This window comes from Haemaphysalis longicornis, unplaced genomic scaffold (genome assembly GCF_048455015.1).
Source record: "Haemaphysalis longicornis isolate Haplotype H1 unplaced genomic scaffold, Haemaphysalis longicornis Haplotype H1 scaffold_1, whole genome shotgun sequence".
In the NCBI taxonomy this organism is placed as follows: domain Eukaryota; kingdom Metazoa; phylum Arthropoda; class Arachnida; order Ixodida; family Ixodidae; genus Haemaphysalis; species Haemaphysalis longicornis.
The window spans coordinates 397,241,382-397,529,739 of record NW_027526203.1 but is presented as its reverse complement, the minus strand read 5'-3'; the positions used below and the strand labels follow the sequence as shown (position 1 = coordinate 397,529,739).

At 48.3% G+C, this 288,358-nt stretch overlaps 4 protein-coding genes, 1 long non-coding RNA gene and 1 pseudogene across 9 annotated transcripts in view; 3 read left to right on the top strand and 3 right to left on the bottom strand.

Annotated features, from left to right (window-relative positions):
- The window catches only part of Mypt-75d (Myosin phosphatase targeting subunit 75D), a 362,066-nt gene extending 352,115 nt beyond the window's left edge, over positions 1-9,951 (bottom strand). For both annotated transcript variants that reach the window (XM_077686726.1, XM_077686727.1), the window contains exon 1: positions 9,684-9,951. The gene's annotated coding sequence lies outside the window, so the exon portion shown is untranslated. The remainder of the gene's footprint in view (positions 1-9,683) is intronic.
- Positions 9,952-28,827: 18,876 nt separating this feature from the next.
- Positions 28,828-32,436, bottom strand: LOC144161096 (uncharacterized). Its single transcript, XM_077692090.1, has 3 exons — positions 31,226-32,436; positions 30,489-31,103; positions 28,828-30,453 (listed from the first exon to the last, which is right to left on the bottom strand). Exons 1-3 carry the CDS (start codon positions 32,434-32,436, stop codon positions 28,929-28,931), a joined length of 3,351 nt encoding a protein of 1,116 aa, XP_077548216.1. The 3' UTR covers positions 28,828-28,928.
- Positions 32,437-35,304: 2,868 nt separating this feature from the next.
- Positions 35,305-84,347, top strand: LOC144155353 (cleavage and polyadenylation specificity factor subunit 5-like). 2 transcript variants are annotated; one of them, XM_077686724.1, is made up of 7 exons: positions 35,305-35,462; positions 35,736-35,936; positions 44,480-44,543; positions 49,678-49,767; positions 63,526-63,601; positions 75,146-75,260; positions 77,501-77,690. In XM_077686724.1, exons 1-7 carry the CDS (start codon positions 35,329-35,331, stop codon positions 77,673-77,675), a joined length of 855 nt encoding a protein of 284 aa, XP_077542850.1. In that variant the 5' UTR covers positions 35,305-35,328; the 3' UTR covers positions 77,676-77,690. The 2 variants fall into 2 exon arrangements, with proteins under 2 accessions (XP_077542850.1, XP_077542851.1); XM_077686725.1 differs by lacking the exon at positions 77,501-77,690 and adding an exon at positions 84,185-84,347 and having other exon boundaries at positions 35,306-35,462.
- Positions 52,806-53,842, top strand: LOC144155354 (uncharacterized; annotated as a pseudogene).
- Positions 84,348-125,974: 41,627 nt separating the features above from the next.
- Positions 125,975-217,999, bottom strand: LOC144155346 (serine/threonine-protein phosphatase 4 regulatory subunit 1-like). Of its 3 annotated transcripts, XM_077686715.1 has the most exons (24): positions 217,899-217,996; positions 217,762-217,800; positions 216,121-216,177; positions 193,347-193,542; positions 180,687-180,793; positions 179,098-179,240; positions 175,920-175,980; positions 175,491-175,576; positions 168,453-168,557; positions 166,385-166,450; positions 165,903-166,058; positions 164,596-164,868; positions 161,236-161,547; positions 160,641-160,841; positions 156,698-156,897; positions 155,969-156,111; positions 149,397-149,512; positions 143,006-143,191; positions 142,175-142,437; positions 139,937-140,057; positions 139,156-139,262; positions 137,569-137,729; positions 129,390-129,502; positions 125,975-126,805 (listed from the first exon to the last, which is right to left on the bottom strand). In XM_077686715.1, exons 1-24 carry the CDS (start codon positions 217,903-217,905, stop codon positions 126,761-126,763), a joined length of 3,264 nt encoding a protein of 1,087 aa, XP_077542841.1. In that variant the 5' UTR covers positions 217,906-217,996; the 3' UTR covers positions 125,975-126,760. The 3 variants fall into 3 exon arrangements, with proteins under 3 accessions (XP_077542841.1, XP_077542842.1, XP_077542843.1); XM_077686716.1 differs by lacking the exon at positions 129,390-129,502 and having other exon boundaries at positions 217,899-217,999; XM_077686717.1 differs by lacking the exons at positions 193,347-193,542; positions 216,121-216,177; positions 217,762-217,800; positions 217,899-217,996 and adding an exon at positions 189,640-189,954.
- A 150-nt stretch (positions 218,000-218,149) lies between these two features.
- Positions 218,150-244,641, top strand: LOC144155352 (uncharacterized). The gene is made up of 2 exons (XR_013319558.1): positions 218,150-218,384; positions 244,516-244,641. It is a non-coding gene; the product is annotated as an uncharacterized LOC144155352 (long non-coding RNA).
- The last annotated feature ends 43,717 nt before the right edge of the window (positions 244,642-288,358 follow it).

The following is a 288,358-nucleotide window of genomic DNA, read 5'->3' as shown; positions in this document are numbered from 1 at the left end:
AAATAGCAATCCCCCTTAATAATCCGCAAAGTGCCTAAAGCCGACCGTTAGTAAACGTGTAATGGTCAGCCTCAGGGGAAAACCTACGGGCAGTAAGGGAGCTGGAGATATGTAGTACGCCACGAAGGGCGCACCAGCTAAATGGTGCACGGGGAAGAACTGAACGGCAGAAGGCGCGCTGAAATCCAGCGAAGTGACAGAATCGATTCGTGACAGCGTGCGGGACGCGCTCGAATGAGAAATCGTGCTATCGAATAACTGCAAAAAAAGGAAATTACACGTGCTAATGAGAACGGCGCCCGCCGTAACTGCTTCCGCGCATGCAGTTCAGAAGCATCTTGGAAAAGAGACAATTGATTGATTGATTGATTGTGGGGTCTAACACGTTGACGCTCCACAGGCGATGAGGCGCGCCGTAGTGGAGAGCTCCGGATTAATTTTGACCACTGACCACCTGGGGATCTCTGGGTATCTTTAACGTGCGCCGAAATCTCGAACACACAGGCGTTTTCGCTTTTCTCCTCCATCAGAAAAGTGGCCGCGGCCGGGAAACGGACCCGCGTCCTTGGGCTCAGCAGCACAACGCCATAGACACTGAGCCACGGCAACGGGTAAGTACACGACTAAACTGAGGGGCAGAGGCGTTGTCTGCTGTGCACGGGGCAAAAGTCCTCCGCACATGACTGTGGCGCCGTAAAGTTTCAATTTCGAACGTCGAACGCAATAAAAGTTGGCTATGAAAATAAATTTCAAGCCCTGCCTAAAGGCACTAAAGTGTGGAGGTATGCAACAAACATGAAACAGTCTCGGCTACAGCGTCTGTGATTCTAATAGTTGGTTTTAATAAGACTAACAAATTCAGAAAACACAAGTTGTTCAGTAAACATCTTTTTTTTATTTATTTTAAATATACAATTGTATTAACTACATGGCTGCACCGAAGGAATGTTTGAAACACATACTTAGCTTCGAAGATTGTGTTCAGTTGCGAAATTATGAAGATATCAACACTTATACCCCCGTCACACGGGCACTTTCAATCGCGATTGAAGTGAATCGCGATCAAGTTTTCGAGCGCGCTCGACGCACTGCCGCTGCTACACGGCCCGTTTCAATCGCGATCGAGAAGTTGCACCGGTTGCGCTCGTGCACACCAGATGGCGTTAACAATGTACTTGCGGCCGGCGTCTGGTAACTTCGCGCGGTCGTAGGTATGCGTAACTATGTAAATGTTACCGAACGCTTATTTCGGTCAAGTTATTTGACACAATTTGCGGCGTTAGTTGAAGTTGTCGCCTTCTGTGTCATTGCTGAGCGGGGACGAGAGTATCGCCGCTTTCGTTCGATCGCGCTGGGAAGCCTCGATCGCGCTTGAGAAACCAGGATTGAGTTCGAGCGGGATCGAGCTCGATCGCGATTGAAACTGCCGTGTAGCAGCGGCCCGATCGGGATCGAGCTAGATCGGGATCGACTCAATCGCGATTGAAAGTGCCCGTGTGACAGGGGTATTAGATGCAGGTGAATTGATAAAAGTTCCTGGAGTCCTTTTTCAATAAACCAGGTGCAAATCGTACATTACGTCGGAAACCACGAATATTAATCACGTAGCCAGTGGAGGGGAGAATTGATCTTGACGTAAGAGCCATTTTCAGGAAGGCGATGCTTGTAAGTAATTTCTGACTACATTTGCGGAAAAAAAGAACGAATTGCGAGTTAAAAACCATATTACAAATTTTATTCGTTTGCTGTGAAGCGGGAAAGCGACAGCCGTTGACAACTGTCTACAAGAGAGCTAAAGTATGCAGGTTTAGGTAAAGCCTTCAAAAAATATGAATGGCCCCATGTTTTACCACTTTCGATGCTTGTTTGCATTCCCGCGCCTATTACACATCGTCAGACACACTTCCCATCCCTCCGCACGAAACCTTAAGCTCCCGTAAACTACAGAAGCATTACACTTAAAACCGACGGCGTTACTTGAAGACTGACGCCGGATAATAAAAAGAGCAAGGCCAATTTCGGTTTGTGCCGGTAAGTAGCACTGTACGGTGGTGTTTTTGAGTGATTGATTCGTTCGGACCTATTCTAGACTTTGTCAGATCACCGTCATCGCCTAAAAGTTTCTTCTGTTCCGTTTATTCAGTTTGTCTTGACGGCTGAAATGCACTGACAGGTCATACAAGACCCTCTTTGTGGAAAGTGGGGCGTTGGAAGGGCCCGAAAATAAATAAAATCACCAATGTTCAAAGGAGCCTGAAAGTAGCCAAGTCACCAAACTGAAATTTCCGTCGCCACGAGTCTCGAAAAGTCGCGAGTTTGGCGACAAATCGCCAGACCTGGCAACCCTGGCCCTCAACAATATCTCCCCCCTCCCCCTCCCCCCCCCCCCTTCCGCCCCGTCACACGCTAACAATAGGCCAAGCCACAATGAAAATTGATGGCCCGATTTTCACTGCGCAATGTATATGCGACGCCCAACGGTTAACCCCATCCCCGGGTCAAGTGCGCAGATGCGGCAATACGCCGATAAAGCCGTGCTCCCCAATTCCAGGCCCTGTATGACAGAGTTTCATACTAATGTATACTAGAGGGAAATCTGGCGCTGCGATCGCGGGCCGCTGTGGCCGCCGCCATTGCAGTTAGCGACGTTCCTCGCCTACTTGGCAAGCTGGCCACAAGGCTTCCTTTTCGTCTCGAAGCCAAAATCAACAAAAAAGGGTAACATTTTTTTTCTTGTTCATCGTACATGAAGCTACTAAATAAGCCTTAACAAATAAATCTTTTTCGAGCTTCAATTTGATAATACAATACGAATTTGACTAATATTCTACAGTAATATTATTGTTTTTTAGCAGCCAGAGGCAACTTTCCATCCTGTTAATGAGCCATGCCAACGACTAGTGGAATGTGTCTGTCCGGTACATGACGGAACGCTCGCTGAAGCGCGACTAGCCTAGACAGTGGCGCCAGATTTCCCTCTAGTAGATATTAGAGTGGAACTATGCTGCATGAATCCTGTGCGATGTGGTGTCTTGGTGGCGAGACCCCGGCAAGTACAAGCCTAGTAGGTCACCCGTCTCGTTCGTATCAGTTCATCAGTCAGGGACTCGTCGACGACCTTCAGTACGAACGCGAGAACTGGAAACCTCGTGCATGTCTCCAGAAAGATAAACTCGGTACCAGACCGACACGCACAGCAGCGCCTTGCCGCTGTGCTAAGCATTGCTAGCGGTAGTATACTTATCCGTGTTTTATCCCAAGTCACGAATCGACGCAAAAAGTCTCGCTGCTATCAATCAAGCATCGCCAGACACTAGAGAAACGTCCTTTCAAGTGCGCTTTTATAGTTTGCAGTCATCAATCGCGGCACCCACTTTTTCGCGTCGAATTCTTCACACAGGATTTTGAGCCCCCATTCAGTTGAGATGCGTACACGTTATTGGCAATCTCGCGCATTGTTAATCGGCGGTCCTGTACAATAATTCCGCAGTGGTGACCTCAGCTAGCCGTTAAGGACGTGCTTATCTTGGATTTACGTTTAAGAACACTCATCCGAAAGTAAAGTCGTAGGCGCTGCTGCACAGTCGCCCTGAACTTCTTCATTTCTGCACACCCATCTATTTCACAAAAAAAAAAAAAAAAACTCGCCTCATTCCAATTCAACGGCAAACGGTATACGCTCGCTAAAAACGTATGGCGGACGAAAACAATGCAACGCTTATTGTTGACGTCTCGCCTGCGCCATAGAGTATCTTTCAATATACACTAGAGAGGAATCTGGCGCTAGCGTCTATGCGGCTCACATGAAGCCCGTCTGTGTCGCGATGGGTCACCATCAAACGGTACGCTCGCCTTAGTTCCATCGTTGGCTTGAATTGAAACGTTTTAGTGCCCGTAAATTCATATACGGTGCCATAAAAACGCAAAGAAGAGTGTGTAATTGTAGAAGTATAAAATAAAACACGCTGTCTTAAAGCTAAGGAAATTGAAAGTGAAGCGTATGCCTTTTATTGAGAGTCTGCCGGAACGGTCGTGTCTACTATTCTGCAGTCTGTAGACCGAGCTGGTAGTTAATAACGCAATATTTTGGGAGAAAACTCATTAAAGACCTATTTTGCCAATATTTCAATAATATCTGTTTGAAAAGCTCAGAAAGGTTTTATGCGCGTACCTATAAAAAAATATCTTCACGGTGAACCGGTGCACAGACCGTTTGCTACAACTTTCGCGGCGCTCAGTCAAGATGTCCGGGCGATGTTAACATACGTACTGCTACTGCAAAAAAAGAACCGGGAAGCGAACTCTCCTTATCACAAACTGGCGTATCTACATTGTGGGTTTGTACTTATGTAAATATGCGCCGATGGTCGCTCGCCGGCACTAGTCCTCCCACTTGCTTACAATGGGACACAGCTCTCTTAGCATGAACAATGGAGCGAATTTCGAGTTTCCAAGCGAAGCGAGTTTCGGCCACTTCGGCTACCTCGTAGACATAGCAATGCATAGTGGAGAAAGCAAACCAAGAAGATGCGTTAGAATACGATAGACATGTCAAGCCAGCAGCACTATGGTGTCTTTCTAGCCACCATAGCAGCACTGATCTTCCCGTAACCTCCCCCCCCCCCCCCCCCCAAACGACATGGATTCCCAGGCGCAGTTTCCTCTCTAGTATACTTACTAAGAAACTCTTTGACCTGCGTTACATTGAAGAGTGATACTTGCCAGCCGTCACGTCACCCCAGAGATTGTGGCGCCATCTCAGGTAACAAACGTATCAGACGAGCCTCGCGCACAAGGCACACGCGAAAATATCAACCAGCTCAATCATACTTCTGCTCGTTTTCCTCAGCCTCATAGGTCTACGAAGAAAAACAGCGGAAAAGACGGGACGAAGTAATGTCGTTCGCGCTGTTTTTCTTCGTAGTACAACGTACCAACTGGCCCTTCAGCAAACCCGTTTGCAATTTATAGGCCTAGTGTGAACTAGAGAGCCTTCGGTACACAGGCGCGGATAGCACGCACTAGTGAATGTTGCAGATATGTCATTTGAAGACCAATTTCGTCTAAGTAACTACCAAAACGTTTTTTTTTTTTTTTAAGCGAAAGTTTGTACGCCCCACACGCGCCATCGTTTCGCCGAAAAGCACTGCAGGAAAGCCAACTTACACAACGGGTTTCCACGAAGGCACATCAGGCGCCTCAAGAAAAAAAAACGCTTACTCGATTCCGACCACGCTTACCGCGGTCGGAATCGAACCTGGTCCCCTCGCGTTATGAAGCCGACGTCCATCCGATTTCGCCATTCCGACACGGTCGAGAAGTCTGGATTTTCAATTTTGACTCAGGTTGCACGAGAGAAATCTTTGCGTTTGAACCATCGTTCTCTTACGAGGGGCTTTGATTTCTTGAGGTTCACTGCGCCGAATCTACACCTTGGCTATGAGGCGCGCCGTAGTGGCGGGTTCCGGACTTGTTTTGGCCACACGGGGATCAAAGATTTCCCTACACACCCCGTATGAGGTGTACACCATCCGCCTTGTTTTTTCTGAAGGCGTACTTTTAATTCGTAACTTTTTTTTTTTCCCGCGACGCGGGATTTCGCTTCATGGCATTGGAAGAAGGGCATGTACGCAAAGCTTACTTCTTTCTTAGTTCATAGTTTTTAATTGTTAAGTTACGGAGTGACCCGTCGGTATGTGTAAAGTGTCTGTGCTTGTAATGCACATATCCAACGAATTGTGTGTAGCAGTCGCAAATTTACAGCTTGATAAGGCCTATTGCTAGCCGTCTGCACTGCCGCGTAGTTTCTCGACACGTTAGATATAATCTTTGTTTAGTTTGGTGTGTTCAGGAGTTCCGATTTTCATCCCTGTGTAAAGTGAAGTAAATGTTAGCCATTTTCGTCATGGGGGTTGGCGTTAAGGATACAAATAAAATTAGAGATGACTACCGCTTCTAGCTCGTCTATACTCCCACTCCCAAATTCAATTCCTGGGGATACCCTTGCTGGGGACCTTTAACGGGCGAGCAAATCTCCACACACGGGCGTTTTTGCTTTTCGCTAAACAGTAATGACTTAACTGCTGCGGCAAACAGGTGAAACGAGTACAAGTCAAACAGGTGTACCTGTTTGACTTAGCCTGGCCGGGTTGAGCATCAATGAAGACTACAGCGAGTAAACCGGCTGGGCGGCAGATCACTCGAGTGGTTGACACGCTGACGTTGCGCGAATCCGAAATTCTCGTAACGTTTCTCTGAAACGAAGGCAACGACTGCTCAGTATATATATATAGGATTTAACAACTTATGAGAGTGACGTGACCCGGCTTGCCCCCGAAGACCGACACCCGCGCGCGCAGGCGTCCGCAGCAAAACAATACGGCCGTTTAAAATGAGAAAGTAAAGCAAGAAGAAATCCCCATAACTTCAAGTGAGCATTGCGCAAAACGAATAGGCCCCTCGAAGGATCCTAGCTGTGAAACTATATACGCTCCCCCGCCTACCATCGCCTTTCGTTGCCCGCGTCCCTCTGCGCCTGCTTCCTATTACACATTATTGTCAATAGCAGATTTCGCTCTTGGGAAACTAATCCTGTTCCACTGGATCGGGTTTTCTCTACCCGCGGTTTCACTGGTCGATCTGGAGACGACCCGTACGTTTCCCTGGTCGATTTGGATCAAGCCGCTCCGCGGCGGAGCGCTCGGTCTTGATCCAGCCCCATGAGCGGGGACCTCTACTCCAAGGGAGCCTCATCGCTATTTCCCGTACTGGCCAGCCACATGGGCGCCCATCGCTGCTGCACTGCCGCCTTTTGTTGTCTCTGTGCACATTAGGAACTAAGTATTGCTGCGGGCCGCGGCTTTCGTTTGCAGCACCAATCGCGCTATCAGCGAGGTACGGCTTTCACCTTTTTTTAAAGGTCCGTCGTAGGGCTGTGACCGACGAAGCATGTGCACAGTAGCCGCTCCTCTTACTGGCAGCGTTCGCGATCTTATGCGACATGCGAGCGCGACATACACAGTGCGAGGCTCTTGTCCGTTTCACTTCGGCCAACAAAAGGCGCTCAGCAGAGCGAGCTTTCTTCACGCCGGCTTTACAACGGCACTATATGGTCAGAAATGCACGTAAAACGAAATATCGAATGACCGCTCTCGGCGCCATCCATCGTCCGCTTGTGTCGTCCGTTCATCGACGGCGTCGTTTTCTAGAACAGTGTATCTAGACCGGCTCGCCTTTGCTCCTCCGACAATGTAGGCGGCGCGTGCTTCTCCTTCGCTTTCTGTCGGGCTCTTTGCGGGGCTTTGCTTGTTGACACACATGCGGTCGCTGGGTCGGATTTCATTGTTCGCGAAGATAGCTCGGTCATGGATCTCAAAAGCGGATACAGCGCACTCAGATGGGGACACGGAAAAGAAGCGAGAGACACAGCGCTGACTACAGCTGACTTTCTGTCCGGAGAAGCATCGCATATAGTACACGCTGATACAGCCAACGTAGAGGTTTCCGAAGCCAGCAGACACCCATCATTTGGCCCCCTGCCCGTTACATCGCGTGGTTAAGACAGCCTTTTCCTTTTTCGAGAGCGCAGCGGAAGGCATGCTCACGCAGTTACGGCGATCGAATTCAAGCGTCCCGATCACTTCACGCGTAAGCTTATCCGTCTCTTTCATAATGACTGCGCACTCCTTCAAACAGCGGGTGGCACAAGTACTTCTACAGCGTAAGGAGAGGTGGCCTGTACAAGAGCCCTCTTAACAAGGTTATTGTGTTATATCAGCCTATCGTTCACACACCTGCCCGATTGGCCAATATACTTTTTCGCAGGTCAAGGGCAAAGAGTAATAAATAACGCTCGCATTGCAACCACCGAAGAACTGTCCCGTCTTGAAAGAGCAAAACTCGCAAAGTTTTTTAGGTGCAGAGAAAATAACGCCGGCACAAATATCTTTTTTCTAGAGATTATGAACGAATTTGTGCATGCAGAGCACCACGAAGTACTTTTCCTTCTTTAGCCTTATCGGCTGCCAATCCCGGTCGCCACATTTTTATCTATTCCAGCGAGACACGAGCCACTCAGGCAAGCAGTTGATGCGGGTATCCAGCCGACAATAGGCGAGATACGTGGGCAGTAAAACTGCTTGCTGGCAGATGGCAACCCCACTTCAAAAGAGAGTTTCTCGAGCAAGACATGGCAATGCCGCTTTTGATAAGTTTGGTGCGATTGGTTGGGTACGGAGCAGCTCTACGTAACGGGCCGAGGGCCAAGTGATGTGTCCGCTATTGTTTGGGTTTGGCTTTGCAAGCCTCCCTAATGGCCAATGTGATCCCTCTAATAAATATTACGGTGTAGTCAGCGCTGTGTCCTGTGTTTCTTTTCTGCGCCCCAGTCTGCGCATACACTGTACCCTTCTTTAGGATATTGTTGCCTTCCTTTGAGGATTCGGTTGCCCGATCCAGATCGACCAGCGGAATTCACCACACACACACAATTCTTAAAAAGTTCGACCTTAGATACAGGGACGGAGACTACACCCACTTGCCCTCATTCCATGCCCTGATGCCCACATTCGCACCCTCAACGTCAACACAATACTTGCCCACGCCACTGACGTCAATGCTACATGAGTCGCAAAGGTGCTAAGCATCGAACAAATAAGCCCTTAGATTTCAAACGCACTGCAATCGCCCACACAGTCACGTCATGCGACATCCTCGAAGGAATTAGTTCTCGCCCTTCAAACAGGTAAACAAGACCAAACTCTTTTTTATATTATGTATTTGCCCCGGCTTAACGAATAAGCGAATATTTCGATTAAGTCAGGATACACAAACGGTCAACACAGTCGGGCCGCACAGAACGCCGTAGTTCGGCAACAATGAACGGGCCCATCAGCATTACACAGCAAGGACGACAGTGCCATGGAAATTTATAACTCACCGGCCCCGAGTAATAAAATGCAATCCGCGAAACGCGGGCGAAACACCGTTATTTATCTTCACAAGATATAGCGTGGCGTGATAAAAACAAAGACTCCAAGGTGACTTGCCAGCACTCGCTTTTTCTTTTTTGGTTCCCGCTTAACATGGTAATAACCTGGATGCCACTTGGTACCGCAGGTGCTACGTTGCAAGAAATGAAGTCCAAAAAGAGACGACTACAGAACTCGCACTCTGTTACTTACGACCACACCATTAAAAGTAATATCGCACCGTTTAGAATAACAGCCCACGCGGCGTTTTTTTTTTTTTTTTTTTTTAAGATCGTCAAGTTTACGCTTCTTTTAAGACAGAAACCTGAACATTAGGATAGGACCTAAGTGTCCCCCGCTCCATTTTTCTAGATAAAGAGAAACCGTTTAAATAAGAGCGACCAACCACGTATCCGCAATCGTACAGCGTCGGAGGGGGCAAAGGCGGCTAGACGAGGCCAACTCAATACCTGTCGTACGACCACCTGTGGCCAGGCGGCACGTATTTCCCCCCAACTGCCGCGACGACGGAACTTCTAAAGGCCTTTCCCGTAAACTCGGAGCGATTCAGTTCGCGAAAAGGCACAACGATAGCAACTCGGTACACGTGCTTTTACATGGGTCAACAAGAAGCGATGAATATGTGCCTAAAGTGACTTTTGGTCCAAGTTAAAAACTTTGTTTTGTTTCCCCCTCCTCATCCCAAAGACTTACCCAAGAGGCGCTGGCGTTTGTTTCTTTTTGTTAGGGTTAGCAACAGGAGCCGTTCTTGACACGGGCAGTGTTTTACGCCTACACAAACACTGTCACACACTTCCGACGCCGTGCCGTCGACGGAACGGGCAGGGCGCAACTCTTGCGATAACTTTGACACTGAACGGGCCCAAACTCACACGGGAACGTCCTACGGAGCAGCGCGAGCCACCCTGCCGCATCGACCACCGACTCATACAGTACCGAAAAATGCTAGCCGCGCCATTTTGACTGTGGTGTCATCTGGCGGCGGTTCAGCAAACGAACGCAGCGCTTCGCTCGCGCGGCGTCGTCTGCTACGGCATCCTGCGACCGATATTCGTACACTGAAAGCAGCGCGCACTGCAGGCAAGCTACTCTTGACTCTCTGATGGGCTTGAAAATAACGAATCTCGCCCACAGAAAGTTGTTATTTGTATACGCAGCAAGAAGAATTCGTTTTACCACTAGAAGCACCAGGCACTTTTCGACAGTCAAAACTTACACCCTCCTCGGCGTATTGAAGAAGCCACTGGTAGTTCACAAATATTTTTAATACATTCTCACAGCCAAAGCTTTCAGGTGAAGCTGTGTCGTATTTCGCTGCGAGCATGACGCACCCCTGAAACGTACTGCGGTAAAGCCAACTTAATGCGTATAGCCAAGTTTGAAGTACAGCCAGAAAATGATATGTATAACATGTAGCTCCCTACCCTGTCTGTGAGTGACTGACATGGTTTTGCCGGTCACGTTACCCCACGAAGTGGCGGAACAGGCCGCGCCAAGAAAACGCATCGCGGCAAAGCCAACCTTAGAGCAAAAGCAGACTTCTAAGCAAAGCCTGCAATCTGTACTGTCGCAAACGACGATGTAAGCAACATTTCCCTGCAAATGTGCTCCCGTAACCCACATGCACACGTTCGTCACGCTACCCCATAGAGTTGCGCAAGAGGCCATATCAAGGCCACCACAAGGACGTTGTAAAGTCAATCACTCGAAAAGAAAACGGAGAAGGAAAAACGTTCATTGGAGGCGATCAAAAAAAGAGTGGGTGGCATCACCTTATCCCAGAACGCCACAGGCTGGAGCAACTGCTCGAACCCGATTGTCCAGGTATTACTGGCCCTCCGGCCTATCAGCTTGTCCGCCCGATCTCCCGCTGCTCTGGGGAATGGGAACGCACATAAGGTGTGGGTGGTGCAGGCATGCCCAAGCAAGGTGATAAGTCAATCCCGGGACGTTGCAGGGGGTGCATTGCAGGTGGAGGGGAGGGCATTGGAGAAAGTATGGGTTTGCAGCAAGGAGGTTGTATAGAACTTCTGGAGTGGAGATGGGGCTCGAAAACTGACGCCGACGGCCGCCATCTTGCCGTGGGTAGAAAACTCGTTCCGCGGTAGCAGACGCATTGCATTCGTCGCATAATGTACTTGTTTTTGCGGCGGGTTACGTTCTATTTTTGCTTCCGTTCTTTTTTTGTTTTCTTTTGTTTTGTTTTGCAAGTTGATTCTCTCATGCGGCTACCTTCAAGCGCACCGAGCTTTTCTTGCGCGCGTTCATTTCGCCGCATGTGGTTTCGGTTATGCTCCCCTCTCCGTGTTTCTAGTTAAGCGCTTCGCAAGTCGCCCGTGCGTGCGCCGGGGGCGCACACATCTGGTAATTATTTACATTCTTGGGCGCTAACAACTAAAATAAACAGTAGACACAATGACATTTTTTTCTGCCCCATGTGTTGTTCTTCCGAGTTCTCTCTTGCCAAAGAGCAGAACTCGTGTTCGTTCGATCCTCGTTCGCGGATGGATGCTCCAAAGGTGTAGAAAGCAGAAATGGTCTGCTCGTGCGTCGCGTTCGGCTGCGCTAATCGCGCAAAGAAGGCGTCGGGGATCACCTTTCATCTGTAAGTACTGAGGGTATCTGTTTGTTTTGGGTTTCGAGGGCATTACTAGTATTATAACGTTATGAGTACACACTTGCCCGCCGTTTGTGCGTGATGTAAAGGGAAAATTTGCCGTAGCACCTGCCGTCCGCTTACTGCATACCGTACGCGCTTGTTTACGCAGATATGCGAATGTTTTCGCTCGTAGTTGTGGTGGTCCTGTAGTCGCTTGGCTGCGCGAAATCACGTGTTTGTAACTATGTGGGGCGCAAATTGTTTTTCCGCACTAATTTAAATGCAGAGTATTGCTAAGGCAGTTACCGTCAAAAATCAAGGCACTTTTGTTTAATACATTTCCTTTACATCCTGCCATACGTGAATACACTGACGTTTCTCGTTAGCGCTGTTTCGTAGAAGTCTTTGATGCACCGCAATGCTCTCCCGCGTTCTTCGTCCGCGTGATTTTGTTATCAATAGCACGCTGCTCGCGTCCGAACTTGCGTGGTCAACGAGGTTGTGAATGTGATTGAGTAACCTCCTGCGAGTAGTTTTCTTATAAATAGCACGCTACTATTGTGCCAAAGTGCGCGGTTAATGTAGTCGTGCATCCAATTAAGTAACCATCTGGATTTGAAAAATAAAGTCAATGGGAGTCCCATGCCTTCTGTAAAGTGCACGCGGAATAAAAAAAAAACTGCTTTAATGTGCTTCAGTGTGTGCCAAATCCATTTCGCAAAATACGATTGAAAAGCTGGAAATAGACCCGCCGCGTTGGCTCAGTGGCTAATGCACTGTGCTGCTCATCCCTAGAACGCGGGTTCGATTCCCTGCCGCGGCAGCCGCTTTTCTGGTGAAGGCGAAAAACGAAAACTACTGCGTGAACGAGATTTCGGTGCACGTTAAAGATTCCCCAGGTGGTCAAAATTAATCCGGAGCCCTCCACTACGGCGCGCCTCATCGCCTGCGTTGCGTCCGAACGTTAAACCCCACAATGAATCAATCAATCAACCAATCAATCAATCAATCAAAAGCTCGTACTTAATTTGGTCTTCGGCAAGGGCAAAACTGGGCATGTTGTTTAAACCAGAAAACGTGCATTTGCACTACATATAAAGATTGCAATATCCTGATGGATATGATTCTTGCAGTACTGCTTAAAAACCATTCGTACCGCTACTGCATTATTATTTATTAATCATTAATGAATAAGCATTCATTAATCCTAGCCACGCCGCTAAAAGAAACAAGCGTCAAATAATCGCGCTTTCGCGTATTCCGCACTTCCAGCGGGAAATCACGGCTAATAGTAAGCTTATAACGCGGAATCTCTTGCCATGGCGCGCAACATGAGGTAATTTTAATGTTAAGGGGGCGGTCTATAGCCTTAGCTATACCGAATAAACGTTTATTGAAATAAAATCAGGGGTGGTGCCTTTAGCATAGCGCTGCGCGTTTTCCCGCATCGACAGCTCTGTTGACCACCGTAAGATATACACAGGCGAACTCGCTGCTTGGACCATATCTTACGTCAAAACCTTACGCGTAAGGCAAAATTCAGTCTTCCCTCAAATATCGTAATCGATATACTAGCTTACCATCGTTTTCTACCTTGTAAAGCCAAAAAAAAACGCGACCGCACTTCAGCGTCCCTGCCGGCGCAGCGCCTTTTCTACCCACGGCAATATGGCCGCCGACCGGTTCGCCCGGCTTCACCTCCCCGCGTTGCCCGCTATGGGCGGCCTCCACTCCAGAAGTTTTATACAACCTCCTTGGTTTGCAGTCGTCGCCATAGTGGTAGATGATGTCAGTGTCGTGGAGTTGTATGGAAGGCTAAGCGGGAAGGTGTTCATCGTATTGAAGTAAGGAAAGGCTCGTGGTATGCGCGTTGGCAGTATTTTGCCTTGAGGGGGGCAAACTTGTTTCACCGTGCTGGATGAGGGGGGGGGGGGGGTAAAATAATTTAAGCGAAATTCCACGGCTTCCAGACATCATGTAGAAAGGGAAGAAAGCTATTTTCTGTACTTAACGGTTACATGTTTCAGTGTTTATTAATTAAAAAGAAACGACTCTGTTACATAACGGCCACATTTTACAAACAGAACGACTGAAGGCACAGGTTTTTGAAACAAGTTTCACGCTCCCATACGCAAAGTTGTTGTCTGTGTGATCGCTCTTTGCCCCTCCTTTTAATTTTTTCACAATGCAGTGGGAGCACACCTCTGCCAGATAAAGGATTGTAGGACCATAGCCTCCTATAGTAGGACATCGTAAAACGAAGCCACGTTTTCCCACGCCAAATCGCGATAAAGGAACGTTACTCGACCGGCGAAACACGTCGTTGCAGGGCATAAAATAGCCCTTCGGAGAGCGCGATAGATGGTGGAATAGGCCCCTTCAGTGAATTGGAAGAACCATGGTGTATCCATTGAAGTCCATATCCATTCAAAATCGACGCCAAAGTTCAGCTTCACAGTTGAAGTTATCAATATGGCAGGATTTCTTAACTGGATTGCACAGGTTCATCTTAAAGTATTGCTTGTTCCATTACGTCATTTGGGTTATGCAACAGAAGTTAAGGAAACCCGGAAGTGCAACCAAATTTTCTTCCCGTCCTGATGGCGAAGAATCCAAGTAAGGGATAAAGATGCTACGAGCATTGTTCCGGAGTTCCACAGTATTTGTCTGGTGCATGTGGCATGCAATGAATTGCGGCGCACTGGGTTCAGCGCCAAGCTGTCCTGCTCTCTACTCGTTCTCTGAATATGGGTCCGTAAAAACTTCTGCTTTTATCCTGTGCTCGTTGATACTTCCGCCATGATACGCATGTGCTGCTGCATGTTTAAACAAGTGTGTCGAACCGAAAAAAGTATGGGTTCGGCCACGGTTCGCGTGAGAGTTAATTCATTTCGTTCCGGTTCAGTTCCAGTTCGACTAAACTCACGTACCGAACTGGTTCAATTAGTTGAATTATCAGTGAAATAAGAAAGAAATGTGAAGTAGTTTAAAACCACCGTGAAAGCAAAAATTACCAATAACTGTCGTGCAATTTCAAAGACAATTTTAAACAACAGGCCTCATATTAGGCAAAACAGACGAAGTAGCGACGATTCACCAACGACTTTCTCGCCCAGCCTTTATTTCGTGATACTGCCATGGCTATAATTTGGCGTGTTTTCTCGAGAAATGGCGAAGCTGTGGCCGGTTGGCGCTTTTCATTTTTACAAATAATTGATATATAGCTCCTTGTGCACAGGAAATAAGATCATCATCATCACCAGCCTATCTACGCCCACTGCAGGGCAAAGGCCTCTCCCATTATTCTCCAATTACCTCGGTCCTGTGCCAACTGTGACCAATTTATCCCTGCAAACTTCTTGATATCATCTGCCCATCTAACTTTCTGCCGCCCCCTGCAACGCTTGCCTTCTCTAGGGATCCACTCTGTTACCCTCAATGACCAGCGGTTATCTTGCCTTCGCATTACATGCCCTGCCCACGTCCATTTCTTCTTCTTAATTTCTACTAATATGTCTTTAACACCAGTTTGCTCTCTGACCCACTCCGCTCTCTTCTTGTCCCTTAATGTTACACCTATCATTTTCCTCTCCATTGCCCGCTGAGTCGTTCTCAATTTAAGTTGAACCCTCTTAGTCAGCCTCCAAGTTTCTGCCCCGTAGGTGAGTACCGGTAAGATGCAGCTGTCATACACTTTCTTCTTCAGGGACAATTTTAGGCTGCCATTCATTATCTGAGAATGCCTGCCGAATGCACTCCACCCCATTCTTATCCTTCGAATTATCTCTGCCTCATGGTTGGGGTCCGGGTTCACAAGTTGGCCTAAGTAGATATATTCGCTTTACCGCTTCCACGGCCTCGCCACCTATCTCAAACCGCTGTGCTGTCCCCAGGTTATTGATCATTACTTTAGTTTTCTGCATATTAATTTTCAGGCCCACGGTTCTACTCTGTTCGTCTAGTGCGGAAAGCATGCTTTGCAATTCGTCCCCCGAGTTACTTAGCAAGGCAACGTCATCAGCAAATCTGAGGTTACTGAGGTATTCTCCATTAACCCTTACTCCCACCTGTTCCCAATCCAACGTTCTGAATACTTCTTGTAAACATGCTGTGAATAACATTGGAGAGATTGTGTCTCCTTGTCTGACGCCCTTCCTTATAGGTATTTTACTGCTCTCCCTATGGAGGATGATGGTAGCTGTAGACCCATTGTAGATATCCTCTAGTATTCTTACATAATGCTAATCTACCCCCTGGTTCCGTAATGCCTGAATGACTGCTAGGGTTTCGACTGAGTCAAATGCTTTCTCATAATCTATGAAGGCTATATATAGGGGTTCAGTATACTCAGCGCACTTCTCTATCACCTGATTGATCGTGTGAATATGGTCCATTGTTGAATAACCTTTACGGAACCCTGCTTGTTCTTTTGGTTGACTGAAATCTAAGGTTGCAGAGATTCGGTTAGCGATTACCTTGGTAAATACCTTGTAGACGACTGACAGTAAGCTGATCGGCCTGTAATTTTTCAAGTCCTTCATGTCGCCTTTCTTATGGATTAGGATGATGTTCGCGTTCTTCCAAAATTCCGGTACCATTGCGGTCATTAGGCATTGCGTATACAGGTTTGCCAGTTTTTCAATTACAATTTCGCCGCCATCCTTCAAGAGGTCTGCTGTTATCTGATCCTCACCAGGTGCTTTGCCCCCTTTCATTTCTTTCAAAGCCTTCCTTACTTCTTCGGTCGTTACTGGTGGGGTGTCTATCTCCTCTGAGCTACTGTCTCGTTCGGCATTATCCTGTATGTCCCGGCTACTGTACAGATCCCTATAGAACTCCTCGGCCACTGTGACTATTTTATCCCTATTTGTGATGACATTGCTTTGCTTATCCTTAAGTGCATACATCTGATTTTTCCCCACGCCAAGACGTTTCTTCACTGCTTTCAGGCTACCTCCGTTCTTTACAGCGTATTCGATCCTCTCCATATTATACTTCCGTATGTCAGCTGTCTTACGCGTATTGATTAACTTCGAAAGCTCAGCTAGTTCTATTCTGTCAGCTGCGGTGGAGATTCTCATGGTTTGCCGTTTCCTGATTAGATCTTTCGTCTCCTGTGAAAGTTTACCAGTATCCTGTCTAGCCATAGTGCCCCCGACTTCTACTGCACACTCCGTGATAATGCGTGTAAGGTTGTCGCTGGCTTCCTGTGTCGTAAGCTCGGCTTCCTCGTTAAGGGCGGAATATCGGTTCTGCAGCGCGATCCTGAATTCTTCTACTTTACGTCTTACTGTTAGCTCATTTATCGGCTTCTTTCGCACTAGCTTTTTGCGGTCCCTCCTCAAATCTATAGCCTAATTCGAGATCTTACCACACGGTGGTCACTACACCTTACCCTTCCGAGCACTTCCACATCCTGCACGATGCCAGGGTTATCGCATAATATGAAGTCTATTTCATTTTTGTGCTCCCCATTCGGGCTCCTCCAGGTCCATTTCCTACTCTCCCGTTTACAGAAGAAGGTATTCATTATGCGTAGGTTATTCCGTTCTGCAAACTCAACTAGTAGGTCCCCCCTGCTATTTCTACAGCCCAGACCATAGTTCCCAACTGCCTTGTCTCCAGCCTGATTTTTGCCTACTTTAGCATTAAAGTCCCCCATAACTACGGCATACTGTGTTTTTACTTTAGCCATTGCTGATTCCACATCTTCATAGAAGCGTTCCACTACTTGGTCGTCGTGGCTGGATGTGGGCGCGTAGCCCTGCACCACCTTGAGCCTGTACTTCTTATTGAGCCTAATTACAAGACCTGTTGCCCTTTCGTTGATGCTATAGTATTCGTCTATGGTATCTGAATAAGATATCTGAACTTAATTTCCGACAGAAAGCTTTCGCTAAAAAATCCCAAAACCGGCACGGGTTACAGACCTGTGGGACGATCGAGCGAAATTTTAAGCTTTAAACTCTGTAAAACACAACTACTGCAGCCATCGGCAAGTTTTTAAAGCAAAGTTTTACTACTTTCGTCCGGCGGTTTAGTTAGCCATTTGACCGGACCAAGCTAACCAAGTTAACCATTTGTTGACCATTTGTTAACCAAGTTAATTCCATTTTACCGGAGACACATCCCCGGCGACACACCCCTCGAAGCGCATCGCGTGATTCGCCGGGCCCGCTGTCGGGGCTGCACTCAAGGCCCGGTTTCAAGTCGTTCTGCTCACGTAGCAGCGCCGGCCGCGACGGAAGCGGCCACGCAGCTGACCGGCAGCCGACCAAACCCGCAGCCTCCCACGCATGCGCCGCTGGGTCATCTCGGGCTATGTGACCCATCTTGCGCCGCATTCGCCGTGAAAGAGGAACGCCGCGTTCGCCGAGAATGAAAGCGAGGCCGGGCCTTTTTCTGTGAGCGTTGCACGGGACCGAACGGCTTTGAAGCGTGGCCGGCAATACAACCACATCAAAGGTTAACCAAGCGAAACCAAGACTCAACCAGACTAAGCCAAGCTTTTGCTATGCATACAAGATTAGCTGAGCTAAGCCGCAACCTTTTTTTTTTAAAGACATGGCATACTTTTTAAACAACTGAACTTACTTGTTTTCGATTTTCGGAAGGAACTCTTCCCAAGAAAATATTATAAACATGACTCGTCTTTAAAAATGGGCGAAGTGGCGGATCCTGTTTTTCTGCATCTCAAGATGCTACGGGTCAATTTTTTAATATTATGCGTCATCATTTTACATTCTTCGTGTAACCAGCAAAACGGTTCAATTTGAAAAATGCAATTTACCGATGACATTGGGCGTCCTGCAGATAAGTCGGTTCGGGTTTATCTGGCTCGAAAAAACGGCTCGGGTTCGGGTTCAGTTCCTGCCAAAATACCGGCGCGGTTCCGGTTTTCGGTTTGGTCCGGGTTCGACACCCTTGTTTAAGGTCTCCGTTTCTTCATTAAAAATCTCTATTTTTTTTAGCAAATTGTGGCGAACAGAAAAAAAAAACTAAGATGGCACATGTTACTTTCCTGCTAATGCAGGAAAGTCAGCTGAACACCTAGCTCCCTGCTGTGAACCCGACGGGACGATATATTACGCAAGATTAAAACTAAGACGGCTGCTTTCGGTTAAGCAAACCTAAATATGCTTTAGCGAGTAAACAGTCAGAACAGGCACTCTAAATAATTTATCCAAAAGTTTGTATATCGCAGGATAACGGGCGAACTTCGTGGGCCACGTTAAAGTCAGGGCCACGCAGAACAATGGCATGTGTCCTTAAATAATAATGAGAAAGAGGAAAAAAACAAGAAATCGATAATGGATCAACTTCGACTAGTCTCTTGCCCAAAAAGAGGTTGCACTTAAATATTTTGGACGTTGAAGACTGAAGCCCGGCTATTGTTTCAAATGAAGCTCACCGGCGAGGGATTATTTGAGGGGCCTTTCGATTGTGGAGGCTGCAGCTCAGGTGCGGCGATAACGACAGAAGTATCTTCGTATTTGGGATCATCGACCAGCTCGGAAAGTTCACTCTTCTTTCCGACGAGGCGCAACATTCGAATCAGTATCGGGCTTCCTCTTAAGTCCGCTTCTGAGGTCCATCGTAGCTTTGCAGCCGCAGTACAGCTCCGCAATGCTTGCAGACGCGAGCTCGCTGTGGCGCACGGAGGCTGGAAAGCGCCATAGGCGGGCTTTGCTCTGCCTTTCGTTTTCGTTCTGTTTATCGTGTACGAGGCACACACTCCGACCACGACTGTCTTAGGTGGTGAAAAAGGTCCTAGTACTTTATTTCTTGCAAAAACACTGCGCTAAATTGAAATTACGAAGACGAAGGACGGCGGAACACACGAGGCAGACTTACTAAAGCGCATGTTCCGTGTGTTCCACCGTCCTTCGTCTTCGTAATTTCAATTTAGCGCAGTGTTTTTGCAAGAAATAATGTACCAACTAGCCCAGAAGCAAGCTGTCATTGCCTAGTACTTTAGTTTGCGACGCCACGCCAGCTCAATGGCTCAACGTTGGTGATTTCACCTGTCGCTTTCGGGGGGAAGGGGTGGGGAAAGGGGCACCGAATTTTTTGCCCTTCGGCAGGACGCTCCAGTTAGACTTCAGGCGACGCAGTGAACTAGCAGAAAACTGGCAGCGAGAGGTAGCAAGAGGGGCCAAAAGAGTCACGACCGTGGCAGTCAGCAAATGCTTAGAACACATACCATGCGCACCCAGCCCATGGTACAAAGTGTGAGGGGGGGGGGGGGGAGAGAAGAGGGTGTTGATACTGATGTCCCCTCTTGCCTTTTGCGCCGAACACGGCGGGGGCTTGCGGGGTAGGAACAGATTATCATAATCGCTGAAAGCTCATTCCTTTCAGTTAGGGCCTTCCAAAGCTGTGCGGAAAAGGGAAATATATACTCCGACTGCAACCAGACCTTCTGACCAGAAGCTTTTGCAGGAGCAAATCGCTCAGACGTCAGACTTCCAAACGCATTTGACGCGGCTCTTGAATGGCTCAGCTTCTGCCGTTCGTCGAGGAGGTCGCTAGGAAAGAACTCGGGCGCTTCTAATCCGGAAGTACACAAGGTATACTAGAAATCGTCTGGAGTGACTATTTCGTTTTTTAAAGGAAAAAATTTAGGGGCAGAATTTGCAGGGCAAAAACATATGGCCACAATGAATATTTTGGAAAGCTTCTGATCACCCAAGGAAAATAAGAAAGTACAAGTGGAAGAAAGGGGCGGAGGAAGAGGGGGGAAGGGCGGTGGGGGGCAACTTTTTGTGCGGCTTGGGGGGGGGGGGGGGGTGCAACTGCCCCTTTTGCACCCCCTGCCTTCGCCCATGGCTGGTGGAACCCTTTAATGGCGTTAGTACGACGAACGTCGAGAGGGTCAAACAGGACACAGCACTGGGCTCTGTTTGTCCTTGTCGGCACTGTGTCCTATTTATTCCCGGTCATGGTCTTTCCTACTACGTTCACGCTATCCACACTGATGAACGTTAAACAACACTCTCAAGCAATCCAAGTTCCAACGACAGATGTGAAAACGCAACCAGTGCAGTAACGCCAATGCAGTGCGCCGAAGCAAATAGCATGTGCAGGAATATGGAACCCCGTGGCTGAGTAATGACGCAAAAGCGCATAGAAAAAAGGTTTAAAAGCGTTTAATAAGAGGGTGCAGGTCGGAAACTTTGCTTTCACTGTACTCGTAATTTTCTTTGCATCACTCATCTGCCCCCCCCCCCCTTTTTTTTTTGCAATTTTTTGTTTTGAGCTTTGTCATGCACATTAACTTCGTATAATGTCAGTACATAACTATACCGCGTAGAAATTATGATATTCTATTAAGTAATAATTGATGTGCACCCAAATCGCACATAACAGCATTCCATTTCATAACTTCATGTCCTGACGAGCCGAAACATTTATTATATTATTAAGCTTCAAATGCGCAATGCCTCAAAATATATTTCAGAATAACGTGCCCAGCTCAGGCGTACCGCAACATTAAAACAACTTTTTGTGAGCAACGCGACACAATGAAGACAGCACATTGGATTGACCTGGCAAATTGTGCTCACCCAGCCCTCCTGGCGCCTGATTGACAATCGTATTAGAAAAGCCGGCATCGTCTGCGGCATTGGCCGTGAGCGAAAAGTTCCGTAGCGCCACCTTGCGGCGCCCACCGACACACCCTGGATCGTAAGGGGCTGCCCCAACAGATGGCGTGCGAGCAAGAGCGGAAAGTTTTCACCGCTCGGAAAGTTTCCATGCAATGCGAACGGTGCCCGATAAGGCTATCGCGTTCCACGCTTCAAGGCGAAGCTTGAGCGTCCGTCAAACTTTTCTCCACACCCTCACGAGGATATTTCAAAGCTTTCTCGCCCATGGCCTTATTCCGCAACAACGCAAAATCGCCACATCACTCACATCTAACAGCACCAGTCCCCAAAGACTTCTCCTAGCGGGTCTTCTATCATGTGTCGCATCTCACGAACGGAGGCGTTCGAGCGCGTGTCATTTGGTACAAGCAGCGCTGCCTCCCCGGAACCGCGCGCAATGTCACGCATGCGCGTTGAGATTCACGTGCTCAGTCAAAAGCACTCCCACCATGTGCTGAAGTGCCGTTAGCTGCGCTTGATGCTGGAAAACCGGCATGGCCACTTAGAAAGGACGCACATGTGACTGCGATGATTCGCCAGTGTAACGGGCGTGCTCAAACGAAACGTGTTTGAACGCAGTAGGTACTGACACTCGCTTCGATTACCCGTTGAGGCGCATAGCGTTAAAAATTGCAGGCGGTGGGGCTATGGTGGCGTGGTGAGGAAAGAAGCATGCAATCATGCTTGTAAAGCGTTGTCCAATGCTCCACCCCGCGTATGTGCAACTCTGATGGTGCGTAACACTTTGGCAGGCTTCAGAGTACTCACAAAGGATTCAGAGTACGGGCGCAAATTTATTTGGTCGAGACCCCTATGTTTGCACTCTGAGTACTCAATTCCATAGTTCTGAGTGTACCGGGTATCCCTATTGAGCTTGCAAAAGCGATCGGGGATCTCACGGTGAAATGTGTTGAATGTATTGATCGGTGTCTTGACGCCAACCTGTTTTCACTTGCAGCTGAAGTCATCCAGCGCCGACCTTTTCTCCTCTGGCTTTTATGCTTATCCGTGTCGCGTTGTCAAACAACTTGCTTTTGCAGCTAAGGTCGCCCAAACACCTGTTGTATGACTGGCTATTGTGCGCCTGACTTTCCGGCACAGCTAGCGTGGGGCGCAAAAAGCCGACTTTATGACACCTGCTACGCGGAGAAGCTAAACGTACGTGCCATGCAGTGAAGCCAGATTTTTGCAATGCCGAAAAGGTTTGGCAATAGCCACGAATAGAGGTGGGGGGTGTGTGTGCGTGTGCGGCGGGGGGCATAGTCTCCGGGAGGGCTTCGCGGACCCCTTGAAGAACGCGACTTCCCGTTTGAGAACCATTAGATTAATTGATTGGAGGTCCTTACTGACTGGAATGATTGAGTTGATCAGCCGTTGTATAAAGCGCGGTCCAGTACCCGTCTGTGGGTGGGTGTCACTTTGGGCGAGCTTGGTTCGAGTTGCAGAGACGCCTGTGCGCCTTAATAAGATGTGAACTTGAAAGCGTGATCATCATCATTTTCCCTTTGTGCCTTTTCCTTCTCTCCGTTACTAAAGGTCTCTTCGATTTGGCCAGTTAGCGAAAACGCCCGTGTGTATGAGATTTCGGCGCACATTAAAGGTCCCCAGGCGCCGCTTCTGCAGAACCTGTACTGCACTTTTTTCGCCTGCTTCTGCGCCTCCTCCCTGGGAAGTGCAGGGAAAGCCGTGAATTCGCCTTGCACTCTCTTGCGCCGTCGGTAAATCGGAGAGAAAAGTGCAGGCGCCGCGCGCTGCTCTCGAATATCGAAGAGGCGAGTGCTGCACTACCAGAAGGAGTTCAGGGAGTGAAGCCAAATCGAAGACATCTTATTACTTAAGGGCCAATCGTGCTTGTTAGGCCTGTGTCTAGGCTTAAAGTTCGGCAGCCCTAACGTAGCTTAACGACCTGCCAAGCAGCGTCAATCTCATTGTACGTCAATCTGCGAGCACCGTTTGATGACCTCAGACCTGAACACGTAACGTTAAATAAATGGAAGATCGACGCACACCCCCTTCTCTCCCCCCCCCCCCTCCCCCTGGCTCCTTAACAACGGTGGCACCGTTGCTAAGGCTTCATCTTACATCCGTGAAACCAAAGGAATGTATACGCCTCGAGCTTCGCGATCGCTGCGCCGCCTGCCGCCGCTTCTCCGCGGCGTTTGCGGGATCGGCGCTGCTTGGCAGATAGGCGGTCATGCAGTGTTTTGGTTCTCTTTCTCTCCTCTTTGCCTTTCCGTGCACTAAACAACTTGTTATGGTGACGTCTGTAAGCAAATTGCACGTTTAGGGCACTCAAAAAAAAAAAGCTGCGGCTTGGTAGAGCGCTCGAACGCCAACAAGAGCTACCCGGGGAGGCGGTTCTGCGCGCTTCTTGGCCACTCTTGCGGGCGTTGGCGACGGCGCCAGCATATCCCCACTTTCACCTTCGAACACGTCAGCACAAGTGAATTCTATTTATTGTCGCCTCGTTTAGACCTTATATTGGCACTGTAAGAGGTTGGTTAATTTTGCTCGCGGTACCGAAGGACAGAATCCGTCACAAATCTGTTAAGGTTAAAACTCCTGTTTCAAATTATAAGAGGCGAAATGAAAATAAATAGACAAATACATACAACCTGCACCCAAACGAGGAGCTCGGTTGAACTATAGTCACCCATTAAGGCCTTATTGGGCGCGTCTAGATGGCTTTAAGAATTCTTTTTTTCCTTATAGCATAGAAGTGTGGAATAGACTTCCAGAGTACGCTGTTACTAGTACAAATGTCAAAGCGTTTGAGTGTTCGCTAGAATTGTACTACCGGCAGCACGAAACCTAATGTCTGTTTTGTCATTGTGTATTGTTTTTTGTTTGTTTGTTTGTTTGTTTGTTTGTATTCCTCCCTGTAATGACCCTCAAGTGAGGGTTACAGTACCAATAAATAAATAAATAAAAATTTTCCAGTGCAGACAACAAATGCGGCTTTTCTTCGAATATGTACGTCGTAGAAAAATATGTTTCGGGGATGTGATAACCCAATAGCTAACAATAACGTGTGCTTTTATGGGAATATAAGCCACACGAAAATGTTAAGTACACTCAAAGGCTCAAATATGTGCCCACTCACGCCTTATAGCAAGAACCAAGGTATAGTTAATAAAACCACGGAAAAATGAATGGTCTGCAAGTCAGGAATAAATAGAATAGTCGTACGGGAATGCAAAAAAGGCATGGGGGGGGGGGGGGGGGGGGGGGTAAGGACGCTCAACTATCGTTGTTTACAAATGCGGAGCGAAATCAATGAATGAACGTTTTAGTAATCACACACACAATCTGCGTGTTCACTTTTCGTTTGCTTCTCGCCTTCAACGAACGGCTGATCACTCGGCGGACGCATTTTTTGAAGAATACAGGGTAGGCAGTTCACAAGCGATACGAGGTGTCGTTGGCAGAACGTGCAGGCCGCCGGCCCGACCAGGCTGCGCGGCGCCCGAAAGGCGCGTTGTGGCATTTGTCCGCCTACATTACAGGTGGGGGGTCTAGCTAGCCTAGCTGCGGCCGTCGCACCTCGATGTGGCTTTCTGCACAGCGGGTTACTGCGCATCATGGTTATCACCTCCTCCGAAAAACTGGTGCAAGGAGGGGAGCGGTTCTTTATTCGCCCCCCCACATTACCCCCCCCTTCCCCCCCCCCCCAAAAAAAAACGCCCCCTCCAAAACCAATCTCTGGGACCGCTACTGGGTATACGGTCATCCACAAATGAAATACGATCACGAAATTAGGAACCAGAACAGGCAAAATCAAAGAATATCCCTCCTAAAAAGTTCCGTATATACGGAAATATGGGAATACGGAGTACTTTCCTAGAATGACGCAAAGCCACAACAAAACACGGAATATTTTTGAGAAACACACGTGAACGAAATAGTGCATACTTAACCAAAAATTTGACACCGATTTTATGTCTGTAAGTTTACTAGAACCGCCAAATCATTGTCCGTAAGAATTCCGTATATACGGAGCATATATGCTCCGTATATACGGAATTCTGGAAACATACGGAGCGTCATTTTGCTTATTATTGAAGATAAAAACACGAAACCTGTACCAAACGCTTTTATAGCGCACACAAATGTGATTCCCTGTTTTTTATGCTAACATCTACTTTCGGTGTGCTTGGGGGCGGTATAACCGTATGAACTTCGTATTCCCATAATTCCGTATATACGGAACGTTTCAGTAGGGATCGATTGTGAAGATCAAATAACGGGCTGCTAGGGGTATATTTGGAAATACACATTTACAAACTTTGTTACCGTAATAAAGCCAAGCGGCAAGTATGGAAAGAAATCTCGCTATTTGTGCGCTCTGGTTCATATTTTCCTGTTCGCATTTCATTTGTCCATGGCTGTACATGAAGAGAAATTTAAGAACACACTGCACTTGGCGAATAGCTCTTTTAATCACTTAGTATGTATGATACACAGTATACGACAAGTTCATTATTTACATGACTCTCTAATGGCCTCGCAGGCAAGGTTAGAGAATGAAAAATACTGTTTAGAAGTATTTTTCTTTAGCAGAAAGAAAAATAAGGGGACTAGATCCTGTACAGGTGACCGGCATGCTTCTTGGGTATGACACAGAAACACGCCCAGTGCAATGTAACTGACAAGCAGCAGCCATATATTACACTGTTTTGGCTACCACATCCTGACCATGAAGGTTCTTCACGTTTGCTGGAGAGTAACTAGCATTCACACAAATGGTCCAGGTCTCATCAGAACAGGCAGCGAAGACCATACAAAAACAATTTAGATTAGGTAAAAGTGCTTACAAGGTGCCCTCCTAAGACACTGCTTTACACTGGCCTGGTAAGTTAAGCACAGGGTTGTCACTTCAGCTCTAATGTCCTGCGTCAGCGGTGATGACAGCCAGTGTTCACTACACTTTTCCGGCGCTCGGTACTCAAGGGAAACTTGGCAAAGCTAGCACCAAGTGACAAGTTGTACACACAAGGGACTCTCAAGTATGGTTACCACACAGGTAAAGAAAGCACTTCATAACTTGGAACTTCTTGGAGTGCTGTCACAAGATGTGTCTTTGTCTGTCAGCTATCACAGAAATGCAAGCTGCCTGCCTCGAATGTTGCAACAAAGAAACTAAACATATCGGAGTTCTACACAAAAATCAGCGTGACACTACACACTCCATGCACAGGCAAAGTTTCATTGGAAACTTCCTTTAGTGAACTGCTGGGTAACGAAAAATGCATAGCAGGCATGTGCAACTCATGGTTGAATAAACTTTCCATTGCTCAAATTCCTACCATGGTTGCGGAGAGGCTTCACATTTGCAAGTTATTGCCCTTGGGCGGAAGCAGGCTAAGTTTCAAGATGTACCACCACTCTTTTTCCTTTACCATTGCAGTCAGTCTTTATACAAAGGTTCAGCACCTCCTTTACAATTGAAATGTGCGTTTTATACTGGCAGGCAGAATGATCGGAGTAACGTTAAAGATCCCCAGGTGGGGAAAATTAATCCGGAGCCCTCCACTACGGCGCGCCTCATCGCCTGCGTTGCGTCGGCGCGTTAAACCCTACAATCAATCAAGAATGGTCGGAGCGCAAAAGCAACTTCGTGACACGGGCTCAGCACTTCCTTCACAACTAAAATGTGCGCTCTTGTAGTGGCAGGTAAAATGGTTGGAGTGCAGAAACAAAGTTTACATCACTGAGGGCTACGAAACTGGAGATCATGGGTGAAGAGCTGTGCATAATTAATCTTGTCCCGCAGAAATAAAAATGGCAGATCAACCAGCTTTTCTTTCAGCTCTTGTGCCAACAGGGCCAAGTGGTATATATACCTTTGGTAATCACAACTCGACAAACAAGATTACAAAAAAGTAAGAGCATAATGCCCCCAATTCCTGCTCTTGCACAAAGCTCAGCTACTTCATAAAACCCTCAACTGCTTTTCTTGGCAGCTGGTTGCATTCCTTCAGTAAATGGTACTCAAAATGCCTGAAGTCCTCGCACCACATAATAAATGGCTAAAACACAGCTTGGCTTGGCTTGTTCCCAGTCACAGAGATGTGTCCCCCTCCCGTTTGCTCTGTTTTAGGCGAGGCACAGCCACGGCCCAGTTTATTCGCCATTTGGCTTTCTCTTCGGGAAGAGGCTTTGGTTCCTCATTCTATGCCTCCCATAGAAAAAGCTATGCACAGCAGAAACTACTGAACTGATTTGAATAAAATGGGTTGCGGTAAAAACAAATTAATATATTAGGATTTTAGGAGTAGTTTTAAGTATGGCTGTCACATTGTAACTATACAAACTGACGCAAATAAACGAGGCTGTAAATAATTAATTATACAGCTATCGAACGTCTAATGTGTCATTCTATGAATAGTGGGCTTAACAGGAAAATTTAAAAAAACTTAACAGGAAAATTTCGTCTAAGTACTCCTTAAAATACCCGCGAGCAACGATTTCCAACCAACCGGGCATCCAAACACCGACGCAGGTGCTTTCCTCCTTTCTGCTCGTCTAAACAGCCCAATACAGCTTAATAAAGTCTAATAAAGTCTAATAAAGCCACTACGCACCACAGCTTTCTGACACAATTTACACGCATACAGCATGGGGGGGGGGGGGGGGGGCACCGAAATGTGAGCGCCCATGGGTTGTCGTGGTGTAAACAAATTCCTCGGGGAAGCGATTCGACCAATGGCGCCTGCCAGTGACATCTAAACAATGAGAGAAAAGACTCTGAATCATGTTGCAGCGTAGCTTATTTTTATGTTCCCCCAAAGTAAAATCAGATCATTGGAGGACTCCGGTAAAATTACGAGACATTTGCGCAAACAGGTTGCTAACGTGTTACGCAATATTTCCCGCCAAGCGTTCAAATAGGCCACGACTTCGAAGGCAAAACGCATTCAGAAAGTCAATCTGATTGCGAATTCATGACGTCGGGACCACGTTGAGACACAGCCGACGCAGCACACAGCGTAACATAGCTTCCATAGATGCAACCACGGAGCAACATAAAACAGGAGTGCTGACTTGGAGTGCGGCTTGAGAAATGATAATTGGGGCTAAATGCTTTTAAAGGCAATACTAAGTTTCAAATCACCTTAACTATTTGAATTGCATGAAGCTGCTCCTTTTATCAATTCAGACTAGTTGTGAGTATGTAGTGCCAACACAACCACGGCAGGAACACGAGGGGAGATGTTTCGAGAAATGTTTCCGAAACACGGCTCAACGTAGTGCGAATATGTTCCACGCTTTTCCGACACATCACTTCCCCCCTCCTCCACCTTCTCCAACTTAATACTTGCGACCCCTCAACTGATTGTCCAGCTGTTACCTAGTTTCGGAGATCAGAGTGCTGGGCATGCTGATCAGCAGCAACGGTAGCAAAGACAACCTGCTGAAGAAGCTGGCAACCAAGACGGCGAGTACCGTGCGGTTGATCCAGCGAGTGTGAACCAAGAAGGCGGGCATGCGTGAAGAAGGGCTCACAAGGCTGGTGCAGTCCTTCGCGATCAGCCACGTGGCGTACACGGCGGCGTACCGCACGTGTACGCAGACCGATACGGTACGGTACGACAACTTTATTGATAGTGCCTGCAGACGGCTTGTCGCCCTGGTCTTGTTAGGGTACTTCGCCGCGACGCGGCCTTGACGTCGTCTCGGTTGGTGTCGCCTCTACTTTGGCCGCGGCCCCGCTACTTCCTCGGGTCGACCACGCCTGCCCCTGGTCTGGAGCGGCAGTCTTCCCTCGGGTTCGCTGGGTCGCTGCCTTTCGAGTGCGGCCGAGACCTGCTGGACGGCCTGGATCTGGGTCTCCCTGTCGTAGCTCCTCGTTGCTGCTTCTAGCAGCGGCGGGATCGTCTTTCTCGTTGCCGCTTCGTGTGGATTTTTGCTGCAGTCCCATAGGACGTGAGCCGCTGTGGCTCTCTCCTTCTGGCATGTGCGGCATAGGTCACTCGTGTACACGTCCGGGCACACGTGCTTCATTAGGGCTGGGGTGGGTAGCGTCCCCGTCTGGAGTTGCCGATATAGTACCGCTTCCTCCCTGGTCAGGCCCGGGTGGGGCGGTGGCATCGTTCTCCTCTTGTGTCTGTACCACTTCGTTATCTCGTTGTATGTGGTCATGTTGTCTTTGGTCTCCCACCACCACGTTGGATCGACGGCGGCAGTTGCCGCAGCGCGGTTAGTGAGGCCTCGCGCCACGGCGTTCGCCGTCTCGTTGTGGTTTGCGTACCCTCTTTCCGATAAGTCTTCGCCCATGTGTGCAGGGAACCATTTGATCGCCACGCGGCGGCTCTCGATTTTTGTCGCTCTCAGTATTCGCGCGGCTTCGCTGCTCACTCTTCCCCTGGCGTAGTTGCGTACTGCCGTTCTGGAGTCACTGAGTATGGTCGTGCACTCGGTGTCGGCGATGGCCAGGGCGATGGCCACCTCCTCTGCCCGATGCGCCTTCCGTGTGCGCACGCTTGCTGCTGCCTTAGTTGTCCCTGTCGTGGTTTGGACTACGACTGCTGCGTAGGCTTTCTCGTCTCCCGGGTATTCGGCCGCGTCCACGTATACGGCTCCCTCGTCCCTAGCGTGGAGGTCGATGAGTGCCCTGGCTCTCGCCTCTCGCCTTTCCCTGTTGTATTCTGGATTCATGTTTCTCGGTATTGGGTGTACTCGTAGCCTTCTGCTGATGTCTTCTGGGATTGTCTCTTCTGTTCTATTTTGTTCCCTCAGGCTTATGCCCAGGTTCCTTAGTACTTGTCTTCCTGTTCTTGTTTCTGTAAGGCGCGCGAGCTGCGCCGTTCTTTGCGCCTCTGCTATTTCTTCCAGCGTGTTGTGCACGCCGAGGGCCAGGAGTTTCTCAGTGCTCGTGCCGTCGATGAGCCCGAGTGCCGCCTTGTACGCCTTGCGTATCAGCACGTTGATTTTGTTCCGCTCGCATTGCCTCCAGTTGTGAAATGCTGCCACGTACGTTACGTGGCTTATTGCGAAGGACTGTACGAGTCTCATGAGGCTCTCCTCCTTCATTCCTTTTTTCTTGTTTGATACTCTCTTTATGAGTCGTATGGCCGCGTACACTTTGGCCGTCACTCGTTTGACCGTCTCGCCGTTCACCCACTTCCGTTCGATTAGCATGCCGAGTACCCGAATCTTCTCGACCTCAGGGATCGTGAGGCCGCTTCTCGTCTTGATCCTGATCTTGTCTCTTTCTCTCTCGGATTTGTCTCCCTTTGTCCTTCGGTTGACCTCTTTGGTGGAATCACCAGTAGCTCGGACTTGCGTGGGGAGCAGATGAGGCCGGACCCGTCTAGTTGCTCTTCGATGGCCTCGACTGCTTCTTGCAGCGTGCTCTCGATGTACCCGTCACTCCCCCCTGGTACCCACAGCGTCACGTCGTCGGCGTATATGGTGTGTCGAACCCCCGCGACTCGCGAGAGTCTCTCGGCCACCCCGATCATTACCAGATTGAAGAGTAATGGTGAGATGACCGAGCCTTGGGGGGTTCCGACACTGCCCAGCAGCTTCTCGGGTAGCCGCAGGTCACCGGCGTTGATCTCAGTGGTTCTGTTCGTCAGGAAATCTTTGATGTACGCATACGTCCTGCGGCCCATGTTTAGCTTCGCCACTTGCGCCAGGATCGCGGAGTGCCTCACTTGATCGAAGGCGCTCTGGAGGTCCAGGCCCAGTATGGCCTTGTTGTCTCTCGTTCCCGTTGTGTCGTCGAGAATATCGTGCTTTAATTGAATCATGGCGTCTTGGGTGCCGAGCTTATTCCTGAACCCAATGATGGTGTTGGGGTAGAGCCCTCCGTCTTCTAGGTACCTCTGCCATCTGTTCAGAAGGACGTGTTCTACACCTTGCCTACGCAGGACGTCAACGAGATTGGTCTGAGGTTCTCGATGCCGGGAGGTTTGCCTGGCTTTGGGATTAAGATGGTCTTGGCCGTCTTCCATTGTCGGGGCAGCGACCCTGCGCGCCAGCACTTGTTGAAGTAGGCCGTGAGGTTCTCGATGGCCGTTTCGTTTAGATTTTTGAGTGCTCTATTTGTGACGCGGTCGGGTCCCGCCGCCGACTTTGTGTTCAAATCTTGTAGGGTGGCCCTGACCTCCCACACCTCAATGTCCCGGTCCAGCCACTCGTTCTGTTCCCCCTGGTATTCCGGGTGCGCCTCGGCGGGTGCGGTCGGTAGGTACTTGTTGTTGATTCTCCTCTTCGTCTCGTCTTCCCCGTGCTCTTTTCTGGCTTTGTGGATGATTCGGGCCAGGTTGTCGTGCTGGTGGGATTTGGTTGCGCTATCGTCTAAGAGGCTTTTCAGCATGCTCCACGTCTTGCCGCAGTGCATCTGGCTGTCCGCCTCGTTGCACACTTCGTTCCATTGTTGGGTGCACAGCACCCTGCTGTGGGCTTCTATCTCCCTGTTTAGTTCGGCCACCTTCTTGCGCAGTTTCCTGTTGGTTCGCTGCGTCTTCCACCTTGCCTGTATCGATTGTTTGGCTTCGATGAGGTGGGCCAGTCGGCTGTCGATTCTACCGACGTTGTCTTCTGTCTCGATGGTTCTGGTGGCTTCCTTTTCCTTCTCCATGATTTCGTTTGTCCACTCCTCTATGTCCGTGATGTCCGTCTGCTCGGTGGGTAGCAGCTTTCGGAAGGCGTCCCAATCCGTGTGTCGGTGCTTTCGGTGGCCTCTGTATGTCCCTCCGTTGCACCCGATCGGGATCGTGACTTCCACGATGTAGTGGTCGCTGCCCAGGTTGTTTCCCGTGTTGCGCCACTCGAAGTCCGCCCTGTCATTTTTGCCCTTTCTGACGAAAGTGAGGTCCGGCGTTGTGTCTCTGGTGACCGAGTTGCCGGTTCTTGTGGGCTGGGTCGGGTCCGTGATTAGATTTAGTCCCAGGTCCGTGGAATCTTGCAGCAAGTCTCTGCCCTTTGCTAATGTCCTTTGGTACCCCCACGCTTGATTCTGTGCGTTGAAGTCTCCACATATTATCAATCTGTTGTCCGGTCCCGTGATCTTGCTCGCCTTGTACAGTAGAGCTTTGAATTTCTGCTTCCCGTGCGACGGACTACTGTATACGTTTGCTATGTACGTGCTTTCCTTCTTCTTCTTTCCCGTTACCACTTCCACCATTGTGTGCTCTATCATGCTATTGTTGAGAAGCTCGTGCTCGACAAACGTGATGCCCTTCTTCACCATGGTGCAGACTCCCCTGCCACCCCTCCTGGCCGTTCCCCGGTCTTTGGGTCGACTGGCAACGGATCGGTAGCCCGGAAGTCGGACGTTTTCGGCACGGGTTTCCTGGGACGCAGACCGACAAGAATAAGATCGACGCCATGATCCGTAGAATGTACAAGAGGGCACTGGGGCTGCGCGAGTCTACGAACACCGAGAGACTGTTGCAGTTGGGCGTCCACAACACGGTGGACGAGATCATCGAGGCGCAACTGGAAGCGCAGCGAGAGCGGCTGGCGGAGACCAAGACGGGCAGAAGCATCCTCGAGACCCTGGGCTACGGCTACCGGGTCACAGGAAGACACCTCCAGGAACTCGACGAGAGGGTGCGCGAGAACGTGTGGGTGAGCCCGATCCCGAGGAACGTGCACCCGGAGCACAACCAAGAGAGAAGACGGGCGAGAGCAAAGTTTCTCATCAAACAGTGCGGCGGGGACCCGCGGACGAGGTACGTTGACGCGGCGGAGTACGGGCAAGGACGATACGCGTTGGTGACTGTGAATGCACGCACGGGACGGGTTTCCAAGTCGGCGAGCGCGAAGTGCGAGAACGCCACCGCGGCCGAGGAGATCGCCATAGCCCTGGCGATGTCTGAGGGAGGTTGCGACACAATCCTGAGCGACTCGCAATAGGCCGTCCGCAACCTGGAAAGAGGTCGAGTGAGCGGCAAGGCGGCAAGAATTATAGAAATATCGGGAGTTCGAGACGGAAGACGAGTGGAAGTCAGATGGATCCCTGCGCACGCGGGCATGCTGCTCGCCGTACGCGCCGAACCACAACGAGACGGCCCACAGGGAAGCGCGCGCTATGACACACCGCGCTCCCAACGTGGGCACTCGTCCCGAATGGGGGTGGTGGACGGAAACCAAAGACAGAGCCAGGGGCTACGGCGAAACACTGAAGACCCTACGTCGGGCCAGACGAGCGTGCCCGCCGCCCCACCGGGAACTGGGCCGAGAGGAGCCGATACATCTTAGAAGACTCCAAACGGCGTCGACAACTTCGCCGGCCTCCTTACACCGAATGTACCCTGACGAGTACCCGAGTGAACAGTGCAGTGTGTGTAAGAAAGGACCGGCCAACCGGTGGCACATCATGTGGGACTGTGCCGCCGACCCAGACGGCGCGCACTTCGAAGAGTATCCGGAGGAACTCCAGAGAGCCATCGAATCTACAAGCAAGACCGACCAGTCATGGGCCATCCAGCAGGTCTTCGTCGCGCTCGAAAGGCACGGGCTCCGTGAAATGGGCTTGTGACGAGTAGGATCGCAGAAGAAGGCGCGACGCCAGGCCACGTCGAGGCGGAGCCGTAACCCGGCTCCTGCCTACTGCAGTAATTGTTTCAATAAAGTCCTTTCCAGTCCAGTCCAGTCCAGATACAACATGCAGGGGCGGACTTCAGTCGATGCCACGATAAGATAACAACAGGTGGGGATTTCAGCACACGTGTCAGATTTAATGTAAATTGAATTACACTTAATATTAATGAAATTTACATTATATTTAAAAAAACAAATACGCAAGCATTTCTTACAACGAAATATAGGTCATCATCCGACTTGGCTCTTTATTCTAGAACAACTTTATTTTCCCAAACCAGGTCACACGTTGCTCAGCAATGCATCTGGCGTAATCAGTTTGCGGCATCGACAAGATTGCACGACCGCACAATGACAGTGAACCTCGGGCTCGAAGTTACGACGCGACTTAAAACAAAGATAGCGTTCGAAATTGTTTGCTCGCCTAATTATACGTTGACAGCGCCTTTCCATATTCATTGCAAGGCGGCAGCCGTAAATTTATTTTATTCTGTAGAAATTTATGCATCATTACCGCACGCCAATGAAGACTGCGGACGACCCTCGTAAACGTTGTTTGTGTGCAAAAGGAGAATAAATCGTTAATTTAAAGGATAGCGGGAGAGCAAGAAAGGGTGATGTTTGCGCTGCGTCGCTTTACCGTAAGTCGAATCAGAGCTAGAGTGCAGTTGCAGTGTGGGATGCAGTCTGGGTCATTTCCTTTTTTTTTTTTTTTTTTGAAATCATCGTCGTACGATTTCATCTTAGATCTGCTGGGTTAAATCGATATTTTTCTTGCCCGCGTTGCTTATTCTTGGTAGAGAATAAATATAGTGAGAGTCACATACATGGCGGTGTGCGATTACCCCACGGCTCACAGCGGCCGCGCTCCGTCATCTAGATGCCGCGCGCGTCTCGTGATAGCGCGCACAGAAGGCACCATGGAAGGCACGGCCGTGCAGAAGGAAACAAGCCGCTGGGGAGAGCGAACAAGCGGAGAGCAACGTACAAAAGGCACAGCAACGAGAGGGGTGCGAAAGAGGAAGAGAGCAAAGTGAAAGCTTGGCGCCCGGCGGCGCGGGGACATATCGGCCCACGCAAATGATTTTTTCTGGGCCGCAGTCGGCGCTCATCTTACTCCGTGGATGCAACTATAAGTACCCTCCCTATCACCATGGAAGAAGAAAAAAAGAAAGTAAAAAGATAAACAAATATGACAACAAAAGGCGAAACCCATAGAAGTGCATAGAAGTGGTAGCAGGAGACATGTGTGATGCTTCCTTTTATTAGGGTTTTATACCACAGAACAGGGAGGATTTTTTATACTCTACGCGCCAGGTAACTAAACAACTGATTTAGTGCCTATTTGGGAAAGCTACTCCAGTGAGCATATTAATTCAGTGCATTCTAATAACGAGAATTTGAAAACAAAGAAATGATTAAGAAACCATTGAATTATAGTAATAGGGCGCGTCCTCTGGTGACATAAAGAAAGAATTCTTTTCTCCTCAGGAAGCTCCCTCTAGAGGATAAGCGTGAAATACGACAGTGTTTCAAAATGGCGACACATATCACCCGTTCCGGCTCTGCTGGTTGGCCTAAAAGTGCGCCGCAGGGTCAATACCCAGGGAAATACATGGGTTCCAATCCGACAAACCTCCTAAGCTTCACGCTAAACAGAACTGTTAATTTGTAAGTATCTTTTATTCATTGCATACCGAATACCCGCTTGTCAATAAATGGCATGTAGACAATGGGCACGTTTAAGTTGACGCTAACTTCAAATCAAATCAAATCAAATCAAATCAGTTTATTTGCATCACAGTGATGCGGGTAGGCTCGGGCAAAAAGCCCGAGCCTACCGTGTGTTACGTTAATTACCGTGTGTTACGTGTGTTACGTTAACCACGGCGCTCACGCTTACGATTTCGAACGCAGTGGTGTATGCTTTGTTCCTGTTCGTAGGTATCCACTAACCAACTACACCTTCGGCACAAAAGAAGCGCTGTATGAACGGGACAGCTCCGTGCCGGCGCGGTTCCAGCGAATGCGGGAAGAATTCGAAAAGATCGGCATGCGGCGCTCTGTCGAAGGTGTCCTCTTGGTCCACGAGCACGGGCTTCCGCACGTGTTGCTTTTACAGCTCGGAACCACGTTTTTTAAGCTGTAAGTGAATGTTTTGCTGTTTGAGTCTGGCGCTTGCACTGCTTGTGATCATGCAAGCGAAGCGTGGGCGCGAAAATGAGAACCGCAGTGCACAAATGCCGCAATTTCTCTCGAAGTAAAATTAGCGCATAGTCAGTTACGTCGCATTACCTGTCGGAGTAGTGTTCCCGGATCATTAAAAGACCTTCGTGAGCTGTAATTGTGAATTTTGCGTGTTCTCATTCACACCTCGTGTTTGCTTTTCATCCGTCGATGGCTGTATGCACGTGTCGTGCATTTATACAGTCCACAAAGGATTACTTTTGTCACATTTTACAAATTTGCTTAGTCGAACGGCCAAAAAAGATAAGGCGACACGTTCTATGTCGGGGCCCTGACGTTGGTGGCTATGCACCCATTGGGCTCTCGCTTATGCGTGCTTTCAGTTGACACTGCTAAACCGAAATATGGCGGCTCTAAACATGTGCAATAATTTTGTTTTGAAGTTCGTTTGGTGCAGCTGTCAGCCTCCCGTTGCCTGCAGTAAGCAGAAAAAGTATTGCTGTGAATACATAGAGCTTTACAACTGTAGTACTTTCAGCCTAACTGTGCATTAAGATAAAAGCTTGTATGTGCACGCCTTATATTCAAAAACGAGTAGGATAGAAAAACACCCTGTCCTATATGTCTGGTTATAACAATGGAGTGTTTCCACGTGATTGTTTGTTACAGGTGGTGGCAGGTTTTTTTTTATTATAGTAGTACGGAAAAGTGTGGAGGCTGTGGCCCTGCTACTTTGAGACAGCAGGGGGCAGGCCCAAGCATTAAATGTGCAGTGTGTGCGTGCATGCCTGTTCATGCATGCGCATGTGCACACATACAGAGGCAGCTCCAAATGTGCAGTTGATGCAGTGTTTCTATTAGGTTGGCAGGAATTCAAGCCACCCTACTTTTAATATAGATAATACAGCACGACAGCGAATGTGTTAGCTTGTGCTTGCACTTGTACTATATAAAAGAAGTGATATGCCCCAGCAAAGTTATTTGAATTTAAAAATTGCTACCTAAACCCTTATTCACTAAGTGGAGATATGTGTTGTATTCACAAAAGCAGCTCCACTGAAATAAGGTTGAAGCGGAATAGTGCCTGTGATGTTTTAGTAATGCTGTCATGAGCATGCACCTGTAACCGGCTATTAAACTGCCTTTTAGCATTTGTTATAGTTAAAGCTTTTGTGTTGTTCATTTGTGTATAAAATAGAACTCTACCTGCCAGTATTAAGTGGCAGGGGAATCTGGCAAAGTTCAACTTAACTAGGCCTGGAGCAAGTGAATCAGAACGGACGAGTGGAGCACATTCTATTCCTGCTGAATTTGAGCAGCAATGGAATGTACTAAACGAAACAAGATTGGAAGTGAAAGTAATTCAGCTTTTCCCAACTCAAGAGATGCATGCAGTTGATCTGAAATGACGAGCAAAGCGCGGATAACTCTCTATGAAGCAAAAAAGCCGCCCCCCCCCCCCCCCCCCCCCCTCCCATTACTCAGGATGAGATTGCAAGGGCAGAAAGCAGTGCTTAATGTAATATGAGAAAAAGGCAACTACAAAACCATTGTATTACGCTGCTTTTTTCTCTGCACATTGTACCAGCAAGCACAAATTAGTACCCTAGTTTAGCAGTACTTGCAATCACTTACGCTTTAAATTCTGTCATTACTGGCTGTAACTAGCAGTTGGAATGTTGGACAAATAGATAAGGTTGGCACATTTTACTGTACCAAGCAAAAATGTATCTTTCAACGTTAAATTTATAAATTTTTCATAGTAACATTTGGTTCCTTTGTAGCTTATATTTCATGTGATTGTATTTCCAGTTTAATTTATTCCAGTTAACTAATATGTGTGTATCAGTGTCAATTTCTGTTGGACTGTTCACTATGTAAAATATGTATTATAAGGTCATGGTTGTTGAACGTGCAAAAATAAAATATTTTTATTTGCACAAGAAATGTACCACTTTTGTCACATAAAAAAGGTCATTTGTGACAGCATTGGTGAAAACTGCAGCCTGTGTGCCTCTGCCTTTTCCAGCAGTCTTGGTAAAGCTTGAGCTGAATATAAATGGCTGGCAAAGTTGGCCTGTGCTTCTGTGTGTACCTTGTTCATATGTATCATCTGGACTTCATGTTTCGATAGTGTTACATGTATGGAGAGGCTCGTATCACGCACTTGCCTGAAAATGGTTTGCCACATGGCGGCTGACACGCACTTGCTGACATACACCTGGCCAAAATGCTTAGTGTGTGTCAAGAGTGTTATAACATCCGTACTCGTGGCATGGATATTGTTGCTTCGCATGATCTTGTTGTCGTGAGCTTTTGCGGTTTGGAACCTATTTTGGAATGATGCTAAGAAAGATAGCGAAGCTATTCAAAATGATTCAGGATTTTAAAGGTATGTGCAGTGTGCAATAAATGCCAGCACAATTTTCTACAAAGAAAGACGATTTTACAAAGCCTGCAAAAAACAGAACCATTGGTCTGCTCTTCGTTGTATAAAAGTTGTTTATCGAAGTAATGCAGGGCATTGACCAAAAAGGAGCCGGCCTAAAAGCTAACTTCTTTTTAGCACACTGCTCATTCATTTGCACTATAGTTTGCATGAGAGTTGCATTTATGTTCTCTCTCCTTCAACAACATGGTTGATAATGGAACTTGCTGGTTATTTAAAAATCTAACAAAACCATTATCTTTATGGTTATGATGGCACCTATGAATGAAACATGACCATAACGGGTAATGGGCTGACACTTGTTTTATCCAAAACAAAATGCTTCAGAGCGTTCCACCTGTCCTACCAAAAGTTGTCCACAAAATGTGTTCAAAGCATTTCTTTTTGAATAATGCTAGTTGCAACGCCGTCTATGGCAGCCTTGTTTTCTGTCGTGGATGCGGTGCTTATGGGTAGAAGTCATTTCTATTCAATTTCTGAACAATCAGGTAAGTTGCCTTACCAGTCTTGGGGTTGAACAACATACGCCATAAAAGGCATTCTTCGTGCGAAGTTTGAGCACAAGTTGAGCGGTTTGCTCAAATAAAAGTTTGGAGGCTGATTTATTTTTCAAAGAGGCTGTATACTGTAAAGGTTTCTTGATAGTAGATCACCTTTGTATTGATAGGTAATGAGAAATTTGTGGGATATAACACTTCTATACATGGCCTTTGTGGGCCAAGTTTTCTAGAGCGATGAGTTCCCTAATGTGAGAGGGTATTAAATAAGGGGACAGGATCTCTAAAATCATTAAGCATTCAATGGAGTTTGGGAGAAGTTTGTAATCAAGGAGTGGTTGTTTATGTCTTGTTTCTTCATGTTTGTGTTGGTTCCCACTGGTTTTATTGAAAAGTAGTTCAGCATTCAGTTCGGAAGGGGTGAGTATATGATTCAAGTGGGAATATTCGAGACACATGAGATCTCTGGATGAAATTGTATTGTTCAGTGAGTCCTGCAAAGAATGTTTCAGGAACTGCATAGAAAAGGCTGCATGCTCCAGTGCTGTTGGTCTATGTCTGTGGTTCTCAAAAGGTACTGAACAAATGCCTCCGAAGCCATTATACACCAAAAAGGCACAGCAAAGGCAGTTGTGAGGTCCCTGAAGCCCTTGTTCATTAAGTGAGCCCTGTTTCATGTATCCTTTTTATTGCACCTTGCGGCCCCTTTATTTTAGCTTAATGTTGATAAAGGCTTCTGCATGCTCATTTTTAAAAACTGGTACGCCTGCCCATTTCCTTTAGAGGACCGTGAATACAACATGCAACTTTTCTTTATTTGAAGGAATTAAGCATTTCATACCTCATCACAATTTATTTATGTGGGAAGCGATGCACAAAGCCAAAACAAGTGACATCTTTATGGTATGCATAAGGTATCCATTGAAGGCGAGTGGACCCGCAGTGGCTAAGGTGTTGTGCTGTCGAGCATGAGTGCGCGGATTTGGTCTTGGCCGCGGTGGCTTTTTCTTCTCTGATGGAGCTGAAAAATTGAAACGCCCGAGTGTCAAGATATCGGCAGACGTTAAACGTTCCCAGGTGGTCTAAATTAATCTGTAGCCCTCCACTACGGTGTACCTATCAGCCAGGGGGAGCTATGGCACAGAAAACCCCAATTTAAACTTTAACGGTGTGTGATGTTTTCTTTCTTCTGAACATTACGGGTAAACTTTGAGGCTTTATAGCGCATCCTCGATTTACAAGTCCTGGGCGGTCCGCAGGCAGTTGCAGGACTGCCCTCCGACCGGAAGTTCCATAGGGATACATGGGGAAATCGAGTGCTGAATCGCGTCCTGGGCAGTCCATGGACGATCCAGGACTGATAATCGAGGAGGCCGATAATTCATTTCATAAGATGAATGCAGCACAGTGGATGCTGCATGGTTCTCAATGCGGCCACTGAGCGTGTCTAACTTGACATTGTACGGTGGCCGGCTGAAGAGTAGTGATGGGCCTTGCTGTTTCACCTGGCCAGACAAGGGACGGAAAAGTCCCAGAACTCAATGCCTAGTGTCGGTTTTCTTCAGCCGGCTTTTGTGCAATGTCACAGTGAGTTGAGACCCGCTCAATGGCTGGATTGTAGAGAACAGTCTAGCATCCACTGTGCTGCTTGCAGCTTGTGAAATGAACTACAGATTTTCCCAAAATTTTGGAATGCACATGCGAAACTACGCGGTGCAGCCACAAATAAAGTTAGGCAAATTCACTTCATTGTACCCCTAAGGAGCTGAAGCAGGCTAAATTTCATGCAGGTATAATTACATGGTTAATGTGTATAGCAATGAACCTTATTGCAAAACTGGACAGTGGGTAGGGAAAGAAAACACAAATACTACGCTTTGCAATGCTGTGGGTTGCTTACAGTTTTGTTCTCACTAATTGGGGCCCCTTTTGCTCCAGCAATTCAGCTGAAAAGACAAACTATTCTCAGGAACTGAGTAGAACCAGTGCAGAAAAGTGAAATTTTGTGTGGAGCCGAGATTTATATTGAACATGACAAAAATACTTGGCGGAACTCTGCACAATTTTTGTGTAATTGTCAAAATTTACTGCCCGTAGAACTTTAGTTGATAGCTTCTGTGATTCTGGAACCTGGTAGAGTCATCTTCTGAACTTGAAACTGCATTCAGTGCGAGATCCCATGTTCAATAATAGCTGTGCAAAAATACTTTGCGTAACATTGAAGTACAACAGAGCAACCAACCTCTAATGAACTGTGATGAGCCAGAAAGTTGCACCTCTGCATGCATACCGAAGTGGCCTATTTTGCTAACGTGGCCAGCTACTTAGGAGATGTAGCCTGATGGCTGTGCGTGCCCATCAAAGGCAACGAAACCGAAAACTTGTGATCTGTACACACTGTCATTGGTTTCTTAGACGTCTACGTGTCATAGCAGGCGCTCACTAACAAATAAAAAATTACAGTAGGCAGATATATTACTGGCCGAAAATTGAGAGTGAAAGGTGCATGTTTTGCGGATCATTGGTTTCTTGTTGCTCTTGCAGTACCACAGAAGCTTCTGGGTCCACGGATGTGGGGGTTAATTCAGTCCTGTGTGGCTTTTTAGTACCCAAGCAGTGGGAAAGTCACCCACAGGAAATCTGAGCTGATCTGAATCCTGTGTTCAGTCATGGACAAATGAAATGCACACACAAGTAGCGCAATTTCTTTCCATGCAGGCCAGATTTTTCCGTGGTAATTACAGTACCAAAGCTGGCAAATGCTCCTTTCCAAATATACAAATAGTGCGGCATAAACAGTATTTTTCAATTTTGCGTGTCTGGTTCATATCGTCATGTTCACATTTCATTGGTCCATGACTGTACATACTTCGAAACAACAGTGGACGAGCACGGGACGATAAATGATAGTACAGTATGAGCGCTAAGTGGTGTAGAACGAACAATAGTACAGCATACAGGAAAGGACGCAGGATGTCAGTGCACAGTGTCCCTGTGGAGTGTGGGTGTGCAATGGAGGTCTGGTGCAATATCCGTTGAATTTTGTGTCAATGCGAGAATGACATTTACGGGAGAGTTTATGGGAAACGCGATTGGCAGAGCCCAACTGTTCTTCTGAAAGGGACAGCTAGGCAGGGGCATGTAAGTGGGAACTGAATCAATTTGGAAAAGTTGGTTAAGTGTATATTTAACGAAATTACTCAAACGTCAGTTTGTAAATGCCACGAAACTTACTGCCTCACTGGTGTGGCTGGTAAGCTTTGGTTTAGTTCGGATTACAGTGGAATGCTTGCCTTGGCGCACAGGTACAGGTAAAACGGCTAAATGTGGAAACTATTGTCCCTTATTAGTGTCTGTGTACATATATTCAACAGCAATCAGCCACATGTGGAAGCCGGCCACTAGTGTTGCAGAGCAACGCTCTAGCCAAGTGCTTGGGTATGTTCTCGTTTGTTCAGCACTGGCCAGCACGCATTAGGACGTACTCTTGTACGGCTCAGAAAAATAGAAGGAAAATGGGAGAGAAGTGCTGGCAAATTCAACATTTATACCTTTTAATCTTTGGTCCAAAAGTAGACCAGCAATTAAATAGTTTCAACAAATCAATTGCAATACACCAGCCAGTTTCAGTTAACCGGCTATTTCAGTCATGTTCAGAAATTCGCTGCGGCTGTCCCTCATAACTTTTATTTAGAGTGATCTGATGAACGTTAATCATGGCACCATTTAGTCAAGTGTTAGGTAGTATTTATGGAAACTTATGGTATGCGATTTTTTTTTCTTTGACTATGGAAAGAAAAAAAACATTTCTGAGAAGTTAGAGTCCATATTTCTAAGATTAAGCTCTTTGTTTAAATGTACTCCTAGTGATTTGTTGTTTAGTGTCAGGGCATACAGTAAAACCTCGTTACAAGAGACACTCAAGGGACCCAGGAAACGTGTCTCTTGTAACCAAGGTCTCTTGTATACAATGTTGCCAACATGGGGAACATAGGAAAACTAACCAAACAGTCTTCGTTCAAATGACTCTTATAACCACGTGTATCTCATAGCAGCGTCTCTTGTAACGAGGTTTTACTGTATAACTGAACTTGTAGGTAGCACTTGCAAAAATATTGCTTTTGCCTTGTTTTACGGAGGGATACCTTGCTGGGGTCTGCAGCTTTGCTGCTCATTTGCAAAGATTTGATGCCAACTGAAAGGGGTTGTGGTGGCTGACATTTTCATGCTTTAAAGGGGCCATGAAGACAAAATACAACTTTGATCTGTTTGAAAGAACTAAACTTTGGTAGCTGATTCAGCTTCATCCCAGCCACGAAAGAGGCAAGAAATGTCAACCACAACTTTCAAATTTTGCGCCATAGTGACGTAATCGGGCAGGGGTGACGCGTTATGGGCCGGCACTGAAAACATTTTTACTAGTGTGTTCACAACATGTTAGCGTTGAGTGATGCGATCAAATGGAAGTGGAGACCTCACTACAACCTCCCAGTCATGTTTTTTGGCCGTGGCTTAGGTTGCCGGTTGCCATTCGCACAAACAAAATTTGTGACATCATAGAAAAATTGCCAGAAAGTGGCTCGGGAGTTGCCACTGTCGAATATGTTTTTGTTAATATCTTGATTATTTGTTCAGAGCTTGCGATAAAATTTGCATTGTTGTGATCAAAGCAAAACAGCCTTTTTAATGAACTGAACTTGTATTTTGTCTTCATGGCCTGGGGAAATGGCCAAGGGCATGGAGAAATTATGCGAAGTGATGGGTGAAGCTTCTTCATAATGAATGGAAAAGTCTTCATGGTTACCAGAAAAAGATCTGATAGTTTTGCATGCTATGCCTACTTTGGCTTATCTGGCAATTTGAATAAGCATTTTTTAAATAATTGTTGCGTAAGAATTATCATAGCCATTTCGCTTTGTTCAGATTGCACTTTTGGTTGCTAATTTTAGAAATAGCAGCATTAGTAAAGTGTTTCTGGGGGCCAAATATTTTACTTAAGTAATATCTCGGCTGCTGCATTCACATAAAAATGCTCGTGAACCCTCCCCCCTGCTCTCTATTTAAATTGGCAACTAGAAGGAAATTGCTTGCGAAAGAAGTAATTAGCTGGTTCGAATATTTTCACTTGACAAGGCGTTGTTGCGGTCAGTTGTCAAATTCCTTTTACGTGCTTTTTTGCTGGGGGAAGGCACAGATTGTGGTACCCTAAATACACTGAAACTAATCTAACATCTGGTCAGTAAAATTTAATCTTGAACTTCGGTTGGCACACTTATTGAGGGCGCATTATGGCTGTGCATAGTGTGCAAGCCTTGCAAAACTTGTTCTGGCCATCGTATCTTGATAGCATGCATGCCTGCAGGGCAGACGGTGTGTACAACGGCAACTGCAGTGGAGCATGAAGGATGTTGTAAGCTGTGCAGTGCGTTTGTCAACTTACTGCTCTAATATGCGCGTGTCAATCTAGTGCTAACAAGAAAATTATGCAGGTTTATTCTTTCAAGGGACAGGTACAGGTTGGAGTTTGACTAGCGTGGTACTTGATGATGTTGCAGGCCTGGCGGGGAACTGAACATGGGAGAGGATGAAGTGGAGGGGCTGAAGCGGCTCATGACTGAGGTGCGTGTTTTACAGAGTTTGTGGCTGTTGTGGTGTTATGTTTCGAGCATTTTTTCCCCCATGAACAGCAAAGGTTGCTCGGTGTACTCTGCGCCGTGCTAAAAATACTAACAGAAAATGACAGTCGCAGACGGAAACTTGGGTGATTAGCCTTAAATGTGTGTGTGGCCCCGTCTCCGCCTCCTCCTCTTCTGCCATTGTTGAAATATAGGTTAGAGGGACACTAAATGCTCAATAACGTTCTGTTTGAGCTGAAAGATCCCCCATTTCATAGCAATTTCAGCTTTTGCTCAACGACAAACAATGCTTTATTCAAAAATAAGTAATTTAAGATTGGCATTTCGTTCTCCCATTCTCCTCAGATATTTTATTATACGCGGAGCACAAACTGGGAGCTCGAATGCCTTGAGGTGCTGCCCCCAAATACACCACAGCCTGCTGCACCAAAGCAGAATGCCTGGCTTAGTCGTGTAGTCATCGCACTAATTATCTCGGACTTTAGCAGCTCTGTGTCGTATGTGCGTGTGCTTAGTAAAAATTAGGGTTGACCACTCTTGCATTCAGCCTCATAAATTTTGTGAATGCCCTTGTTCATGAAGGCAAAACATCTGATCGAAACTGGAGGGAAGCTATTCGTGGTAGTGAGACCGTCTGTTTGGTAATGTATATCAACTAGGCATATTTTGCCGTTGTTCTAGTTGTTAATTTATTTACTGCTTTGGTTGATGCACAGAGTATTGGCATGTGGACTGACAGGGTGGACTGGACGTGTACTCATCCCGTCTACCCTGTCAGATTGTGTAATGCTTTCTGCTTCAAATATTTAAAATTACCGGCTGAAGTTTGGGTCTTTTTAAGAATTGTTGGCACAGAAAAAGTTGCTGGGTGCCTTTACTTCACATTTGCATGCCCCTACCTTACTGTTCTTTCAAGGAAAGTGCCTAAACAGGCTTCGCCAGTTCCATTTCATGATTTGCTATTTCTGACATGTATCGTATGGGACGGCAGTACTCACAATCGATAATGACTTCACACAAAGCTGGGAGAAAATTGCCACTCCCCTTTTGGTGTCAAGCTGCTGGGTATTTTCAAAACAGATGTTCCTGCCATTGTCAGTATGACAAAAATCGGGTTGTTGTTGGGCTGACCTTAATCTTTGATCATGTTTCGGAGAAACTGAACTGTGTTTTTTCCAGCATACTCCAGCTGTGTTAGTTTGCAGGCGAGAGCATATGCATGTTTTGGGAAGTTTGATCCATCATGTAGGCTCCAAAACACAGGTAGCTGTCGCCAGCCCCTAACGTCCATTAAAATTTTTCTTTGCCCAAATTTGGTCCGTATAAGTTGTTTATGCTGTAAAAGTCACCATGGTGATGTTCTAAGTCTGATACCCACTTAGCACAATAACTGCAAGCGTTCAAAGTAGCTGTAGCAGACAACGTTTGCACCTGGCTGAAGAGTCGCTAAAACAAGTTCTGAGTGGCCAGTGACGGAGAAGAGGAACTTATCCCATGGAGCTTGCGCCTCTCCAGTGACTGGCTCGGTGCGCTGCCGTGTGCAGGAATGCGTTCTCTGGAGATTTCTTTGCAACACCGCCGCGCTGTACCGCCATCGGCATCACTTGTTTTAAAACTAACCGCGTACGTAGCAATACCCGCAATTTTGAATGCAATAAAAGAGATTAGAAGCCAACAAACTATACATGCACTTGTGAAGCTTTGGAAAAGTTAGCAAAACTTTTTTAACACACTTGCCTGTCCATTTACCATTCCCATTGCATTTGTCACATAAGAAATTCTTTATAAATCGTTGACCACTCCCGTGGGCAATATTTCTGTATCTGAGCTGGCCCCACGCCACCTCTACCCCTTAGACACCTCCGAAAGTTGGATGACCTAACTTGAGTTGTTCTACGTGCGGTATAAACATTTAGTGCTACTTTTTCCTCCCTCGCTAAGTGAACTAAAACTAACCTTGCTCATGTTAACAAATATATCCTCACAACGATTGGCCGTCGTCTTCGTGAAGTGCGAAAGCTAACGAAACCGCTCTTCTGCTAAATAATCAATTACATTATGTTTCCATTCTAGAAATAAAGTACTTACATTTGCAAAGTGTTAAATTTGGTTTACCTGAAATTAAAATGTTATTAACAGCTGCACATGTCCCCGGTAAAAGTACCAAATTGTACTAGATAGGTAACTCTCTTGCGTTTCAGTGCCTCAACTAGATTTGGAAGCTACCATACAGTTCCAAACTGTTTTTACAATTCGATCCTTGATGTGCAGCGAGGTGGAAGTTACTGAGCAAATATTCACAAAGCTGTCTGCGCCCAAATACCCAGCAAAAGGAGTTTATGATTGATTGCCGCCCGTGTGCGGTTTGTTCAAGTTAAAAGGAGGGGGGGCTGAAAGCCAAGGCACCGGCTAACCAAAGGTGCCTTTCGATATCATACCTTGCAATGCCAGGGATTGCTATTGCGGCAGGTATTCTAAGGCAAAAATAACTGCCGACAGTCTACTTCATCTTTAGTTTCAATGCAGTTTCTTTCCGCGAACAATAGAGAACTGGAATTCATTGCCTGGCCATGTGCGTTCCCTTCACTCAGATGCATTTATTATTAACATTCAAGCATTGTAACTATATAAATGTACCACGTCGTTTCTTGTTTTTGTTTTCTTTCTACGAGCGTATCTTTGTGTCTTTGTGTACTTGCAGTTAGGTACCCATACTAACCAACTTATTCTAATTGCTTACTTTCAAAAGTGAAATTGCGACATTCACGGCACCGAATGGATGCCAAAAGGTGGCACAAGGATATCTTCACAGCACTTCGCGGGTGATGCCAAAAGCAATGTCAAGACGGTCAATACGCATCCCTCTTACTGCTATACTTTGTTCCCCGAAGTGTACAGAGTTCGGCCACGCATTCCAAGCGAGAGCGTGGCAAGCTATCAAAAGGCAAGGTTGCATTCACTTGCGCTGACTATTTAATGCGTTTTGCGTACTCTGAAAGTTGAGGTTATTATTGTTTAACCCTTTGAGGGTCGAATTTTTTCGCCAAATGCGTCCCCCCAGGGTCGATTTTTTTTTATTGCGGATTTAAATTCTACGGACGAATCTATATCGAGAAAAAATAATCAAAAAATTTTTTGGGTGACCGTAAAGTGACAAAAAAATCATTTGTGTTGTTACATACATGCGGTTTATTAGGGCGTTACACAAGAAAAATTCCAAATAAAAACGAGAGAGTAACAAGCTGGCACCTTTTGAGTGAATCGAAATCAGATAGACATCAGTTTCGCGGGCGCAAAAAGCGGGAATCGCCCGAAGGACGATACCGAAACCAGCCCCTGCGCACCCGCCGGCGCGCGCGGCCGGATGCGGGAGCGACCCGCCGCGGTGGCTCAGTGGCTAAGGCGTTGCGCTGCTGAGCACGAGGTCACGGGTTCGATTCCCGGCCGCGGCGGCCGCTTTTCTGATGGAGGCGAAAAGCAAAAACGCCCGTGTGTACGAGATTTCGGCGCACGATAAAGATCCCCAGGTGGTCAAAATTAATCCGGAGCCCTCCACTACGGCGCGCCTCATCGCCTGCGTTGCGTCGGCGCGTTAAACCTCACAATCAAATCAAATCAAAAGGATGCGGGAGCAATAGACGGCGCACCGCTCATAAAATACAAAAAAACTAGAAAACAGCCTCATCAGTTTCGCAGGCGACCTTGGTCTGTGGCAGGCGCAAGAAGCAAGAGGCGCCCGGGTACTCGGTGGGCGATACCCAGCGCGCCCCCTCGTTAGCAGATGCGCAAGCGATAGCCGGCGCGCCGCTGAAGTAAATCATGAAAAAATAAAAAGAGCCATCGGCGCAAGAAAAAAATTTGTCGTATTTCCGAAGTGTGGCAGCACATGCCAAGCATGAGACGTTGGCGAAAAAGGCGCGCTTTTTAAAGATACAAACGATGCCATGCATGTACGTCATTGACCATTTTGAAAGTGTTTGCCGATGCCGTACATGTACGGCCGTGACCCTCAAAGGGTTAAGCAGAGGATGGGGAGGAGGAGGAAATATTTTTTTGGAGAATTCTGAACGGCCTGAACAAACTGTATCACAATTAGCCACTAAGACGACTCTAACATTGCTCACAAGATAGAAGCCAAAACTAACCGGAATCTTCGTAAAGACAACTGCAGCTCCGCAGCAGATTTTCAACTGTGTGGAAATGCGTTTACTTTTTCATCAGCTAATAACGTTTCGAATCCGTTGTTAATTAGTGACAACACCAAGCGAGCTGAAGAAGGGCAACCGAAAAAGTAACTGTAGTGTGGTTGCGCGAGCAGAGGAAACAACACAAACATGCTTCTGTCGTGGAGCGCCGTTGTATATATACGCTGGGGTCACTTTATTAGGCTGTGATACAAGAAAAAATTAATACTGACCTGAATTCGCACTGTAAGTAAGCTTCCCTTGCTGAGAACGGGACTTCGCAAGGATGTCTGTCCCATCAATTTCTTTCACTGCGTACACGCGCGCGGGAACGTACAATCTCTGTAACTTCTCGCGCACGCGAGGCCGACAGTAGTAGTTCAGCCCCGTAATTGTCTGGAAATCGCACAGAAGCACTAAGACAGGGGGAAACTATTTGCCAGAACAGTTTTCAAGCACGAGACGCCTTTCAAAAACAATCGTAGAATCGCAAAAACAAACAACCGGGAGGTGCCGAATATATGAACGCCACAGAACAGTGAACGCGCGCCCGCCGTATGGCTCTCATCGACCCAAAGTTAGCTCAAGCTTCCGCAGTGCGGCGCTGGGTGTACTTATTCGTCGCGCCCTCTGAGCAGTGACCGGTCCCTATAGGCCGTCCATGGTATTTGGTGGCCTATTTTGCAGTGCCGAATAATTGTAAAAATTGACAAACAAAAAATATCAAGTATCTAAATTTTAATCAAAGCAAATGATAAATACAGAACAATAGGAACAGTTATTCGGCACCGCCAAATATTTGGCCATCCTTGGTGCCTACATCGTGAATATGTGTGCACAGACCTTGCTTGGCTGTTATAAAGCAGTTGTCAACATTAAGTGAGAAATAGGGAGACAATCACCAATTCAAACATTTGCTTTCTGTGATGACAGATCCTGGGCCGGCAAGATGGGGTCAAGCAGGACTGGGTCATAGAAGACACAGTCGGCAACTGGTGGCGACCAAACTTTGAACCTCCTCAGGTATGCTTGTTTACTTCTTTAGAGTGCTGTGAATACTGCAAAACAGAAGGGCTGATAAAGTGACTTAAAGCATTGCATTTGTAAGAATTTGGCACCACCTTCAAGATTTTGTGGCTCGTGCAAAGTGTCCATCCTTGCCTGTTCATTCTCAGCCGTGCAGTTAATCATTCATAGTCCATAATATACACCCCCAATAGATTTCTAAAATTTTAATCAATGCAAACTAGTAAGCTAGCAGTATCAGTGAATAAGGAGCACACCTTCAAACATTATTGGGGAGTCAATCCGCGGACAATTCTCAGGGTATTCGAAACATAGCATTGGTGAAAGTTATGCTTTCCTACTAGGCTTTGCTTGGAATGGTTCAATGAAAGCCCACTTCTTACGACAGATCCTGCAATGCTGGCGAACTCCCCATGGAAACAATGCATTAAAGAGGCCACGAAGACAAAATACAAGTTTGCTTTAATCGAAATATTGGGCGTTTTATTATAGTGCCCCCAGCGCCTGTCCGGCAGAAAACAATGCTTTATGCGCGGAGAAATTACACAAGCCAAAAATTCGATTCTCCCGCTAAATTGTTTGTTTCTTGACGTCAGCGATGATGTATCCAAGGCAGGTATATGAAACGAATGTTAAGTATGGTGACTAGGGCTGCAGCGGACAACGAAACGTCTTTCGTTGCTTTGTTTTACCGTCCGTCCTCTAGATGGCGCCACATACTGCTCAGGCCCCCTGTCCGCACTCGCCTTGTTTTTGACCAGATTTCCATCTGGCGCATTTTTGTTACGGTTGACGTAATCATTTCATGAAACATTGGGTATGCTGGACAAACAGGGTCACGTAAAACAGTGTCACTTGTGCCAATTGGCCAGTGTTGTGTGAGACAACCCCACAGCGCTGGACTGCTGTGCAGCTATAATAAACATAATAAGCATAGGGCACGCAGTAGCACTGGTGCTTCAGTGTTAAGGGGACACGCGGGTCGAAAAAATATGTTTTTTTCGAAATATGTCGATTTTTTGTTTTCCCTTGCATATAATCTTTGACTATCCTTCTTTCATGGGTAAAAAAATGAAAACGAAATATGAACGAGAAGTTAGTGAAAAATGTGTCTGAATGACTCACGGTGACCCAAGAAATCGTGCAATCAAGCTGAATTTCGGCCATGTTTGAGAATTTATTCCTCACGGCAGCATGGCTCGCCGCCATTTCGGGTTCTTGAGAGAGGTAGATTAAGCCTTCTCTCGATCGAGCTGCTCACCAGCTTTGTATCTCCACGTAAAAAAATTTTAAAAAATATTTCTTCTCGCCTGTTTTGCGAGCTGAGCTTCTGCTGGGTATTTACCATAATTACCCGATTCTAACGCGCCCCCGATTCTAACGCGCACCCGACTTTCCTGGCAAAAAAAAAAAAAACGAAAAAAACTTGCACCTCCGATTGTAACGCGCACGGAACTTTGTGAGCAAGAAAAACGAATGCGAGAGAAACGGGCGATTTATTTCCCGAAGTAATCTCGCTCATCTCACTCCTCGTCGCTCTCCGCTGGCCGTAACATCTCGTCCTCGGTGCCGTCAAGCGCGTTCGCGATGCCACACTTCCGAACGAACGTTCAACCATGGTTGATGGGATCGTGGCCCACGCCTCGCACGCCCATCCCGCGAGCTTCTCCAGAGGCGCACGCTTCAGCCGACCGCTCGTTTTGAACGCGTGGGAGCCGCTGCTGCCATTGCTGTTATCAAGCGCGCAAGTGGAACGATTTGACGATTTGTGCGAACGCCGATAGAAAAGCCTAGGCGCCTATGCTTCCTGCGTCCGAAAAATTGTTGCTAAAAGCTTTGGCGCCATTGTGAGATGGCGATGGCGATGGGTGGGACGAAATTTCCGCTGTTTCGGCAGTTTCGGTTTTATATCCGATTCTAACACGCATGCGATTTTTCGACCTATTTTTCCGGAAAAAAGGTGCTCGTTAGAATCGGGTAAGTACAGTAAATCACGTGACGCAAAATTGGGACCGCCATTGGCTCTCACCGTGTGCATCGTTCTGTTTGCAACGCTTCGCACTTCGCTTCAGCCGAGAGCTACCTTTTCTATTTTCTTATCGTGAGTTTTTATCATGAATGGTGAGGAGAAGCATGACTTTAGTCGTCGGAAGTAGCGGACTTCATGCCGGTGCAAAGGAAAGCGCAAGCAGCGCAGCATTGTGACGACCATGGCCTATGGCGGCATGACCGGCACGGTGAGGCCTAACGGCAACAGGCCTTCAAGCGTTCTGAGCGCGGCTCGACCAGGCGGGGCTGATTTTATCAGCGACGCTATTGGCTTTGTAAGCACATCGGAGAAGAAGTCGGAAGCCTTTAAAGGTGAGGAGACAGCCAGCAACGGGAGCGGTGTCGGTGCAGTTATCTGTGAAGTCTGCGCTCTGACTGACCTTGTGAGCGGCGCCATGTGCGTGACGTGTGGGAAGTGTGAACTCGTCGTAGTTGAGGTCGCGAACTAGTGGAAGGGCCTCGCATCGGTACTGGAACTCAAGTGCAAAAATGAGAAGTGCCCTGTGGGAGTGATTTCTTCTGTTTACTCATCGCAGCGCGCTGCCGCCATCGGTCACGGAGGCCGTGACCCGGAACTTTTCAGGGGAAGTCCCCGCGATAGTTTCGCCATCAATGTGAAAGCAGTACTCGCTGCATGCGTGGTTGGCATCGTACACGATCAGCTGTGCAGGTTTTGTGCCATTCTTGGTCTACTGAAACCCCTGCACCAAAAGACGTTCCACAGCATTTCCAAGAAAGTTCATGCCGCGGCCACAAAAGTCGTCTCTGACAACCTTGCTGAAGCAAGCCAAGTAACTGTATCGCAAACTGGTCAGACTGACGTCAGTGTGATGTTTGATGGTACTTGGCAGAAGCGAGGACACAAGAGCCACAACGGTGTTGGCACTGCCATTTCTCTAGACACTGGTCTCTGCCTGGATTTTGAGGTGCTGTCAAACTACTATCAAGGTTGCAGCCACCACCAAAAGCTTGATGAGCAAGAGGAGGAAGTGTGGCAAGCCTTTCATGCCCCTGTGTGTGAAAAAAAATGTCGACTGCATTCCATGCCATGGAGATGGAAGCAGCACTGCCTAATTGGCACAGGACGGTATCGTACAGCCTGCCGTTCATGACATTCCTGAAGATGAAATGGCAGTGTGTCAAGCAGAAGTTTACGGACGAAAGGCAGTGACAAAGGAGGACTGCACCAACCATGTTGCCAAACGTCTTGGTACAGGGATGAGGAAGCTGAAGACTCCATTGCCGCGTGGAGAGAAGCTGGCTGACAAGGTCATTGAGAAGCTGCAGCACTACTACCAGATAGCAATAACCAGCAACAGGGGTAGTGTACATGGTATGTACTGCGCCATCTGGGCATTGTTTTTTCATTCTTGCTCAAGAAATAAAGCAAATGTGCACAAGTTTTGCCCCAACAGTCATGGTGCAAGCACAAGAGAGCCGAAGCCTTGGGAGAACCAGCACCCGACCACACTCCACTTCTAACCAGAGCTCAAGGAAAGGTGCTGCTGCCCGTCTACAAGCGCTTGACAGATGCCCAGCTGCTTACCTGCTGTCTGCAAGGGAAAACACTGAATGCTGCCGAGTCCCTTCACAGCAAGATTTGGATGCTGTGCCCAAAGACCCGCTTTGCCTCCCGGACTGTAGTGGAGACGGCCACCACTCGCAGTGTTGTGGTTCAACAGGGGCCACACTAGCTTTGAGCAAGTTCTCCAAGAACTGGGAATCTTCCCTTCAGAAGAACTGGTCAGACTAAGCAGTGCAAGTGACCAGTGGAGGATCAGGCAGATGTGTGCCTAGCGGACTGCTGAGGCTAGGTCCCATCGCCGCAGCCTGGTGAAACGGGCCCGCACCGAGGACTCCACCCGCAAGAACCGTGAGGGTGCAACTTATGCAGCAGGAGTGTTCTAGTTTTAGTACCTCAATGTGGACATTTCAGACTATATCCCCACCAAGTTTTATATTGTTTGAGCAAGAATTTCTGAATCTGCCAAAGGAATAAACTTTCAATGGCGTTTTATCAGTTTGTCATTTTTGTCCGTTTTCTTAGTTTGTGCACACTATTCCCCCCCCCCCCCCCCCCCTAGAGTTGTCGTATCAATGAAATTTTGCACAGATGCTCATTATAACACGTAGAGTGCCGAAATCTTGTTAATTATGCAATTTGTCTCCTTAGATATTTCTGACGCTCATAAAACAAAAATGCACAGAAAAAGAAAAGGTACACTGCCAGTCATTTTTTTTCTTGTGGTGAGGAAAATGAATATAAGGCTTTCAGGTAGATTTCGGCACTCTGCAGTTCATAAGAAACCACCTAGGCAATCTTAAAAGTTTCAGGAAAAGTTTTTACTATAAAAAGAAAGTGTGCACAAAAAAGCCATTTTTCTGCTAGTCATGCTGCGTAACATTTCATCTGGAGCAGCTGTTTGAAATCTGATTGCATATATGACCAGAGGAGGTCAATCTTTGCAAGCTGTGAAAATGTCAGCTGCCAAACTTCATTATTTAAAAAAAGTTGTTTTGAGGAGCATGTCCCCTTAAAAGGTGCATACTTAACTTTCACTGTTTACTACACCACTCTTACTGCTATAAAAATAATTTGCATTAAATTTAAGTGAAAATACCTCGTTCTGCAAGCTTATAAGCCCTGCCTAACACTTGCGCTTGCTTTTGCCGGCCTCAGCCAATCGCAGAGCTGCCGATAATACGTCACAGGTTCTAGTGTGGGAAATGAGGTAGTGGATCGCATAGCCATTCTCTTTTTTGCTAATTTTAGATCTTATTTTAGTGAAGTTTGAGTTAAAAGTGATTCAGTGTTTGTTATTTCAACAAGGCAATCTTTCGAATGAACCAAACTTGCATTTTGTCTTCATGGCCCCTTTAAATACCCCGGTTATACATGCTTATCTAAAGCAGTGGGTCGAACCAAAAAAAAAAAAAAAAACCAGTTCGGTTATGGTTTGGGTGAATTCATTTCGTTCCGTTCAGTCCCGGTTTGACTAAATCACAAACTGAACTGGTTCGCGAACTGCTTCACAAGCTTGAACTGATTCGCAAACTGCTTCGTTAAGTTCAGTTATTAGCGAAGTGGGAAAAAATGTTTTGCAGTTTAAAGCTACCATGAAAAATGAATACAGTTATAGTGCATTCAAAATATTGCTTTTTCCCAATAAAAGCTACACAATTTTAAGAGCAACAGTGAGCAGTTAGGCCAGATATTAAAAAAAACGGGAAATAGTGACAATTTATCAGCTACTTTCCCGCCCAGCCCTTGTGTTGTCCTAGGGACTACTTAAAACCAACAAGGGTCATAACCATTTTTGGGGTGCACTTTCTCTCGCTTTCTTTTCTTGCTTTGTTGAAATCGCAATCTCCTCTCTGGGGCCCTATTCTCGACTGCACAATGCCATGTTTTTTTTTTTTGCGTAAGCACGACGTAAGCGATCAGTGACATGCTGCACTTATAGCTATGACGACATGAAGTGTAATTTGACAATTCAGTCATAAAGATCACAGCCAAGGTATCAAATATTGTGCATAAAAGATATAAAAAAAACACTTGGTATGTACTATGTACTATAAAAATTGAGACGGTAGCTGAGGCTGACAAGAAAAACACATTTCTGGAAGTCAAAATTGGCGTCAACACCACAAGGCGATCGAGTAACGTTGATCCAAAAGCGAGCGAAAGGCGGATGTTGAGCTAAAGAACATCAGACAATTTTTTTACCGTATCTATTTATTTCTTTCAATCACTTTTAGTAACATAGCTGGGCTCTCTGCTTCAATGCAAGCTTTGTTGCATTATCACCTTCCCTGCCGCCACCGCCGCCACGCCATCGTCTGCTGCTGTTGCAAGTTTATGGTGGGATCACAGAAAAAGACGGCCGCGACTATCGCTTCTGTGACACATAGCAGCGAAGCGCTACGCCTGATAACCGTGGAGCGCACCGATGTCGCCGATTCACTCTGTTTTTCTCTTGAGTTCGATCATGTGACCCAATAGCTTACTAGGACGAGTGTGGGCAAATGCCATGCATTGGGTTCTCTTTGTCATGGAGAGGCTTGTACTGCCCTCTTATGTTGCGGTTACGCCAAACAAATAATTTTTATTTTATTGCCAAACATAAAAGCAAAATACTGCATGTTATTTGTATGCTCCATGATCGCTGACTTGGAAGCAGCTGAAACTATAATTTGTTTCGGTAGGAAACATGCTTTAAACAACGTGCATGCGAAACTGTGCCTGCTGCAAATAGGCGGACATTTCGCGGCACCGAAAGCCGGGGCAGTTTTTTGCCCTATTTTGCTTGTATTTTGCGACAAAAACAGCCGCCATTTTCAAGCTGTTACATAGCATCACGTCACTTTTACGCAGGCTGAAGTTGCGAATGCATGACGTAATTGTTCCCGCCAACTGTTTAAATTACGTCATGCCTTCTCAACCAAATCACAGAGAGGGCGTGTATTACAGGCATTGTTGTTGTTGAATAGCAGTGCTCTTAGTCTGGTTTTTCATTGCCGGCCAAGAATTATGCGCTTTCAGTAAAGAGAAATAAGGCAAACTTTAGAACTGGTGCCCGTAAACGTCATAAAACGTCAAAATGACGGCAGCACACACAACCCCTTTGTCAACCGGAAGCACGTGACCAAAATTGAAAGCCAATCAGAAAAGACTTCCGGCAAATTGCCGGCAACCATGGTGAATTGCCGGCAATTTGTGCAGTCGAGAATAGGGCCCTGGAATTGTCCATCACCCTGAACATAAAAACCTTTAAGCTAGGCCTCGGTACCGTCGAGTTCCTGCCGTACATTTGCAGGGGACGTGTTTAAATCCCAGCGGTGTACTTTTTCCGTGAGTTGTAGTGTAAGAAAATTAATCCCACCAAAGTCAGGTAAATGCTTCTATTGAATTCGGTTGTTTGGCCACCTAGAATAATTTGTTCGCAGTCACCTACTCGAGGGTGTGAGCCAAAATTTTGTTAAAAGTGAGCTTAATTTAACGCTCAGTCACTCATTGTTACTCAGATCACTTGGATGCATTTTGGGATAGTTATTACGGATGTGTGCATCACTATGAATACGGCTCCGTTACACCTTACCACCGCCCCTGTCCCATCCACTAAGCTGCGGAGTCTTGTAACAGATTATGCTTTTATCACTTGGATGCATTTTGGGATAGTTACTACGGATGTGTGCATCACTATGAATACGGCTCCGTTACACCTTACCACCGCCCCTGTCCCGTCCACAAAGCTGCAGTCTTGTAACAGATTATGCTTTTACAAACTGAAGGGCGATTAGGCTGTCATTGTTGGGTTTTAAGGGAAAGGGAAAGGAAAGGAAGTGCACTGGGGATATTATAGAGCTTTCAGGGAACTCACTAGTATACAATGTGGGGTGGGGGAGGGGAGTGGAGGCTAGCTAGTGGGACAGGGAGAGTTGGGGGAGGGTAAAGCACAAGATGGAACTCTTTTGAGAAGGCGCTCTTTGATTTGTCGACAGCAGTGTAGCAATAGCGGACGAGCAGCGAGTTAGACTAGTTAGTGAAGCGCATATCTGAAAACAAAGCAGTAGAAATACAAAACAGCAGAAAAAGTGCTTAGTATTTGCGCTGGGCAAATTGAATAATGTGGGACCGTCCTGCCTTTCTGCATGTGTCGTGTACAGTCGTCAAAACTGTTAGCAACAACAAGCATCGAGGTGCCAGCGTACGAACAGAGCGGCAGCTTACGATAGCGCTCGGGCTGATAAGCCAGGCTTTGCGCATGCACTGAAGCACCCGAGTGCAGTAGGGCAGCATCGTGAGTGCCGATAGCCAGGCGCCAAAGATGCGGCTGTGGCTATCGTGAGCTGCCACTCTGTGCATAGGCAGGCACCTTGTGTCTTGTTGTTAACAGTTTTGACGACTGTACATCTTTAGTGCTGTTTTTTATGCAAGGCAAGATGAGTAGTAGCGCTTGCGAGGTGGGAGGATAAAGTTTCTTGCAAAAGGAGAAAGTGCGTGCCATACGCTAACACCTTTCTCTGCTATATCTGTTATCATTATTTGGATCATTTAAAACTCGAAGTTGTACGCTATACGCGTCCTGGAGAACTGATTTTACACCAGGCCCCATGGTGCTTGCTGCATTCACCGTGATGATAGATTTGGATAAGTTAAAGGTGGGACAAAGGAAGGAATGGCTATGGCAAAGTCTGTACTTTTGGTGTTTCATTTATTCAGTGGCTGAATGCAGCAAAAAAGACCATAAATTATTTGTATGGGTACTCGACTATGGAATAATTTGATACTGCGAGATGGGCGCGTAGAAATACACTTGTTAAAAAATGTTGGCACGTTAGATTCTTCGAAGTTACCTCGGTGCTTTGAGGCGCACCGTATATTGAAGGCTGATAGAGCAATTAAGACCACCCGGGAATCTAAAACGTGCATCAAAATCTCAACACATTGAAATTTCCATTTTTCATTTACATTAGAAAAACGGCAGCCGGGTGCGGTGATCGAACCTGCATCCTTGTGGTCAGCAGCCAGCGGCTCACCCACCAAGCAGCTTTTGAGGGTCACACTTGCAAATACAGTTGAACCTCAATGTAACGAACTTCAATGTAACGAAACTCCCGATGTAACGAACCACGTAATTTTTTCGAAGTTCAAGTGTATGCACACCATGTATTTTTAACCTCTGTGTGACGAAGTCCCATTTAGTGAAATTTCAATGTAACGAAGTTTCATGTACAATTGGGCACGAAATTTTGGTTGTAGAAGTATTTTTGGGAGACACAAGCGCCGAAACACAGTCTCAATAAAGCGTGAATGGCAAAACGGGCCGCCCAATGCAGTGAGTCAGAGTTCGTGAGCTAGCGTAGTGCCTACAAGCTCCTTGCCTACAAACTGCGCCGCTGGCGCATGCCGCCGCTTTGTCCTTCGTTTGTGTTCGCTCGTGCTTGTTCGGTATCATCGTTCCAACAAGTACGCAGTGAAGCATTTGTGGCTCGCAATGAGCCTGATGCGTTTTTTTTTTTTTTTTTTTTTTCCCCTCACTCGTGACCGCGATTGCGCGCCAGCGGCCAATTCTGCCTCGGCCGTAACAATGACTTGCGCCAATGGGAGGCGCGCACTGCATGACAAAAGCTTCGAAGCGCTCGGGCGCGACCGGCTCGGGGATGCCAGAGACGATTAGGCCTAGCACCGCAGAGGATATTTGATGGGCGCTTTCTTAAGCAGCGTGTATGACGTTCTACAGTGCAGTTTTTGCCCACATTATCAGCTTCTTTCCCGCTTAAACAACTTCGTTTGCCCCTCTTATTGCGTTTTAGTGAGCGGTTAGAAACTGTCACTGGAGCTACCCGCACCGTGCAGGGAGTTTCCGCGACTGCGTCGCTGCGTGTTTGTGTGCAGAAAACGCTCCATGCGGTTCACGCTGATGACCGTGTAGATGATGAAGCTCCGACGGCACGTTGCCCCCCCCCCCCCCCCCCCCTCCTTTTTTTTTAACGAGGAATTCCATTCTGGTAAGCGTAAGTAGTTCGCTTCACGGCTGCAGCATCGTGTGGGTGTCAGTGGCGATGTCAGTGCACCAGCCTTATACGCGCGCCACGTTTTCGTTTGCAGGAACCGCTTCACACGGTTAACGCTTCCTGTTAACCGCGAATTTCAGTGTAGCGAAATTTCAATGTAACGAAGTAAACTACGAATTTTACCGACTTGGTTACATTGAGGTTTAACTTTAAAGAAAAGTATGAAATGCAACAAGTATGCACATTTGGGGTGTTGGCCTTTGCCTTTGTGCAGTGCAGCAGTCTTGCAGCCGGTTGTCGTTACACAGTCGCAGCGAGGAAAGGGCAAAGTCGATGTTTCATATTGCCTGCAGTCTGCCAAAAGTGTGACACTTCATTTGCTCAGCCTTGCACTCTGCTCATGCTACCAGCAGTAGCATACCTTCGCAGCCCTGGTGCTCATACCTTTCCCCATGGTGTGTCGACAAATAGAGCTGTGATAGTGTTGTGACTGATCTGAAGGGGAAAGTGCGTGACAAGCTGCGAAGTTGATGATGCCCAATGGCCTTGACCGCGCATTATCAACTGCGGATGGCCGAACCATTTCGTCGTGAACCGGTAACTGTTATTTATTTTTTCGGTTCAGTTCCAGTTTGGGTTCAGCATGCTCAAATAATAATGGTTCGGCTTCTGGTTCAGTTCCGGCAGAAATACCAGCGCGCACACAAGCGCGCACACACGCGCACGCACGCACGCACGCACGCACACACACACACACACACACACACACACACACACTAGCGCGTGTGCACGCACAGAGACAGAGAGAAAGATATATATATATATATATAGAGAGAGAGAGATGTGCTCGTAGAAAAAAAAACAATAATAAGAAACGATGTGGTACATTTGTATAGTTACAACGCTTCAATGTTAGTAATAAATGCATCCGAGTCAAGGGAACCAGCATGGCCAGGCAACGAATTCCAGTGCCCTATTCTTGTGTAAAGAAACTGTATTTAAACGTGTCTGTGTGGGGATGACAAGGGGAAGCGTCACGTGCACGATTCCTTCTAGTCAGCGTGGGGGTTGGCGTGTCGCATATACACGGTTATACACAGTTATACACGTGGTCCGCTTCATACGACGGCTGACGCACCAGGAAATGCCGATGGCAGCTGAGAAACCAGCGCTTCTCAACTTTCCCTCCGCTTTTTTCTCTCTCGCACCGTGTTCTTTTTTTAGTGAAACACCATGCTCTTATCTGCAGTACCTTGATCCCACCCCTTCCACTCCTCGCTATTTTTTTTACTTTGTCTCAGTCGCTTTCAGTTAAACAGAGACAATTGCTCTATGCGTTGTCCCGTCGCCCTTTTTTTTCCCCCATTACTTTTATTTGTTGCCTTGTACTGTCATTTGTTTCAATTCCGTTGCCAGCCGGTTCACCTCATTGCCGGCTCTCTCTCTCTCTAGCTTTCCCCCGCCTTTTGTCCCTACCTAGTCTTACCTAGGGTAGCCCTGATGGTATCTGCCTGTGCTTGTCTTTGTTAGTTTGAGAGTTTGCAAAAAAGCCCTTGTTTTTTTTTTTTTTTTTTTTTTTTTTTCCCTTCCCCTTGCTGTGCACGGTGCTTGAAAACAAACGACACCACACTTAGTGGTGAGATCAGAATAACTGAAGAGACAGGAAAAGCCATGTAGCTACCGGTCACTCTTGCGCCAGCAGTCACTGCTCCTGTTCATGCCAATAATGGACGGGCATTTCCCTGCTCTGGTGTGACTCGTGTGCATCCTTATCGCATTGTTGCTATGCTTGGCCCTGTAGGCCTTCTCAAGCTTATAAATATTGTACGTGTGGCGCACAGCTGCCACACTAATGCAGAACATCCTCGGAGCTCACAAAATGTGCGAGTAATTTTTTTTTCTTTTGGAAATTTAGGATTGAGGATAGGTGCCTGCTAATTATGCGAGATGCAATTCAAGGTACGTGTTCCTAGATTACGTGAGGACACAAGTTACACAATAAATGTGGTAGTTTAAATCAGTTCTTAGCAAACTTGTCACGCCAGACCATGTACTAAGCCAGTATTTACTCACACCCCGATCATGCGACACCCTGGTCGTACAATGTTTTTGCTTGGTCTCGAGAAAGTTGTATAATTGGGGTTCCACTGTACATTTGAATAACAGCGCGTTACACGTTATAGGTATGAGCCCAATATTTGTTTTACTAGCAGTCTGCCAGTGTTAACTAAATAGACCACGTACTGTGGTGACACTAGTACAGAGGAAATGAATGTCCAAAGCGGGGTCCATAAAGGTCATCATAGCATTAATGGCTACCTCCTATCAATTTTGATTAATAATGTATGATGTTAAATAGGTTCTTTCAAGGAGGTACTAGTTGAAATCTCAAAGTGCATCTAGCGGAGCTAAGGGATGCAAAACTGGTCACACAAATTAAGACTACCCTTCTTTTATGAGGGTTCTTTTGGGGGGGAAGCTTGCTAATCATAACAAAACTACATATACATATGGACTCGGGATTCCCGAAGAAACCGAAGAAGTGGGCCATGTTGTGGACCCTGTGTCCACGAGACGAAGTCCGGCGGATGGCTGGGGTGTGGGCAGCAGGAGGTGAGGTGCACAATGTGTAGTCTTTGCAGGGCAGGGAAGCTCCACACCAAATGCTCTGCTGTAACCTGCTCAGCAGGAGCGGGGCAGAAGGGGCACGTCGAGTCAAACGGGGTGTCGTACTGAGGTGGCCAGGTCCTCGTCACAGCCGGTGTGAGGGCCACCCCCAAAGCGAAGTCGTCAGAGCAGGACTTCATCTAAGCGGGACAACCCGCCAGGGAGATCCGTATCATGCAGAGGTATGAGTGTACGCGTGGTGCTCCGAATAAGTTCTTTTTCACTGGCAAGGCAAATAGCCGCTGAGGTAGGTGCCAGAGGAGCGGGATATTGCACACGCACGGGGTGCGTGCCAGCATCTGCAGCCTGTATTCCAGGGTGGCTGTTGCATTGACACCATGACATGCGAGCATGGCAGGGCTAAATGTCCACTATGTCCTGGGTTTGTAACATAAGTTTGTTTCAGGTAAATGTTTGAAAAGCTCTCAGACAGCAGCGGATGAATCAGTGTAGACATTACGCTGGGTTGAAGGCGGGGTGGGAAGTACAGTTGTGTGCAGCAGAGCATCCCGCACTGCGAGGAGCTCAGCTTGGCTGGATGGCCACTTTTCCATATCGTGATGTAGGTGCACGTAGAGGGTTGGGAGCCATGTTCAGGCAAACTACAGCGGTATCGAGCAGAGTATCTGATGGTGGTCTTATGCTATACTTCCACGGGGGTCTTTGCTATTGTCACGTCACCATGGTGATGTTTATTGTGCCCAGCTTGCAACTGGTGTTCTTCATTGTATTATGCACGGTGGCACTTCTCTGTGCAGCTAAGCACATGCAAATGCCCATTGCTCGAAATGTTTGGGCTGCTGTTTGGCTTTCAGGCCTTCATGCTTATCCACTTTGCTGTTGACATTTTGTAGTACGGTAAAAGCTGGTTAAATTGAACCACAAGAGGAAGGAGGCTCGATTCAGAATACTGAAAATTGGATCTAGTGGAATTTATGAACAACAGTACACTGCGATTGAGAAGCAGTGGGTGATAAAATTCCTGATTGCAGTCTGCCATTTGTCCTTGAAGGCAGCAGCCAGCACTTTTTGCTGTAATGAGCGAATATGTGATGGAAGGTCTCCTCTTTGCCTCGTTCAAAACTGAAGAAGAGACGGGCGTTATTCATTCCGATTATGGCTTGTGCTTCATCCTTCTCTTCCTCCTCGTTGTCACTGGCAGCGACAGGTTGTGCACTTTGCACCTTAAAAAGGACGTCCTCATCTGTCAGTGCACCACACACCACTGCACCCCTGTCCACATTAATGTAGTTCAGGGATGTAAAATTGGGTTTTGCTCAATTTTACATTCTCTCTCTGTTGTTCTCTCCGTTCCAGAGGCGACACAGCCATGCGTAGGGAGCTAGAGCGTCTCTCTGGCTGTGTGCCAGGCGTGGAGCCGCTGATGCGGTGGCTTGTAGATCAAATTATTTTGCATTCGAATTAACAGGATTTATTATACATGTACTACTATGAAGCGTGGCCATACCAAATTGTAAGCATTACACTAAGCACAAAAATTGGCTTCCATTTGTTTTTCAGTACCCCTACGTCCCACCACACATCACAAAGCCCAAAGAACACAAGCGGCTCTACCTTGTTCAGCTTCCTGAAAAGGGTAAGTGTTAAGTACTCACAGTGTTCTGAACCCAGTGTGAGCTGTACAGAAGGGCTGTACTGTATCTTATGACAAAGCCAAAAGAGTGCAGGAGATCAGCCTTCAGATCAGCCGTCGAATGTTTTGTTGGCACATTACATTTGCAGCTGTCTGCGAGTCCCGTTCAATTGGTCACCAGCTGTTATAAATAGCTATAAAACCAGTTCAGTGTTGATGTGGCTTGAAAACAGGGTTCTTATCACCTACAAAGCAAATGTAAAAGCAGCATTTCGGTGTATACCTCATATACAGTCATAACTTGATGTAATGAACTTCAATGTACTGAAACCCCCGATGTACTAACTTCAAGTGTATGCACACCATGTATTTTCACCCTCTGTGTGACGAAGTCTCATTTGCCGAAATTTCAATGTAACGAAGTTTTATGGACAACTGGGCACAAAATTTTAGTTGTAGAAGTAGATTTTGGGAGACGCAAGCACCAAAACGTGGTCTTGATAAAATGTGAACGACGACACAGGCCGGCCAGCGAGACACGGAGTATGTGAGTGAGCTCCTTGCCTACAAGCTCCTTGTCTACAAACTGCGTGTGGCGCCGCCACTTTGCCCATCATTCGAGTTCGCTCAAGCTTGTTGGGTTCCATTGTTCAGGCAAGTGCACGGCAAAGCATTTGTGGGTAGCTATGAGCCTTATGCGCGCGTTTTTTTCATGAATGCATTCGCGAAAAAGCCGCAGCCACAAAGCAACTCGCATTGCGAGCGGCACTGGGAGGAACCTGACAACTTGCGCCGATGGGGAGGAACGCACCCTATGGCGGCAGCTTCGAAGCGTTTGGGGAGGCCTGCTGGCCCCGCTAGAGACTATTAGGCTTACCACTGCTGAGGATGTTTGATGGGTGCTTTCCTAAGCGACGCACATGACGTTTCACCGTGCAAATTTCGCCCACATTATCAGCTTTTTCCTCCGCATGAACAACTTCATTTGCCCCTTGTGTTGCATTTCAGCAAGCGGTTAGAAGCGGTCGCTGGAGCTACCGGCATCGCGTGGGTGGTCTCCGCGACTGCGTCAGCACGCCTGTGGCTTGCGAGGTGCGTTTTTGCGTGCAGAAAACGCTCCATGCGGTTCACACTAATGCCTGCATAGACGATTAAAGGGGCCCTGAAAGGCGTTTTGAGCACACTAAATCAACTTGCGCAATCGTTAAATTGGGTCAACGTCATCTGTGCCAAGTATTACTCTTTTATGCGCAGAGGAAAGCTCACACTTTTGTTGCAGAGTTTGGCGCCCTTTTCTCAGCTTTCCCTGCGGCCGCCATCTTCACATGTCTACGTCATCGATTCCCAGGTGTGCGTCATGAAGTAGACATCCTGCTATTGGGCGGATTTTTCAGGCATTTCCGGCAAAGAGATGTGTCGTCTGCTCAGCGTCGGCTCGCCGGCTGATCTGCCAGCGGAGCGCCGGCGTGCTTGGACATTTTACGACTATCCAAACAAGTGTAAACAAACGCTTAACCGTTTGTATTGAATGCAACACCGCCATAACACGACATGGATATTCTCTTACCTGAGTACATTCCATAAAGAAAGCGTTGAAGTCCCGTGGCACTTCTTTCGTGCAATCGAAGAGAACGCCCTGAGCCAAATGCCCGGGTTTGATGCATATATTTTATTCAACTTCAAAACAATCCAGAGATGCGTTTCGAACGAACACAAAGTCACAACATGCGTTGCAAGTGTGAACCGCGATTGACAGACGATCGGTTGCCTCCTCCTGCCCGTCGTAAATTCGGCACTCACCTCGCGCGCGGTTTGCGGGGACGAACAGCAAGTCACTTAACTCTGGTGCACAAGCCGAGAAAGCTTTTAGCCACGCACACTGCACATACCCCATGCGAGGCTGAGTCCTACGTCGCTCGAGAAAGATAATCCAGACCATGGGAAGCACTATCCACCCGCAGAAGCACAATGTCGCATTTCATCGCGAAACAAACGCGTCCATAACACACACACACCATCGCCTCCTGTAATGCCAAACGCATCGCGCACTTCCCAGTGGGAGTGAGCGGTACGCCTGCAGTGCCCACATGTCGTGAGGTGGGGCCCCGAGCTGAACCGGAATCACGCAACCGTAACTGACTTCGAGAGCGGTTTGTGCCTTGTTGCCACGGCAACTGATGTTTGAGACGGTCAAAGAAATGGCGCTCGATCCAGCGCTAGAAAGCTCAGAGCCGCGGCGGAGCATTTTTTTGCCAGCGTTGCCGCTCTCCACCACACGTCGCCCCAAGCTGAACTGGTCACATGATTGAAGCGTTTTGTGCACGGGTTCTGTATCGGTTTAAAATGTATTTTTCACATGCCGCCGGTAGGAATTGCCACCACCGCAAAATAAGACCCGGCACCAGCGGGGCCACATCTGAGACATACTTTTTGGATAAACAGTGCGCGGTCATCAAAGGGAACGAGCGCACGATCCTCCCCGCGCGGCTGTGAGTTCGCCGCCGATAAAAAGTCACGTGCCGCCAATAGCAACTGCAGCAACGTACACCGCGAAAGGGCAAGGCCAGGCCACACACATGCGACCGGGTCTTTTGTTCGCTTTTCCAGCCTTGAGCGGAGTGCGCCCGTAACAGACGCTTGTCCGTAGGAGACGCCAGTCTGAGGAGCGCAATTGCGGAAGTACGTCACCGCTGAGGAGCGCAGCACCATGGGAGGGAAGGCTCGCGCGCCGTCAACAGCGAAGAAAAAGTTGAAAGGAGGAGGAAATGCGGCGCGACGATAATGCGCGGTTTTTGATTTGCGATTTCTCAGCTCATACTCATCGCTTTAACAAAATTCTTGCGGGAGGAGATTGCTAATACATTGCTTTGTTTGGTTACATGTACATCCATGCATCGGCGGACGGTATTTCAGGACCCCTTTAAGCTTTGACAGAAACAGAAACAATGCGCCAGCCGTGTATGCGCGAACACGTTTTCGTTTGCAGGAACTGCTTCATGCGGTTAACTTCATTATAACTGCAAATTTCAATGTAATGAAGTAAATCACGAATTTTACCAACTTTGTTACATTGAGGTTTGACTGTACTCATATAAGGGCTGCTGTCGTGTAAGGGTGATGTTTATTGTGCCCAGCTTGCAACTTGTGTTCTTCATTGTATTATGCACAATGGCACTTCTCAAAATTTCCCCCCTTTGCAGGGGAAAATTTTGGGAAAAAACTCAGAAGTCCTGCCAGGAACCAAAGTTTTAAATTTAAACACTGCCGCCAGATGGCGCTGGCTACTTTTTGCCGTCGACGCGTCGACGTAGCTCAGGCTGGTGCTGTCATTTTTTTGTTTCTCGCGTCATCTTCGCTCTGTTCATAGTATTTTCAAGGATTTGGTAAAAGTTCACCTCTACAGAAGGGAGCCCTGCTTGGGGCAACGTAGATCAGTAATGATGGGTCGGCATTTGAGGTCCTCTACTGCAGCGTCTAAGCAGCAAGCGATTCAATACACTGAGAAGCATGGCGAGCGTGCGGCGGGATTCAAGCGTTACGTGGACTAAAAGCGTGTGCGTTATTGAATGGAGCAAAAGGAAGACTTCGCCGCAACCAACAAACCGAACGGTGTTTCGTGGAAAAAAGTGGAAGTTTCCAAAACTGGAAGAACAACTAGTTTCTTACGTTGTTGGCACGCAGAGAGACGGCGATGCCGTATCGTCCGAAATGATGCGAATGAAGCGCTCACTATTATCCGCCATGCAATTCTGCTGATGCAATTCAAAGCAAGTAAGCGATGGGTTACACGGTTAATGAACCGTAACGGGCTTTGCATCCGCTGTCAAATGACGATATGCTGAAGGCTTCCGTAGGAGTACGAAAGCCAGCTCCTGAAGTTCCACCAATTCGAGAACGCTCGCAGGGCACGTGCACAACTACAATGGGTCCGAAATTGGGAATACGAACCAAACCGCCATGTGGTCGATCGACTTCAGAGATGCAAGAAGTGTGTCCATGCGCACGACTGACGAAGAGCAACAGGGATGCACCATGATGTGCATTTCGGCAGATGGCAGGTAGCTTCTGCCGTACGTTGTATTCAGGAGGAACACTCCCGAAAAAGAAGTGCCCTCAGGCAGGCGCGTAGCCAGGAATTTTTGTCGGGGGGGGGGGCGCGGTCGACCAAAAGATGGGACGGGGAAATATGTAGGCAAGGCTTCTTGCGCGTTGTTTTTCAAACGAAGCTTGAAATAACTTTAACATGCGATTTGTGTGTGCTGAACACTAACAGTAAGGCCCACCTTAAAGCGGGATTCACACGACGGAGAAACCCTCTCATTTTGGCTCGCGGGACCCGTTCACATGACCGGTTTTAGGCTCCGCCCCTCGGTGGGGATAGCCCGCGGTGGCTCCGCGAAAGAAAATGCCTCCGCATGTTTTCGCTCGACGGCGGTGGCCCTCGGCGGGGAATGGAACCTGTTCCTCGGCGCTGTCGTCTGCTATTCACTCCGCGTAGCTCCGCACGTGTGGATGCGCCGCCAGGCCGGATAATCCGGTCACGTGCTGTTGACGTCACATATCCGTCCGCCTCCGTGAGAGGGTTCCTCCGTCGTGTGAATCCCGCTTAAGGAGCGTAGATGGTGATGATGATAATGATGGTGACCTAAATTCCTGTTTGCCGGTCTATGGGTAGGCCACGAGTGATTCGTTCGTCTGTAGAGCAGGCGGTTATGCGGGCACGCACTCGTGAGCGTGATCAGGAGTGTGCTAGTAAGTGGCGCGCGGTCCCCAAAGTTCGTCAGGCGGAAGTGGAGGCCAACACTTGTTAGATTTTCCTTTAGGAAAGGGACTAATAAGTTTTTTTATCAGCTATGATGCACAGTCGAGCACGATTTGAAGGTTATCGCTCCAGCATCGAGCGGCCACATGTGCCAGCGTCCCACGGTTTTGTTTCGGAACCATGAAAATCAAGATTTCGCACTCTTTTCTCCCTTGTTGGCTGTTCCATGCTACAACAATGGCCCGCACGACTGACTTGCCACCCTTTGGGTTTCAAGCTTTACATTCGCTGTTATAAAGCACAGATTTGGTTGCCTTCTTATCTACACCGACGATAACAAAACTGGCATGGAAGATTTGCTAAAGCTGGTGTTTTGTCTGCTTCATTTGAAAGAGTAGCTTTCCCGCGATAACCTTCGAATCGCAGTGGACTGTACGTGCGGCACATTCGTATATTATGGCGGTGAAGCTAGCAAACGTGCGTCTTCGCCTTTTTGTTAATTTTTGTGCTTGTAACGTGAATAGTAAACTTACCCTTAGCGGAACACTTTAATGCACTGCTGTTGAATGTTGACCTTGTTGCACGTTTCTTAAATTTCATTCTATTTCTATCCGTTAAAGCGAACAGACAAGGCTTCAGTTATAATTCCGGTCAAGCAAATACAGAATGCTGGTTCTAACCAAGCGGGAGGTCAAGGAAACAATAGAATAGTGCCAAAAAGACAAAGCTCCGCAATAAAGAGAATTGTACAGTTTTGTTGATGTCGAGGAAATACAATATGGGCAAAGCAATGCTTTTCATACAGCAGAAATTATGGAACTGCAATAGTCAATGAAATGCCATGTCGGTAGAAAAATAAACATATCAAGGATTAATAGTTGACTGAACAAAATAGAGTGACATGCTCTGTCATGTGATTATACTTCGTACCAGTGTAAAGACAAGGAATGACATGCTAAACTCCAGACCACATGTATGCCTATATGAGGCTTTTCCTGCTGTTCCGCCATTTCCTGGTTGTGCTGATCCGCCAGCGAAACAGCAGGACTGCCTCGATCGGCTCGCGGCAGGTTCGCGGCGCTGCTCGGTGTATCCGGCGCGAAATGCAGCCGGGCTGTGTATGTTGACATACATGTACAGCATCTGCAGCGGGCACAGGGATCAGACGTTAATGTACCCCTTGTTTTCAGCTTTACATGAGCAAGAACGTCCTTAAAACTGCCGGCTACACGCCTTTAGGCGACTTCAGGCGGTTCTTCAGGCTACTTGAACCGCACCCCAGCCTGGCATGAAACATTTCGGGAGGGGCGGCACGGGCCCGGTGTGCCCCCCCCCCTGGCTACGCCCCTGCCCTCAGGGAATTATTGTATGCGTTCAAGAAAACGGGTGCATGTCCGACGAACACGTTAATTGTCTGGGCAAACAGACGAGGGACGGACCTCCTAGTGTTTGACAGCTTCCGAGGTCACTTGACAGATCGCGTCAAGGACCGACTCACAGCCACCCGAACGGACTTGTCTGGGATCCCTGGAGGAATGACAAGCGTACTGCAACCGCTAGACGTCAGCGTTAACCGGCCGTTCAAGGCAGAATTCCACTGCTGCTACTCAGAATGAATGGCTGCAGGCGATCATGAAAAGACCCCGTCGGGGAAACTGATGAGGGCATTGCTGCAACAAGCCTTTGATTTTGATTGCGTTGGCACACAGTGTCATTTGACACTGTTGTGAAAAGCTCTAAGGGGACGGGCACTTCCAACTTGATGCACGGTACCAAGGACGATCATCTCTGGGAGGACGCCGACGAGGTGAACTCTTTCGGGAGCGACGAAAGTGGAAGCCAAATGGAGTGAGAATAAAAACGCTTCTGACGTGTCATTCGAGTCTCTTTTGTGCTCTGCCACAGTTGCGGAAACAGTAGAAAGCGTTATCGAGCCGCCATCGACCTCATTTGTGTAAGGGCTACACCCAGCCAAAATTTTAGGAAAAAAGTGCAGGCCTTTCACGAGTATATACGGTAGAAGGGCAACATTTTTATTTAAAGCTAAAGCGCTTTCATTAGTGCTCAGTGCTTGTTTGTGTCTTTAAACTGCAGCACCGTTGGTCATAAAACAAGTGTGCTGCCGTGAGGAAGAGCTTAGGGATTGTATGCTTGGTTGCAGCAGTGCTGCAATTTCCGTGTAGAATACTACAGCGGGCTACATAAGCCAGCATGGCAGTTGACACGAACAGTTTTAGAAAAAACTGCAGAATCCAAATCCTGTCTTTTTAAATGACAATTTTTAGGCAAACCTGAAAAGCACGATTTGATAAAAGTTCTATCATGGACACTCGGCAATTTTACATACTCATGGAAGTTGCACTTCACTGCAAAAACTATTTAAAAACTGATATTTTCGAACAAACCGCAGAGCCAATTCAGTCGGTAATAATGTGATGTGAGTGAGTCAGAAAGAAACAAAATCTCACCTGTTTAAAAAAAAGGTGCAAAAAATGTTTAGTTTCAAAAATCCTTGTGCACTTCCATCTGTACTCCAGCCAAGCATGACTCAATGCATATAACTAAACACGAATTACACCTTTTCCCATTTTTGTAAATAACGAAGGTTTGCTCTACAACATAATACGGGGGTTGGTTAAATGTAGTGGTGCAAGTTGTTCTCTGACATAAATGCACTTCAGTTGCACTGAACTCAGCTGAAATGGTTGTCAGTTGATTTGATTGTGCACGTGGATGCTTATCCACGCGCACAATCAAGGGGAGTAGATGAGTTCACAAAACTAGGTGCCCCCCCCCCCCTTCACCCCCATTTTTTTTCCATTGTTTTAGCGACTTGATGAACGCAGCTAGTCCCACGAAGGAGACCGTTTTAAAATATATGTTGGCCAGCACATGGGCAAAATAAGTGGGGGGGGGGGGGGGGGGGGGGAATCTGGATAATTTGGTTCCTGTGCATTCCTAGCTCAATCTTATGTTGTTTTCAGAGTTGTGCTTGCTCAGTGGCTAGAGCATCTTGATGCTGAGCCGCAAGGTTGGAGGCTTGGGTCCCGGTTGCAACACGTGCACAATACTGGCAGTTTTCTTATACAGTTTATTACGAAGTGAAGACATTCGCACTTTCGATTTTATTCTCACTTAATATTATACTACTAATCTTCGTTCACAAACAATTTATGTGGGTTATACGCACTCGCAATCCACTGCATTTCACCCTACGGACTTGCAAGTATGGTGCCGCCATCAGCATCGCCAAATTGGCAAGAAGTTTAATGCGAGGGGAACAATACTTTTCAACCAACTTCTCTTATGTAAAAACCACAATTGAAGTTGGACAAGAAAACTCGGGAGATGGCCTGCACATTTCAGACTTCAAGCCTATAAAGTGATTGTATTGTCTGTTATAAGGGAGGGGCCCTACACTAGTTTACACAAAGCTCTGTATTGTATGAGGCTTACAGTGGAGTTGTCTCCAGGTTACGCTCATGAGCTCTGCACTGGCATTTGCAGAATAACATGTCTAAAAATAAAAAAAAAGTTAAGTTACATCCAAATGCTGCTCAATATGTCTTACTGAAATATGGCTCGAGTGTCACCTGTTTTGCACCAGCTTAGCTAGTTTGTGCTCTTGCACGAGCTCTTCAAGTTGGCTGTGGTGCTCTGTCGATAGCACTCTCCACACAACTGATGGGCTTTAATTGCCCGCTTGTCCCTGCAGGCATATTTGGCTGGTAAGTATACCTGACGCTAAATGACAATCCTATTTAATTTTTGTCGCCCTGGATTACACTGCTGATGCGACACTTATCATCACCTGTTTATCTGCATTGATTGTGCACTACGGTTCCTCAGTAGTGCATCCAGCTTCTCTGGGTTTTTACTGGCTTGCATGCTTGTCAAGATTCTAGTTGTACTACACCACGGCCTGCTTGCCCAAACACATGTGCTTATTCGCAGTTTTATTCACAGTCTATTCTTATTCATAGACTTCAATGAGTCCGCGAATAAGATTCAGACTAGCGAGCTTTCTTGAAAGCCCCACAAGCTAGGTTAGAAAGCAGTCTTATAAAGTCTTTAGGGACAGCGGGTGCCTCAATGCACACGGGAGGTACCTCTAGGGAAAAGCAGGGAACACGCAGCGAAACTGCTCGTTGCTGTCGGCAGCATTGGGCAAACGTTTAATTTGGACCACGTTTGGATAAATTCAAGAAACGTTGACCATCAGGCGGCGTATTTGAGCCGTGTCACTAATACGTTACAATGACCTGCCATCCTTGGTAGGCCACCTCACGCGACCGGGCTGCTGGGCCTCGGTCGCCCATTCGCGTAAATGAAGTCATAAACAAAGATCGTCTGCTACAAAGCGTGGGCCCGAGAAACCCACTGGGCTGACGCGAAAAGCACCCATGTTGTCTCACGTTGTTGCAACACGAGTTGTACTTTTCGCGTCGCCGTGAATTAGGCAGTTGCGAATTAGCTTCGGGTTCATTGTCGTATGCAACGAGCAGTACAGCGGCTCACGCGGCGACACAATCACAATAACCCGCTGCCTAGCCAGTAGCTTGGTGACTGAGGGCTGCAGCTGTAAACAATCTCGGTGTAGAATATAGCCGAATGTTCATATCATGCATGCTTGTACGTGCAAAAATCCCAATTGCTCAAGCAGAATCCGCAATCAAAGTACAAGCCCAAATACTCAAGCTTCATAACCGCCACTTTCGAAGGGACTGATGCAAAGACTTGAAGTATGCACAGCCTTTCTTTGAAACTGCGATTTTATTTAATGCTAATGGACAGATCTATTGCAGGCTGTTAACGTTTTGCTGTTCTGTATAGTTTTGTTGTCACGTTGCAGTTCTAGTATGAATGCCTATTTGTTGCTTCTGAGTTAATGGGCATGATTTTATAAAAAATACATTTGTTCCGTCCTTTCCGTGCCACCTTTTCGTAGCCACTGCGCCGACAGCCGACATAGCAGACGATCCCACCTTCACACCGCGCATTAGGCTGCCCGAGGTCTGCTTGGGACAAATATCGGGCTGCAGACGATCATTCCTGTCCACCTTTGTTTTATATGAGGAAGAAAAAAAGCCGCACTACCCAGGAAAAACAAGTATACACCCATAGCACAAAGCGAAAGTTGAAAACTGTGGTTGGCTGCAACCCGTGGTGGCGTTACCTGTCCCTCTCCATCTCTCCCCACGGCCTTTCTGCGGCAAAGATCTCCACTGAACAGGCATTTGTTGGAAGCTGACAGTAGGGCGGCCGCCGCCGGATGTCTTTCACCACTTCTGCGGCTTGTTCACTCGTTTTTCACGGCATGGAGGTCAACCTTTATGATGAAATGACCGACCATGTTAGCATAAGTCTGTGAATAATACTGCTCAGAGCAGGCTTATTCACAGTCTTATCGCATTTTTATTTAGACTCTTATTCGCCGTCTTATGGGTTTCCGGAAAGTGTCTTATAGCTTAAGGCACATTCCCACTGGCGATTTGTCTCGTCGCGTCGCGCGATGAGGCCTTGAGGTGGTGTTCGCACTTGCGATGAGCGATGATGCGACTGCGTTCAGCGCAGCTGCTTCCCGACTTGTACGACCTCGTTGGTGCGTCAACCATTCGAAGTCAAAGAAAATGATGTTACGCGACAAAAGCAGGTAGAAATCAAAGTAAAACACATGCTACTTACCTGGAGCAATGCCGAAAGCATTTGCGGGTTGCGGGAGGAGCAGAAAATAACAAACTCACGAAGGCTCTTTTCAACATATTATTGCACGAAGAAATGCACACGCTTGCTTTCATGCCACAACACCCGCATCACGGCCCACAAATGTCGCTTCTTTTCACAGGCGCAAAGTTCTGACGCCTCTGAACTCTACGCGTGTTTACCAGTCGCTGATAGACGAAGAGGCTGCAAGTCAACCTACCGTCTCGCTGTCCACCTAGCTCTATACGATGATTACTTGCTTTTACAATCCATACACGCTTCTCCACACTGATGAGTTCCACGTTATTCGTTGATTACAGTGCACGCGTACGCTGAAGCCACTGACCAAAGAACCGATGCACACGGGAAGTTGCTTGCTGGCCCGACCCGGCGGGTGCAGCGATAGCGGGCCAAGCGGCCGAGCGAGCCAGCGGCGGTGGCAGCGGCGGCTCGTCCTCGCCCGCCCGCCCGCAGCGTTTGCATACCGGATGTAAAGAAACGTTTCGTTTCCGGCTACGTCAGCCTACTCTGCTGCCGTGATTGGCTTACCGGTATTGCGGGGCCGTCGCGCGACGAGGGAATTCGGACCGAGAGCGATCTGCTCCGCCGTCACAAAGCGACGAAAAGCGACGGCCGGCTCGTCGCTTTGCAACATTGCTTTTCGTCGCGCGACGAGGCGAATCGCCAGTGGGAATGTGCCTTTAGGGAACATAAGACCCCGCGTAAGTCTGCCAGTAAGTTTCGACTGCAAATAAGTCTGTCTTATTGGGCTTCAAGCAAGCGGGCCCAACACATTTTGGCACCGGAAACGAGTTGGGGGACCCGAGGTCTTTTAAAAAGACAGCGACACTCTAGCTGAAAGCACAGCTGTGGCTTCTTTTTGATTCTATTATCTTGTGCCTGACTTGTATTTAATCATTTCAGAGGCTTTGGCAACCATTACGTCTTTAGAAGCACTTCACAATATTTAGTAATGAAAGTAATACTTGTGATTGAAGTGGCATCTTTTTACAATGTCCAAACTAGCGTGAAATGATCACTTGTCAATATCAACTTTTTTTTTCCCTCTTGTTTTTCAATAGCACTGTTTGCAGTTCCGAAAAACTACAAGCTGGTTGCTGCACCATTGTTCGAGCTCTATGACAATGCCCAAGGATATGGCCCCATTATCTCCAGCCTACCGCAGGCTCTCAGCAGGTGACTGCATGAAGTTGTTTCCATAAATTTGGTTTTGTTATGTCTTCATGTTGTTCAAATGCAATTGAATTTCATACTAGGCCTTTTTTTTGGTAGTAGAGGGGTAGAGGGAGCATAGGGGTGATGGGTACTAATCAGGGTATATGTGATGAAGGTGTGAGTGACACCACCAGGATAGTCTCCTTTCCTTTAATCCGCCTCTTTCACAACCCCACTGCGCATGCGCAATCCCCTAGCGGCCAAGTCCCTAAGCAGTCCAGTAGGGGCAGCAGACGACATTCCCCACAGCTCCCGCACAAGCGGGAAGGGGTCGTGGTTGTATTTACATCGTTTGATTTTTTGTGTGTGCTCGTTGTGCGCGGAACAGTGCCCACAACTTGTGCTACGTTCCGCTGTAACTCGGAGTGCCGAAAAGGGAACGGTGTCGGCTTCTATCGCTTCCCGTCGGCCGCACGCGATCGGCTACGGCGGCTTGCGTCGCTCGCGTCGGCTCGGCATCCTGGCGGATATTTGATCGCTGCTATCTGTGCAACTGCGAATGACAATCCGCAACACAACTTTTCACTACACTATCATCCCCTTTCTTGCATGTGGAACCCTATTTAAGTTATAACTGCCGTTTGAGTGATCGGTGACCGAAACATCTGCGTAGCCTGTTTCGATGCTTCCGCGCAGGTATCGCCATCTCTCAGCCGCTTGGCGCACCGCGCGCCGCGGCGACCGGTGCATCGCGGCAGATATATCTGATCGCCGCTTTTAAAATAAGCCCTGACAACAATCCCTAGCCCAATTTTTCACCACACTAACACCTACTTTCTCGCATGTAGAACTTTTTAGCGATCAGATTGATTCAGAAGAGCAGCTACAAGCGCGGTTGCTACCGTTGCTACCGTGGTCTGCGCCGGTTCGAGCCGCTGAGTGTGCCGAGCTGGCAGGCGCGGCCGGCGTGTGCGCGGACTGTTTCCGAAGGCAGAAAACGCTTCACGATTGCTTGCTTTATCCATTTCTTGCGAACAAACGCGCAGAATCTACAAATTCAGCTCAGCGATCATCTTGGTTGACCATGGAGCAAAAACAGTGGGCGGAGCGACGCCGACGACGCATCTCATGCGCGCATCAGGCCGTCTCAAATTTACGCGTACGACTAGTCGTGGCGACAGTCGTAACGATCAGTCGCATGCGAATCGCGTGTACCAATCGTACATGTGTCCAGCGAACTGCCGGCCTATGTTGAGCTGGCGATCGCACTTCATGCCAGACGACTCCAAGTACTGCTCGCTTTGCTACTCGGACGGCACACGGATCTGTCCGAGATTTCTCTGCCAGCCCTCATTCAGTGGTAAGAAGCCGCCTGGTATTATGTGATGACCAGGGGCTGTCGTCTTAAGCCGTTATAACACCAACACAGAAGAAAAACTTCGGCTGCTCCTCGCCGTAATGTGGGATTGCCGTGCATGCAACGAGAACGCAGCCGGAGGAAACGCCGGCAAACCCTACAGCTTCAACTTCCGCGAGGCACGCTAGGTGGCAGCACACCGCAATGAAAGAGGCGGATTGTGCTGCTGAGCCCAAGGACGTGGGTTTGATTTCGGGCCGCGGCAGCTGCTTTTCTGATGAAGGCGAAAAGTGAAAACGCCTGTGTGTTTGAGAGTTCCGCGCATATTAAGAGATCCCAAGGTGGTCAAAATTAATCCGGAGCCCTCCACTATGGCACGCCTCATCGCCTGTGTAGCGTCAACGCTCTAAACCTCATAATCAGCATCATTTGTTTAGTAGTATACTTTAATAATATAATATTAACCTGGAAAAAGCTAGCTGAACAACATCTGAGGCTACTCATGAGTGTGTCATGTTTATTTTTTGTTTTTAATCAAATTTTTATGATGTGGACAGATCCCCCCACTCATTCTCTTCATTCTCATTTATTCTTCCTCAGTAAGAAGTGGTATATTTTTCTTTCCTGTTTCACGGTGGTTGAGGGAATGGCACATTCACTTGTGTCCATTCTAGCACATTTGAGGAGCTATGAAACGTAAAACAAATCTTTTTTTTTTTTTGTATTTTAAAATTTTTTTATGTCGGCCAGTGTAACTACGCGAATGTGGGAACATTTCTTGAGTAGTTTTTTTTTGGAAGTTAAAACTGTAAGAAATTATCTGCATGATATTATTCTGTCAAAGCTGTTTAATGTTAGTGTGTCAGCATTGGAATGCTCTTGTGAACAAAAACCCACCCGTCAGTCTGGGGGCGGCCATCTGCCCGAAGCCAATGAAAGAGAACAGGAGACGATGTGCCCAGTGTACTGGAAAGAGTTGGTGCTCGGCTGTCACGGCTGTCAGGAGATGCTCTTCACTCCCGGGCAAGTCCAGTCGTGTTTGCGTGCCGATGGTCGTGTCAGTGGCTGTGTTTGTGTGAAAATGGCTGGTTTAGTGTGTAAAAAATTTAGGCTTCAAAGCGCTGGGTTTTTGGGTGCCTTTTAAAAGCAGTCTTTTTTTATATATAATTTGTTAAATTGATCTTCAATGTGTCATACATTAAGGACACCAAAAAAGGTCCATGTCATTTCATAAAGGGGAGTGGTATTAGTCAACCAAAGGAAGCGGGAGCGCTGCTTGGTTATTCTCTGTTATATAGATGTAGAGGAGAACATTGACCATGCTCACCAAAGACATCAGGATTGTCAGTGACACTGTCGAGTTCATATTCACCAGCGTGAACAGCGTCATCAGCACAGAGAAAGTCTGGAAGCCACATCGCCACTGGCGGGAGCTATGGGGTTCGCTCGGACTGCTCGGTCCTATTTCCGCCACGTGGTTCTGTTTCCACCATGCAGGCGAGAGTTCAGGGACTAAGCATGGCAGAGGAAGAACCGAGCAGTCCGAGCGAACCCCTTAGCTCCCGCCAGTGGCGATGTGGCTTCCAGACTCTCTCTGTGCTGATGATGACGCTGTTCACGCTGGTGAACATGAACTCGACAGTGTCACTGAGAATCCTGATGCCTTTGGCAAGCATGGTCAGTGTTCTCCTCTACAATATGCATTCAGTAGAACCCCGCTTTTACGTTCCTCAGTGCTGCATTTTCCCGGCGCAGCTCACATACAGTCCCATCTGTTAAAATCCTCACTGTTACGTCGTGGCTCAGAGTACGTTTCCGGATCATTCGTCTCAATCTGACCCTCCGAACTTGCCCGGACAACATGCACGGACCGCCATTTTGACGTTTGACCAGCCTTCGCCAGGCTTGGCTATGGAACTGACTACATGAAGCCACACGCGGGTGTGACTCATCACCACTAGAAGGCCCTATGTTATTCTATGCCTATGTTACACTGCGCTTGCAACAGAAGTTTCCCTTCGGAATGCCGGAAGTGCGTGTTTGCCATAAAAGCACCACCGCAAGAACAGCATGCGCTCACGTCATCATCATGCGCTTCAAGCTTTGAAAACACCGTTGAACTTGCAACTGCAAACTTTGTCGTGCCCAGATGTCATTGTGAAAACGGGAGGCGCTTTCCCTTCAGGAGGAGCTTAACGCACTAAACGGAGTAGACAAGCAGCTAGCGCGGAAGAGAGTCGACATCGCTGGGGACCTTGCATTGCCATGCGGGGTGTTTTCCAGCGATCGCAAAGAGCGGCAATCCTATATTCTCGAGTTTTTTAAAATTCTAAAGCCAAAGTTGCAGAAATGCGTGGGTGCAAGTCAAAGCTGCACTGTTTTCGTTCATTTTCGAAGGTTTCCTCACTGCTGCGTTTTCCTGGTTCTTACGTTTTGTTTTCCCAGTCCAGTGAAAGACGTATGAACGGGGTTCCAGACCCCACTTCAGGAAAAGCGGATGCACGCACATTGCGTGTGGTGTCGTCTACGCTGTTGTTCCTCTTGATGAGTGCGATGCTAGGCGTCAACATAGGTTAAAGTAGTTGGCTCATCTATGGTCTGAATCTACTATTACAAGATGAAGGTAGAGGCGGTGCGCTGCATGAACACAAGGATATGAGGCCTCAAAAGCAAGTCCCAGTTACAGGGTGTCTACCAACCGGGAAAATGGAGAATTTCCCAGGGATTTTGCGTAGTGTGGAAAAACTCAGGGAAAAATAAGAGAATTTGGGCTTCTATCAGGGAATACTAAGTGCAATTTATAGAGGAAGCGAAAGTCACGGTGATGCTGGCTCGATTAACAGAGTAATTCGAAAGTAGGCAGTTCCCTGGCGCTGTCACTGATGGTACCGCCTGAAGTCACTGGTTCCACTGAAAACTTGCAGTGATTCTGATTTCCAGTGTGAATCTCAAATGAACTCTTCCTACTCTTCCTGCGCAACGCCTTGATGCGACAAGCATGGCAGCGCTTAAATGCATTTTTGTCCATGACTGGACGAATCCGAAACACTGAGTTTGCAGCCTAGTTTAGGCCCATTGAAAGGAACACGAATGCGGCTTACTGTGTGCTATGCAGAAAACAGTTTTGCTCAGCAACACAAGAAGAAGAGCTCTGACAAGTCGCACCGAAAGCAAGAAACACTGACTTGCTGCGACGGGAGCCGCGACACCCTCTGCAGCTTCATTTTTGACGCCGCCAGCAGCTGGGCATTGTGCGAGCCACCCCAGTGGCGGCGGGTTCTGCACGGCCTTCATCTGCTTCAACTGCAGCTACAGACATCCAACCCGAGTGTGCAGCAAAGGATATTTTTCAGCATGGCATAGAGGTCATAAATGCTGAAGGGATGTGTTGTCTGAATGCTGTTATGATGCACGCATCGTACCGCGTTGCTGCGGCATCGGCTTCTCTTTTCCCTTTTACGTTCCCATCATCCGCTACAGACAAGAAAGTGCAGCTTGACAAAGACAAGGTAGGACAATTGTTTGTGGTCTTGCAAGGTTTATGAAAGAGACCTCGTGTCGGAAATGAGCCAAGCGTCGCACCTCATTTTAGCATTTGACAAGTCGTTAAAAAGGAGCAAGGATTGTCTTGTCTTTAAGACCGCAAGGACTGTCTTGTTGAAAATCAGAAGGAACAATCTCTGGTTGCCCGGCAAATTGTCTTTGACGCCCTGTCGTCGGCTGGAGGAGTTGCCAGTGTGCAGCTGACCAAGAGGATGCTTCAAATGGTGCATGGGGCAAACGCATGGTAGAAGGAAGAGCTGGAGAGGACGAGAAAAGAGAGGGCTGATGCAGTGAGGAATCAACAGGAAAGGAAACGTGCCACCGTCGCTTTGAAGCAGCTTGAGGTCAAACAACAAAGTGTTGGCTGATGTCGAGATGCAGGTGTCCCTCATCCAAACCAAAATAAACTCTTTGAAGCAGTGAAATACAGCACTGAGGCATTGTGCGCGAGCTGGAAACATGGCAGTACGGATTTACCATCTTTTTCGATATTTATTCTCGGTGAATTTTACTGCCACTGTTCTATTTTCTTTTTTAATGAAATAAACGTTACTTGTTACCATTTAAACTGTATTATGTCATTTTCTTTTATTTTATAACATGCTGTTTAGAGAGTGACAGCATCTGGTGACATGGTGTCAGCCTGTCTTGTCCTAAAACAAAGTTCTGTGCCACTAATTTAGCAAAAGGACTCTGGGAAAACCTAGAAAACTCAGGGTATCTAAAAATGTCAACTTGGTAGACACACTGCAGCTATATATACGTTAGCCCCTTCCCAATACTGCTGTCTCTTTGCATCTGGTGCAGCTACTACACCGTCCATTGGCACATGTGGCAGCCACTGTCCCTAGTACAGTCATTGATTCAGCCTCTTCTAGTTTTTAAGTAGTCTCAGTGCGGGGTAGAACGGCAGCAGCGGAGAAAAGAAGGGTAGCAGACACATTTGGAACACTGCGCCGGCGGGCATTGCATTAGCGATACTCTTTCTTTAAATCACATGATTGGAAAGCATTCCAGATTACTGAGCTCTTTTTTTGCCTGTAAGCTGAAACTTGGTCGACGTTCTTTGCCGATGAGAACATGAATTTAACTCCCTCCTTGATCATTCTTGCTAGTTTGGTCAAGCCGCTCTACTTTCAGATGATTAAACTTTGTTTTCTATCCAGTCAGTTCTTCATTCAGTGCCGCCCAGACAGCATCTATGTCTTATCTGTTTGGTCTAGCTAGAGCAACTGACTGAGCGAGTTCTAACCTGTGGAGCAGTGAGATGAATGGTCGTATCTGCTTCCAACTTTGTCCCATTGTTCTGTCATTTTTGCAGTTTATTTCAGAGGTGCACTCTTATATTTCTCGTGATAGAACAACTGGGTTTCTTTCATCTCTTTTGGCATTGCAGTAGGACCTGTATCCTTCTCTCAGCCTGCTTGCCTTGTCTCCCTTGCACACTGTTTTCTTGTGCAAGTGGATGTCAGTTTTTTTGTTTTTTTTTCTCACTCTCTCTCTCTCCTTTTACTTTCATCTCATTACATCTGCTTTTTTTTTTTTTTTTTTTTTTGTCCAGTCATGGTTCTTTTGCTGAGTGCAGTGATCCTGAGTTTGCTTCTTTAGCTGCACCCACTCCTGATGCAGCAACCCCGCCACACTAATGTGTATAACGGTCCTCAAACAGGCATTTCATGTTTTCTACTCACTGGCTGTCATGAAGACTTCCCCATAGAAATGCCTTAACCCAGAATGTGTCGGGATCTAATATTTCTACTTTCAATTGTGACTGCTAAATTTTAGCCTTGGCCAGACGGAGTGGACCATGCAGAACAGGCGCTCACAGCTACCATCTTTTCCAAAACTAAGGCTAAATCACACGTCTTTCTTGTGTTTTAGATAGACTCAGGATCAATTCAAGAAAGTTTGTACAAAAAAAAAAGAAAATCAGTTATGTATGTATGTATGCTATTATTATGTATGCTATGGGTGGGTCTTCAAAAATCCTAATTTGATGATAACCATGAAATAAGCTAACGTCAGAATTCAGAAGCCTGAGATTGCATGGGACATAGTTAAAAGTAGCTTGTGAGGTTGCTGCAGTGTGCACCTGGTATTTTCTTGTTTTAGCTTTGCTGCACATTGCCGTAAAATGTTCTATGAGTAAAATTCACAAGGCAGCATGAAGCTACAGTTAAAGCTGAACATGTCCACTTTCATGGTGAACTGCTACCTTACTGCACTTAAGCATGATGGAAAAAGGAAAATATTGCTTGGTTGTTGTTGAAAGAAGAAAAGGTGATGGGAGATAATTGGTCAGGTAACTACTGTCTGTCCAAGAGGACCCCTTCACTGGTTGCCATAACGTACAAATTTTGACAAAAGTTCGTCTGGGTCATCATGTGCCGAAGCTACATTTGGACAACAAAGTATGCCGTAGTGGAGGGCTGCGCTCTTGGGTCTTTTAGTGTTTGACGAAGCATCGTACATGGGCTTTCTTGTTTTTTTTTTTCTTTATCTCCACTAGAAAACATGGCCTTGTGCCCAGCTGTGCAGCGCCTTGGTCTTCGAGACATTGTGGGGCAGTAAAATTACAAATTTATGTTACCAACCATCTATTTTCTTTTGTCCACTCTCGAATCAAACCTTTTCAAGCATCACCTTGACCGTGCTGCCGTTCACTTGTTATGTTAGTATACCAGTAAACTTCTCATGTTTCACAAACAGTCAGAGGATGCTGCCCACCTTGCTAGTGACTGATGCTCACTTCCTTCAAATTGAGATCTTACACAGAAATGTCATTTAACATGAATTTGCAGGTTGACGTGTTCCTTCTAGGAACGGCTTAGCCGAATGAGATTCGCAACAGAGCCTGAGCCTGTAAAATTCTCACTTCAGATTCAGTGCAGAATGGAGCAAGCAATGTGGGCTGTTTTACTGCTTCAGCCTTATCTTTAATCGTGCTGCACGCGTAGTTCAAGCAGCATGAATGCACCAGGCAGGAAGCGAAAGCGAAAGACACTAGATTCGAAGGCGGCTATGAAAAAGCCGCCAAATCTAGGCTGAGCGAGCCGTCATTCGCATCAGAAAGATGCATTAACGTCCTTCTTTGCAGCTAAGCCTGTCTGACACATGAGTTACGTATTTTGAACTGCAATAGAGTAGGTGCGCTAATGTTCCTTTTTATCTCCACATGTAGTTTTGTTGTGTACAGCCATGTGGTGCGATGCAATTTCGCCCACTATTTGTTTTAGGCAAATACAGCGTCCCATATTTGCATAAATGCCCGCTATGGCTATAACGAAATATTGGTTATAACAAGCAAATCGCGGCGCCCATTTAGGTTCAATATAATGAGATTTAACTATCCACATAGTCACATGTTGGAAAAATTTTCGCGTCAATCTGCGTCATTCTGTAACAGAGTGTGCGGGGATAGCTGCTTTTGAGAGTGGAGATTGTGGCGTTGCCAAGGAAGATGTCAGTCGATGTGGGTCACCTGTAGCTTTTCTGCCCTTCCTAATTTGCTAGCCTTCCCGCATGCTCCCAGCTTGACCACCGCCCGCCGAACAGAGTGAGTTGGTGGAAAGACATGATTTGCACGGTGACCAGGCGGCACATTTGCCAGCGTGCGGCAAACTGCTGAAGAGTGGCCGGTCTAGGCGTCTTTACTTTTCCCATTGAAAACATGTAACGCAACAGGCAATGTTATGCAGGTGGCATTGCTCAGGTGTTAGTGAGGTCCATGTAGCTGCGGGTGGCATTCAAGCTTGTGTTTGATGTATCATCGCTGGTTGTCAGGGTAGGGATGAGATTCTCACGTATCCTTAAAGATACACCAATGGGTCTTCAATTGATGTTTTTTCAAGTCTAGTATCATTATTTACTTGATTTATGTGGTAAGTGTAGTGGGTGAAAATAAATGGCTTTTCTGCTTGTCTCCATACATTGTGTGTTGTAGAATGGAAGGTGGCCGCAAGTTTTAAAAGTCACGTTCCACTTGTATTGAAATGCTGCCATAAGGGCTCGCTAATATATGTTACTCTTTCCTTTCCTGTTTCAGATTCAACTTCATCTATTTGTGAATGATAGAATCACGGAGAATTCGTTCATCTGGAAGGTGCATTTTGGGTCATGGTGTTCTGCAACACCTAGGTAGCCATTAAAAGTTTGTCATCTGTTCTGATCATGTCAATCATAAGCAAGGAAAGACATCTACAGCGCATTGGAAACGAAGATAGAATCTACTTCACGCCGCACATCTATTGAGTGCTGTGCACTTTGCTTTGTCGCTTCATTTTAGAGCAAATATGTACAGGGGTCTGTACTGGGCCTTTTGGGGTTTTTTTTTTTTTCTCTTTATCTGGCCATCTTATCTCGTGTGAACTTTACTCAAGCATGTTGTAAGCATTGGCCTTCATTTTGGTTTATAACCTACTGTTATGTTTATTTCTGTAATGGGTGAGTTGTATTTCGTAGAGTTCATCATGGTGAAAAATTTGCTCCATCTGGGCTAAGTTTTATAAGTAAAATGATATTTGAGAAATGTTTGCGCGTGGTCCTTATGTTTTTGTCCGGTCATTTTTCTAAGCAGAGCTCGAAAAGTGCATGCCTTTTTTTTTTCTTTTTTTTTCTTTTTAGCCGTTGCTGTGCTGTTCTCCCAAGATAGAACCCCAGGTTATTCTGTCCTGGATGGCTTGTCAAATCGTACTTTTTTTTTTGTTAATGTTGTTGCTTTTTTTTTTGTTTTGTTTTGTTTCATGTGCACAAAGATTCGTAAAAGGCATTCTTTTTGTGCAGCACTTGATATAACATCTGGTATGTTGCATTGGAAAATAGTATTTTGTCTGTAGAAGTCTTCTAGAAAATTGGAGGCTGATTTATTACAAACTTTGTTTCAAAGCGTAGATTCATGCTATGTGCAGTTGTTTTGATTGACGTGGCTATAGTTTCAGTGATGTGAATAATGAAATTGTCAATTAGGTCCACCTTGTCCATGTTGCATTTGTGTGGAAATTGAAATGTTTTTGCGTAATTATGTCTCAATTTTTTTAGGCACCCACTTGTGCACACTGACTTTTTTCGTCTAGTAATATATTCTTGAAGTGATAATTCATCTGTTATGTTACTTCTCCTGCTTAATATGAGCTTGGGTACTGCAATTTTTGTGGTCCGAAACTTGTAAAATAATTGCTTGCGGATTTGAATTACGCGTGCACTGTTGCCTCAATGTTGCATGCTTATTGTCGTGATGCGGCATACCTTACCTGCTGTGAAATTTTTGTGTTCAGAGAACTGTGCTGTACTGTTCCCATATTGAGGGCAATTTCGTATTGAACATTGCTTGCAGATATTGGTGCATCTATTTTCTGATGAGATGAAACATTAGGTGCGTGTGGTTTTTTTTTGTGCCATCATTATCGCATGACAGTACTAAAATATTGTTTGACAAGCACTCCATGGACTTTACATCATTGTGAATGAAATATCTGGTGAATAAATGGTCTGAATCCGTGTCGAGCTATTTTTTAGTGCTGTCAAAGCTGGAGCTCTCATTAATCAAGCGAAAAAGCTTTGTCAACAAGTCAGTCTTGCCATCCATCCTTCTGCTTTGATCCAGGGAGGGAGGGTCACTAAGTGTGTAAAAGTGTGACAGTCTGACTTGCAGTGGTGTCACGTGTATTGCTGCACTTGGAATGAATGAGGACCAAGATCGTTGCACATGAAACGGGTTGATAAAACCAAAAGAATTACACACCCACTAAAGAAAATACAATGTAGGAAACCCCAATATAGAGCATAAGGATAATAGTACTACATATTAAGAAAAATAACACGAAAACATACCTCTAACCTTGTCCCAACAGTTTTTTGAATTCATACTAAAGTTGCTTAAAAGAGCCTATAACTTCTGTCTTAAAGTGAGCTCAGTAAATATCCATCTGATCCTGTAGAAAAACAATTGATTGGCACTCTTGGTCATACCGTTCTGATGTGTCTTGATGTAAATGTGGTGAATCCGGTGGGTGCAGCTTGTCAGCGGCGCGCCGCTGTGGTTGTAGCACATTCTGTGGCAACTCCTAGCGCCAATGGTCCGATGCTACCAGGGCGCACATCATGCTTCAGGTGCAGCTTCCCTCGGCCGCCGCCGGATCACGCTCACGGCTGCTGCTCAAACACCCGCAATCCTTGCACCTGGTTTCCAATATTCCCTGCCATCAGGACATTCACCAGGCTCATGCGGCAGCCTCTCGTCAGTTGATGCCATGCCAGGTGCCGACGGTCTGATGCCGCCTGAACGCCAGAGTCCAACCAAGGTGGATTTCGCCTAGGCTCTCTTGGCGCCTTTGGCTGCCTCGGCCCAACCGCTTGGTGCGCCTCGTTCTCGGCATCTCCCTTGCTCCCTGTCGGCTCTCCCTACGTCGCACTCTTCAGGGATCTCCTCTTGTCCTTATGATTATGGCCTCTTATGCCCAGCACACGCTCATCAGTCTCTATTTCTTCTTCTTTTTCACTTTGTGCAGTTTCTGGCAGCACGTTGCATGATGTCTGCAAGAGGCTTCTAAATGCTGGGCACGTAGACATGTCTCAGTTTTTTTTAATGCAAAAGCGTTATTAGAAGACCATGGTTTTCCGGGGGTGCAAGCCGTCTGGAGCAGCTAAGGTTATCAGCCGTGCTCATCGTGCTTCCATGGAAGGCTGTCGTCACTGCCTACGGGAAACAGTGACAAAGCAGCCAGAGGTGAGCACTTTCCTGAGGCTGGAATTAAGAGCAGTGACCCTGGGAGTGTGGAAAGGATGAGGGGCGTTGGGCAGTCACTGTTTTCTGTTGCTGCTGATTACGGATGCCCTGGCCCAACTTCGAACTGGCTGGCGTTTGGTTCAGTGATGCTTGGTGTAAGACTAGTTGATGTAACGTTCTTTTGAACGGAAGTTGGGCTGGGTATGACATTTGGTTCTCATTGGCAGAAGTCGTGGGACAGCCATTCTCCCGCATTGCAAAACGAGAGCCCTTTTGCATGAAGGTAAAACAAGTCTATTGTACCTAGATGGCAACTTGGTCAAGTTTGTGCACACTAAATCGGAAAAACCAGCACCCGAGAGATGGGAAGGGGAGGAAAGAGATGCAAACGCCTCGCATTGGCAGCCATGGTCAACAGAGACACCAATTGTGCTTATCATGTGGGGGATTTGTGCTTCAGTAGTAGCTGTGTAAATGAGGCCCTTGTGTCCTCTCAGCTGACCCAGCGCTTGGAGAGCATGACTGGTGAATGCACCAGCTGTTTTAAAGCTCTCCCGCAATGACCAACTAACGCATCATGTCTCGCATCTGAAGGCCCAAACATTGGTGCCCCTGCAATCTGTAACAGCAGAGCTGTCGAAGCTTTTGGTTCCGCCGCATAGCATTACCCGAGAAAAATACCAAGAAGAAAGACCGAGTGCACGTGAGCATGCACCTCGTGAGGAGCACCTGGCGTCAACCAGTTCGACCTTCGAGAACACACGGCCCAGCGTTCGTGGTGTGATCTCGCATGCTCTTCTGCTCGCCATTTCACGTGTGTTCGCGCCTGAAGTGGGGAGCCCAGACAGCGAGTTGTTGTAGTATGTATTTTAAATGCAGAGCATTTCTTAGCCTCGCCTGTTCCTGCGTCGGACGGTGTCAACAGTTTCGCGTCCGCAGCAGGTGCCCTCTCCTTCCCTCCTCTCTTCCTCTCTCTCAACAGCAGCTGGCGCGCGCATGCGTCGTAGTCAGCCCGTTCGCTCCGTCGCGGTCTCGGCCTAACAGGTGCGTGATAGCAGCGCGGTGGGTCGTGGAAGGGCGCGCGCTGCTTGCGCATGCGCGCTCTCCCCCCCGTACTGCTCTACCTCTACTGCGCGCGCTGCAAATATAGCGGCTAGCGGTCGCTCGTGTTTCAGTCACTGCGTTGCTCCTTCCTTCCTTGGTTGACGCTCGTGCCCACGTTTACTCGTGTCTGCTACTCCAGCATCACGGAAGAAGCGATGGAAGCAACACTGCCTTCAATCAGTACTGAGGCCCCAATGCTCTGCATTTACTCGTGTTCCCCTCGCGGGAAGGCGCGGGAATTTTTATTAATCTTAATTACACTCCGTGCCTTTACCTTTGTCATCGCCGGAGGGGGAGTTGGAGGAGGGGGGGGGGGGGGGCAGTGAGTGTCCTGACTAAATGTGGTCCTGTATGGCGGCTTCTCAAACATATATGAGAAGAAAGTCGAGGACCATCTTCCTGTGTTCTGTAGACCCTTCGGGATGGGTCCACTCCTGCAGCGTTTGTGGCCTGACTTGAGGAGGAATGAGCGCATGTGCGCGGTTTCTCTGGTCCGTCAAGGCAGGGCAGCTCCATAGCAGATGGTCAAGGTCAGCGACTTGTTGGCTTTCAAGTGATTCGCAGAGTTTGCCGGTACCGTCGCCGGGGTGTAGGCGAAAGCGTGCCATGATGTGCGGCGTTAGGGCAGTGTTCGAATGCGTTGGAGTGTTACCGTTGGGATAGGGTCATCCTCTCTGGTTAGACGAAGTCGAAGTGCTACACGTTGGGATAGGGTCATCCTCTTTGGTTAGACGAAGTCGGAAGCGCTACACGTTGCTCAGCACGTGCTTTGGCAATAGCTTCCTCGTAGTCATACTCATGGCCATTCCCTGCCTCTTCCAACTCGTCGGGCAGCAGCTCCAAAGATGGAGGTGTCGACGCGCTGAGTTCGCGAAACCAGTTGCCGCAGGTTCTCGCGGTCCACTTTCGCAGAGATGTGAAGGCTGCGGACAAAATGATCCAGGCTGCCGTCATGGAGAACTTTCAGCGGTAATTTGAAATCCATGATGTGCAACAGCCGGGTCTCCAACAAATGGAGAGGGGCTGCCAGCTCTACTGTTTTTCCAGCCTTGCACCACTAGTGCAAGCTTTGCCAATTTGTTTTATTATTATTTTGTTGAGGCGGAAAGCTGGCGGTGGTTGTAAATTTTTGCACTGGGGAGAAAGCAGATTAAAAAAATAAGCCTTTAGGAAATACGTTGTATTTTCATTAAGAAAAAAAATCACCGTTAACTTATTTCCGAATACAAAATCTTTATACAGGCAGTGGCGTTGCTGGCTAAACTTGCACCCAGGGCCCAGAAAATGTCACCTCCTTTCCCCCCTTAATATACACGGCACGATTTTTTAATGTCGTTTATTTTGCCACAGGGCATAGATGAGGAAGTACGAGTTGATTGATGGTGACGAAAGTTGATCTTCGCGGATGAGGTGTAGGAGGGAACGATGATGGGGCCCATGTATCCACGCAGTGTATGCGGTCGCGTCGTCTACGCGGAGTCCCACGCCGCGAGATGTCGCATCCTCGTCAGACGCTTGGCGAGGCAGGACCACAGCAAGTGGATGTCGGCTATTGCATCGCAGCGGTGGCAGACTGGGCAACCGGGGTTTTCAGAAGAATCTCAAAAGTGAGGCCATTGGCGGATCACAGCGGGAGTTGAGGCCACCCCCACTCGTATCCTCCTAGCGCAACAACCTCCTCGGAAGGGGTAATACGCGGAAGGGAGGGTGACAGCACACTTATTGATGAGAGCATGCGTGCGGCGCCGGCAGAGGCAGTCTCACGTTTTGCGAAGCAGCGGCTATTGCTAGTTGAAAAATTGTTTTCTTCCTATTATTGCTGTTATTAGCAGTATTTAAGATTTTTTTTTTTTCGCTTTCTTAACCCTGGTCGCCAACAGCTAACCTCAACGACGTTGGCGAAACAGACCGATTTTTTTACTGAAGTTCTTTACGATGGCTTGAGTAGCTAAAACGAGCTTTGGGGAGGAAAAACCGAGCGCACAAGCAAGCTAAGAAAACGGGGCAAGGAAGGTGGCAGAATGAGTTTCGTCAACTGAGATCTCTGTAAATGCCTGGTTAAGCGCGATAGGTCGAGTTACATTGCCGCGGTTGAGGATGATGCAACACGCGATGCCAAATCTTTCTGAGGCCACGTCCGTTCACAAACCTCAAAAAAAAAAAACCCCGCCCGCATCTTCCCACGGGGGGAACTCGAGTAAATGCGTCGCAGAGTGGTGGGGGTATCGCGTGAATGTTGCGTAATTGGGTATGGTTTGGGAATGCTTAATTGTTATTTTGTCTTTATTCTTATTTATTGAATGAAGGAGAAGCGAAGGCAAGGAGTGTAAAGTCTGTCTTTATTGCTTGGTGCCGTCAAGCAAAGCGTCAAGTCAAGCGAAAGCCAAGCAAAGACGCCCTTGACTGAATTCCGAACGCGCGTCGGCGCTTGATGTTATTCGCGTCGAACCAATGTTACGCGAAAAATTCGTCGTAAGGCGAGGTAAGGGCTTCCGAACATGTTGCCTAGAGAGCGCCTCGCCATAACAGTGCATATGAGGCGTTCGCTTATATACACACCGCCCGCGTTCGAGGGAGAGGAGTATGGGGGAGAGACGCGCATGTGCACACTTCCGTACACAAGCGCGCGAACTTTCCACGCACCCACCACGCCGTTATCACGTGTACACGCCCTGCCGCCGTTACTGTTGAGCGCGACGGAGCGCACGGGTAGCTACGACGCATGCGCGCACAGACGCAGCTGTTGAGAGCGAGGAGGGTACGGGGGAGAGACGCGCACCTGCGCCTCGACGCGACGCGCATGCGCAGTGAGCGTGTGGACGGCACCGACAACATCGACGAGTGACATCGCGAGCCTAAGAAATGCTCCGCATTTAAAAATTCACCTGGGAACGTAACCTCTTCGATGAACGACGAGAGAGCATATCGGATGTTGCCAATGCCTTTGCGCAAAAAGTCCGTTCCGCATGCATACGGCAAGAAAAGTAAGTGCAGCTTGCCCCCTTCAACTGTCTCGAGGTTACTATAAATGCTCAGAACTGTTGGTTTCCGAAAGTCTCGTTTCGAAAGCTCTAAATCTATTAAAATAGTCATTTTCGTGCGGCCCTGATCAGGGCCGCACGAATTCCTTCTGCAGTACTGAAAGCGTTTGGTGACATCCTTGTTCCAGTCTTAAAGTGTATATTTCAAGGTTTGGTTCGTTGTTTCTTGCTTCGATGCGCCGATGTTATGATGGTTGAGGCACTGATGACACGACGGTGAGAGTTGTTGAGGGCTTTTAAAACTATATTTAAGCGAAAGACGTATACAGGATATTTACAGACTGAAGTAGACAGAGTAAGGAATAAAGTGGGGTTATAGGTCAGCTAAGACTGCACGCGGCACCCCCGTCAGCGACGGACCCTGACCTAAAACTACCCAAGTGGTGAGATCCTCCCTAGCCTGACCTGGCTAGCCCGGCAATATGCCGGCCGTGCATAGCACATTAAAACCCTGAGGATTCGACCCCGAGACCTCGTGTCTCGTGGTTTTAATGGTTCACTTAATCTCCACCCCCGATACACGAGCCAGCCAATCAGTATCCCCTGGCGATCTGATTGGTCGGACGTGATTGGTCGGACGTTACCACATCCGGGTTTAAATTGCGGTGGGCGACGCCCCCCGTAACTCTGAAACATTGGTCACCCTCTCTCACCAACCAAAAAGGAAAATATCAAAAGCAAATGAAACAGCTACAACAAACATTCGGAAACCCGCGGAAACACGTGCGAGCGCCAGGGACAAGCTTCTACGAACGCGGTCTGCATCGCCTGTTCCCACGATTCTCGTCCAAAACCGGACAGCCACTCCACGCGAGCTGAAACCCATAACCATCCGTCTTAACGACCCGGCGCGTCCCCAAGATTCTCCGCCGTTTACAGGCGATGCCCCGTTAATTGGACCGTGGGCCAGAAACCGCGCGCAGGGACAACAGGACACGGCGGCCGGCTCAGGCGTCGCCTCTGCCGCGCCCATCCCGGGCCGCTACGCGCACACCCTCGCAAGCCTTCACTCCGCGCGCGCACGGGCCAACAAAGAGAGCACTTTCCCCTAAATGGACCGCCGTCCCGCGCCAGTTGACAGCTCCAAGCCTCCCCGTCTCCGGAGGCGCAGCGGACCGAATGGTTTTACAACCTGCTAAACGAAAACGCGGTGGGCCCGGGCCCCGGAGCCAGCTACTGCCAAGCTCCCTGAGTGCCCTTCAAGCCACCGTACCGCCAATGTTTTCCCACGGCTACACCACGCACTCCGGCCAAAACAACGCGACGACGCGGCTGCGGCCCCAGACAATGTGTCCTCACGCGAGCGGCGTGACCCAGAGGCCTCTTGTTCTTAACAAGCTGGCTGCCATAAAGTCATTCATTCCCACTTCCCGGAACCGCGCCGCTCCCTCTGCGTTCGACACATTCCGCGTCGCTGGCGCCTGGATCCCTTACAGTGCCTATAATACCAGCGAGTTCCCAGCTCGTTGGAAGAATTTGTTCCGGTATTCAAGTCAGATTCAAAATTGGACCCCACGATTGGACCGATATCTATTCTATGTACGTGCTGCTTCTGAACTGAGTCCAAACTGCATAATCTACTCACGTTCAGTATAAAAACCATACTAATACCTGAACACAATGGCTTTTTCGCGGGGTGATCCACCACTACCAATCTCATCAACTTTAGGCTGCATGCTTTGGAATTGTGCAAGGAAGAGGCCAACTTGATGTCTACCACGAGCTCTTATTCAAAAAACTGCCTCAGCTTAATATACAACCATCGCTCATGTCCCTTATATGCAATTATTTATGTGATAGGTGGTCATGTTTCGTGCGTGTAAATGGCAATCTTCTCTTTCCTATGAGGCCACCAGTGGTGTCCCGCAGGGCTCAGTTCTCGGGCCATTGCTCTTCTCTATATTTATAAACGATGTCTCACCAGTATTTAATTATTGTAATTTTCTTTTATATGCCGATGATGTAAAAATATTTAAATCTGTTTCGGGCACTGCCAGCTGTTCCGCTCCATAGAGGGCAATCTCGACCTTTTTCACATTGGTGCTCATGCAACAAACTCCTAATCAACACATCTAAAACTAAGGTACTAACATGCACAAGAAAATCTGACATCTTTTTCTCCTACAACATCAACGGTGAATTACTGAATGGTGACAGTAAACTGAGCTTCTCTCTTTTTATCAAGGTAATTATTCGTAGAGCTCTTCGATCGCTTGGCGTTGTGTGTCGCGTGTCGAAGGAGTTCAAGGAGCCGAATTCTTTTCTCAAGCTCTACACAACTACATGTCGTCCCATAGCCGAATAGTTTTCATTTGTCCAGGGAGGGGGAACTCTGCCCCTTCCCCGACTTGCAGCCCATGATGATGATGATGATGATAAAATGTACCCATCATCATGCATGCTGCATACATACATCTAGTGCGCTTGACCTCCTATGGTAAGGATTCGAAGAAATCATGCAGTTAATACTACTGGAAGAAATAAATGTAAAGTATGAAAGTAAGCCGTCCACGTCTGCACCAATTCAATGATGCAGTGAGCTTTTAGCCCCAATAAAATTCTAAGTGAAAAGGTAGAGGCAAGTCTAAAGAAATGTCAACTGGTGATGGCATTGGTAATGACACTTCGGGAAGTAGGATTGGCAGGAATCAACATCGCCGGAGCCCCCCCCCCCCCCCCCCCCCCCCCGGGAAACACCGGAGGGAGCTCGCCCCCCCCCCCCCCTTCCCCCGTAGTCTCCGCATATAAGTGTCGTCCTCAGCTTGAGTATGCGTCTGTAATCTGGAATAGCACGTGCAAAACAAACTGTATGATTATCTAAAGGGTTCAAAATAAGTTTATATCTATCTTCAACCATCGCTTTGTCCTTTGTAGTAATTGTAGCCCTGGATCGCGGTCTCTATTGAAGCTATCATGCTGAACCTCCAGGCGGAATAAGGCTGATATTATCTTCCTCTTTGAAGTTATCCGCTGCGCAGCGTCTTGTGGTGAGCTGCTACATGTTCCTCTCCACGTGCCGCAAAAGTTGACCAGGAAACACACCTTCAACAATCCCACATGTCTGCGTCTCTTTTGTCCTAGGAAGACTGCAATGCACGTACAATCAAAGCTCGGATTACCTGGATATATTTATAATTGTCCTACTCTGTTTCGCAAATATGTCTGTGAGTTTATATTGGCGTAACTGTCAACTTTAGTTATTCTTTGTTTTTACCTCTGCATTCATGAATTTGATTGTTTTCCATTGTAACTTCAGCATAATCCTTTCGTTTCTTTTTTTTTTATTATTTGTTGCCTCTTCTTCAGTCAGATATGCCCCACTGTTAGGCATTACTTGTCTGTATGAGTGGATGCTTGTAAGTGTGTGTGCAAAATGTGTAGTTTGCTTCGTGTATAACCACTACTATTACGCTTCCTTTTTTGCGAGATCTGTACATCATGTTTCGTGTGTTTTTGTTTCCGTGCGCCAGCACAAAGGCACCCCGGCTGTTCCTGCTCACGCAAATAAATGATTGATTGATTGATTATTATTGACAGCATATTGTTCCCTGATAACATTAACGGTGAGGCTCTACAAAGTTCGGTGGAAGTTAAGGATTTGGGGTTAAATAATTTCGACGGTAAGTTGAACTTCTCCCCGCACATCCGGAGGATCACTCGGCGGGCCCTTCGATCCCTTGGCGGTTGTATGTCGCCTATCGAAGGAGTTCAAGGAGCCGGGTTTTCTTCTCAAGCTGTTGACGAATATTTGTCGTCCGCAGCTAGCGTATGCCTCTGTGGTGTGTAATTGGTTCTGGACTCTTCATCGTCAACGCCGTTTCATCGAATGCCGTTTCGTAGAAGCCGTATCATCGAAAGCCGCTTCATCGAATATTTTCTCATCGAACGCCGACACAACCAGGCATACTTTATGTCGACGCGGCGGACTATCGACACCACGCCGCATATGCAGCGGCAGTAGTCGACCGACCAAATGCCCCCCCTGTCACCGCCCTCTCCGTCCGTACCACCTGTCCCGCGACAGCGGAAGAGACGGCAATTGCACTAGCCTTAACTCAACGGCCAGCCCCCGCAATCGTAATCTTTGATTCGAAGACGGCCGTTCAAAATTTCGCCCGGGGTCTAATTACCCCGCAGGCCCTCCAAATTCTCTCCAAAAATCCACCCACCACCCCGATAGAACTGATCTGGACCCCAGCCCACACCGGTGTGGGGAGTAACGAGGCGGCCCACGCAACTGTTCGAGAACTCACTATCCGAGCGGGCCCCACCCTTGTCCCCTCACACGGTGCCAGATCGGCTCGAGATAGCCTCCTCAGCTATCTCGACTTGGTCCTACACTACCGTCTCTCCCGCCGCGCGTTTCCCCTCGCTCATGTTAACCCCCAGGAACGCACGTGGCGGCTCTTGCAGGACACTCTTCCATGTCGTGCAGTGCTGCACCATATGCACCCCCACACTATTTCCCTCCCCCAACTGCCCTTCGTTCGGTGCTCTAGCCACCGTGTCCCACTCTGCATGTCCTAATGATCCCTTCACCTCCATAGCGTGTGACGAGCAGTGGGAGGGGGCGCTGGGTAGCTCGGATCCGGGGATCCAAATCTCCCTGGTGAACCGAGCCACCGCTGTCGCCGTCAGGCTCATGTCACTGGCCGCCCCGCCCTCTTAACTGCATGTACAATAAAGTTTCTCTCTCTCTCTCTCTCTCCCCAGCCACTAACTCGGGCGTCGCGCGTCGTTCTAGATCTAGCCGCGGCAGCAATTTGCACTCGCGGCGCCTGCATCACACGGTTCGAAAAATCTGGTAACCCTGTTGGCCGCTTCCGCACTCTGATCGAAGGTCGGTGCTTTTGCTCTCGAGCAACGAACGATCCGATTGTTGCCTGTCGCCGGGATTTCGTTGGCTGATCGGGCAGCTGGCCGCGACAAGTCCAGAGGGCTTACAGGCACTCTATTTTTATTGCTTTTTTATTGCAATCAGCCATCCCGACGCTGTCACCACTGTTGGGACTGGGCTCTCTCACCGCAGCAACTACTGTTGCGACTGGCCATCCGAGCGCAGTCACCGGTGTAGCGACGTTGCCTTGCTCCGTCCGCTATCGACGCAGCGCAGAGCAGAGCGATGAAGTTCTCGAGCCGACGAAAAGTTGAAGCAGCATTTATATACAGTATGTACATGGGTAACAAAAGCGTTACATGGCTCGCACAAAGGCGACAGCACCTCTCCACTCGGTGCCTCCGAAAAGTTCCGCGCCCGCTGTGCTTCCGGGCGGGTTTTATACCCCCGGGAGTCCGTTGCAGCCGCGAGCGGTTTGAATCGCTCCAATCAGGACTCTCGCTGGCGGAAGTTTGAATCTGACGAATCGAGGCGAAGCGATTGCGTCAGCCAAAGCCGCCACGGCTTTTAAGGAATTCACTATAAATTGTACAAAGCTAATTTGCTTACCTGTCATCTTTGGAGAAGACGAGAAACTTAGCAAGTGTGGAGTAATCTTTCACACAAGCGCTGGTAATATCTAGCCAAACCCAGAAAAATCCTTATCTCGGACTTAGTGGTTGGTCGGCGATAATTCACGACTGCGGATATGATTCTGACTGTCTGCGTCGGCCGCGCTACCACCACATGCGTTAGATACGTCACTTCGGCGCAACCTAGGTGACACTTCGACGGTTTGCCTGTTTGGCCGGCTTCTTTGGGCCTGCTCAACACGACTCGTAAGTGCTCTGCATGCTCCTAACATGTGTTAGAAAAGATGGCGACATCATCGAGGTAAGCGAGCGCGTACTCGGACAGGCCACAAAACACGCGATCCATTTGTTCCGAGAAGCAATACGGCGCGTTTTTGAGACCTAAGCACAACATGACGGGACGAACTGTTCCGAACGGGGAAACGAACGCAGCATTAGAACTAGCCCTTCGACCTGCCCACTCGGGTGGGAACGAGTAAACAAACGGGACACAACCCCTGACCTCACTCTCACCCACAGAGTCTGGGGAACTCTATGGGACAAGTTAGAACATACACTTGGTAGTGATCATCATATAATGCAGCTCACCACAACGCTACAACACCCATCACCACCCAAGAGCACACAAACAACCACCATTACAAATTGGCACGCCTTCCGAGAGATAAGGCAGGAGGCAACCAGTCAGCAGACAGACCGGCCTAACCTTTACCTTTCTGACAAGACCAGACAGCTTCTCACCGATGTCCAGCAGCATCAAGAAGTCATAGACCCAAAAATCCCATCATTAACTGTAGACTCAAAGTTACAGCACATGTGGGAAACGCTCAAGAGCCTTAAAAAAACGGTGGCGGACACAAAAACACAATAGAATCCTCAGAAAGTGCATCGCTAATCTCGCAAAAGAGACGCCATTATACGCTCCAAAACTAGCCAGGGCAGGATGGGAGGAGCTATGTGACCGGCTACGAGCTAGGAGCGCTTGGTATGAAACGCACATGGTCTCTCCTTAGGCACTTGCTTGACGCTAATCACTCCAAAACCGAACAGGCAAACAGAATCACTCTCTTGATCCATGACGCGGCAGCTAGGGACTCCGAACGCAGTACTGGAAAAACTGAAAACTATGTACATCTCTCAAGCTGAGCATGTTCAGCATCCCGATTATGCCGGCTCCCAAATCCTACTCTGGATGAGGACATTACTGAGGCGGAGGTACGGGAAGCCTTGCATCAACTGCGTACAACCCCAGGCTCAGCCCCGGGTGAATTCAGGGTTACCAATAAAATTTTACGAAATTTAGATGACGCCTCCATAGCCTACTTAGTTTGGGTATTCAATTACCATTGGAAGGAGGGCACGCTCCCTAAAGAGTTTCGCCATGCGAACATTACATTCATACCAAAGCCGGGCAAGCCACTCTGGAAAATTTAAGACCCATCTCGCTAGCCTCATGTATTGGCAAATTACTAAAACGGGTAATTCTAGCTAGGTTAAATCGTTTCATCGAAAACACGCAATCTGTGTCCCCCAATATGTACGGCTTTCGAGCATTGCTTTCCACAAATGATATACACTTGAGGCTACATCATGACATTCTGGAAAACCCACCAATAGCAAATGCCACAGCTGTCTTAGCCCTGGATTTAACCAAAGGCTTCGACAGAGTTACCCACGATGCTATCCTGAGAGGTCTGGAACGCATAGGACCAGGAGCTCGAGTCTATAACGTATACGTGCGCACCTTTCTCACACAAAGGACGGCCACCCTCCGATTGGGAAATCTCACACTGCCTGATATACAGCTTCCATAGTGCGTTACACCCCAGGGATCCGTGATTTCCCCGCTGCTCTTTAACCTAGCAGTGGCTCATATACCAATCACCTTAGATCAGATACCGGAATTGCATTACACCCTTTACGCGGACGACATCACGCTCTGGGTCAAGGGAGGTAGTGATGCTCAACCCACGCTACAGGCTGGAGCAACAGCCGTAGAAAAAGGCGCCGCCTTGACTGGCCTTCACTGTTCACCAGCCAAATCCGAAGTATTAGTCCTCCCACCCAAGAAATCTAGAGCACCACGAACCCCCTCAATCGCGATACAGCTGGGGGGTACACCCGTACCACGGGTAATGCAAATAAACATACTTGGACTGCCTCTACAACAGGACCGACGCAACACAGCGTACATCATTATCGACTCATGTAGCGCAAATAATCGGGCTTCTTAGACGAATTGTAGCTCGACGACATGGCTTAAAAGAAAAAGATCGGCTAAAACTAATACTATCAATCCTAATAAGGATTACATATGCGCTCCCGTATCTTTGCCTTACGAAAACGGAAACTCGAAAAGTGGATTGCCTAATTCGGAAGGCTTATCGAGTCGCTCTACAAATACCGCCAGGAGCTTCCACTGCCAGACTGGAGAGCACAGGCGTGTACAATACGGCCACAGAGCTTATCGAAGGACATCGCACGGGGCAGCTTGGCCGCCTGACGCGCAGTGCAGCCGGCAGAGCTCTCCTAGACAGCGTGCGCATTGGCTAGTAGTACAAGAGCCCTAGACAAAATCACTCATCGAAACCGTGAGTAGAGAAAACATCATTATTCGGCCCCTTCCTCGAAACATGCACCCCCAATATCATTCCCAAAGAAGGGCGCAACGAGCCCGTGCATAAACTGCAAAATATCACATTGATCCAGGCGCACCGTATGTTGATGCAGCGGAGTATCGTCACGTGGACGCTTTTGCCTTGCCAGTAATTCACTCACCCGATTCTCCCCCACTCACCACCGTCACCATCCGAACCCGTCACCCTCAAGTGGCGGAAGAGGCGGCGATAGCACTTGCACTCACACATGACCAACACCCCGATTCATATTCTCAGGTTCGAAAACGGCCGTTCTAAACTATGCCAGAGGCCAGATCTCGCCCCAGGTCCACGAAATTCTTAATCAAAAACCACCTACTGATCCTGTAGAATTGGTAGTTCCCTGCCCACGTGGGTACTGGAGGAAATAAAGTAACACACACCGCAGCCCGAACTCTCGTCTCCCGGGCCTGTGATGCCAGCACTGCCTCTCATGGAGCCAGATCAACCCGTGATAGTTTACTCACGTACAGAGAAATCACGGAACATTACCGCCTCTCCCGCCGCGAATACCCTCCCTCCCACCCACCCTATTAGTGGAAGAGGAACGCCTTTGGCGTCAGCTTCAAACTGAATCCCTCCCCTGTTTAGCCGTACTTCATCACGCTCACCCCTCACTGTGCCCCACAACACTTTGCCAGCACTGCGGAGAACGGGCCACATTACATCACCATATGTGGGCCTGCAAGTACGATCCCTTCCCTCTCATCACCTTCCTCGATCAGTGGGAAGCAGCGCTGGGATGCTCAAGCCTGGATCGCCAGAAGTCACGCTGGGATGCTCAAGCCTGGATCTCCAGAAGTCACTCACGGGTCGGGCAGCCACAGTCGCCAAAGTACAACGGTCTTCGGCCACCAAGTTACACTAACCCTTGGTTAAAATAAAGTTTATCTCGCACCCGGCTCATATACAAGCTTCGCAGGGCTGACGCCCGTAATCTCGTGCGTAGCTGACTTCAAGGCCAAGATGGCGGCAGGTGCGCATGCCTCCCAATCGCGTTTTCGCTCAAAGCAGGGAGCTCTCAACTTTCGCACTGAGTACCTTCGCACCACTGGGTTAAAATGCGGGCGAAAGTGAGAACTGTGCACTACCTTGATTGCATGCCAGCTATCGAGGACAGGGCACAAAGTCGAGTTCGCCTCGCACGGCGCGGCCAGCTGGGTTTTCCCGCCGATAGGGTAAGGCTCCTGCGCTGCCCAGGGGGCGTTGCGAAACCGGCTTCCGGGCAGTACTTCCGGGTAGACAAAGCTGCGGTGGTCTCATAACATCCCGTGTCGGCAGAAGCAAAATGAGCTTCATACTCCCGATTGCTTTGCTAGATGTTCTCCAGCCCATCCCCGACGCGTCCGATCTCGTCCGGCGATCAATTTGGCATTAGGGAAAAAAGCTTTGTAGCGCTGAATACGTTTACAGCGTCGGCGAAAGTGCTGGGACGGTGACGGCGCTCTGCCGCTCGCAGATTCACCGATCGATGGTCGTATGAAGTGAAATTTGAAGTGAAAGCTTCTTGTTTATACTAATACACTTTGTGACAAGGACTTTTCAACAATAGCCGATCAAGCAAGGAGTGTAACGCAATCGGCAATGATCGCGCCATGGAGGAAAGAAAACCTTTTCTTTCCTCCATGGATCACGCGTAAAAGCAAGCGAGACTCGCGGGCCGCAGGCTCGTCCGCTCCGGTGAGCCGTGCTTTTGCGCACCTGCGCACTTATGCGTGCAATTTCAAAACACGGCTGGTTTGCGTCATCGTTACGAATACATATTGCAGCACTAGCTTGCTGTTTTTTCCGTGGCTCAGTCCCAAAATGAAGCGAGCGTCAGAAGCGTGAAATATGTTTGTGATTCCGAAAGTAGTCGTCGTAAAACAAAGTGGTCGGCCGAACTGAGTGGCCGTTCCGTTTTGTTGACGCTCTCGATCACGTTATTAAATTACGCTCTTGCGTCATATATTCCCAGTTCGCACTTAATAGTCTAGTATAAGGGTCAACAACGTTTTCAGGTGTGGGGCCGAGTTGCATGAAGACGACACGGCGGAGGGCTGGACGGGAAATCGTGTGGGAGTGGGGCGTGGGGGGTGGCTTTGAAGGCAAAGAGAAAAAAGGATGAAGCACAGTGCCAATCTTCGGTGACGGTGAGCGACCAAGCAGCAAAGAGGACGCGGGTTCGATTCCCGCCAGCGGTAGCCGTTTTCCTGATGGAAGAAACATCCCCCTCGCGAGGGGCACGATCAAATGCAGAGCATTTCCGGGGGCGCACGACGTTAAGTAGTTTGCGTTACGTTAATGTTGTTGCACTTGTGGCAACTGCTGACGAGAGAGCGCGGCGATGAGTGCGTTCTAGCCACGCCGACACCCGCCTTTATCACGCCACGATCGCGCCACGCGCGCGCGATGCCGACGTCACGATCACGCCACAGATGTTGATCCCGCGACGCGCGCGCCCCCACCTGTTGGGCGCGAACCGACCGCGGAGAGAGCGCGCGATGCGAGCGGAGAGTAGGCGAGGAGGAGCGGGGCTGACGAGAGAGCGCGGCGATGAGTGCGTTCCAGCCTCGCCGACACCCGCCTTTATCACGCCACGATCGCGCCGAGAGGGCGCACGTGCGAGCGATGCGGACTACTACGGACGCCAAGAACGGGTGACATCGTGAGTTAAAGAAATGCTCTGCATTTAAAAATCAGCGAATTGTCAATAATATTTGACAATAATCTGGTGAAGTGTGAAGATGGGGGACAATGCAACTGGAAGCGATGAATTCTCTGTTCTTGTCTCGCCGTCTAGGTCCGCCACCAGGTGGCCGACCGATGTGGGCGTGCTCGCATCAGCTCTGCTAAGCACCGCTCGAAAGACTCGCCAACGGCCTCCAGAGCCACAAAACGCACACCAGCCGATAGACTTCGTCAACGCGATTACCGGGACACCAAATTTCCAGCAGGCAAGCCCCTACGTTTTATTCTACGACTCTGAGAAAATTCGAGCTGGCGACCGCCACGCTAGCCCAAAATGTAGGGTACACCGTGGTGACGGGGTGGCTTCCTCGGCAAGCTCGCTACATCGCTCCAGCTCGCCCACATCGACGCAGCCGCAGCGACAGGTGCTGCGTTCACAAGCCTGTTGCCGCACGTTCACTGCAGCATTGCCCTCCTGACCATGGCATCAACGGCGGTGACCGTTGAAGTTGAAGGCACCGAAATACCCCCGGAATCGTACAACCCCAGCAAATGGACCCTTATACGAAGACGACAGCAAGTCCACCAAGCGACGCCGGCGACCGGCACCTCGCCTTCTTCTAGCCCGGTACATCAAAGCAACACCCGTGGGAAAACAAGACACGCCCGCAAACTACCGCCCCTAACTCCACTCCCGGCAACGGATATTAAAGTAGTTCTGCGACCTCGTGGAGGTCTTATTATTTCCGAGACCTCCGCCCTAACCATCGCCACCGCCATTCAACAACAAGCTGGCTTGGACATGAATGACACGGACCAGCTGCGACTTCACAAAAAAGCCAACTTCATGGTCGTCAGCACCCCGTCTGAGGAGAGAGCAACACGATACGCAGCCCTCCAAAGTCTGCAGCTGGCTGACTGCACCTACCCCTTGGCCACACACATTCCGGCCCCATCAAACACATCTTCAGGTATCGTCTTTGACCTCCCCACCCAAGAGACGTCCGACGAGATCACCGAACAACTGATCCATTACAACCCCCACCTCAAGGTGCTAGATGCACGCCGCATGGGAACCACCTCTCTTGTTCAGATCTTTTTCGATGGGCCCAGGGTGCCGTACTGGGTCAGGTATAGAATGACGACCCACCGATGCAAGCCACTGCGCCGGAAAGTGGAAACTTGTGCCCTGTGCTGGAGCACTGGACACAGACAGGATGTCTGCCCGCAGCGAAACCCCCCCCAACCGGTGCCCAACGTGCGGTACTCCTGACGCCACTGAGACACAAGCATGTGCTCCCAAATACATTGTCTGCGATGGAGCACACGTCATGGGCTCTCCGGACTGTCCTCGACGTTTTCGTCCAAGACCCAAACCAACGCATGCACAGATGTTGCAACGACAAACCCCGAAGAACCAACACCAGAAAGATCAGCCCTCCTCGAGACACCCTCGACATTCCAGAATCCCGGGGAACACCCATCGACAACGCTCTCCGCCGAATCAACACCGCACCCACCAACCCTCAGGAGCAGCCAGAACCACCCATCGTAGAGCCACGCTCCCACCTCTCTACCTCAAACGGACCTAGGATGCATCAGCCAGGACCCTCTCGCCAACCAGCCAACCCCTCACAGGTGAGCGGCCCAAGGGCATCCAATCCAGTGGTCACTCAACAACCCCCCATCCCATTAGCACCGGCCTCCCAACTTCCCCCTGCTGTACTGCAAGAAATGCAGGCCATGCGGGCCGAGATTACGGCAATGAGAGCTGAAAATGCCTCCCTCGGACAAACCCTGGCCCAACTTCGCACTCCCCAGCCCAATGCAGAACACCTTCCAAAGCGAAAGGCCCAATCCCCCCCTGAGCACGCTGCAAATACGACCCCCTGGGAAGAGAGGCTCACGCGTCTCAAGCAGCTTCATATAGAGCAAGCTCAACTTATCCAAAACCTTTTGCAGAACCAAGCTACAATGTAATCTCACATGGAATCCATAAAACAAGAGGTGTTCATGCACTTTCGTGCAACACCTGCACAGACGAATGCCCCTCCTCCTTTCACTGCTCCTACTTTTGACATAACTGATAATGGCTCGCCTTAAAGGGATTTTGGTTTGGCAGTGGAACTGTCGTGGTTTCGGCAGAAAGAGAGCCCCCCTGGAATGCCTCCTCGAGTCCCAAATCGAACAACCCCACATCATCACCATACAAGACCCCGCCGGTCCAGTAAAGTGTCGTGGGTATACCACTTATCGACATACCAACGACACAGCCATTCTCGTACAGCGCAACATCTCAGCACAACGGGACAGCCTTGCTGACAGCCCTATCCCTCACGACTTTTAAACTATCTTCCCCGCCAACAGCACTCATCCACCAATTTACATACTCAACACCTACAGTAAACCCTCCGAACATACCACAACTTCAAACCCCTCTTTGTAGCCGCCAAAGACCATGCTGCGCAGCACCCCCTCATTATTACTGGGGACTTCAATGCTCCCCACACGGCCTGAGAAAAGGAAGGCACCTCTGGGAGCTCCTCCAAACTCAGCATTTCACTCTAGAGACACCTCCTGATCAGCCAACGCGAGAAGGAAATAGCGTCCAAAGAGACACTACACCGGACCTCACGATCACCTATCACAAAGGGCGAACCACCTGGCAGCGTCTAGACCATACACTGGGCAGCGATCACCGCATTACAGACGGTATTCGTTGAAAAGTTTAGCGGTCAATTTCTTCGCTTGGCAACACTGGAAACGGCCACAAACATGGCCGATGCGCCACGGACACGGCGCAGCCTGGGCCACTGTGGCCGCACGCCGAAGAAAAAAAAAAGGACACCGGCGTGCGTCATCTGCTCCGTTCCAATCCGATTCTAAACTGTGGCGCCAACAGAGATGTTATTAATCGCACTCAAAGTGAACTCGACGCAATGCTTTGTGTTCGGCGAAGAGTTCGTAACGTGAAACACAGTCATGTGTTTCACAGTCGTGCTTAGCTGGATAAGTGCCGCCATCCCGCGGAGGCCGACGTAATGAGTGGCGGCGCACCCACACGGTTGCATATGGAGGAGACGAGGGATGCCTGATCTTCAGGCCGTGCGCACAACGTCGCCTAGCAACAGACTGGCCACAGATATGGCGGCGCACACTTGGTTGCCCACATGCATTCCACGCAATTGAATACCGAGGATACAGTTGCAAGCTTCTAATCAACCCCCTAACCCCCCGCGCAAACTCCAAACTCATATAACCGATTGGGCTGCCCTCCGGGAATTTCGGGCTTCTGTTAACTCCAATGACCCAACACTTACACCCCTAGCACAGTTGACACAACAACTTCTCTACGATGTTCACACGCACCACCATCCCCTAGACCCAGCCATACCACCTCCCCATGTAGACGCCAGACTACACCACATGTGGGAAGCTCTTGGCAGCCTTAAACGTCGTTGGCGTAAGCAACGTTATAACAGGCAACTCAAAACCCGCAGTGCCCACCTCGTAAAGGCCATAGAAACCCACTCCCAAACACTAGTCCAGGCAGCCTGGGACACTGTATGCGACAGCATTAGAAACGGCCTCTGCATGAAGCGCACGAGGGCTCTCCTAAGACACCTGATGGATCCCACTAGCCCACCAATTAACCGCCTCCAATCACACCTGGCCCCATGCACTAACCCAGCAGGCTCGTCCGAGCCACTGCCTCAATGCACCGGCCCCCGTAACGAGCCCCTTGAACTACCAATCCTTGAGGCGGAAGTGAGCTAGAGCAGTCCTACATGACCTCCGACTGCAGTCAGCTCCCGGTGGTGACAGCATTACCAATAAAATGCTCCGTAATTTAGATGATCCTTCAATAAAATATCTCACCGATCTGTTTAACGCTTACTGGGAAGCAGGCAACCTCTACCCCGAGTTTACTCACGCAGAGGTCACTCTGATCCCTAAACCAGGGAAACCCCTCTCCCACATTGACCTTCGGCCTATATCGCTAACTTCCTGCTTAGGAAAACTGATAGAGCGAATAGTACTTACCCGGCTCAATAACTACATCGAGGACAAACAGTTACTTTCCCCACACATGTATGGATTCCGTGCAGGCCTTGCGGCTAATGACGTGATCTCCTCCAGCAACCGCCCAAACACGACTATTCGGCCATCTTAGCCCTAGACTTACAAAAAGCATTTGATCTGGTAACTCATCAAGCCTTACTTCGAGGCCTCGCCACCATAGCTCCCGGTGATCGTACATATAAATATGTAAAAGCATTCCTCTTAAATCGCACGGCACGCTACAAATTCAGTGACCTCCAAACCCCCCCCTACCAACTCCCGTCCATCGGCACTCCACAAGGTTCAGTCCTCTCCCCCCTCCTCTTTAATCTCGCTGTCTCCCATCTTGCCCCCATCCTGGACAATATCCCTCGGTTATGCTATAGTATGTACGCTGATGACATCACCCTTTGGGTAACTGGGGGCAGCGACACGGACAGAGAAGCAACACTTCAAGCAGGAGTCTCAGCGGTACAGCAGGCAGCCCAGGAAGCAGCTTTAACATGCTCGCCATCAAAATCCGAACTCCTCATGCTATCACCACACACCACCACCCCTAAAACAGCATCCAGCATGCATGTATATCTGGATAATGCTCCTATACCAACTGTGAATCGCATCAAAAGCAGGCAGCCCAGGAAGCAGCTTTAACATGCTCGCCATCAAAATCCGAACTCCTCATGCTATCACCACACACCACCACCCCTAAAACAGCACCCAGCATGCATGTGTATCTGGATAATGCTCCTATACCAACTGTGAATCGCATCAAAATACTCGGCCTAGTCATCCAATCCAATCGCCGAAACACATCGGTCCTACACACCCTTTCCTCACACGTAACCCAAATCATGGGCCTCCTGAGGCACGTAACTGCTAGGGGCCACGGCCCGACGGAGAAGGACCGCTGCCGATTTATCCAGGCATTTCTACTGAACCGCATTACCTACTCCCTCCCATATCTGTCCCTTTCTACCACGGAAGCCACCAAAGTAGATGGACTGCTCTCGGCTTGCCTCCACACGCATCCACTACCAAACGATGGGCCACCGGCACCTACAACTCCCTGGACGAATTAATTGAAGCGCACCGTACGGGCCAGATATATCGCCTGGCTAAACCAACGCCGCCTGTATAAACAGTGCCTAACGCATGAGCGAAAAATGGCCAAACAGCCACTCTCCTGTTGCTCTCTCCTACCCTTCCCCGCTCCGTAGCCTTCCAGCGTGCTTTCGTGTCCGCCAGTCAGCGCCGCTTCTTGGAAACTATGCAAAATAGTGGAAAGTTTGTTTAGCGTTCCCGAGGCGGCGCTCCTACGCCTTCTTGTTTTAAATGCAGAGCATTTCAGTAACTCACGATGTCACCCGCGTTGGCGTCCGTAGTCCGCACGCTCACTGCGCATGCGCGTCGAGTCGAGGCGATAGCGAACTCTCTCGTGAGGGGCATTGGATTGGATTCGAACATACTCTCGCGAGGGGCATTGGATTGGATTCGATTGGATTGGCTTGGATTTGGATTGGATTAAAGTGGATTGTGTTGGATTGTGTTGCGTCATAGCCGCGGCACGTTGCGTCATAGCCGCGGCAAACGCGCTGGGGCCGGCGCATGTGCTGTACTCTCTCTTCCGCGGTTTCCTCTCCTTCTAGCGCGGCGCATATAACTGGTGTGCCGTTCTCCGGCGAAGCAACATCCGCGCTTGGCTCAAACACCTAGAGTCCACGCCCCTTTACAAGTACGCCAACGTCGTCGACTGGGACCGGCTTACGCAGTCCCCTCAACGTAAATAAGCGGCGGAGCGCGCGTTCGGAATTCAGTCAAGGGCGTCCATGCTTGGCTTTCGCTTGACGTGACGCTTTGCTTGAGTCGAGTAGATGCGACGCATTTACTCGAGTTCCCCCCGTGGGAAGATGCGGGCGGCTTTTTTCACCATGCCTGTCTGTCTTGGTCTGTCACTGATAAAACTTCCTTTGTCACGAAGCAAAATCCCTTGCGCTGCCGCAGGCTGATGCCGGCTTTGCGCGCTTATCTACTCGGATCACAGGCCCTGAAATTTTCTGAGTGGGGCATCCCCCCTCTATCCCCTCCGCATTTAGGTATTGTTTTGACCCCCCTGTTCGCACTCCGCATCGGTACGCACTTCTAAAATTGAGGACTGTACTGTAGAAGCGCCCGGACAGCGTGGCAGGATCGCAGCTGCTTATCCTTTTGTTTCCTATAATTTTCTGAAGTTTAAAAGCACGTGATATTATTGGAAAGTAATCGTAGAAGTGAGCGCCTGAACAAAAAACGTGCACGAAATTTTTTCTTCTCCAAATACTACAGAAAGAAAAATATCAGTAAAATAATGGCTGCCCCATCCGAAAATATCGTTTTCTGTTAGCTATATGTCTACCCGACAATCAGTATGTTCTTAGACTATTTCAGTCCGCCTCCGTCTTTATCTTTGGAAAAATGCAGCAAGTATGAAGCGAGCGACACGTTGAACGAGATCCCCAGTGCGCCACAGAACTAGCGCCCCGTCACGGCTAAGATGTAAGCGAAACGGCCCTTGAAGCCCAACAGGCAAGCTGACAGACACACGTCGTAGAAGTGGGTGCAGCGTTCGCGACTCGCGAGCAGTGACGTAAGGCGAGATGTCCGCCGGCACGCGCCACATAGCGGATCAGTGCCTGAACTACGCGTCCCTACCCTTCCCATTGAAAAGCGCGCGACGCGTCAGGCAATGTTAATACAGGCGGCGTTGGCTAAACACACACCTGGCCAACTCTTACTTAAGGAGGCACAAATACATACTCCTCTTACATCAACCCCCACAGCTCGCATTCCACCCGATTATAGAGATAACATAACAATCCGGCCACTCCCCCGTAATATGAACCCTACTCATCATACCGCCCGACGAGCTGCTCGAGCGCGTGCCCTCGTTTCCACTCCCCCCCCCCCCCCCCTCGCCAAACACCTTCTACGTATAGTTCATCTCACAAGCTACCTGCAGCACTGTGGAGGCTACATTGTTGCCCCCCTCAGGGCGCCTAACTCACCGCGAAGGAAGCGACAAAAGGCGCCGGGGCCGTGCGGTGCCACTTGCCGAGAGGGGAGAAGGGAGTGTCCTTTCAGGACCCCCTTCACGGCGGATTGGGCGCCCTCAGCGGGCGCACTATTGATAACAATGTAGCCTCCACAGTGCTGCAGGTAGCTTGTGAGATGAACTATAGATACTGCAGCACACAGGCACAAGCCGGCCTTCACTGTGGCTGTCGTCTCCTCGCCGACTACTACTCCTCTCACGTCTCTCACTATTCCCACCACAACCCCACATGTTGCGGAAGAGGTGGCCATAGCCCTGGCTCTCGCACACCGGCCTCCCCCTGATCTAATATTATCTGATTCAAAAACGGCCATCGAAAATTTTGCTAGCGGCAGTATCTCCACGCTAGCCTGCAAAATTCTGCTTCAAAATTCAGCCCCCCAGCATCCTACGGAGCTCGGCACACACGGGACTAGACGGCGCGGAGTGGGCTCATAAGGCGGCACGAGCACTCGTCAAGCGGGATTCACACGACGGATGAGGAGGCGCGCGGAGGCGGACGGATATGTGACGTCAACAGCACGTGACCGGAATCTCCGGCTTTGCGGCGCATCCACACGTGCGGAGCTACGCGGAGTGACTAGCAGACGACAGCGAGGAGGAAGCGAGGGGATTCTCGGCGTGGCACCCTGCGGGACCGGGTTTTTTTTTTTTGCCGTGATTTCGTTCGCTCATTGCGCCCACAAACGCCAAGGCGCTCTTCTCCCTGTTTTCCCGACAACAGCACCTGTGCCCGCACCTGTCACTTCACCACGTGTCGTCCGCACCACGTCGAAAAGCCTCCCTTCCACCCGCTTCGACATAAAACCACGTGACCGCAATGACCACGCGCTGCCAGACTCAGTGCCGGGCCCGGCCTATGTGCGAAAAACAGGTTCCATTCCCTGCGGGGGGCCGCCGCCGCCAATCGAAAACATGCAGAGGCATTTCGTTCCCGGAGCATCCGCGGGCGATCCTCACCGAGGGGCGGAGCCTAAAACCATACGTCGGCAAACTCACTCACGAGTGCACTCACACACCCCAACTCACCACTCATGAGTGAGTGGTGAGTGAGCCTCGCCATCGTTGTGGGCTAGTGAGTGCGAGTGCGAGTGAGTGCGAGTGCCACTCGCGGCCAGCCCCACTCGCCACTCGCCACTCGCGAGTGCGAGTGCCACTCGCGGCGAACGCCACTCGCGAGTGCGAGTTCCACTCGCGGCGAGCGCCACTCACCACTCGCGGCGAGCGCCACTCGCGAGTGCGAGTGCCACTCGCGGCGAGCGCCACTCGCCACTCGCGAGTGCGAGTTCCACTCGCGGCGAGCGCCACTCGCCACTCGCGATTGCGAGTTCCACTCGCGGCGAGCCCCGCTCACCACTCACGAGTGCGAGTGCCACTCGCGGCGAGCGCCACTCGCCACTCGCGAGTGCGAGTGCCACTCGCGGCGAGCCCCGCTCACCACTCACGAGTGCAAGTTCGACTCGCGGTGAGCCCCACTCACCACTCACGAGTGCGAGTGCACTCGCGAAATGTGCGGTGCTATGGTGCCGACTGCCGGGTTAATTCTAACGTTACTAAATAAAGGCTTTTAGAGTAGCGGCACTCTTTTCTCTGATTGTTGTGTGCCGCCAGCATTTTCATTGGTCGGTCGGCACCACGTGATAATTATTTACACATTGGCGCAGCCATTTTGTTTCTGGGCGCCTCTCCTTTCTCTTTTACTCTACAGCGCGGACGCTAGAGCGCCCGGTCGCACTCTGCCCGTCACAACCAGCAGCGGTTTCGTTGGGAGAGGTGGCAGCACGACAGACAGAAACAAAATGGCCCCAGACGCTTCCTGGTGCACGAAGTGTCAGTACTCTCAAGCGTAGCTTTTTTAGGGGTGTTAGTGAATCCGATCCTCCCTCCCGTCCTTCCCCTTATTTCGCGGAAACTTTCCAAATGAACACGTGACGGCGTAGTTTAGGATCAAGCTGTGCTCCTGTGCGGCAGGCTGGCGCCGCTTGCGGATGGGAAAATGTGGGGGGAAGGGGGAGGGTGGCGGCTGCCCGGCAGCTCGTCGCCATCGTCGCCATCATGACCGCCGCCGCTTTCCTCCATGCCGCCGCCGCGACACGACGGCGCCGCCTGCCTCCACCGCCTCTTCTGCCCAGCGCTCAATCAACGGCGCTCAAGGCCATGCCCGCCTTGCTACACCTTGCTCCCATCTTTCTATCCTTTCGTGGCGGTGTTTTACCAGTTTTACTGGACATCCCCGCTGTGAGCCCTGTTCCAGCTTGGATTGCTCTTCGGAATAAACTGTTTGGAGGGCTGTCTGTAATGAATTCATTGGGAAAATTTAGTGCCGTGGATAGCGCGCTAAGCGATAGGATTAATCGCACACGCTAGCCAGTGCTTTGAAAGATGGCAGCAGCTTTACCGAGTTTTCCTTCCGAACGGATCTTTTTTTTTATGTTTGCTACCGCTGTCAGAATTTGCAGTGTTTTTTTGTTTTATAGAGCGTGAACGAACTAGGTTACATAAGTCCTGAAAAGCTTTGATTCATGGCTTGCGAAAAATTTGCGAGAATTTTTTGTTTTCACTTGCGAAAAGCGAAGTTTACCCCGTAGAAAGTGGGGTATTAAGACAGGTGGGTATAATAACCGTATATAGACGTAAGAAAACGTGAGACCCCATTAATGATAAATTTAAGTTCTAGCTCAAATAAGTACGCATTCTATGCCCAGAAAACTCGTTCCGTAGACAGCCAAAAAGGCTAATGCCGCTCATAACAAAATCAATGCATTGGTACTTGTGAAAATCGGGGAACCCTACTGGGACGTCGACACAATCAAAACAAGAAAAATAAAATAAAGGCCTAATGCTCACCACGCGAGAAAGGACGGGACAGAAGAGGCAGCTTTTTTTGACGAAATATCTACACAAACCATGTGAGCTGCTACACCGGCCACGTAAATTAAGGCTGTCTTAGCCCTCTATGAATGTAATTAACATCCTTATCTTTGGCGACTACTCTGATTGTTCTGAGGAATTCTACAGGAAAGAGGTAAAACCACGCGTACAAAACATAAGCGCGCGCACATATACTGTAATCCCTCATTATGACGAAATCGCTTTACTCGAAATATCGCTTTATTCGAAATTTCTTCTGGTCCCAACCCAAACGCATGCATTTTAGGCCGCATTACTCGAAGCGCACGAAGAGCTGAACCCGCTTAGAGTGAAGTGGCGAGCGGAGGCGGCGCCGAGCAGTGATGACCCAGCGGCGAGTCAGGCGGTGAATATGGCGAGTTGACAAGCTGGTGTTTCCCCGGCGATTTTCTCGAGCCCGTCATACTCGTTTTGCGCCATCCGATTTAAGACAAATGGTCGATATGCGTGTTAGGGTGATTGAATTTTCTTCCTAGACATTGGTCCATGGCGTGGACGCGACGGTGCGCGAAGTGTCGTCGAGAGCGGGGTGCCCAAAAACTCGTTTTGCAAACTTCACGGCTGCACACCTCGGGAAAAAATTGCCCGGTAATCATGCAGAGCCCCTAAAACCCGTCAGTTTTCATGATTGTGCTGTGTACTCACAATGAGCGGGTAAACGTTTTTTGAGCTCAACAAACACAACCTCAGATTCCAGATGTGGAATTTGCGGCGCTTTCCAGCGCGAAACTCTCGTAGCGTTCCTTGGCGCCCCCACCCCCCTGTAAAAGCGGCCACAGCCTTCTCCTCTTCCTTCGCTCTGCAGTCTGCGAGGCATGCGGACGCCAGTCACTGCTTGGTCACATTAGAGAAGGGGTTGCTCGCGCCCAGCAAGAACATGAAACAGCCAAAGCTCACTGCTTTCCTTGCACCTGAATAAAGTTGTGTTTCAAGGAATACATTGTGCTTTGATTCCTCGCAGTTGTGGCGCAAATAAAGCTCTACGAGTTTAGTTTTCTCGAGTGTTCGCTTATATCAAAATACCGCTTATAACGAAATTTTTCGCCGTCGCGCTGTGTTCGTTATAACGAGGGATTACTGTGTATGCACACACAAAGTAATCAGGAACGCATTGCTCACAAAACCAGCGACTTTTATTTACTTCTGTATTGTTTTACAATTCAATAAATTCCCTCACGAAAGGGTATTTTTACATAACGGTGGTCACATGCGAAAACCCGCTCAAGTTACGCTAACAGCCTAATGCAGAATATTAACAAAAAATGGAGCAGCTTCGCACTGTAGTTGCGCGAAGAATGGACAAACAGCGAAACTGGCGGCCCCACCCGACTTATTTTCGGTTCGGTTAAGTTTATCCGCCATTATGGTTGGAGGCTCGGCCAAGTTTTTTGCTTGGTTATGCTTTGAGACACGGTCAAGCTCTCTGCGTGGTGTCGTGGTTAGCCCCAAAAGAGCAATGAACACTCGGTCATTATGTATGTACAATGCACGTGAGCTCGTAACTCCGGATCGGACGTTTCGCTGCTGTTTCACCGGCGCGATATTCGGGATTGTACCGAAGTCGTCTCCTCCGTTCTCGAGTAGCGGCGTAGCGGCTTTCGCGCCGCGCTTGCTCGTCTTTGGGAGTGGCGCTCTTCTTCTATTGCACCATCTCTCCCTTCATTACAGACCGGACTTTTGCATCTCACATGGATTTCCGAACTTGCCGCTGAAAGTTCTCCATGACTGGCAGGCTGGGGCAGAGCGTTCGACAAGGTCGAGCGGTGTCGGCGCGCACGGCGACGTCCTCGCTCGGCGAGGTTTTTCTGCGCAGGTTCGCCGGCCCAACCACCAGCTTAAACAGCATTCGCTGTTGTAAAACTCAAATGCCATTTGTCTAACGACAAATAAGGTTGAAACGCGAAGCTTTTGAGGCGTGCATTTTGATCGTTGGGGGTTTCAATTTTGATCGCTGGGGTTCAAACTCCTTTCCCTTCACCCGCCACGATCATCATCGTCAAAAAGTTGGCTTTCCTGCAGTGCGTTTTCGCAAACGGTCTCCATCAGCCAGGCAAAGAAAGCTTCGCTTAAAAACGAAAGGATTTGTTTTTAAAAATGCAAATAAATGTAAAACCTATTGGGAAATTATATTGTTAATGAAATAATAGTTGGTAGTAAAATGACAGTAAAAAGCAAAATATGAACCAAACCGTTCAATTTCAAACACGTGCAGTATGGACGAAAAAGAAAAAAAGATATACACGAGCAAGTTCAGTTATGGCACAGATAAAACTCAACTTTTCACTACACGTTTTCTTAAAGAATACCAGAGGGTAAAGAAAAGGTTGCGTAAGAGGTAAAAAATAAGTTGTTGAAATCGGTAAAGAAACGGACAGCATAAAAAAGACACATTGAGAAAGTAAAATATTTGCAGCGGCCGCACAGTTGTTAGTTATTTTGTTTAGATCTTTCTACTGTACAAATATTAGAATTTTAAATGTTTAATATATCGCAAGCACTTTCTTGTTTTGCAGTTTTGCCACAGCTGCACGCTTAGAATTATCTGGCAGCTTCCTACACGCTTTTGTTATAACGACGTCACGCTGTACTATAATTCCTTCACAACCTCAAATTTAACGGTAAAGCAGTATCTTTAACATGGCTCAACTGATCAAAAGCACGGTACATTTCTGCGCAACGCGCGTACTGCAATTATGTCCTAAGTTTGGGTCCATTCTTCGCGTAACCGCGCTTCTATGCCGTGGGGGATCCCACCACCACTTTCGCTCTACGAAGTTTTCTTTTTTTTTACCTCGGCGGCGCCTACAAGCCGGCGCCTGCTTTCTCCCCACCCTTTGCTTTTTTTGTTTTCCTTTTCTCGTAGTCGGCGACACCTACGCATATTCGAAGCAGCGCTTGTTCGCGCATACGGGCTGGCTGGCGCGCCGTGTATCCTCGCCTCCTCCCTCCCCCCCCCCCCCCCCCCTGCCCCCCCAATACTCCTTTGCAATACTGTCCCCCCCGTCTAGACACACGGACGCCTTTTCCCGGGACTTTGTGGACGGTCGCCGAAGGCCTGCAGGTCAGCCCAGCGCGCAGTCGTACACGATAAACTGTGCGCCCCCACCTCCCTCCATACACAAAGAGAAAGAGAATAACTTTAGGAGATGTTGGCGGCATTTGTTCGGAAGCCAACCTAAGTAGGAGAGCCCTCGTAAGCTACAACCAGGCGCCCGGACGGCGCGGCAATCTGTTGCGCGGCAGAAAGTGCAGGTCGCTACCGCCGCCGCCACATCGCCGCCTCCGCGATCGCCAACGGGACGTATGCCCGGTATGCCGCCGAAGAAAACCCGCGTTCGCACCGGACACTGCAGTTTGCGCGCGACTCCAGCGCCGCCTCTCGCCGCCGCTTAGAAACTCTGGGTCGTGGATGTCGCGACCGGACGTTCAGCGCACGTAAAAACACACGCGCTGCGTGCGGTTCGACGTTGTGTTGCGGAAGTTTTTTAAGAAACATAGTTATAATTGCAAGTTGCAGGGTCTGAAAGGATCAAAAGGCTGCAGGAAAGAATTAGTGGCAGCGCCGCTACTGCTGCGCGAAGGGCAGCCACAATCGCGAAAGGCAGCATGCCATCGTTCTGTACAGGTTTCTCGCTCGGGAAGCCGTGGGAGAATAAGCGTCGCAAGAAATGATTTTAGCAGTAAGAAAAGTCAAGGAAATAAAAAAAGTCATGACATTTTTTGTCAGTGGAAGGAGTAAACCTATGAGTACGATTACCGTTTATGCGGAGCGCAGACACGAAGGCCCGTAAAACTAAAACGTTTGCTTTCAGTGTTCATACACATCACGCGCTGCGATAGCGCATGCCGTCGTAGTAGTTGCATAACACAAGGTATTACCGCTTCCGCCACTATTGTTTTATCAGCAGTAACTTTTTTTTAGCGCCATTCACGGTTCACGGCACCGAATGGATACCAAAAGGCGGCACAAGAATATGCATTCACAGCACTTCGCGAGTGACGCCAAAAGCAATGTCAAGATGGTCAATACGCATCCCGCTTACTGCCCTACTTTGTTCCCCGAAATGTACATAGTTCGGCCACGCGTTCCAAGCGAGAGCATGGAAAGCTACCAAAGGCAAGGTTGCATTCACTCGTGCTGACTTCTTTAATGTGTTTATACTTAACGTCTCCTATGCTCGTACATCTCCTGCCGAATCAGTCATCGGCACTGTTGAGGTTGACAACCCAGATATCCATATGCATAGGTTGCTCCGAACGGCTCAATGTCCCACCAGGTAGTATCAAGAACGTGGCAAACGTCACCCTGACCTCATTAAACTGAAACGACTATACAAGAAAATCAACGATTACCAAAAGACATTACAAAGTGAAAACTGGCAAAATCTTTGCCATCGGCTCCGGCAAGAGGGAGAGGCCTTTTTCACTTATAATGGGGCATCTTTCGCAGCCTTTGCGGTAAAGCAAAGCTTCCTATCATTGACAAATGAAACTGCAGTCTGACTAGTATGACGTAGAAGAAACTATTATCAAGACTCTCTTTCCGCATGCTGCGAAGGATAAACGGCACTAAAATCTCTTTCCGACATAGACATACCACACCCTCTAGACGAACTCAACATTCCTTTTACCCTGGGAGAACTTCACGTTGCCATCGCTCAAGGCAAATCTAGATCCGCTCCAGGCCATGATAAAATCACTTGGCAAGATGTCCGCAATCTGCCAACGCACGGCCATGAAGCCCTTCTGAGTGTTGTCAACGAATCATGGGAAACGGGACAAGTCCACGAGCACTTGAAGACGACCATCATTCATCCCATCACGAAGGCTTGTAAAGACGCCCGCGAAAACCTGAAAATCTGCGACCTATTTCACTAACTCCTATCATGTGCAAGGTCATCGACCGATTAATTAACAACCGACATCAGTTCCATCTCGAGCGCACTGGTTGGTTTCATCCATCGCTAACCGGCTTCAGACCTAATCCTAGTACGCACGACTACCTTTGGGTGCTCCGAAGAGTCATAAATCGCACATCTCGAAAACAACTCCCGGATTGCATTCTGGCAACGTGTAAATAAATAATTTCGAACCTAATGCAATGCGTGTTAGTGGGCCAATCAATGCTTTCATAGAAAGAAATCACCCAGCTCGATGTGGTTCAAGCCTTTCACGACCTAATGCAAGCTTCGCCATTTTTGAAATGAAGCTTTCCATTCCTCACTGGTGGCGTCGGCGTCTGAGTAAAAAGCAGCGCAGGAAAGCGAACTTTATAGTGGGTTTCACAAAGCAATGATGATGATAAGCGAAGGCATACGAAGCGCCTCAAGAAAAAAACCTTTCCCATGGTGTGAATCGCGCTTGGGTCCCCCGCGATATGAAGCCGACGTCTATCCGATTGCGCCATTTCGACACCGTTGAATCCGTTTGGATTTTAAACTGAGGCTTCGACTCAGTTTGCACGGGAGAAAGCTTCGAGTTTTAATTCTCTTAAGAGAACGGTTTGATTTTTTGTCAGTTGAATCAAGTTTTTCGGAGTTAGCGATTGTTATGGGGCACGCCCCATAGCCAATGTGAAGCTCTTAAAACACTGAATGTCCTTTTCGCTTCATGAAACGACATCACTGTGGTGTCGGTGTCAATATGGCCACATTTAAGGTCTCCACAAAATGGAACGATTCATCTGGTTTACAAACAAAGCGAAGTTAAAATTAAATTCCCGTTCTGCAAAGGAACAAAGCGAGTTGTAATGTGAATTAGTGGCGGTTGTGAGTGAGCGTGAGTGAGCGTAAGCGGGCGATGGGAGTGGCGAGTGCGTGAGTGGAGGAAGCGAGTGGTGAGTACGAATGAGTGTGAGTGGCCATTGCGAGGGGTGAGTTCGATTGCGAGGGAGTGTAAATAGGAAATGCGAGTCGTGAGCGTGAGCGTTAGTGAGTGCGAGTGGTGACACCGAATGGTGAGCGTGAACGCGAGTGAGTGCGAGTGGTGAGGGCGGAGTGGTGAGCGCGAGTGAGTGCGAGTGGGGACTACGAGTGGTGAGTGTGAGCGCGAGTGAGTGCGAGTGGTGAGGGCGGAGTGTTGAGCGTGAACGCGAGTGAGTACGAGTGCTGACGACGAATAGTGAGCTTGAGCGCGAGTGAGTGTGAGTGGTGGGGACGAGGGGTGAGCGTGAGCGCGAGTGAGTGCGAGTGGTGTGGGTGGAGTGGTGAGAGTGAGCGCGAGTGAGTGTGAGTGTTGGGGACGAGCGCCGAGTGTGAGCACGAGTGAGTGCGAGTAGTGAGAGCGGAGTTGCGAGCGTGAGTGCGAGTGAGTGTGAGTGGTGGGGACGAGTGGTGAGCGTGAGCACGAGTGAGTGCGAGTGGTGAGGGCGGAGGGGCGAGCGTGAGCGCGAGTGAGTACTAGTGGTGGGAACGACTGGAGAGCGTGAGTGCGAGTGAGTGCGAGTAGTGAGAGCGGAGGGGCGAGCGTGAGTGTGAGTGAGAGCGAGTGGTGAGGGCGGAGTGGCGAGCGTGAGTGCGAGTGAGTGCTTCAGTATAAATATATTTTTTTGAGTGAGTGTGAGTGAGTGGCATCCAGTTTTGCCGAGCTATGCCTAAAACTGGTCACGTGTGCGGGTCCAGCGGGCCAGAAAGAGAGGGTTTCTCCGTCGTGTGAATCCCGCTTCACCCGTGCGCCTGACGAGACAACTTCCCGTCAAGGGGTTTACTCCGCCAGGGACTCCCTCACCACTTACAGGGAGGTTACAGATTACTACCGCCTCTCCTGCAACACGCTGCCCTCGGCTCCCCCATCCCTAACCCCCTCGGAGGAACGGCTGTGGCGCCTCTTCCAAACGGAATCGCTCCCCAACCGAGCCCTCCTTCATCACATTTACCCATCCGCCTACCCGTCTCCGCTCTGTCCACAGTGTGGCGCTAAATCCACAGTGCAACACCACATGTGGACCTGCCCCTATGACCCCCACCCCACCATAACTTCCCCTGGGCCGCTCGGACGAAGATTCCCAGCACCCACTGGTCACCCGAGCACAAGCCATGGTGGCGGCCCTTCGGGCAGCCATGGCGGCCCCTTAGGCCGGTGGTGTCAATAAAAGTTTTTATTTCTCTCTCTCTCTCGGAGCAGTGGGTGGAGCTGCTGACCAGCTCCGACCTTCCACACCAGCGACGATTGGTGGAGAGGGCACGGATGGCCAGCATAGCCCAAGGTATCCCAGACTAAGGAAGCCTCCCACCGGGCGGGTGCCCTAACATCAGCACCTGCTCTCCAATGAAGTTTATTCATCATCATCATCATCATCTCTCTCTCGCCGTCTAACCCCATTTGAGGACAAAACTGGCGTGTCGAGGCGTTCATATTGTTAGCGACGACCCGTGCACGAGAAGATAACCAACACAGTCAGCGACAATCGTATACGTAAATATTTGGGCCGCGAACCGTGTATGCGGCTGCGTTAAGTTATACAGTCGAGTCCACTTATAACGATACCGTTTATAACAATATATCAAATATAACGATGAACAGCTATGGCACCGTTAACTTTTGTATTCTTTTATGGTAAAATAAACCGCTTATTACAATGATCGAGATGCCATGATATCGGCTATAACGATTGAATCCGGTGATATTGTGCACCAAAAGTGCAACAGTGACGACTCTAATGACGCGGTTGCGCAGCCTACTCAGGTAGTGTCTTCGTAGGAGGCCCAATTCGTGACACAGTCCCTCGGGGACTTTGTTTCCGTCAAGGACATTTACCTCAGTTAGGTGAAGCACCTATAGATGCTATTGGAAAAGATTTGCGCTAGCTTCACACGCGGCAAACAAAGGGGACCGACTGTGGCTTCTTTTCCGCAAATTAGTAGTAGTACCACTTTGCTGGTATGCGAATAAAATGTTTTGAGCTCTGTTCCGTCTTTTTATTTCGCAACCCGCTTATAACAATTATCGTTTATAACGATGGAATTTTCTAGGCACTTCGATAAACATACAAGTAAACACCTAAGCAGGTAACGGACTTGCGATTCGGTGCTTGATTGGCGTACTTGAATGGCGCTCAATTTCTTTATTTGGCGGTATTGCCTTACCTATTAGCTAGTATACGTGTACCCTGCCGTTCGTAAACCGTGTGGCGCAAAATGTTAAGCAAGAATCATTTAGTTTGCGAAAATACAAAACAAATTTCCCACTCGTTTTCAAGGCGTTGCCAGGCGAGCAGTGTCCGCTGAATCGGCTGCGCTCCTCGCTTTCGCTGGCATGCTCTTGCTGGAGCAACCATTTACAGTTACCTCAGGATCAGCAACGTTCTGTTTATGCTACTTGTGAACTTTCCTTTGTCTTCCGCACGCAAGAAGAACGAACGATAATTATCGTCAGGAAGTTAGACCACCTGACGTGGCGATACTGTCCCACGCAGAGACGATCACGACAGCTCGCTAAAAAAAACAACGAATAAACCGGCTTGTTGTAGCGGATATTATTTTTGTTTAGCCTCTGCAACTACTTTAAAGGCTATTTGATTAACTATGTAGTCGATTAAACACACCACAACGTGATTAAAATAGTTACACCCAACTTTCGCTCTGGCTGGTAATGGAAAACACATGGAGGGCGGCGAGGGTCGTCTGCTTTTGTACTACCCAGACACGTTGGACATGAGGGGGCGCTGCATACCGCCAAACTCCAGCGCAGGAGCCCTATTGGCGGTGAGCGCGACCACGGGCGGCGCTGCGGAGCGCGCTTCCGTGACGTCGGCTTAGGGACTCTCGCATTTGTTGTCTGCTTCACTCTGGCTCGCTCTACCTGCTGTTTCTTTGCGCTCGGTTGAATTTTGATGCTTTTACGCACCAAATTTTGTTTGTGCGCAACTTTTAGATGCGACGCTCAGAGCATCTCTTGTCGGCGGCCCTGTCCTTCCTGCGTGCGTCCGTTGTTGTCCGCGTGCGTCCGTTGTTGTCCGCAGCCACTCTCCCGCTCTCCTCTCCGATAGCGAACACTCTCTTGCGAGGGGCATTGGATTGGATTCGATTGGCTTGACTTGGATTGGATTACAGTGGATTGTGTTGGATTGTGTAGCGTCATAGCCGCGGCAGACGCACTGGCGCCGGCGCGTGCCCAGGGGCCCTATTCTCGACTGCACAAATTGCCGGCAATTCAGGCAATTTTACGGAAGTCTTTTCTGATTGGCTTTAAATTTTGGTCACGTGCTTCCGGTTGACAAAGCGGTTGTGTGTGCTGTCGTCATTTTGACGTTTCATGTCGTTTACGGACACCAGTTCTAAAGTTTGCCTTATTTCTCGTTACTAAAGGCGCCTAAATCTTGGCCGGCAGTGAAAAACCAGACTAAATGCAGCGGACATGACAACGTAAGCCTGTCTTTCCTATTCAACAACAATACTGCTTGTAATACACACCCCCTCTGTGATTGGCTGAGAAGGCGTGACGTAATTTAAACAGTTGGCGGGAACGATTACGCCATGCATTGGCAACTTCAGCCTGCGTAAAAGTGACGTAATGCTACGTAACAGCTTGAAAATGGCGGCTGTTCTTGTCGCAAAATACAAGCAAAATAGGGCAAAAAATTGCCCCGGCTTTCGGCGCCGCGAAATGTGCGGCAATTTGCATCAGGCGCAGTTTCGCATGCGCCATGTTTAAAGCATGTTCCCTACCGAAACTAATTATAGTTTCAACTGCTTCCAAGTCAGCGATCATGGAACATACAAATAACATGCAGTATTTTGCTTCTATGGTTGGCAATAAAATAAAAATTATTTGTTTGGCGTAACCGCAACATAAGAGGGCAGTACAAGCCTCTCCATGACAAAGAGAACCCAATGCATGGCATTTGTCCATACTTGTCCTAGTAAGGTGTTGGGTCACATGATCGAACTTAAAAGAAAAATAACAAAGAAAAGTGACTATTTGGTTCATTACAGCGCTTATTGCAGTCGAGCTTGACGAATGAGTGAATCGGCGACATCGGTGCGCTCCGCGGTTATCAGGCGTAGCGCTTCGCTGCTCTTATGTGTCATAGAAGCGATGGTCGCGGCCGTCTTTTTCTGTGATCACGCCATAAACTTGTAACATAGCAGCAGACGATGGCGTGGCGGCGGTGGCGGCAGGGAAGGTGATAACACAACAAAGCTTGCATTGAAGCAGAGAGCCCAGCTATGTTAATAAAAGCGATTGAAAGAAATAAATAGATACGGTAAAAAAATTGTGTGATGTTCTTTAGCTCGATATCCGCCTTTCGCTGGCTTTTTGGATCAACGTTACTCGATCGCCTTGTGGTGTTGCCGCCAAATTTGACCTCCAGAAATGTGTTTTTCTTGTCAGCCTCAGCTACCGTCTTAATTTTTATAGTACATGCCAAGTGTTTTTATATCTTTCTTGCACAATATTTGATACCTTGGTAGACATGTTTATGAGTGACTCGTCAAATTACACTGCATGTCGTCATAGCTATTGGCGGTGAGATCTTTGAGTGGCGCCCCCTGGCTCTGACGTCGGCTTAGGGATTCGCGCCGCTGTCGTCTGCTACACTCCGCTTGTGAGGGGCAACAGTGCCTGGGCTAGAAATCGCCCGCTTCGTTTCTGTAGTGCGTTAAAAAGCGTATTTCTAGCGACTTAGTTATTTTGCCAGCTTCTCACGCATCTGAATAATTTGAAGCTGTATACCCCACAAGTTTGCAACACACGAAGAGATAGAGAACAACTTTCTTCAGAGTATCGGTCAGAAGATCCTTTGTAACTCGTCCTTTCTTGCTTATTCGCGAGGATCAGCGAACAGAGCTTCTCGTTAAGTATTCAAAATGCGTAGGCTTCCCTGCAGTATTTTTGAGATGCTCCTAAGAAGACTCAACAGTCTTACTACGTACCAAATACGTACCAAGCAGCGGCCTCTACACGCTCATCGCACAGCAGGAAATAAAGCGGCTTTCTTCTGTTTCTTTCGTTGTTTTCTTGTATCGGATTAATGTTTCTTGCTTTTTTTTTCTGCCCAACGCATTAATTTTTCTGCGCCGTCACCAACTTCTAATTAGGAGGTTTCGGGATGTTTGGGAGCCTCACAAATGTCGTGTGGATATTTCCTTCATTTTCTATGGCATACATTCCCTTCTTCACAAATTGGCTTTCATTACGGCTGCGTGCAAGAAGGTGTATATCCGCAGCGAGCTTTGTTTATTCACGTGCAAATACAATGAGAAGGTTTGTGCTACGCCACCGCGATCGCGTCCTAAACAACGTGGTCCACAGTACTCGAAGGCGGCTTTTGTGCTCCGAATTTCTATCGTAATTATATCGTTATCATAACGAACTGACACTCAACTCGAACAATGCTGACATGATTACGGTGTTGAAGGCATGATATACTCGCTAACTAACGTAATAAATAGTATACCTGCATATATTACAAGACTCGAAACCGAAGAATAATTCCAAGTAGCTCTTTATTGCTTTTCAACCCTTCCAGGCGCGAAGAACAAATCCTATTCTACTCGGGATGGCGTTCTATGATTTGAAGAAAATTACTTTTACTCTCTTGTCCTGGACTGAGGACCCGGCCCACTAATCAGATCGATTTAATTGTTAAACAAAGTTTTCCCCTCCTCCCCTTACTGCTCCTCCTTCTCTTAAATGCAGTTTTACTATAACGCATATCCGAATATCGGGAAGATATGACTGTGCAAAATGCCCCGAAGTATCCCTCCAGGTCTTAACAAACATATATGTGTTACTATAAATTTAACGAAGACGTGACTCGTTTTGCTCAATACACCTACCTCCGTACAGGTTAGATGCCTGGTATAGAATCAGCACGCGCGTATATACACACTGGGTTATTTGGAACTCAACCTACAGTTTTTGCAGTCTGTAGTGCATGTCGGCAAACTTTCATGCCTTGACAACGTAAAGTGATGTGACAACGCGTTCGAGCGTTCGGCAAGGGTGCAAAAACTGTTTTACCTTACATATGACCGGGAATCGTAATGCCTTCTGCCAAAGCCGACAGCCCTGAAGGCCTAGAATTTGTTTTGGTCTTCCATTTTCGCTGTTGTCGGTTATTAGCAGCTGACTGTTCCTTTGGTTCGAATGCTTACATGAGAAGCTGACGCCTAGCTCCGACTATTCGCGCTCCGCACGGGACCGGCTTCGCAAGGAATGGGGTAGCGCCGACAATGTTTCTCCCGTAGCGGTAACCAAAACTATACTTTAATTGACACCATGAGCTAGTGTATGCGATTTTAAGCCTATTATTATGATAAAAAGTTACCAACACGCCAATTCTGGTGCGGACAAGCATCAGACGTTGACCGAGCGCAAATAAACAGCAGGGAGAGCGATCCTAAGTGAAGCAGACGACAAATGCGAGAGTCCCTAAGCTGACGTCACGGAGGCGCGCTTCGCAGCGCCGCCTGTGTTCGCGCTCACCGCCAATAGGTGCAGCACGTCACTGATTGCTTACGTCGTGCTTACGCAAAAAACATGGACGAAATGCCGGCAATTTGTGCAGTCGAGAATAGGGCCCCAGGGGCCCTATTCTCGACTGCACAAACTGGCCCTTCAGTTCAAACGCATCCTGTGCATCCCTGCCACATGTGCTAGCAGCGAGCGGAACTTCAGTGCAGCGGGCTACGTTATGCAAGCAAGACGCACCTGCCTGAAGAAAGAGTCCATGGACAATTTATTGTTTCTGCACAAAAACATGTAGCAAGCAGCGAGAACTGGAAAGATACGAGCAATTTATGTCCAAGTGTTGCATAAATAAACATAATCACTTTTCTCGGGATCATTTGAAAGAATCCTCGGTGTGCCTTGACTTCGAGGAGTGTCGCAAGTGAAGTGCATATTTCACCGCTACTCACAAAAATACAGCTTCTAAGTCCCGATATTTGAGTTGTGCAAAAAGCGGTCCAAGTATAAAAAATTTAAATCAGAAGTAGTCGCCTTATGTTTACTTTTATGTTAAAAACAGTAAACGTTTTCGGGCTCACATTTTAAAAATTTGTCAGGCTCGGGCCGGGCTCGGACTCTAGTTTTAAAAACTTGTCGGGCCCGGGCCGTGTCTCTACCGGGCCGGGTCGGGCCGGGCCTAGAAATTCCGGCCCGTGCAGTGCTCTAACGCAGATGTCGGTCACCGATTGCTCAAACGGCAGTTATAGCTTAAATAAAGTTCCAGCGCAAAAGGGGATGATAGTGTGGTGAAATTTGTTACGGATTGTCATTTGCTGCTGCACAGATAGCGGCGATCAAATATCCGCCGGGATGCTAAACCTAGAGTTCCCATCACCTGGGATGCCCGAGGCGACCCGAGCAACGCAAGCCGGTTGCGGGCTCTCATTGGCCGTGGCCTCGCGACGACCTCAACGATGGCACGACAGCATCTGGCTTGCCAGTCGCACGTCGCGAGCCCCCTCCGACCAGCGAACGACGCCAAAACAGGTCCTAACGGTCTATCGTAATGATCAGTCGCATGCGAATCGCGTGCACTAGTCGTACACGTGTCCAGCGCTTAAGACGTTTGACTCTCGGGTACTGACTCACGGTCGTAGCCCAATGGGCAAGACGACTGACACCTGTCTGATTTACCAGACACAGGCTCGAATCCTGCCAGTGCCTGTACGATTTTTTGCGATTATAAATGCTATGCGCACGGACATTGTGCAGTCCTAAGGTGCTCCGCACGGAGCACCTAAAATATGGGCATCTTGGTGCAACCCATCACGCCAGCTGTATAAAACCACGCAGCATGGCTATCAAAAAACTCATTTGGATCAGGTTGGAAGGGCAGGATAACCTGGTCCTGCATTTGCTAACGTTTTTGTAAAACTGATGTTGGTCATTACAGGACATGGCACTTTTTTTGCCTTTGAGAGAAGCAAGACGCTAGTTCGCGAATTGCCAACGAGGCAAGAGGTGTTCTCCAAATTTGCCTTCATGCTCTTCGGCTCTACGTCACCGTAGCACTGTGAAAAAGCCCTTTGCCATGAGCGGAGAACGCCGGTACATACTTTTGAACTTCGAAATACCTTGAAACATTCGAAAGGTTCGAATGCTCACACCGCTATCCCTACCATGTTTAAGGCACTAGGAAGAAAACACAAGGCACCTGTTGTAGTGCTACCAGAAATTTTTCTATGGAAACATCTTTATTTGTGGTAAACTAGGAAGCAAACATTTTGTACAAAAATAGATATATTTCAACCGTTCTAGTTATCACATGGCCTGCAATATACACTTTCATACAAAAGTCCAAAGCAACCAGTGAACAATGGGTGGGCCCACATTTTTAATATATCACAGACAGCGTGTTGCAACAGCCAGAGGACACTCTCCCCTAAGCAGGCATCATTTGTTGGCAACACTTCACAGCATGTGGCATTATACAACCATGTACAAACACTCACAAAACGACGCCTGCAGAAAATACTGCCACCTCAGAAGCAGCCCACTGACTTTGCTACCACCCTGGGAACCCAGACTCGCTATTTATCCTCGAGGACTAGTTAGCTCCCAGCACGTTACACTGGGCTGCAGCAGGCATGAATTCATTTCAAAAACAATGCAGACAGATCTAAAAAGTTAAAACACTCGTACAGGATTGCACAGGGGTCTTTTGCCGGATGTTCCAGGGGAAAGTGCAGTATTGTTGGCTGAGAATGCACGCTCTAAAAATGCCTTTTGCCACTTGTTCAATCAGTTTAAATTGGCACTGAGTCCTCACTCCACCAGTTAGTCTTGGGAGGGGGGGAAAAAAGAAAGAACAGAAAGAAAAGGTGCGTCCAGTGAAAGTCCTCTCTACCCTCCTCCCCTTCTGCAGTGTTATCACAGATCCATTTGTCTTCACTGAAAAAGTTCATTGGTGACCTCTGGCGGAGGGGTGATATAAAGCCATGTCCTACTCAGTCGCAACCTCAATCGTCTCCTCTCGCTTTAAGCCCTCCTGCAAAGAAAGAAAAACGAGGGGCATTCGGGAAATGCAATCAAGCAAAATGACGCCAAGCACTTGGTGCCTGTGAGCAAAAACTTCACAAACCACAAAAGTCTGCATTAAGGGGAGACGCAGCTTTCAACTTCGGAAAAAATTACAAAAACAGCACAAAAGGGCAAAAACAATGGAAACATTCGGAGCGCTGTATCACCGCAATAATTAGATCGGCCGAACGGTCCTCTTTCCGGTTCAGGTCGCCTTTTATCTCCGTTCGCTCACAAACGCACAAACACAAAAGGGACGACGCACGAACGAAGCTAGAGAGAGATACTGAAGCACGATTGGCCTTCCAACTGGAGTGCACAGGAACAGCCCTCCTAAATGGGTGTCGCTGCGGCAACACAAGATGGCGGCCGCCTGAACTGTGTAGTGCGCGTTTGAGAGTTCATTTTAGCTGCTTCACTCGGCCAAGTTTCTGTTCAGTCATTTTATCTGCTGTGGTATTCAACACGGATGTTATCGCGATGGGAATGCCAGAGATCATGAGCCAGATTACGGGAAATGGCGTGGCTCGAAAGGAGGAGGTTAAATGCCTCATGGTGCGCGTGACTTTACCCCGGAGGGTGAAATGCAGTGTGCGCGCTTGTGATAGCGGTTCGCAAAGTGAACTTTTCGCCTGGTTTGCCATGTTAACTCACTTATTTATTGCTATGTTTTGCAGTAGGCTTGCTAGCTTTGGGAAAGAAACTGCCGATGCGTTAAAAGCTACGGCACGCAAGGCAAAGCTGCTGTGCGTTAGAGCATCGCCTGACTGTGCAACCGGTTACGGTTGTACGCCAGTAGTTATAATTAATGCCTGTGACGTTAGATTTAATCTTAAAAGTGAGCTGACGGGCCTTTTCAGAGATAAAGTATGATATCTTGCAGTAAACGCGCGCGAGCCATACCGCCCTTCTTGTGCAACATTTCCCGTGCACTTCTAGTAATCACGCGAACAGGTCTGAGTTTGGGTTTGGAAATTATGAATACCTATGCATACATCCATAGTTTAATGCATATGGCATTCATATCTCCAAAAATTCAGGCTAAAACTCGTTTATATCTTTTCTCAAACAGTTTACAATTTCCTCATTTTCCTCCCTAGCACTACTTCCGGTCCATGACTGTGCTGCGAGAAATACTGGATGGCCTGAATGTCAAGAGTACTAAAAAAATATGCATGCATTGAAGTTGTGGCATGTAAATTTTTGGCAGTGATCCCCTGCACGTACTAGTACTAAGTTGCTGCTCCAGGAGCGGTTATAAAGCGTGAACCGCATGGAGCATTTCTTCACGCGATTTGCACGAGTCAGCATTGCGCGTGCGTTTTTTCGACGCCCGCGTCGACAATTACGCGCCCGCGGCAGCATCTGCCTTGGCTAGATTTTGACGCGCGTCGCGCGCAGCAGTGGGAGGAGCCTGGGGACTTGCGCCAATGGGGTGGCGCGCGCCTCATGGCGGCGGTTTCAAAGCACTCGAGACAGCCGGCTGGCTCCGCCGGGGATCTTTAGGCTTACCACCCTGTCAGATATTGCTTGGGCGCATTCAGTAGCGGCGCGGATGATGTTTTATAGTACCGTTTTCACCCACATTTTAAGCTCCTTGCCGCTCAAACAACTTCGTGCGTGTCTTGAGCGGCATTTTAGAGAGCACTCAGAAGCGGTCGCTCGAGCTCCCGACACCGCTTCGTGGCCGAAGCCGCCGCCATGTTTCCGCCGCCTGCCGCGCAGCGTGCGGGTGGCTCCGCGGCAGCGGCAGCGCGCCTGTGGCGTGCACGGCGCGTTTTCGCGATCAGAAAACGCTCCATGCGGTTCACACTTAAAACAATAACAAGCCATCTCCCCCCATTTGGTCTGTAAACTCAGCTATGTACTCTTCTCGGAGGAGCTGAAAATGATGTATTGTGGAAAGGAAAAGGCTCAAAAAGGCACTCCAATTACAAGGAAAGGTTTTCCAGAAGCCCCATGTTCAAAAGGACTGTGGCAACTTCGGCAACTTTGGCAATCTGTGGCAACTTCAAAAGCCGTTTTCTTAGTTTTTTTTTTTTTTTTTTTTTTTACCACCTGCGTCACTTGTTCCAGTGATTTCTTCGTTACCGCTAGGTCTATTTAGATTCCATCTTTTGCATTACATTCCTTGATGAGCCTACATGGCTGTTGTACATTCACCTCTGAAAAATTGAAAAAAAAAATATTGTGTTGTAAATAAAAAAATCCAAGACTGTCACTACCTCGTCCATTCATTTGGGAATGCAAAGCACTTCGAACAAGTTTTCTACCACGTTTTATAAGCCGCTGAAGATATTACTTTGACATTTTTATGGTGCTATCACACACAGAGGCATTCCGGTTGCTGTGCCAATTTTCATCAAAATCCCGAAAGAAATAAAGTTGATCGCAAAAGCCACGCCCCCCTCAACTTATAGGAGCCCTCATATGCCCGCTCCCTGCCACACCAAGGCCAGGTGTCACGTGGCACCCTGTATGTCCTGTACTTTCTCCTGTCATAACAGTGACCGCAACTGCTTGAACACATACGAGGCTTTTGAATCACGCACCCTTGGTGGTAGGTGTGCACTGTACCGCACATCTCTGTCCAGGTCCTCCTTAAGGCCAGCCAGAGCCACTCTCACTTGATCTTGGTAGAAGTCATCAAGGTGCCACAGTTTCACTGGGGAAAAGAAAGGTAAAAAGAGTAAAAAGGACAGAATTAGAATTCAAATTTGAAATCGGGCACTTAACGCAGTGCTCGTACAGGACTCCGCGACACGAATTCCAGAATTGCACTGGGCAGACATTGACCGTGGCCGTGAAATTTTCAGTTTTCAAATTTTCAGTTTTGGGCCTAGATATTTTTTGCAATATTTACAGCACAGTCAGCTGTATGCAGCTAATACGAGTGAAAATAACGTCAAAAGAACACTACCCTGCAGTGTTCTTTTGACCACAATTGAAAAATATTCAAAACTTTTTTACCATATTTCTGTGCGCGTTTACAGTTTTTCGGCTGGAAACAGTCGCGATGTGGCATAAAAATTTTTGCCAGCTGCGGTGAAAAATGTCAGTGCAAAAGGGCGGGGGAAATAGGGGAAATTTTCGGAGCATTGCACTGGGTGCTGCACCACTGGGTGCAGCTGTTTTGGTACCATTACCATTAGATCGGCCGAGCTATCCTCTTTCCCGTTCAGGTCGTCTCTTATCTTCATTCACAAACGCATGAACAGGAGGCGGAGGAGGAGGAGAAAAAAGGGCGCACACACCAAGCCAGAAATGGATTCTGAAGCGCGATTGGCCCTCCGATCAGCCCGCACTAGAAAGGCCCTTCTGATTGGGCGTCGCTGCGGCACTGCAAGATGGTGGCCGCCTGAACTGCATAGTACACGTTTCTAAGTTTATTTTCGCTGCTTCGCTCGCCCAAGTTTCTGGTCAGTCATTTTATCTGCTGTAGTATTCAACACTGGCGTTATCGAGATGGCAGGGGTGGAACAGGGCACATGGGTTTGGGAGCAATCCTGGGAGCAGGCAAAATTGCCTTTTGTAACAGGCTCGGAGCAGGTCTGCAGCAGCCAGAAACACTGTTTGGCACTTCTAGCTGCTGCAAAATGTAAACCTCTAACATAAAAACTAAAGATATCATAACCAAATTTTAAATTTAGCAATTTGGAGTACTGCCCAATGTGCCTACCAAATTTCATTACTCTACGCCAAATACCCTTCATCTAGTCCCGCGGCAAGTTGCAACATATGCCGCCTGCCAAATGCACCCATCGAGGAGACGCTGTGAGTTTGTCACGGCACTGGGGCAGTTAAGGGGGGACGTGGCTTTCAAAATCAACTTTTTTATTTCTTTGTGGATTTTGATGAAAATTGGCACAGCAACCGGAAATGCTTCCGTGATAACACCATAAAAATTTCAAACTAATATTTTGATAACTTTTTTATGTATTAAATTTTCTTTCTGTTCCGCTTGTACCGAGCTTGAGCGGCTTATAAAACACGATAGAAAACTTCTTCGAAGTGCTTTGCATTCCCAAATGAATGGACGAGGTCGTGACAGTTTTAGAATTTTTTTTTTACAACACAATGTTTTTTAGTTTTCATTTTTTTAGAGGTTAATGTGCAACAGGCATGTTGACTCTGAACGATTATTTGAATAAAAAAATCACAAAAAACAAATCTGGAAAACCAAGAGTGTCACGACCTGAACTGTTCATCAAGGAATGTAATGCAAGAAACGGAATCAAAATAGACCCAGCGGTCACAAAGAAATCCCTGGTACAAGCGACACAGGTGGCAAAAAAAACTGTTTTGAGAAAACGGCTTCCGAAGTTGCAACATAGGTTTCACTTATCAAAAGCCGTCACGGTTGTAGCCTTTCATGTCCTTTTGAACATGGGGCTTCTGGAATGCTTTGCCTTGAAATTGGAGTGCCTTTTACAGCCTTTCTCTTTCTAGAAAACATCATTTTCAGCTCCTCTGTGAAGAGTACATACCCCATGGTGCACTTTGCAGACCAAACGAAGGGGGAGATGGGTTTCAATGGGCTTTCAATGCAAAGTAGGTTAGCTGGTTGGCTGTATCATACTGAACAGCCTCCTTTTGCAGTGTTGTCACTATGGCAACAAGTTAAGCATTTTTTTTACTTAAATTTGAACATTTTTGGCTTTTTTTTTATGTTTTATCATCTTATCTGGCACCGCAACTTAGTACTCATACGTGCAGGTGTTCATTGCCAAAAGTTTGCATACCAAAAGGATGAAAATGAGCTACTTTGAAGCTTGGTAGAGTATTCTGCATGACTCCCAACTTCAATGCAAGGGCATATTTTTTTACTACTTTTGACATTCAAGGCATCCAATATTTCTCGCAGCAAAGCCAGTATGCCCTAAGCAATGGTATCAATAATTTCACTAAAAAATCACTGTTAAATGCTAAGACAGTAACGTACATTTCTAAGGCAGAGAACATATTTTTATTCCTATATTACTAACTCAAACCTGTTGGCATGAAAATTACAAGTGCACGGGAAACGTTGCGCAAGAAAGGCGATATGGCTCGCGCGCATCGCAGCGCACGCTTACCGCAACATATCGAACTTTGATTATACCTGATATGGCTGGTCAGGTCGCTTTTAAGATTAAATCTAACGTCGCAGGCATTAATTACAACTACTGGCGTTCAATCGTAACCGGTTGCCCAGTCATGTGCTGCGCCAATGCGCGTCGGCTATGTCGTGCGCGCCGCAGCGTTTGACGCGCCGACCGTTTTTTTCTCAAGGCTAGCGAGACCACAGTCAAAACACAGCAATAACTAAGCGTGTAAACATCGCAAACCCGACTAAAAGTTCACTTCACGAACCGCTATCGCAAGCGCGCACACCGCGTCACCCTCCGGGGTCTGGCGACGGTAGAGTCACGCGCACCACGAAGCGTTCGATGACCTCCTCCTTTCGAGTCACACAACTTCCCGTAATCTGGCTCGTTATATCTGGCATTCCCACCGCGATAACGTCCGTGTTGAATACCATAGATTGAACAGAAACTCGGCCGAGCGAAGCGGCGAAAATGAACTCAAACCGCTCGCTACGCAGCACAGGCGGCCGCCATCTTGCGTTGCGCCCGTGACATCCAATCAGGAGGGTCGTTGTTCCGGAGGACCAATAGCGCTTCAGCATCTATTTCTAGCTTCGTTTGTGCGTCGTTTCTTTTCTGCTGTTTGTGCGTTTGGGAATGAACGAAGATAAAAGAGACGAGCGGAACCGGAAAGACGATCGCTCGGCCGATCTAACCATATCAAAATGGCCGCGCCCGGTGGAACCGTTGCGGAGATAGAGCGTTCCGAAAATTGCCGTTTTTTCGCCCTTTTGCGCCGATAGTTTGTCACCGCGCCTGACAAAAGTATTTTTTTATGCCACTTTGCGACGCTTTTCAGCGTAAAAACTTCGCAGACGCATAGAATAGGAACCATAGAAGCCGAATATGTGGGTTTCAAAAAAACGATGTTTTGGTCATTTTTCCGAAGTTGAAAGCCGCGTCCCCCCTTAAAGCAGTCGTCACACAAAAAACTTTTGCCCTGCTTCTGCTTGTGTCTGCTAAAAGAAAAGCGACGCCTGCACAGGGTCGTTCCACCGATCTAATGGTATCAAAATGGCCGGTCTTGCCCGGTGGCCCGGCTGTGGAGATACAGCGCTTCGAAAATTGCACTTCCGCCCTTTTGCGCTGATATTTTGTCATCATGGCTGGAAAAAGTACGTTTTGTGCGCCAGTTTGCGAAGATTTTCGGCAGAAAAACTTTGCATGCAAATGCACAGAATGGAATACAGAAGCGAACTATGCGGCTTTAAAAAAAACAGTGGTTTCATCTTTTTTCTAAGTTAATAGCGGCGTCCCCCTTAAAAAGAAGTCTCGTTTCCTCAATGTTGAAGAAAATTGAGTTTTTTTTTTTTTTTAATTTTTGAAGTTGCACATGCAAAACATGCAAAAATCTAACTACTACATCGCAAGCTACCTTTCAATTGTTTTTTTTTTTATCGTTACTCAAACGAATGCCACCTAAAAACTAAGCGCGGTCTTTATTTTGTTTTTTTTTCCCTGCATCAAATCCTGCTGCATGGTTTTATACAATATGCGAGCGCGACTTTTATGCATTGATACGAGTTTCTTAGCGTCTAGAAAAATGGATACCGCAGAGAGGGAAGCAACCTGGCTTATGCCGGCGAGACAACATGATAAGAATGCAAGCCTTTTTTTTTTTTTTCTCCATCGGCGCCGTGTGTTCGTGATGCCCAAGGCGGTTGCTTATCAGAACAACGTACAGATAGCTGGGCTCGCTATCTGGTTTATCTGCACGAAGTTCTAATCGTAACAACAAGAGAGAGAGAAAGACGGGTGCTATTTTCAGAGGTGTGCGGAGTGCAAGGGCACGTGTGGTTTTTATTTTCGAAGTATAAGTTAGAGGAGAGAAGGGAGCCCGGGCTGAATCGTGGGGTGGCTGAATCCATCTTTTTGCACCTTACAACAATGCTCCAGCTCTGTCGGTTGATAAGCAAACACGCAGGAAAAAAAAAAAAACTATAAACGGTATTGTGCTTCGGGCTACCACATAAGCGATACACTTCTGCATTGAGCTTTACGAGAAGGCTATCTGTGGCTGGGGAAACCCATGTTATATCTGGGCCCGCACCATAAGCGGTTGCGTATCAATGGTCTATACTGTACAATTTTTTTCTAGAGAAGCAATATTTTAGACGTGCTTATAAATATGTGGCCAACAATACTTAAGGGGACGTGCTCCTCCAAACAACTTTTTTTTTAATAATGAAGTTAGGAGGCTGAAATTTTCACAGCTTGTAGAGATTGAGCTCCTCTGGTCATATATGTAATCAGATTTTGAATAGCTGCTCCGGATAAAATGTTACGCAGCATGACTTTCAGAAAAATGGCTTTTTTGTGCACACTTTTTCTTATAGTAAAAATTTTTTCTGAAACTTTAAATGAACTGCAGAGTGCACAAATCTACCTGAAAAAGCCTCATCATCATTTTCCTCACCACGAAAAAAAAATGACTGGTAGTGTGCCTTTTTTTGTTCTGTACATTTTTGTTTTATGACCGTCAGAAATATCTAAGGACACAAATTGCATAATGAACAAGATTTGTGCACTCTACGTGTTATAATGAACATCTGTGCAAAATTTCATCCTGATACGACAACTGTAAGTGGGAAAATAAGTGTGCACAAACTCAGAAAACGGACAAAAACAACAAGCTGAGAAAAACGCAATTGAAAGTTTATTTCTTTGGCAGATTCAGAAATTCTTGCTCAAACAACATGAAACTTGGTGGGGATACAGTCTGAAATGTCCACATTGAGGTACTAATACTAGAATGCTCCTGCTGCATAAGTTGCACCCTCACGGTTTTTGCTGGGGTAGTCCTTGGTATGGGACCGTTTCACCAGGCTGCGGCATTGGGGCTAGCCTTAGCAGTCAGCTTGGCACACATCTGCCTGATCCTCCGCTGGTCACTTGCATTGCTTAGTCTGACCAGTTCTTCTGAAGGGAAGATTCCCAGTTCTTGGAGAACTTGCTCAAAGCTAGTGTGGCCCCTGTTGAACCACAACCCTGCGAGGGCAGTGGCAGTCTCCACTACAGTGAACTGCAGGTTGTACGATAGCGTCCTGTGCCAGATGCGCAGTGCTGCTTCCGTCTCCATGGCATGGGATGAGCATTCATTTTTTTTACACACAAGAGGCATGAAAGGCTTGCCACACTTCCTCCTCTTGCTCATTAAGCTTTTGGTGTCGGCTACAAGTACAAGTAGTTTGACAGCACCCCAAAATCCAGGCAGAGACCAGTGTCAAGAAAAATGGCAGTGCCAACACTGTTGTGGCTCGTGTCTTTGCTTCTGCCAAGTACCATCAAAAATCACACTGAGGTCAGTCTGACCAGCTTGCAACGCAGTTACTTGCCTTGCTTCAGCAAGGTTGTCAGAGACGCCTTTTGTGGCCGCAACATGAACTTTCTTGGCAGTGTTGTAGAACGTCTTTTGATGCTGTGGTTTTGGTAGACCAAGAATGACACAAAACCTGCACAGCTGATCGTGTCCGATGCCAACCGCGCGTGCAGCGAGTACTGCTTTCACATTGACGGCGAAACTATCACGGGGACTTCCCCTGCAGAGTTCCGGTTTGCGGCCTCCGCGGCCGACGGCGGCAGCGCGCTGCGACGAGTAAACAGAAGAAATCACTCCCGCAACCACTCCCGCAGGGCACTTCTTGTTTTTGCACTCCAGTTCCAGTACCGATGCGAGGCCCTTCCGCTTGTTCGCAACCTCAACTACGACGAGTTCGCACTTCCCGCACGTCGCGCACACGGTGCCACTCAAGGTCAGTCAGAGCGCCGACTTCACAGATAACTGCACCGCTCCCGTGTCTGGCTGTCTCCTCACCTTGGAAGGCTGCCGACTTCTTCTCCGATGCGCTTATAAAGCCGATATCTTCGCTGATAAAATCAGCCCCGCCTGGTAGAGCCGCGCTTGCAACGCTTGAAGGCCCGGCGCCGTTAGGCCTCACGGTGCCCGTCGTGCCGGCATTGGCCGTGGTCGTCACAATGCTGCGCCGCTTGCGCTTTCCTTTGTACCGGCATGAAGTACGCTGCTTCCGGCGTCAAAAGTCACGCTTCTCCTCACCGTTCACGATTAAAAACACACGATAAGGAAATAGAAAAGATAGCGCGAAGTAGCGAACGGAACGATGCGGGCGATGGCGGCTCACAAGCGGCAAGAGCCAATGGCGATCCCGCTTTCGCGTCACGTGATTTAAATGCCCACTGGGAGCTCGCAAAACAAGCGGGAAGAAACATTTTTTTTATTTTTTTTACGCGGAGATACGAAGCTGGCGAGCGGCTCAATCGAGAGAAGGAGGCTTGATCTACCTCTCTCAAGTGACCGAAATGGCGGCGAGCCACGCTGCCGTGCGGAATAAATTCTCAAACCTGGCCGAAATTTGGCTTGATTGCGCGATTTCTTGGGTCACCGCGAGTCATTCAGACACATTTTTCACTAAGTTCTCGTTCGTATTTCGTTTTCATTTTTTTACCCATGAAAGAAGGATAGTCAAAGATGCTAATGCAAGGGAAAACAAAAAATCGGTATATTTCGAAAAAATCGCGTTTTTTCGACCCGCGTGTCCCCTTAACACAAGTTCGTCACTATTGCAGATATGGAGACATGGGGTGTCAAAGTGAGCGACAATATAGTGTCTGCTTCAATTGAAGGATTGTTTTATAAATTTTTTGTTGATGGCAGAATGCAGTTTGTAATGTACAGAGTCATTTTGGTGTATTTTCTGTGTTCAGCCAATGTTAGAGCAATTTTAGTCAGTGCGCGAAGCACCCAAAGTTGGAAAACAACTGCAGCTGGCAGAAGCCACGCGTCACCCACACCGACTTTGCAAGTTTTTTTTCTTGCAATGTACTCAAGCTAGAGGAAAACGTGTACACGCATGTTTTAGCTCTCAAGGAATCAGCCCCTGCTCGAGCTCATTTTCCGCACTAAAAGGGGTGGTGCAATATGCACAGCTGTGTGATTGATTGGCTGAGGCCGGCTAAAGCAAACGCAAGTTAGGCAGGGCTTATAAGCTTCCAGAATGAGCTACTTTCACATAAATGTAATGCATACTCATTTTATAGCAGTAAGAATAGTGGGGTAAACAATGGAGGTTACAAAAGTACACGTAAACCTAGAAGCACCAGTGCGGACTGCTGTTGGTACTCGCGCACTATGCTTGTTTGCAGCTGCACAGCAGTCCAGTACTTTGGGGTTGTCTCGCACGACGCTCGCCAATTGGTACAAGTGACATTGTCTTCGGTGACCCTGTTTGTTGAGCATACCCCACGTTTCATGAAACTATTACTTCCTACCGTAGCAAAAACAAGCCAGGTGCGAAAATGGTCAAAAACAAAGCAAGGGCAAACAGCGGTCCCGCGCAGTATGGTGGTGCCATCTAGGACAACTGACAGCAAACAAGGCTTTGCAGCCCACTTGGAAAGCCTAGCTTGAAGGAACGTCCTTTGTTATAAATCATCGCAGATGTCACAAAGCACGATTTGGTGGGAGAATCAGCATCGGTACTCTAACCACAAACTGTAGCACATGCTGGCACGCATCTCTGGACGAAGCCCTCGACTACTCCTTCCTCAAGCCCCCTTCCAAAACCAAGAGGGCCTCCCTCCCCCTCACCTTTTTCAGCAATGGTGGTGGCCAGGCAGTGTGCAGTGGCCATGCGCACATTGGGCACCGAGTCATTGCACAGCTTCAGCAGCTTCGGCAGAGCAATCACGAGGAACTCTTCGCGAGTCATGCAGTCCTGGAAGGCCATTTCCTCAACTAGGAGGCAAAACCTGGGGGCAGAAGAGAAGGATAGGAGAGGTTCGGATACGCAAATTACTCTAGTTCCCATTGTAAATCCCTCCGGTGCAGTCGGCAGCAAACCATGGTTTGGGATACAACGCATACTACTTTGGACAAAATATTCGCAGTAAGTAAACCAAAAATGTCGCGACCTGAAGCTGCCCATCGAACAATGTAAGATGGGGAGGGAGGGAGGGGGAGAGAGAGAAAGATAGCACGGCTTTGTTGCAACACAGACTTCATTTATCGAAAGTTGCAGGCATGGTAGCCTTTTGTGTCCTTTTGAACATTAGGCTTCTGGAATGCCTTGCCTTGAAATTGGAGTGGAGTGCCTCAAATGGAATGCCTAGCACACATGCTGTAGGCCTGTACACAGGGGACGTTAGGTCGCAAAATCGCAAGTGTAGTGCAATGGCAGCGGAACAAGTCTGGGCCATTCTGAAGGTGCTGCTAGAACCCACAGGCTCCTGGCCGACATCTAAGATTACCAAAGATTACTGGCTGTTATGCAATAAAGCCTCTCTCTCTCATGAGAAGGCAGAATGCTTAAAAATCGGCAAGAAACTTTTCTTTTTTGTGTTAAATTTTTTTGGTCTCTGTTGGTTCTAACGAATTTCGAATACGAATATTTTTCGTGGTCCTGCAAGATTTGTATCATTGGGATACCACTGTACTATTGGCGCGCACCGCAGCGCCTGTTTACTGCAACATATTGTATTTTGATTAGCCCTGATATGGCTCGTCAGGTCACTTGGGATTAGGTCACTTTTAGGATTTAGGATGCATCCCTTGGAACTAATTTTACAGCTCATTAAACTTTGGTGGCACCAGTGATAAGGAACCATTTTCAGTGCCCTAATTGACTCGGATTGCACACCCGAGAATTGCGGAGGGTATTCTAGAATCGTGTTGCGCACCTCCAAAGTAGCTGGGATTGGACAAACTCAGAATCCATCACGAGAGCTTCGCGTTCAACTATTGTCATCCTTAGACGGAGGGGTGCATGATTTGATAGATTGTAGGGTTTTACGCGCCGATGCAACGTATAGGCGATGAGGCGCGCCATAGTGGAGGGCTCCGGATTAATTTTTAACCACCTGGGGATCTTTAACGTGCGCCGAAATCTCGTACACAGCCCTAATTGACTCTCTGGAAAAATAATGGCATACTTGAAATCAATGGGGGAAAAAGCAGCAAGACTGACCAGTTTCACAAAGTTTACTTGAAAATTAGCAGAAGGCTTTTAAGACCAGTCAATACCAAACTATTTTTGGCATTAAAAGTGCACCGCACCTCACAGAATTTTCCAGATTTGTTTTTTTTTTATTATGAATACCATTTATACCACCAAATACAATACAAATACAATAACTTGTACCAGAACAACCAAGAATGGTAGTAAAAATGTAAGCTCACAATTGGCGCTGAGCCCACTTCTGGTCATGAGCCTTGGTACACAGGTCGCGCACGAACTGCTTGCGTACAAGGGGCTGCGAAGCCATGTTGTGCAGCAAAGAGGTCACCTGGAGGGAGAAAGAGAGAGAGAGAGAGGAAAAAAAAAAACAAAAAAAAAACAGAGTTAACTTGAAAACCCGCAGATCAAACCTTTTTCCTCAAAACGCCTTTTCCTCATTTTCCTTGCCCTTCCTCCACACTTATATTCATGTCTTGGTAAGTTATTTATTGGAGGTTGAATTTAACAACAGCTGTTTGTCGAGTGATATGAAAATCAGCTTTTGCACACGAAAAGCAAACAACACAAATTTATCACAGACATGAAAAAGAAGTCTTTTGGGCGCATGCTCCAAAGGGGGTACTTGAGCAGTCCCCAGGAAGTGCGGTAAAACAGTGCTACCAATGTGTTAACTGTACATTAGCAATTAATTTCAGTCATTGGAAGGTTGGGTTAAGATTTGAAGAAGTGTTTCTGGGTCAATGCAGTTCGATTTTCAATTAACCAAACGGATATTTTGCCTCCGTAGACAAGTGATGCTCATTGCCTTCAGTTTTTTTATTTCAAAGCCTCTATAACAAATTCATTGCTTCCCCAAAGTTACTTTATATTACAACCCAGACTGCTACACTGAGAATAGAAACAAAGCTGACAATTTTCCGTGCTTTTGCCTTTAAAAAATGCAAAGCTTTTGGCACAGAACGATAGCCAACTTCCAACCATGATAGTGGCCAAAACACTTACAGCGTCGACACTTTTGTGACGCACTTCTGCCACCTTGTCCAGCAACAGCTCACTTGCAACCGGGACTAGGTACTGGTTGATGTCCAGGGGATTGTACAGCTCAGCAAGCTCACACAGTTGTCTGCATAGACGAGAAACAAATGGTAAGAGAATAACTCGCTCTAAACAATCGTTTCTGGTGAAGTTCACTAAGCCACGCCCACATCCGTGACAGCTGAAGCACGTAAAACTGCTTTTGAGCTGCGAAGACGACAGATGGCTGTTTGTACAAGCTCCACCGACTGAACACAAAGCATGAACACAAGGGGAAGGGGGCACAGTGTCTGGGGTGCTGTTTGACAGTGTATTGACTCAGCAACGAATCAGTGTCCAGAACCACAGCTGCCAGCAGTGAAAGCCGCCTTCATGGCCCCTTTAAGGGGGGAGGTGGGTCTTTGGACAATTCTTTTTTTTTATTTGTAGTGCCAGCTTGATGAAAATGGGCAGTCTTGAGCAGTTTTTTATGCTGATTTCAAATATGCAATTGGTTTGAACATAGCAGAATTTGCTGAAGAAATACAGTGATTTGAAATGAATTTATTGAGGCATTTCTTACGGGGTTTAGAGCTATTTCGCTTTATCAAGCTCAAAGATGAATTATATGGACATAAAAATAGCATAGCCTGGCAGAGCTCGAGCTCTGCCAGGCTATGCTATTTTTATTCATTTCAAAAGCTTTTGCAAAGTATAAAAAAAGTGAACATTTTATACCAACAATTTCTATAAAATTATTTCATTACTCAATTTTGCTTATAGGTGAACAGCGTCAGAGTGACAAAAACAGCATAGCCTGCTAGATCAATTCAATATGAATACAATGATACCAGTCTTGTCATCCTAGCTCAAGAGCAACATAACAAAACCCCCCGTAAGGCGGAGCACGGTCTTGCAAAAAAAGAAACTGAGAAAAATGCACTTGAAGCTTTCGATCATGGCAACTTTTGTTACAGCACAGCTACAATAACAAAAATGGCATCACTGTGTAGCTCAGTTCTTCATGAAGAAAAGCACACTAAGTATGTGCCTGTACCACAAAAATAAGCATAAAACATTCAGCGTAAAGCCAAGCATAATCTCTAAAAACGGTTGAGAAAAAGTAGATTTTCTACTAATAAACTTCAGAAACCAGATTTACTATTTTCCAGTTTATTCCAGTGCCTCTGAAAACTACATACAAGCCCACGCATCACATACTGCAGTCTCTTCTGCTACCTGTAATGCTAAAGCACAGTAGCCAATGAAAAAGTGACATTATTCCGTTATGCTTTTCAAAACTAAAGCAAAGACGTAGGTCAATTGCAATTTTCTAATCAACGCTAGGGCTGTACAAATAGCATCACCTGCTAAACCAATTCAATACGAATGCAATGATACCAGTCTTAACATCATGGCTCAACTGCAAGATAAAAAAACACCCCGTAAGGGGGAGAGGGATCCCTCAAACCTAAAAACTGCAGGGCCGTAGCTGGATATTGCAATTTTGTGATCAACACTAGGGTTGTACAAATAGCATCACCTGCTAGAGCAATTCCATACGAATGCAATGATTATCACGACTTTATCACGTACGCTTGACGCGCAGTTTTTTAGATGCGAACATCTCCCGGTATTGTAGCACGAAAAAGAACACGTTGCACCAAATTGCAGCAGCAGAGACAAAAAGACAATGAAATAAACTACCGTGGAGGCGAATGCGAGGAAAGAAAAACAAAAATACAAACGCAAAAGGCGCCGGGTTCGCCGCGCCGCCCAATCAGAGACGCAATACGAGGAGCTCGTCTCGCGCGCGTGCGCGGTCTGGCCAATCAGGGGCTTGTAAGTGACCTTTCGAAAAACGGCGAGCGAGGGCCCTCGCCATGCTACGCCATTTTGAGATATCGCAAAATACGCACAAAGAAACGACCTTCCTGCCAGGAGACGACTGGCCTGCCGCCAGTCGTCTCCTTCGCGCATGGCGCGCGTGCGAAGTTCAAGCATTTCTTTTCCGATTTTCGACAATTTGGGGTCGCCGTCATGTTTTCACCTTTTCGATCGAATTCAGCGGTGAAACTTTTAGAGTAGGTTCTTGAAATTACAAAGGCTTCAAAAATGTATTTTTCTCAAAACACGTTTTTTCACGATTTTTGGCCATTCTAAGACCCGCGTCCCCCCTTAAATACACGTTCTTCCACCACGCTTAAGTCGGATGCTCCCACCCACCGGGCGAGCGTGTGGCGGAAGCGCCAGTTGCGGTGGTTGTCGGTGCAGAGGAAGTCGGCCAGGAGGGGGAGGGAGCGGCGCTGGTCCCCCTGGCCCAGGCCGCGCAGGAAGTGGCCAAGCCGTTCCAGCAGGCCCACGCGCACCTCGTCCACATCGCGCACAAAGCCCTCAAAGCTGGGCACCAGGTCCTGCGAGGCTATTTGCGGGCCCAGGATGGTGGCCAGCTCGTGCAGGCACGAGGCCACGATGTGCCGAACCTTCCACTGAAAAACAGGGATAGGAAGCAATCTATGGAGCTCGAGTAAGTACAGTTGAACTAGACTATGTCGAATTATCCTGCATGTCCACCCATTTTTGGTCATGGTACATTTACAATGTGAATAATAAGCAAAAATGACACTAATATCTAACAAACATACCAGCGACTCCTTATATTGAACGCCAGCTGCCGCGAGAATAACTACAGAGGCGAGTTACGCTGTCGTTACTACAGGAGAGTTTGGAAAACAACATTGCTGACATCGTACCACTTGCATGCGAAAGCGGGCGCATCGAGGAAAGCAACAACGACCCTTTGCCCACAACCTCCGAGGTGATTGGTGCTTTCGCACTAGTCGTTAGCCAATTTGTAAAAGTGTGTACTGTCTCCGGAAGCTAGGTTGTTCGAGCAGAAGATACAGGACTATTTTGTGTAAGAATAAACAGTTTCTTGAAGTTATTTTAACGACGCCCAATTTGATAGCATGCTTACAACGAATTACGCCCTATATCATAGTGTTTTTTGCTCGCTCAATATAACTGTCAGAATGTATCGCAAGACACCGTGCTTACCTGGACATCAGACACCAGGGCCTGGTAGGTCGTGCGCAGGCAGGGCCAGAAGCGACGGCCCAAAGTAAGTGCCACAGCGGGTAAACTGTGTGCACAGTGGCGCCCAATCTCAGAGTCCACATTTTGGGCCAATGACGGATCTACCATGGTCTGGTATCGTTCCAGCAGCGGCACAGGTACAATGTCCTGCAGTAGACAACAGGCTCCCCACTTTACACATACGAGTTAAAGCTGTTATACTTAAATAACTAAAACCAACAAAGATTTGCCCAAATATAACATTTCCTTTTGACTCTTTCGTTACCACGCCTTTTCAAATCAATCACCGGTGATCGATAATTGATACTGCCTATTTTAACATGTTGTATTCATTTCTTGTCTAGGCACTGCACTATTATAATCGGTTTAAATCTTCCCACTCCGGCAACATTGAGATTTTTGAAGGCGTTTTTTGCGAGCTGAGGTACGCGTGTTTTTCAGGAAGGGGGCATGGCTGCTGCACTTGGCAAAAAAGGATGCAGATTGTGGTTAGGCTGCATTACCATAATATTTTTTTTTGCTAAAAGGCTCCTGGCAAGTCAGGCAGCAAATAATGTCAGTTTTGTAATCCGACAGCGCTGAGAGGTGAAAATTACTTGAAAATGACACCAACCATTCACTAGTGATCTTCGGTTCGAAGAAAGAGCAGCAGTACTCTGCCAAAGGTTATTTCTGATGGTCCCCCATGTCTATCAAGTGTGCCCAGATTTTTCAGCCAGTGCCCAGATGTTTCGGTTTCTTTTTTGCGTTGCAAAACTGATATTTGGCGCCACTATGCAGTTACCCAACTACAAGCTTATTTGCCATCTACGCCTTACTTCTGTGATAACAGCTTCTGCTGAAAGTCAAGATAACACCAGGTCGTTGGGTATACGCTTCAGATTGGTCATGGAACAGCGCCAGATGTTCACCGGCCAGGTTCGGTTTCATACGAGGGTATTTCCAGAGGTCTAGTGCCGCTGCTTAGTAAAGCTGTCTATTCCTAGTCTCAAACAGCCTTGTAATTGTTAGGTGGCGCTGCAATGTAGTAGGCTCGTATTGCTGAACTCGCTTCATAGCACGACGGCGGCTGGGAATATTCTAGCGCATCGTACCTTATTCCTGCAAGCAGGGCTACCATAGCGAGTCAGAAAATGATAATGCAAATGGAAGTTCTGACTGATAAGTGATCATGAGAACGTGAACATTCATCCACCAAAGAGTTTGGTTTTCAGCTCCACAAGGATTTTTTCACATCGCTTGCTTGCCTTCAATATTTTGCTGGTCATAATCGTTGGCAGGTGTTTTTACACAGGTGAAGGCTAATTGGGGACCACCAGATTTCTTCCAGAGAACCAACCAAAATAGGAAAATTTGAAATAGTGATCGGGCTTCACCACAAGGCATGGGCACCACGCGGGCTAACATTTTCTTTTATATCTGACCAATTGTACCACGCAACTCAATTTTTTTCTAAGACGGGTTTTTGTAACGTTTACCTACAAAATGTACATTATTAATTTTCCTACTACTGGTGGTTTATACTTTTCTAATTTTCTTTGACATCTGGACAGAAATTTCGAATTCGATAATTTTTTTTGCAATCATTATTTATGAAAAAAATTAAAACTGGTGTCGTTGGAAAGCGCGTGGAATCATCTGCATTTCATGTCACTGCAATGTGTGCCTAAGCAATAAGTATAGCACAGAAAAAATGTTTTGTTTAAAGCCCTCAAAATCAGTCAATTTGCCGCGGTAACGAAAGAGTTAAGGCCAGAATACAGAGTGAACTTTCACTACGAAGTTTGCGCAGCGGAAATTCTGCCGGGCCCTCGCAATGATACACTGTTCCACAGTTGCCGATCTTGCAGACGGGCCCCAGTTATATAGCCAGATCACCTTAATTTAACCTGCGAAAAGGTATCGTACAAGCCTACCTCGGCGACAAGCCACGACAGTTGTATCAGGACTGTGTTCCGCTTGCGGCTTGAGCTATCGAATCGGCCCTCATTTTCCGTAAACGATCTCAGATTTACAATCTTTTTTTTATCTCGAGTGGGGAGAGCAGAGCATACGTCTGTCAAACTCTTCCAAAGCGGCCACCCGCCAGTGGTCTGTACATGCCATGGAGGGGAAATAGGAAGACCTGATTAGTTCCTTCTATTTCCTTCTAGATCAGCAGCAGACGATGTTTTTTCCGCCACCATGTGTCGGGAGCACTGCCGGGCGTTCTACGTGTTCTTGTCTTTAATGGGGGACGGGCCGCTTTCAAAAGCGCCTAAAACACCAATGCTATGATGTGAAGACAAAAAAAGTGGCGTTGAATGCCCTCGCCGAACATGCAGAGCTGTCAGGCCACGAGATAGACTGGGAAAATGCACGCATCATAACTACGGAGAAGAATTTGGCCGCAAGATTAAATTTAAAATCGCTAATAATACAGACAACGCCTAACACCCTTAATCGCAACATCGGAACCTTGCACCCAATGTATGCACACTGCCTAAGTCATCTTTTAAAGCCTACTTAAGGCCGTTTTTGTCTGCAATAAAATTCATTGTGAACAAGGCTCCCGTGCAGGAGCCGAAAAGTCTTAATTTTTTTCTTTTTCGTTGTGCCCTCTTTCTCTCTCAAAGGGGGGACGCGGAGATCAGATTGCAAGCCACTAAAAGTTTTTTCTGGAGTCGCATTTCCGGATTGCACATTTTATATTCTATGCATTTCTAAAGTGTTCCCACCAAAAACGATAGCGACGTGCCGAAGAAAAATATGTCAGCTGGGGTGACAAATTTCCGCAAAATAATGAAAACGTGCCAATTTTCGGAGCGCTATATCTACCGAACGACGCCATCTTGGCAGAAAGACAGTGAAATGAAGCATCTCATAGATTCTAACATGCGATTGGCTATCTGGCCACGTTCCCTGAAATGGCTCTCCTGATTGGGCATCGCCATAACAAAAACATGGCCGTGAGGCTGCTGCGCTTCCCCGGTGTTTTCAAGGTTCCGGTCGACTTGGTTCCAGTTGGTGTGTGCATTTACAATCGGGGTTCATGATGTGAACTTTAGTATTGATTGCGACAATATAAAACGAGTTGTGTTTCACAGCAAGATTGCAAGCTTCAGGAACGGAATGATGACTCGCCAGAAGAGACGAACGCTCGGCCTATCTAACGATATCAAAATGGCCTCGCCCGGTGGCACTGTTGCGGAGATGTAGCGCTCCGAAAATTATGAAGTTGAAAGCCGCGTCCCCCCTTAAAGGAGTCATTAGACAATACAAAAGTTTGTTTTATTCAAAAGATTAGGTGTTTCATTGTACCCCAAGCGCTTTCCCGGAAGCAAATCATGCTTTATTCACAGAGAAATAAGGCAATTTAAGCCAAATTTTCAAATCTCCCACTAAATTGTACATTTCGTGACGTGAACAATGGCGTCATATGAGCCGGTACATGAAACAGATACCTAGTATGTCGACTCCATATAGCACCCAAACGCGGAAATCAAAAAGGAACCGGAACTCATGCCGAAACAGAGACGGCGGCCATTTTAAAAATAGTAAAACGTAGTATATGCGCAGCCCTAGTCATGGAATCGACTGATCCGGACAACAAAGCTCTCGCCGGGGAGCTCGGGCTTGCATTTAACAATGCAAAGGACATAACTGCTCCCCGGCACGTGTCTCTTATAAAGGGGCTCAACTGTACAGAAAAATTTTTTTTGGCAAATTTTTGGTCAAGACCAGTGTCCCCGCTTAAGGGGGGACGCGGGTCTTAGAATGGTCCAAAATCGCGAAAATACGCATTTTGGGAAAAACACATTTTTGAAGTCTTTATACCTTCAAGCACCTACTCTAAAAGTTTCACCGCTGAATTTGATCGGGAATAATCTCAAAAACGACTTTGAAAACGCAGCGGGAGCCGCAAAACGCCGAAAACCGGGCTAAAAAAGCTTGAACTTCGCGCGCGCGCCACACTCGAAGCAGACTGCCGGCGGCGGCCATCTTGGGCTCGCTTTGTAGCTGATTTCTTTGTGCGTATTTTGCGCCATCTCAAAATGGCGTCGCATGGGGAGAACGAGCGTTACCGCCGATTTACTGAAGGTCGTTTCGGAGCCGCTGATTGGCAGGAGCACGCGCGCTCGAGTCGAGCCCCCCGTTCCGCGTCTCTGATTGGCCGGCGCCGTTGAGCCGCCATTTTTTTTGGTTTTGTTTTTGCAGGCGCGCGTTCGCTTCCGCAGTATTTTCAATTCGGGTGCGTTTTCTCTGCCGTTAGTGACTGCGATTCTGTCACAACGTCTTTATGTCTCGTGCCGCAATGCCTGGAGACCTTTACCTCAAGGAACTACGCGCTGCAAGCGTACAAAAACACATTGGAAGACGCCGTAGACGGCGGTGCCGAGATCGCCTGTCACGTACGAACCTGGTCCGAGAAGCGCCGCGTGGAAACGTCCAGATTTAGTTGCTTTGGTTATATTTGTGGGAAAAAAAAAGTCCGCAGCACAATATGTTTGTGATTTTCTGTAGTTTGCATCGACGTTGAAGGAAGTGCAAAGAAGGAACTACCGTACGTGAAGGTTCAGCAAAAAGTACAGTTTTCCAGCGCTGTTTACAAAAGTTTTTCATTACTTGCATAGAGCATTCCTGGTTATTTTTGGGGTACGGTCGCATACTTTGTTTTTTGTTTTTTTTTTTTCTTTAGGAACAGAGTGACATGGCGATTTTTATATTGGGCCATGCTGTAGCAAGAGTTAGAAACTAGATTTTCCTTTCTTAGTTTGCAACGTCATGCTCTGCCTTACTGAGTGTTTCACTATCAGGCTTTTGACCTAGGATGATAAGACTGGTATCATTTAATTTGCAATAAATAGATCTAGCAGGTGATGCTGTTTGTATCACTCTGGTATCCATCGCCAAATCGAAGTCCACCTGCAGCTCTACAGTTTATTTTGCGAGGTCACGCTCTTCCTTGCGTGGTGTTTCCTTATCTTACTCTTTAGCCAGGATAACAAGACTGGTATAATTTAATTTGTATTGAATTGGTCTAGCAGCTGATGCTATTTGTATCACTGAAGCACTGGTCACCAAAGTGCATTTCACCTACAGCCTTACTGTAGGTTTGAGATGCATAGCAGGACAATCTCTAGTTCTGGGTGGCTGCTGTGCTTTAGTCTCATTGGTAGCACAAAAATAACAGCAGCACATGGTATTTGTGCCTTTCTGTATTCTGTAAAGACACTGAAAGAAAAGGTGAATGAGGATATACAGTTTCTGAAGTGTAACAGTAGAAAATTTAGTTTTCCTTCGCAATTTGTACGGTATTCGTGCAAATTTATGTCAATCTTTCCAGAGGTATTTTTGTGTTACAGTCACATAGTTGGTATGCTTTTCTTTGTGAAGAATAGAGCTACAAAATGATGCTATTTATATTGTTGTAGCTATGCTGTAGCAAAAGTTACCGTGATCGAAAACTTCAAATGCATTTTTCTCAGTTTCTTTTTTTGCAAGACCAAGCTCTGCCTTACGGGGGTTTTTGTAATGTTGCTCTTAGGCTAGGATGACAAGACTGGTACCATTGTATTCGTACTGAATTGATCTAGGGGGTGATGCTATTTTTATTGCTCTGTCATTGTTTACCTATTTGCAAAAATTAATAAAAATGAGGCAATTTTATACGAATTGTTGATATCAAATGTTCACCTCTTTCATGCTTTGCAAAAGTTTTCGAAATGAATAAAAATAGCATAGCCCCCCAGAGTAGACCTTTGGCATTAAGTCCGTATAAATCATCATTGAGTTTGCTAAGGCGAAATTGCTCTAAACCCCCGTAAGAAATGCCTCAAAAAATAAATTTCAAAGTGTTGTATTTCTTGAACAAATGAAGCTATGTTAAAACTAATTACATATTTGAAATCAGTGTAAAAAAACTGCTTAAGACTGCCAATTTTCATCTAGCTGGCACTAATAATAAAAAAAATTGTCTAAAGACCCACCTCCCCCCTTAAACGAGTTTGGCACAACAGGGACAGTTTGGCACAGGCACAGGATGGCGCAGGTAAAAATTTGGAGCTGAATGGAGTTAAAATGCCGCAGCTGTTCCAGCCTTTAGTTTATTTTAACATAAAACACATGGCAATGCTGACGGTAAAGCGGCTGTCCATTGTTATATCTGATATAATGGACTTGCTGAAGCTGCAGTACACTGCCTTGGTGGTGCTAAACATTCAAAACAGACAAAACAGCAGCAGCAGTTAAAAAGTAATGGCATGAAAATTAGAACACAAGCTGTCCACTTGTCTGGATACTACAGCCTGATATCCACAGACGGGCAACCACCCACAAGAACCAGCACACAACTCCTAGCAACGATCTTTACCTGGTCGTGTGGAGACCAATTGTCCGAACCGCTATTAGGAGTTCTCGAAAAAACGGCACTTGCACTGCCTTCCATCTCATTGACGTTCATCTCGCTTGTTCGCACCTTGTGGACACCTGGAGAAGAAAAGAAAAAAGGCCTTATTTGCACTACAAACAACGTGCCACGATGTCCATGGCAATTGCAATACGACCAACTTCACACAAAGATGTTCTCAGGCCAAATGATTAGCCATTCTACCACCTTTTTTTTTTGTGTTAGGCAAAGTTTAATGGCAAAGATTAGCGCTAAAAAAACAATAGGATTTTTTTTTTCTTATGCCAGAAATTTTGGTTTAACTGCTACGAGGACAAAGAAAAACTAGATATACTTTCAAAACCACTAACTACAGTCTACGCCCGTTACAACGGACCCTCTTAATCCGGAAAAAAACGTCCGCTGTAGCCGAAGTATGCAGTATTTGTCCCGGAGGGGGGGGGGGGGGGGGGGTATGCGCCCTAAAGTTGGTACTTTGACGATATTGCATATGCATAGTACATACACTTTGTTCTTTCTACACGACTGCAGCACCTCTGCACAGTGTTCGCGCAAGGGCAAAGAATCGCGTAAACACAGTTTCCAAAGCTTGGCACCGGCACTTGCAAAAGGCCTAGCGCATGCGGTCAAGCGTGTAAAGACGCCTGATAAGCTTAGCAAATAAAGCAAGAATATAACTAGGCGCAATTATTAACCAGCTATAAAACATCAGTTGTGGCCATCTTAATTAGCTAGGCTCTTTTAAATCCCTCCACGACGAGGCAGGTTTTCCCGAAACCGTTCGTCAATCAAACCGGATCGCTGCCTGACGTTCCCCCGAGGCAGCTTCCACATTTTTAACGATTTCAGTCTGGTCATTGAAACAGCTATAATGAAATAATCTGATGACGGACAGCTGTGAAATCTAAAGTTAGACCAGTTGGACTGCGCACGGTTACCGGCAGATTGCACAATGGATGGGAAACAACCCCCCTACTTGAGGCATTTTTTATCTTTTTCACCGAACGAAACGGGAGCGATGCATGCGTGGGAATAATAAAGACCGAACTTCACTGAAAGACTGACGAGGGCAGACTCGCCTCCGGGTGCACAACTTTGAGTATTCGATAGCCCTGTTTTCAATCTCACCGGAGTCGCTTTTATCGGCAGCGGCCTTGTTCTTGACGGCAGAGCGGACCGTCTGCTTAGACAGGCCTGTACTTCTGGCGATGTCGGCCTGTTTTTCCCCATGTTCGACAGCGTTAATTACGCTTAATTTATCCGACAGGGAAATCAGCTACCCTGCCGCTTATGCCGCTGGTCGCACAAAAAAAAAAAAAAAAAAAGCCACTGCCACTGGCTTGGCTGCGCCAACGACCCGGCTGCCGGCAATGTTGCCAGACAACAATTTTCTTGCAAAAAAAAAAAAAAAAGAGCATATCGGGTGCCGGCCCCGCGGAAGTCCGCTATAAACATTCAGTCGAAACAATTTTCCCCTAAAATTTAGTCTGTTGTAGCCGATAGTCTGCTCTAGCCGGGTCCGTTGTGAGCGGAGTGGACTCCATTTAAAATGCATGGGGACCAGACAAACCAACAGAAATGGTCTGTTGTAACCGAAAGTCCGTTGTTGCCGGATCCGCTGTAACGAGCGTAGACTGTATACCGTATAAACCGGAATATAGGTCGAGTTTTTTTCCCAAAAAATCCGCACAAAAGTCACCCCTCGTCTTATATAGCGGTCATTGGCAGAATGTAAATCGTCGTCTGGCAACAATGTGCAAGCGCTGTCCGTCGCTACTATTGCCATTCGTGTCAGACTGTTCTCTCACACCATCAGGCCTTTATTTGATTTCGTTTTTCTCTAATGTTTCGTCTTTTACTCGTTTATTGTGCGTGCGTGCGTACATTTCTGTATGTCTCGGTTCCGAGATGAGTGGCGGCAGTCGACGCCAGTTCACTGCGGCGTTTAAGCTGACGGCGATTGAGTCACCGAGCAGAATGGGAACATGGCGGTGCAACGCCAGTAGGCGTTTCGGAGAAAAGTGTGCGGTACTGGCGGAGCCAGAGAGCTAAGCTGTGCGCGTGCAACCCCCGAAACCAATCGTTCCATTGACGTCAAGCGGTGCACCCCGAGTTGGAGAACAAAGTTGCGGACTTCGTCCGGGAACTTCGCTCACGATCGCTCCGGAGGCCATGCGCGGACGGGCTCCTCGAACTGTGCAATGAGTGGATAGCCGGCGACAACAAAAAAACCTATACGGGCCGGTTGCGACCGTGTCAAGCTGGTGTCCTTCTCTGGGCAGTCGCTGCCCGACGACATGGTTACACGAGCGTTCAGGAAGTGCTCCACCAGCAACGGGCCTGATGGCATGGAAGATGACAGTGCGAAGCAGTCATCCGTGGACGACTCTGAGAGCCGGACGAGTGACTTCGGCAGGCATAGTGAGTGGCAGTGACGGACGGGCGTCGAAAATAAATATAGACATTGTGAGTGCGCTTCTGTGCCGAATTATTTTTTTGTAAACTTTTCCCACCTCAAGGTAGGGGGTCGACCTATATACCGGGTCGACCTATAATCCGGTTTATACGGTACAAAACCTCTTTTTAAGGTTTCTGTGCAGAATTCGCGAGGGAAAGAGGGTGATGGCAGAAACCAGCACGAGGGCAATTTATCTTCAGTACGCTGGGAGTAGCGAATATCCGCTTTTCACATTATTCCCACTACAGGTTTTATTGCTGCTGGCCTCACGAGTCCAAGATGCTGAAGAAAGTAGCCGGATCTCAATCCTTTACAATGCCCCCCACCCCTGAAATAACACTTCACACTTTATCTGAACAGTTTTTTCACACTCGATTCACATTCTTGTATTTGTGGACTACCTCAGGGGGCTTACAGTAATCTTCAGAGATAGCATAAAGATAACATGATGGTAGACAAGACCGGCACATTCCTAGACATTTGCCAACACAACTTGAAAACTTACTGCGACTAGCATTTTTCGATCATAAGGCATTCTCTGCTGCAGATACGACCCGGTAAACTATATTTGCAGGACAGCTCCATTGAACTTTCGTTACCACCAGGCATGGAACAAGAATCCGGGTGTCTACCAATTATACATTTTAAAATTCCCTCACTTTTCCAGGTTTTCCCTGACAATTCTAAGCATAATCCCTGACTGATATGCCTGCTTAACAAACACACTAAACACAGATAGCGAGCCATCCAGTGGTAAAAAATAGGACAGGGCACTTGCATTAACTGCAGAACACACTGCTTGATTACAATCCGTTGCTCGTAAGGATCCTTTAGCAGAAAATGCAGTATTGAAAAGGCACAATAACTGATGTGCAATAACAAATAGAACACCTTTCACTCTTTCAGAGACTTGATTTCTTGCTGCAGCAGAAAAGTCTTCTGCATTTTTCACGAGCTTTCGCATTTTCAATGCAAGTTCTTTTGCAAGAGAAGCGGTTCTCTTCTTCTTTCTTCAAAGTCCCACAAATAAAACCACTCCGTCATCGCCCCCATTATCATCATCATCATCAGTCCACTCAGGTGCACTGCAGGACGAAGGCCTCTCCCATTGACCCCCAACCGTTCCTGTCCTGCGCTGCCGGAGTGCATTCTTTGCCCCCAAATTTCCTTACTGCATCCCTCCATCGTGTTATTGGCTTTCCCCTTCTAGTCCCGTCTCTCGGTATCCACTCTGTTCACCTACTGAAAGGTCCACCTGATGTCAGCTTGTTTCACTACATGGCCAGCTTAAGTCCATTTCTTTTTCTTTATATTAATTAAGCAATACCTTCTACTCGAGTTTGCTCCCTGATCTAGGATGCGAAGTGTTACTCTGTCATTGCCCTGTCCAGGACCCTAAGTGTTACTCGTATGATTATTCGCCTCGTGGCCCGTTGGACGGCATTCAGTTTGACATCGCCGATAGAGCGCATTCGTTGAACTTTCTTTTTAGGGATAGAGGTAGCTTACTTCTCATTATTTGTGAGTGCTTGCTGAGTGAACCTCAACCCATTCCTATTCTGCGCCGGATTTCTTTTTCGTGGTTGGAATCAGCACTGACCACTTGTCTGAGGTAGTTATATTCTTCAACTTGTTCAGGTGTTTCGTCACCTATGCTGAGCAGGGCACATTCAGCATGTTTGTTACATTATTACTTCAGATTTATTCATATTTATTTTTTGCTCATTGAGCAAGACCACGTGGTCTGCAAACCTGAAATGGCTTAAGTATTCCCCGTTTATCCATAAACCTGCATTTCCCAGTCAAGCTTCCTGAATAGCCCCTTCAGACATGCTGTGACCAATTATCGCGAGATGGGATCTCCCTGTCATAGTTCCTTTTAGGTTCGGGAAACTTTTGGTTTGCTTGTGAAGGACTATCCTGCCTGTACATCCCTCATATATTTCGACTAGGAGCCTTACGTTGGTTTCTTCCATTCCTTGGTTCGTCAATACTTCCAATACTGTTGTGGTGTCTATTGAATCAAATGCTTCTTCATAGAATGTAAATGTCATGTCAACAGGTTTACTATACACTGCAGATTTTTCTATTACCTCATTGATGACATGATGTGATTCATTGTAGGGCATCCTTTTCTAAATCCAGCTTGATCCCTGGGTTGTTGGAAATCTAGGCTGTCACTTATGCACTTAACTATTACTTTGGTAAACAGCTTGTATAAAACTGACAGGCTGCTCGGCCTGCAATTCTAAAGGTCTTTGGCGTCCCCTTTTGGTGAATCAGAACTATGCTGGCGTTTTTCCAGGCTATGGGCAGTTTAGAGTCCTTAAACATTCTGAGATTAGTTTAGCAAGCTTTTCCACGACATCTCCCTCCTTTAAAAGGCAAATGGTCAAGTCGCTGTCACCTGCAGCGTTTCCTCTTTTCATGCTCTTGAGAGCCTTTTGTCAGTGAGACTTAGTGAGCTAAGCCTGTACTCTTAGTTGCTTCCCCTGGTGTAACGTCACATGAATATAGCCTGGTGTAGAATCGGTCCGCTACTTTTATTATCTCGTAAATGTTGTCTAATGCTACCCTGCTCGTCTTTCAGTGCGTACACTGACTGTGCTGATAGCTAGCTTCCTCTGCTTCCTCGATCACTACCATGTTGTACGCACAAATGTTTGTTTTACACCTGCTAATTTCCAAAGCCCTGCTAATTCAATTTGATCCACTCTACTCACAATTTCATGTTCTTATGTATGGCAATAACTTACTTCGTTTTCAGTGTTAGTTTTCCAGTTTGTTTCCTGCTTGCTGCTTCTCCCATAGCTACTGCAGGGTTCATGACTGCTGTTTGTTATTTAGCGTGTCAACACTGTCTTTGTTCTCATCAATTAAAAGTGCGAATTTGTTTTGAAGGATTATTTTCGCTCCTGCATCCTGGCTCTACCCGACTCAACGGTGGGTTTCCTACGTTTCGCTAGTGTCCCCTATTTCTCTTTTGAGATTCAGCCTTATTCCAACCTAAGTATCCTACGATTGCTGCTCCGAATTTTGGCTAGCACCTCCATGTCCTGACTTCCTGTTCAATTTATTCTTCCATCTGATGTTAGCACTACGGACAATAGGTCCTTTACACCATCCAGAGAATTTGTAGCATCGTGTAGCTCGCGCGTAGGGCTGTGCCAGCAGTTGGCAGTCAGTTGGGCGACAGAAATAATTAACCGTCTCAGTGACAATTCCCCGACTTTTCCAGATGTGCCCGGATTCCCTGACAATTCCAGGTTTTCCCGGTTTTCCAGAGTGGTAGACACCCTGAAGAATATATAGGAAGTGAAGCTGCCCACTGCGCCAAGCGCAGGCAAGTGAGCAGATAATGTCACAATGAAAACCAAGGTGGACTGCAAAGCTTCATAGCTGCATCGGCGAAGGAGAGGGTAGCGTTCTCTGATGGACGAAACGATAGCGGCCGCAATTCATTGCGTGGCTGCTTAGTGCAGTGCCGAAAGCTCCAACCACGCGGTTTGCCACTAGCTTAACCTATGGCGAGCGCTTGTGACATCTGGACGCGCTAGCAAGCCTCTGTTCACCGCCTACCTTTTGAACTGCCTAAAATCAAAAACGCAGTTCGCAAACCTGCACTACTGTCAGAGGACAAACCCAGGGATTGAAAATATTCTGATTCACCATTGGTAACAAAAACCAAATGCTGATGCAGTATAATTATGAGCGGCATGCCTTTCTCTTCGGTAGTAGTGACATACGATGAACAGATCTCGAAAGGGCATTTTCAGAGCTAACCCCACACAGCTTTGCTAGTTTTAAAAATACCTTGACCACTATAAAGAGGGGCTCCACAGTTACCATTCAAACTGAGCTTTTTTGAATAGGTGCAGTAACGAAAGAGTCAAGTCTCTGTATGAATGTCCCCAAGCTGAGAAGAAACTGATGTTTTCAAGTCAGGTTCAAGAGCTGTAACCATTAAGAAGAGCCAGGAAAGCACATTTCATTTTGGCTACTAGGAAAGCTGACAGTTCAGTTCCTTGCACGCAGAGTTTACGCACCATTTTCAGTCGCTGAAAATGCCTACACCCACCTGCCACTTCCCCAGCCTCGTTGAAGGCCACAGAGGCTTCTGTGATTGAAGAAGACAGTAAAAGGTTGCACTCCTGATCAGCAGAAGTCAGTGAAGCAAGAGAAGCTGTCCGTATCCTTAATGTGGAAGTGTCCCCAGTTAGCCTGGAAAGAAAAGTATGTTGTGAAAATTAACACTGGCAATATTTCCTTTGCACGACACATGAAACAAAGCTAGCAGGCCGTGAAGAGTAGCACGAGCAAGAATGTGTGTAGTTCTTCCTGCAATCTTTCCTCCCGCAACCCATGATGCTTATGGCACTGTTCCAGGTTAGTAGCACAAGAGAAATATTTTTCTTTGGTGCAAATGGCGAAAACACGAAAGAGGTCGTACAGCAGTCGCCGGTTGTAAGCACCAACACTGCCTCATTGCGAGACGCGTTGCACAATGTGCCCGAGTCGCAACTGGAAACATGCCATGAGATAGGAATGGCATTACCATGTCATCGCGTTACCACGTCACTAATCGTCAGAAATAAATAGGGTCTGCTGGCTTCTGGGCTGGCTGGATTGCTGATGCATTTTGGAATGCTTCTGTGTTCCCCCACAGTTGGCGTTTCGACTGAGGGGGTAGTTTATTTTTTTCTTAATTCATCACAATGACGACTGCAAAAGGCAATAAGTAAGCTGTAGGAATCAGACACCCGCACCAAATGAGCCCATGATACATTACATAATAAATACATATTACCTTTGCATAGAGATGCCACTGCTTTGCTGCGACGGAACGGGGTCCGACGAATTTGCTGCAGCAGTGCTGTGGTCATTATCTGGAGGCAGTAATTCTACATTTAGATCTGATGAAAAACAGCGGTTGTCTTGGTCCTGAGACTTGGCCCTCACGCGTACAGCTGTGGCACGATCGCCTAGAAACTCAATGTCCACTTCAACCTGGATAGAAAGAAATGCAAAAATACAAAAATAACATTTCTTGCAGACACACATCTTGTTCAGGCCACTTCACAAATAGATAGGAAAGTCTTTGGGGCATTCACGACAAGCAGAGAAAGGGAGCGCAGTCTTTAGCACTCTCAACAAGGGTCACTTCCTGGAGAGTGGGCGCTCGACACACACGGGCAGTGGGTGATTGCTGTGTACACTGAGAATGGAGCATACCGCGATGTGGGCCTGGAATGTGCGTGTGTATTCTATTTACAGATGTGATATCAGCAAGTGGGAGGATTGCTCCATGTTTCCAATTTGTTGCTCGTTCATGTCCTACTCCAGGGGCATAACATGAACCCTGGCCTACTCAGCACCACAATCATGGCCAAGGACCAGTGATGAAAAACACTGTAGCCACAAGCATTCTGCGGACTATGATTGACAAGGTGTGCCCGTAGTTGAAACAACAATGCTCCTGCAGCCAACAAGTTAATTCATCATAAATGTATGATGCCTGTGCCATCAAATTTGTTCATTGTGCATTCTTTGTTGCCAACATTTCAAATTGCTTTACAAAGCATGATACACGCTCTCAACCTCACATATTCAGAGTAAATAATTTACTATTTATAAACAGGATTCGGTTTTGGTTTCTGGGCGCCGATTTAAACAGCGACGTCAGTGTTGCGACGACACTCGGCCATGTGCGTCTACCATGTGGCGCTGCAACTTTACTACGGAGTCTGCTCTCGCACACACAAGGCAGCATTTCAACGGAGATATCTCAGGGGCATCGTGACGTCACTACAGGCAGGTTCCTGCTCGGCCAGCTCCTTCACTGCCACGGTGGATGCGAATGTCGGACGGATATCACTGTTGGCAGTCGGCAATCTATACCGAAGAGCAGAGCTGCCGTAGTACTGTCAATTCCACATCGGGGGCAGTTTCTGCTAAATCCTCTATGTACTGATATCATCAGCCACCCAAAAAGCGGCAGTGGACGTGATGCAGGCCCTGTGAGTGCTAAATGCTGCCACTGCTAAAGAACGACACGCGAGGCAGTGGATGGGGAGACGCACACTGGGAGCAGCCGGCCGGTCTGTCTACAGGTGTTAGGCTTGACACTGCAGCGGATATTCAATTGCCGCTCTCGTAAGCGGTGCAGATGACGATTTTTAATGCAATTGGCCACCAATTATTACCCCCTCTCTCGTATGCGCCCCTTTGTTTGGGCCTTGAGTCCCAAACCTGCCTGCACAACTTCACAGCCACGGCAACCGCCTGTTCAGCGGGTGTGCGGTTCCACCAGAGTGCCTGGAACTGCTAAAGAACTTGAGTTGAGGCCAGCTGCCCTATGAGCCAATGAAATCCTGCCGCCTTCGCCGCCACGGATTGGTTCATTTGTAGATCCAGAGCCATAGCTCTGGCCTCCGATCGGAGCGGCAGATAAAATATGTATGCAAGAATTTTTGTATATAAGGAAGACCCGCATCCCCCCTTAAGGGGGGACGTGGCTTTCAAAATCAACTTTTTTATTTCTTTGTGGATTTTGATGAAAATTGGCACAGCAACTGGAAATGCTTCTGTGATAACACTATAAAAATTTCAAAGTAATATTTTGAAAACTTTTTATGTATGAAATTTTCTTTTTGTTCCGCTTGTACCGAGCTTGAGCGGCTTATAAAACATGATAGAAAACTTGTTCGAAGTGCTTTGCATTCCCAAATGAATGGACGAGGTCGTGACAGTTTTAGAATTTTTTTTTACAACACAATGTTTTTTAGTTTTCATTTTTTTAGAGGTTAATGTGCAACAGGCATGTCAACTGTGAATGATTATTTGAATAAAAAAATCACAAAAAAACAAATCTGGAAAACCAAAAGTGTCACGACCCGACCAGTTCATCAAGGAATGTAATGCAAGAAACGGAATCAAAATAGACCCAGCGGTCATGAAGAAATCCCTGGTACAAGCGACACAGGTGGCAAAAAAAACTGTTTTGAGAAAACGGCTTCCGAAGTTGCAACATGGGTTTCACATATCAGAAGTCGTCACGGTTGTAGCCTTTCATGTCCTTTTGAACATGGGGCTTCTGGAAGGCCTTGCCTTGAAATTGGAGTGCCTTTTACAGCCTTTCTCTTTCCAGAAAACATCATTTTCAGCTCCTCCGTGAAGAGTACATACCCCCCTTTGCAAACCAAACGGAGGGGAGATGGGTTTCAATGGGCTTTCAATGCAAAGTAGGTTAGTTGGTTGGCTGTATCGCACTGGACAACCTCCTTTTGCAGTGTTGTCACCATGGCAACAAGTTAAGCATTTTTTTTACTTAAATTTGAACATTTTTGGCTTTTTTTATGTTTTATCTTGCCTGGCACAGCAACTTAGTACTCATGTGCAGGTGTTCATTGCCAAAAGTTTGCATACCATAAAGATGAAAATGAGCTACTTTGAAGCTTGGTAGAGTATTCTGCATAACTCCCAACTTCAATGCAAGAGCATATTTTTTTACTACTTTTGACATTCAAGGCATCCAATATTTCTCGCAGCACAGCCAGTATGCCCTGAGCAATGGTATCAATAATTTCCCTAAAAAAATCACTGTTAAATGCTGCCACAGTAACGTACATTTTTAACGCAGAGAGCATATTTTTATTCCTATATTACTAACTCAAACCTGTTTGCATGAAAATTACATTACAAGTGCACGGGAAACGTTGCGCAAGAAAGGCGATATGGCTCGCGCGCATCGCAGCGCACGCTTACCGCGACATATCGAACTTTGATTATACCTGATATGGCTGGTCAGGTCGCTTTTAAGATTAAATCTAACGTCGCAGGCATTAATTACAACTACTGGCGTTCAATCGTAACCGGTTGCCCAGTCATGTGATGCTCCAATGCGCGTCGGCTATGCCGTGCGCGCCGCAGCGTTTGACGCGTCGACCGTTTCTTTCTCAAGGCTAGCGAGCCCACAGTCAAAACACAGCAATAACTAAGCGTGCAAACATCGCAAATCCGACTAAAAGTTCACTTCACGAACCGCTATCGCAAGCGCGCACACCGCGTCACCCTCCGGGGTCTGGCGACGGTAGAGTCACGCGCACCACGAAGCGTTCGATGACCTCCGCCTTTCGAGCCACACAACTTCCCGTAATCCGGCTCGTTATCTCTGGCATTCCCATCGCGATAACGTCCGTGTTGAATACCACAGATTGAACAGAAACTCGGCCGAGCGCAGCGGCGAAAATGAACTCAATCCGCTCGCTACGCAGCTCAGGCGGCCGCCATCTTGCGTTGCGCCCGCAACATCCAATCAGGAGGGTCGTTGATCTGTGCCCCGACCGGGGACCAATAGCGCTTCAGCATCTATTCCTAGCTTCGTTTGTGCGTCGTTTCTTTTCTGCCGTTTGTGCGTTTGTGAATGAACGAAGATAAAAGAGACGAGCAGAACCGGAAAGACGATCGCTCGGCCGATCTAACCATATCAAAATGGCCGCGCCCAGTGGCACCGTTGCGGAGATAGAGCGCTCCGAAAATTGCCGTTTTTTCGCCCTTTTGCGCTGATAGTTTGTCACCGCGCCTGACAAAAGTATTTTTTTATGCCACTTTGCGACGCTTTTCAGCGTAAAAACTTTGCAGACGCACAGAATAGGAAACATAGAAGCCGAATATGTGGGTTTCAAAAAAACGATGTTTTGGTCATTTTTCCGAAGTTGAAAGCCGCGTCCCCCCTTAAGCAGACCACCTACCTCTGGGATGGGCACCCGCCAGAACTGGAATGTATTGAAGTTACTTTCGGCACTGGAATCCACATGAAGAACAAGCCGCTGCCTGTCTCCTTCCACCGACAAGCACTCCTTGGTATCAGTATTCTCACCAGGGTTTTCAAGGCCACCTAAAATGTTTTTCAGTGGTTGTCCATTGTCTCCAACAGAATGGCCAGTTGTGTCCTGGAAAGTATTGGGGGGGAGGGGGAGAGGGGGGGGGGCATCCCATGACCTAACAGAACTAATAAATACTTTAAGAGCAACGGCATAAACAGGGCGTAAAATTACTGCTTCTGCAATGTAAAGGTCTGCACAAAAAAACCTCCAAGTAAGCCAGAAAGGCTTCCTATCTGCACCTAACCATGTAGCAGAAAGCCAAATGACAGCAAGGCCTATGCACCCGGTGCATTTTGAAGACCATATTCCCTGTAAACCCCACAAGCAGTTTTTTAGAGACAGCACATCAGCCACTGGGCAGATTTGGATCATGTTTTATTTTAATTCTTGATGTTCTTCTGTCATTTTAGCGCTACAGCATTTTTATACGTAAGAAGCTGTACGGTACAGGGCTGCTTACCGGCTCACCACACTCCCAAGCACGGTCTATGGGCCTGCTCGCCAGCTCTGTACAGTCCCAAGCAGGGTCTATGGGCTGGTCCACAGGCTCAGTGCAGACCCAGGCCGGATCTATGGGCTTGTCCACGGGCTCGATGCAGTCCCACGTGGGCTCCTCTGGCAGAGGAAGAGCCGCATCCTCTTGGCAGTGTTCCGCAGCGGCCAGGTCACTATCGTCTGGCCAAGGCTCCTCCTCCTCCTCCTCCTCCTCCTCGCACACACCCTGCTGCTCCCCTTGACTGAGCAGGTGCACGTCTTCGTCCACTGCAGGGGCCTGACCACAGGAGGGAAGGACACCCAATAAGTCTAGTAGGGCACAAACTAGAGATGAGCAATGCTTTGAAAAGCTAGTTTTAAACTAGACTTCAGGCAAACGAAGACCAGAGATAGGCAAGTTGTCCCTCTTGCACCTGTGCTGTTAGAAGTTTAATTTCGTTCTACATCAAACACGACTCCAGACAAATGGAGAAAAAAAAGAGAAACTAAAAACTAAGAGACTAATATAATTTGATACATTGCATAACTCAACCTGACTAGACTCCAGAGAAATTAGAAAGAAATGTTGATGTTAACAAAACAAGAGAAAAAAAAATACCCTAGCATATTAGAGGTTCTATTGACCAAGCAATGCATGCTTTAACCGCCATAAAAAATGCACTGGAACTGCACCGTGTTATCTAAATAACAGATAAATAACAAAGGCCAGTGTTTATTAACTTTTTTTCAAGCATAAACAGCCGGCTTGCTGGAAAGATAATAGGAGGGGGGGGGGGGGGGGGGGGTGGGGGGGGGGGGGGAATAGTGCTATAGGGCAAGCCACCTACCAAGTTTACTGTTTGCAGAAAGCTGCTAGCTTAAGGAGGGACACAGCTCTTAGACTCAGGTTTCGAGCACCCTTCCGCAGCTGGTCGATTCCACTCAAGAACGAACATGCGTGTGCACGACCATTTTTTGTTCATTCTTGTTTTTTTATTATATATGCGCACAATATGGAAAACCCCGAAGATCAAGTTTGTTTTCTCCTGAGGTGCGTAGTTCGGGAGAAAAAAATGTTTGAATGGGCCCGGAGCACAGCGGTGGTTCCGGCAACTGCAGATTTTTTTCAAGTTTGCGTCTCTGTGTACGTCAAGGAGTACAAGGGGCGTGTATAAAATGTTTTGGGCCATAAACTAGACCAGAATGCTAATCAGTGTAACGCAAAATCAGCGTCCAGCAGCGAACAAAAAATTAAAAAAAATCGTGAAATCGGCCACGACGATAGTTTGTTACTGTGTCTGACGCCCCCTATCTCCATTTCTTCTGTTTGAAAAACTTGTGAGTCAGCCATTTTGTTGGCCATACGTGTCTGAACGCATCAGCAAAAGATCGTGGTTGTAGAATATTTATAAGTACTAAAAAAATTGAATAACTTCGGCTCTTTTTCAGAAATTGCGCAATATAAAAAAAAACCATACTCGATTTTCTTCAAAATTGCGGAAACAAGACTCCTTTACTTGGACAACAAAACTCTGGAAAAACATGTTGCACCATTTTGTTCAGAACAACGTTATAAAGGGCCAAACATGGGGCTTACACGGCGGTAATTCACATTCACGGAATGTGAATTACGGAATGTGAATTCACGGAATGTGAATTACACGGCGGTAATTCACATTCCACTGCCACATGCCAGCACGGTCAATCTCTAATATTCCAAAACGAAAAAAAAAAAAACTATTCTGGAGATTTTTTTTTTTTTTTTTGCCCGCCTCTGTTTCCCTAATGTGTTCTTTAACGAGCTAATTTTCTGAAGTAGGTGAGCTGGTTGGCTGTATCGCACTGGACAACTTCCCTTTGCAGTGTTGTCCCGATGGCAACAAGTGAAACATTTTTTTATCTAAATTTGAAAATTTCTGGCTTCTTTTTATGTTTTATTACTTTGCCTGGTGCAGCAACTTAGTACTCATACGTGCAGGTGTTCATTGCCAAAAGTTTGCATACCACAAAGGTGCAAATAAGCTACTTTGAAGCATGGTATAACATTGTGCATAACTCCAACTTTGATTGAAGGGGTTTCTTTTCACTACTTTTGACATTCAAAGCATCCAATATTTCTCGCAGCACAGTCAGTATGCCCTAAGCGATACATTATATGCATTGGTATCAATAATTTCCCTTAAAAAATCACTGCTAAAATGCTCCGACAGTAAGGTAAATTTTTAACGGAGAGAACATATTTTTATTCCTATATTCCTAACTCAAACCTGTTTCCATAATTATTAGAAGTGCACGGGAAACGTTGCGCAAAAAAGGCAATATGGCTCGCGCGCATCGCAGCGCACGCTTACCGCGACATATCGTACTTTGATTATTCCTGATATGGCTTGTCAGGTCGCTTTTAAGCTTAAATCTAGCATCGCAGGCATTAATTACAACTACTGGCTATCAATAGTAACCGGTTGCACAGACATGTGATGCTCCAATGCGCGTTGGCTATGCCGTGCGCGCCGCAACGTTTGACAAGTCGACCGTTTCTTTCCCACAATCAAAACACAGCAATAACTAAGCGTGTAAACATCGCAAATCCGACTAAAAGTTCACTTCACGAACCGCTATCGCGCACATGGCGTCACCTTCCCGATCGATGTTAGCCGTTGCCGTGGTCTATGTTAGGCCTAGCGGCCGCTGCCCCGTCGGGGACATTTTTGTCGGCAGTGACTTCCTTGTACGTCCTCCACTGCTTCACTCTGAACTTGTTTTTACTTCTGTATTTCCGGTGGTCGGCAATGGCCTTTTTCGGGCTTGCCATGGCACGAAAACAGGGAAAAATAACTCCGGAAAACAGTGAAGCGAACTATGGCAACAAAACACAGGCGCTGTCAGCCAATGGCGGCCCCGTGTCAGTGGCGCGCGGTTTGAAACGGCGAGAAAAAAAAAACTGTTGCTTTTCTTTTTTTCTTTTTTTAGATTTTTCGTAAATATACGAGACTTCAGGAGCCGGGATCATGGAGAGTAAGGACAACTCTACACGAGCCAGCAGCCGCAATATGACGGACAGCTCTCTTCGCAGCCCCACAAGCACACGAACAGCACCAAGTTTTGCATAAATTTCATGATGCCGCGCGTCACTGCCGCTCACTCAGACGAGTTTTTAACCGAAGATGATAAAGCAATAAAAAACAAAATAGGCTAAATTAAAAAAAAAACGAGACTTTTCGACCCGCGTCTCCCCTTAAATAGTAAAAATTTCTACGCCTTATAAACTTGTGAACAGGGATGTGGGGAAAGTGACAGGTACCCAGGAGGCACGTGCAGCGAAAACAATGCAACAACATCCACCCACCTCTTCACTGTGCGCCTGAGGTGCATGGCACTGCGGGGCAGAGTGGACAACTGTTGCAGTGGTGGAGTCCTTGGGACCCCCTTGGACCAGTACGGGGAGCAACGGGGCAGAAGCTGCGGTGCCTGCCGCCTTTCGCTCTGGGCCCGCATCGAAGGAGTTTGCACGTGACCGCACGCTGATCACCCCAGCAGGGCTGCAGTAGAGCCCCGTACGCTCTGGGTCGGCAAACGTCGAGATGAAGGGCCCCAGGGTCTGGAAGGATGCTACCCGAACCTGCACGTGCCCGAGCCAAAGGGGGCAAAATTAGCCTGGAGCACACAAAAGAAAACCAAAACCCTTGCAGTGAAATGTGGGAGTGCTTTTCAATCAGAGCACACTCGCAGCCAGTGGCAAAGGACATTCTGAATGCAACTGTACACAACCACAATGTAGACCCTACAATCTTCGTTACACGAGCGTCGAATTCTCTAAAAAACGGGCGTCGTTTTGAAGCGACGGGGTAGCGCCATGCAAATGCATGTGCTGTGGTGTTGGGGCCGTCGCTTTGGGGTTGTGTGCAGGGGAAGTGACCGCAGAAAAGCGCTGTTGGAAGGGCGCGAAGCGACACCCACTGCCCCCCCGTCGTTTCACTTGTCGCTTCGCGCCCTTCCAACAGCGCTTTTCTGCGGTCACTTCCCCTGCACACAACCCCAAAGCGACGGCCCCAACACCAGAACACATGCATTTGCATGGCGCTACCCCGTCGCTTCAAAACGACGCCCCGTCGTTTTAGAGAATTCGGCCCCAGGTCTCAAATCAGTGACTCCTACACCTACATATTATGGTCAACTGCTGCTTGGTGATTGCTTTAAAGGAGCACTGACACGAAAATTTTATGTTACACTTTTATTGCTTTCCTCGATGCTTAATGGTCTGGCGAACCTGAAACACCACTTCAAATACTTCAGTTCGCGATAGTTAATTACATTGAACGGCTTGAAAATCGTTTGTTTCAAATTCCTGCGCTTTCCTTCCGAACGGCGCATATAACAGCCTCCCGGTTTGACGTCACCGCTTTGTGCGGACGTCACCGGCGCCCGCTTGAGAGGGTGTTCCGCCCGCTCGCCGCTCGTACATTAATAAAGTTGGTGCACCTCCAGTTTATTTTCATTTTATATAGCATTTAAAAAAATGCCAGTGCAGCTAATTTCACAATTTTAATACATTTATTATATTCTTCGTAATCTAGTGCGCACAAACCAAACTGCTCAATGACCCGTGCAAATGGCCACATTGAAACCTTAGAGCAGGCAAAACATGTCACCCACCCATCGTGCCTGGTCTTCCAAAAGGCCCACAAAGAGGGGAGCAAGGCTACTGCGCCGAGTAGCCAAAGAGCACACACAGGAAACTGGCATGAACACTTCGGCACACGCCTTGCGCACACCCCAGACACAGTCTTCACACAGCATCTGGAACACACCCTGCCCACCAGTGTGGACAAGGGGAAAACATTATGGCCAATTACAATCCGCAAAAAGAAGAGTCCAGTGTCCTTGTTACTGGACGTTACCACTGAATTCACGTTTCAAGCTTCTGCAAAGATTTTGCCAATACCGACAACCATTTTAACGAGTTAGATTGCATTTTACTTCATTTTCCAGACTTTACATTTAACAAGCACGCACCACGACATGGTTCCTACAAACTAGCAAATAAAGCAATGGTTCACACAAAATAATGCATCGATTTGCCCCCTCAAAACCCAAAACAGCAACATGGTACTACGTAACTGAAAAGTTCTACTCACGAGGTTATCCTCTAGGTGCACTTGTCCCACAATACTGAAGAAATCTCCAAAATGTGAAGCACACGCCTGAAGGCAGAAAAGAAAAGTACATTTCAGCAAAGCAAGCTTTTGAAGCGTTAAAATGAAGGCCTTCACTGCAAACTGAATCGCACAAGCACAATATAGGGCTATGCTAGAGAATGATCAGCATGCACATTGCAGAAACACTGACCAGTGATGACCAAATATGCATGAAATGCGAGTACTGAAGTTTTACATTGGAGACAAACAAGATTTTAAAATTGAAACACTGCTTGAAGTGGAAAATTTCAATTGATTTTTCCTCTCCACAAAACTGGCCTTGAAGCCAGATTAAGTTCAAGATTACGACGCAAACTTTCCAGGAATCGCCTGATGATGTTTTCCAATAGCAGTTCCAGAGCGGTCGTTGAGCTCCACTGCAGAGCACACTGCTACCTCGAGGAACAGGTGCTCTGAAGCTACCTTTGGAATGCGCCCGCTCCCACCGGAGCAAAATGACCAAGCACGATAGGAGCAGGAATTTCCCAGCATCCTGTACGTAGGACCATTGCAAAAGAGTCTGCTTCCCTGCAAGCATTTTCTCTTTTCCCAGCCTCAACGTAAATCACTTATGACTGTAGTCTTGACGGTATGGTGGCACCATCTAGCTATGCCATATCGACGGTGTTCTAAAATCGACCATTACAAATGCTTCCTCAACCTTTTCATAGCAGGGGGGAAAAAAAATGCCAAAGGCTAGTTTATACACCATGTCCACCCAGTCGTTTGAGCTTGGCGTGGACACTGCACGCATTCACCGAGTGGACACCATGGCGGTGGGGAAAAGGACATAACAGCGGAAGTAGACAGTTCATTAACAGCGCCGGCTTCCCCTTAGAACGCATACTTCCGAGCTTCGCAAAGCCACGCTGGCAGCTTCACTTTGAAGAAATGCTGCATTTGAAACTCATTGGACAGCACTGAGGACAGCTAACTTTTGGAACATGACCACAGAAAGGAAAGCACCGATGTATCAGATGATAGCTAGAGATTGTAGGCACCAGTAAGGGCTTGTGCAGTTGTGTTTTGCCCCAATCTGATGGTAGGAATTATGGTAGGTAGTTTTTTGAGCAGATAGATGTTCATTTCTAAATGAATGTAGATTTAGGTCAGCGAATGTTAACATATCGCCTACGAGCTTGAGCTAAAAAAATTAAATTTAGATGGGTTCAGAGGGAGGGGCAGACAAAAACAGTGAACAAGCTGCCTAGCAGGGAGTATTTCCCAGAAAATATGAAGAAGCTGTAGGGTGTTTTTGCCAACTAAGAAATACACATTTTTCAATGATTTGCATTAAACGTTAAAGGGAAAAAAAAGGAAAAAGAAACCTCTGCACCAACCCTACCAGAACGATGAAATTTCTGCAGCAATGGCAGAAAGCACTTAGGAACATGTGGCGTGTGGTCGAACCACTTAAGAATAGGCACAGACCTCCTACAAAAACATACGAAGCATAGCGGCTTTCCCAAAAAGTACAAACTGGAACTTGATCAAAGCGAATGACACTGAACTACGCAGTGATAGATTGCCGGGAGAGCAGGAGAGGCACCCTGCGGCTTGACTTGTTCGTGTGCAGCGCGTGCACACAACAAATACACAACTGACCTGTTAAGGAAGCCCTACACTACAAAATGTTCTTGCCCGCTCTCTTCCCCTACTTGAGGCATATGTCCTTCCTTTACACATTCCTTCATTGCTGTGGCTCATTCACCTTAAAGTACAAATGCAATTATGCACACGAAAAGGGGAGCTAAGTTCATTTGAGTGGCAGCCAGCTGCTAAGGTGCACACTTAGTGCCAGGCGGCATATGGTACCCAAAGGTGTGTCTGAATCTGGCCCCCAAATTTTAACCCAACAAGCCTTCCTGTCAGTGGTGCCTTGACACCACGCGAGGCACATTCCTTTATTTATAAATACACAGTTCAGGTGTTTTCACCAAGACATGCAATAAGGCAAAGACAAAATACCAGCCACCACCAAAAGTAGAGTTTCCAGCTTGGTACTTGCCTTGCGAATGTGGAAGGAAGAGTCTTGACATAGCCTGATGAAACGAGGAAGAAACAGAACAGCAGTGGTTTCTTGTCCCAAGAAAGGCGCCATTTTAGTCATCAGCTGAAAAGTTATCACACACATTTAAACTTTTGTGCTTTTGAATCCAACAAAAAGCAAACTATTCCAAATGACATATTACAGCGTTACAGGTAACGATAACTCAAAAAAAAAAAAAGGAGGAAATGCCATGAAACCTTTTTAAGTGTAGCACCTGTAGACACAAGCATGCCAACTGCTCATCAAAGCTGGCTGTGATATGGAACGAACGGCAACACATCACAACCACTTTGACGAACAAGTGCAGCAAGCAGTGGGGCAGGGAATATGATGCTGAACTTCGGCTGGTCTTCAGGATGAGCTGTGCTAAGCAAGGGTCATCAAAGGTGGCTGTGATATGATCAGAAAATGACAGACCACAGCCATTTTGATGCCCATGCAAAGCAGACTTCCAGAGATCCATGGATGGTGCAACCTGAAAACTATGCATCTTAAATATGGTTCGACAGAAGTCAAACAAGTTAGGCCAGTATATTATCGTCATCAACAGAAGTTATGTACAGAAGCCTTTCCCACAGTGCACATACTTCAAGGTTTTATCCGACACGAAATTTCAAAGACGAGATAACTATGTTAAAAGCTGTCTGTGTGTGGAGGCATCTCCCAGGAAGTTTAAACAGTACCCATTCAGCATAACAATCAGTTTTGATCAGTGCACGCACTAGAAAGCTCAGAATGGATACCCTTTCGACATGGGCAACAGCATGACGCGTTGAGCGCCTCGCCCCAAACTGACGTCAGGGCTCCCGAGACGTAGCCAACACAGTGGCTGCTGTTGCTGCCCTCTGCTCCACCTTGTGCACCACGTCACAGTTTTGGGACTGGCGTTTTGCTGCTTGGGCATGTGACTACAGCCAATCTGGACGCACGCGTGCCCAAACCGGCCATGGTTGCACAAGAACAGAGATGTCTTTGGCGGCCATCCCAGTGTACATTTGGTCTAAACCGAAACCCGAGACGAATAAACAAGGCTGTAAATTATTTACACTGTCACCAACCATCTCATGTGCCATTCCATGAATGCTGGGTTAATAGGCACCCACAGCAGCGATAGAAAATGCCACAACTCCGACGAGGTGCTGTGTACGAAGTTCAAATGGGCACCAAGTGCCCACCATGAAATCTGCGAGTGCATGCACTGTGGCTGAGGTGACCTGTGCATGCAAACGCTAGTAGGCTTCACAAAATAACTGCACACTGGTTACAGCACTGCCTCACCAAGATGATAATCTTGTTTCTACAGAAGCAAACATGGCAATGCACTTCACCTAGAAAGCAGGTTTTTTATGCCCTACCCTCTGCACTCCATTAGTCCTCTAACAGCTCAGCCGACTGTTGTCAGCAGAGCCTGAGAAGGGCCAAGTCAAGTTGCCGAGGTGCTTTTGGAGGCTATGCATAAACCACTGCCAGCATGTGGCATACAGTTAAACCTCGATATAACGAACTTCAATATAACGAAATTCTCAATATAACGAAGTTGCAAGGCACACACAACTTAATTCCCATTGGAAACCATGTATATTTTATCTCGATATAACGAAGCAAATGTTGCTGTAATTTCATTACAACGAAGTCTCTGACCTTGAAGAAAATTTACCCACAAGGACAATTTCCCCGTGACGACATCTGCGGGGAAAGTGTTGGCAGCGCGAGCGACTTGGCCGCAAGTAACCACGCGGCCGGGCCTCCCGGGGCGCGCGGCAAGCAAGGGAGAAGCAGCGAAATCCTCCCGCTGTTGCGAATGGGCATCCCACCGCAGTCACCAAGGTTGCGAATCGCATCCCAGCTTGTCACCGATGTTGGTTATCAGCCATCCTGACGCTGTCTCCGCTGTTAGGACTGGGCCCGCTCACCGCAGCCACCACTCTTGCAACTGGCCATCCGAGCGCAGCCACCGGTGTAGCGAAGTTGCCTTGATCCGTCCGCTATCTCGAGTCGACGAAAAGTTGAAGCAACATTTATATCCAGTATGTACAAGGGTAAGCAAACGTTATATGGCTCGCACAAAGGCGACAGCACCTCTCCACTCAGTGTTTGAGCCCCGAGAAGTTTGAATCGCTCCAATCAGGACTCTCGATGGCTGAAGTTTCAAATCCAGCGAATCGTAGCGAAGCGACGCCTACACCATCTCCGCGAGTCGGTCGTTCACCCGGTGCAGGATTCGGCCGAGCCGCCGCGACGCTGCATACCTCCTCCCCCCATGCTCCTTTGCTGCGACCCAAAGCACCCAAAGTGGCCTCCCTCTTTCTCGTGCCTTCGCATCGCCTGGTGCGTTCTCTCGTCGCTTTTGTTTCCCGCGTGCGACGACGCCATGAGGGGCTGTAAGCGGAAAGCTATTTCACTTGAGCAAAAAGCAGCGATCCTGGAAGCCATTTTGAAAGGGGAAAAGAAGAGAGACGTTCGCAGCTCGATTCGCGATATCACAAAGTACGCTGTCAACAATTTTAAAAGCTAAGGACGTGATTCTCAGCTCTGCAAAATGTGGCCTGTCAACATCGGCCGACGCGCCTGAAGCCGCTACTTGGCTGGAGAAGGAAATGCCGAAAATTTTGACGCGATACCAGCCATCGGAAGTCTACAGTGCGGACGAAACAGGATTTTTTTATCAGATGCTGCCGAATAGGACACTAGCACTGAAAGGGGATCGGTGCCACGGCGGTAAGCAGAGTAAGCTGCATATCACGGCTCTTCTGTGCGTCAACATGGATGCCAGCGACAAGCAGGTGCGGGTGAAAGAAGGTCACGGACTACTTCCAGAGGAAATGAAGGAGTGATTGCTTTGGTAGGTACCGAATTTCGATGCAACGAAATTTCAATATAACGAAGCATAGTGCCGATTTTTACGACTTCGTTATATCGAGGTTTAACTGTATATGTACCCTCACACCTGCAGCTGAAAACCCGAAATGTGCGACTGATTGGCCATTGGAATTTCTGTGCCAGCAGGAACAGGGTAACAACGACCGAATAGAATCGGTTCTTCCGGCGCTATACTAGGCAGAGCAGTGCAAACCACTTCCCCTTCCCTGTGGGAAAGAGGACCCTGCGCAACAGCCCTGCCAAAGTTCAGCACCCAGCAGGTCAGACTTATGAGACACTGGCAGCACTGTTGCACACGGTGCCAGCAGCCCCAAGCCAATCTGATTGCAGGCCAGAGAAGTTGGAAGTCTCGCTGGGAATAGATTCATGCACAGCTCATCAAAGGTGGCTGTGATATGACTGGCATGAGCAACATTTCACAGCCCCCTTGACGACTGAACAAGAAATAGGGCAGACTTTCCTTGCCACCTCTGTGGCGAATCCGATGAGGGTGCCGCTGACACTGCATGTGCTATTTCCAACAAAGACAAGGTAGTGAGATGGCAATGCTATCAAACTCATCTCACTACCCATGTCTTTCAGGGAATCAACACTGCAATCCACATCGCAGCTCCAACCCCTCCAGGCAGGAAGAGGTCATGCAGGATGCCAAAAGCCCTCGCAGAGCCCATCAACAAAACAGAGGCATCAATCTGCGACGCCGAAGTATGCCAACTTTAATAAGGCAGCCCGAGGCATCTATCACGAGACCTTGAGTGCACCCCCCCCCCCCTTCCCAATGTGGAAACTTTGGGGCAAATTGCACTGTAACACTTCACAGCAACCTGTGCAAAATGTACAAGTGCGGAACAAAATGCTACGCACTAAAGCAAAAGTCGATTTGCAAAATGTGGAATGAAGGAAGGCTATAGATTGCTTGGCTACCTTACTTTTACCACGTAATACCACTCCCACGCTACCATTATCCTGCTGCGAAAGCTTCGATCCTGAAACCAAATGGCACTTCATGCAAATGCTCACTTGCACCGACACTAATGTCCCATGGGAAAGGACTAATTCTACGAACACAGTACACGTGAATAACGGCAAGTGATTTGGGACAGAATTTCAGAATTTCCCAGCCATTCACACAAATAAAAAAAAACTTGTGACAGCCATGAATGAACACCACGTCCTAATTAATGAAAGGGACCCTGCAACACACTTTGAGCAGTGCAAATAAACCTGGGCAATGTTTAGATTACACTGTCAGCAATGCCAGTGCGAAATATTGCACGTGAAGCGGTAAGCTCGCAAACCGCTGTGAAGACGCCGAGAAACCAACCCTGCTTCTCTTCAATTTCCCGCTTTATGGACCTCTGTATTACGTCATTACAGAAGCGGCTGTGCTATTAGCTGTTGCTGGTCAACTTCACGATTTATTTCTTGCATTTCCGGTGACAATCCGCGGTCGTCGGTGCTGTGCACCAACCTCTTCTATGCCCAAACCTACATGAACAGTTTGGGGATTTCTGTTGTCTTGAGTGCGTGCGGAGTTTGAGGGACTAATACCCCTGTCACACGGGCACTTTCAATCGCGATTGAAGTGGATCGCGATCGAGTTTTCGAGCGCGCTCGACGTACTGCCGCTGCTACACGGCCCGTTTCAATCGCGATCGAGAAGTTGCACGGGTTGCACTCGTTTACGCTAGATGGCGCTAACAATGTACTTGCGGCCGGCGTCTGGTAACTTCGCACGGTCGTAGCTATACGTAAATATGTAAATATTACCTCAAGCCTATTTGGGTCAAGTTATTTGACACAATTTGCGGCGTTAGTTGAAGTTGTCACATTCTGTGCCATTACTCAGCGGGGACGAGAGTATCGCTGCTTTCGTTCGATCGCGCTTGGAAGCCTCGATCGCGCTTGAGAAACCAGGATTGAGTTCGAGCGGGATTGAGCCCGATCGCGATTGAAACTGCCGTGTAGCAGAGGCCCGATCCGGATTGAGCTCGATCCGGATCGACTCAATCGCGATTGAAAGTGCCCGTGTGACAGGGGTATAACTCAATACCCCCCTTTCAACCATACCACTCATTAACGTTAACTGTTTTATAAACACCCTACCAGCCTGACCGCGCGTTTGCAAGCAAGGCACCCACTCCTTTGTTCCACCAGACCAGAAATAGACCCCCTCATGTTGCGGAGGGAAAAAAATGAAGGGAGCTCATGCTAACGCTTAAGACTTGAAGGTAGCAAAGCTGTTCGCAACAGTAGCGTTTTTCCTTTTTTGCCTCACGACGTTGTTTAAGCCTAACGCTTAAGACTTGAAGGTAGCGGAGCTGTTCGCAACAGTAGCGTTTTTCCTTTTTCGCCTCACGACGTTGTTTAAGCCTCGCGCCGCTGTACGCGGGACCACAGCTGGATGTTCGTAGCACACGGTTCTGCGCCGCACGTCGCCTTCCTTCGTGGCGCACGCTTATCGCTGCAGAGGCAGCCTCAACGCTTTCCTCTGCCATGTCCTGTGCACATCTCCTTTCCCTCCTTGCCTATCTCTCCCCGTTATCGGGTCGCTGCTCCATGCCGAAGCTTGTGGAAGGGGGCGTGGTTTGACTTCTAGTGCTCAAGGGCAAAACTGGTCACCCCACGAAGACACGTCCAAAGTAGTGCAGTGTAGCTTGAGCTACACAAGGGAAAACTCCCTGACATGTGATATATTAAAGGAGTACTGACACGAAATTTCAAAGCTGAGATAACTATGTAAAACGCTTCCTTTTTATCAGGAGATATCTCCCAGCAAGTTTCAACAGCAACCGTTCAGCGAAACATATTTAAAATCCATTTTAATCTTCGCCCGCACGAGAAAGGCCAGAGCGGGTCGACGTGACATCTGCTACGTGCCCCAAACTGTCGACGTCGGGGCTCCCGTGACGAAGCCGACGCGCTGGCTGTGGTTGGCGCGCGATGCTCGGGCGTGTGTACACGTCATGGTTTTGGGACTGACGTCATGCTGCCAGGGCCTATGGGGACGGCGGAGACCTCGGCCGGTCTGGGCGCGCGCGTGCGCTCGCTCGCGCGCGCTTCCAGAGAGGCAGCGATACGGCAAGAATGGTGACGCCATGTGATACATGCTGTCATGGCGGCCGCTCGGCGTTTTTTTGTCGAAACCGAAACTGGCACGAATAAACGACGCCGTAAATGAATGTTTACGCTGCGCTCGACCGCCTAATCTGTCATTGTATGATTAGTGGGCTGGTAGGCACGCATAGCAGCGAAAAAAACGTAACAAAAATTTTGTGTCAGTACTCCTTTAAAAGCAGCCGAAGAGAATGCCACGACCGCTACATGTGCCAAACGCGCTACGCCATATAGCGTGATTATCTTCAAGATAGCCTGGCTGGCGCTTGTGCAGACACTAGCGCTGTGGAGCAACGCACACCACTTCTCAAGAGCGCTGGACTTTTTTCTTGCTTTTTACCACTCAAGTGATAAGAATTTTGTGTAAGAGCACAAAAAAGTATGCTTGGATGCATATTTTAGAGAGACAGACTTACTCTCGAGCAGCTTCACAGAGTGGCACAGCTGTCGGGGCTACTAGGCTGATGGGCCCACAAAAATCCAAAACTTGGTGTACAACATTTACGTATATATTTAATGATACCTTAGGAAGATAGAACCAACTTGTGAATCTGAGAATTCCTAAAATAGTTCTAAGGCTCAGCAAAATCGCCTTATATATTGTGTATACACTTCCTTAGTGCATTTTTTTGTTTATTTGACCAATAAAGTAAAAATTTTCACCTTTCACAACTGCTGTGTTTGAAAGAGCAATCTGTAAGCTAAAATTTCATGCATACCAATGCTAAATGTATCAAGTAGCTCAAGAGAAAAAAAAATATTGTGGAAGCGCTCAAAATCAGCCATTTTCCCGCGGTAGTGAAAGAGTTAAGGAAACACCAAAAAAACACTAACCATTGAAGCGATACGCTTATAATGTTAGGTCTCCTTCTGGCAGGAACACCACAAACAATGGGACTGCATATTTTCTGCCGTATGTGCTTACTTTGTGCTGATGCAAAATCTCTGAACAGCCAGCAGACTGCAAGAAGCATCAAAGTAGAAGAAAGGTCTGCTTACTGTGACTGCCTCCATTCGGTAATCATCCATATTCTCGTTCTCGGTGAGATGCACCACCAGACTGCATATCTGCTCCTCAAGCTGTTCTGGGAAATGGAGCAAGTGAACAGACTCATCAGGGGAGGTATTCACGGATTCATAATGCTGCAATGCAGATTGTTAACTTTGGAAACCATTGAAACTGATAAAGCTTTCTATGGTGCTAAAATTCAAAACAATGCCAGTTCCTACTGTTATCAAGAAGCCACAATACCAAAGCTGGAACATACAAAGGTGCCACCTGTATCCTACCAGGTACCAATGTACAAGCCGGAAAATTTGGAGGGGCAGTACAGTTTGCGCTTCCCCGGTAGCAACCACTCAGCAGCACTCCAGCCCCAATTAAGTTTTGCGATAAGTTCTCGAAGACGAGTAGAGAGCACAACTTACTTCGATCAATCAATGCTCGTTCCAGGATGAACAGCAAAGACACATGTGTCCTCTTCCTCACCTGCAACAGAAGAAGTTAGAAAGTTTCCTTCCAACCCGATGTACAGGTGTTGATTGAGATCAGGTGCTGCAATTACCTTTTTTGGTAACTTAACAATGATATCACAGGGGTGAGACAGCCCGACAGATTTGGGAGCAGTTTTCGGAGCAGCAAAATTTCGATTTTGGAGCAGAAGAATCTTGATTTGGAGCAGTTAAGGACATTTAATACATCGTCTTGTGAGCTTAAAAAATCATTATTTCAGCAATTTGCAGGGTCAAGTGCACATTTCAATCAGTTTTGAATACACAGAACACTTAAACAGCCTTACCTAAAACAGTTTTTAAAGGGACCCTGCAACACTCTTTGAGCAGTGCAAGTAAACCTGCGCGACGTTTAGATTACACTGCCAGGAATACCTGAGCCAAATATTACACGTGCAGGTGAAGCGGTGAGCGCGCAAATTGATGTGAAAGACGCGGAAAAACCAACCGCTCTCTCTTCAGTTGTCCTCATTATGCATGGCCTAAGGGACGTCACATAGGCCATGGCTGCCCGATCGGCTGTCACTGATCAACTTCGCAGTTAGATTCTCCCATTTCCGTCGTCGTCATTGCTGTGTACGAACCTCTTCTATGCCTGAACCTGTAGGCACAGTTTTGCCGTTTCTTTTGTGTTTTGAATGCGCGCGGAGTTTGAGTGATGAGCTCAATACTTCCTTTTCAACGGGACCACTCGACTACAAACGTTTATTGCTTCAAAAACGCCCTACCAGCCCGAGCGCGCACTTGCGAGCAGGCACCGATGCCTGCTTTTTTGTGGCACCAGACCGGAAACAGACCCCTCCGCGTTGCGGAGAAAAGGAGAAAACTTTCCGGCATGTGATATATCGAAGGCCACCGAAGAGAACGCCGCCAGCCGCCCCCTCTCCGGGAGAGAGCGCGCAGCTTTCGTCGCGTTCCGCGGTCGAGTTGAGAGGGAACGATTATGCGCGATTTCTCATCGCGCGTAGTTTGGTTAATTGTGAACGGATTTTCATAATTCTTGCGGGAGGAGATTTCTGGGACAATAGGCTTTATCCCAAAACACATTACTAGTAGTCGATGGCAAGTGTTGCAGGGTCCCTTTAAGAGTATCACAAAGTACTAACTGCACTACCTTTGTCCTAACTGATGATATTGTGTTGCGCCTGCACGCAACACTGACAACAAAACTGCCGTTAACATTAGAGCTAGAGTTTTAGCAGTCCGTCTGTTCTGTTGGTTACTTTGTTACCGAGTTTACCGGAACGGTCTGCGCCTGCGCGCGCGGAAGGGCGAGGAGGCGCGGGCAACTAATCCCCCTACGGCTACGAATGACGAAGTACCCAGACGAGTCCTGGTGAGCACGGTAACTACGTACACGATGGAACAGACGGACTACTAAAACTCTTATCAAATTTAAGGGCTCCGCAATTGTGGCGTTTTTTTTTTCTGTTTTAATGCTAAAATTACTATTTTTGTAATTCCAGGCTGTGTTGTACGAACGACTGTAGTCACGGCAACAGTTGAGCAGCTTCGAGCTAACGGTCGCATAGCCCAACCAGCCTACCCGTTTCAGTCCCCGGGGCGGAGGTTCATCCTATGGTCATTTGAGTAGCGTTAATGTTTAGCCACGTAGATTTTAGTATTAAATTTCACTTTGCATACATCAACTGTTATAGTCGCGTTCTATGGCAACCGTGTAGTCCTGCAGCTATTGGGCGCTGCCTGAACAGGTCGCGGCGCCGCAGCACAGCCCGCAACTTTCGTGTCGACCGTTCCATCCCCGAGGCTCGCGATCGCGCTTCGAAGCACGGCAACACCTCAACATTTTACAACAGCACAACAAGCCAAAAAATTAGCTTCACGAACCCGATTATAGACGCGCGCACCGCGTTTCGCACTCAAGGACAAACCACGCCGAAGTCGTAGGCCCCACATTTCAATGAAGTTTTTTTCGAGCCGCCCAACTTCCCGTAATCTGGCACCAATCTCAAACCATATCCTTGCGTTAACGTTACTGTTCAGAGCCACAACAGATAGAATGAATAGACTGGAACTCAGCTGATAGCATAAAAAAAAAAACCAGGGAAAATATCGGCGATACGCACTGAGTGCGTTGGTAGCAGCCAGATCAGGCGGCGGCCATGTTTGTTGCCACAGTGATGCCTAATCGAGAAGGCCGTTTTTGCGAACCCGGCCGGAAAGCGAATAGAGTTTTAGAAGCTATCGCTTGCTTCGTTTCAGTCTTTCTATTTGCGCCATTTCTGTGTTGGCGATTGACCGACGATAAAAGCTGTGACCGGGAGGCGGGAGGCTTTTGTCCCCGCCGAAACTGACATGAGCATCAAAATCCGTGCCGTTGAGGCTCTTCTGGAGCAGTTTGGCGCAACTTTCGCCATTTTCAAGCTTTTGGAGCAGCTTGGCGCAGGAAAATAGAATTGTATCAGAAAGGCGCAATATGCGCAGCTGTCTCACCCCTGATATCAGTGACAACTACAGTGCACTTGCGGAAATTTAGCGTCAAATAAGAACTGCACCACTCACGGCGATAAATATTTCCAAAAGATGCAATGAATCAATTATTTCGGCAAAAAATTAGACAATTTCAACAAGGCTGGAAGTTCACAATCTGAAATATCCTAGTTTAGAGCATGGTGGTTGTGTGGAGCAAGTTGTTGTCAGTGAACACTGGATTACAACTCTTTGTTCCGCTAATGAAGGGAGCTCAAACTGCCCATGACTATTGTCTGTGCGTGCTGTGCAAGCTTTCACCTCGAAACCAAATGACACGCCATGCAAACTTTTCCCCGGTGGGACCTAGACACAGGACTGTGCCGTGAATTATTTTCCCCATCCAGCACACCTACTTGGCATCAAGCAAAAATAGTGGCCCATTACAACACAAAACTCTCACTGCATAATTTGCCTTGAGAGCACTTTCTAGCCATTGAGAGCACATTTTTTTTAAATACACACACTTAGCTACATGCATTTCTTGAGTTCAGTAAAAATGTGTGCCTTTCTAAAACTGGGATCAGTGGAAGAGTCACGTCAGGAAGCCAACAACCGCTAGCACATCGCAGACGTTGAACGAAAGCAGCTGCGCCATAGTCACCTGGTTGGTGACGTCTGTGAGGTACTGCACTAAGATGGGAACCACGTGCTCTCGAACAACGTTTTCCAGTGGGCCAGCTTCACTCGCACAGAAAACGGCAATGTTTGGGAGCTGCTCTACTAGCTCCGTCCGCACGCTCGGCTCTGAAATGGGAGGCAATCTTGCATTCATCCCGACAAACCAGGCACGAGGCTAATCAAAGCCCAAGCTTGGGCACAACCAAACCACAGGCCAAATCCACAAAGCTTGTTATGCCCACGTAATGGGGAGAGCCATTGGCACCACAGACATCAGCTAACGGAGTACTCCATGCACGTCTGGACATCCCTATGACAACATTTAGCTTGTCTGCCCCCGGTGAAGGCTAAACACAGCACAATGCTGCAAATTATTTTCCCCATCTAGCCTGATTGGTAAGAAAGTGTGTACAAAGTGGCAACAAATTGTTTGCTAGCATTACTAAAAGTTATGAAAATACCTTTGCCGACGGGAAAACTCACCCTCAACCCAACAACAACCTTGCCCTGCATACTAGCATCATGCAGCCACTCTAGCTGTGTCATCAGCGGATATGTCCCCATCGAAGCATTCAGTTTCATACCAATCTGTTCTACCAGTGTGAAGGCGAGCCACGCTTTAATGGGCGTAGCAACGGACCACTGCGAAGTGTTCAAAGTTTACATGGTGTGGCTCACAAACAAGCTCACAAGTTGCCAGTGGCTACAAAAACTGCTATTTTTCTTAAAATACTATGAATCATTATGTGAAGAGCTTGTTAATAAAGTTCTCAGAAAAATGTTTTAAAGCTCTATGCCAAAGAATGTTGCTGGTGCACGCCACAACAAGGCATGCAGTGGTGGCTTTTATATGACTGCACAAGGTTGCACTGATGACAGATTTCCCCCTGGTGTGTGCGAGCATGACATTTTGTCAAAGTACTTGCACCTACTGCTGCTGGCTTAATGGCTATGCAAAATACACACACTTGAAGAGCTATCTTGACAAACTTCCATCTGGGACTTATTGAGCAGTAAGTCATGATGACAGTAGCAGACGCTAAGTCACTTGTGTGACGCTTTGGAGAAACAGGCCAGTCAGAATTCCGAAACCCAATTTATCTAGCAGTATAGCACACCATCCAAATTCTGTTCATTTGCGTCAACAGAAACAACTTTCACGGAATTTTGCACAAGATCAGAGAGTTCAAAGAAAGAAAACCCACTGACACCTCTTTCAAGTACAATTACACTCCCCCAAACAGATGTCCATGCTCAGCGCAGTGCAGAAGGCCAGACCTTTTTAAGGAAATGTTAAGCATAATGCACTGATCACAGGACACCTTCAGGAAACATGCTTTTGTGGCATAATCTGGAATGTCTGCTGCCTCACAATAAAACTCAGATTTGCAAAACATGAAGCACGAAAACATGAAAACTAAAGGCTTGAAAAACAGCTACGACTGAAGTACCAACGAATGTAACTAAACTGCCATGATACAAACACCACCACAAACAAAACTATGCAGCTACAGACCAACGAACAGCGGGCAATACCCACACACTGATCCCCAGTACAGACGAGCAGCTCACCACAGTCCAGGGAGAGAGAGGCAAGCACAGACAGCACGGAATCAATGTCATCCTGGCTATTCATGACCATACGCAGCGTGTCCACAATATTCCGGGCCACCAGTTGCCTGCACATCAAGAAGCGTGCACTGTCTTTAGCATATACTCCACAACACGCAAGCCATCCATTAACACGTTTTCCTACATATTCTTCCATGTAAACATGAACCAAATCTGAATGCCATAACAGGTAAACCAAGTTGTGTGCTCACACCATGAGCCAATGCACAACAAAAAAAAAAAAAAAAATCCCTTACTGCTCATATGCACATTCCCAGTGCAACTATTAGCACTGTATTCTGCAGAACATGCTGTTAGACTACGAACACACTATTAGAAAACACAGACAATTTGTGTATCCTGCTGCAACCCCTGAAAGACTCCAGCTGCAGGCAATGGAGGGCTGCTCGTTCAATATGTACCCCTGCTTTTTACTGCCCTTCCAAACCACACTGCAAAAAGCCTTGGAACTGGTCTTCAGAAATTGAAGATGCCAAGAGGGGAGATGCAACAATCTGCGAGGCTGCGTGCGGGCCATGTATTGTGCTGTCTGGGCATCCTACTTTCATTCTTCTTTGACAGGTGGTGCCAGCAATCACAAGTTTTGTTCAGACGGAGAGGTGTCTTTGTGCAAGCACAAGCGGGCACAGGCGTTGCGATAGCCAGCACCACCCCACACACCCATCCTGACTCCTTCCCAATGCAAGGCCATGCTCCCAGTCTACAAGAGGTGCAGCACTGTGTAAAAGGGCAAACACAGAATGAAGATGAATCCCTGAATAACAAAATATGGCTGCTGTGCCTGAAAACCAACTTTGCAACATGAACTGCTGTTGAGACAGCGGCAGCAATCGCTGCCCTTTGGTATAACAAAGGGCACACATGCTTCGAGGAGGTGTCAGAGGAACTTGGAATTCTCCCATCTAAAGAACTGCATTCCCTAAGCAAGGAGAATGACAAGAGGCGCATGTCAAGCATGTCCCGCAAAGGTCACAGCAGAAGCTAGGCCCATCGTCGCAGCAAAAAAGGCACATTTGGAGGAGGCAGCTCGCAGGAACTGAGGGTGCAACATATGGGGCTGGTGCATTCGAACATTTTCAACTCTTAAGACAACTGTGCTGACATTCTGTGCACTTTTAAATGAATATTGACTAACTGGTATAACACCTTCTCGGTTTTCCTTTTTGCAGCATTTCTTGGGATTGTGTACTTTATGTGGTCCAATATAATGAAATTTGGCATTATTTGAAACATGCCCTGAACCGAATAAAGCAACATTAGGAGCTTTTTACAAAAATATTCAGTAAGATAGCTTCAAAAGTGTTTTTTTAAAAGGTATAACAAACTCAGCATTTTTTGTTTCTAAACTAAAACACCAATGTTACTATATTTTGTGCTTTATTGAATTCTACAATTCATTGGGGGCTATATGTGCTATTTGTTAGTGTTTTCTTGCGTGATCTGGTGTCGCCTAAGCTCGCAAAAGAATTCATTTTTACAAATGCATGGTGTATCAAACAATAACCAAAAGAGCTACCAGAAAACAAAATGCAGATTTGAAACAAGCTCAAACTCTATACTTGGTCAAACTTTCATTGAGCTGTCCCAAATATTAAGAAAAGTTTGCTGAGTAGCATTTCCCCTTAATGGCCAAAAAATCCTGCCAGAAAATGACTCGCAAACTTTCCAACATGGAGGCATGTTTTATTGAAACTACCACTCGCAAATAAATAGAAAGCAAGGATGCGGGCTAGGCCGGTAACGCACGAATACGATTAGAACTGGCTCTGTGAGCAAACAAAAAAAAAGCGTCCGCATTGAATACGAGGCGCCATGCCAGCCGGTCTCCGCCTACTACACTACGCGAGTGCCGGTCACGTGACTCCCCAGAATGAACTTCCAGCCGCATACCGCCAGGAAACACGAGGGGAATCTAAGAGAGAGACGCGGAGCCACAGACAATACAGCGGGAGAGAAGGAGCGCAGGAATGAGAAGGTCGATGACCTTCGCCCCCCCCCCCCCCCCAAAACCGGGAGCACCCGAGGAGGAACGCGACGCGCCAAGGGCACAGAGCGGGCGCCGCCCTCGCCTGCGCAGGACACGAGCACACTACCGTGCTGCAAGCTGCCTCGCTGCCAGTGGAGCTGCAGTAGCCACTCATGGCACATATAAGCTCCATTCGATCCAGACGCGATTCCTGCACCGGCGCACAGTGCCTACACCGCGTCCCTCGATTGCCAATGGTGCAGCAGCAGTGCCGCCGCGGTGCAGAGAGCTGCTGCGCCTGCTACGGAGAAGGTGCAGCGAGTATGCTCCGCGAGCACGAGACGTAGTTGGGGCGTTGCGAGTAAGATTCACGGGACGAACTTCACGCCGTCGACGATGCGTCCTGCGCAACGGAGACGGCCGTAAACTTTACAGGACGACAGGCGAGGATGATTAGCAGACGACTATGCCTGCACTTCGCCGATTTTAACACGCGGGGGCGCTGCTGACGGTGCAGCCGTGCTGCATGGCACCGCGGAACCACGCCTGTGCACTGCACCGGCACTGTAGAAGTAGACCATTGTAGCAAGGGCGCGAAGCGACACAGCTTCGCAATCTTGCCAGTGCTTTTCTGCAAGGATACTCACGTCCTGAAACAGCTCAAAGCGGCGCCCCAAACCCGTCGTTTCAAAACGACGTCCCTCGTTTTAGAGATTTTGGCCCGCGGTCACGCCTCCTCAGCGCAGGCGCAGTGGCGTCGTGACGGGATCGGCTCTCCACTCCGCTATAACCCTCCATTGAAAAGTTTTAGCATACCTTTAGCGCGTTTACGTTACCGTGACAGTTAAATCATAGGCACTGCCAAGTCTCGTTTCCACCCTAGCGTACACACTGAAGCACCTTTTTTAAGGACTAAAGTTTGCGCGCGGGCCCAGTGACAGAGGTTTTTCCGTTGCCGCCTTACTGCGCCAAACCTTTATCAGAGGGCGAGTGATTGGCTGCCACCATTTAGAGCTAAGCTTTTTTTCACGCCGAAATATTTAGCGGAGGCACGAATTCGGTGTCTTCGGTGTCAAACGCACACAACAGATGGCACATCAAAAATAAACATCTGTAAAGCTGTACGGTACATGTTGCAAAATTATTTTTATTGGACTACAGTAAATGGCTGCCGAAGAGCGCTTCGTCACACTTGCTTTGAGGTTAATTCGTGAGATGTCGCTACTTGTACTACAGGGCCTATAAGCGACGCTAGTCGTGACGACCACGGTCGTAAATTGCAAACAGTATCCGTTAACATGGTATGGGGGATTACAAGCTGAAGCGACACTGGCTACGGGGCGCACCGCTGTCGAGAGCTAGAGTAATCCAGGCGGCCCCGGCCTCACGAACTACCTCACTATCGTTAAAAACACCCTTGACTTAGCGGAATGGCTTTTGGAATCAAATCAGCAATTTCTTCAGAAAATGCTAGGTATATCTGCGTCCATGCTTTTTTTTTTTCGGGGGAAAAGGGTTAACGGACCAGGAAAACGCAGCAGTGAGGAAACCCTCGAAAATGAACGAAACACTGTAGCTTTGACTTGCAAACATGTATTTCCGCTAATTTCGCTTTCGAACCTTAAAAAACGAGAATGTAGGATTGCTGCTTTTTGCAATCGCTGGAAAACACCACGCGGGGCAATGCAAGGTCCGTAGCGATGTCTACCATCTTGCGCGCAGGCTGCTTGTCTACTGCATTTAGTACGTCAAGCTTTTCCATAAGAGAAAGCGCCTCGCGTTTTTGCGACGCCATCAAGGTATGAACAAAGTTCGCGGTTTCAAGTTCAACGTGTCCTCAAAGCTTGAAGCGCACGGTGACAACGAGAGCGCGTTCTAATCTTGCGGTGGTGCTTTTATGGCAAACACGCACGTCCGGCATTCCGAAGGGAAACTTCCGTTGTAAGCGCAGTGATGGTGATAACAGAGTAATATAGGATCATCTAGCGGTGACGAATCACACCCGCGTACGGCTACGAATCACACCCGCGTACGGCTTCACGCAGTTCCGTAGCCAAGCCTGGCCAAGGCTCGTCAAACCGACGGCCCACGCATGTTGTTCGGAGTGTCAGATTGCAACGAATGATCTAGGAACGTACTCTGAGCCACGGCGTATCACTGAGGATTTTAATACATGGGACTATGTGAGCTGAGCCGGGACTAGACAAAAACAACGTAGCAGCCGGGAAAACGCAGCACTGAGGAACGTATTGTCGCGAAGCCCCCGTTCAGTTTGCTTTTCCTATTCTTGTAGCATCCTTCTTCGCCCACCAAGGCCCAGCTTTTCTAAGAAAAGCATGCGGAGTGTGCCTTTGCGCGCTGACCGACCGGAGGGCGCGGCTGTCGAGGGGGACCCGCGTCCGCGGCGTTCCACACCCCCCGCGGCGTGTGCGCTGTCGCTTTCGGGCTCCGGGTCCCTCAGTGTACTCCAAACGACCTTTGTCTTTTCCACTGGCCAAGGAAAAGCCAACACTTCAGTGTGTTTTGTCTGAACTACTTTCTTTACACCCATAATTCTCCATGCGCGCGTTTTCGGGGTCAAACCTTGTGCTTGTGTTTGATTGGTCCTTTTCACTTTGGTGGGAACATGGCTGGCAAGCTTCTCCCCGATGGGCTGCAGAAAGTGCCTTACTCCCCGCGGTCCGCGCGCTCCAGAATACAATTTTCCCCCCAATACGTTCCCCACCAGACCGCTTGACGTGGACATAACGCGGCTCCGCCGACTAGAGGGCGGGCGGCCTCCACCCGGACTCGTTCAGCAACTGTGCCGCCCGTCGTCGGGCCCTTTCGCCGGGAGACCGCGATCCAGTCAGCCATGTCCCGTTAAGTACTCTTCATCTTTTAACTGTCTTTCTCATTATGTAAAAAGTGCATTGTTTTAAGTTCATATGTACTAAGTCATCAAAAAAGTCATTACCCCCATGTCATCAAAAAAGTAAACAAGTTAACCTTAAAACTTCAACGCCTCGACTGCTTCACTGCGATCAGCATGCTGCCGTAGCGGCAGATAGTTGACCAAATTTCGCCGTTACAGTATGATCAGGGTTCTGCTGTATTTTGGGCAGGCGCCTCGTAGGCGTTGTGAAATTCCCCCCCCCCCCCCCCCCTTCCCAACCCTACCCCGACTATATTAATTCCCTGCGAGGCCACATGCGAAGTCACCTTCAATTTCCTCGTATGTGAATTCTATGCCTCTATGAACTACGTGAACTCTAAGACGGGCGTCGTCATGCGTGCCGTACTCGTGAAGCTCGGCAACAACGTCAGGCGTCGTGAAATTGGCGTACTCGCTCGCTGGCGCGCGCCCCGAATTCTCTCACCGTTTCCTGCCCTTACATACTATTTAACTACACCTCCTGCATCCTCATCTCTTGCCTACTGTTCTTCCAGCACCCGGTCGACGCGTACGCTGTCAGGGCGCGTTGGCGAGCGAGTACGCCAATTCCACGACGCCTGACGTTGTTACCGAGCTTCACAAATACGGCACGCATATCGCGGCCCGAAGACCGCGAGGCGGACGGTCGCGACGGCGCAACCGGTCTCGCGAACGCAATAGCTGCGAAGCGCACTGCACGGAATCAACAGGGGGAAAGGGGGGGGGGGAATTTCACAACGCCTACGAGACGCCAACCGTATTTTATTTAATGTCGGTTTTTTTTAATGGTTGGCTGAGGCATGCATGAAATTCTGACAAACTAACTTGAAAGGCCGGTAAATTATCCAAGTCCTGCAAACAAACGACACTGTCACCCAAGACGAAGGGTCATTTAATGAAATGAGCAAACTGCATTTTGTAAGTGTTTAAAACTGCGACCAGTTAGCATTACTGTTGGACGCAACCATTTGTAGGCCATGCCCGGCGGGCTTCCAATTGCGAAGCACGAAACGGAGTCGATGGTTCATGAACTCGTGTTCATGCGTCGGGCAGCAGGGGGACGTCTGTTAAAAGAATGCGCAGCAGCAGTCTTCGCGGGGCGCCGAAACAGCGATTCATCACGCAACTCGATTCGGCGGCGGCCGGAGCACGGCGACCGTTGGCAACTGCTCGGACGAGGTTCACCCTGAGACTCATGGGGCTCCCTCCTCGCGACCTCTGATAAGCAAAGAAAACAAACAGGCATTCCGGTCGAAAGGGCCTGGTCGGACTCAGGGAGGAGCGAGACGGGAGGAGGAGGAGGGCACCGGAAACGTTCGTCAAGCAGCGGCATCGGAAAGCCGAGATGTCGTACGCCGCATGCGTTGACGAAAAACAGCGCCGGCACAGAGGCTGCTCCATCGTTCGGCGCCGCTGACCCCGCGGAAGCCAATTAGGCCTTTTTGCGATCACCACACACTCGGCAGACAAAGCGTTCGCTGTTGCCACGCCCAGGCGCTTCGCCAATGCCCGAGAGTTTTCAGGTGACCCGAGCCACATACCCGCGAATCAACTCCCCGGACAGGGTAAGGAACCTCTGCCGACAAACCGCTCGGCGGCCTGGTGGCGAAAACAAGGTCGGGGGCCGTTTACTGCACTTTGGTGGCATGACAAGCCCCGAAACACCAGCTCGGCGAAGTTTACAAATTACACAAATGACGCTAAACGAGGAAACTGGCTGTCTCATTTGCCGCTTTCTTGGCACTGATATGTCCCAGTGCGTCCCAGGCAGAGAAAAAAAAAAGCGGCAGCAGCGGAGGGGACGCGAGAGCGGCGGTCCTAGGCGGGAAGAAGCCGCACAAAGCGCACCGGCGGAGGTCACCCCGAGAGGCCGAGGAACGCGAAATCCGGTCCCGGGTCATTGAGAACGCCTGGAATGCGCCGCGGGTAAGTGAGCCAGTAAGGCTGCTGCTGCTGCCACTCCTCGCCCCGTCCGGCTGCCGACCACGTTCTGCGAAACGCCGCCGCCATCTTGCCCACGTGCGCTCCGCCGCCGGCCCCGCACGACGACGTCCGCCGCCGGTGCGGTCGGCCTCAAAACAGCTGCGCCTCCATTAACGGCCACCAGCACAGCGTCGATGGGAAGAGCCGACATAGCGGCGCCTGTCCATCACGCGTCGTGTGCGAGAGCGCGTCTGCAGCTCGGGAGGGCAACCGAGACCGCGGAGCCGCCATGAAGTTTTCGCGCCAAAATGTAGTAGGGGAGGGGCGCGGCAAGGCGAGGAAGATAGCCCCGCGCCGCAGAGCCGGGCCCGCAAGGTCAGGCCGGGCATCCCCGATCATCACGTGACACTCCCCACGGCGCATGCGTCACGGGGTCCGCGGCCCATTCTGGCGGTCGATGACACCGCCCTCCTCCTTCCTGCCTGCCCTCCTTCGACAGCGTAGAGAAGCGTAAACACGGCGATCAATCAACACCATCATGGGGCCCTCACCACGACGCGCTTACAGAGACATGCGGCCGCCGACAATGCGAGCCGCACACGAGGCGACGGGCCCGGAAAAACGCGCAGCCGGGCGGGCTACCGAACGCACGCTTGCACGGCACAGCGCGCGGAACGAAGGCGATCAACTTCACCGCGCTTTGTCCAATAACGCCACACAACCGACGCACTCGCTGAACAGCCATAAATTATGGCAGCAATGAATTTTGTGGAATCCTATTCCACAACGTCCGCCGCCCCCATGAATGAGGACGAAATCCGCACCTCAGCCCACTTGACTGGCAGAGGGTAGCTGACCGACACCGTCGCACGCAGAGTAAGAACCTGCTATGCACGAAGGTCAGGTAATAGTTCCCCCGCCCGGGCGCGTGTTCTACGAATTTACTTGTATCCCTCGCTTCCTCAGCACAGGGGTCTTCACCGTGAAGATGATACCCTGAGAAGTTACCAAGGTACGCTAGCTATGCACGGACACAATGTATCCAAAGACAGCGTTGCACGAACAGGCAAACAGTTCGGACAAGAATGAGCGCCACGTGACACTGATAGAAGCACACTCGTCCTCCCTTTTACGAAACCTCCACCAGCTGAGCCAACAAAAAATCGCACTCAGCCGGCATGCACTGATGAAGGAGCTAGCAACAACAAAGTGCAATTACCCCAGTCCTAGCACCGAACTTGGTACAGAAGCGCGATTTTAACAACGGCGCGGTGGTAAGAATTCTTCAAAAACAATTACAGAGGAACGGCACCCAAACGCTTCTGGAGTGAAGCAGCGCGCTTCCAAGGGGGGAATGTTAGCGCGCGTTTCTCCATGTAAACAGTGTGCAAAGAATTGACACGAAAGCGCACATTGGGGGGGGGGGGGGGGGGGTGCACCAGCACGTGGAACTAGGGGCTCGGTATGTATTAGCGATGCGTGCACACTCGTACGGTCCATTTAATGAAACTGCCACCGACCGCACATACATCATCGTCATCAACAAACAGCCGAACTAATGGGCGGCGGCGCTTTTTCTGGTTACTACAGGCGCAGCGAGGTAATGCGCGCTGCAAGCCCGAACGCCTCCACGGTTACCATTTGGGTACCAGCGTCACATCTCGCCCGGTAAGCATGGGGAAACCAGATGGCGGAGGGGAAGCCCACGCGCTGCACCCACGCCCGGAGACGGCCAGAGTTTGTTCACCTCCAGATGTCGCCCAGGGAGGGAGAAACGGCCGGAATTTAATCAATACCCTCCCCCCCCCCCTCCAGACAGGAAGCAAACGGGAGAAGAGGCCTCCGCGCGCGCGCCTTCATTTATTCACGCGACTCCCACGCGGCGGCACGCGGCGCCCTAACGGTCCTCCGGGCCGTGCATCTCCTCCTCGCGCCATGTTCGAAGGCGCACATTCCGGGACGGCAACACGACTGGCAAACCATGGCGACGAGCGACACGGCAGAGAGGTGCCCTCGGCGTTGAATGCGGCAGGAAGGGGCCGCACGCACTCACAACGGACGGCACTCTCCGCGACCAGCCGACAACTCACCGAACGAGGGGGAACGGCGAGGCTGGCACGCACATGGCCCCTGGCGGGAGCGTCACGCTAGCCAGCGTCCGTATCCAAAGAAGTCACGCTGCGGCCAACGTGGTCAGGGCTCCCAGACTTCGGCGTCGGGCAGGAGCCAGAGCACGAGCAGAAGCCAGAAGGCGAGCGCGAGCAGGACGCTGTACATGGCGGCCTCGGCGTCGCCACCCCAGGCCGCTGGCGACGCCATCGCGCCGCCGCCCGGGTGGTCGAACCCAGCCGCGCCCGGTCGCGCAGCGGAAGCCCGCGCACGAAGGCCGCGTCCCGGTTACTCATGGCAGCGCGGCAATGGAGACGCGCCCGGAGGATGGAGCGCCGGCGGCGCCAGAAAGCGGGCCCCGACCAATCCTCGCCCAGGAGAGAGGTCCAGAGACGCCCGCGCCCTCATCGGGGGAGCGGGGAAAAGTAAAAGCGAGCCCCATTCACCCGGTGCCGCTGCTACGCGACGCGGGGCTCCTGCGGCCGCCACGAGCTTTTCACACGACGCTCCCCTATCGCCGCAGCTTCCAACGCCGCCGCTATCGAATACCGCACGTCTCAAGTGCTGCCCACTTGCTCAAGAGGATCTCCTCGATTCACTGGGAGAAGGTGCCCACCCACTGACATGGGCAGGTGGACACGGCCGCCATTCGCCAATACGCCTCGGCATTCAGGGTGGCTCGAGTGAAAAGTTGCGCCCGCCCCCTTGGGCACTACGAGGCTAGGTACCCGTGCTCACAGACGGTGAAGCATCCGCGCTCAAGTCTTATCCCGGTTCCCCCTCGGAACACTTCTCGTCCCTTTTGCCGAGCCGATTATTCATTTCGGGATAGCACGTGGTTCCTCCTCGGAATACTTTTCGTCCTTTTGCCGAGCCGATTATTCATTTCGAGATAGCACGCAACAATAATTTCTTTTGCGCAGCAGCGTAGGCGAACACCGCTTTCAACAACTGCGCCCACTGCCTCGGAATCCGGAAGTACCGCCGACTAGCGTCCGCCAAAAAGCTCCCAGGCCATGTCGGCGTGCAAACTGCAGTGCCAACAAGCTATGTCGTGATGTCGGCTGGTGTCACCTTGCGGGCCGCGTTTTACCGCAAGCCCTAACAAAAACCCTGCGCGAGACTTCAGGAACGGGACCCTGCGCGGCTGCAACCACGCCGGGCGACCGGATACACTGCACGGCTCCCCTCGGCACTTATCACGAAAGCCTGGCACCAGGCGCCGGCCGATAGCAGCGCACAGCTACGTCGCGATAATGAGCTGGGGGGCGAAGAAACCGTCCGCTTCGCCTGTGCTGATAAGGGCCCACCGCCCACGCTGATTGGCCAATGGCTCTAACCACAGAGATAGGAGGAACGAGCTACGTTCGAGAATGCTTCCACGAAACTACGGACAAAAAAGCTTCGCTCCGTGTCTCGAGAGAAAACTGGCCTGGCAGCACGCCACGCTGGCACAGGCCCTGTCCAGTACGGGTTGCATTTTACAAGGCGGCCACAGCAAATTCGCCCCCTTGACACACTGAAAGCAAGCTGTGACCAATCCGCCCCTTAAATGGTGCCTCTTTCAGGATTGTAAAGGAATTATTTAAAATGCCGGCAACCGACGGTGTAACGCGTCGTGACGTTGACCAATAGGCACGATGCACCGGACAGAGGCATGTGTTTGCGCAGCACTGTTGTCTGTACAGCACGATAGGGAGTGGCGATTCCTCGACCCGTTAGCACTCACTCCCTGCAGCATTCCGTGCCAACGATCTATGGGGTTGACACTGAGATACGGTGTAAAGAAAGCCGGCCATAATGAATGCATCTGTTCCTCCTTGCCATTTGTGTTACCTGCAATCTGACTGGTCGGCTAACAGCTAACGCATTTTCGTCTGCGCCACTTCAAATGTTCGTTCTTCTCGGCCTTGTTATCATGACGTTACCTTAGATGCCTTCTTTGTGTGGGCGCCCGTGCGTGACTCGTGATAATCCCGGCTGTTGCTGTCTAGGACAGGGCGCCGACACTTACGTACTATGAATGCTACGAACTGAGCCCGTGATATGCGTGGCATCTTACCTACAAAAAATGACCCCCGAACCACCAAGATATAGAAAACGGCGATGCTGCTTGCAAGGCAAACATCAGCGCAACGTGCCTATACGCCATACGTTGATTCCATACATCACGTATAGGACTTGCCTGTGTGCGGGGTGGGGGGGGGGGAATAAAACAGATGGCATGCAATTTGCGGTGACGAGCTGGGTCTGCAAATACGGTTTCCAATAAGCAGCAGGGCTTACAACAGCATCCGTGCTAGTTTGGAGGTGTTTCACCACAAACGACATCTCCCTCGCACCTTACAATATATGCCTAAAATCGTACACAAGTCGCAGCACAGGTGCAGCCACTTATCGACAAGCCCAAAACAGATTTGAAGGTATTTCACTCTTCTCAACCCAACTGTGCTCATTCATCTCAACTAAAAAACTGAACTGGTACATTTTTGTGATACCGTATCCACAATCATGTAGAGTGCCCTTTAATCATTCATTTTACTCGACTCGATAGAAAAATGCCATGTCAAAAAATAATAATAACTTAATTTCCTGTGGCTGGTTATGCTGAAGAACACCAATCAAGTACTTTTACTTAATTACATTACAACAGGATTATACTTAAATTTACATGACTATGTTGGAAACTGAATCTATAAAAGTTCTCTACTAACCATGTACTGAACCCACTGTTTACAAATAACATTCATTACTTTGAAATAAAGGATTTCTCATTTGACTCGCAACCAGTCATACCTACACACTGAAGTGGTGAAAATTGGCTCACAAATGTCACCTAATCCAAAATTAGAAAATGACCAGCATAATTGCTTTCAGTATACGGTTTTATGGCTGTTTACTGCAGTCTCCAATCATAGACTTCAGCTACTCATAAAAGTCCCACTTCAAACTGCTGTGTACCTAATTCAAATTCCTTGTATTCAACGTCGACCAGCACCCAAAAGAGGGCAATAAATGCAACCAGGCCCCTCAGAATGTTCCATTACTGTACTGAAGTTGTTGGGTGCAGAAGAACGAGCCCGATAACCAGTGCTAATGTTCGCCACACCTTCTACAGCTATGAAAGCCTGTGACAGAGTGCCTCTATGCTTTCTACATGGAAGGCCAAGGTGAAAGATGAGAAATGTGCTTGATTACTTTATCGGTTTCATATTTAACATTGTAGTCTTACAAAATGATCCTTACAAAGTATGGGAAAACTTGGATCACTGCAAAAGAACACCCTGCACACTGCTTAATGACTATAACCCTAATAATTTTGACCTATTCAATTCTTCAAACCCGAACTTCATAAAAGGTACACAGTACCTTGTGATTTGGCTTTGTGCTAATTATTAACCTGTCGCTTCTTTTTAATTATTTTGTCATACATGCCTAGTGCTGTTTGCTGTTACTGCCACCAAAGTTTGAACCAGGGCTGGGAAGACGTTCATACCGCTAATGAACACCTTAATTTCTGTTCCAGTCGATCTGTATATGTGCAGAGTTTTCTGAAACGGTTTGTTCGACCATGTACCTGTGCCAGCTGCAATGCACCCATGGCACTGAGGGCTAGGGCCCGCTCACGGCTACTCAGCTCAGCTCAGGAGAATGTTAAACCGCTTTCCAGAAAATTGCGGCTGCTCACCGATTGAAGACTATGTCACTGTACGCATAGCGCTCAAGCTTGAGAACCGGGTTCGGCTCCTCCAGTAGCTCCCGACGTCGCCTCGTGGCAAGGTCCTCTTCCTCCTCGCAGTCCCCTCCCAGTGGATCAGCCGCAGCAGCCATCTCCTGCTCTGCTGTCAGCACAGCCAGAGAGAAGTGACCCCAGCGGTTGAGCTCTGCAAATGGCACAAGTACATCGCGCATTACGCCTGGTGCGTCTCCTCAACATGGGATCACCACACTGTGCACCTGCATTAGACTTGACGGTACTGGTACTGCCACATCATGACGCAAACTTACACAATGGTGTGTCTTGTAGCATAGAGATCTCGCAAAGCTCGCAAAGAATGGTAGAGGGAGAACATGAATGGGTGTAAAGTGAGTGAGAGAAAGTAAAGGAAATCCAAAGGAATAAAAATAAAAACATCAGGATACCGTAACCACTTTACATGACCTTCAGATTGTTCATTTTTTTATGGGGGGAGAGGGGGGTGTCATTTAGAGCAGCGTAACACCTTAGCCGCTGCTGCAGGACACTGCATGAACAAGCGCCGTGTGAAGATTCCTCTCTTCACTCGAAAACACTACTTGTGAGTAGGCATAGACATTTAAGTGCAAAATTACATTCACTAGCCAGGACTGGCCTAACCACCCATTGGCGATTTGTGCAAGCTCATAGACCCGCAGATTTGTGCTGCTTTTACACAGAAAGGCAAATCAGTAAACCAGAGTAACACGCCAAAGGTTGAGATACCAGTTCCCCAGTTAAATAAAAAAAAGACAAATTCAATGTACAATATCAAGAACTAAAACTGATGAAATCTGAAGCACCCAGAAAACGAAGCATGGTCAATAATATTGAAAAGGGCCGATTTTGCACTGTCAGAAGCAATACTTGGAAGTACCCAGTTACGGTAGCCAAAAAACGTGGGACATGCGATGTTTAACATTCGCAACCACACCTCCGCAGTTCCGGCAACTAAAGCAACTAAGATAGTGCAACCGATCCGAGTTCCATAAAAAGTCCCTATCTCAAAAGCTGGGCTAGGTATTATCTTCCACCATTGAATTGCCTTACTATAGCCTGCCCGAGAGCTGTCCTCATCCTCAAATTATGGGCGCTTCCACAATGAACACAGTTACAGGCTCACGCAAGGAAGGTGTCATGCACGTGGAGCCGTGTTATTTGCACACCCACCAACAGAGCCATGCGAGAAACAAATGGGTGCATCAATTGTTCATTTCAGCATAATGAGTCTAAACTATCAGCGCAAGTCAAATGTCGAGAGGCTGCAGTGGTGGACGACCAGGAATGTTTACTTGTGCACTGAAACCAGCCCATGTGCCCTTCACATTACTGCTACAGAGTGGAGTTGAAACGCATGCGCTTTTGCTAGAACACCAGAAGCTTAACAAAGCTGTATCCATTATAAACAGAGGTCACATGCTGCATCTGGAAACTGACGCAATCCAGGAACAAGGCACATTTACCACTTAGCGGCACGCTTAGCAAGCAAACGAAAAGAAAACATACCACTCTTGCATACTAGCATTCCTAAAATATAAGGCTGCAAATGAAATGGCAAAAACGTGAAGACAGCACGTGAGGGATCAAAAAGCTTGTTCTATCAAGACGCAAATTACTGTCCACAGAAGAGCAGAACCATGAAAGGTCGATGGGCTACTTGCCGCCATGATGTAAACAGAGATACATTGCCAAGACCAATGACTGAGTGAATGTATTGGGTCCTGTAACTCTGTTCAATCATATCACTTTAATGTTAATGCGTACTGATTAATCACACTGACGATCTTGTTTTTAGTGCTGGCCTCGATAGCATTAGTGCAACCCATATTACTTCGCTGTAACGCAAAACTTGAGTTTCTATGTTTCTTGGGTCTTTCTTATAAAAAAGCGTCACTTGTCACTGAAATGTACCTAAGCAATTCGCCAAAGGCTAGTACTCCTGAACAAAAAAAAGTTGCATTTTGTTTCCTTGCCTTTTTACGAGACCCTGCAACACCTTTTTTAGCGTTTTTTCTTAATCATAAATGCTTTCAGAACAATCTCCACAAACCCATTCAGTTCTTAGAATATGGAGTCACAACAATCTCAACCGAAAATTGCTTTTCTGTGACCATGAGAATGCAAAAACTTGCTCAAACAATTTATTCGTTCCCGGTCGTGGCATTCTTTGAGCGCTCGAATGACTTCATTAGAGCGGTGTACCTTATATTGCCACTGCGCCGAACCTGCAATAGCCATGGCAACCACCACCAGTGCTGCTGCTTGGCATCTTGCAAATGTCAGCACAGCCTGAAGTAGTATACCTGTACATTTATGACTTCTGAAAGTTAGCGTGCAAAAAGATTTTACGTGTTTCTTTGAGAGCATGCATGCGCACTTCTCGTTCTGTTGTTCATCGCGTGACTCTTGGCACATCCACTCATTCGCCGTTTAAGTCATCCTGTTCGGTGACAGGTAGCTTCATTTTTTTTTTATTTGCGATATTATTTTGAAGGTACTGTCCCAGAGACTGTATATTCTTTTTCTGGGGATGCCAATCTTCTTGTCTATTTAGACCAACCTCGGTTTTTTCCTCAGTGTCCCTTCAAGTAGCCCTGGAAGGGATCCCCTTAACCAGCTCTCCCCTGCGCACTGTGGTTGTTTAGCGAAGAGCAATAAATGTCACTGAGCCTAGCAACCTTGTTATTTCCTTCGGTACAATGGTGAACAAACCACCACGGCTGGTGAAATCAAGCACACAGCCATGGGGTGGGGACAGGCTTGCCAAGATGACACATTGGTGTCTCATCGCCGAATTGAGAATACACAAAAAAAATACTTTTAATACCACATCTGCTGCACCAGCATGGGGCTGGCTTTTGAAACACGCAGCAAGGGTCATTGTTCATTGTGCAAAACCTTCTTTGTCTAAATTCCACACAAGTGTTACTGCTAGCACGAATCGAATTTCTAGTGGGTGCAGGCATATATTTCTTGAGAGCAGATTGAACACGGCTAAGCCAAGCTGGACCGTAAACCCATTTTTCCACCAGCAGTTTTGGGCAGAACATACCAGCCATGGCAAACACAAGTCACTGACATCAGAATTCCTGCGCTGCATTTTTGGCCAGAGTTTCTTCTCTGCTATCTCTTACGGGGGCCATGGATGCTTTCAAGGGGTAGATCGCAGTTAAGCTATGGGACCAGGCATTCCAATACTGTTCATTTCAGTTGCTTGTTCTGAAGCGAGCAGGTAAGGCCATTAACAAAAAAAGTATCTCCTCAACTCTTTTGCGACCACGGAAAAATGGCCGATTTTGGGTGCTTCCAAAAAAACTCTCTTGAGCTACTGGACACATAACAGCAGTTTTGTGAAAGATGTAGTTATTGAGAGCTTATTGGCCCACGAAACAACAAAAGACGCAAAAGAAGTATACACAAAACACAAATAGGCGATTTTACGGAACTTCTAAATTCTAACATATACGAAATGTTTCTACATTCCTAAGCTGTGATTAGATATGCACATCAACGTTGTACACCAAGTTCTGGATTTTTGCGGGCCCAATAACCTGACGGCTGTGCCACTCTGTGAAGCCACTCAAGAGAGTCAGTCCCTCTAAAATATGCATCCAGGCATGCGTGTTTGTGTTACCACACAAAATCCTTATCACTGAAGCGGTAAAAAACAAGAAAAGCAAATTTAGCGCTCTTGAGAAGCAGCACGCGTCGCTCCGCAGCGTGAATTTTACACGAATGCCGCGCTACCTTGAAGGTGATGACACGATACGGCGTGGTGCATTTGGCAAGATATCCCCTCCGCACGTTGTCCAGACCCTACCCATGAAAGTAGTACCGCAGTCGTCAGATATAAGGCACGGTTCGTTTACAAGTACAGCGCAAAGTCAAGAACGAACCTTCCACGCCAGCACCTGCCGAAGTCTGAGGATGTTGAATGGGAGAGTCTACATCAGAAAAATCTGAAGAATTCACATCATTGCTGGGAGTCATCACTGCTGCTGGGGTTAAAAAAAGCAGCAGCAGTGGACGAAGTTTCTGAAACCCCTGTCTGCCTTGGCAGAGCGCGCAGTGAAACAGGACGGCACTTACGCCCAACTCCCCTCTACCTTGGGTTTAAATTTCACTCGCGCCAAAGCCTACCCACATGAAATCTAAAAAACAGCAACAAAACTGAGAGGGGTTTCTAATGAACACGCCAGATGGCGTCCGTTGTCTGAATAGCGGCGCGTTTAGTTTTTGCGGGAGGTTTGAAAACCATCGTTCACCCGTGAACGATGGCCTATGGCAATGTTGCGAGAGTTAACAGATACAGCCGCCTGCTGTCTGCGGATCATTGTAAAATTGGGTAACCCAAACAATGGCCAGCACCACGTGGAACAAGGTACAAGAGAGAACAGTCGGGAGCCAGCCAGCGGAGATGTATTCATTGTTGCCGCACCGAGTAGCCAGTGCTTCAACTCAAGCTGAAACACACTGACACACAGGCCAAGTGCAGCCGAAGTTATTTTGAACATGCAATACGTGCCCGCCAAATCAACTGGGACATGCAATACGTGCCCGCCAAATCAACTGGGACAAGTGCTAAGGATATCTATGTTGTAGACGATGCTACACCTGCTGGCGTGCTGTTCAAGCAGCCATGAAGCGGATGTGATCCTGCCAGCCAGGTGGCTGAAGAATTCACTGAGCTCCACTCAACACACTGCTCCCAGGACTACCACACGTGCGCACAGAGGTTGCAGCTGGCTGGTCACTCACCGGCTGCAAAGTCGCTTCTGTCAGACATAAATAATGGCTGTGCTTTCCTTAATATCAGTTTCAATAGACGTGAATTTTGCTGGTCACTTGCATTTGAAAATTTCACTTTAGGTGGACAGACGTCATATTAAAATTAATGACGTCATGCACGAGGGCGGATTACTGTGCGATAATACTGCTGATCTGTGCGTTAACTCCTGCACAAAAAGTGCACATAATCTGTGTGCACATGGGCACCATGATTGTGATTATTGTGGACACAGTTTAAAGGACAAGCCTTTGTACAAATCAACCAGTGCCATTATGAAATTGGCTGAACTGGTTCAATGCGTATTTCACTGCACATGAAAATTCCAAATTTTGCAATGGGATCAAAAATTTTGAAGCTCAGTGGACCATGGAATTAATTTTTGACTGAAAAAAGAACAACCAGTTGACAACCAAGCACAAACCTCACCGAGCAGGCAGCCCTCAAAATTTGGACAGAGCATAAACTACGGCAGAAGAATGCTTCAGAACCAGAACAAAGCTTGAGAAGCAGAGCTGCACTCTGCGGGCACTTCAAATGCACAGGCACAGTACCCCAATGCAAATGGCGTAATGCTTCATACCTGCACACAAATGCATAATCAGTGATGTTGAGACATTTATGTTATGGTAGTGTCAATGTAAATTACTGAAAGAAAAATATCACCAAATGAAACAGGAGTTGCCCAGTTTGGCTGCCATTAGCAATATCTGGCAATTTGGCCATGAATAAAAGCCTGGCAACCATCGACAGCCCCAGGAAATAAACAAGATTTTGAACCCTCCTACTGCTGTGAAGATGGAAGACAAACGAAGCTGTATTGGTTAATTGGTTAACATTCACAATTGGTTAATTGGATGTTATTTCAAACAAACAGCACCAAGGTGACCGTCCTCATCCTTTCCCGATAAAATTCAAAATTCAAGCACAAAAACAGCGGCGTGTTCTGTACCAGCCAACCCAGCAACGTGAAAATTCAGGAGACTGCAGGGTGGGGGGAGATAGGTGGTTTTTAAGAGTGTGTACTTTAGTTCTTGCATCATGAAAAACTACTACTGGTTCCTGAAGTGGAGAGCGCCAAACTTCTTTACTTGTGAAGAGACCCGGCAGTTGCGGACTTTGAAGCTTCAAAAACTTGTCAAGATCAATCTGCTCAAAAGAATCTGCTCACCAGCCGCCACAGCAAACTAAAAAATGGCAGTCAGGCACGCCCCCCCAAAAGCCTCACTGTTGGAAAACTCATGCACAAAACATTCTAATCCTTGAGCCCCTCCTGTCGCCCTTTCACATAAATGAAACGATAAATGAAACGAAGCAGGTGCACACTCTTGAGACTAATCTGTTACTCCACTCCTACTCTGTTACTCCTACGTGCTCACAGAGTGTTCAGCCTCAAATGTCATCCCTCATCTTTGTAAGCTTTTTTTTTTTCTTTTTGCACACATACGAGCTCACCACAAGCCGTCGAAAGACAAAAAAATGTGCAGCGCTAGAAAGCATAGCCGTTTTCCGAGCAGCAAGCTTTTGATTAAACTGCCCGAGGCGGCTGCCGAGAATGGCAGACTAGCAGCCCTAGCATGCACAAATCGCTCCTGGAAAAATATCCATTCTGTTACGTTTACATTATCACTGATCTAACTGCGACAAGTAAATTAAACTTTTTCCAATTAGATTTAGATGCTAAATTCCAATTAGATGCTAAATTAGATTTAGCAATTTCATGCTGAACACAAAAGAAAAAAGGGTGCTGTTGGTTTCATCCTTCAGTGCCATTAAAGAAACAAAGCTCACGCATTAGCAGACAATGCTCAGAATTTGTTTCTTGGCTATGTCAGCAGCAGCCCATTCAAAAGGGCACAAGCTATGATACCTCCATTACCACAGTCCCAAATTTATCACAATTGTCTTCTCAACACATGCACTGCAAAAGGCCACCAACAAGTTCGGCAGTTAAAGAAGCAAACATTTCAACTATGTGCACACTTATTCTGTGCTTTGACAGAACAGATGATTGGCTACTTGGAGCAGTGCGAGGATTTGGAGCACACTTTCCAGCTTTTGGCGCAGGTTGTTGTAGATCAATTTAACTGTCTTGTAAGGACTACTGCTCAGAGCCATGCAGTTCCTCACCATGCAATAAGACTGCAGAAAGAAAAGAGAACCATGCAGACCACAAAAAAACAGAAGCTTTTAGCTGGTTTTTCCAAAAAATTTCAAGCGCAAAAACACCAGTTCACAAGAACACTGTACAAGCGAAACACGAGCCTAAGTATCAGCATTACAGGTTTACGAGTTATTTTTCTGCAAAGAGTGCAAGTTTGGCAAAGGTTCCAAGAGCTTCCTGCGGCCTTCCTTCAGAAGCCTGACCACTTTGCACATCACTGGAGAATTTTTTGCTCATGCCTCTTGAGATGCGGAGATTAGAATTGCTGATCATCCTAGCTGAATCTATTTCGGCCCGCAATTCTTGCTGTTCCCAGCCTTGCTTGTAGCACTGGAATCACCTGGGTTCCATTTCTTTTCACATGGTTCTTCCAATGCTTGGCCTTCAAGTCACTGTGTTTGACATTTCCGAGAGCCCTTCACAGCTCTGATGAGCTCTCCACTCAGGGTCAGTGCTGCTGCATTGCAGCCAGATCTTTCTGAGAACGAACAGGGGTTCTTGAAGTGCTCCCAGTAATGGGTACTTTCACCTAGCTTTAGCTCAAAGATCCTTTGGCTGAATTCATCCAGCCGATCAAGACTGCTATAAAACAATGTTTTCTGTCATAACAAGGCTGAATTCATCCGTTAAAGAGGATACCTGGTGAGGTGCAATTATTCGGGAAGCTCTTAGCAAAGTTTCTCATAAATGCAACAGAACCTTCTACACTGAAAAGGCTGAGGTTGAAGCAGCTGAGGTCCTTCAGTACAGAATTTCCAAGTGGAGAGAAAACCTTGCTACCTTGATGATCCCCTCACTGGGTTACACCCTTTGTGTCCCACCTTTACCTTGATCTTTTGCTAGAACCCGTCCAGCTAATGAAAATGGCTAAGTCGATGTTTTCTGCCATAATAAGGCTGAATTCATTAATTAAAGAGGACACCTGGCGAGTTGCAATTACTGGGGAAGCTCTTAGCCGAGTTTCTCATGGAAGCACCAGAATCTTAACACTGAAAAGGCTTGGGTTTAAGCAGCTGAGGTCCCTCAGCACAGATGTTCAAAGTGGAAGCCTGGAGAGCAGGTATCCAGCGGCCTTTATGTAGAAGCTCCTTGCTCCTACTCGGAACTGTTTCTTTTCATGCAGTGCCCAGTCAGCAAGGGCAGCTTTGGTACCCGCGCTGATTTATTGTGCCTAGAATATACCGGCTAGTGTGCCGAGGGCCGGCTCCAGACGGCACCGGGAGTGATGTACGCGGCCGGCTGCCGCTTGGGGCGCTGTTGTGCGGGAGTGCGCGCGTTCGTCTGGCCCGAGCGCGCGGTTATCCCCGCACTGCGCCGCAGATGGTCTCGACCAAAACTAAACGATCGTCGCGCGACAAAGCCCCGGAATTCCTGTCGCTAGCGTGAACCGGCCTTTATCCGCAATCTCCGTCCCACATAAAATAAGCTCTTGCATGTCGCTTGAGCATACGGTTGATATTTGACTACGTTACACTGCTTCCCAGTGTAGTTAAACGATGTCACTAGATTTGAAACGTAAGCGCTCGGCATGCAGCTTTGTAATCATTGCACCTGGCTGATAAATAATAAATACAATTTAACAACATTTCATAGTTTATTCCACCATACAACGGTAGCTGAACATGTACAAATGATAAGTACCATTTTCTCAATAAAAAGATGGGAGAAGTAGTTCGCCTGGGTCAATACAATTTAACAACATTTCATAGTTTATTCCACCATACAACGTTAGCTGAACATGTACAAATGATAAGTACCATTTTCTCAATAAAAAGATGGGAGTAGTAGTTCGCCTGGGTCTCACATCTCGCGTAAGTGAACGACACGTGTCAGCTGGTGCTGTTGCAAGCTCCATCCACAAATCAAAAGGATGACGACCTTCACTAAGTCTCGGTAGTTGTGGGGCTGCCTAATTTTCTCCTAGGGGCTCGGGAAGATCGAAGCTTCTGTGGTTTTTTTCAGGTGCGGCCACGTTTCGTCGTCTCCTCGTCCAGCGTCTCTGTGGTCACCCTGCGCCGTTTCGCAATTGTCTCCTGCTTACAATGGTCTCTGACCTTTCTTGTCGATACAACCTTCAGTATGAGGTGCATCGGGTATCCCTCGAATACTGTGTAGGGACACAGGGGTGAGACAGCCCAAAGACATTTGGGAGCAGTTTTCGGAGCAGCAAAATTTCGATTTTGGAGCAGAAGAATCTTGATTTGGAGCAGGCAGGGACATTTAATACATCGTCTTGTGAGCTTAAAAAATCACAATTTCAGCAATTTGAAGGGTCAAGTACACATTCCAATCAGTTTTGAATACACAGAACACTGAAACAGCCTTACGCGAAATAATTTTTAAAGATTATCACAAAGTTCTAACTGCACTACCTTTTTCCTAACTGGTGAAATTGTGTTGTGGCTGTACGCAACACTGACAACAAAACTGCCGTTAACATTATCAAATTTAAGGGCTCTGCAATTGTGGCGTGTTTTTTTACCGTTGCAATGCTGAAATTATTATTTTTGTAATCCCAGGCTGCGTTGTACGAACGAGTGTGGTCACGGCAACAGTTGAGCAACTTCGAGCTAACGGTCGCATAGCCCAACCAGCACCCGTTGCAGTCCGTGGGGCGCACGTCCACCCGGTGATCATTTCAGTAGCGTTACTGTTTAGCCACCTTGATTTGGGCATTAAATTTCACTTCGCATACATCAAGTGTTATTAGCCGCGTGCTATGGCAACCATGCAGTCCTGCAGCTATTGGGCGCTGCCTGGACATGTCGCGGCGCCGCAGCGCAGCCCGCAGCTTTCGTGCCGACCGTTCCCTCCCGGGCCGAGGCTCGCGATCGTGCTTCGAAGCATAGCAACACCTTAGCATTTTATAACACCACAACGAGCCAAAAAGTAAATTAACGAACCCGATTATAGACGCACGCACCGCGTTTCGCACTCAAGGACAAACCACGCCGAAGTCGTACGCCCCACATTTCAAAATTTTTTTGCGAGCCGCGCAACTTCTCGTAATCTCGCACCAATCTCAAACCATATCCCCGCGTTACAGTCACTGTTCAGAGCCACAATTGATAGAATGAATAGACTGGAACCCAGCTGATAGCGTAAAATAAACCAGGGAAAATATCGGCGATGCGCAGTGAGCGCGTGAAGTAGCCAGTAGCAAACAGATCAGGCGGCGGCCATGTTAGTACCCACAGCGATGCCTAATCGGGAATGCCGTTTCAGCGAACCCGGACAGAAAACCAATCGTGTTTTAGAAGCTATCGTTTGCTTCATTTCTTCAGTCTTTCTATTTTTGCCATTTCTGTGTTTGCAATTGACCGCCAATAAAAGGGTCACCGGGATGCGCGAGGCTTTCGTCCCCGCTGGAACTGACATGAGCCTTAAAATCCGTGCCTTTCAGGCTCTTCTGAAGCAGTTTGGCGCAATTTTCGCAATTTTCATGCTTTTGGAGCAGCTTGGCGCAGGAAAATGGAATTGTATCAAAAAGGCGCAATATGCGCAGCTGTCTCACCCCTGGGGACAGCATCCGGCTTGGGCCGCACTATGTCGCGAGGGATCTCGTTCACAACGCCCGTTCACTGTTATCTTGAACGAACGCTCAATGCAGGTATCGTCGAAGTGCTTTTCGCATACTACCACATTTGGCGTCAGCTTCCTGTCCGCTTCTCCCACTCTGACAACCGTGAAGGGTCAGTCGACACATTTTTCCTGTTTGAACGGCACCCACTAGTGCACAGCGGAACAAAACACGTGCTTTCCTTTCACGGCTTCTTGACGCTTGCCATAATCTGGAGCTGAAGTTTGCACAAGAGGAATAAATAAACAGCTGCACAACGGCATCGGCATAAAAGTAAAACACTGTTGGCAAAGACGAAGACGCGGGTTCGATTCCCGGCCGCCGCGGCCGGAAATCGAACCTGATGGAGGCGAGAAGCAAAAACGCTCGTGTTCCGAGATTTCGGCGCACATTAAAGATCCCCAGGTGGTCAAAATTAAATCCAGAGCCCTCCACTACGGCGTGCCTTATAGCCTGCGTTGCGTGAGCGCGCTAATAACCCCTACAACCAACAAATCAATACTGTAGGCGAAGACGGCGCACACACCCAGAACCAAACACCGACGATATAAAGCACGACCACAATAAATGAGCCAACGTAGCCAGCGAACCAACCGCACCAACACGGAAAACCGTGGCAGAGCGACAACGGTGGCACGCTCCGTATAAGCAGCGCCCCCAATCAGCCACCATGGGCATCCATCGCAGACGGCACCACACCTCCCCCTAGGAGAGAGCGGGCCTTCGGCACACTAGCCAGTATATTCTAGGCACTATAGCAGATTTTAACGTGCTCCTTCCAGTTGGATGGTAGATCAATTGGATCCAGTTGGATGGTAGATCAGTTCTCCAGACTTTTCCTAGTAGACTACTCAGCAAAAAAAAAAAAAAAAGTGCAAGGACTTTCTTGATCAAAACTTCCATAGAGAAAAGAGGATAAGTACCAGTGGCCGTTTTTTGGGATAGGGTCAAAAGCCCGGCAAAGAAATCAGTACAGTTGCACAAGAAAAGTGCCTTGGACAGAAAAGCTTTATCTGTGAGAGATAGATTCAAGCGGTTATACAGCACACCACAACGGGCATTTCGATCGGACACCACATATTCTTTCACTGCTGGAAGCTGTTGAATGAGCCAGTCAAAGCCGGGCCAAGTGTCAGCCAATGCGAGCTCACGTATCGAATAGAAACATCCTCAGGTAGGTTGAGGGCCTTCTGGATGGCTTTCAGACGCTCGCTTTGTGACGCGGAGTTTCTGAAAAAGCAATAAGTATCCAAAAGTGCCGCTTCTACATCACTGCCCAATGCTAGTGCATGCCCAAAGGCATTGTGCACTTTGTGCAACGAACACTCCCCAATATCGAGAAGAGCAGGAAGAACAGTACCTCATCTCATGAGCACATCAAGCTGTTGGAAGCACTGTTCCGGAATTGGTGTCATCAATTTGGATTGTGAAAAAGGCTCCGGGTGTATTCAACACCTAGACATGTCCTTCAAAATAAGGCCCAATCTGTCAGACACTAAGAAACTTTCCACTGCACTAGAAGTTCTTGGCAATCTGCGAGTCAGCGAACATTAGTGGAAAAATAGCACAAGCTGTATCACCTCACGAAAAATGGCAGTGTAACATTAAATTAACTCCCGGGAGAAACCACCATTACCCTGCGACTGTTTTGGAGCAGACATGGAGCAACTATTCAAATTAAGACTCTTTCAGAGCAGCATGGAGCAGGATGACCCTCTTGGCACAGCTTGGAGCAACTGGCACAGCAATTTCCCCACTGCATGTAGGAAAAGGAACGAAGCGATTCAAGCCCATGCACAACGAAGGAGCAAGAGCTCGATTATAGATTCCTTGGTGTAGCATACAATGAAGTTCTCATTCACAAGCCTGAGTGAGCCCTCAGCAATCTTCCCAAGATCGCCGGAAGCACTGCTCAAGGCTCAACAATTCGACCATTGCGGCAATTACGATTGAATTCTCAGACGATTGGGGTCACCCCTTTGCCACTAGAATACATTCAAGATGTGGCTCCAAAATAGACAACAGACAACTGAGCGTGGCAGCTCAGGAAAACTATTGCACTAAAGTGTGACATACACCTATTCTTTCTGAGCAGACAGCATCAGGAAAAGTAGCACGTACAATATAACAGCAACCAGTACCCATTTTGTCTTGTAAAAATACCCCTTAAAAGCTGTTTTATCTTTTCCTTTGGATATTATTTTTCTGTGTTTAGTCTTAGATAGGCTCGAGTTGAAACGATAAGTACACCCTCCCATATTCTTTCAGGAACGTTTACATTGCCTAGCTACTTTTGGCAGCCAGCTTTCAGGAACGTTTACATTGCCTAGCTACTTTTGGCAGCCAGCAAATAGCTTTCAGCAAAAAAAAGCAGGGGGTGTGTTGCTCTAAGGAAAACAGCACAGCAGAAAACACTAATACAGCATACTGTTCTATGCACAAGTGCATACTCTCGCCTATTTCGCCGCTGGACACCGAGATAAGGCACTGGCACGCCAGTCAGTCCTCGCTCCCGCGATATTAAAACTTTGGGAGGGTGTACGTTAGCAGAGCATGTGAGACGGTGCAAAAACAAAAACTTCCCAGTAAGGCCACTCGTTACTTTCACAGCCTTCTTGCTCTTGGGGTAAATGGCATTTGTGTCCTTTTGGCGGCACTCCGTGGCAGCACACGGAGCCACTACTGAACTTCCTGTCTGTGGCACTGCAGCCAGCTAGGCAGTCACCTGCCCGGAATTGCTGCTTGTTAGCAAGTGTGTGGGAAGTGACGTTTCTCAAGAAAGAAGCACTGTGTTCTCGGCACTGCTGGTTAATTTATGTGGACCTCTAAACGAGGCAGGTAACAGCAACCTGCTTCGTTCCCAGGCGTACAAGTGGCTACAGCAGAAAAAAGAGCAACAAAGCCAGGCAGTTCTCCGATTTCAGCAGTGCAACATTTAGCATAAGCAGTGCAGCATAAGCCTAAAGCAGGGGTGAGACAGCTGAATCTGATTTGGGAGCAGTTTTTGGAGCAGCAAAACCTCGATTTTTGAGCAGAACCACCTTGATTTGGAGCAGAACGACATTTATTATGTCCCCTTAGGAGCCGAAGTTTTCAACTAGCAATAGTCGCCCCTTGGCCAGGCCTCATGCGCAAAGCTAGGAGCCTAAAAAACTAGATTTTTGGCAACTCACGGGCGAAAAGCACTTTTTAGTCGGTTTTGAATTTACATAACACTGAAACAGCCTTTCAAGTTTTTTTCTACCAGAGTATCACAAGGTGCGAACTGCACTACCTTTTTACTAACTATTATATCCATTTTTTTTAATTCTTAGGCTCTATGCATAGATAGCGTGGAGTTCCATTGAAAATATCGAATTGACAAACTAAGCAATCGTAAGCCATTTTTATTATCATGTGAATGTCGAAATTGTTATTTTTGTAATCCCAAATCCCAGACTCGTCTTTACGCACAACTGTAGAGCCACGGCAAAAGTTGCACAAAGCGAGGTCACCGTCGTCGCACCCCCCCAGCCCTCCCATTTCATCTCCAAGATGCACGTTCACTACGATCATAATCTGAGTAACGTTGGTATGTTTAAGCCACCTCCCTTTTGGCATTAAATTTCACTCCAGATAGATGAACCATTATTACTAGCGTGCAATAATAGACCCTCCCGCTATCGGGCCGCCCATTCTGCAGCATCGATCGTCCCAATCCCGTCGCTCGCAAGTTCGCTGTGAAAGGCAGCAATAACTCAGGGTTTTATAACACCGCAATGAGTCCGAAATTTCACTTCAAGCACACACTGGCCTCACACTCGAGGCCAAAACACGGCGAATTAGCGGGTGCCATGTTGTTTTCGATTAACTTTCATCTTATGAGCCGCGCAACTTCCCGCAACAGATCAAACGACTATATGTGCACCCAGCCGCCCCCATAACTAAAACCAAGGTAGAAATCAACAAAGAGCGCTCTGCCTGAACCACAAAGAGCTGCTTTGCCCGGCGGCCATGTTTCCACATCTTCACACCAAGACGGCGCTGCCCAGTAATGTCGTTCCGCAGATACGGCGCACCAAAAATTCCAGTTTTTTTTTTTCATTACCTTGCACAAGCGGTTTGACGCCTCAGTACACAAAAGTATTTTTTCTACAGGACTTCGCGGTGGCTTTCAACAGGAAAATTTTCAAAACGCACGGAATATAACATGCGGAACCCGACATTGTGGCTTAAAGGGGCCCTGAAAGGCATTTTGAGCACACTAAATGAACTAGCGCAACCGTTAGATTGGGTCGTCAACATCCTCTGTGCCAAGTATTACTTTTTTACGCGCAGCGGAAAGCTCACACTTTTGTTGCAAAGTTTGTCGTTTTTTTCTCACCCTTCCCTTCGCGTTTTTGGACGCCGCCATCTTCACATGTCTACATCATCGATTCCCAGATGTTCGTCACGAGCTAGACATCCTGCTATGGGGCGGCTTTTTCACGCACTTCCGGCAAAGAGATGAGTCGTCTGCTCAGCGTCGGCTCGCCGGCTGATCTGCCAGCGGAGTGCCGGAGTGCTTGGGCATTTTACGACAAACGAAACAAATGTAAAACAAACGCTTAACCGTTTGTATTGAGTGCAACACGGCCATAACACGACATGGATATTCTGTTACCTGAGTACGTTCCATAAAGAAAGCGTTGAAGCCCCGTGGCACTTCTTTCGTGCAATCGCATAGAACGCCCTGAGCCGAATTCCCGGGTTTGACGCATACATTTCATTCAACTTCAAAACAATCCAGAGATGCGTTTCTAACGAACACGTCACAACATGCGTTGAAAGTCTGAACCACGATTGACAGAGGATGGGTTGCCTCCTGCCTGTCGTAAATTCGGTACTCACCTCGCGCGCGCTTTGCGGGGACGAACAGCAAGTCACTTAACTCTGGCGCACAAGCCGATGGCTTTTAGCCACGCACACTGCACATACCCCATGCGAGGTTGAGTCGTACGCCGCTCGAGAAAGATAATCCAGACCATGGGAAGCACTATCCACCCGCAGAAGCAAAACGTCGCATTTCATCGTGAAACAAACGCGTCCACAACACACACACACCATCGCCTCCTGTAATGCCAAACGCATCGCGCACTTCCCAGTGGGAGTGAGCGGTACGCCTGCAGTGCCCACATGTCGTGAGGTGGGGCCCCGAGCTGAACCGGAATCACGCAACCGTAACTGACTTCGAGAGCGGTTTGTGCCTTGTTGCCACGGCAACTGATGTTTGAGACGGTCAAAGAAATGGTGCTCGATCCAGCGCTAGAAAGCTCAGAGCCGCGGCGGAGCATTTTTTTGCCAGCGTTGCCGCTCTCCACCACGCGTCGCCCCAAGCTGAACTGGTCACATGATTGAAGCGTTTTGTGCACGGGTTCTGTATCGGTTTAAAATGTATTTTTCACATGCCGCCGGTAGGAATTACCACCACCGCAAAATAAGACCCGGCACCAGCGGGGCCACATCTGAGACATACTTTTTGGATAAACAGTGCGCGGTCATCAAAGGGAACGAGCGCACGATCCTCCCCGCGCGGCTGCAAGTTCGCCGCCGATAAAAAGTCACGTGCCGCCAATAGCAACTGCAGCAACGTACACCGCGAAAGGGCAAAGCCAGGCTGCCGCATACATGCAGCCAGATTTTTCGTTAGCTTTTCCAGCCTTGAGCAGAGTGCGGGATTCATGGTGTCAACAAAGCTTGCCCGTAGCAGACAGTTTGAGCAGCGCAATAGCGGAAGTACGTCACCGCTGCGGAGCGCAGCATCATGGGAGGCAAGGCTTGCGCGCCGTCAACAGCGGAGAGTAAGTCGAAAGGAGGAGGAAACGCGGAGCGACGATAATGCGCGGTTTTTGATTTACGATTTCTCAGCTAATACTCATCGCTTTAACAAAATTCTTGCGGGAGGAGATTGCAAATACATTGCTTTATTTGGGTGCATATACATCCATGCATCGGCGGAAGGTATTTCAGGACCCCTTTAAACTATCTCGGGGACAATTTCATGCGGGTTTTTTATGGACTGATCAAACCTTTACAAACAGCATCACCTTGGCGGTGTTGGAAAATTATGCTGTCACAAAGCATTTTTCCCCACTGAAACTGACGGGAGCATTAAATTCCTTGGCTCTCAGGCTGTTTTGGAGCAGTTTGGGGCAATTTTTGCAATTTTCTAGCTTTTGGAGCAGCCTGACGCAGGAAAACAAATTTATATCAAATCTGAGCAATATGCGCACCCCTGCCAAAGGCCACAGAGTTAAATTTAAATATCTTGTTTCCATTTATACCATACTTCGCCTCGAACCCTGAAGAGCACTGAAGTAAAGCACTAAAAAGGGGCTCCTGCTCTCAAAGCAGATGCAAACAAGGCTTGTCTATGAGAATCCCTTCACAAATATTGCACATCTTGAATGCTGAGTCTTTTGGGAACAGCTCACTCTCCTTTGACCTAACAAAATTATCTGGTGGGGCGATTCCCCAGACAGTAGCGTCTCTGAAGATGTTCACATTATATACTAGCATTTAGTTTGTTCACCTTCTTTGCTTGTCTTTTCTTGGCGAGACTGGCCTTCCCTGCCAACCAGTTCCACCACCACCATTTATTCATTTATCCATTCAGACAATGCCACCCATTGATGTAGCAAGGTCAACCTTGGTGATGCAATTTGCCAACGTCGTTTTGAAGCAGCAAAATGAATTTTGTAGCATCTAAAAGCCCTTTGGGGAAGTAAAATGTGCTTTTAGAGCAGCGAGAAGCATTCTTTTGGAGTAGCAAAATAGCCTTTAGCAGAAAAGAAAAACAAGGAAACCAAAACACGTTTTCTTAAACAGAGAAAGTTGCATTCACAAATCTACGTATTGCTACTGCCTATTGGCACGTGAAATCTAAATGAAATGGAAGCAGACATACAACTTTTGTTTCAATATGAATAAGTGGAGGCCACAATGGTATAAGAAGAAACTAACAAAGTGCGAAAAAAAAACTGGACTATCTTAAAGGTATTAACAAATTTCGAAGAGTGGCACCAGAAAACGTTTAGTCATTAGTCATTTCCTCCCCTCCAAAACAAAACCGCAATGCAACAGTCCATTTCGGGGCCGCAAACTGGGGTCTCATAGCAGCCAAAAATAGGATTTCGAAGCAGCAAAGCAGGTTTTTGGAGAGGAAAGAAGCATGCCTCGAAGTGGTAAAATTTGCTTTAGCCCAGGCGAACGTCCCACAAGAACAACAAAATGCATTCTGAAGCATTAAAAATCTGGCACCTATTTAGTCACAATGCACGTTGCAATTTGTGCATGTTCTATGCCTTGAGCGAATTTGCAGTTCCGCAGCCGAACTCCTACAAAGCAATTGAATTTTAATTTTAATTAAAAATTAAAGTCGCCGCCAAGTCGCCGCCAAAACGGCGGCTTGGCGGCGACCACCTTCGTCAACTGACTGCGCTCCTAAATAAACGTGTTTCTTCTTCTTTCTTTTTCACTTTTTATTTTCGCTGTCGTCTTATTTAGCCTGCTTCCCTGTATGCCCACACGAAAGCAAGGCTGCATGTGATGAATGATGCCAATTTCAATTTCAGAAGCTATACGAGCTTGGTCAGTTTCATTCATATGAACTAGAGCACTGCACAGGCACGGACTGACCCAAGAGAGGCCAGGCCGCCTGAAGTCGATTATCGGCAGGCCCAGGCCGGGCTCGACATGAGCCCGGGCTGGGCTCAGGCTTGAATTCATGGCCCTGGCCATTAATAGTTCCAACATGACGTGTAGAAAAGAGCATTAAAAGGACTGTTATTTTTATGCGTTTCTTGACGTTAGTTGTACGCACTGTTTTAAAAACGTGTTTTCCTAGGACTGATACTATACTGTAGTTTTAATGGCATTTCGTGAATGCATCAAGATTTTATATTTCGGGGTATAACATACCAAAGATACGATGACAAGGAATGCCCTAGTGGGGGAAGGGATTAATTCAACCTGGAGCTCTGCACCTACGTCTACATACATGTGTGCTGTAGATGTCACACCCATCGAAATGCGGCTGCCATGGCCGGGAATAAAATTTGCATGCTACAGAAACACCACCGCTGAGCAACCATTGCAGGTAAAATGTTTCAACGCACGTACATACTAGCAGATTCAAATGCGGAGCAGAAATTTCACCAATATTTACTTGTGGCCGAGACAACCACGTTAAGTTGCCAAGAATCTGGTCACCAAAGGTGATGGCGTCTCTCATGTAAGAATGCGAACTATCATTACGCCGATGTGGCGTAAACTGTAGACGATGTAATACCCGTGCTACACTAGCGTTTCAAAGGCCTTTGAACGGAATGTCATCTGACTCAAATGCCACCTTTGAGCTGCTACACGACGTCTTTCAAAGACATTTGGTTGAAATGCCGTGGGAGTCAAAGGAGCACGACAACAGACTTTCACACAGTTTCCACATGCCGTAGTTACAAAAACAATTATTTAAGAGTAAAACTTGGTTTTTAAAAAGCTGCTCTTACACCTTTCGCTTTGGTCTACGATTACAAAGCAGCTTGGTACTCCCAACACTGGGGGTGAAAAAAAAAAAAAGCTCCCTACGTTGTGCATGTTTTAATTGTGTTTTGTGGCCAAACATGGAACGTTTGACACTAAAACATGGCGGGTGAACGTGGAAGCTTTGAACTGCCTTCGAGAATTGTGTACATCGGCGAACTCCTTCCCGTTCGAATGGCATTTAAAATTTCGAGGCCACTTGACTCAAATGTCCTTCCAAACACTCGTGTAGCACAGGTATAAAAGTATGTGCACTTCTAAACCCAAATTTTTTGCATTTCAGTTCATGACATGCTTGTACAGACTAGGACGCTCCGTCTGATTGCCCCCTACGAAGGCACTAAACCAAATAAAAGAAACATTTACTTCAGCAGCTAGGCCCCCGCCTGGTCACACAGATGCGGGACCTCCCCAGGTTTAAAAGTAAATGACCGGACCTGGCTCGCTCACATCCGCCCGCGCCTGGGCTACGTGTATAAGGCCCAGGTCAGGCTCGAGCTTCATTAAGCGGGCTCGGGCTGAGCCCGCTTGATGTAGTGCTCTAGCAAGAACCACAAAAAGCGAGTACAGGGTCAACCCATGCAGGGTTGGCCCAGACTACTTTAAAGGGACCGATTTTTGTGGAATGCATGTCGTCTAGTTCATAAGAAAGCCAGCGTTGTACACGCTGGGGCAAGCTCAAGGTATTTGTAAATAAACAGGCAGAAATATTTTAATTTTGCCCTAAAATTTCTGAAGTCTAAACGGTGGCGACACGTAGTGCCTAAACGTGACACTACATTACGTGTCCAAACAGCTCTGTTGATTTGAATGCGCGATTCAGAAACCGCATGAAGGAATAGGAAAGGTTGCACATTATGGGTTTAGTCGGGGACAAGTTTTTAAATACCTTTTTTCATCTCGTGTGCAGTTAAAAGTGACCACGTCCCTTCCGTTTTATTTTTTAATCACACGTCCCTTGAGGCAAAATCTTCTCGCAGCTGTAGGTCAAAAGTGGGCTTGTTCTTAAGGGATCATGCAGGCACAAGTTTCACAAGTTTGTTTTATTTGAAGTGTTTTGTAGTGCCCCCAGCGCTTGACTGGAAGCAAACGATGCTTTATTCGCAGAGAAATTCGACATTATATTTTTAGGAGCCTAATAAATCAAATTTTTGGCAACTCGAATTGGAAAAATGCACTTTTCAATCGTTTCGAACGTACATAACATTGAAAAGCCTTTCGGTAAAGTTTTTTCTACCAGAGTATCAAAAGGTACGAACTGCACTACCTTTTTACAAACCATTTTGGGCTCTATGCATAATAGTGTGGAGCACATTGAAAATATCAGAATATCGAATTAAGAAACTACGCAATCGTAAGGCCTTTTTTATTATGCGAGTTCCGAGATTATTATTTTTGTAAACCAGACCCAGCTTTACGCACGTGTAGAGCCACGGTACAAGTTGCGCAAAACAGGGTGACAGTCGTCGCACCCCACCAGCCCTCCCATTTCAATCCCCAAGGTACACATTAACTACGATCGTAATTTCAGTAATGCTTGCATGTTTAGCCACCTCCCTTTTGGCATTAAATTTCACTTCAGATTGATGAACCATCACTACTAGCGTGCAATAATAGCCTGTCCCGCTATCAGACACTGCTTGAACATTTTGCGCCGATGTAGCCTACGCCGCCACTTCTGCAGTGTCGATCGTCCCATTCCCACCGCTCGCAAGCTCGCTGTAAAAGGCAGCAATAACTTAGCATTTTATAACACCGCAATGTGTCCGAAATTTTACTTGAAGCTCGCACTGCACCTCACACTCAAGGTCGAAACACAGCGAATTCGCGGGCACCACGTTTTTGATGAACAGCCGTCTTTCCAAGCCACGCAACTTCCCGCAACAGATCAAACGACTCAATGGAAACCCAGCCACCCCCATAACCAAAACCACGGTAGAAATCAGCGAAGAGCACTCTGCCTGAACCACGAGCAACTGCTTCGCCCGGCTGCCATGCTTTCCAATCTCCACCACACCAAGATGGCAGCGCCCAGTAATGTCCTTCCGGAGATACGGTGCTCCGAAAATTGCATTTTTTCATCAACTTGCACAAGTGTTTGTCGCCTCATGACACAAGTATTTTTTCTACGGGACTTGCAATGGTTTTCAATGTGAAAACTTCCAAATTTTTTTACTCACAAATTATTGACTTTCAAAAAAGCTATCTCGGGGACAATTATGCGGGTGTTTTATTGAATGATCAATCAATTTAACTATTAAAAACAGCATCACCTTGGGGGTGCTGGAAAATTATGCCATTAAAGCTTTTTTTCCTACTGAAACTGAAGGGAGCATTAAAATAGTATGGTGCAATATTTGCAATTTTCGAGCTTTTCGAGCAGCCTGGCGCAGGAAAACAAATTTGTGTCGAAACTGGGCAATATGCACAGCTGTCTCAAACCTAACTTAAGTAAGACTTTTGCATTTTGATACTTTTCGGTGCCTTGATGCGTTTCAAGAAGCAAACTTTTGCTGAAAGGGCGCCTTTTCACGCACTTGATGCTCTTTTCCGCACTCGAAATTGTTGAGGGGATGCTAGCTGGGACACTGTATCGGGCGGTGACGTTCTCCTTTCTCGCCGTTGGAGACATTAAAAATAGCGAGCTTGTCTTGAAAAGACAAAACTGTTTTCTGGCAGCAGAACTCATCACTGACGAACTGAAACCACAGATATAAGTTTACTAAAAATATAAGTTTACTAACGTTTCAGGAAGAGGACTTCCTTTCTTCAGGAAGCCCTCTTCCTGAACAGTTTGTAACTTCTTAAAAACGTTTTTCACCTGTGTTTGTGCCTTCACTTGACTTGTATATATATATATATATATATATATATATATATATATATATATATATATATATATATATATATATATACCGTAAAGTTCAGAGAGAACGCCCATCCCCGAGACATCACCCATAGACCGCCCACCCCCTAAAATCGATGGCGAGTGAAGAAAATAAACGTGAATCCTCCATGTGTTGATGCGGTCCCTTATATTTGTCCTTTCCGCATTTGACCAGAAAGTTCGCCCGTCTCTTTTGTTGATCTCTCCGCAGTTTTGGTTGGCGGTGCTGCCACATTTTTGTAGGTTTTCGCATCTGACCTGAAGGTTCACCCATCACGCATTTTTCACTTGACATCTCTGTACTTTAGGTGGGCGTTCTTTTGAAACTTAACGGTATATACAAATACAGCTGGCACAAAGTATATGCAGAAGTACTAGCCTCACAAAGTCCTGGTTTAAAAAGTAAAAAAAAAAGTAATTACAAGTGGTGTTTCAGGGTTCAGCACAAAACAAGCCCTAAAAATTTAAATAAGAACTGGTCTTTTGTTAATTCTAAAGTCCGATTTAATTAACAAGGGGCCAATACAGATTGACTTGCTATGCTGAGCCATTCATACAACGCAAGTTAAAGGCACGCTTGAGATGAATGGGCGCTCTTCCTCATTCCACTGGTCTATGGAAAGAGCAAGAGTTCTGACGAACCAATGATTGCTAGATAAGCCAGGCGGTTCGTACCCATCCAACCACAAAACAGCAGCACATCGCTTATCACAGTTTGTAAGAATGAGGAGGTTCGGAACGTCTGCCCACCTTCGTTCTCTTGATTCAGTGTGGCAGTGGAATCTGCTTCACCCAGCGGGGTCCCTCCTGGAAGTAAACAATCGAATGTTGCCACAGAAGAGAAACCATCGAACACATAAAAAGCTGAAATCAAGATTTTAGGGCAGCTTTTACTAAGGGTGGGATATTGAGGAAGGTCACACGCCCTTACCCCTCCACAACTGTGAGCCCACAAGCAGTCGCATGGATTCAAGCGCACGCCCAGCAAAAAAATATGACCGCACCTAGTGGCCAACCGCGGCCACCTGAGCAATGCGCGCACGTCAGCCCCACGTGCAAAACCTTCGCACCGCCATGGCGCGGCGGCACAGTTGTGATCAGATAAGGTGAGCCGGCCTGGAATGAGGGCCATGGTCAGGCACCGCAGCCGGCCGTCCGGAAGACCCTAGGCTGCGCTAACCCAATTAGGCGGCCACAATGGTGAAAGAAAGCAAATGGGGCACGCCGTCGAAGCGAGCTACGCACACTTGGCCGGCCGCAACGTGCCATGCAGGCTAATCGTGGGTTTCGGCAAACAGAACAAAATTAGCGTTAGGGTTAAAGGTGCGAGCTGTAGTAACACGAGAATCCTCGCGGCAGTTAACGCCCAAGCCGCGGTCGGCCTCCCTACGGCGGCGGGGGAGCCCGAGCAGTGTCCTCGTCGTCACCCGGACAATGGAAAGGCGCTCTCGTCAATCAAGACACGACGCACGTCTCTCACTCGTCGTCCCACCCGTGCGGGCCGCGGTCGCCCATACGGCCGTTAGTGCCTACGTCAAACAACCCCGACCGGCTGCAGCGACTCGACCGTTCAAGCACAGCGCGAGTAAATTGCTCAAGGTCGGGACGAACAACTCTTCGCTCAACATGCGGTACACGATTTCCGCATGCAAAGTGAGCTACATTCTCCAACGCCGACGCGCATTTGTGAACATGACATGGCTCTTGGAACACCCCCGTCGAGGGCCAACGGCGTGCACTGAAACCCCCCCCGTGGCCAATAACGACGTTGCACATAACCAACGAACACAACCTGCACGATCCTCTAAAGCCAATTGAACAGTGTTTCGCAGTCGAAGTATAAACAAAGAAATGCCTACACAGGCGACCGTACGACCCACGATTCGAAATCTCACAGGCAATGCTCGCATTTTCGCAAGTTTTTTTTTTATGTTCACAAAGTGAGTTCTAGAACAGCTATCATACACATAACCATCGGCGCAGCGAGGGAAAAAAAAAAATACCCCAGAGAAAAACGCGCCCGAACAGGGAGGGGGCACCGGGCGCGCGGTGTTTATTGACCCCCCGGGGTTGTCAACACCAGACTTAAGGCACTGCATCTATGTACCACGCGTAGTAAGTTCACGGCGCACGACTCCTAAGCGTAAGATCTATTTCGACGCGCCAAATACGACAAAGTCTGGCCGCAACGCGGGAACGGAGAGCCGTTCCAAGCGCCATACCAGTCACCGCGGGCGGCCCTTTCAAGGGACAGGCACCTAGGCCTAACTGTGCTAGTAGTAGGCTTAGCCAGGCAAAGCAGGCAGAACCCCTGAAAGCCCGCACTTTTGTGTCAGCGAGAACGCAGGTGATCGAGCAGAAGCTGGAGCTCCGTCTCGTTTGCGTACTCACTCTGATCCGGCGCGAGGCCGTCACCGTCGTCCGGCATCCCTGCAAAACGGCTCGCGTTTAGAGCAGCCGTAGTCGCCGCCGCACCGCGCCATTGGAAGGGAGAATCGCGGCGGCGCCGTACACAACACCATGCTCACCCGCCATGTTCCTGCGAGCTCTCCACGAGGACGCGAGGGTGGGCAAGAGAGCACAGGAAAGACTGGGGAGGAGAAACACGGAGCGACGACCCTCATTGGCCTCCGCGCGATATCGTGCGTTAGCATTCGTCAGCAGTCGGCGTGTACATCGACGGCGGCCCCGCTCTCGCTGGCAAAGTTGCTTCCGGTTCTTTCATTGGAGGAGGGAAAGTGACGTCACGTGTCGTCACCAATCTGTGCGCTTTGAAGCCACCAAGGCTGAAAGTATGGAGGGCGACTCATCACAACCACGTCGGAGCGCTGCTCCTCTCCTCCTCGGCGCGAACCGTGCGTGCAAGGCGCGCGCCGCTTGGGTGGGAGACACCCGAAATTTCGAGAAGAAAACTTTCGCCCGGCGCGTAACAAAAAAGGAGCAGGTCTTTCGTCGACGTTCGAGACCCGGGGTAAACATAACCTCTCCGCTGTGTTCGCCACATTTTCGCAATGGTAAGGCAGCGGCTTGCTTTCGCTTTTTGTTGCTCGCCAGTATTTCGACACTCTCCTTCCCTTCTGGTTGAAAAAAATGTCATCAGAGATGCGCCGCAAGAAGCAGTTTGCAAAACGTGGAGCGAAACCAGTTTTTCGGCTGTTTGTTACGGTAGACATTTCCTGAAAAACTGCATTACCCGTGAATTGCGCGAGTAGAAAATGTGTTATGAGGTTTCATGTGGACCAGATTGCGTTGAAAACGCTGAAAGCGTTCGTGTCGGTCAAAGCTTACTGAGGTACAAGGTGAATCCCATCTTGCAAGCAAAGCAATAACGCCAGCTGTCGACATGCAACTCCTTCCATTTCTGTCAACCAGTGTTTTTCAGCCATATTATATATATATATCGGAAGAGTGGATAATCCGCCGCTGGGGCGGAGCGTTTCGCACCTTGGAACTTGTCGCGCAGCCTAGTTTCGAATTGGTTGGTTTAACGCGCCGCCGATTAAGGCCGGGAAAGGAGGGATGCAACGTAGTGAGGGCTCCATTTTTATTACTATGTGATCTTTAATCTCTCTCGTGTGTTTCCGCTTATTTTTGTGCAGTATTATGGTGCAATGGAAGACAGGTTTGCACCCACAGTTTATGCAATGTATGCCGAGATAAGAGTGATACATCACGCCTAATATCACGCAAAAAATATTCTCCTTACCCTCTTATTCTTCCTGTGGCTTGGGAAGTTTTTTCAAGGTGGGCGCTCAAGCCAGTCGATTTTGTGGTTCTGGAAACTATGGGGCGTTTTTTTTTTTTTTTTTTGCGTCTGAAATGTATGTTTCGTTTTGTTTTTAAGTCTGCCCTGGCTTTTCGAACTGAATCTTGGACCGAACACCAATTATTTTAATTAACAGCTCTTTACCCACTTCAAACACCCTACGTATTGTAATAACTAAGGTTATTATTTGTTTGGTTAGGGAAGCGCAATCATGCCCGCCGTCTGGCACTCAACTGCTTGCTCTGTACGCGTTTACGCGTGAAACAGTCGTCATCCACGCAGTGAATAAAATTACGGGAAGGAAATCACTTACTCGTCCTAAAACATCAACCGTCTAGTGATAGTGACGCGTGAGTAACAAGTTACAAGAAGAAAACAAGGCAAATTAGAAATTAAGTTACGATTAAAGACGGGTCGGGCGTGCTGGCTAAACGACTCGGTCGTACTGAGCCTCGCTCTTTGAAACCACTCCAGCCAGTGTTTGCTTGTTTTGTCTTAAAGCCAGGATTTGTCTAATCGTGCAAAGACCAGGAGGACTCAGAGAGGGGGTTCGAGCCCCTCTTTTTGGTGGGGAAGGGCGGTGCCCCGCTGGTAAAATGGCTTTAGAGTGCGTGTACGCGAGCTACTACTGAAACACGTGCATGTACTCACCGGCAAGACCTGGTCCGTGGGACTAGGCGAGCGGTACCCCACGGAGAAGTACTCGTGCCACCGGGTTAGAGCTCTGAAAATATAAACACCGCGCTGTTCACGAGGAGGCTGACCGTCGTCAGCGAGGCACCGTGACATCTGCCAAAGCGAAGGGCTAGGCGTTGTGGGTGCTCGTTAGTGGTGGTCAGTGTGGTGGTGATGCGCACTTCATCGGCCTTCGAGAGCAAAGCTAGAAATTGGGTGAGCATTCGTTCGTGGACCGGATCCACAAAGCAGCTGCTGTATGAAACCCGTTTGTGAGCTTAGTTGAGAAGACGAGTAGGATATCACACGGCGAGATAATCAGGGCGGGCTTACGGCTTCGGCATATATTTGATGGAGTGGGGGAATGCGCGACGCTCGTGTTTTCGAAATGCCGAAGTGGTGATAAACTCGCCACTACAAAGCTCGGATGCGATGGTGCCGAATCAGGATATAGCGCGCCAGGAATATAAATACATAGTCGACAAATTTGAGTGCCGCTTCGCTTCACTGCATGCAAACGTATGAGCCCGTTATCCCATTGCTTCTTACATTTGTGTGACAGTTCTACGAGGATCGATTAGTCCGGTTAAATAGAAATTCGTTCATACCGGCCATTTTTCCCACTCGAGACGACACTGTACAAGCTCCCTTATCATGAAGCTGTTTGGAATGTTGTTCCTTGTCAAAAGCCCGCCGCAGCCTTCGACGCCGAAAGTACACGAACTTGCTGTACGAAGTCATTAAGACCGCAGGTCCAGGGGAGAGAGCTCACCGTCTCCTTAATTCTTAATCCATAATTCTTAATGCACCGTTGAGGTGCATTACGAATTATGCGATAGTTGATGGGTCAGGTTAGGTTTCAGAAACTGGTTCTGGTCCGTCATTTTACTCACTCCAGGCGAGGCTAGTTTTAAGAAGCTCTACTTTCACTGTGTAGTCCTTGTCAGACGTTCTGATGGCACGTGTTTGACATCTAAAGTGCGGAAATTTCACGTGATATTTCACTTGATATTGATAGTCTATGCGAACTGACTGCAGAAAACCGTAGAAATGTGATTCCTTACAATTCCCCTGCATTGTAAGGTTGATCTTCCGCGCAAGGTTACTTTACCCAGAGCAGTTAAGTAACCCAATAACTTGCGATAAATACTCTACAGCATACGGTACACTTATCGATGAGCAGCAAAGACATTCTGAAAATGTCTTTGTTCCTTATCTCCAAAGCGCTGACCAGACTTGAAAGCTCGCACATGGTAGCTGACAAGTGCACACAAAGTAAATCGTCCTGGTTTATCGTAGCTCTAAAAATGCGAAAACACCGTTGCTTGACGTTGTGAGTCCAAGTACTCGAGATAATGAATAGCTGTGCAGATTGCGCGTGCGCCATAAATTCAAGTGCGCCTCACAAGAGGAATTTCAGTCACGCGCTGTCCATGCCTTAAAGCGACCAAAAGAAAATACACTATTATATCGAGGAAACAGCAGTGATATAGCTACGTCATCGTCGTGCCAGCCGTATTCCCTGATCCTCGTGAGTGACGTACGAATCACTATGCAAGTAGCGCGCGGCCATGGACCAACGCGCACACAAGGTTCGGCCGTGTGGAGGTGGGTTGGCTAATGCGTCTAGTAGGAAATTGGATTGACCACGAGGGCAAATTTCCTGCGTGTGCCCAAACGCATGTAAACCTTACCTCCCAGGCGGAGAAACTGCTGAACAAAGGCTTCGTTCCATGATAGCAAGAGTGGAGTCTCTTCGGCACAGCATGTTGCGGATAAGCCAGAGACCAGAGCAGACAGAAGTGCAAGGTTTAACTGCGCCCAGAGAAGGGTTTTATACATCCCTGACGGGAAGGCGATGATAGGATGCGCTCTCCCCTTGTCATGTCTAAAGTCGCTGGAACTTCGCGCGATAAGTTCCGCGCGATTGCCAGTAGCGCCCCACGAGATAACGCGTGCCACGTCTGTGCGCGTGCTCACTCGGGCCTGCCCCATGAAATCCCTTGGGCTGCGGGACTGTACCGACATAAGCCGTGCCTCAATCCACCCCGGGCTGTGTACGACCCGACCCCCAGCGAACCGCGTAGCAGTCGTTGCGGGCCTTGTAAACATGCTTGTAAAGCAGGAACGATGGGTCTCGGGGGATGCGAGCGACGTGGCGGAAGAGGGCTCCAGAAAGCGCGACACCCATTCCGGCTCGTTGTGTACTTAACACGGAGTTTCGAGAACGGCACCTACCTGCCACGCTGGATGGTCAGCGAAGCACTACTTCGTGATGCTTGCGGCTTTTAACAGAAGCCAAAGGCATCACTATTTTACCGCCGTGTCCCCTGCCGTTTTCAGCTGCGCAAGCCTGCACTACACGAGCGGGAGAGGATGGACTCGCAGTGCATGCGTCTTGCCGTTAGCAACCCTTATGGCTCTTCCAGCAGGGGGCAGTGTAGTCGCGGTTGCACTCTAGATGCGTTCAAGACGTGACTGAGGCTGCATTCCGGAGTACTCACGTACCGGAATACTAGATATGCACCACAAGGAGGAGGCACGGGCAGGAGACATATACAGGCTGCTGAATTAGCCAGGCTACGAGGACAGTGCGTCAGCGCGCCTCCCTTGGCCCTATGTGAAAAGGGGCTGATACTCTTGCGGCAAAGCCATCCACGTGTTTTTGAAGCGCGAGGCGTTCCATAGCGCAGCAGCGTTCGTGTGTACGTTTGTTGGGGTGCTTGCTTGCATAGGCGGCTGCTGACGAACGAGGCGTCCGCCGCGGCAGAAATTGTCTCGTAACGGGGAGGATAGTCCGGACGCCGGGCGCATGGGGAATTTCCAGGTGTGCGGGACGTGCCTCGATTCCCCACCACGAACGGATATGCCTGCCCTCCGATCCCAGAATGACACCAAGGAACGGCTAGTCGCAGCACAACTTCTGCAGAGACTTCGCACCTTTGCGCAAGAATCCGTGTCAGCTTAGCGTCGCTGGTTATTCACCTTCAGAGGCCGCAACGGTTCATGATCTTTATAGGCGATAGTTTTTCTCGTGCTACCTGAACCGCCTGTCTGCCTGTCGGGCCAAAGAGAAAGAATGCTTGATCGCCAAGTACATATAGGCAGGACCGTTCCAAACTACTGAAAGAAAACCTCTGGCACATTTGAGGCAAAATGTAAGTACATAAGCGGGAGTGCCCGCGATCTAATCGGTAAAAATGCACATTTGGTTGGTTTTTGCAACAGCAAATGCAAAAGGAAACAACGCATTAAACATGGCTCATAAAGGCGAGCAAAATATAACACGCAAAGAACAGAGCTCGAACTCGTGCAGGAAAAATGCGTGCTTTCCCATCAGATGGCACGTGAATAGTGCCATCTAGGTGATGTTTGTATAGTGCAAACGCGGGAAAAATTCAAGTGCGTTCATTTAAGGGGAAGGATGGGAGAAGAGGGCGTTGCGAGGCAGCAAGGCAAGCAGACACGCGGCCTTTCTTTTCTTTCAGCAGTTTTTGCGCGAAACCCGCAGCGGTGGCTCGATGACGTACTGCACAGCTCACGAGTCCGATTCGCAGTATTTTTATGCGAAACGTACAGATGTCCGCTCAAAGAATACCTCTGTCATATTTGAGGCAAAATGTAAGTACATAACCGAGAGTATAGATCGTTCTTTAAAATAAGAACACACATTGGATTGGTCTCTGCGTTAGCAAGTGAAAAAAAAAAAAAAACGCGTTTAAAAACGGTGGCGGAGAGAGGCGAGATAAAAAATGGACACCATCCCGCCCAGAGAAAGTGGATGTCCAGCGCAGCTGTTGTAAATCACAACTGTGCTGACGGGGGAGGGTATGAAGCGTTCCTTGTTGTCTCGGCAGGCTTGTAGCTTGCACTCGGCTTTTCTGGCGGCAAATTCTGCATCCTGACGCATGCGCTATACGTCTTGGGCGAGAACTGCTGGTTCCTGCCTAGTCTGACGCATGTGCTATCCATGAAATGAAGTCAACCCCTCGCTTTTCGTGAGCAGCTGCAAACCTAATCTCTGCCAGAACATTTGCCAGTTCATTGTTCACCGGCAACTTATCGTACTGAGCCTAATGCTGCACGCCTGGTTAATCTGACGCATGCGCTCGGCCTCTTGGGCGAGAGCTGCTGGGTCGTGCCTGGGTTTTCTGTTTCCGTCCGACGAGAGGCTAACAGCTTCGCTGTAAAACAAATACATACAAAAGAGGTCGTGCAGCTCCAAGCAGAGCAATGAATACAAGGTGAAGAAAAGGGCGCACGCTGTCCCAACAGATGGCCCGCGAGCAGTTCGAACGCGGGATAATTGAACTGAATCGCATTCGCCATGGAGGAGGGGAGGAGCGTGAGTGGAGACGCAGTTACGTGGCAGAGAGGCGGGAGACTATGGTCGTTCAGCTTGTTTATTTGCTTGCTTGGCTGCAAATGTCTTTGAACGACGATAGGATACGGAGCCGATTGTTTTCGTGCTTTTCTTATCACTCTTGACATATATGAGCTCAGCGTGTTTCCTCGATCGAAGTTTTTTCAAGTCAGCACTGCGTTCTTCCCTTTCACCCTTGTTGTACTGCGTTGTAAATATTTGTCACGCATTGCCTCGGGCTCAGCCAACAGGCTCAACGCGCGAGCACTACGAGATCAGTGAGGCAAAGTACCCGTCTTCGAAATTCCCATTGGCTGCGAAAGCGGGTATGCGCCGGCGTCACGTCCCCCACAGTTGAGAAAGCGGGTATACAAGCATGCACGCGTGCGCGCCGTAGTAAACGCACTAAACTGCTCTTACTGTTAATGGGAATGAATGGGAGGAAGCCCGTATTAGAAAACAAAGGTACCATAAATATTTCGGTTTTTTAAACTCATACTTTGGGTTTTCATCGCTAAACGCCTTTACGTTTTGTTTTCGGCGTGTGTGTGTGTGTGTGTGTGTGTGTGTGTGTGTGTATATGTATGTGGGGGGGGGGGCACGCACGCACGCGCGCACAGAAGAGCCCGTAACCACAACAGAACCGTGCCGTAAAGCAACCATAAGGGCTTTTACCACGCGCTGTTCGTGAATAACTTCCAGTTGCTCAAAGCACAACCTGTTTACTGCACCTTTGTTCTCGGTGTATCTTATCGCTGCCTGTTACGTGATTACTAAGCTGAATTTACTGTTGAAAACCTCATCGCCGTAGAAATATGTTCATGAACAGTTTCCGTTGGGTGAACTTTGGGCTAGTTCGGCTTGACGTTGTTCGGTTGTGGCAAGGCCAGACCAGCGCTATAAGGCGCACCGTAGTGGAGGGCTACAGAGACCACTGGGATACCTTTACCGTGCGCAGAGGAACGAGAGGAAGAGAAAAGGCTTTTGCTGAAGCCAAATAAGAGCGCTGTTTGTGCATTGTGCAGTCATCAGTCCAGGACCCCGGTAGAGCTTAATTCCGACACATGGGGGTTTCGCCTGCACTAGAAATACAGTCTCCGCGGGCTATAGTGCCATCACGCGACAGGCTGAGAGCTCGCTGTAACGGTCACGTTGCACGTCTTATACCCCTGTCACACGGCAGATCTAATGACATTTACAGCAAATGTCATTCGCTCTAAATGTCATTAATTCGGCGCTACACGAGAATACCGAATGACATTCAAGGCGAATGACATTTACCGGCTAACTGAGGTCCCGGACCTCAGTTACACCTCAGTTGGCGGCCGAATGAGTAGCCTCGACAGCAGTAGCGCGTCCCTAGACAGGAAAATTCAGTAACAAACCAAAGAATACTGTTTCTAAAAACTGTCAGTAAACTTATATTTTCTTTCTTGTATTGTTGTTCTAATAAAGAAAGACCACCAAGTACTAACAAAAAAGAAAATCTCGTTCCCAGTGCACGCGCTACCCTAATCCGGATTTTTTGCAGACTTGTCTCAGCTTGTGATGTCTACTGATGTCACCTAAATCGGTAGTTTTCTTGTTTTTATTTTAAAAAATATTCCTTTGTTGTGTTTTTTTAAAAAATATTACGTGTGAAAACATTCTATATGCGCTTGAAATGTAATTTTACGGTTTTGCGAGCTCGCTAATCGTCACCGCTATCACAATCAAATGACATTTGTTCCGCCGTGTAGACCCGCACGGCCGAGCCGAATGTCATTTACAGCTAATGTCATTCAGTTTGAATGACATTAGATTTTCCGTGTGACAGGGGTATTATTGACGCCCTGCGCATTGTTAACAGAAGGGCTATACCCACCTGCCAATCACGAATTTGATGTACACATCAGTTTTCCTATAAAAGCAGAGCGGGATCTCTACAAACTTGCAGCCGATGAGCTCTATGGCCCGACGAGCTGCGAGAAGGGTTACCCACAAATGAGGAATTCATTTTTTTTTCCTCATTAGCTGTAGGCATGCTGGATCACGTTAATTATTCGGAATGTGAGGAGGAACTTGTTTACGTTATAGCACCCACCGCGTTGTTCAATGCGCTCAGTTGCCGACCGCGAGGTTGAATTCCCGGTAGGCGTTTTCCTCGTAGAGACAAAAATGCCTGCCGGTACGTTGAAGGGACACTCAATACGACTATCAAGGTGGCTGTAAACGAAAGACCGGCTCTTCTGCGTTCAGCCTCCCCTTCAACGTTTGCACTACTCTGAAGGAGGCCTTACATGCTTAGAAACCAAAGACTAAAAGAAAAACAACTAATTTTTGTCACATCGTGCGCAGAGCCAAACCGCTTGCATCAGAGAAACCGGAAGAGAGCGTAGTAGGGTTGTGGTGCAGCAATACTCCCAACCAAGTGAGGCTTCGGGGGCTTCGTCGATTCGGTCGAACCAGCTTTCGGAACACTGGCGTCCTTTGCTAGTCCGTCCGTGAAGCAAAAGCTGTCTTGCGTGCATTGAAAGGCTTAATTCTCTTTAGAACACCAAACTTTTTAGAGCTCGCGCTCGTGCCGATGGTCCAACGCCGCACATCTGGCACATGCAAACAGGGCGTTGGTATCTTCGACGGCGGAGAGAAAGAAACAATGGTGGTGATAAAATGGGACTCTTCTGATATGCGTCTGGCCTGTGCCACTCGCTGCACACTAGCAAAGGGAGGAGCCTTGCACAGGGCCCTTCTTCAAGGCCAGGCGATGTGCCAGCACGGTCATCCTGTTCAAACGAAGTGGGACCGATGGCGTTCAGTCGGAACACTGATGCATTTCCCCGTAGACGGGTTGGTTGGCCTCTGACGAGATCTGTGGACACAAGGCGCGTGCGTGGAACCGGGCATCGATTGTTTCAAGAAGGATTACCGTCAAATCGCCAAAAGTAACGGTTCTAGATGAGACAATGCGCGCATCGATCATGAAGAAGGAGTGCAATAGTATACCTTTATCTCGAACCACGTATTGGTATACATTTATATCGTAAGCGCGTTTGCTTAGTGCGCGAAAAATCGCCGCACAGGTTCGTTCTTCGTTCGCGATTTGGGTTTTTGAAGGTTTGGCGATCGATTGAACGCACTTTCAGCGAAAGTTGGACGCATTTGAATAAGCTTTCGTGCTTCTCTCAACTTGGTTTTTCGGAAGGGATGGTAATTTTTAGAAGAACGCGAAGTTCCCTGTCAAGACGGATATCATTTACAGCTTGTTCGTTGAGGAAGCTTGATTGGGAAAAGTGAAGGGGCACGAATAGATGGAGAATGTTTGAGCCACTTGAGATTTGCGAATGACATCGCCTTGTTTAGCGAATTCAAAGATGGCCCACAAGAAAGGCTTCAGTAGTCGTACTCGGAGTGCTTAGTGGTAGGAGTAAAGACAAAAAAAAATAGAAATTGAAATCATGCCAAGTAGACCTACTGAAAGCGCCCCCTTCAGCCTAGCTATTGAAAAACACAGTAGGTGGATGAATATATCTAGGTCCAGTTGGGAGTGCTGATCCAAACCACGAAGTGGAAATCAAGCGTAGAATTAGCACGGGCCGGGCAACGTTCGGCAAGCACAGTATAAGCTACCTCTATCACCGAAAATAGTGGTATAGATGGTATTCATTGAAAAGTTTAGCTGTCAATTCCTTCGTTTAGCAACACTGGAAATAACCACGGACATGGCGCGGCTTGTGCCCCTGCGCCCGCACGCCGAAGGGAAAAAAAACACGGGCATGCGTCGCCTGCTCCGTTTCAACCCGATTATCAACGGTGGTTTCAACAGAGATGTTATTAATAGCACTCACATTAGACTCTATAGGCATTACTTTGCGTTCGGTGGGGTACAGTTTGGAACGTTCAACACACATCACGTGCTTAGCACGGACAAGTACCGCCATCCCGCGGAGCCCGACGTAACCATTAACCGCGCCCTCGCATGGTTTCCTGCATGCGTGCCTCGCCAGTGATCGAATACAAGCTATACAATCAGTGCTTACTTCCAGTGGTGACTTATGGGGCAGTAACTTGGGGAGTTATTAAGCACCTCGAAGAGAGTACTTTGGTCTGCACAGCCACCCAAAGAATGATAAGAATAACGCGTAGGGACAGGAAGCGAGCGTCTTGGATCAGGGCACAAACTCACGGTGAAGTCCTCCTAGCTCAAATTAAGCGAGATCTCGACAATCCACACCGTGTACGTAGTGCGGTGAAATGACAACCGGTGGACCACCGGGGCAGCGTGATGTCTACGGAGAGACGGGACTAGAAAACACCGAAACTAAACCTTATGCGTGCCCTCCGCAACCAGAAGAATGCTTCGACGAGGTTGTTACAAACTGCAACTTTGTTCAATTTGAAAGAACTGGGCTCCAGTACCTCGCTCAGCTCCATTGCGGCCACGAAAGACGTAATTACCCGCAAAAAAACAAAACACAAGAAGTATTGAAACATTTCCAAATTTCGCGCCACAGTGACGTGTTATGGGCACGAGTGAAGTCACGTGTGTAAGCAATAACATTTTCAGTCTGCACGTTAGCATGTAAGTGATGCTATCGAACGAAACTAGGAGTTTGAAGTTTATTGTAGGGTAAACGTACATAAAAGTAGGGTAAACGTACATAAAAGATGAACAAGTATGCGGAATACACGAGGAGGTCCCAGAGCAAGAACTGTCGGGGGGACCACCACGTGTAGAGGCCCCACTACAATCATGCCGTCATTTGTCTTAGCGATGGGTTAGTTCGGCGTCCCCCAATCGCACAAACAAAATTCTGTGACGTCATAAGTTTCCGTACGGTGGCTGGGGAGTCGCCACTGCTTCGCACCTTTTTTTTAATATCTCCACTATTTGTTCAAAGTTTGCGATAAAACTGGTATCATTGTTATCGGGACAAGGCAGTGTTCTCAATGAACCAAACTTGTATTTTGTCTTCATATACACCTTCAAGGTATTTTCCGGGGCTCTTGCACACAAACGGAAGTGCACACTGTGTACTGCACAGCGCGACGTACTGCCACCTCCCCTTTCCCTATCCACCCTGCTGTTGAAGGTAACTGACCTCCTTTGGTTACAACTGAACTCGATGGATTTTTCTTATCGGCTGTTTTCGATTTAAACCGAAAACGCTGAACTCTACACGATATACCGCAGCTTGAAGGTGACCAGTGATCATGACACCTCATTTCAAGCGCTCTGGGCGGTAAATTTGCCTTTAAAAATCAAATTCCCTAGATCTAAACGTCGGCTTAAAGTCTCATATTTTCGAAAATGCATGCAAATTTTCTCCTCCGGCAAAGAAAGAGTTCATCGGGTTTAACGTAAATGCAGCAGTCTATTTTGTGGTTGTTTTGTGCTTTGCCGGAGGGTTGAACTGAGTGCTGAGCGATCTCGTGAACCTTTAACATTTAATCGCATTAAAAATTAATTCAAAGCACCTAGCTCTGAGAGTTTCTACGAAAACCTAGACAAACCTTTTTTGTTGTAATTGAGGTCTTGAGCGAGCTCGTCCTGACGTCATAAGCGAGTTTTATGAATGAGTCTCACGAAAAAAGAAAAAAAACGTTTCCGCAAGAACAGCGTTTCACGGCGACGTGCCCTGAAAACGCCAAGCGCCGAAACGTAAAATTAAGACAGACGCAGCGAAAAGGTGCAATTTTTATGTCAATTTGCGATTTTAACCTTTTCTAACGAAATTAGAACTAAATAAGCCTAGCTGTAAATCGAGAGTAAAGGTTTTCTTTGAGCGTGTGACTAACCCGTAGTCATTTCAGAGCTATTTAAAAAAAAGGCAATGTGGAATCTCGCATGACGTACACCTTCCGTGCTTTTTTTTAGCTGTATATCTGCATTTAGCTGCGTATTTCTCTCTGATTTGATGTCAAAATAATATATTAATGTATTTGTACAGACGATCCTCTCACGCCCCAACCTCGAGCCTAGGTGCGCTATCAATGAAACAGGTAGAGTTTAGAAATTCCACGGATTTTTTTTTTTTTCTGTTTTATGGACGTGTCCTTTATGATTTGACACTTTCGCCGCTCTTGTAATGTTTATTTTTTGTTTGCTTTTCTTATCTCAAGGTGCGCGCAGCTCCTTAGAAAATTCGCTTTGGCTCGCAGCATACTTGAATTGTGCCCCTTGTGGCTTTTAGTGCCCATTTACAGAACCCCAGCAAGGCGTGAATCATTCCTTCAGCAGATGAAACCCCAAGGAGGAGGAGGATAAACAACTTTATTGTGGACGAAATTTGCGTGGCGGCGTCTTCAGGAGGTGTAGTCCTAATTTCTTTTTTGATTTTGCGCGCGCTCGGCAACCAGCCGTTCTTCGGGCGTCTATCATCGGTGCTTGCGTTAAAGAACATTGCCGCTCCGTCTCACGTTGCAATCAAAATGGAGCCGCGACCCGCCGCGGTGGCTCAGTGGCTAAGGTGTTGTGCTGCTGAGCACGAGGTCGCGGGTTCGATTCCCGGCCGCGGCGGCCGCTTTTTTGATGGAGGCGAAAAGCAAAAACGCCCGTGTGTGCGAGATTTCGGCGCACGTTAAAGATCCCCAAGTGGTCAAAACTAATCCGGAGCCCTCCACTACGGCGCGCCTCACAGCCCAGGTGTAGCTTCGGCGCGTTAAACCCTACAATCAATCAAATGGAGCCGCGTGCTGGCTTCCTAGAGAACGCGTTTAAGTTCACTCTTGTATAGACGGCGCAGTGCGTGAAGAATTGCTGAAAGGTGTCCAGAATTGAGGCATGCGCCATTCTATCACGACACGCAGGCGGCCCTGGTTCACGTACGTGGCCCTTCTCGCCGCGTGACGAAAGCTGCTCCCCACACGAGGCCGTACGAAGAGTGCGGCTCACCTGAGCCCACACGGCTACATCGCCGTCATGCGCCCACTCAACCGCATAGAAAGTGCACGCAGTGCCAAATTTAAGAAAAGGGAAATTCAGCTACCCCCGTAGTGAGCAAGATAAATTCTCTAGATTAAAAAGAACGAATTGGACGACCTGATGCAGATTCCTTCGCTATGGCTGCGCACGCAAGTCTGATTTGGTTCGTTTGCGTCGTTAAGCGGTTCCAAACGGATCGTGCTTGTTCTCGTTAGCGAGTGTGTACCATACTTGGCGTTAATTCGTGCTTGCAAAGCGTCGTCCAATGCACCTCTCCGGGTAGCAACATGGTCCTATGGAGTACGCGCACAAATTCTAACTCATCGAGCGACTAGCTGCTTTTTAGGGCATCGTCCAATACAGCCCTTCGGGTACGTGTCACACTTCTGCACTTGAGACCACAGTCATAGACAAAGCGCGATCACGGAAATGTGAACCAGAGCACACAAATAGCGCGATTGCTTTCCATGCTAGTCAAATTGTCGCCTGGCTTTATTACAGCAACAAGGTTGTAAATGTGTTGTTCCAAATATACTACTAGCGGGCCATTATTTGACCTCCACTATCCATATGCTTTGACTTTGTGTGTTCTGGACTCCATTTGTCCATGGCTGTACATGCGCAGGCTTCAGAGTGCGCGCACAAATTTCTTGCAGAAGTGAGGAAATGGCGGCAGGGGAGCTTCCCAGAAGGACCGATCACCAGAAATGAACCCCGGCAACGACACGCGCTCAAGCCAGGACTGTGCGCCCTAGGTCGACGCATGCTTGTCCCGGGAGTGCCTCGTATACACGTAAGGAAGGACACTCGCAAGCGCCCGTCTCGGCTGCTTAGCTGTGCACGAGCCAGATTCTTCGGCCGTCGGCTGCGTGGCACAACAGTTCTGACTGCGTGCAGTCAAAAAAGGCGCAAGTTGTAAAGGACGGCGTGAGTCAGGCTTCAGCAGAAATAGACGGGCCAGCGCAGTTTGGCACGAAAGCAGACTCGCGAGACGAGTCACCCTGAGTGAGCCCGCACGCACCAGCGTAGTGCGGCCCTCGTTAGGGCCTTGCTCAGCCTCTGGCGCTTCCAATTGGCGCACACGAATGCGAGTGCAAGCTAACGTGCTGCCCGAACACGACCCGGCAGCTGGAACCACCGCACTGCCACAAGTGCAGGACAGGCGCACGCTACAGTGCGCACGTGGCTCCAAACAGGCAGTGGATGAAGATTTGGTTCGTTCGAAAGGCTGCTCCGTCAGAAGAACAATCGTGCTGGTTTTAGCGCAAGGGAAACACATTAAAGAGTGGCGACCACCAGCCACTTTATCGCATTGCATCATCGAAGGCGCAACCTTCCAGGTTTGTGCGATTGGCGGCTGCCGACAAAAAGCAGCGACAAAATGACGAAGGCAGTGGCTTGATTGATCGTAGGACTTCACGCGCCAACGCAACGCAGGCGACGAGGCGCGCCGTAGTGGAGGGCTCCGGTATAATTTTGACCACCTGGGGATCTTTACGTGCGCCGAAATCTCGTACACACCGGCGTTTTTGCTTTTTGCCTCTATCAGAAAAGCGGCCGCCGCGGCCGGGAATCGAACCCGCGTCCTCGTGCTCAGCAGCACAACGCCTCAGCCACTGCGGCGGCGGCAGTGGATTGAACGCGCCGCTTGAATGCTATAGCATGGAGTCAGTGCACTGGGGATCTTTCCCACCCGGCTCGGACTCTCCTGAGGACGTCGTAGGAATGCATGTGGTGAACGAATACCGGATAGCGTCTCGGACAGTCTGAGGGGGAGTCCCTGGCTGATAATCGAAGAGCCCCTCTGATTACCCCGTTTTTCGGTACCTCAGAAGGAGCTTTCTCTTGTACTTGTAACGTCTTTGGTGAAAACAACATTCTTCGGGGCTGGAACAGAGTTGAACGAGTTACGAGTTTCCTTAAATTAAACAAGGACGTTTGTCGTCTTTGTAGTCCTCCCACTTTAAACTCGTTCAAAGAAGCGAGCGCCTTCCGACCTCCATCTGTGCGTTCGGTTAGTATGGTTGTGAACCGACCTCTGTTGGCACCACCCTTCTGCTCGGATCACAAGACTAGAGCGAGCGAGAGTTCCTGATACAAAACATTCTTGGTGGGTTTTAGCGTCAGAGCTACACCTGGGCTATGGGGCAGCATGCGTAGTGGAGGGCTACGGATAAATTAGACCACCTGGGGGCTCTAACAGCCGCCGAAATCTGCACGGCTGATTTTGTATACAGTCGTCCACAGGCTTAGCTGGAGCAATATGTTCTACTCTAGCGGGTCGTAGCGCTAACATTTTGACGTAAAACGGTTCAGATCAGTGTGGAGGACTTCAGTGCCACCTTTAACTCCAGAGTAGTGTAAAAGTTGACTAAATTATCTTACACTTGGAGAGTGGTAAGACGCTAAGGGTGGAAAGCGTTGCTCCAGCTAAGACGGTGGACGACTGTGTACCTTCCGCATGCATAAATAGGCTGACATGTGTTAGCGCACCTTCAATTTACGGGGAGCTTACATATATAAATAATTGGGATTTATTTCCAGTCAGTACACTTGGACACATGCATGTTTAGAGGCGGCCGGGATGGTTGTGTGTTTCCCCTACGGCAGGAACGATTTTAAATTGTGGGTTCAACGGAAGTTGTGTTTTGGTACATCATGTTAAATATGGTTGTTGAGCGGAGTGATCCGAATCTTGAACTGGTAGTTCGTAAGGAATTCAGGCTTCATATAATCTAGAATTATGCTCCGGGGCGTTAAAAAGGGTACGGTTAGAGCCACTAAATAAGGTGGCTCTAACTAAATGTAGTGGCTCTAGGTACGGTAGATCTTCGGTCTATGCTCGGGTGGAGTGCGAGCGTGCCATAAATAATGCAAGGTGCTTGGGGCACAAGCTGATACTCAGCTTAGCTGCTACGAAGATTAAAATCGAACTATTTTGAATACTTCTTTGGGAGCTAGATGCCGATCTTGCAACTTATGTTGCATCTATAGGTTGGAGCCATTGCAGTGCCGTAGACAGCGTTCGGCTACCTGGGGTGACTAACGCGTCGGTCGGGAGTCGCGTACAATTCCGATAATGCAGGTTCAAATTTCGCGCCTTTTTTGTGGTTGTTGTTGAGCGCCGTGATTTTTGCCGCAGAGCGTGATCAAGGCAATCTGAGGGGATAGTTGGTCTGACATGATTAGAATGCAGCGCACTAAGGACGGAATGAGCAAAGAAAAAACACACCTCACAGTGCGATGCGGTGCAGTGTGCAATGTGCACCTTCCCAAGTGCATATTGCACACTAATCACTTAGAGGGTGATTGCAAATCGCGGACGTAAAAGTGTGGTATATCAACTTTACGAACAAGTGCGGGGAAATGGTAGACACATCTACGTTATGCCCACTGTCTTTGCAGGAAATAAGCACGAATTAATGTTCCAATTTTCTTGTCTTGAACCTCTTTCACGCAAATAGAACTCGCAGTTCAGCGCTCTCCCCGTCCACTTCTTCCGTTGCTACGTCTTATTTGCGCTGCTCGCCTCTGGTAACCATAGGTCGGCAGGCTCACTCAAGAGTGCACTCACACAGCCCCCACTCACCACTCACCCATGGGTGGTGTGTGTGCGAGCGCAAGCGCCACTCGCGGCGAGCACTAGTCACCACTCGCGAGAGTGAGAGCAACTCGCGGGGAGCCCCGCTCACCACCCGAGTGCCACTGGCGCCATAGAGTTTCTCACTACCTTATTGAGAAACTCTATGACTGGCGCCATTTGTGGGGCTTACCTCGGTGCGCGCCATCATGCGCGCCACTACTGCGCTTGTACTCGCTGTTGGTAAAAAGCGCTAAGGCTCACGGGTACGTCGTCTGCTACCGCCACTTCCGGTTCGAGATCTATCCTGCCCTCCCGTACGCCTGCGTACGCCGGCGGCTTTCAGACGCGTGTGTGTGTTTTTTTTATTAAAGACGATAGTCTTTCTTGCGCTACTTAAACCCAGAAATTTTGTCTGTCTGTATGTCTGTGTCTGTCTGTCTGTAACTCGATTCAGTCACCCCTTTTTTTTTCTTTATTGTCTTCTTTGACAGGATGACAAAACAGACACACGTAACTGATAATCTGTACACTCAATACGAACACTAGAACTGCAGCCCTTCTTGGGCAAGCGGGGTGATTTCAATATTCTTTCATTACCAACAATGCTTCAATTGTGGGTAGCCACTCTGGTTTAGAGGGCTGTAGTTTCTGTATCCGCACAAAAGAACCTATTGAATCTGCTCTGGGTCGGAGTAGCGTACCGCCATCCTGTTTCTCCAGATGCTATGTATTCCATACAGCATAATTGTGTCAAGCGGCACACCGTCCTCATTTTCAACGTTCAAAAACCTAATACCGTAAGCATCGACAGGCAAATCTTTTTTGAGTGTTCGCTGTAGGATGTCCCAAAAGAACACCGCTCTCCAACAGTCCAAGAAACGTGCTCAATTGTTTCTGGCTTTCGACACAGAAAACAGTGCACACCCCATGGCACAAACCATTCATTTTCCTCCATCCAGGTCTTTACTTCCAGTGTTCCAGTATGGAGTTTAAAAAAGAAAGATTTCACTCCACCTGGGACCGTCATTCTTTTCACTCGCTTAAGTACATCTCTCTCAGGCCTTAGATTACACTTGCTGCGGTATATTGGCACTGGCAATACACTCTCGACGATATCTTTGTACAGTTTCTTCCGACTCACCCCGCTTAAGTACTCTAAAGAAAAACGCACTGAAAGAAAACGGTATGACCACACCACCTCCTTAAAAAATCCACGTACAGTTCCCCTCATGTACTCAGAGCTCACAACAAATTCAGGCAAATGTCTTCCAAGTCGCAGCTGACAAACCGTCCTAAGAAACGCGTCTTCAGCATCACGAAGAAACAAATCTATTGACCACTTGCCTTAAAAATAAGTGCGATAAACCAAGTCCGCCTTCACGCACTTTCCGAAAGAGGTTCGTTCTGTTCGTTCTTTCCCATGATGAACTCCAGATAAACACGGCGAACACACGATGACATTTCTGAATATTAGCCCTTGAACAATGCAAAACTTGCATTACATACCACAGCTTGCTTATAAAAAACAAATTGCAAACTGTGGCTCTCGCAAACATTGATAAACCCCACCCTTTCCACTTCTCTGTCTTTTCTCGAAGTTCGTTGAGTTGCTTGGCCCAGTAAGGGTCACTGTCTTGATAACTGTCTAGTGGTACCCCCAGGTGCTTAACAGGACTCGTGACCCACTGGATGTTGGCGAAAACGCTTGGCGTGGACTGCCATTCGCCATGCCAAAAGCCCCTAAGCATTTAGACCAGTTTACTGCACTACCGCTAGCTAAGCAAAAGTGTTTCACGGTTTGTACTACCTCGAGAATGCTTTCTTTAGTAGTGCAGAATACTGCAATGTCATCCGCGTACGCTAGTAATCGAACTTCCGTCATTTTCAACCGAAAACCTTGAATGTTACTGCTTTTAATGACACTTAAGCAAAACGTCTCGATATAAATGCAGAAAAGGAGTGGGGATATCGGGCATCCTTGCCTCACCGATCGCTGCACCTGAACTCTTTTTCCAACTGCCTTATTAACTATAAGACGGGTTGTGCATTTACTGTATGCCATACGCACTCCATTTCGAATAACTTTGCCGACACTAATGTACTCTAAAATTTGAAATAAGATATCGTGCGGCACACGATCGAAAGCCTTCTCCAAGTCAATCTGGAGCATTGCGACCCCAGATTGTGTGGCATCACAACACTCCAGAATACAACGCGCCTTATGTACATTCGTGAATATAGTCCGCCCTCTGATCCCACAAGTCTGGTGTGAACCTACAATATCTTGCATTACTGTTTGGAGCCTACTAGCTAATACTTTCATTAAAATTTTATAGTCTACATTTGTTAAGCTCAGCCACCCCGCCAAAGTAAAATGCTTACTGCGCAATAGTCTTATATACTCACAGCCAAATGTAAACGTTTAAGCCCGGTTTATATGTTCATACTTGTCAACTTTGTTGAACAAGAACAAGACATTACGCAAATATAACACAGGAAATTAGTACACAAGGGATATTTACAGTGTTCCTTTATTAAAAAATTCCTGGATGCTTGGTTTTTCGATAGCAAATGGTATTATACATCTACTGCAGAACAACGCGTACCGCCTGCTGTTTCCCGCGCCACCCCCGGGCGGCATATGAGAAATCACGCGGCAACAGCAAAGAAAGGTTCCGCTAGCTAGGTTTCACGTTCTGCTTGGAACGCAAGTGGAGCACGGCAACGCGGTTCTATAAACCTTGAAGTCGGCCGCCTCGATTCACGCGCGTATCCGCCGTACTGCAGCGCTGGCATCGAGGAACCCCGCCTGTAGCAGTGGAACGCGGTAAATTCAAATCGTCTTGAGCAAACCTTTCGTGTGTTTACCTTGGGATGATCGCGACAGAACATGAACAGCATGAGAGGTGAGCGGGAAAGCGAAGGGGGGAATTTCCTTGGCAAATGTCTACAAAGACTATCGTCTTTTGACGACATTTGCAACGAAAGGAGCAGATACGCGGCCAATTATTTGTCACAGGGTGCTTACCTGTCAGATAAACCCCTAGTAGGGTCAGTCATTATTATTTTTGTAATTCCCGATGCACGAGCGTTTTTTTCCCCGGTGGAAACAGATAAACAACCAGCACACACGCGCGTGAAAGCCGACGGCGTACGGGAGGCCAGGAGAGCTCCCGAACCGGAAGTGGCGGCTCTCCGCGGGAGAAAACAATGTACCCATGAGCCTTTGCGCTTTTTACCGGTCACCTATTCTTCGCAGGAGCCGCTCCCTGTGATGGTTGTTAATGGCCGGATTGCTTTTAGCTTCGGAAATATGTCGTCACTGAGCTCCTGTGACGGGGCACCGTAGAATTAATTCTGTGGTGGCGTGTTGCTTTAGGAATATGGTTTCGATGGCCTTCTGACGCCGTAATACTGTTCGGTTTCATGACTAATGGAGGTCCTGCTGCACACACTCGCGTGCGAAGGGGGACAAGTGGTGAGCGCGAGCGAGTGGTAACGATGAATGGTGAGCGTGAGTGAGTGCGACTGGTGATGGCGACTGGTGAGCGTGAGTGCGAGTGGTGACGGCGAGCAGTGAGCGTGAGCGCAAGTGAATGCGAGTGGTCACGGCGACTGGTGAGCGCGAGCGCGAGTGGGTGCGAAAGGTGGAGGGCGCGTAGTGAGCATGAGTGCGAGCGGTGAGGGCGACTGGTGAGTGTGAGTTAGTGCGTGAGGAAAAACTTGTTTTTCTGTGTGAGTGCGGGTGAGTGGCGCCCAGTTTTGCCCATGTATGCTGGTAACTTTAACCGTGGTTTGAATTTATTATTGCGTGAGAAAAGTGACTGTGCACTGATTAAGAATGGTGACGCCACTGATTGGTTGCATTCGATCGGTTAGCGCAGTGTAGATTCGGCACAGATCAAAGTGCACAAAGCACTTTGGGCATCCAGAGTGCACCTGCCTCATCATACCATTTCTGCTGCCTTCTTGATTGATTGTGGGGTTTAACGCGCCGACGCAACGCAGGCGATGAGGCGCGCCGTAGTGGAGGGCTCCGGATTAATTTTGACCACCTGGGGATCTTTATCGTGCGCCGAAATCTCGTACACACGGGCGTTTTTGCTTTTCGCCTCCATCAGAAAAGCGGCCGCCGCGGCCGGGAATCGAACCCGCGACCTTGTGCTCAGCAGCGCAACGCCTTAGCCACTGAGCCACCGCGGCGGGTTGCTGCCTTCTTTTCCACGGCTGACAGTATCTTTTCTCCACGCTCCGTGCTTCCTTAATAACCGGACCACATCTCGATGCAAATACAGGTGCCCATCCTTGAGTGGGCAGTCAATTGTGGACACCAAACCGCGCAACCTCCATGCGGGCGAACCTGCGTCATCGAAACGGCGTCTTCGCCAGCGATCAGAAACCGCCGGTGCGAGCATGCGAAGACACGCGTTCTACAGGCTTGCTGCGATATTCGAATCACACGTTTCGTTTCGTCCTCGCTTTCTCTTCCCGTAATAATATATTCACTTTTCGGCGTCGCACTGGTGCTTTTATTGAGCGAGCCCTGCTCAGCGCGTCGACTTGGAGTGACGGTTCCACCGCAGTAGGTTATAACTCCTCTCTCTGTCAGGACGGAAGATGTTCTGTAGGTTTAAATACGAACGACTTAATCAAATCAAGTTAAAGGCGGGAACATATTTCTTTAGTTGTCATATACTGAATAATCATACGAATAGCCACCGTACCTGGGAAAAAAATCTAACGTCAGAGCTCAACGCATCCGAAGAGGTAGGCGGGACGACAGAAACACCGGATGGGCACACGTCCCCGTTACGAAAAAAAGCGGGGGTTCTTGACCTACAAATATACACAAAACGGAAAATCGCAGGTTAACCGCACAATCGTGTCACTAGTACTGTTTGCCACGTGTGATTTACTGTAAGGGCGATCGCCCTGTTGTCACATGCTTTTTGAGCGCGCTTCCCAACAAGTTGTTCACAAATATTCGTTGGATTCTTGCATTTTGTCTGCGGCAACTCTCAGGTTGTACAGCGTGCTTTGCGGTGAGGCGGCGGTTCAGTCGTTTCACCACAGCCTCACGCCATCTGCCCGTTGGCGGCAGTGGAGTCCTACTAACATCTGGATGGATCTTGGCAGCGCTGTTTGTAATCTTCCTGATTTGTCACCGCGCCAAGGGGCTTGTTCTGTCTCCCAACATCTTCTCGTCGAGATTGGACTGCAGTTGTAACTTCATGAATCGATCTGAACACCAAGTGGACCTCGCCACACGAGCTGAAGTTGAGTTAAGTCAGAAGTGGCGACATGGGCGTCGACAGGGGGATGCAGAAGGGGCACTCCACCCCCCCCCCCCCCCCTTACGCCAAACCAGTACGATTTCCGTTTACTCTCTCCCCCTCCCCCCGCAGTACAATCGGTTTGCTCCCCTCAAGACAAAATCCTGCCGACGCCCATGGATGGCGACTCGTCGAGAGAGGCAAGCAACTTTGAGCCGCACGTTGAAGGAACCTCCATGTTTGAAGGGTTCGCGAGCCTGACCCCGCACGATGAAGCGACGCCGACACGCAAGAAACATAAATCATCGGTTTATACCGGGACAACAAAAAAAAAACGACATGCGCAGAAATATCAGAAACACACAATAGTCACAGGAACGCGACACTGAATAAAACACTGCATCGATTGTGCAGGAAAAAAATCAAAGCCCATTCGTCTAACCACAAAGGTAGTTGAAACGCGAAGCTTTCTTCCGCCGCAAACAGAGTTGAATCAAAGTCCAATCTCGTGAGGGATTCGTTCGTTGTGGTCAGAGTTTGGACTTTTGATGATGATGATGATGCTGCCCTTGTGTTCGGAACGGACCTCTTTCGGGGAGGTTGGCCGGGGGTAAAGTGTTGACGTGCACCTGCGCTTCATATGCCTTTGTGGAAACACATTGTGTCAGTTGGCTGTCGTGCAGCGCGTTTTGGGCGTAACGATTTCGATTTCGGACTTCGACTTTGGACTTTATCTTTCGCTTTACCCACGATCATCATCCTCAGAGAAAGTTGGCTTTCCCGCCGGGTGCCATCGGTGAGGCAAAGAAAGCTTCGCTTTGAAATCGAACTGCTTCGACCGTGTCGGCAAGGCGCCATCGGACAGACGTCGGCTTCATAACGCGAGGGCAGACCATGAGAGTCTTTTTCTCGGCGCGCTTGTGTCAAGTTGTCGTTCCTGTAGTGCGTTTTGCCGTGCGCCGCCAGTGAGGCGTAGAAGGCTTCGCTTTAATAATACGGTGCTTCCCTCGACACTCACGACGGGACGGTCCCTAACCGCACCGTGCGCGCCCACATGTGCTGGTTAGTCCAATCTCGCCGAGGGTCGTGGCATTCTTCCATCGTGGGTCGTGGTGACGGTTGTCTGCCCCTTGGCATGGCAGTTGCTGCGTATGTTCTCGGTTTGATGCGCACTACACACGTGTTCGTTCCACGCTCACTGTGCACCACACCAGCACGCACGGGGCGCATGGCACGGGGGCTGACGTCCCTATCTGTGATCCTCGCGCGCTCACGGCACTGTCATTACCACACGCGCGGCACACAATGCGTAGGAGCTGCGTCCCGACAACATACATTTGGGAGGAAAATTAGCAACCGGAGCCGCTTGTCTCTCTCCAAAGTAAAAAGCTAACGTCGTGGTTAATTTTTTCAAACCTCAATTCGCCATGCGGAATAAAGGCCTGAGGAGAACGAGAAAAATACCCAGGGGGAAAAGTTCACTGCCGTCGGACCGTCATTTATAAGCGGCAGCGGCGACCTCGTCAGCTGATCCAGAAACAAAAATCTGACAGCTCACTCAATCGGCGAGCCTGTCAACTTCAGCTCGCGCTGCGAGGGTCATTTGAGGTTATCCGCCTGTAGCAATTCCCATCGAAAGTACAAGCCAGTCGTATATCAAACTGGACACGGGAACCACTGCGAGGGATCTGGCCTCCAAGTCACTAACGAGAGCAAAATTCGGATGTGCACAACTAATTAATGACCATTGTAACTGGAACCATTCACCCAGGGGAAACCATTGTGCTGCTGCATAATGCTCTACAGGTGAAACGGGAATTCCTAATTTGTGTAGTTTTGCCCAATCGAAACTCACTATGAAGCAAGTTGTGTAGTCTCATATTGAAGCAGAAATAACTTATTGTCCCAAGTGAATCACCGCGGGAACATTTTAGGTCATGCTTAGATGAGGAATGGTTGCTCATTTATCAATTTAGCTCAATTTTAGTATGCCGCACGAATTTCCTTTCAAACAGCCGCCCCATTTTGCGACCACAGACGTGTTTCTGGATTTGTTTTAAAAAATGTGCGGGGGATGCTACCAGAAAATAACGGGTTTCACCTGGCAACGAAGTGCCGTACTAATACGTAGTGCAAAATATCTACCCAAGCAGTGTCCTTGCATAAAACAGTTTACCCGGAATCAATACCCTGTCTGCTGACCGCACAATTTAACTACTTTTTCGCTTTAATTTAGTGGTTTAATTATTGCATGTTCGCTTTAATTGCACTATTTCTTTGCATAACAATCGTCATATATTTGTCGTTGGACATTCATTTCAGCAGGCGATCGCCTCAGACTTTCTCCTGGCTTATGTGTGATACCCAAATAACTAATAACATTGAAACCCATTTAATTATGCCACATTTTTAGAGCAAAAACTTTCGTGTTAGCTGTGTGCTTTGGAACATGGGGAATTATTTTCCCAGTGCTATGAGACGTTTATACTTTGTTACTATGCGTGCGTGCAAAACGGTACAAATTTTTTTTAACCGTGGCCCTGTTTGTGGTTCTTGAAAAAAAAATCAGAAATAAGTGACCACAAAGTATGTGGATGTACCCTGTGTTTGTTTTCTCACTATGTTTGCTCAAACTATGACACTAGGGGCATTTTTGACTTCACAAATGTCGCAGCACTTAAAAAGGAGCCATGAAGGGAAAATGCAACTTCGTTTAATTTGAAAGAACTAGGATTCAGTATCTCACTCAGCTCCATTACAGCCACAAAGATGTTTTTAACGAAAAAAAAAAGCAAGAAGTATTTAAAAACTTTCAAATTTTGCGCCACAGTGACGTGTTATGAGCAAGAATGACGTCATACGGGCCAACAATAAAACATAATTTTCAGTGCGTTAACTGCACGTTAGCATTCAAGTGATGCGGTCAAATGGAACTAGAGGCCCCATTACAGACGTCCAGTCATGTGTCGTCGCGACAGGTCAGTTAGGCGGCCGCCAATCGCACAAACAAGGTTCCGTGACGTCATAGAAAAGTTGCGGGAAATTGGCTAGGGTGTCACCACGGCTTCACACGTTTTCTTTAATATCTCCGTTATTTGTTCGAAGATTGCCATGATATTGGTATCATTGTTATCGGGACTAAGCAGTCTTTCTAATAAACCCAACTTGTATTTTGTCTTCATGGCTCCTTTAAGTAGCTCTTAAGCTCCACTGCAGCCTCCCGAGGAAGACCCAATTTTTCACACTTTTCTGTCTTACTAATGCAGAATATAAGGACATGTTGTAGTTCTTATGTTGTGACCGAGCAATGTAATTAGACGGTTAATTTAGACCGCCTGGGAGTCTTTGGAGCACTCCGAAGTCTCCGCTACACTGGCGTTTTTCTCAGCTATCAGAAGGCCATGAAATCGCACCCACGATCTCTGGTCAACGCCGATGTGTTCTTTTTCTGCGAATGCCGCTATCCACGATGCTCTAACGCTGACCTGGATGCCAGTGTGTTCAGACCAATCCCCCACCTGCCGTCATGCTTACCCAACCACTAATCGACCAGTTTGAGGGAGTTTGGCGTCCACCACAAAAAAAAAAAAAAAAACCGGTCCGGCAAACGTCCAGCATAATCCGGCGTATACGAATCCACGGCAAATAGGAAGCGATTAATACAATAGATCCGACATGAAACGTATAAAAGCTTATAATGAGAGCTCTTGACTAAGGTAGAAAGCTGAACCAGTTGGCTCATGGTTTTTGAGGTGGGAACCAGTGTTAAGACGCTACACAAGAAGGGAGAAGACACACACGGACGGCAATTAAAACTACTGCTTGTTTGTTTCTGGGCAACTAGGCATTTTTACGCTCTAGTTCAAGGAGAGAAGGCGGTATGTAGGATGCGTGTATAGTAGCTGCTATATTTAACATTTTGTACCTACTTGATATGTACGTGCGGGTAAGAGTAATGTGTGAAAATCGAAGCCAGCTAGTGACGGCAAGTTAAGCGAGGATTGACCAGAAATTCCCCCGCAATCATAGTTCATCAGTAAGATCTATTTCAAGGGCACCCCAAGCCTGCCGGTGTTTTGCTGTTCACAATATTTAGGTAGTTTTATAGAAGAGTGATAGGCAGTCTGTCGGGCATTTATTGTAGCTGGGAATTTGCTGTATCTAGAGTTATTGTAACAGGGTAACTTCAAGTCAAAATAGCGTGCTAACCTAAGCGCTTGACTTTAAAACTTTCAGCAGAAAAGACCTGACAGCCCGCCCCCCTTTTGTGAGGGAAGCGCCATTTACTTTACGATGGTTAAATTTTAATCCTGAAACTGTTCAACAAATTTCACGCAGCACGGATGTCAGAGCGCAAACAATCCGCGATGATTTATTCTTTTTTCCGAACTATTGAAAAAGCCCTTACCGCCTTCGTTACATCATTCGTTTGCGCACACAGCTCATTGTGAACAGAGTTCGATTACACAGATGCGACATATGCTGCATATGCACTGCGCACACAAAATTGATGCGGTTCCTGCAAGCGTACGGAGCCGAAGACTCTCCTGAAACGTTTCCTTTTTTTCTTTTTTTCCTTAGGACCCCGTGGCTTTCCCGCCGTTAAGCGTTCGTGGCGCCGACTTCCAAGAAGATAAGAGGAGAACTACGTACTGCAGAGCCGCGGAGTTTGGAGTTTTGGCGCAATAAAACCCATCCCATAAGAAACTGTGAATGGACGATCTCGAGCGGCCGCGCATGCAGCCCGAGGCCTTCTCTTAGGTGAGCTCTGGAGGCTCTGAAAAGTGGAACGTCATTAGACGGGCGGGAGAGCTCTGGGTGGCCGGATGTGGACGCGTCAAGCCGGAAGCCGCCCCCGTCCCGCCGCCAGGCACACGTCAGCTCGCCGATGAGCCGATTGGCAATCCGAAAAGGCTGCGCCATTTGCTTTTCGCGACAAGCCAGCCTGGAAAGATGGCGGAGGGGTCGCCGCGGGGGTCACCCCGGAGGGGCGCCGCAGACAGATGGTATCCGCAGGCCACCCCCGCCCGCCGAGCCGCCGCCGCGGAAACGCGCCGACGAGCCGCGCTCCCCGGTGGCCGATTGAAAGGGGCTGCTGACTCGGCCAGATGAACGCCGTTTTCACGCGGACTGCACATTTCGTGCTTCGGTGGCGTTATGCGACGCGACGAGTCCTGCCTGAAACTTGGCGGTTGTATCTTGGCGAGCACGAATTGGAGCCCACGTGCGTCGTTTCACGGAACACGTGCGCTGTCACACGCGCTGACGGTTCGGGATTATACTTTGCCTCTCCAAGTTCTTGAACGTGCATCGAAATCTCGGTACACGACAGCGCGCGTTTCTCCCCCACAGTCGCGCGCGGACGGATGGCCTTTCTGGGGCCTTGCGCTCAGCACCGTAGCGCCGCCGCGAGTGAAGGCTCCTCCCTACTTGCGGCCAAAGTGAGGAGCCTCCACACAGCGAATGTAGGTAACTAGTTCCCAGAGCGGCAGCATCTAAACAAGGGCCCTGGAGAATGTTATGAACGCCTATTTCACGAGTGAGACCCGGAATTCGTCGTGGGTGTTGGCGAAAATGTAACTAAAGAAAATGGTTCCTGGCCGTACGGTACCACTGCCAAAAAAAGTCCCTTGTGACAACGTAGGAAAAATGGCCCCTACTACACGTCCAAGGGACAACAAAAGAAGACAAGTTTCCTGTAAACAGTTTGGTGCGCTTCGTTTTACAATTCGTTGGTTTGTCCCTGAATCGGTTAGTGTCTGTCAGCCAGGACGCAACCGATTGCTAGTTCCCAGTGCATTCCTATGGCACCTCCTGTGTCATATACGGGGGCCCTCATACTGCCCAGTACTATCTAAAAAATCGTAAATTGGCGCGCGTGTTCTTTGGCAAAACTTGCTTCCTTTGAAGGTACTGCTCGAAAGGTAACATTGGCTCCGGGATGGCTCCGGACGCCAAAATACACGACAAAGTGTCTGAAAGAAAACCAGCCTAAAGAAACCTCCTCCTCCATACCCAGGGCAAATAAAGTGAACAAAAAAATCAAACAATACACGAACCTTCGTCCAAAAACACTGGTGCTGTACACAGTTGCAGCGATGCACGATCGACGGAAGATCATTAGAATGGGGGAACAACATTACACAACAGGCTACGATGGAAAGCTCCAGCTGCGGGCAACGTGGCAAGAAATCAGCTAGCAGTCGTCCAGAAACATGACATTACGCGGACAGCCGAAAAGCCTTTGGTGCTAGTAAAAACTATTACATAGAGGGCACGCAAGCGACAATTAGGAAATCCAGCCACCACTGAATGTGTACTGGGCTCCTGTAACACCGGGATTTAGTGAAGCGACAACTCGACCATTCGAGAAACAACTGGACAAGACGTTTAGGGATTTTATATCCAAGAGCGCGAAAGAAAACTAGCATGGAAGTACATCAGGGAGCACCCGAAAACTGGGCGAAACACGCGGCTCGCGAAGCGTTACGTCTGGATAGATCCGCATCAAAGCACTTGCACACACTTTGCAACCCAGAAATGAGCTCAACATGCAGTCAGAATTATCAGGCATCAAGGGAAACGAAAACGAGGCATTTCAGGGACAACCAGCCGGAAAACGCACGCACTGGGGTGTCTAAAACCAGAAGGATACATCATCGCTTTGAGGTGGCCAGGACATTGCGGGCTGTTGTGTGCTTGTCTTGGACACATGTAAAGGCTCATTGGTTCTACGAAGTGTCTTGGTCAGTAGGAAGACGCCACCCACTAATCGTACCGGCAGCGATCCTCAGAGCAGATCGTGCTCCGTCAAAAATACGTTCGTGTGGCACAGAAACAGTAACAATGCGGGAAAATAGGAATTCCGCGCCACCTGAGCCACCGAATGACGCGACAGTGATCGATGAGATTCAGAACGCACTGCAAGGTTTTTTCGCCCTGCAGCGTCTAGTCATAGCCGGGAACGGAACGAAGGTTGAGAGAGGAACCGCAATGCGGCAGAGACCTGAATGCTCTGAATCAGTTCAGTACGCGTGGACGCCGTGGTACCGCGGCGGGCCCCACTGCTTTCAATCCAAATTCTGACGCGACCGCGCCGGTGGCGCTGTCTTGCGCACTGCAAAAGCTTGTATGGTAAAAACTCAATCCGCGCTCCGATTAAAATGCCCACGGTTATGTCAGCCCGGAATCACGCGCCGAGTCGATCTAATTAAGCACAGACTCTGAGACCAACTAGGACAGAGCGTTGCGAGCAAAAAAAAAAAAAAGCATTACTGGACACCAGAGGCGCAGCCCGGGAGGGTGTCTCGGTGTCAGAACACCCCCCAAAATTTACGCATGCAGAAAAATGACATTGTTCAGGCATCCGGCGCAGTCTCTCTTTGTCTTTTTTTCTTTACCCGCTGGCGTGTAACAACCCACGAAATATTTTTCTCGCTACGCCGCTGCTAGACTCGGCAAATTTGAAGAATGATTTTTTTTTTTCTATTGCGGCCAACCAATAACCATCCGGTAACCAACCGGTTGAAATGAGAACTCGAAACATGCCGCTCGAAAGTGGCTGCAACGAGCACTCGTCGCAACGAGCGTGGCCGGTAGAGTCAGCTGCACACACAAATTTGTGAAAAAAGCAATTAAAAAAATACAAAGTGGTATATACTTCGGTCATTCTGTAGCAATTTGCAAAGCTGCACAAGGAGCTTCGCTGCCGAGGCAACAAAGCACCGATGCTTGTTTGCTTCTTTGCCTGTTATTCTTACAGCATAATAGTGATTCTACACGCATAAACTCCCCTATCACTGCCCGCTTGGTAGCGTGCGAAAAAAAGATCAAATTTCAGGTAAGCATAATGCTTCTGGACTACGAGATGCTTCGAACTAAGCGCCAGGAGTAAAATGGAAGACCGCCGAAGATTCACAAATGTTCCCTGAAGTGTACCCACGGCGCTTTTCGTCTCTACCAGAAAGTCACTACGGCCAGGGAATCTGCCTATTTACATGAGATGTCAATTGATCAGTTCATCGCACGTGACAGCGGCTCCACCGCCCAGTGCAACTGCTACCCACAAGCACCCGCCGCGGTGGCTCAGTGGCTAAGGCGTTGCGCTGCTGAGCACGAGGACGCGGGTTCGATTCCCGGCCGCGGCGGCCGCTTTTCTGATGGAGGCGAAAAGCAGAAACGCCCGTGTGCACGAGATTTCAGCGCACGTTAAAGATCCCCAGGTGGTCAAAATGAGCCCTCCACTACGGCGCGCTCATCGCCTGCGTTGCGTCGGCGCGTTAAATCCTACAATCAATCAATCAATGCTACCCACAAGCAGGAGATATATGCACATTTACAGACTACGCCAAGAGTACAAGCTTAGTGCCGTTGCTACCTGAAAACAGACGAAATCGCACAAACCACGCGGTTTACAGCTTGCTGTCAACAATCAACAGATTTCGGAGAATTCCCTAGCTCACCCCCAGTCTCCACTCCCTACAACAACTGCACTAAATCACGTTCACATGGGCGTGTCTTAGCAATTGTACACGGTTGACAAATATAACCGTAAAACTGGTGTTCACAGCATTGTTTCACAATAACGGGCAAAGAAAACGCGGGGAGTCACCGACAGCACTCTCCGCACCTTCCTACGAAGGACCGCGACTTTGCCGTGGCGAACTCGTACGGCCCTCGTAATGGCTCGCTTTTGCTTAGATGGGTGATGATTGATTGGTTGTAGGGTTTAACGCGCCGACGCAACGTAGGCGATGAGGCGCGCCGTAGTGGAGGGCTCCGGATTAATTTTGACCACCTGGGGATCTTTAACGTGCGCCGAAATCTCGTACACACGGGCGTTTTTGCTTTTCGCCTCCATCAGAAAAGCGGCCGCCGCGGCCGGGAATCGAACCCGCGACCTCGTGATCAGCAGCGCAACGCCTTAGCCACTGAGCCACCGCGGCGGGTCTTGGATGGGTGTGCTTACAGAGGCGGCTTTGCTTTAAATCTCGTGTTGACGAAACGCCTCACCAAAACAACATGCGTCTCTGCTTAATGGCTCGCGGGCGGTCTGCGATGATGTGAGACAGCGTTGTGCGCACCACTGCGCCATTAGGAAATGGATTTAGCTGCGGTGCCGCCGCGAGATTGATGCTGCCGGCCGGCACATATGTCCCGCATACAATTACCGCGTGCCAGGATCTTAGGGCCTGAATTACATTGTGTGTGATGACAATAACAGAACCAACAAAGTAGCAACACCGCCAAACGGGAAAGAAAAAAGCACAGAGGTAAGCGGGGTCACCTACACACGCAAAACATCTTCACTAGAGGTACTAGCTTTACGTCCCAAATAGAGACCCGCTATACACACCGACGAGTAAAGCGCAAAAAATTACACAAGGGACGAAGAAGGACAACAGAGACAAGCGCTCCTTCCAACTTTTTTTTTTTTTTTTTTGCGCTTTACTCGTCAGAAATGCAATACCAATTTGCCCAGAAGTCCGCATTAATCAGTTATACACCGAAGCAGCGCCTGCAATGCGAGTGTCAAGGCTCGCTCAACGTGACATTCAGAGCTTTGTCTTTTTCGTTTAGGCCCAGAATCGAACCCGCGACCTCGTGCAGCCGCCCGTGTCGACGGCGCATTGCTGCCGGCCATCGTCGGGGCAAGACAGCGCGCGGCAGCTGGCGCAAGAGCCGCAACGGAGCAAATCCCACCTGACGGGCGGCCGAACTCGTGCGGCGTCGGCCGACTGGCTCGCCCTGGCGGCCGGGGTGCGCGCTCCGAGCCCCGCTCATGGTTCCCACCTGGTGGCCCCGACGGTCAAGGCGGGCTCAGACTCTCGCTACTGGCGCTTCACCAGAGAAGAAAGACGCAGACAGAAAGGAAGGCGGCATGGGGACGCAGACCCCCGACCGTGCGGCGGCGGCCATGCAGAGTAGGCGTCCCTTCCCAAATGTCGGCGGCCCTCCTCCGGGCGCTCTTCCCGCCCGTTTCCTGGAACACCAGGCGTGCCGGGGCTAGGGCCATAAACCGAGGAAGAAAAAGAAAGACGAGAGATGGCTTCCTCTCGGCGGGAAGGCCACTTTTTGGCGAAAGGAACGCGAAAACGGGGAAGGCCTGCTGCGAGGAGGGGAGCGGATCCTCGCCGCCGGAAGCCCGCCGCCGGCTTCTCCGAACGAGACTCGCCAAGATATCTCGAGGCACGCACACCCCCATGTGCGCGCATGCAGGCACGGCGGAGGAGAGAGTGAGGTATGCGCTGGTGGGAAGCGTCCGTCGGCGGAGGCAATGCGCTGCTATCCGAGGTGCCACGGGGCGTCCCCCGAAGACCACGTCTTCGGCACAACGCCCCAGCGCCAGAATGACCGCTGCAGCCGTCCCACCGAATAACGGAAACATGTGTGCAATGAAGCAGCCGATAAACGAGGGAATCGACGCAGGCTTTTCGAGTGAGCAATCTGACGCGGATACATCGCCATTGAGAAGGAGAGCGCGCGAGACTCGCTCCGGTTGAAAAGAGAGAGGCCAAGGCACACATCGGGGCCAGCGTAGCAAACAGGGCTTCTTCCGAGAAGAGCCAAGGAAGAGGCCCGGGGAGAGAGCGTTCACCTCCTTTTCTATCTCCGCTTGTTTACGGCCCAAATACTGTTAAGGGGAGGGGACGGCGCCCCGCGCGGTCCTAGAGAGCGCATTCCCGAGACAGCGGCGTTGTTGGGGCAGCGCCGGCAGCCGCCGAAAAGGCGGGAAACGGGGCGGACAACAACGCACCCGCTGTTGACACGACAGAGTCGCAAGGTCGCCCGTGGAAGTCTCTTCTAATGCCCCACATTTGTTAGCTACGCTACCAAAGCTGTGGTTTCCGTAGCTACGGCCTGGATGCTTGCTCGAACCTATGGCGTTTTACCATCATTTATGTATCCGAAGCATATCTCGCGCAAGTTTTTTGGCGCCATTTTTTGTTTGTGAAGGCGTTTTCGGCTCTCGGGGAACCGTTGCAAAAGTCGACGACGATGGTGTTTTATGGCGTGAGGGCCGTTGTGGCCCAAACAAGCAGTGGTGGGCCTGGTGGCACGGCTTTTAGGTGCCAACCCTGTTGCGGAGCAAATGGTCTCAGTCCCGGCACCGCCTACGCGTGGTCGTTTTGAAGTCGGGGCGGTAAACTGCCTCTTCCTCTGCGTTTAGCTGCTACCCTTATGATATAAGTTCCCCGACGAAATGAGCAAGCTTGCTTTTTTTTTGCAACGTTTGGAGAAACCGCATTTTCAATAAGCAACGCTATTCTTTGTGCCAGTGTGAGCATCATTCATCCGACGTTTACGCTTTCTTATGAGTAGCCGGATCGTGACCTCGCCTTTCAATATTCCGTTCCTTACGCTGTCATGTCTATCATGAGGATGTTTCTCACGTGAGTGGGTGGGGAGCCGGATGATTCGCGGCTGCCAAATATAGGAAGACCGGAATGTGTAGGGGGGGTTAAAAGAAATACGAAGAACGGAGCTCACAGCCTCCGACGCATGCCGCACCGTCTGGCTGCACTGTCATTAAACTGCGCGCATGCATAGCTCTTTAGGAGCGTTTGAGGGTGTGCATTTATGGGGATTGTTTGATCAAGAAGCGACGCCATTCGTTTATTGTGAGGGGCCTTTCCACGCTGTGTCCTTTTTCCCGCCGCATGCATATTGGTAGACTAGCGATATGTATACGTGCGAGCACAATCACAAAAGCATTCTTCTAACGGTGGTGCAAATGTCTATATATACTTTCGATCTTTTAGCAACGCGTCATGGTGTTCCCGATTAATTTCGGCCACCCTTCAAGGTTCTAGTCCAACGTCCACCGAATGTCGCCTGCACAGACGTTCCTGTATAATCACCATTTACCCCAAATGCCCCGCAAAATGGCGCCCTGCAGCTACGCCACGGGTCTACGTTGGTTCGAAACACGGGCCGTAACAGCTGGTGCGAAGGTGAACTCGAGCACAATTAAAGTGGTGCGACAGGCACTCGCGAGGTGACGTCGCAGTGCGCGCAGGACGGGCACTCGGTTTCATGCTGCTTTCGGTTCCGGACAGTCTGCTTTGAGCTGCAGGGACAAAGTTCCTTCCGATTCCCGCAGTTTTGAGCGGCGACACATTTACTCCTAGTTGAGTGCACATAAGGAAACGAAGTTAGCAATCGTGTGTTTGCTGTAGAGGGAAAATTTATACGGCAGTTACCAGTGGCGTAGCCAGAAATTTTTTTCTGGGCGTGTTATACGCTGCCGTTTAAAAAATAAAAAAGCCTGCGCTTAAACACTGTTTTAGTAATTTTTCTGGTTCTTTCGATGAATGTAATATGTACGTAAAAATACGAGCGCACGCCATTTTTGCCAACAGCCATTTTTGTCAACAAACTCACTCTTATTTGTTTAAAAATACCTTACAGGCTCTATTACGGCGTATTGAGTAAGGGGGATACATAAGGAATAAAGTAATCCTAATGGGTGAGACCATTATCGCGTTTTTTTTTTTTTTTGGTGGGTAAATGTCATGGGTGAAGAGGCCGCAAGGGGGGGTAGGGGATGCAGCCCTCAGAAAATGTCGGAGGGCGTTCTGACAGCGAAACACCCCCCTGGCTACGCCGCTGGCAGTTACGTTTCCTAAACATTTGCAGCTTGCGAGGATGCTTCCAGACCAGCCCTGTATTCAAAGCATATATTCCGGGCTCCGATGCACGTTTGTGCTAAGAGTGCGTCGACGGATGACGCTTCGATTTAGAGCACACCATGGCTCTTGCGTAATATTTGGTCGAAATCGCACCAGCAACATACCCAACTATAGCAACTACCTACGTAGGGGCCCAAATGGTCCGGGTGTGCTCCAAATGCCCAATGACGAACCAGTTGTACGCGGTTGCGTGAACAAGTTCAGCAATGTATGAGACATTCTAACAGTGCGGCGTGCACAATTACTGAAATAATACGGTACAAACGTACTTAGCCTTTATTCAACTAGGTTGGGCAATGCAGAGTATTTTACAGAACCGCTCTACCTTGCACTGGAGCGACCAGCGAACAAACGGGCCGAGGTTCTTCATGCTAGAGTATCGGCGTTCCCGCGGTCAGCGCACGCAAGGCGATCGTGCAGAGGGGTAACTATTACGTATTACGGCACATTGTCAGCACCACGTGCAGGTAGCGCTGTTCTGCACGATAAGAGCACAGCGCCACGTCGCGAGCATGCATGCTGCGATCCGCCTGACGAAAGTTGCCCTCGCCGTTTGAAGCTCCTCGAATGGCCCTGGCGTGGCGCCTGTTTTGCCTTTCTGGCCGGCTTTGGCCCTGGTCTTATTTTTAAAGTCTGGCCGCCAGCCCTTGCAACACCGGCGCAGACGGTCACGTGGCTCGGCTGCGCCCAATGTCCAGACGTCGCGGTGACGCCTGGGGTTATAACTCAACGCTCGGGCCTGCTGGCGGCCGTCCAGGAGCGGCCAGCGCTGGGCGGGACCTGGTTGACAGCCGAGGGCGTGCCCTGGCCGCCATTGGGCGCGCTGCTGCTGGGCCTTCACGCGCTGTCGCGTTGCCGAACAAAGTGGTGCCGCCGGTGCCCACGCAACCCACGAGGGAGGACGCGCCGAATGCTTGCGCAGCCCTTCAGCTCCCACCGTTAAATGGCACGCGCTGCCAACCGGCCGTCGCTTCGCTCTGGCGTCCACCGACTGCCGCCCCACCGCTGCTGCTTCGCAGCCACGCTGAACAGGGTTGACAGACAGATTTGGCTATCAACAGCCCAATTTGGCGACTTTGTATTCTGTTCGGCGTCACCGATTCCTTGTTTGGCTGCGAGCATGGCTGCGAGGCTATTTTCTGCGTGTATTTCTGCGCGCACTTTCTCACGCGAGCAGTTTGTAGCTGCGTTTTGACCCTATCGCACAACGCGTCCGCATCCCAGCGGGCTCTGTGCGTCTGGCGACGATTCTGAGCATTACATATATTTTGTATTCACCGCCGGCACTGGCACTTTTTTTAAACGTGTTTACAAAGAGATTAAAACAGTGCGTTAGAGCACAGGAAGCAGCATTCCAGCCCCACTTTTGCCTCAACTGCGCCATGAGAATGCAAAGAACTAACATGAATGCAATCAATATAGAATTAATCAAACGATCACTGTTTCGATATAGTGCTGCGTATGAATCAATTATTTCATCGACGGCTGTATTTAAACACGAACACGGTTGAGGGGATGCCCAATTTGGACACCTCTATTCTACCGCAATTATTTGCTTCAAGCCGATGTGCGAAGTTCCGGTAACAATTCTTTGCAAACTAGTATATCGACCGCAATGAAGACATCGAGGGCCTGGGGCTTATTCAACGGCCGGATGCAAGGGTGCCGGGCAAAAGGGGTAAGGCGAATAAATGCATTTTTTAAACGTCTTAACGGCCGTGGATGATAATTACATTCACAGTAGTCCCATTCGATTCATGTCTGACTTTGCTATCTCTTCAACACAGAAGTTTCGGGTAGTTGTTGATAACATAATTTCGACATTGCAAATAGCGCGATCATAGCAAGCGCAAATCATAACGAGCGCCGTCCTGCGTGGCTGTGTTCGCGTCCTTTTTCTCTCTGTTTGCGTTTGCTATGATGTTGAAGTTCTATCTGTCATGTTGCAGCGTCTTTTAAATGCTGCGTCGAAAATGTGATTGTGAGGTTTAAGTCACTGCGCAACATGTGCAGGCGATGAGGCGCACCGTAGTGGAGGGCTCCGGATTAATTTTGACCACCTGGGGATCTTTAACGTACGCCGAAATCTCGTACACACGGGCGTTTTTGCTTTTGGCCTCCATCAGAAAAACGGCCGCCGTGGCCGGGAATCGCACCGGCGTCCTCGTGCTCAGCAGCGCAACGCCTTGGCCACTTAGCCACCGCGGCGGGTGCGTCGAAAATGTGTTCGTTCAAGTGAAATTAATAAAAAGTGGTGGTACATTCCAGGCGCAAAGTTCCCTCTGGCGCAAAAATGGCAGCGTTGAAAGCATTTAGCCCACATTAATAATGTATTTATAGCTTTAATACGCAAATTTGGCGCTAGTGGCAGCACCGAGCGTGCTTCGTTTATATGCCACTCATGACTCCCGTAGCGACCATTCAAGTTTCGCCCATACTTCGATTTACTTAGGTTACCATACGTTTTAATTTTTGTGAAATGTACCAGTTTCTGGTGTGCTCCTCCAATGGCGCATAATCGTGTAACTTCTCACGCACTTCAAATATTCTTTTTATCAAGCGAGCATTTTGTATGTATGCACAACTATTTTTGTATGTATGCATTTTTGTATGTATTTTTGTATGTATGCATACATTTTGTATGTATGCATTTCGTAAACATGCATTTTTAGGTTTTACCGTGTGCGCTTAGCTCGCCCTACCCCACATGCTTGCTTACTGCATTTGAAAATCATTAGAACAAAGCAACGTCTTTCTCTTTTGCGTTTAAACAGATTTATTGAGTGTTCATTTCAATAAAATTGATAGAGTATATTTAAAAAACAGTTATCGCAAACTACTGTTTACCTTATCGAACACGAGCTCATCAGGCTGGCTCACTTACGGCGCGCTAATAAAGCATAACATGAAAAAAACTTGGCCAGTAAAAGTATTTCTCACCTGCCTGGATCGAGGTGAATGAATGAAAGGGTGCCGACATCACTACCCGCCTAAAATCACTACCGCAATGGTGGCACCCATGACAACTTGCTGCATTTCATCGCCGGAAATAGTCACAACAATCCTAACTAGAGTAAAGCCTCAAATAGTTTTAGGCTAATGTTGTATTCAAACTCGTGATATTCAATTCTCAGAACTGAAAGATTCGCTTAAGGTCACACTAAATAATGAGGCTACTTCTGTGAGGCAGTGGTGGATCCAGAGGGGGGGGGGGGCATCCTTAAGACGCCTGTTCTTACCCCTTGTTTTCCACCCATACGCCATGTCCTGTACATGGCTTCGGGCTCATAATAGGCGCATGTCGACTTCACACCGCCTCACATTCCATCTCCCCTCGGGCCCAACCCCAGCGGCTCGTTCAACGTTTCCCCTTCCCGCTGTTTTCGCTGCCACCCGCTGCCCCAACGCAGCCGCCTATGCAATGAGCAAGGGAGCATGGCTCAGCAGCGCCGATGCACAGGGCAAAGAGTGAGAGAAAAATGCGCCCGAAATCTGTGCAACACCTTTGGTCTCTTATTTGCTTGTCCAGAACAGTTTTGAGCAGCTCCTGGGCTGTCCAGAACTCCCCATGCATGGTCAATGAAATATGTGCAAATGGGAAAATTAAATACGGAGCTGGTTTGGAGCAGTTCTGAGCAGTCCAAAATGACAAATAAAAGAGACCTCTCGTTTCGCGGGCGGACGCGGCGGCGCGGCATTCTGCGCATCAGAATGTATACCTACAGGAGAACTGGAAACCCCCAAAAGGCTACACGTTTCAATTTTCTTTTAAAAAAAGATGGAAAAGATGTCTGACTTCACGCCACACGGAATCATTTGGAGTGGTTGGTCCTTTCGGATATTCACAAGGGGTTTTACTGCAACAAGTGACTGCGCCCTTTTTGTACCGGAAAACGTTGGCGGCAAGCACGAAACGGTGCCTCTTCAACAGCTGGTTTCGAAGCCACTAACGCAGTTCAAGAAATTGCTGTAGAAGGACGGTGGCCTATACTACTCACGCAAAAAAAAGCTATCATTTGGCTGCTGTGAGTTCAGGGAAAGAGTTTCTCCGGCGCATTAGCGCGCCCGAGAAGCGTAGAAAGCCAGCTGAACGCCCATCGATTGTCTCGTTAAACAGAATAGACGAAAGCTGGTACAGTCACCACTGCTATCATTCTAACAAAACATTTCTTTGCTGGGACACCGAGATGATGGGGCCTTTTTGCAAAATAGTGAAATGAACTTTTTTTTTTCCTAACGAAGGAAATTTCAGGGAACTTCGACGTTTGCGGATTGAAAGCGAAGACAAGGGAGCTCGCTGAACACCTCGTTCCTCAGGCCGCCCTTACAAAAATGCTTTTTTACATTCTGTAGACGTTCTGTTGACATCCTACCAACTTTATTGCTATCCTACATACTCTTACATTCTATTGACAGTCGTCTGTAAAAAGTCTACTGAATGTATGTTGACACCCGTCTGTTGACTGTTGTATGTAGAAAGTCTACTTAATTCACGTTGACATTTGTCTGTTGACGGTTGTATATAGAAAGTCTACCTCATTTTTGTTGACATTTGTCTGTTGACGAGCTTCTGTAGGATGACCACTAAAAGTGTTTTGACACGCTTTGTTTCAAGTTGAATTTAACGCAAACATCTTTTTCCTTCGTCCTGGAGTCCGATTTCAATTAATTCATATTGGTTTTTGATAAATACCAGGACAGGTTCACAATATTTGGGGACAAACTATTTACTTGACTTTAACCAAATTACGTTACTTTGTTTGAATCAGGTTTTAAACACACACACACACACACACACACACACACACACAAACACACGCGCGCCCGAGCGCCTGCACGCATGCACGCACGCACGCACACACACACACACACACACACACACACACACACACACACGTATCTTTCTCTCTCCCTCTCTCTCTGCATGTATCTTCACACTTGTGCAGCCCGAGAAAAAAAAAAGTAGCAAAAGGGAGCAACTTTCACTGTTCGTACCTCGAGCCGCGCAGTTTCTCCCTCGGAACAACCAGTTCGTCCCTCAGCCGCACGGGTTGGTACTTCACGACCCGCTCGCTTTCACTCTTCACGGTGATCAACATGACTATTCAGCGTTTCCGAACAAGCGCCAGCCAGCGGCATCAACCACGCGTAACCGCTCGTCACTGTGTTTTGATTTGCGCAAGCTAAGTGCCATGCATGGTTGAAAGGAACGAATTATGCCAGTAAATATTTCGCGACAGACTACTGGACGTGTCTCCAACAACGGCGATAATCTAAAATCGCCTGCTATGCCCACCTAATACGGCCGGCGCAGATGTTTTGGTCGCTCTCGGCCAACCGCCAGCGGCGCCCCTCCCTTTTTGCGTACCTCCGGGAGAAACGCGTCAATCACCGGAGGCAGCCGAAACGCGGCGCGCAACCCATTCCAGATTTCCGTTTTGTTTAGTTACAGCTTGCAACAATAAAGTAAACATGAAGATATGTGCAATTGCTTACGTTCCAGTGTTTCGCGGTATTATATTTTGCAAATAATAATGCGTAGTTTTGTAAACATGCAATGAGAGGCGCGCCTCACCGCGGCATCGGCATCCCGCGGCTGGCGGGTATATATACATGAAGTGCACTGCTAGCATTTGTGCGGTGTCGGTGTCCTGCTTGCTAGCGCTTGTGGTTTTTCGGAAGTACAGTCGAACACGGATATATCGAACACGGGTATATCGAATTATTGTCTATATCGAACTCCTAAATTATCCCCTTGAAAATTCTGTGTAAAAGTATAGGAATTCGTACTTCTATATCGAACCGCATTTTTCCCGACATTGGTTATATCGAACGCCGCGCGAGCTGGAAGGTGCTCTTCGGCGGTCGCTGCACCCCCGATTGAGCTTGAGGAAGATATATAGAGGAATGCGCGGGCATGGCGAAGGCTGGCTCGCAAAACTAATCCCCCCTACCGGAACGAATTTGCGCTTACCCAGTCGGGCCCCGCTACCGGCCGCCGTAGCGTTAGCGGACGGAGCCCGGTATGCTAGGCACACAAGCCCGAACGCTCGGAAAATTTGACAGTGCGAGGTAAGGATGCCCCGAATGCACACGTCCTTTCTTTTTTTTTTTTTTTTCGGCTGCGGACGTTCCCCGGTTGGCCGAAAAAGAGTTTTGTTTTCTCTCTCTCTGGGTCTGTCTTCCCCCAATGTCGTCTCGGGAAAGGGAAGAGGGAACGAAGGCGCTGGCGGCCTCCTCCTTCTTTTGCATTTCGCTGCTGTTGCTGCTGTTTGGCGAGTTGTCCCGCACCTTTCGGAGATCACTGTTTCTCTCGGAGATGACCATCGCGAGCGCTTGGAATTGTTACCTTCAAAGTTCTTGTGGTACGGGCGCGCTGTTCTTCTTTTGTGTGCGTGTTGTGCGTGGTGTGCGAAAGCGCAGCGTACTGCTGGAATTTTCTAGTTGTGCAGCCTCAAGAAGATCGAGACCAGCGTCTTTAATTTCATTTCCAGGACGAAGAAGCAGGCGATTTTTTTTCACGGAAATAAAGCGTCCTGTTGCGTCCTTAGTGCGGAATTAGTTGTCATTCTTGAATGCGACGATCGGCAAGTGATCGTCCGCCATAGGTGAGGTCTCAGAGCCCATATTTTTTATATCGAATTTTTCATATATCGAACTATTTCGCGATCCCCTTGGAGTTCGATATATCCGTGTTCGACTGTAGTACGTTTGTGAGCTGGGGTTGTGTTGTTTGTTGTGTTGTGTTTCAGAAAGTGCGCGTGTGGATGTGTGGCTCCGCAAAATGTGAACCCTCGCAGACGAGGTTCCCGAGGCCTAATCTGTTTCTGCTTTCTTTTTTTTTTCATTTTTGCTCCCACTAAACGATCTTTTAAAGGGCAATAATGACGACGTTCTATTAAGCTGTATTGACACAACGGTGTAGGAATGGCCGGCTTTTCTCACTGCATCACGTTTCGAATATCCTGTCAGAAACGCTTCGGTTAGCAACAGCGATTGAGTATAAAGTCTACAAAAAACTTTCTGTAGAAAGTCTACAGAAACGTTTCAGTTCAAACACGGTGGCCAATGGTTGACAAAAAGTTGGTAGGCTGTTGCTAGGAAGTCTATAGACAGTAAGTAGACAGTCTACTCAATGTTGGTAGCTTTTGTCGACTTTTGTCAACAAACATTGAACTCAATGTTGGTAAAAATTTTTATGAGGGCGGGAAACGTACATCACCAAGACCATTCAGGACCAACTTATATCCTGTTGCGGTGATGAAATCAGATCATCACAGAAAGAGCTAAAACTGCGGTTTTACACAGAATCATGTTTGATAAGACTACGGATATTGCCCACGAGTCACAACTATAGCGCTGGTGTTGCGCTACGTGCATGAAGACGTACTCCGCGAGGACTTCCTTAAATTTATCACTCTGGGACAATGAATCAATGCCACGAGCCGACCATTACAGGTAAAGATCTGGGGCGCACTGTTCTAGCCATTTCACAAAGGCATGGACTGAATTTAAAGAACTGTGTCGGCGTTGGGACAGATGGTTGTAGCACTACGGTGTTTGAAACGAAGGGAGCGGTAGCAGAGATAAAAATAAGTGCGCCGCATGCTCTGTATAAGATGCTCATGCTGTAATCACGCGCTTAACTTATTAATTTCGAGATCAATTAAAGTGCAAGATATCCGGAATACCGCGGTCTGATAAAGGAAGTAACGGCATCCTTCACAGCTTCGTTCGCAAACAGTTTGGAGGGAAACTCCAGGATTCTCCCCAACCCGATGAGTCGAACGCAAAGAAAGTGTTCAGCAGTTACGCAGCCCTCTCCGGAAGATTGTCGAAACGTTAGATAACATTGCCCGTTGGAGGGAACGCCAGAGTGCCTCCAGAGCTGCGACACTTCTCGCTGCGATATCTGATAGCCGTTTCGTTATTGCTTTGGTGGTCCTAAATGATCTTTTGGCACTCACGTATCCGCTCAGCAAGGTGTTTCAAAAACCATCGATAGACGTTAAGACCGCTCAAGACGCTGTGCAGGGCACGCTGACAGCACTGCGGGAGAAGCGACGTTTGAGCGAAAGCTAATCAGGCCACTGCATTCGCTGAGTATATCGGGACAGATCTTCGCCTGAAGCACACGCCGAAAAACAAGCTTGCTACTAACTTGCTAACTAACTAACAAGCTTGCTACTAACTTAACGCGTGCGTCCACGCGTCCACATGTGCGTCACTTGTGGTCAGTGTCCACAAGTGACGTTGCCACTTGCTTCAGACACACTGTCCACGCGCTCCTGTTGGACAATGTGCTCCGTGGAGAGAGAGAGAGAGAGAGAGAGAGAGAGAGAGAGAGAGAGAGAGAGAGAGAGAGAGAGAGAGAGAGAGAGAGAGAGAGAGAGAGAGAGAGAGAGAGGAGAGAGAGAGAGAGAGAGAGAGAGAGAGAGAGAGGAGAGAGAGAGAGAGAGAGAGAGGACTTTATTTTGAAACCTGTGTCCAAAGGACTGCTCGGCGTCTTGCTTGGGTTACAGGGGCGTGTTTTTAATATGGTTCACAAGCGTGGTCCAATAGAGATCCTCAAGCTCCTTAGGGGGTGTGACCCATGCCTCCCAGCAACGAGGACGCTTTGTGGCAGGAATTGGCTGCAAGGAGTTTTTCAGGGTGGTTTGAATGTTTGGGCATGTCCGTTCATTGTTGGGGTATTGGCCGCAGTGTGAGCATTTTGGTGCACCTGGACGTACGTCTCTGTAGTGTTGTAGCGCTGCGTTGGTAGCGTGCCAGTTTTTATTCCGTCTGAGACGCTGGATATGTTCCAGCTCTTTTCTTTGTTGCTTTCTAATTTAGTACATGCCAGTTGCACTTCCGGAGGTAGCCTGATTTGCAGCAGCCTTGCAATGAAATACGGCTCAATTACTCGCACGCCACCGACTAATTTTGAACGGGCGTTCCGCGTTGAGTACGACTTGTGGCTTGCGAAGTGGTGCCGAGAAAAGGAATGGGGTGCGTGCATTTCGTCGACAGCCATTGAGGCCTTCGGCGCTTGCGACAAGGGCATTTTTCTGACCGTTCACCACACTCCTAGATCTAGGTCCTGGTGACGCTGTCGATCAGCGTTGCTACAGCAGAAAGGTACTTTTCAACTCTTCGCAGACTGAAGACGTGGATTCGGTCCACCATGCGCGAAGATAGTTTGTTAGGACTTGCGTTACTGTCTACGCACCCGGACATTTTCGTCGGCGTAAATAGTGTAATTAAGCGTTTTCCTCATGGTGGGAACCGCTGATTGCTGCTATATCTGCAATCTATATATAACGAAAAAAACGAATGGCTGTATATTGACTGCATTTATCATTGTAATGCTTATCACTGATATCAATAATTTGTGTGTTTAGAAGATGACAAATTTATTTGAAATGTTTATTTAGACACAGAGTTCCCCTTCATTTTATGATGTCTGATACTTGAGCGATTCCATGTCTATGCCATAGAGGAATTTTTGTTTGTTTGCGCTTGTTTGGCCTTGCGGTTTTCGGTCGCTGAAGGTCCTTTTGCATTGAATAAATTATCAGAACAATGTATGTAGATGTTTTTTTTATGCATGACATTTTCCTCCGATATATAGCATATATACGATAAATCCTTCCTTATTCAATGTGTGTCGGAAGATTGTACTTTCAGCTCTGACTAGAACGACTCCAGAAATCGCGACGTATGTACGTGCGAGATTTATCTTGCATACATATAAAACCACTCCCACTGTACTGACCACTGCGTACTTCTTTTTCCCAGTTTCTTTGCACAAAAATAGCTCAGCGCATTCTTAAAACCATTATGTAGTGCCGCAAGGTTTGTTTTCTTCTACGCCTTTACGTACCAGCACGAAAAAAGAAAATCAGTATTTGCGTGGATTTCTCGCGCCTTCGCGTCCTCTGCTATATAGATGCAACTGTAGTGAGCCCCCCTCCCCTTGATGCCACCCTGGATCCGCCCCTGCTGTGAGGTATTACCCAGGGCGCCCTGCATTCAGAATTTCTGCGTGGCTATATCTGGACGACGGCGGCACAATATTTGGCGCTCCTTCACTTTAACTGCCTGAGAAGTACTTTGGTCTACAAGCAGAGGTGCCGGATTTTGTAAAAGCCTCCGCCGGTGCAGGTTTCTGGGCGAGACGCGTCGATTTCACACTTCTGGGCGTGGGTTAACTGGTACAGTCACCGCACGTTCGCTGACACAAGGCTACTTACATACGGAGCAACTGGGCAAGCAACGTGTCCGGTTTTAGCTCACAAAAATACAATAGTAAAGCAATTATTGCCACCTCATTTTCTCTAAGATATTCGCACGTACGGTGTACACCGAACACGGATATACCGAATTATCGTTTTAACAGTAAAGGGAACGTTCACTTGAAATGTTAATGCATTATGCATTTGTATATAGAATTTTCGATTATATCAAATTATTTTCCCATTTGAATTCTATATATCCGGGTCACACTGTGCTTGGAATCGCGTAACTACACGACGGTCATAAGCCATACTTACATGAACGTAACGAAAGCGCATCTGGTAACTCATAGTTTGGTTAATACATATACGCCGAAAAGTAGCCTGCAAAACAAGGGGGGGGGGGTGGGGGGGGGGGGGAGGTGCGATGCCTTAGTGTAGTACATGCAAAAGGCTGCGGGGCAAGTGCGGAGGCAATGCGAGTGTACTCGTTAGTTTTTTGCGCGCCATGGTAAGCAAACTAAGTGAAACGTGCACCGTGTACGTTCATATAGTCGACTCGCACTCTTTACGTAAAACCTACGTCCCTTGACGCCTGCGGCTCGTTACGAATAAAGTTATTTTAGGGGCCTCAGTTGTGTAACATCTCCGCGCGTCACTAGCTGTGTTCGGTGGGCGGGAGTTGAATCGAGCGGCACAGCGCGTTGTTCCGTGTTTTCATTGTGAATTTATGTTCCGAGCCCAGTGCACGGGAAGTCCATCTTTCAAGGAGAAGCACCTCGTCCCATAACAGCCATTCACGTGCATCAAGGGAAGGCGCATCCGCGATACACGGTGCCTTTTCTTGGCGAACGATGCACACGGACCGACTCGTGCGAACGTGCTTCGAAAAAGGGCAAGACAGTTTTGCACGTGCTATGTGCGGGGAAGTCACGCAACGAACTCACGTTACCCAATCGCTTCATGGAAAAGAAGTATCGGTTGTGAGGAATGCGCAGCCGGCCTTTCGTCTTGCTATACGCTATACTCTGTTGCCATTTCCGCCCACAACTGCAGGTTGCGCGATTTGATGTGCCTAGCAACGCAGAATTTAATTTCGGAAGAAAAAAAGGGGGGGGGGGGGCAAAGGAGAGGGATAATGCTAAGGAAACGAAATGGTAGTTCAAAATAAAAAAACGGAAGCGTCGGAGTGCAATGCAATTATTATTTTCTTCATTTTTGTTCTTCAAACTGCAAAATGAATGATCGTCGTGGGGACAGCAGGCGTCGAGGATGCGCGAGCTCGATGCATTGATTTAGAGAGAAAAATAATTATCTGTTGTTGCTTGACTGGCAGATTCGTCCGCTCCTCCCCCTCATTCCACCCTCCAAACGAGCCCGAGAATTTCTGGAGGAAGAACCGCGGTGGACGCCCGTACGCATATACCTACGGATACACTGCACTCAGAACGTTCGACGCCTTAGCTCGTCTGCGGTAGGAAAGTTAACTAAATTTTGGAAAATTCCTGAGGCATGAAACAACAACAGCGTATACACACCATGTACGGCCGCTCAGCATATGCGGCAAGCAACATGTATATTTTCTTTCTAGTCTTTCAAACTCAGGGAAATCAATAACATGTTCGCGTGTAAAATCATTTGTCCTATCTGACTGGGTTTGGACTGGGAAAACAGTTGGGCAGGTTAAAAACATGACATCATGCTTTGAGCGTGAGTCGTCCTTGAAACATGCGCATTGCGCAGGCGACATACGTATACAGGGACACCGCTGCACCTTCGCACGCATCGCCAATCATGGCATTTTTTGCATTGGAGTCTTCCTACCACGGTACTGTGCGCGCATCCTGCCTGCGTCGGCCCAGCACGGAAGGTCGCATGAGCCCCGCCGCGTGCAGGCATACACGCGTACGCTGTTCGCAGAGATATGGAATGCCACGGTTGCAACGATTTTTTTCTAAAAAAACAAACAAACAAATATTACCCGCTCCACTGTCCCACTTCGATTTGGTACAGATAGCGGCCATTCTATACCTCATATACTACACAAACAGCAGGCCGTGAGAAGACAAGGAACGTTGCAGTTCCTGCCACGCCTGTCAAGTCATTGGCGGAACAACGAAGGGGGGAGGCTGCCTCTTCTGCTCGAGAAGAACAGCACAGGCAAACCCGAGTTACACCCTTTCGTGCGCGCTCGAGGAAATCACAACACTGAAAGTTTGTTTCGTTGCGAAGCGAAGCGCTTATGTCCGTAGTAGCGAAAATCTGGCGCGCTGCGTGTGTTCACATAGTGATGGTAGTGGTGGTGTGGTGGTGGTGTTGGTGTTGGTTGGATGTTAATGGCATAAGGCCAACTGGGGCAAAGAGCGCCAAAACGTTAGGGATGAAGACGGAAACACCAAAATCGCTCAACAAGATCTATAGTAAAATCAGTAAAAAACAATGAGGATGGCTGGTGTAGAAGGCCAGGTTGTGGTTACGCGTGGTATGAAATTAGGTCTAAAAATTTCACTGCTGCTAAATATTTAAAAACACGGTTGACAGAAAACATGGGATCTCCCGACAGGAAAAACGCTGGGTGTAGTGAGATGTGTAGGCTGCATAGCTGCATGTGGGAAGTGTATGCGTCGTGTTGTGTCAAGTGCCTTGCATTGAATGAGTATGTGAACTACGGATGGGGCCTCTCCGCACTTGCTACACAGAGGTCTTGCCAGGCCCTGTGAGCAGATACGAGTGTGTTGCATGTGTGCGCCCTATCCGTATATAGCAAATGCACCTCATGTGTATCTGTTACGTGCGTTAGTGATGTATTTATGGTCCCAAGTGTGGTTTTATTACGTATAACTTGTTGTCTGTGCGTTCACTCCAGTGTGTTTGCCATGTTTTGCGAAGTTGTTGTCTGATGTGTGGCTTCATGTCGGTGTAGGGTAATGTTATGTCTACTGTATTCAAGAGTATAGCAGCAGCGGCCATTTGATCCGTGGTTTCGTTCCCGGCTATCCCACAGTGGCCAGGAACCTAGCATATTGTTATCTCGAGACTTGAGGCATATGCCGACGTAAGAGCCTTAAAAGCAAGATTGATTACATCATTTTTTTAACGTTTTCAAGACGAAAGTGCGCGTACAACGCTAAGAGAATCGGTATACACTATGGACTAAAATTTGATGTTGGACAATGTGATGTACAACAATTAGAATACCGCGTGCTTCAGCCGTAAAAATTCTATTGTGGAAGTTCATTCTTATACACACATTAAAGTTCCGTCCGTGCGCAGCGCAAGACAGCCTTAGTGGTCTTTGCTGCGTCACAGTAAAAATCTGCACACTGGTATACTTCTGCAGAAAGAGGAAATTCTGCATAAAAAAACTCCCACCTCCCCTCGCGGGAACCCCTGTGTAGATGCGACGCATAGGGGGTTCACGTTGCAGCGTTGGACAGCGGAGGAACGGCGCTGGAACGATGGAGCGGAGCGGCGCAGGCACCGCGTTTTATAGCGCGCATAACGGTGAGGGGACGCGCCGGCGCCAGTGCGTCTGCCGCGGCTATGACGCAACACAATCCAACACAATCCACTTTAATCCAATCCAATCAAAATACAATCCAATCCAATCCAAGCAAATCCAATCGAATCGAATCCAATCCAATGCCCCTCGCGAGAGAGTGTTCGCTATCGAAGAGGAGAGGGGGTGAGCGGCGGAGAGCGCAGCTGGCGCGGCGAGGAGAATGGGGGGAGGGGTGGACGCCGACGACGACGCCGGATGCAGGGACAGGGCGAGTGAATGAGATGCCTTCGCAACTAATAATTCTGCATAATAGCTACTGTTGCTGCCCTGTTCATATAATAATTCTGCATAATAGCTGATTGATTGATTGATTGATTGATTGATTGATTGATTGATTGATTGATTGATTGATTGATTGATTGATTGTAGGGTTTAACGCGCCGACGCAACGCAGGCGATGAGGCGCGCCGTAGTGGAGGGCTCCGGTTTAATTTTGACCACCTGGGGATCTTTAACGTGCGCCGAAATCTCGTACACACGGGCGTTTTTGCTTTTCGCCTCCATCAGAAAAGCGGCCGCCGCGGCCGGGAATCGAGCCCGCGACCTCGTGCTCAGCAGCGCAACGCCTTAGCCACTGAGCCACCACGGCGGGTTGCATAATAGCTACTGTTGCTGCCCTGTTTTTGTCCAGTTGCATAAAGGACAGGTCACAAGACACAGGCCGAAGTTGCCATGGTGCAATAAAATCAATGACAGGTGCCTTGCGGATGCCTGAAGAGGAGACTTAGCCCAGAAGCTTCTTTTTTCACTCTGAGAGGGAACGGGATGAAATAGATGGACGATTTAAAAAAAAGAGTTGCTGTGAAGGTGTGTCATAAATGGTTGAATGAAAGGGATGATTTGTCATAGACATGATTTGTGAGGCATACAACAAGCAAGTGTATATCCTCTAGTGATGTAGGGACCATTTATGACACTTTGCATAGAGGCTTTCAACAGGGCTAGTGCGGAAGGCGCCACAGGCAAGGCGAAGCCAAAAATGCAGCACCGGGTCGATCATTTTAGTGCCGTTTTCGTTGCCGATCCACACACGACACTTCCCTAGTCCAACCGAGATCCTACCAATGCAGTATAAAGACGTCGTAGGAGCTGCTTGTCGTCGTAGGAGCTACCTGTATGGTTCAGGTAACTGATCTATCAATGGTTCAAAATCAGAACTTGTTATCAAATAATCAGGAGGGATGTATATGAAGCGCATTGTTAATAGCCTGTTAAAGATTATAGTTCGGATAGCAACAGCCTCAAGGACAGTGCTCAGAGTGACGGGATGACATGCTAAGGATTTTTGGACGATTATGGCCACAACAATTGTTGAGGAAGTTCGTATGTTTTCTGTTTAAATGTGTTTCTTGTAAGCACATGGCACTTGTTTGGGTGGCATGCAGTAACTCTTATACATCAACTAAATTTTTAAATAGGCCTCTGAAGTTCCATTGTGTGATGTGTCGTCTTCCCATTATGTATATGTGTGTTTATGTGAGCTCTTTCGGGCTTTTTGTGAGGTCTTATGCTTTTCGGGCTTTTCTGGAGGCTTGGGCATCGCAACTCGCTCCTTGCACTGCAACGCATTCAGGAACGGTGCGACGTCCATGTCGTCGTCGGATGTCCTCGGAGTACCCGACTGACCGGGCTCCTGGACCACGCACCTTTTGGGTGCGCTTTGCCCGAGCCGCGAGCGCCGAGGGCATCAAGAGCGCCACAGGTGACAGGCAGTACGGCGAGGGTAGGAGCTGCCGCGGGTTCCTCCGTCTTCATCTCTTCAGTGCCCTGACGTGGGCTTTGGGCCGGTGGAGAGGAAATGGTGGATGCAGCGGCACCCCTAATAGACGGGGTTGCCACCGCAACCGCTGCTAGCTCAGCAAGCGGAGTGGGGACGGGATGGGCCGCCAGAGGTAACCCAGGAGGGAGGGGGGTTACCTCCCTCCTGGATTACCTCCCTCCTGGATGCTTTCCCAGTTATTCCTTCAATATACTTTGTGATCAAATATACTGATTTTGAAGCAACAAAGCGGGTTGCGTCAAGTGATTCGATGACCAGGAAACAAGAGTAGCTGTCAGGCTTTGGAAAGGTTATGGTTGGGAGTTGAGGAAACGAGACTTCGGTGCGGTCCCTTTTCAAGGACCGATCACGTTTTTTTTTTGTTTTCTTTTTTTGTGTGGGGGGGGGGGTTGAATTTTTTATACAGCATAGAAAAAAAGCAGGGGACGGGTGTTCTTTCTCCTCTAACCTTAACCTTATAGAGAGGTCCTGGAGCTCCTTGCCCGGTAAATAGACACGGAGCCCATCCGCCGGAGCTTGACCACGGCGCCGACGCCTACCGTTCGTGGTTTCTTACCCTCCACCTATAAACAAATCGCCAGGGTTGACTACAGCTTATGTTTGGGGGCTCGGGGTTCGCGGTGTCGCCAATACTGCCACCATAAATACTCAAGGTTTCCCATGCGGGGCGCGTGTTCACATGGCTATGATCAAGGTATATTTCGAAGACCTTAATACAACTATAGACCAATGCTTATGCACTGCAAATAAGCACTAAGCTGAGTGCTCGTACGGCACTCCCGGTATTTCTGCGTCTCGTTTCCACTGGTTTCAACTTCAGTGCTCAGTGCGCCAAAGGTGCACCAGTGGTACGCGTGTGTTCAAAATTAAATGGCCTGGGGTTCACTGGCGCAGCCGGAAATTCCGATTGGAAGGGTTCGCTGGTTTGGTGCTTAGTATAGAAAAAAAGAGGGAACATGCCGCGACAAGGCCATGAAAGAGGTATAGTTTGCAATAGTGCAAACCTGTGTGGAGTCATAGGCGGGAGAGCCGAGGAACATCCAAGAGGACAAGTACTCGATACCTATTCTTAAGTCACGGCAAAATATATTGCGCGGTCGGTAATATTTAAACGATCGCATACTCCCTACTCAGGTGAACAATCACACAAAAACATTTCCCACCGATGCAACGATTGCGGAATCGCGTGGCCGGTGTTGTGGAAGCAACAGAGGGAAAGGAGATTTGGCCGCCCGATCGCCGCGGTAGCAAGGATAAACCATTCCAGTACAAAGAGCGAGCTACAGGCTCGTTTGCCCGTGCTCGGCGAACCGCTCTTTTTGATTTACAGTCATCAACAGCGATCGCTCACAAGGACGCAAAGCTTTTTTTTTTGTACTTTTCTGCATACAGCCACCGCGACAAAACTAAACACGATATTTAGAAGTCAGCAGTAGAATGGCCTCATTCACCATGCTGCTATATACGAGGGGGACTAAGTTATGTCTTGCGACGTTCTATAGTATTCGATCAAAAGAAAATTCACTGTTGGTCGGTGGGGGACTATAGTCACAAGTCAAGGTTTTCTGCTGTCTCTGATACGGGATCTCGGATTCGAATACCAGTCCCAGCGGCCGGCTTTCACCAATAGGAGGCGAAGAACAAAACGGGCGTGCGGACGAGATTTGCTCGCACGTTGGGAGTAAGAACCCGGTTGGTCCGGAATATCTGCACAATGCGGCACGCCGTGCAGGAGCGGTTTTTACGGTTCGGATAGTGAGCATCGAGCAGGGAGAACGAACGTATCACAACGGAGACGAAACGAGGGGCACGTGAGAAGAGAGCCGACACGTGATTTCAGCCGCGCGTGTTTCGAATCCCACGTAGTGCACAGTACTCGTTTCAATAAAGAATAAGCACGAAATACGTCTCCCAGGCACATACTAGATAAAAAGGCACTCGTTAACAGTGGGAAGCACGTAGCGAATCGCATAAATCGCTGCAGCGACATCCGCTTGCAACACGGGAGGTGCGTCGATACCCGTGCGTGTGTAGAAGGCATATTTAAAAATACGTATAAAAAAGCGACTACGGCAGAGCAGAGCCGCGCGCGCGTGCGAAAGAGAAGGGAGCAAAAACCCAAGTGAACCAAGCAGGGCCTGAAGCGAAACAAAGCAGGCCAGCTTTGTATAAGAGATGATTACTGGTTACCCAAGTTAATGAATGATTAGTGATTGATATAGGACTAATTCGTAAGGTGCGATCAAGGTGGAATAAATGAATTAGGTTGGAAAAAATTTCTCGGGACATTTGAGTTTTCATACGTGCTTTAAAGCCGAAAGCCTGGCATACTATTTACTATTGTGACGGGTACCTCTTATATACACGCCCACACGTCGACATAGCAGACACTATATTTTAAGCCACCTTAGTCACACAATAATCCAACTTAATCCCACCGTAAGCCATCTTCATTTCTTCAGAATACACCTTAATCCCCACCTTTATCCATTCTAATCCACCACAATTTTAATTCACCTCAGTCCCATCGTAATCTACCGTAATCCGCCTTAATCCACCTTATTTACACTTCACTAATCATTACTATCAATATAATTAACTTTGAGAAACGTTAATCACTTTGGCTCGCTTCTTGCCTTCCTTGGTTCACTCGAGTTTTTGCATTATTCGTGTCCACGCCAGGTCAGCCTACCAATTAGACATTAAGGCTTTCCCCTTAATCAGGGAGCAATCGCGCTGCAGGGAGTTTCGTCGACGTTACCGACAACCCTTGGTAACCACTTGCGATATCTGTGGTCGTCTCTGGTTCACGGATGGTGACAAACTTTGCGCTAGTGAGTACACGTCGGGGATAACTTATGCATGCGCGCGCGTGAGTACAGCTGCCCCGAAAATCAGGATACTTTTTTTTCTTTTCAGTAATTTCTAGGGCAGTTTCAGTAATTGGCAAGCATTTTTTGTCCGTCCCTCATTAGCCCTTCAACCCCCAAAGACGAGTGCCAGGATTCAGCTCTGCATGCACGGATTAGTCGATGTATTGGCGAAGACATGCCAAAAATCAATGCACGATATGTCACAGTATGGCCTTGATTTCAAGTTTACGCTCGCCACCTGGCGGCTAGAGCGAGTAACAACCTCCAGGGCCGCATGCGCCGCTGGCACATACAAAGTTACAATCCCGCCGCAGAAGGGCTGAACAGATTTGCTGCGTCCCCTTTGCACGCTTATCCAGGTGGAAACGCCGAAGACTCACCACCGCCATTATAGCGCAGCTAACGACGGGTCTCGGAGAGCATTAGAGATAATTGGCCGTAAGCTATAGAATTTCGCCCCGAATGACTATCACCTTATACAGCAGGCGGTGATTGACCTGATAACGAAGGGAAATTCTTCCTTGGAGTCACGCGCAGCCCGAATGTGTTCATATAGCGTTATCGGTCCGCTTCGCCTGGTGTCTCTTTTATTAACCACATGCTCACCTCCCATACCAGTGGTAATTTCTCCGAAATGTTTCGTAGGAGTGACGCCCGAGATGTTATTGCCCGCAGCGGAGCGCAAGCATGCGTCCCGGAGCAGTCGCTGCGCGTAAGTATGTTCGCCGTTCAGAAGTTCGTGAGTTCGAGATGCATGTTCCGTACCGCCTACGCGAAGGGATCGTTTCCATTTCTCTTTAGCGGGAAGTGTGTGTACGTGCCCGGCTAGCTAAGTAGTTCTCAGTTAAATATGCTGTATGCATTTCACTCCCGCCATGTTCCAAAGCTAATTACTAAGCACGACAACCGCGTGTCAGAAAATTCACGCTGTAATGGGTAATGTAATGTAGTAATGTAATGCAGCAATGAGTTGCTAGAGGTTCGTTAAGCGTGTACAGTGGACTTGAACACACATTCACCAATTTCGCAAAAAAAAAATACTGCGAATCGGACTCGGTGTGCTAAGAGGCGCAGACCCCCGGCCACCGCTGCGGGTTTCATACCGTGAGCACGATGTTACTGCAAAAACAGGTGATACTGAAAGAAATTGCGCCCATGCACTCCGTACTATACGCCTCGAGATTCGCGATCGCTGCGCCGCCTGCCGCCGCTTCTCCGCGGCGTTTGCGGGATTAGCGCTGCGTGACTGATAGGTGGTCATGCAGTGTTTTGGTTCTCTTTCGCTTCTCTTTGCCTTTTCGCGCACTAAACAACTTGTTAAGGTGACGTCTGTAAGCTAACTGCATGTTTAGGGCGCTTAAAAAAAACATCTGCGTCTTGGTAGAGCGCTCGAACGCCAACAAGAGCTACCCGGGGAGGCGGTTCTGCGGGCTTCTTGGCCGCTCTGCGGGCGTCGGCGACGGCAGCAGCATATCACCGCTGTCACCTTCGGACATGTCATCCCAAGTGAATTCTATTTATTGTCACCTCGTTTAGACCTGATATTGGCACTGTAAGAGGTTGGTTCGTTTTGCAGCGCAGACAACAAATGCGGCTTTGCATCGAATATGTACGTCGTAGAAAAATATGTTTCGGGGATGTGATAACCCAATAGCGTACAAAAACTTGTGCCTTTTATGGGAATATAAGCCACGCGAAAATGTTAAGTACACTCAAAGGCTGTGCGTTGTCAGATACGTGCCCACTCATGCCTTATATATAGTAAGAACCAAGGTATATGTAAATGAAACCAGGGGAAAATGAATGGTCTGCAAGTCAGGAATAAATAGAATAGTCGTACGGTAATGAAAAAAAAAAAAACCGAGTGCAGCTTCTGGATTGCTAAAGACGTTTGTTTGAGCAATGTAGTATTCACCAGACCAACTAGATGCGAAATGCACTGATATTTCGCTAGACATGGGGGGGGTGGGGGGGGGGGGTGAGGAGGAGGACGCTCAACTATCGTTGTTTACAAATGCGGAGCGAAATCAACGAATGAACGTTTTAGTAATCACACACACCAGCTGCGTGTTCACTTTTCGTTTGTTTTTCGCCTTCAACGAACGGCTGATCATTCGGCGGACGCATGTTTTGAGAGAGAGAGAGAGAAAACCTTTAATGAAAGCTGAAGAGGTCAGCCCCACTAACGGTAGGGCTTGCTACTCCAGATGGGGTGAATAAAGTGAGGTAAGCAGTTCTCAAGAAATACGAGGTGTCGTTGAAAGAGTTGATTGATGCAGGGTTTAACGCGCCGACGCAAAGGAGACGATGAGGCACGCCGTAGTGGAGGTCTGCGGATTAATTTTGACCACCTGGAGATCCTTAACGCGCGCCGAAATCTCGTACACACGGGCTCGTAGGAAGAGTGTCGTATCTGATAAGGGTCTCTGATTTCGGTTTATGCTAGATTCTGCAGTCTCCCTGTGTCATACGAAGATGTTTCGAAGAAGAGTTTGGTCGCGGACGCGGATTACTCTATAAGCCCTTCTTCGCGCTTCTCGTGGAGGATAAATGTAACAGATGAATCTTAGCGAGCGCTCACCTCGGGACAAGACGACCCAGCATTAAATTTGTCGTCGTGTGCTGACTCCGGTGTGTAATTTTGCATTATCCATCATACTTCTTTGGTACAATGTTTGCGAAATTTATGCCGCATTGGCTTGTTCAGGGTACTGATCAATATCTGATATGTGATGTTGGCAGGAGTAACTTGCGTGCTGTCAGGTATGAGTGCTCCGCTGGATTTTGTAGTGCACAAAGTCGATTTACATCATAGTGTGTATGGCCGCAACATGACCATCGGAGGAAACACAGCTTACGGAGACACTGCCACTAAATTTCAGGGCAGCGGAATTGCAATCAGCTGCATGCAAATGCTGGCTTCGGGACGCCGGCCTGTGACACACGCCCGGCGCTCATATAGATCTTTCTAAGATCGCGTCATTAACGTTAACACTCTCGTGAACACACCAGGCTTGCAAACAGAGTGCCTGCTCCACGTTATTCGGTATTTCTAACGCGGACAAACGGTAAATCGCTGTTTTGAACGAGCCCCAAAAGCAACGGTGACAGGGGGGAACGGGCCGGGGATGCCGGGGACTCCCGCTCCTGCTTTCGAAACGGGCCGCTAGGGGGATTTCAGTGGCGCCCCTACAGGCCGCGCTCGAGGCGTATAGTGCCTTGGCACTATATCCGTACAGCAAAGCTGTAACGTGCGGCCGGTGGCCAACCTGTGCGTTGCCCCTTGTGGTTCATTAAAGTCTTTCCCATAATACGTTGCGTGCTCGTGGCATTTTATTTCGCTCGCGGCGTCGCTGATCGTAAGCTGCCTGCTCCTCGGCAGTATGTCTGACGCGTGGCCTACCCATTTCGATGTAGCATGCGTCCGGCGTTTGCCATCGCCACGGTGACGCACCGCCACAGCCCCTGCCCGCCGTTGTCGCTTGAGCTGTGCTTCGCGCGCACTAGCTCTGAGAGGGACTTTTCCGCTCCCTCCGATGCGCCGTTTCAGCGTCGGTAGATGCGAGAGTGGAGCTTATACGCCATTTTCCTTTCTAGAAGTGGGCGCCGCCATTTTGCTTTTTAGCTGACCGGACGCTAGCGCCGTATATGAAGCGAACGCCGCAACCGCCATGCTGAGCTGTTAAGTGCTCCGTTCTTTCCGTTCCTCTGTTCGGTTTCCGTGCGTTACCCAATGAACCGCAGTGGTTTGGCGTTAAGTTAGCGGTTGCAGTGCTTGCGTGTGTGTTGTGTTTTGTTTTTAAAGCGAAGCGTTTTGCCTCTACCTCCCAAGGGTTCTTTCGCGACCGTTGGTGTCAAACTGAAAACTCCCGCGAACAAATAGAAGAAGTTACTGGCACCGTTAGGAATCGAACCTGGAACGAATAGAGAAACGGAGCGAGAGCCCGTTGTGTTACCGATTGAACTACGAGCACACGCGGAGATGGAGGAGACAGACGGTGCACTCACCGAGCACACCTGCGGGTTTACCCCTGCGTTCACGCTGAATGACACGTGATAGCGTCACGCGACCTCTTGTGCCGCTGTGCACTCCGCCCACGGCACGTGTAGTGGCCATGTGTGCGCCTTGCGCATGCGCTAGGAGTTATAATTAAAGGAAGCTCGCACCAACGCATTGAGTCGCTTCTCCGTCTCTGCTGCCGATCTCGTCGCCTCCACCACGTCCAACTACCCAACAAACATAATAAAGTTATTTCTCTCTCTCTCTCTCTCTCTCTCTCTCAAGCGATTGCGCAATTGAAATGGCAACTTTCGGAAGCCTATTTAGGGCCCCTTTAAAAGGCATCGCAGCATGGGATTGAAACAGTTGAAAGTTATGCAAAAATTGAGCAGACGGCGACAAACGTTGCACTACTACGCAGCGGCACACACCGCGCTGAGCGATGTTAACAGCCCGCCACACACAGGCAACGCTGGTCCATGGAAGCGGAAGGCGCGCGAGCTGCCGAGAGAACTGTTTTGCGAGTTTTTTTCTTCTCACGGCTGCCTATGGGAAATGGTGGTGTTCTCTCTCCCCCTGCTTCTACTTCTCATCCACACGTTTTTTTTTTTTTTTTTTTTTGCATAGGAGCATGGGCTTGCGCCGGAGGAGCTTTTCGCGCACATGGGACCGCCGGATTTCCCTTTCTCCTGGCAATAGCTTGGGTTTAAAATTTGCCAGCGCATCTGCTTGCTTCGCTGCAAATGTCGAAAGACGTCTCCTGCCTGCCCTGCCTCGCAAGGGTGTTGCCTTTCATCTCGATCAAAATTCCATACGATCCCTCCTCAGCTGCCTGCACTCCTGCTCCCACCAAACGACGTTTTGGCGACGCCGTTGGTGCGTTCCTCGGAGCCGCTCCTCGTGAATCGGTGTTTCATCGAGGCCAAATGCATTATCGCTAGCGATAACGCACTCTGACTCGTTTGACGCTGCAGCGAACTTTGCCGCGAACTGTTACAAAGTGCGTTGACAAAACATGCGCAAAAGCCTAACTTGTCTTTTTAGACCATATTTCAACATAACGGGTTGCTTTTTCCCCTCAGTAGGAAAGAAGAACGCATGAATAAAGCAGGAAGCAAGCTGGTACCTTGCCACTTTCTTCGGCAAGGGACTAGCTTCGGCAAGGGACTTTCGGAGCCACTGCGCGTGCGCAGATGCGGCGCAACCGGTTGTGCGCACGCGCAGTTGTACCGACAGTGTACCGGGTGCCGTACCGGGTGCGGTTATCCCCTCTGCTACAACATTTTAAAGCGAAGTTTGATATGGCTAGGCGAAAGGAACATTCGGAGGTCCCATGTACGCAGGAAACTCCTCAGGCGCAACGTCAGGAGCATGCGCGAAAGAAAAAAAACACGCGGGAGAGAGTGCGGGAGAGATGACGTAGCTACACTTTCGCATCTACGCGAAGCACAGCTCAAGCGACAACGGCGGTGCGGGAGGGGCAGCGTCACATGTCAATGGCAAATGCCGGCCGCCCGTAACTTCAGAATGGGTAGGTCACGCGTCTACGTACTCCCGAGGAGCAGGCGGCTTACGATTAGCGAGGCCGCGAGCAGGGACGGGAACAAAAGGAAATGCCAGAAGCACGAAACGTATTATGAGAAAGTCTTTACTGAACCATTTAAAAGGAGTAACACGAGTAAATACAGGCCGCACGTTACAGCTTCTCTGTATAATCACCTGTACGGAGTGCACGGGAGCATTTTGTACTGCGAAGGAGTATGTCTACCCCCCCCCCCCCCAGTTTTCATCCCGGTGAAGCCGATTTACTCGGCACCGCTATACGGGGCTCCTCCTCGCCACGGCCGACCGTCATCCACAACTGTTATGCCCCGCTCACCAACGATGCCTCTTTTACAGGTTGCGCAATCGGCTGACAGCAGCGGCAGCGCCGTTATCAGATTATTGCGGAGAACCACGAATGGGCGTAAAACCGACCGAAATCCGCCGATGCCTAACATGTATACCCGCTGCTGTTGCCGCTAAATTCCACCTCGCCGAGTAACTGCGAATCCCCCCAGGTTTAAAAGCAACTTGCCCGGTTGGAACGCCGGCGTGAGCACATAATTCTTCAGCTTGAAAAGCTTTCCGAGCGACATTTTCGCGGGTGTATTTCACGCCCAAGTGTGCGCCCATCACCTGCTTCCGGTTTATGCGTGCACGGGTTGGGGTGGAAGGAGGGGGGCGTGCACGCACAGCTGGGCTTCATGCCTCCACCGATGACATGCCCGTTGCGCAGGTGGGATATTTAAACGTGGAAGTCTCATGGCTCAATGCGCCCTGTCAGCTGTTTCCCGTAATGAAGCTGTTTGGTCTGGGTTGGTGTGTTACACAGACAGTAAGATGCCTACGATGGGGGAGGGAAACGGGCAGGCACGGATTTGTCTGCTAGAATAGAGCTCGAGGCCTTCCAGGTTTTAACTCGCTATGGGACGGACGCATGTCGTTCGCTTGAAGGAATATAAGAAGCGTCGTCCCGAACATAAGCACGAATGGGCGCGAAAACAACGGAAAGCCGCCGCCGTTGCCGCCTCAAGTTCCACCTCGTCGAGTGGCTGCGAATCCCTCCTGAATGAACCGCAACTTGCCCGCTTGGAACCACGACGTAAGCAAAAATAGAGCGATATTTTCGACGATACCGTTCACTTCTAAGCACGCGCACATAACCGGTGCCCGGTTTATGCGTGCACGGGTTGGGAGTGGAGGGAGGAGTTTCATAGGTTTCATGCCCTCACTAGGTTTCATGCCCTCACTTATGACATGTTCATTGTGGTGGCGGGAGGTTTAAAGGTGGACGTCAAACGGTCTAATGAGTCCTGTCATATGTCCTCAGTGAACGAGTGTTTTGTTTTGTGCACTCCGTGGACGGCGTCAAGCTTCGCAGGTCATCCTTTACAGAGTGGAAGGGCATTGACTTTTTGTATCTAATTGCTTCAAAACTACACAAAGCCTTAAGTAAATCATTGTGATCGACACGAAAGAGCTGATTCGCCAGTAACACCATTAAGAGGCTTTTCTCCAGCCCTTAAGTCTGACTTGCATGAAGTGGCTGGGAGCGATGAGTGGTGGTTGATTATTTATTCGCACTTTCCAGCGAATATAGGTGGCGCGACGGGGTATCCAAAATGGAGGGCGGGACGATGATCGGGACGTCGCGTAAGCGCGCGCGTCTGGAGGAAAAAGCCGATCCGGGCCCATTAGTGTCTCTTCACACCATCTTTTCCCTTGCCGATGAGACACGAAGGTGCTTTGCCGAAGGCGAAGCAGTCTCTAACGCCAGTCACTCGGTGTTTTGCGGTATCAGGGAGGCCCCCGATGACATGCTGAGCATCGAGGGATTGTGCCTGCAACCGAATGGCGTCCCCAGCCAACCGGACTGCGTGAACGTTTGTTGGCACTGCAGGTTCTATAAAGGATGCTGCACTTCCATCCATGCTCGCAAAATTGTTCAAGCACACCTTACGAATATTTATTAGGCGCCAAGCAGAGCTCGGTAGACGCAACCGAGGATTCAGCTTTTGTTATTGCCACTTGCGCAATTGTGTCGGGTTAAGTGCGAATAATGCGAGCAAATTATAATTTTGTTGGCTGTTTTTACAAGGAAAGATACAACGGCGTTTATGCAGGTTGCAGGTAATAATAACAATACCGAAACTAAATATCAAACGCTGACGCCTCTTCGGCAGGGCCTGTTACATCAGCTGTGCTGTGTTTTCAGCGCGTGGTCGGAAACTACGATGCCGCAGTAACAAGTTTATTTATTTATTAAAAATACCTACATCGTCCACTCCTGTGGGGGGTTTGATGAAGAAAAAAGCAGCAAATTCAAAACAGTAATCACACATAATGCTAAAAAGAGAACGAAGCGCGAACAACCCAACAAAGCACAAAATGCAACTGGAATGCAGCATTTATTAAAAGAAACCAGCACGTTAATGAAAGAACAATGACGTTCTCCTGTTGGTTCTTGGCTTCACTTTCTTCTCGTGCGTGCGCATAGGAATGTTATGTGGCGGCACGGCGCCTTTTTTCAACCGCGGTTTCAGTGGCTGCAGAGAATCTATTAATAAATGACAGACTCAACTTGCACGAGAAAGACACCATCAATAACGAGAGAGCGAACTAAACTTACGGATATTGCTCCAGAAGAAGTCAGCTTTCGTGAAGTGACTACTGCAGACCCCATTGTGTTGCTGACACCTAATGCGGAGCATAGTTATCCAAACCTTTCAGGCTTTTTTTATCTCTAGGAAAGGCATGAACACTGACTTTTCCCGGCACTGAGCGATTTCTATACTGCGGTGCACAGCACATTCGATTGCTTTTCGGTTTTGCGGTCTCAATCCCCACGTTTCCGAACGCTCCGGCTGCCTTCACCCGGGACGCCGATCATCTACAAACAGCTTCGAAAAAAAGGCGCGCGGCGGCACCACCGTTGCTGGAAAGTGCGAATAGTCTCACAACTGAAGTTCAAACACGGGTGGTGACAATCCGTAGTCGAAAACAAGATGCAGCAGTTATTCTTCAACTCGCAGTTTTTTCAGTTGCTACATGGAAAAAGATAAGCTTTCCTATTATATATGCGACAGTAATAAAACATCGAATTAAGAGTGGTGAAGTAGAATAAAGAACTCCTATGATTGCTACAGCGTAAGTAGTAGTCCAAGCATTGCAAAGCTACAGAATACGTAATTGATTACAATTACTTGTTTACAATTACTTGTGTAATTGTAATTGATTATAATTACAATTACTCGCGGCACTATGCACAGGTCCGCTTGGACGCACGCAAAAAGAAGGCGTTCAGAGACTTGAAATGCATAAGAGGTATGTTGAGTTCTTTTTCAAAGCGCTGCTGCTGTTATCCGGTAGGATAAACTGAAAACGGGCACCTATAGCAGCAAGCGGTAATTGTAAACTGCAGTACTTTTTAGCAGTCGACAACTCTCGCTTTCGCAGACGCCACGATTTTCTAAGAGAACGGAGTGAAAGACACAGTGAGAAGGAAAGCAAAAAAAAAAAAAAAAAAGAACAAGAAAAAACCCCTGACTGGTACGTGCTGGGGTGGCGGGAAAGGATAGCGAAAGAATGCGGAGGAACGCGGAAGCCAAACAAAGGCCTCCGACGTGCCTTGTCCCCGGCGCCAGGGCGCTTCCGACGGCGCGGGTGCGAGCGCGCGCTCTGCTGCGAGGATCCCTCAAACTGCTGCCTCACCGGGAGGACCAGTGGCCAGGAATCCACATCTTACGTGGCTGGACGTCTCCGGCGCTGTTTGCCTTAGAAGCTGCAGGTTCTTACGAACATTTCACTCCCCAAATAACGAAGACGATGACAGCGTTATAACGTTATAACTCGTAAGCCGGCTTGGCCTCGTTTTATTCCCTCAGTTGCTTGTACAAATCAGTGGTTACTTACCAAGGTGTTTTTTCTTCTTTTTTTTTTTTGGGGGGGGGGGTAGTGTTTTTAATTCTACCCACGGTTGCTCCGTGCGGTTGCTTCAACAAGCCGCCTCGGCAGTTCTTCAACCTTCTGGTACAGGAATTCACAAAAAAAAAAAAAAAATACCTAAGCTCTTCCGCAGGTTTGCTGAGCACCGATGCTGAAGTGCTTGTTCCATGTAAGTGATCTGAGAGTTTCCCTCGCCCTCATAGGCTCCGGGGTTCTATCACCGTTGAGTCTTCCCAGCACAGAGTCCGCACTGAAAGGCTTCTCATTTTGATCGAAATACCGCGTGATCCAGCTGTCCCGACGTCGTCTGCTCCAACCCAACGACAATTTCGGCGCTGCCGCTGGAGCGACCTTGGATACGCTTCACATGATTCAGTGTTTCATCGAGGCAGAGTGCATTATACAGGGTGTCCCAGCTATCATGCACCAAGATTTAAAAAAAGAGAAATTGCGTAACTATAAGAAAACCTAGTGCATAATGTTTGCAGTACTGTGAAGAAGCGGAGAGTAATTTTTTCGTTAATGAGACTTAATTAATTAATTGTAATTAATTATCTAACTCGGGAAATACTGTCCTAATCACTAAAGTGTCAATGAGGCACTTGTAGGTAACCACGAGGGGCATCTAACTGCGCTATTTTCAGCGACAAACTAATTGCGTACTCATTTATTCTCACTGATAAAGGAAACCCGCGAAATATGAAAAATAGCACGTGACGACGCTTACGCGCGCATTGTAAAGCAGCGTCCCCAAACAAAGCTGATTGAAAGCACCTGCTTCGCGTGTTACCCGCCCGAAGAGACAGCGCATCACCTTGATAATAGCATGCATGGAAGGAGCAGCAGCAGCAAGATTAGCGGGACGCGTGTGCAGATAAGGAACAAACTCGGTCGTGATTTCTTCTTTCTTTTTTTTTGTCTATTTCATTCTGGCTAACTCAGAGGCAGCCTGTTTGAGGGCGTTGCTTTACGGTGCGCGCGGAGGCGCCGTCACGTGGTATTGTTCATATTTCGCGGGTTTCCTTTATCAGTCAGAATAAATGTGTACGCAATTAGTTCATCGCTGAAAATACCGCAGTTAGATGCCCCTCGTGGTTACCTACAAGTGCCTCATTGACACTTTAGTGATTAGGACAGTATTTCTCGAGTTATATAATTAATTACAATTAGTTAATTAAGTCTCATTAAAGAAAAAATACTGTCCGCTTCTTCACAGTACTGCAAACATTATGCACCTGTTTTCTTTCGAGTTACGCCTTTACTCTTTTTTTTAAATCTTGGTGCATGATAGCTGGGACACCCTGTATACAGGTACACTCTGTCCCTGTGAAACACGCGTCGCTGCATCAAAACATCTCTTCACGGGAGAAAGGGAAAGTTGCGGCACGAGCCTTCTCGCACCGGTTTTCTGGTTTTGCCACGGACTTGGAGCTGCGAATACACCATGTGCTGTGCACGTAACGGAGTTCGACATTCCACAACTGCACGAGGCGCTGGCTTGACCTTGGCTGAGCTTGAAGGTCAGATTGACGGAGCGAGGCGCGTTCTGGGTTCGTACCGGAGTAATAGAGCTTTCGCTCTAAAAACGCTATCTCATTCGAAAAAAAAAAAAAAAAGCTATCTTAGCCTCTAAGGGCTAACATGCCAGCGCACGGTTTCGGGCACTATCGTCATCGATGCCGCTAAGTGACCCCACGAAGAATTTTGAGCACGTTAACGAAGCGCATTGTTTTTGCATTTCATGCAATGACCATAAAGTTTTCGTGCACCCACTGCGCGCGTACAAACTTAAATCCCCGTCAAGTTAGATATTCCACGCTCTAGTGTTACCGTGCTTACACAGATCCCGATAGCAGTAGACACTAGTTTAAGGGCACAGGCCGCACAACCAACCGTTTTTAGTGGAGTGCATGTCCTCATGTTCATATGAAAGGCAGCGTTTGATGTAGTGGGGAAAGAACAAGCATTTTCTAAATGAAAATATTTCTAATTTGGCCCTATAGACTTTATTAAATCTAGAAGTTGGCGCCTGTGTCTAGACGTAACACTGCCACTCGTATGCAAACAGCTCCGTTTCGGTTTCAATGCGTGATCCAAATACCCCATAAGGGAATAGGAAAGAGAACACAATTGCTTTAGCTGGAGAAAAAAAAATTTAAATACCTCTTTTCATCTACCTAAAGTTAAAAGCATGTTGCCGCGCGGCTCACAGTCATGGGTGCCAAACAATTCCGTTTTCAAACGCCCTATAGGGCCCTATCGGGAAAACAGTTTAGGTTCAAAATGTTTGAAGTGATACCCTTTCGTTTGGGATAGAGAGCACATAGTACTTGAAAAAAATCGGTTGGCTGTACGTTTTCTTGGTGCTCACCATGTGCTTTATGTGAACGGTACAGGTGAGGAAGACAACAAAGCTCTTCTTCGCGCCTTGCGCCATGCGATTCGGGTGGTTGCGTCCGGCTGGGCGTTCTCTGCCAGGTTTCGTACGCAGGATGTGGTAGCCGCTGCTCTACGCCTGAAGGACACGCCAAAACACATGCATAACTTTCGTCCTGGAATCGCAGCTAGGTCTGACAATTGGTGGTCCGGCCTCTCCAGCTATGTCTGTGGGCCTTCCCTCCGAGCCCTCCCTTCCCTGTGGGCCTTCCCTGATGGCACGCTGCTGCTCTAAATACCACACCGTCCTCCCAACGCCCGGCGAGAGAAGAAGTGGTGGAAGACCACGTCGAAGCACTTCGAACGAAATAAAGCCTTTTCCCTCTCCCTTCCCTCCGACTGCATGCCGATATGCCTGCGGCCTTCGCCTATCACTGACCTCCGGCGTCCAGCAGGTCCAGCTTGACCCGGGGAGCGCTGCCTCATTCCAGGTCACACCGTCCGGTCCCCTTCCTTTCTCGTCGCTGCAAGACTGGCCCCTGCAGTGGAAGAGACGCTATGCAGAGATGCTTCGGAGCCCAGAGGTCGTCCCAAAAGTGTCAGATCGAAGCTCTGGTATATTTTAGGAATACTTCATCCCTCAGCGAAACATCTACGAACGCGCAAAATCCAACTCCCGAGTACAACTGACTCGTGAGTCCGTCAAGCATTTCTCGACATCCCGACGGGCACCAGCCGAGATTACGAGGAGCTCCGTTAATCCGCTAAACTCAAGTCGTGGGTTTCAAAAGCCCGAGTCGGTCCCCAGCCTACGTACCACGTGAAGACATTTAATCACACGTCAGAACGAGACAGTTCAACAGCAACAAGCAGAACACTTCTGGCGCACCGAAGGTTCTTTAGTGCCAACACGCAAAGGCCCTTCAGAAAAAAAAAAAAATTCCAGCCCGTCTCCACTAATGTGAAACCTGGTGAGGGGCGAAGCATGCAGTGTATAAGTGTATCCTTGGCGCCTTGACGTTTTTGCCAACGAAGATGAAACCGTTGGTGGGTACAGGTATACAGCTTTGCTGTAAAAGTCTCTTGTCTTTGAAGCACGAAGCTCTAACGCGAGGCGTAGACGAGTGTCCCGGTGTTTTTTAGATGCGGAGCGTCTTATGCTCGGGGGTATGTCCCGCGGCGTCGGCGGTGGTCCGGCGTCCGCACACCACCGTTTCTTGGCCAATCCCCCACGTGGGTACGTGCCATAGAAGAGGAACAACAACAACAACAACAACAACAACTCCGGTTGTGCTTGAGCTTGACTCCGTGATTCTTCAGATGAAGCAGGATGGAAGCAACAGCCCCGTCAGTGAGTGTGCTGACGCAATTAAGTGAGAGCATCAGCGCAAACACTAACAGCAATTACACCCAACTACAATCCACGGAACGTGTATTGATCTCGTCGTTACCAACTGCAACGGCGACGACTGCATACAACCGCTGCTACGAGATCCACTGACTGTGCACTTCAGCGACCATAAGGCCGTCATACTCACAGTAAGAAGACGTGCAAACCTAAATAAAGACCTTTAGATACCACTTCAATCTCGTCTCACTCGCGTATATACGCATACAATAAGAAAAATTACACCCACCTCCCCGAAGGGAACCATGAGTAGGATATATGAGCATTACGGGGTTCACTACATTTCCACCAAATTTGGCTAACAAACATAACGGAAACGCAAACGGAACCCCCATGACGCTCCGCATCCTACTCATGGTTTTCTTCGGGGAGATGAGTAATTTTTTAGTACGCGTTACGTTCTAGCGCGAGGCGTAAACGAGTTTCCATGTGTTTTACTACCGTGACTACATGAGACAAACGACGATTACGACCACGATGACAGGAGACGCCAACAGCCCCTCTAAGGGGCTTCGCTCCTGAAACGTGGCCAGGTGATCATCCGGCTGGCGCGCTAAAGAGCGTCGCGCAATAGCCGTCTGTGCTGCTAAAGACGGAACATGCTAGAAATGCACACTTGAAAGCGGCAATTTTTAACCGTTCCTTGGTATCCCACAACTTTGACGGCTTATGGGCATGCAGTATAAATCGGTTCTTTCGTGCCGAACATGGTCCAGCTTGATGATAATGATGGTCATGATTTGATCTTTAGTGATGCGGAAGCCATAATTTACTGCGCCTAATGCGCCAGAACACTCATTTCTAAAATGATGCAGGTCAATTGTGTACTTCGTGAAAAATAAGCATCATGTTAGTAGATAGTCGGTAGACATAAGATACAAACATCAGTTTCATAAATGGTTCATCGCCATTCAGTAAGTCTGTATGGTAGACGCGCATGTACGCTTCGCGATGATCCCAACGCGCGAGTGGTGCAGAACGTATGTGATACAGCAGCGACTGCTCGGACGTGGACTTACACTCCGCTGCAAACAAAATCTATGCGTCATTCCCAGCAAACATCTTAGAGCAGTTAGCACCTAAGGCAGATATAGGAACAAAAAAAAAGACGCCATCCCGCCCTGCGAAAGTGGATGTCCAGCGCAGCTGTTGTAAACCACTACACACATGCTGATGGGGGAGGGTATGCAATGCTCCTCGTTGTCTCGTGCCTTGCTAATAGTCTGCAGATGCGCGGACGGCCGGAGTGCGACGGCCAACAAAGCACAAAGCACACTCTCGCCGCGCCCAAGCAGCCATCTTTAGAAACAAACATATGCCACACTTTAGGACACTGCCCGTAGACGGTGAAATATAGGCGGTTTCTATGCAGTGAATGCATGCGCGTTTAAAACCAGCTTATAATCAGCCTAAAAGCTTTTGCTTATCGCAGCACCTCCTGCGACGTCAGGACGCACACAACTGTGCCATTGCAGGACACACTAACTATAGGCTTAAGGAATATACGTGATGAAATTGGTCCTGTCAACGCTCGAGGTGGTCAACACAGACCAGTCATCTCTCTAATAAGCACTGAATAAAAAAAAAGAACATAGCCGACAAAACTTGCATAGGCGAAAACAAGGCAAATTGTTTCATCGACTGGAGACGACGGCAAAAAGGAAAATTAACGAAAACAAAGCGCAGAAAATGCCATAACAAACCTCCCAGAAAACTTGAGCCCATCCCCGCAAAGCAGCAGCTCAGCTCACCAGATCAGCACGATTGAAAGTTGGCCGAGTTGGTGATACATCTTAGAAAATAGCACGGATATAGGCGATATAGGCAGAAAAAGGGCGCACAGGACGGCGCGCTATCTAGCCTTTAAGCAGCGCCTTGGTGCTAGTAGCGCGCCGTCCTGTGTGTCCTTTTTCTGCGTCTATACAGCGCCTTTCTCTAGATCACCAGGATCGTTTCACGAAACTCTCCACAATCGCTGGAGCGGTTTGCCTCAATTTTAATTCCAGAATGTGATGTAGGCCGCCCGATGGTGGCCCATTTTGGCTTTCGGAGTGGTTTCAAAAAAGTGACTACAGTTTTCTTTTTTGGTCGGAGTGAATTTCGCACCATTTGTTTTTATGAGAAGAAAGGTCAGATTTACTCGCACGTCATGACGCCTTAGCGCGAGGAGGACGAGGTTATGACGCCGCTTCTCATAACGGGCAGCAGGCATGGGCTAGGTATCCCACTTGTGCGTATCAAGGTCACCGAGGCGAGAAAGCGGTATGAGCCTGCCTTCGATGAGGGGGCCGCCCTGCTCGTCATTAGCTGAGTACTGCCAGAGTAAGCATTGAAGGACTCTGGTACTGCATAGAACGAGGGCGCTCATCGCTGGACCACATCGAGTGGAAAGGAGCTGCCCCTCTCCCCAAAAGGGACCTGGCATCCGACTAAGGGGGAACGCGCGCACATGAATGCCCCCAAAGCGTATACGCTTTTCTAACATTCATTCGAAAGAAATCGATTTCCTTCCCTCAACCTTCAAAAAGACTACACTGGAAGCGAGAGTTAAAAGGGCGGCAACTACGTTACCTTTGCCGCGAAGGCCATACAGTTTTGGTTCACCTCTTTACCAGTCTGCGGAGTTTTCCCGGGTCGCGCTTTACACTAGAGCCCTGCCGCTGCACTTCAAATAATCAGGTTAAATTGCACGTCAAAAAGATGGTTTACCGCGCTCGCAGGTAACGGAATTTTAGCGTTTAGGCGCAGCGAGTTCAGTTAGTGGCCAGTCGGGGCTGCCCGGTGTCGGTGGCCGCGGGGGAGACCCGTGCTAGCCCCCCCCTCAAGTGTCGCGAGGGGCCGCAGCAGCTCCCGGGGCGAGCGAGCATGCATGCCAGCAGCAATGAAGCGTGACGCATTGTTTCTTTGCCCGCGTACAACAACCCGAATGTGCAAACAGGCGTGACCTGGCCTCACCAAGACAACAGATGTGACGTGACAGCCAGCGTCAATCACATGTGCCTAACAAAGCGGCTCGACCAAAGCCGCTGCTCGCCACGCACTCGGGCCGCCTCTGAAACGTCACGCGGCGGTGGTATTAAAACCAAACACACAGGGAGACCTTTTCGGCGCGGTTACCACCCATGAGCGTGTCGCCTTCCAAGCGTTGCTTACATGCTGCCGCAGACGCACGGGCAAGAAACGGGTGAAATGTTGCTTGCCCCGGCGGGATCGGGCAGGACCGCTACGGCCGACGCCCACTCCGTTTCCGCTCACTCAAACCAAATGACCGAAATTCGGACTTCCGCTTGCGTTAGGAGCCCGGCGTGCAAGCTGAGTCATCCCGCCTTGCCCCCACAGCACGCGTCCCACCCCGTTGAACGGTGGTTCCGAGCGCGGGAAAACCAACACACAGCAAGCGCCTGCCGCATCCGACTGCACCCGCTTTCGTGCGGAGCACTGAGCGGCACGTGTTCAATGGGGAACAATAAGGTGTGGCCACTAAACAAGCATGATCAGCCGCTGCCTGACTTATCACGAAAAGAATTGTAGGTGGCTCGGGAGCGAACGCGCCGGTAAGTGCGGAGGCGGGCCATGGTTGGTGCACGATTTTCAAATGTGAAAACAGTGCATGGGCGGGGAAAGACAAACGGACAGACGAAGCGCTGCTTTCACGTTTGAAAACCTAACCTTTGCTCTTTCAACAGAAGTGCGGTACCGGGAAACAGCCGCACTCATCCCGTGCCTGTAGCAGCAGGTAGCCTAGAGCGGAGGGATAATCCGACTACGTCGAACAGCAATGAACAGGCAGCTGATGCGTCAAGGTAGGTGGGATAGAGTAGGCGTAAATAAACGAGGGAGAGGGGTGGCTAGCAGTGTCGAGAAGTGCTGTCAACGCGGATGACTACGTTTGCGCTCAGCCAGAAAAGAACAGCGACGTGACCAGCGGCGGATGGAAGGCGAAAGGCCGCCCCCCGGCCCCCTCAGACCAAGCTCAACAGCACCCGAAACTGCTTCGTACCAATCGGAGACTGCGGTCCCTCGAGCTCA

What these genes read in the sequence shown, in the direction of transcription:
- LOC144161096 (XM_077692090.1), bottom strand. Translation starts at nt 32,436, where the DNA reads ATGGTGAAGAAGGGCATCACGTTTGTCGAGCACGAGCTTCTCAACAAT. An exon ending in CTCACGGCCTACTTCAACAA is followed by an intron (nt 31,104 to 31,225) that starts GTGCTGGCGCGC and finishes CGTCCTGCGTAG; the next exon opens with GCAAGGTGTAGAACACGTCC. An exon ending in CTGGTGATTCCACCAAAGAG is followed by an intron (nt 30,454 to 30,488) that starts GTCAACCGAAGG and finishes CAAATCCGAGAG; the next exon opens with AGAAAGAGACAAGATCAGGA.
- LOC144155353 (XM_077686724.1), top strand. Translation starts at nt 35,329, where the DNA reads ATGGCGACACATATCACCCGTTCCGGCTCTGCTGGTTGGCCTAAAAGT. An exon ending in CAAACTTTGAACCTCCTCAG is followed by an intron (nt 49,768 to 63,525) that starts GTATGCTTGTTT and finishes TTTGTTTTTCAG; the next exon opens with TACCCCTACGTCCCACCACA. An exon ending in CTACCGCAGGCTCTCAGCAG is followed by an intron (nt 75,261 to 77,500) that starts GTGACTGCATGA and finishes CCCACCCGTCAG; the next exon opens with TCTGGGGGCGGCCATCTGCC.
- LOC144155346 (XM_077686715.1), bottom strand. An exon ending in AGTGGCATCTCTATGCAAAG is followed by an intron (nt 156,112 to 156,697) that starts GTAATATGTATT and finishes TTTTCTTTCCAG; the next exon opens with GCTAACTGGGGACACTTCCA. An exon ending in TTCCGCCACACGCTCGCCCG is followed by an intron (nt 140,058 to 142,174) that starts GTGGGTGGGAGC and finishes TCGTCTATGCAG; the next exon opens with ACAACTGTGTGAGCTTGCTG.